The following is a 244,429-nucleotide window of genomic DNA, read 5'->3' as shown; positions in this document are numbered from 1 at the left end:
CCCGCCTTAAGAAATCAGAGCTACTGTGTTAATCCCAGTAAGCAACTGGGAACTTGACAGTGTGCCTGTTGTTACAATGAGAGTCAGGAAGGGTGAAATGTGTGTAGGAAGGGAGAAACGCACAGGAAACATGCCATCAAGGACAGCGGTGTCGAGCTTGCGCAGGGCAGTGGGCCAGTCCACGTTTGGCCATTACCCACAGGCTGGAGCAGCGCTGGCAGGTTGCTGCCCTCTACGTGCCTGTGCACAGCAGACCACGCCACCGCCACCATTGCGTCCTGACCCGCTCTGGTGGCTCGCAGCAAGGACCTCCAGCCAGGCCACTCTGCACTGTCAGCCTGTCCAGCTCCCAAAAGCACAGCACAGGCCAAAAATCACAGCTCTAAAGCAAACATGAAACAATAACTGGGTTTATTTCCAGCCCCTCAAGTTATTAATTAGCCTGCTCTGAGCATCGCTATGTCCTTGCAGGGTTTGCTCTGGCTGGGTTAATGGCTACTCTCAGGTACGAGATAACTCACTCTGGGCTTGTCCTTTGTCTAGCGATGCTCTGACAGGCCACAACCCTCCCTGGCTCCTACCAAACCTCCATCCCTATGGATGAGCTCCTTCCCAGACAGACAACAACAGAGCAAGCGCTTTCTGCTCAGCTCTCCCTGTACATCTAGCACTCAACAAAAAATGGGCAGAAATTATGGTGTCTGCAGTAGGGATATAAACAGAGGATTTTATCATCTCTTCAGTCTGCAGTTGCTGCCTTCCTGTAGGAAGTTTGCACAAATATTAGAGGGGAGAATACAAACTTTGTACGTTAACTGCCCTTTAATGTCGGTGCCATACGTCACTCAGCTAAAGCCTGCCCCTATTTCACAGAATCACAGAATGTTAGGGATTGGAAGGGACCTCAAAAGATCATCTAGTCCAATCCCCCTGCCGGAGCAGGATTGCCTAGACCATATCATGGATGGATGGATTTCATCCACAGTCCTTTCTCTTATAGCCTACTGTGCCATACTTTTTTCTCCTCCTATGAATATTCCCAGTTTCCCCACATTCTTGTCCAAAAGGTTTGAAAGCTTCCTGCCCCTGGGCCAGGTGCAAGAGTGATGGCTATTGCATAGCCAATGCAGCAATGAAGTGTTGATCAAAGCCTGACTCTTCTAAAGGCTCTGAAAAACATGTGCTTGTTCAGGTTGCATTGTAGTTCACATAGTGGGAAGCATATTTAGCAAGCCAAACCTGGGATCGTTTAAACTTGAGGTTCTCAAAAGTCTCACAAAAAAGTACAATTCCACATATTTCAGGATTAGTGGAATCTACCAACCAACTTCTAGGGAACATAACCCAGATCTGGCCATCCCCAGCAGACTCACCTACTCCATACTTATCCCTGCTGCATAAACTGAAGAAACTGAATGCAGCTCCTGCTCTGGTCATCCTAATTAACATACACTCCTATTGGTCTCAGTCCTCCCTTGTCTCTAAATCAGCAAGTACATTAAAAGAAAATCTCTACCAGGAATTACCTACTTTGGGAATGGGGGAAGAAGTTAAAAGTAATCTGAAAGAAGCAGATACTGCAGAGAGGGAATGCATAAGCCAGAGGGATTTTAGGGGTGCATACTGCAGAGAGGGGTTGGATATTCGGTAAAAATGCATTGTGTTGCAAGGAAAGCTATTAACAGCCCTTTTCCTTATGTTTCCCAGAATTACTTCCTGGTGGGATTATTCTCTGCTGCAGATCTGGACGCAGAAAAGCATCTCGTGCTGATTAATTTCATGCAGATCTGTAGCAGAGCCCTGTGCTCTCTCTCTCAGCCACGAGCAAGCCTGCGCATCACTCCTAAACTCACTGCTTCTGACTGTTCCCATGGTAAAACCAACCACAGCTACCAACGCAAACACAACCTGCAGATCTCGCCTGAAACGAGGCATTTTGGATCCCTCTCTCTCCAGAGAATCTCCAGATTCACTTTTGAGCACAGAGGCAGAGGATGAGATCCAGCATCACTGTGATATAGCTCTGCCAGCCTGCGTTGACACATTCCTCCCCATCGCTTGGTGAAGCTGTGCCAGCACATCTGGGAGACGTGCACACATCGCCCAGATCCGCGGGGGCAGAATTATGGTGGTGTTGGCAGATGCTTGTTCATTTCATGCTTTTCAGAGATCAGTCATTGTGTTTGATGGTCCAGAAAAGCATAGGATGATCTTAACCTTGTGTTACCCATTTTTTACAGCAGAACACAGGCTTGAGAGTTCACACTTTAGTGAGGAACAGAAACTTGAAACTGCCCATAAGCACCTACTGCATCAGGCCGAGACGTTACCATGTTGATTTACACACTCCTCAGATCTGTGGAGGGTTTTTCCCCCCCCCCCCCCCCACAACTGCAAAGCTAAGAACTCGGTTTCTAATGAAAGGTGAGATTCAAAATACAGCACATTGGCCACACATACATCAGGCAGGCCATAGCTGGCACCCCTGATTTAAAGCGTACCAGAGAAAAGAACCCAAGAAACAGTATGTGTTCCATGTAAATAGCTGCTCTCTAAGTAACAGTCAGTGTGTGGTTTGTGAACAAAATCTGTCCAAACTACATTAAAGTGCCTGAATATTCACTGCCTGATGTTGCTGAGTTGTGTGTCTAATGTGGCTAACACCTCCTGCTGCAGACTGTTGTCCTGTTTTCTTTCACAGCCCTCTGAACTCTATGGTAGCATTTGGACAGATTTGATGTAGAGTTTATTGAAGAATTTTTGCACTGATGTAGTGCATGGGCTACTTGAGCCAAGTGAAACAGGAACTATGTTCCTGAGGCATGAAAAGGCAGAAAGGAAATTTTCTTCTTGAAATATAATTTTTCCACATTACTTAATAGTCTAGAAAGTTAATACCTTGCTGGCAGCACTTCTCACTGGGAAAAAAAAATGATTCCTACTCAGCCAAACAACAAGGTAATAATGTTTTATGTTGGGTTAAACGTCTTAGAAACTGGCAGGTGTCACAGCCACCTTGCCTTCAGTGAAAAAGGCAATTGAGAGCCCTTATGAAACAAGGGATTTACATCAGTAGGGGCTACTACACAAAAAACAGGCACATGACAAGGTCTGAATAGATGGTGAATCATGTGGCCCAAGGGATTTTTCGGGGTGGGGGCGTGTGCGTAAAATATCAGGCCATGAGGACCAGATGGTAGAGCTCTGCATGTGCAGAATGGATACACAGAAATGGATACTATGAAGCAATGAAAGTCAAGGAGAACAGCAGCTTTGATTTTGAAAAAAGTGGTTTCCAGGGTTGAGTGAGGGTCAAAAGAGGCTTGGGATTGTGAGCAAAAACACAACTGCAAGAAGAATAGCATACAGTTGTTCTGTAAATAAATTGAATTACCTTGAATATATACCTAACTTTGTCATAGGCTTCTCCTCGTATACTGATACTGTTGCCCATAACTACTTTGTGTGTGCAAGGAACAGCTCAGCTCTCCTCCATTACAGTTTCCCCCATCTGCCCTGTCAGTTCACACTAAATTCTGCAGGGCAGAGATTGTTCTTCAGTAAGGGGCTGTGCATATGACAAACAATTGTTGCCTTTGTGTAACATCTGAAATTTATCGGAAATTCACTCTACTTACATGGTAAGTCCCATTCTTCAGGGTCCGTCTTCCCTGTTGTAAACTCTTCAGGGCATTGTCTCTGGCTCTATATGGACATGCAGCAGTTCAGTGGGAATTCATCACTGAAAACACAAATAACTAATATTACTGGTAACATTCAAAAATAAATATTTAAGGCTCTGTCTTGTTATGCACATTCTTAACTAAGTTTATGAATATTTCCTTTGACATAAATGGGACTATTTGTTCTTATTGTTAAGTCTGTAAAGCTGGAGTCTGTATTATCAAGAAGAAAATTCTGAAGGGTATTTCAAAAATGTAGTTCTAAAGACATTTAGGAAGAACAGGTCCCCATTCTTGTCTAGTTTATGTTACCATCTAAACTAATAATATGAGTAGACAGCAGATAGCATGTGCTGTTACTCCTCTCTGCATTTGTGGCTATAAGGAAGTACCAGTAGTCCGAGACCTTTCTGGTGCGCTAAAATAGTTGTATTTTCCATTAGAAATATTATTGCAAGCCATGCTTGTCAGCCTGAGGGCATGTACTGTGATAGAGCTTAAGTGACCAGAAACTTTGACAGCGTTCAGAGTTCCTCCAAATGGAAGAACAGAGCTAACCAGAGCACTTTGTCAAATCTGTTAACGTATTTACTATTTAAAACAGTATTTTTTGAGCAGAAAAATTTAGTTATGCTTCTTTTCCCCCACTTGATTCTCTACAGTCGCAAAACTCGTGGGCTTTTAATATTATTAAATCTCAGTTTCCTTGTCTTTTCCAAGCACATCACAAGGGACAGAGAGAGAGGCAGCACAAGCAGGTTGGTGGTGTTCCTTAGGAGGTCAGGCTAAGGATCTGCCTGGAGGTTCTTCCATTGTACCAGAACTGTCCAGGAAGTTGCAAGCACTTTTCCCCAGGTTTGGTATTTTGAGAAACAGGAATATCAGCTTATTTCATCAGCCTGTACTATGAAAAGGCCATAGCTTCACTATTAAACCTAATCTGCTAGTCTTTTTTGGGTGTCCTGAGAACTAACCTGAATCACCCATCACTACCATCTGAAGTGTTAAAGCACCTTTTAAAATGCAGTTTTCCTAGGCAGGGTGCTAACCTTTCACTCCTTTCTATTATTTTCCTTGGCAATCGTGAAACGACAAGTTAGTAACAAAGTTGTAACACAGATATTTACCATACCCCATTAGGGTCTTGATTTTGGTACACTCCCTGTAAATCTCTATACGCACATTGACTCTTGAGCTGCAGGTGCATACACTTTTGATGAAACAGAACTTGTGCCAAAAATCAATATACAGGCCAAAACAGAAGTAGGAGAAGGACACTTGCAATTAATAATGATTAGATTTGAATTGTACTAATAGAGGGTTGAATCCTCTTCCATTTAAATCAGTAGCAGAATTCCATATTAGATTTCACTTTTTTAGAGTCAGCAAAATACGCTTAGCTTTTGCATAGGACTTTATATGCCTAAAGCACTGCATACCTGTTAATTAAAAATAAGTAACTGAGACACTGAAATGCTGTATTTTGTCAATACTAAGTTGACTCACTACAAATAGAGCATCCATTACGTAAAAACAGTCTTTGGAGTTGGCTTTGTTTAGCCCACACCCGGGGCTAAACAATAAACAGTTTTTCTCTCACCCAACATCCCTTCCACAACCGAGGAAGGGAACTGGGAAAAGGAGGGAGACTCATGGGTTAAAGTTAAACAGATTTAATAGAACAAGGAAATCAATAACAACACAAAACACACAAAATTATACTTACCTACAGAGCACTAACAAGTTGCTCCAGGAACAGCAATCACTGAGAATGAAAAAGATGGAGAGAAGAGCAAAAAAAGCCCTCCCTCTCCCTCCCAAGCCCTCCCTTTTATAGTGAACTTGATGTTAATGATGTAGAATACACCTGTGGGCCAGCCAGGGTCACCTGCCCTGGATTTAACTGCTAATGGCCTTGATCACCATGGCTGGCCACAACCTGAAACAAAATCCCAGTGAAACCAGGACAGGAATGTTTACAGTTGATGTTATAATCTACTCATTTTATATCGTTTCATCCCAAATCTAAAGGTGTACAAATCTAAAAAGTTTCCTTAACTATAAAATGTAAAAAGAGACAAAGCTGTGAGAAACGTAAATATTTTGTGAGACTTGCAAAAAAAAAACAAACAAACAAAAAAGCGCAAAAAACTCAACCTAACAATGACCCACAAAATACTTTTATCCCAAAAAAAACTTTTATGGCAATAATTGACTTGAAAAAAAAACCCTGAATTACAGTACTCAGTTACAGGAAGACTAAGTCCGTCTGCTGATCGCATCATACATAGCATGATGCTGGTTTTGAGCCAGGTCCAAATAAACTGTTTCAGGGTAAAGCAATTCTTTCCTGGACCATTCATTCCTGTGCGATACCGGAATGCTCTCAGCCGTTACAGTCGACAGGAGCTGATGGCTTTTACTGTGTTCCAAGTAAGATATATAAGATTGTGGTTCATAAAACATCTTTTTGACAGCTTGTATATTCTACATGCTCACATCAGTTTTTGCCTCAGTAAAATGGTTAGCTTTAAACGGGTGTGAATTTGGCTGCTTTTTTATTATTATTATTTGAATTATATGACACTTCGTTGGGTATTTACACGTCCCTCCTCCTCCCTATGGCTGAAATATCCTTGTCTTGCTTTTTGTTTGCCCTCTGCACAAAGCAGGGTCTTCCTTGAAGGAGATGCTGAGCGCAGCCGTGTTTGCATTTGGTCTGGAAGGCCATCTAGTGACACAACTGTGCAGGGGAAAATGCAAACCCTGTTTGAGTTGTGATTTTTTTATTTTTTTTTTTTTTAGTTAGTTGAATTAAATGATCTTGCTACACTCAAGCATGCCCTCGGGGGTTTGTTGCTATTCCCACAAGTAGTATTTAAATAATTTTAGAGTCAATTTTGATTTCTTAAGAACTGATGGGGTTTATTTGAGATGGAGCACAGTGTTAATCCCTGCTAGGAAAGAAACACAATTTTTTGTGCAGAATGGTGGCAGATTTGCACTCGAGCAGGTCTGTCACGAACACAGCGTTACTCCCCTGACCTGTGTTATTGTGGCCAAATGTATCTGGCCGTTGGGATCCCCTGCCTTCCACAGTACAAAGCAATGCCAGGTAGGTGTCTGGGCCATCACATCTCTGCAATGAAAATGTAAAATTCCGGTTTATTTTCATCGCAGCTCACCTTGGATGGGTGGGACTGGGTGAACAAGCAATGAGCAGAGCTGTCGGTTCCTACTCGAGCCATAAATATAGTAGAAAACAAGCAGCAAGTCACCGCCACTCCCAGTGCTGGCAACAAGATGTGTTTCGGGGGGCACCTCAGGGGGTCCGTGCCTCCCCGCTGCCGTGGCTGGCACTGCACCCACTGCACGCTCTCCCCTTGGCCGTCGGGACTGGGACCCACCGCTGCAGGCACTGAGGTTGAACTGGAAGACATCTCTTCAACCACTGGCGACCTGGAGTGAACGAACGTGGCGCTTGAGGTCCAAGGGGGCTCCCTGGAGGAATAAATGAGGACTGAGGCAAGGGGAGGGAGGATGCTGGCGCTGCAGGTGCTGTACGGGGATGAGCACCGAAGTGTGGGTGCCATGGCGGGTCGATGGGAAGGGCAAAGGGGACAGGGCCCAACGGGTGCAGGGGGATGGAGCCTTGGAGGCTCACCGGGAGGATGGGGGTGAGCAGCCCCGGGGGGTTTTGGGGGGAGAAGGCCTGACGGGGTGCTGAGGGGGCTCCTGCGGTGCCCACCCCAGCGCCGGGGCCCCACGGGTGACCCAGGGCAGCCGCACACCCGTGAGGAGCCGACCCCACGGGCGCTCCAGACCCGTGAGGGGATTTGGGGCCTCGGGGAGAGGCACCCCCCGCCGCCCCGGGGGTTACGCGGCCCCGGGCGGGGCCCTGAGGCACCCGCGGCGCGGCCAATCCCCGGCGGGGCGCGGGCGGTGCCTGCCCGCCCCGGGGCGCTCGGAGCGCGGCGGCGGCGGAGGGGACCCGCGTCCCGGCGGCCCCGCGCCCGGCCCCGCTCCATGGAGGCGGCCAACGGGGCCCTGCCCGAGGGCGCGGCCGGGGCCTCCCGCGGCAGCGCTGCCGCCCCGTCGGGCAAGAAGGAGGTGAAGGTGGTGATCGTGGGGGACGGCGGCTGCGGGAAGACGTCGCTGCTGATGGTGTACGCCAAGGGCGCCTTCCCCGAGGTGAGCCGGCTGCCCCGCCGCCGGGCCGGCCCGGCCGGGGCGCCGCGGGGCTGGGGACGGCCCGGCAGAGCGGCCGCGGGCTGCCCGTCCCCGGCTGGAACGGCTTCTGCTCCCTTTGCAGCAATACGCGCCGTCCGTCTTCGAGAAATACACGACGAGCGTTACGGTGGGCAAAAAGGAGGTCACGCTGAACCTGTACGACACCGCAGGTAAGGGGCTTCCACATCGCGCTTTGCGTTTGCCCAGTCCCAATGCGAGGGACGGGACCGCGCTGGGCACCGGCCCGGGACTGAGCCCGAAGCCATGCCCCGGGTTTGCGCAATTTATTTCAGACAAATAAGCAGAAACTGCCTTTACCGGTGTAAAATGCTGCTCCTGTGAACGTGCCCGTATTTCTGTTCCAGCAGCTTTTGCTGTGTCAATTTAAACAGACCCATACTTGAAGACTGTAAAGCTGGACATATCTTCAAAGTGCTTTTCTACTAGCATCCTTTTAGCGTAATATCACAGTTAAAACTGCTAAAGTACAAACAAAACAACCATTACCTGTTGCATGCATAAATGTGCCTTCCAGAAAAAAAAAGGGTCGCTCATCTAATGGCAGTTCTAGCCCTGGACTCGTTCATTATCTTAACAACTCAGTTTATTAAGAAAATTACATCAAATAGCAAACATTAAAACCCAGTTCCCAGATGCAAAGCATAATACAATCAACCAGGAAAATATTTTAATCTCCTGCCATGTGTGATCGAATAGTGAAGGAGAAAAAGGCTGGTTGGTACTCAAAATAAAAAGGCCATAGCAGTAAAAGTTACTTGAAAATGCTGGTAGCTTGTTCAGGTTCATTTCAGGCACTTGTGAAATGGTTTGTGTTGAACTTCTTTCAAAGGTCCTAGACTCTTGTTATCCAGCTGCGTTCCTAAATGAACCCTAAAATTGACACGTGCTCCATTTCAGCTCAGTGTAAATCATCTGTTTCAGTTCAAGCCTGTGGAGTTGTTCCAAGTTTACACCAAGACAAATAAGAATTGAACGCAGCCCATATTCATTTTTAATAGTAGTAAAACACACCTTCTTGCATATTGTACATGATATCTGAATAATTTGAAAGGTTTTTAATCTAAAAGTGAATTTAGTTGCTAATCTTTACTGCAGTATAATAAGATCCTGAGCACCCAATTTGCCAGTATCTCTTCTTGTGTCAATGTTGCTGTTCTCAAGTCCAGTGATTTGCATAATGTAACTTCTACTGAATGGCAAGGCTTTTGTGTTAAAGTCTTAAAAGAAAAGAGAAGGGCTGAAATCTAGTGTGAGCAACCAAAGAGGGCTTTCCTTAATATGGTGTGTTGGCACAAAGAACTTGCCACAGTGAACTGGTCGAGTTTTTATGTTTGTTTGCTGTCAGTGTGGAATTTTTGCCTGTCACACAGTTCTTGATACTTGGCCGGCTCATTTAAAATCACCGTGCTGCAGCTTCCAACATTTGTCTTTGGAGGCTCTTCCAGGCTTTAAGGAACGTGGGCTGGATCCAGAGGCAGCGGGAGGTAGGGCAAGTTCAGTACTGCAGCACTAAACTCTCGCAAGCCTGACCTAAGTGCCCAGCTCCTTGCGTCACACAGCGGGTTCAGCTCTGTGCAAGACCTACAGCTGCCAGCAGCCCGGAGAACACTGAACGCGGTGCTGGTGGCCTGTCTTACCCCATTTCCTTGTTCAGGCATGTAACTTTAGCAGAAAGCGTCTACCCTTCCACATCTAGTTCACAGCTATAAATACTGTCTTGGACCAAAGCACAGCCCCACTGAAGAACAGAGCAGGGTGTATTTTGTGTCTCCTAAAACACTTTGGGAAGTGGAGATGCCGTTGTTGCCTAGTTGGCAGAGCTCTTTGCCATGAAGGAGCAATTGCTTTCCATCTCTCACCTGGAAACCTTGAAACCCAACATTTCGCCTCCCAAAACAGTGTCATGACCAACAGGCTACAAGTTGCTAGAGGCTGCTGACACTTGTCTCCTCCCTTCCTGTTAAATTTCTTTTCCTTTGCATGAGACACATCAATCTTATCAGGTGCAAAGAAAGGGGGGACATTGCCACCTTGGTTAAGGCATTTGCTTGGGAGGGGGAAAGACTTGAGTTTTGGTTCTGTTTCAAAGCTGCTTACGTAGTTTCATGTTACTGATCTGTATCATACTCTCTAATTCAAGCAGCTTTTCATCCTCTCTCTGAAGCTGGAAGTTATGCTGGAGGAAGAACTCACTTGAGCACACATTTTAATCCCATCCTGTTATTAATAATACAAAACTGATGTTGAGTTCCTTCAAAGGTTAGACTAGGACCAAGAATTGTGTCTTGCCCTCTAAGTTCAAATAGTGCAGCAGCAGAAGAGCCAGAGAGATGTCCAGGAGGCAAGGGAGTTCCTGTCCCTCTGCCACATGGATGCAGCATGGGAGATGCAGGTTTGGAACCAGTGTTTCCCTATGTTGACTTGCTTCTGTTACATCATGCAGCAGCCGTTCATTAAATTCCTCTCTCAGCTGGATGATGATGCTCTGGGATGGGTGTACAGCAGCAATTGCAGCTTAAAGAGGAGTCTAAGCATACAAATTATTACTGGAAGTGCAGTGGTTTAACAGTGCAGCATATTGGCCATGTTTTATGAATCATCTTCTGACTTACTGAACTGCTTGAGTTGGTCTTGCTCTTCTCGAAACTCCTAAGACAGCTTTACATTTGTGTTTTGCTTCTCAGTCTGAAAGGTTCCCAAATCATTCACATTATCATAAAATCCTTTAAATGGGATCAAAAGGATGTAAAACCATTTCTGAGGTGAAGGGCTTCAGCTAAGTGCCATGTAGCAGTGGAAGGAAGGAAAAGGCAAAGCTGTTCTTCTAAAAAGTGTCACTGGATCTTCATGATGTACCCACTGCAGAGAGGACTTTGATATTTTTAGGATCTTGCTGAGAGCAACACTAAATAGAGCTGCATGTACTTCAGCATCATGGGAAGGTAAAGGACAGGTTCAGCTCCAGGGGCTATTTAAGTCAGAAGGATTCTTTGTATTGTCATGTCCTGAGCAGCTTGAGACTTTGAGTTTGTCCTGCTTACTGAAGGACACAAACAAAGTGCCTAAGAATCAAACATTTCAAGCTACAAAAGGTATTTTTTTTCTTGACAAGAAAATTTGGTAACAAATGAAGTTAATGAGTTAGTCTGAAATATGCCAGAATAAACATTTTTTGTGAGACACTTGTACTGTGTTACTGTCTTCCTCATCAGAGACACCTCTTGCTGCTGCAGGAAGTTGGTGGTATACATACGCAATGTGTAAAGGCTTTGTAATATCACTTACCTCGTCTGCAAACAGGCTCTGCAGCTGCTTATCCAATTAAAAGTTTCCCATTTCTTGCTGTGCTTGACAGAGGCAAAGGCATTGAGAAGTAAATTAACTCTGCAGTTTTTTACACGCTAAGGGAGCAGTGTTGATGCTTTAGCTGCAGCTCAGACACAAGGTTCAGTTTCTCATGCTGTTCCGTGCAGGACTTTCTCACACCCAAGAGCAGAGCTGTGCTGGGCTGGGGAGGAAGCAGTGCCTCATCATTGTGGGCGCTCGCTCTGACTGGCAGGAAGCACATGCAAAGCCTCCAGCGGGGTTTTTCAGGTCTGTAATGACAGATGCACGGCAGTCAGAGGCCTGAAGAGACATTTTAAAAGCTGGTATATGCAAGAGTAATTTTTCGTAACTTTGAAAGGGAGGAAGACAAAAAAAACAACTTTTTAATTGCAGTGTGTCCCCCCACCCCAAGTGTCCTCTTCTACTGGCTTTATTCCTGCCCAGAAGAAAGTCTGTCTCCCAATTTTGTCTAAATTGAGTAATGAAGAAACACATCTGCCTAGCTAATAACCACGGCATTCCCACGGAGCCTGCACAATAGCAGATCAAAGAAAACTGGGTGCGTTCCTGTGTGTCTGTGAGAGCTCCCCATCGTGCCGTTCCATGTCGATCCCAAACCATATTACAGACATGTGGATGCATGTAGGAAGTGGCTGGCTGGTCTGGACCGGGTGGCAGGATATTGCACTCTTCCTTACCCGCTGGCGGTTGGTGGCTACAGCACATACTGGTAGCCTCCTCCGCTGGCAAGTCTTGACCTTATCGTTTACCCTCCCCTGTCAATGGCAGCGGGTGCTGAGCTCCCTTACGGACCGAGCAACGCACGGGCTGGCACCACTTTGGTGGTGAACTGGTGAAGGGGTGAGGAAGAGCAGACAGAGGTGAACGTGCACATGAGACCTAGACCTGTGGTTTTACTTCTTCCCCCGTTCTCCCTCAGCCATCAGCTGAGGTCCCATCCCACCCTAGGGCCTGACTGCCAAGATGTGGGTTATGCAGCATGTCACAGAGGGAGGCAGGAGTGTGATCTTTGCAAAGAATTAGCAAATTTTAAGTGAATTCAGCTGGACAGAGTTTTTTCTTTAAAAAAAAAAACAAAACAGGGTCTCTGATGCTACAATGAATTGAAGAAGGCGAAGGAGAGTCACAGATACGTTCACGCGTAGGCAGATATTTGACCGACTTCCCAAGCGTGCTTTTTGTTAACTGGGGAAAGAAAACAGCTACCTGCACTTGAGGAAGCACACTTGGGGGCTTTGCATATACATTGTTACTGCTTAGGTTCAGCCCTGTTCCTTCATTTTAAAACTTTTCTACTAGAAGACCTAAATCTGTGCCAAATTAGCTCTGACCACAGACTGAGCAGCTTTACAGAGAAAAAGTCTCCCAGGGCTTTTCTTGCATTTCAGCAGCAGCACTTAAGGACAGGGGGTGAAAGGGATTGTTTTCAGTGAGAGGGATGTCGATGTTTAGACACTTACAGATTGATCTGGGTCCTACTACATCCTCAGGAACTGAAAAGTTGCATCTGAGCTCTTAAAGAATAGCTTCCTCCCCTTCCACGTGAGCACTGCAATCATCCAACCATAATACAAGTTAAGCAACTACCATGTAACCTTCCCCCTGTGGTCTCTATACCTTGTTCTGTGCTGTTTGAAATTCCAAATCTCCATGGACCCACATTTTACACAGCGGCACTTTCTCGTGTATTTATTTTCCCAGTTTGCTTAAAAAACCCATAACTGCACAGCTGGTTTTGAAGATGAAGGTGCAGTTCGCTGGGGCACATCTATAGTTTTTGACTTGCAATACAGCATCTTTGTGTCACATCATTGAAGACACCTCTTCTGTTATCCCATCCAGGACAGTGTGGGTTTAGCTCTGTGTTCTGATTCCAAGCAAACTAACATGTTTCTTCCAAGGGGACAGTCCTGTCTGCCTCACAAATTGCCAGCAATAACTTGGAGGACCTTTTGATTTCACAAGCTACCTTGGCAGAAGCTCAGAGGCATGAACTTGAACAGGGAAAATCATACACAGCACTTAACACTAGAGGAAGTTAGGAGAAAAAAAAAGAGTTTGGCACCTGATGTCTTTAACGCATTTAGAGGATTATCTCAGCAACAAAATAGTAAATTGGTTGCAAACAAGTAGGTGGACTCAGGAGAATAAGAAGGGCTAAGCAGTACAGTCTTTGCTCTGAATGTTTATACAACATGCATAATTCTGTCAATTGTCTATTATTTCTGGATCAAACATTGAGGGATCAATCCTTCCATGTTCTGCACCTCACCCACAGAGCATGCTGCTCTTGTGGGAGCTCAAATACAGAGAGCAGTCCAAACCTAAGAGTCCCATTTTACAAACATCTTGGGCAAACTGAATAATGGCTTATCCAGTAGGAATTGCCTTGTAGTAGCCTGTATCTCTATCCATCATTTAAATTAAGGAGAGGGGCAAAGTATTGTAGAATTATTGGCCTTCTGGTATCTGCAATTCTTCAGATTGCAGCTGGAGACAAGCATGTTGGCTGGAGTGATGTGTGTGAGTTGGGACTGAGCCAGGTGCCAGAGCAGGAATGATGGGTATAAAGTTGGGGCACGCTGAAATTTTCAGCATCCCTTCATTTGAAATATCAATGCAAAGATTTGAGATGTGTAACTTCCCTGCAGGGCAGTTTCTGGGCTGTGTGTACATTGTGGTGATCGTGGGAAGGAACGGCGTTCCCAGTTCTGCTTCTGGAAATTCAGTGCATCACAGAGACATACCTGATTCCAGGGGCAGCGTTCAGGTGGCAAATAGATCTACAGACTGCTTAACTCACAGTTTCTTCCTTATAAAGGCTCTGAAAAAAAAATCTCAAATGAAAGATTGGGGTTTTTTCCTGAGCTGCCAACTATATCTGGTAATTACTGCTTTCTTGAACTTAATCTGTCAAAGCAAGACACCTTCAGACCCCAGCACGGTGATTACTGCTCACTCATATGTACAGCAAGGGGAAGAGTACAGGTCTGAAGCAAATTAACTTCCTCTTGTCAGATCACGTGCTAGAATATCCCTGATCAGAAGCATGACAAATCCCCTGCTTTTCCAGAATTCAGCAGCATCCCCGAGATCTGCTGTGTAGTCTTGCTTCAAAGACCACTTAAGCCTGGCTCATGTTGCAGCGTGTCTTGTAAAACCACGGGCGTGCTGCTACAGGAACAGCAAGTTTGCCACTGAAATGCTTACTTCAGCGTTCACATCTAGCAAATACGGTGTTTCTTCTCCTCACAGCATCGCGTGTGCAAATGTATTTGGGAGAATGGAACCACTGCCAAACTGGAAATGTTTTAATCGATGACCTGTCAAATTCCTCTTGCTGATTTTGCTCGTGAGCAGCAACTTGGCAATCAGCAATTAGAGCTGCTTCTAAGTACTTAGCAGTCGGATAAAGCAGGGTTTTTATTAAAACTTGCCAAGGACATGTTTTATATTCTAAAGCATCGGGTTTGTCAGTGAAGAGGAGTCTCCTGCATTTAGGGGAAGTTTACAAGTATGGAAAACTTTGTCTATGCAGTTATAGTACTGTTGTTCTTGATCTCAAGCACGTATCTTTACATATTCCCATCATGCTGCTTGTTAAAGACAGAGATTTCTTTTACCCCAAACATTCTCTGTTTCAGGGCAGGAGGACTACGACCGCCTACGACCGCTTTCTTACCAGAACACAAACGTCGTGTTAATTTGTTACGATGTCATGAACCCCACTAGCTATGATAACGTAGCAGCTAAGGTAAGAGGCTTTCATAATTGCTTCCACCTTTTAAATGAATTACATAAGCCTGATATATGCCAGGATGCCAGATTAAAAAAGCTGATGCTTTTAGTGTCCAGTGCCCTGGGCATGCAGATGCACAGAGCACTCATCACGCACTGAGCTGTAGGTCACAGACCTTAGACCTGGAGCTCACCTCTCCACGGCTCACAAGTGCTCAGAACTGGGGCTGACTCTGTGGTACACTAAAAAGACCACAAACCAGTGGTGAAATTGCTGCTTTATCTGTAGCGATGCCACACAACCAAGACTGCACACAGGCATTTAAGATTCAAGTCTACATCCATCACGTGCATATTTAACTACAGAGGAGAGCCATGGAAGCAACCACTTCTGTGTACTAGGATTTCTGTAATGCTCCAAAGCAGAAGTTAGATTCTTGTACATAGCACCAGCAAACCAGAGCAAGACTGGGTCCAAATTCTGCTCTTAAATATGACTTTAAAGAAGCTCTTCTGAATTTAAACAGATGTTAATTAAGTGCTTTGGTGTAGCGGCAGATGTTATACAGCAACTGACTTTGGGTAGGATTTAAATGTTTCTGTAAGTAAATAGTGCATGATGGTCCCCTACCACTACATTAATGACTTCCAAAATTAAATATAATTTCAGCATATATGAACCAGTATATATTAAATGCTGGTTCTGTCCCTTGGCTTTATTGTTTTGATTTCAGGGGGGAAAAAAAAAAAAAAAAAAAGCCAGACATAAAAGGTTTTGTTCTCTACCATCAGTGGTATCCTGAGGTGAATCACTTCTGCCGAGGTGTCCCGCTTGTCCTCATCGGCTGCAAGACAGACCTTCGGAAAGACAAAGAGCAGCTGCGCAAGCTCAGGGCTTCGAAGCAGGAGCCCATTACTTACAACCAGGTAAAATACAAGTGTATTTAAAGTGGTGTCCTCTTTGCAAGAGGTGAAGCACACTTACTTCAGTGGCATCATTGTCACAAGTGCAATCACAGATACTCCAAAATTAGGTGATCACAGTGTCAGATAAAGAAATTATTGACAGTCAGCTCTTAACAGGGGTTTCTGTAAAACCTTTTTGGAAGTGGCCAAATCACCACCCATTTTTAGTTCCAAAGTAAAGAGAAGTTTGAAGAGTGTTTTGCGTATCTTGGGGTGTCTGAACGGAAATTACTAGCTATGTCTTCTGGGCTCATTACGTCTCATTCTTGTTTCCTTTCACAGCTGGGTTATTACTGTTACAAATCTGTAAGCCTCGACAAGTTTGTTGGATTCTCTTCGTAATTTTTATTAGCATACATTGCTCCCATCACTGCTACTTTGATCAGGATTGTGATAAAGACTGGAGATGCTAGGATACACATCACAGGATTAAAAATACTGACCGTCCTGGAACAAATGTGTTTTGCAAACCCTATTTAAAAATAAATCCTTTCAAGGACAATAGCAAAAACATCTGCAAGGCTTCTCTAGCATAAGAGAGTTTTCTCTGAAGTCTCTAAAGTAATCTTAAAAAAAAAATCTACGTATTATCAAATGTTTTCAATTTAAGTATTACAGAGCAGTGAGACTTACAACTCGTGTTACACCGCCGGCATAGCTGTCCTAGGTAAAGGAAACAGTCAGTGATGGAACAGCTTGTCCCATGTCACACGAGACCTTTCTGCTCTGGTCTCCCACTCATCTTTCTCATCTCAGAGCAAGAACAGCAGCTTTCAAACTGTCTGAGACACAAGTCCAGGGAACAAGGTGAAGCGCCCCAAGACCTTGAATGAATCACTACTTTTTCTAAACAGCCTGAAAAAGAAACTGCAACTGCATCACCACTGAACCACGCTGGGACTTGTAGCTTGTCTTCCTTGCGCACAAGATGAGATGCCCGTCCTGTCACTTTGTGAACAGCTGCAGATTATCCCTCATTTGCATTAATAACTCCCTTCATCACCCTCACACATGAGGTTCAGGGCAAGCAACACGCACTTTTGGCAAGTCTGCTGAGGCCTCATACAATTAAATTCCAGGGCTCACATATAGTACAAACTTTGTCTCCTGTGTGAGCCCTCCCACTTGGTTTTTCTCCCCTTAAATATACACTACCTCAGTCTTTTACAGCTGATGGCATCTTGAGTCACGCGACGTGATGCTTCCAGTGCCAGGCACAGAGGAGCTGAACAGCATCTGCCAGCACTGCAGCTTGCAAACAGCTGGAAGGAGACAAACTTCACTTAAATATGCTGAAGAAAAATCCCCCTATAGAAGCCTAAGTGCTCAAGTGACCCCGCTCCCAGGGCTTAGAATGAATAAATGCAGAGTTTGTGAGCTGTGGGCTGCAGACCTGGAATTCACACTCCAAGGCTCACAAGCGTTCAGAACTGGGGGCTGACTCTGCAAAGACAATAAAGGGATCAGAAGCGAAGTAAGAAATCACTGGGGTTTGTCTGTAGTGGTTTCAGGCAACCAGGACTGCATGTGAATGTTCTAGTCTGTCCCCACTGCAGGTGTTTGAGGCTGAGAAACGCAGGCACCCATTTGTGTACACGAGGATTTTGGCTGAGCCCTTGTGATGCTCCAAAGCACAAGTCAGGGCTCCTGCGTGTGCACCAGCAAGACACTGGTCCAGATCCTGCTCTTGCCGGTGACATTCAATACTAAAGGGGACATCACATAATAATTAAGGTCGGGCCTGAAAAAATATCCCCATGTAGACGTCTTATCCTCACTTGAGTATCTATCTACCTCAGCGTTTCTTTTAAACAAATTTAATACTGAGAGTATTTTTACACTAGCAGCAGTCTGCATCTTAGTCTCTAATGCACTGAACTGTTAGGCCAGGCTCTAGGTCAACATAGGGAGGAAAAAAAGCGAAGTTTATTTAACAGTGCCTCAGTTTATTAGCAATGCCACTTATGCCCTAACACTATACTCAGAGGCAGCTTCTTTCTTCCTGACCTCATGTTAGTGAAGATGTACAAAATAATTCCCTTTCTTTCCCATCTCACCTTCCTTCTCTCACACGTTGGGTTTGCATCTTTTCTTACCTTTTGCTCTTCCCAGGGTGAAGCCGCTTGTCAGCAGATTAACGCAGAAGTTTATCTGGAGTGCTCAGCAAAATGTCGTGAAAACATAGAAAAAGTTTTTAAAGAAGCAACAACTATTGCACTGAACGCCATGAAAAAAGCCAAGCGCCAAAAGAAACGGACAGTGTGCTCAGTGTTGTGATCTGGACTGCGAGAGAGCAGTGACTGCACAAGGCCCAAGCAATTCAGATTGTAAAAACAGTATAACTTTAAAGACTTTTTTTTTAATTACATGTTTATATTCCTAAAATAATGTGGTTTTTTTAAATTTTAATTATTTTTAGGTTTTTTTGCACTGCTCTCTCAGTTTTCAAAGCTCTTTATCAAGGTAAATTGGTGCTGCATGTTTGTCCATCTGGCTTTTGCTCCCAACTGCAAACAACCACCAGTCTTGAATTCATTATTTAAATTGCAATGAACAGCGACTGCTACTATATGACTCGATTAGTGGGGGTTTTTTTCCCTCTGCAAAATAATTGTGGCATGTTATAGCTACAATTTACTGTCTCTTTCAAGCAGAAAAGCTGCATCTTTTAGAAGTGATATCAAGGCAGCTTACCAGGCACCCTTGAAGAGACAGAAATGAAGTTCTGTCGTAACTTTTTCAAATTATTTTCCTTGGTGGCAGTGGTATGAGTTAGTTAGCCTCCAGCTGCCCCCAGAGCACACAGATGGAGCATCCACTGCTGCCCCTGTACTACTGGGCCAGCTTTGCAGAGCTGCATCTTTCGAGGTCTCCTTGCTAGGCGTGCTGCTGGAACAGAAAGGGGGTTTTATCAGTGGAAATACATCGTTTGCTCCAATTCAGAAATGGAATAGCATGGATAATTTACAGCACTCAGAGTTAGAAGTACTCCAAGCAGCTACTATGTGTTATGTAAAGTCTGTTTTACAATAAACTTAGTTTATTTAATACATGACAAATGCAAATATTGGTGCATGCTAGAGGGAAATACTTAACTCACGTTCATTAACTGATGAAATCATCTCTACTGCTATGAATTAAGATTTTCTCTGTTGTGATGAAGGTGTCTGTTTAAGGATAAGGGATGCTCCCACTGCACAGCCTAGTAAATGTGCCTCAAATTTCCTAGTCCTTTTGCACATCCCATGCAGTGAGATTGCAGATTTGGGGAGCAGTCACTAGTTTGTAGCAATCATAAACCAAACCCTCGATGGGGAAGGAGGTTTCTGCCGTAATAAATCACAGAATCAACCAGGTTGGAAGAGCCCTCTGGGATCATCGAGTCCAACCATTGCCCTGACACCACCATGTCAACTAGACCAGGGCACTAAGTGCCATGTCCAGTCTTTTCTTAAACACATCCAGGTGTTGCTGAAAGCTTTCTGCATAAGGCAAACTACAGCCTGTCCTAAGGGAGAATACATAGGACTGTGTAATGGTAACAAGACACAACCTTTGGCCAAGTGTAGGTGCTGCATGCCAGGGGTCTACTATTAGAGAAACACTGTACGTAGACCATGGTAACAGCTCATCATGCCAACTTCATGCAACTTTATCCTCTGCTGGTTACATGATCAGCTGGTGAAAAGCTCTGGTTTGGAGTGAGCCATCATTATTTTACATGCAGGGTAAAGATCTTGATCCTTGAAATCTTACTTTTTTTGTCCTTTCTTCCCCTAACTTGTTTTGATTTAATTAAGGTTTGTGAATCCCTACGAGCTTAAAATGGAAAATTTAAAAAAAAAAAATTAAAAATTACAAGTTTGTGCACATCTTTGACTATAGAAAAATCTTGAAGAATTGTGCAGCCGTTCTCCACGAGAAGACGTTTGTCAGTAGAAGACACAGAACCACATCACCTTACCGAGTACGAAACTGAAACATCAACCTGCAGGAAGTTACTGCATTTACCCTCAGCTCCACGGTGGGAATCTTTCTTGTTTTTTTTAATCCGTCCTGAACTCAAATTACTCACCATGTGCAGAGCTCCCCACCCTGGAGGACCAGGTCCACTGCTCAGATCCAGCAGGTTCCAGCATCGCTCTCAAAATAAAACGATTTACATTTCATAAATTGAGAGTTCAAAGGATAAAAAAACCCAAACCAACCCCACAGTTTGCAGAAGTCAAAAGTTAACGTAGCAAGATACAGCCCAGCTAGTGTGAAAATTGTTCAAAATATGCAAATTGCAATTTATTGTTCATGCCCACAGGACAGTGACATGGTAATTTTGCTAGCCTTGCAGCAACAGAAGAGCTGATGAAACCATTTCAAGTCCGTAGTGCATATATATTTCTTCATGAGAGGCTTACTGGGAGAAGGGCATCACTTTCAGATCACGCTCTGCCAAAACATACGCCCAGTTTGGGCTTTGTGCTGGCTCAAAGGAAGCCTTCACAGCTGGGAAAGATGCTGCCTAAAGCAGCTCACGACACTGCGCTGGCCTGAGGAGGTACCAACGTTACAGCACCCAAAACAAAGCTTATTTGAATGAGTAAGTTTAAGTTCCAGCAGCACAAGGAGTTAAGCAGGACAGCAGTCAGTGTTTGCCCTCTGCCATCCTCCTGAACCTCTGATCCTCCTGAGTGTTCACATTCTCTTTAAGTATTGGTACAAGTGCAGCATCTAAATACAGTATTTAAGATTTCTGCTGAGCCTGTCCTCCCCTTTCCAGAACGGCACCAGGAACAAAAAAATATTGAAAACAGAAACCAAAGTGCAACTGCGCTTATTGCCACTCATCAAGGCCATTGTACGGAAAAACAGCGTCTCAAAAACCCACCCCAAAGGGCAGTGTGTTTGTTATTAAAAAGGGGCTGAAGCAGCTGCATATTGAACGGTTTATTTTAGGTCTTTTCCAGGCCTGGACAGATGACCTGGTCTCCCTGGAAGAAGGCTAGCAGACTTCCCTGCCATTTAAAAACTGCTTTTGCTTGCTTGTTTTTGTTTTCAAAAGAGGAATCCTCTTTAAATAGCTTTTTAAAAGTGTATATAGCAGCAGTATGGTACAAAGATGGGCTTTGGGTTTTTTTTTCACAGTATACACAGGTTAGTATTGCCACTGAAAATATCCCTTAAACGCCTTTAAAAACAGCATTCGGTCTGTATGACCAATCGCCCTGGAGTGTTCGTACACCTTTGCAAATCCAATACCCAGAATTTAAATAATAAAACTGGAAAGTGTTAAATACCATTCCAGAATTGGAATTACAGTAGATCCCACATTCTCCCAATGCTGGCGCTTCACCAGGCAGGTGCATGCTGCTCTATATACAGAAAAAAAAACCACAAGCAAACATGTTTTGTATTAAATATACATAAATAGCAGGACTGCGGACTGGAGAGCCATGCTTGCGTAATACTGAGTCTGTGCTGGCAGAGCCCAGATCCTTCACCAAACACGGGGACGGACGAGTCCTTCTGAGCCCGTCCATCATGGAGCTGGGGTTTGGCAGGATCCATCCCAAAGGCAGCGCCTGCTGCAGGCACAGGGACAGCAGCCGGGGGGTTCACAGCTTCTTCATTTTGTCTTTGTTTTTCTGGAGTTTAGTGTGCACCACTTTGAGAGTAGTGAGGAAGTTCCCGAGGAAGAGCAGCAGAAACGTGAGTGCCAACACAAAAACCTGAGAGGGGAGAAGGAGGAGGGAAAAAAAAAGGTGAGAGCTGAGGATGTTGCTTGGGCCACAGTTCAGCGAGCTCTGATGGGGCTTGGTTGGCAAGGCCAGGGATCCGTTAGCACACGAGGAGAGATCATCGTAGCCAAATACACATCCACACATCCAGCTGTGTGGGTTAGTGGGAAGTATATTTTTATCATCCTTTTAGTAGCATTTACTACTTTTTAATATTACAACATGGATTATACTTGGTGTAGGTGGACTCTACCAGACAGTAAAATCAAATCATTGAAGTCCAATCTAATGGATTAACGTTACGCTACAAGCACTGTCACTGAACAGCAGCGGCACGGGCGTGGGGAAGGACACGTTTCTGGGAGAAGCTGTGTTCCTCCTGTTAGGGCAGTGAACACAGCGAGCACACCAGCTACAGCAAGATCTGACCAAGCTAGAGACCATCAGATAATCTACACCACCACACGCGCGGTGTGGCCCAAGAAAATGGATAGACATGTTTGATGGGTGACAGCAACTGAGAAAACAAGTGGAAAGATCCCTAAAAGCGGGGCAATAAAGTGCACAGTATGTTTTTACAGCGATTCACTGCCATTGTTTTTTTTGTCATCATATTTTTGTATGCGTAACGCATGGATCAGCCATAAAGAACCACCAGCAGCTCGGCAGCCCTTGCTATTAAATGCCCATATACACAAACAATACAGAGAGATATTTACCCACAAACATTTTCTTCCCCCTACACCCTCTGCCTTTCAATTTGTGCAGTCACCCGTGGGTGCAAGTTTCCCTACAGTAACTCACATTTATTTTGAGTTCTCTTGTATAGGCTCAGTGCCACATCATGCTGAGATATTTAGATGGGGTCAGATGCCCAAATATCTTTAGGGGTTTTGTTAAACACCCCCTCGCCCCCTGCTCTGTGCTTTTTCTAAGCAGAACCAACACCCACCTGCCATTCTTTGCAGTCCTTATGCCTCGACAATCCGAAAAGCGTGATTGCATTATATAGCTGCCAGAACTACAAAGGGAAAAAAAAAAAGCAATTTCATTAGTAGCAAAAATAAAAACCACCTTAGAAACATTTGTCACGGGCGTGTGTGATCCAAAGCACCTTTTTATGGTGCTGTGACCACCCTGTGCTGCAGAGGGAGGAATGGGATTGCCTGACTTACATGCCCAAAGAACAAGAAGGGAAGGAGAAACGTCAGCCCCCGCCACATCCAGGACTGAAATCCTTCTGGAAAAGGTTAACAGAAGAGGCAGAGAGTGAGCACAGAAGAGCCAGGACTGGAGCTGCAGTCCTCCCCGCCCAGATGGCTGTTCCCATCCTGCTCTGCAATAACCAGCCAATTTAAAATACAGACTCGAAGGTGTGGTGATGGAAGAAGGATGAAGATGGGGATGACCAAAACCTCCATCTTAACCCTTGCAAAAGCTGAGGGAGATCAGAGCCCTCTGCTCACGACCCACAGGACCTGAGGAGGGGGATAAAAGCCTCGCTCCCCTTCCTGCCTTAGCACACAAGCAGCAGGGCGGGGGGTGGCAGCTCTGCAACGCTCGCTCTCGGAAGGCCACACAGCCCTGTCCCTGTCACTGCACCTAAAACCCGTGCAAAAACTTTGCAAAGCACTGCAGAAAACCTCACCTACTGTAAGGTCCAGGTGGTTTCTCTCCCCCAAAGCACGGAGTCTATAAAGGCAGCCCCTCTGATAATAATACTGTAGGAACTGGACACAACCTGGAGAAGGAGAGAGAAAACATCATTGCACTGGCTATTCAGAAGTATGATAAACTGTTTTAATGTTTGCTCCAAGAGCATTTAATTATTGTTCATATTTGTACATTGCATATTTGTACGCTATCTTTATATTCCTACAGTTTAACACTACAGTATTTACCAAACAGGAGTATTTTCTTCTAAGCACATAAGATACACAACTTTTTTATCCCATGAATTAGCAAGGTAAGATATACTCACTCTGAAATATTGAAAATGCTAAAAATTGACTGCGAAACATTTGATACATGAGTCCATCTGGCCTGAAAGCAAAATACAAAGGAAGTCTGTTTGTTTGATGACAAGCACACGAGGCAGCACCCTTCCCCTTTACAGCCACACCAGATCCCACCAGCAAACGAAGCGAGCGGCTGGTACCCAGCCTGCCCACCCCGTCAGGAGCCCAGACAGGGTGCTGCACCCGCATGTCACAACTCTGGCGTGTAGGAAACGCTCCCATTGATTAGGTTTCCCCTCTAGATCCTGCCCCCTCATTCATTTACCTATCACAATTTGCTCCAGGCAGTGACCAAAGCTGTTCAGCAGCATCTGCATCAAGAATCCAAGCGCTGGAGCAGGGGGTGGTTCTGCTCCCTATCCTAAGGGTAGTTCAGACAGACAGAGGACAGGGGACCTTCTGCTCCAGCCACTGCGTCATTCCCTTACAGATTCAGGAGCAGAAACATTTGTTGTTTTAAAACAATTTTTAATTATTAACTAATCATTTCATGCCAAAGTTGAGACGGGTTGCACAGGCTCCATACGCAGGGCACATCGCTGCGTTGTCTGGCCAACACCACCACCCGTGGGAAGGTAACTTGCATTTTTGGCTTTACACTCTGTTTGTAATCTGGGTTCAGTAAAGGCACCAAACAGATCCATTTTGTGGTGTCCTCCCTCTAAAGCAAAGTGCTGCTTGTTTGCTTAGTCACACAGAGACAGAAACTGGGAGACTTGCAGAGATTTTGCTACCATCAGTGCAACTATGGCTTAGGGTCTGGGTTGGTTTCTTTTTTTAAATCAGCAATGTAAATGCAAACTTGCAGTGTTGTATTTATCACTGAAAACATCTGTAACATCAGACAAATATTAAGTCTGATGCTTCCCCATGTGCCCACAGCTTCGTAGACATGCTGGATTTAAACGCTCAGATGATGCAAACACCGTGAAACAGGCGTGAAGCACCTCAAGCAGGCGAAAGCAGACTCACCACGTTAACATTACTCCAGACAGGAACGTGGAAACGTAGTGATGAGACACCCACCAGCCTTTGATCCTGAACAGAAAAAACGTGGCAGTTAGATGAGAAACATGGATTTTAGCATTGTAAGTCTGGCTTTACAGGCAAAAAATTATCCTGACCTGGGGGAGGAGGAAGGACAGGGAACAAAATTAGCCCAACTCAAGCAGAAGGGGTGCTGTGGAACCCTGTCCTGGCAACATGGCTTAGGCAGGGGCACAAATCCAGGACTGCTGGGGGGAGGCTCAGGACCGGGGCACATCTCGCGTGCTCCCACGAGTTCTCCAGCACAGCAGGCAGCAGCAGTCCCCACAGCACACGGTACCACGGTGACTAACAATGCACAAGTTTCAGCCCACACACCCTTTTTTTTTTTTTCCATGCCATGCAAAGAAGTGACTTTCCAAGTCCTTCCTATGAGGTGGCTGATTCTTTCAGACACAAACACTGCAGAAAGCTCAGAAAATTACAGCGAAGTGAGCAAGGGCTGTAGCAAGGCAGAATCAAGAAGTGAAGAGCTTCTCCCGGGATGGCACTGCTTTGGAAACTAAGCCAACATGGTGAGTTAATCTGGGGCATTTCCAACCAAAGGTGTGCGACCTCATTAACACAAGACAGCACCCAAGTCGCTGTGACCAGCCTCTGTGGATGCAGCCAGCCCAGCCTCAGAGGTTTCTCTGCTGGCCTCAGGCAAGCAACTTTACATCCCCATGCTTTGTTTTTTCCTCTTCGTCTCCGACCCCACAGCAATCCTCCCCTCTCTGGAAAGCACCCCAAAACAAGACATCCTGCCCGCAGTAGCCCTGGGGACAGCCGTGCTTGCAGAAGAGACTGCTTCATCCCTGCTGCCCGCGGTCAGCGCTGAGAACCGTGTCCTCAAGCAGCTCCCCAAAATCAGCCCATTTTTAAGATTTTGCCCAAGACACCTGCTTGGATCAGGAGTCGCGACAAGCATCCCACCAGCAATGCCAAGACAAGGCTCCCAGAAACGCTCCCTCCTGTCCCCATTTCAAGGAGATCATGGAAGCAACTGGCTTCAGAGAGGGAAGGGACTGGCTGAAACAAGGGGCCAGGAGCTGCCCCCAGCTGATCATTAGTCATTGCTACTTAATTAGGACAACACTGACTCCCGCCACTAACACAAGTGCTGGCCCACCCCTGTACAAGCACCACTCAAGGGAGTGTACAAGTTCTCTGTGCGGCGTTCAGAGCAAGAGTGCGTGTGGGAAGCTGGGCTAACGCGATGCTGGCTGCTCGGAAGGTGGCAAACAAGACAAGTTAGAAGCCCAATTAATTAATGCACCAGGGAGCTGCAAACGTTGCAGCAGCAGCAGCCACTCACCCAGCTGCAAACCTACACGCGTGGGAAGAGACCTGGCGGATTGCTGCGGTTTCCCCGCTCCAGCCCATCTGGGTGATGAAAAACAGGGACATGCAGCCACCAGGTTATTGCTAAAATCTAACACCAGACTCCAGGTTAAGTCAAGTCACACAAGTGCAAACTCAAGCAACTTCTCGACCCAGCCCTAAGGGAGGTGCTCCAGGATCAATTCACAAGCAGGACCTCACCACCCTGCCTTAGGATACCCCCACTAAGGGTGCCATAAAAGAAACAAGGGCTTGGAGTACGGATCATCTTTCAGTTAACTTCTCCCAGGGGTTCACTTGTGTTCCCAGCTCTTTATACAATTATCCTCTAACCTCCAACTTTCCCTTGATACAACTGTAATTTAGTCGGACACTTCACGAGATGCGGCAGTGACCTGCGGAGCAGCCACGCTAACTGCCAGGCGTAGAGCCAGTGCCTCAGGTTGGTCCTGTCACCACACACACTTACACCCCAGACCACATCTACAACTAACCCATAGCTACCAAAAAACATCCAACATTTTGGACCATGAGCTTATAGACTTTTAGGAACTGCACCTTCTCCTCCCTCCCCAAACCTCTGGTGGCCACACCTGCCCTTGGAAGTGACCAAGGAGGGAGATGAAGACAAGAGACCCTGCAGAGAGGCATCAGTGTCTCGGATTTGCTGGGCTTCAGGCCAAGCTGAATCCCCTTTTGTTGCTTGTTTTTCTTTTGAGGACATTTCATGCTTTAATTAATTTTTGCAGGTGCCACGGTACCTTGATCCATTGCTAATGAGAATGCTTTCCCGTATCGTCAGCGTGCAGTAATACCACACTAACAGAAAGTTAAACACTTCATCTGTCACCCTGTTAAACAGAAAAAACACAGTAAAAAAAAAAAGCCTGTTAATTATAAAGACACATTCAAAAAAATCCCTATTTTTCCTCCCTCCCCTTGGGCGAATGAAAACCTGCCCAAGTGAGGCCACGGACACGAAGCCCCAGCCCTGAACATCTCTAATCCACACGCAGAACTGCACACATTGGCACCACCATGGGGCTCAGAGCCCTTCCCTCCGGGAAGTGCCCCGAGATACAACACCGCAGATCTTGAGCTGATAAGCAGGTGTGCAGACATGACATTAATTCCTTCCGAAGGAGAGAAAGCACCATGGAAGCAGCGGATGATCCAATTTAGAGAGGCATTTCCAGACTAATTCAATGAGGAGATTCCATGAGATCTATATAAATCCAATCAACTGAAAGAGCAGAAGAGCTCTTTCCACTCGGGGGGCAAAAGAGACATTTATTTTTATTTTGCCATTTGCAAACCCCCGAAGCCAAGGGGATTTGGGGCAGCATCATTCCCTGGTACAATCCTGCGTTCACCCCAGACCCACAGAGACCTCAGTGGAAGTGCCCAGCTCCAACACCTTCCTGTTTTTTAAGCAAAACTAATTACTGGAAGCTCGTTGGTGCTCAGACACTTTATCACGACCTGGAGATAACATTTCAGGACTGACCATTTCATGCAAATCCTCTTTTGTTGCATTTCCAACCCCAGAGCTGTGGCACGGTGCCAGTCTCTGCCTGGGACAACCCGCGAGCAAAACCAACTGTTTGTTCCCAAGCACAGCAAGATGCCAGAAAAACAACAGGTCAGGAAACGTGATGTTGGACTTCTCTTAGTTACAAGAGACTCCAAAAAAAGTTAAACAAGGAAAAGCAAGTAGCTAAAATACAGGTCCTGCCGGTGTTGAAGAGGAGGTGTAAAAGCTGTCCTGCTGTCCAGCTACTCAAAGCCTAAACATTGCCAGAGCCCGTCTCACCGTCACTAACAGAAGAGGACAGTTAGTTCAAACCCAGCACATTTTTAATCAACATACTTGATTAAAAGTAAAAATGCTGCTTACCTGTAGTGGAGAATAAACCTGCAGGCGACAGCCCCGAGTAACAAGATTATTGTCAGATAAAGTTTGAACTTCTCATACTCGTCCTTGTAGGCAAACCTGGAAGGGAACAGCCGCCGTTTATGGACACAAATGGGTGTTTTACTGGAACGTGGCTTCATTTTTTTCAAACCAAACACAAATCCACATGCCAAGCCCACAGACACAAGGTTTGGCTTGAAACATTTAGAAAACTCGGGGACAGCTGTGAAAGGCAGTGTTGTGCCTGCAGGGTCTGTGTAGGCTGCACAGCCATTACGCTGCAAGACAGCGTAACTCAATGGCTTAAGTCCATAAGAGCTGGTTTCTGGGTTGGCATGATAAGATTAAAAAAAATAATAATCTCCATTTTCTGAAGCACTGGATGCCTAGAAGTCACATTACCATTTTTCACTGCAAGACCCCCCTCACAATTAAGGCAACAGGCTGGGCTGGGCTTAAAAGCAAGTGGGCAGAATCCACTGGAGCTACACGAAGCATTAGCTTGGCCCCATGTCATGGTCCGACTTGCCCACCCTCAACATTTCATCTTTTATCAGATCTAAGAGAAACCCATTCCCATCTCTGGACTTCAGTCCATGCCCACAGCTGGCCCCAGAGAAACCCAAATTCACACACGTGGAAACGCTCACTTACTTTGCTTGGTTACTCAGGAGAGTTACATTCACATTTCCCAGCACCAGATTTAAGTACAGGCTGGAAAACAAAAACAAACAAGGGCGGACCCATGTAAATCTGTTTTATTTGAACGCTGCAGGATGACCCAGATCAGAGCTGAAGGGACCAGCGCATCTGCTGAAGCCAGATTTGCTGTAGGTTTGTAATTCATGCAAACTGGAGAGAGAGTCTACAGAAGAGTATTTAAATGTGGAAAGATTGGTCAGCATTTCCAAGAAGTTAGAGAAAAGGTTTATTTGCCTGGTTCCTTTTCTGCGCTACAGTCTAAGGGTGAGATATGTAGTGTGCGCTGTCCAAAATCAAAAATAATGGGGAGAAATTGGAAGAAAAGTTTCTGACAGAAACTTCCAAGGGGCTGCAGCATCACACAGCCCCTGACAACTGAAAGAAATTTGTCCTAGCAACCTCACTTGAAGCAAAGTGTAAGTTTTAAGTCAGTTGAAAACACTATTTAAAAAAAAAAAAAAAAAATAAGAGAGAAAATTCTTGTGCTGATTTAGTCTTTAAAAAATTAGCACAGGAAAACATCAGTGTGAGAAGGTGAATTGTACAATCTCTTGCCAATGCAGGATTACTTTTCTTTTAACAAGAAAACCTGTACTGCCTACATGCAGTACATTTACCTACACTTCCACCTAATGAATCCTGTGTACGACTGACACAGCACCTCAGCAAGAGATCTATGACTAACCCAGTTTTACATGTATTTCTTCAACATGCACATTATCCTTCAGGAACACCACCACTGTGAACACTTAAAATCTCAGCCTTCCCAGAGCCCGTGCCTCCACAGCAGAGCACATACCCGTTCTTCTTCGGCAAGTAGGCTTCCATGTCGAAGAAGGCATTTTGCCTCTCCTTGATCTGGGTGCTGATCTCCTGAATGAGAGCGAACTCTTCCGGACTCGCTCTGGGCTTGCACCTGCAAGAACACAGAAACAAGATCTTCCTGTTCATGTTTTTACCACCTTGTTATTTAAAGGAAAATAATGTTGTCATAAAACCCACACTGTTAAAAAGCCAACTGCGTGAGTCAATGACATTGCGTGCTTTGCCTCTGTATTTCTGCAATATCATTTGGCTGATCTTATTTCACTGTTTGGTTTATGTCACTGTAGGTTATTTCAACCAGCTGGTTTATAAATCAGCTGCTCTTTTCACCTCAGCTCAGTGACAGGATCCCCTACTTCTTCCCTAGCAGAGCACTTAGGGAATATTGTGCTTTTTTGCAGGAACTCCTTCCACTTTGGGAACTTTGGGCATGGTTTCAGGCACTGCCCTGGCAGAGGCTGCAACTCTTCAGGCATGAAATATTTCAGGATGTAACAAAACACAAAGCTGATGATTTACTGACAAACTGCGGTTTTACCAATTAACGTACAACAGAGAGCAGTGCACAGCAGCGTTAGCAATCTGTGGTGTCAGGGGTGGTATATTCAGACCTGCACACAAGGAATTTAGCCCGTGGCTCCTGGGGATCAGCTGAGCAGCCAGAGACAGTTCCCTCCTGTAAATCCACCCAGGGAGCGAGTTACACCTTCAGGTTCAAGGACTGGTGCTGCTCTTCCAGCACACCTTACAGAGCAAAGCTTTGCTCACCCACCAAAACACGTGGACCAAAAGCTGTACGGTCCTGCAGCGTACGGCACATACTGCAAGGATGCAAACCCACACAGGCTCCCTCACAGATGATCTTTATTTACAGGACTCCATCTCTCACGGGGTTATGAACATTTTACCTGACTGTGATAGATGGAGGTGACTCAAGAATAATAAGGAGCAAAATTACCACCGTGACACAGATTGCGTATTAAAATGCTAAAAATCAAAACGTTTCAGCCCTTTGGGAAGGAGAAACATCCCATCCCCGCCTCCTCCACCCTCCAGGTCTCCCGTTACCGTTGCAGTCTGTGCTTCAGATCCCTTAGCGTCTTCTTCTGCCGGTGTATGGAGCTGCTGCAGGCTGTCTGCAAGCTGGTGACTTCTTCCAGTTTCTGCCTGTAAACTTTGTGTGTTTCCTGCAGGAAAAAGAGATGATTGGTAGGAAGAGCCCTTCTAGGTTACATATTTTGGTCCTCGCCTCTGAAGAAAGCAAGCAAAACCCTGGGTTTGGGGGAGTCAACAGGCACCCCTGCAAACAAGCAAGGAGGGGGCGATGTCAAACCAGCGCGGATCCAACGCGGCTTAAACGGACACCAATGAAGTTCCTGCAAACGAAGAGCATCCTCTGCGCTCATCTCATTTCCTCTTTCTAACGAGCTTTCCCACTCAGGAGCTCCTCATTCCCGTCCCACCCTGTAACAAAGCCCTAATCGCCCGTTTCATCCCAATCTGTCCCCATCACGTGGGTGGCTCGATGACAGAGCAGGAACTCTGATTTCACAGCCAGGTTAAATCTGGGGAAAAAAGAAGAAAGATGAGGACACAGAGGGAAAACCCACAAAACCACCCACAGACCCACGCCTGGGGGTTTCGATGCCTCCTGGCCACCACTGCCATCTCGACCCCATGTATGTTCAAGCAACCTACACAAGAGCTTAACCCATCCCCTGCCTGCGGTACTAGATGCTCCTTGAGGAACAACTTCATCGCAGCTTGTTGATCCTCTAAAGTCCTGAATTAGTGTTTGACTGGCCATAACGAGGACACGCTAACCAACTGCAAGCACACTGAGAGGTGCCTCTGCTCGGGAATAAATGTGTTCTGCTTTTCTGCCCTTTCCAATGATTTCACCACCCTCCCGGGTGCAGGGAGACCTTGGGAAGAGCTAACCAGACACCAAGCAATGCCCTCTGGGCAAGTTTTCTTTTTAAGACCTTTAATAACTTGGAAACCAGAGTTAGTGCCAAGGAGAGAAGGCACAGGTTAAATGGTTATTTGCACGGCTGCTTTATCTACCCACACATCAACGACCACAGAAAATTACCACCGGTTTTCCCAGAGCATAACCATAGTGGTAAAACCACACAAAACACGTCTTTGCTCTCCTCCTCCTTAGGACCCGGCTGGTAGCTGTTCATTCTTTACAACAGCAATGCAAAACAAGTTCCAGTATCCAATTTAAAAACCTTAATAACCAAACTAACCATGTCCAGGTACCGCAGCTCTCATCGCTTCAGGATTGGTTTGGCTTTGCTTTACTCGTTCAGCTGCTCTACATGACACACAACAGTGTCTTTTAAAAGGCTGGTTCAAAGGGTGTAAGAAGCTCTTCGACAAAAAAAGCATTCAAGGATTTATTGGAAATACAAATAGGCGAGTTGAGAGCTAGTCTACCACTAGCCAAAAAACATCAGGATAATGATTTCAAAATGACACTGGTATTTATAAGAACATAACATTTGCTAATAGTTGCTGCTCCAGAGATGAGGCACTGCCCTGGCAACCCCAACTACAAAACCCCACAGATGTGGCTGAGTAAAAGCGCTCTGCAAACCTGGTGCCCCCCGACCCCATCTCACAGCTGGTCCCCGCTGCCCCGAGCTGCTGCTCGGCAGCATCAGACCCTTGAAGGCCCTCAAGTCAGAGCTTCCCAAACACAAGCGTAGCCCCAAGTGCCCCGTGCCAGCCAGCCTGCACGTCACGGCAGGAGCTACGACCAGAGTCCAAGGTCTTCCTCTGCAGGAGAGGGAAGACACAGCCCCTGACCCAGAACTTACAACGCAATTATAGAATACGAGACAGGGCAGGAGTGCATTGAAACAGAGATCGTTTTGCTCCACGGGGCCAGCACTGCTCTTAACACACACAAAACCTGCCCACCACCAGTTTTTTTTTCCCCCGCTGGCATTGCGCAAGAGACCCTTTCAGTGGAGGTGACCAAAGCACCTTGGAAAATGCCAGCCAGGAGCTCCTTTCAAATGGGACCAGCAGTTCCCACAGAGCCCCCGACCAGCATTTCCAGCCAGAGTCAGGCCAGCCAAAAAGAGTGCTAAAGAGGGGTGATGCAGGCATAGAGGGGGTCAGGCTGCTGCCAGGAAAACCACACTCCTCGAGAGCAAGAGATGCTGCGAGTGTGTCCAAAAAGCCACACGCAAGTGCAAGCACGAGCAGACACCAACATTGAATACTTTCTTACTAGAGAGTTGTGTTTTTTTACTCCCCACATCACGGTTTGACTTCAGTCCAGCTGGGGAGCACGGAACCTTCCTCCAAAGCACATTGCAGCACCACTAGCATCTCGCAGAGCTGGAGCAGAGTCACATCCTCAGGACACTGCTGTGTTCCCCTCAGTTTCCCCTGGGGAAACTGAGGCAGGGATAAGTCATTGACATTTTGCTGTGGTTTAGGTCAGATTTAAGCAGTGTGCTTGGTGAGAAGGCTGGCTGGGAGCAAACAAGTGATCAACAAACCCACACCAGCTGGTGCTCCCCCCCAACACCCAGCCACCACCTTTCCTTCTGTGAACAAGCATACAACCTGAACTGACTTTTAATTAACACAACGAACTAAATCTGGAAATCACACTCTTTTTTTGTGGTGCGTGCTCTGTTTAACAGCCTAGAAGAGGCTAACAGCCATGCACAGCGAGGGCAGCCGGTCGTGTTTTAAAACTGGCTTAAAGATGTAAAGCACGTGTATAGGCACAGCGTGGATGGGGAAGGTTTCTGGCGATAAAAGCAATTTGTAGAAACAGCTCTCAGCCCCTGCTCCGAGGTCTTTCTGTCCCTCAAAGCATTTTTGCCAGCTAAACAGCACCAGAGTCCCTCATATCCCACCTCAGGATATTAAAACCCCCGCCCGGTGCTGCCCGCAGCACCGGCGTTACCCACATCACCCCTTGCGCCCTGCTATGGGTGCACCAAAACGCCGGGTCCCCTTTTTCCACCCTTGCTCCAGCGGTGGGACCCACATCACGTCCCCTCGGGTGCCCCGCTGGACGCCCCCGGGGCTTGGCCGCGGCTCGGTCTGGGGTGTCCCGGCAGCACGCAGCGCCCGGCCGGGCGCACCGGGGCCCGGCGGCGTTCCTGGGCGCACAACCGTGGCCGTGCTCCGTGCGGGCACCCCGGGCCTGCAGCGACGGCGCCGTGCACGCGTGGCCCACCCGGGGCCTCCCCGGGGCTCAGCGAGGACGGGGCGAGCCTCTCCGCACCCCCGGGAGCTCCCTGCTGAGGCTGCCCCAAGGCGGGGGCCTCCCGGGGCAGGGGGTCCGCGGAGGGGTGCGCACCCCGCGCTGCCGGCCCCGCTCCTGCAGGGCCCCCTCCCCGCCTGCGGCAGCGCGCCCAGGGAGGGTGCGGGGGGAGCCCCGGGGGCCAGCCCGGCGCCGTCCCCCCGCCTCACGCAGCAAAGCCGGGGAAAGCAGCGCGAGAGCAGCCGCGGACGCGCAGCGCGGAGCGGCGCTGAAGGCGAAGCCGGGCGAGTCCCCGCGGTGCGGTGCCGCGGAGCCCCGCCGCCGCCCCCCGCCTCACCTGGAGCTGCCGGAACTCCTCCTCCAGCTCCTGCCACTCGCCGCGGCACCGCTCCAGCTGCCCCCTCATGGCGCGGGGGCCGCCGCGCTGCAGCGCGCCCGGCGGCGCGAGCTCTGCCCGCGGCGGCGGCGGCGGCGCGAGCCCGCACCCGGGCCCGGCGGCCACGTGCGCCCCTGACGTCATCGCGCGGTACTAGGCGCGGCGCCGTGGTGGCGCGCGCCACCCGCCGCCCCGCCCCGTCCCCCGCCCGCCTGAGGCGGTGGCTCCCCTCAGCCCGGGGCTTCCCTCAGCCACCGCCCCCAGCCCGGCCCCGCTCACCCCGTGGGGTCCCCCGCGCCTCTCCCGTGTCCCCTCGTGTCATGGCAGAGCTTGAAGCCCTCCGTGGGGCTGGGGAGGGAGGGGAGGAGATAAAACCCTCCGTGTGGCGCTGGCGGAGCCGCCCTGCCGCGCGGACGGTCCCCTCAGAGGGACCTGCTGGCTGAGGCGACCGTGTTACCGAAAAATTGTGACCAAGAAAACTCTCCGGACCAAGTGATAGTTAGAGAAAGCCGGCATTGGTTTATTGGAGCGCTGGGTGCGTGGGGGATCTCCTAGCGTGCACACCGGGAGACAAAAGCACACTCCTTATATACATTATAAAAAAAAGAACATTCTCTCTTTTATTGTAATTAGTGAGGAATTTAGCAGAGACCTTGGATTCTCTAGGAATAAGCACAAGCAAGAGCCTTTCCGCATACCCTTCCCACCAGTGATAACTACAACTTCAAGCGTTATCAGGCCTAGAAGCAAACACTGTCTGCAAAACGTGCAGGTAGCTGCAGAAAGTGCAGTTATTTAGCTGAAAACAAATCACTGAAGGGGAAATTGGTTCTGTTTAAAGGTTACGCAAAGGGGGCCCTTTGGGGCCTACTTCTGCTAAAGTCTCTGGTTATCAACCACACACCTGGGCTGAGGCGGCCCAGTCCAGCCCAGCAGCTGCCTGGGGCCAGGGCACAGCGGGTCGTTAATATCAGAAAAAGAAAATAACGAGGCCATTCCTGGTCTTTTTTATTATTGGAAGAGAAAATGACAGGCAATTCCTGATCTTTTTTATTATTAGGATAATAAGCCGCTTGGCAGCAGGACTGGCAAATTGGGAGCGGGGCCCTCGCAGCGATACCTGTGGAAAATTGTAGGCCTAAACCAGATCTTCTCAGGCCTTTGCAGAGCAAATCTACAAATACAAAATCTCTGTTTTACCTTAGTTAATCCCCAACTCATCAACGTTCACTGCCAGAAAATGTATCAAAGAAATGGAGTTAATAAGTTAAAGATCACAGTGAAATGTGACTGTTTGTTCTTTTGGTGTTAAATTTTGTTTGAGTACATGTAGTTATGTATGTACACTCACATGTGAGCTCCTTTCCTTCACCCTCCAGACTATTTCTGCCCGCAGATTCCACTCATTCTTTTCTCTTACAATAATTGAGGCTGTTTCCTTAGCTGCTTTTCCCCTGTCCTAGATATACTGATTCTTTCCAGCACCGTGCAAGCAGGAAAGGACAAAATACAAATGTGGGTGAGTCCCTATTCTAACATCAGGTGACAATAAGCCATGATAAATAAAATACTTGGCACATGTTCCAACTGGAGATTGGTACTGCTGCTTTGTTTTGTAACCTGAATTAATTCTGCAGTAAAGGATTTGGAGTGAGGCATTAGCTCTGGTATGGGCAAATGTGTCTTCGTAGTGTGATCTCCCTGTTTAAACAATATCCCTGCAAAGCACTCTACAGTTGTGCAGCAAACAGTTCTCAGCTCTGGGTGGCTTCACTAATTAACATCAGAAGCCTGTGTCTGAACAGTCTTGTTGCAGGTAGTTGAGACAATTAGCTGTGAATCTGCGGCAAAAGAAACTCAAGGGGAGAAGGTATCCGTAAGCACCAGCTTCAAGGACTTCAGCATTTCACTTTGCATGAATATGTAAGTGCTTGAACATCTCAGATAACCTAGGGTTCTTACTTTGGGTTGTTTTGATGTAAAACCAGCATGTTTTTTTATCTTGAGCGAGCTGCTCACAGCAAAAAGGAGGGAAGAGATTTAAAGAAACGCTTTCTTGCAAGGCTGCCTCTTAAGCAAAAGTCAAGCAGTGAAGTCTACATCTCAGATCGTTCACTTCAATCCCTCCTAAATCCTGCTAATAATAATTCTTAAAAACAGAGCGGTGGGGAAACTCCTTCAGCACTGCACCCACTCTGTGCTCCTCCGGCTAAACCCCACACGCTTGGTCGGAGTCCAGGACCCTCCCACCGCTTCCTCTGGCTTTCCTTTTGAATATAGCAGCAATAAAACACACAGCTGAGCATCCTACTTCCACAGTATGTTGTTGTCACATTCTTCACCTTTAAAGAATTCCAACATATGTTTCTCTAAGTGTTTTTTCTCTATTTATTCTACAAAGTTCCCAGAATAAACTTAAATTATTGTCTCTGACAGTTTTCAGTTGGTTTGGGCATTTCACTTGGGTGATTCCCCAAGCTTTGTGAGAGCGAACTCAGCTCGGAGCAGCTGTCTCCATTCATTGCGAAAATGATCGGTTTCAGATGTAGAATACGGAGGTTCTTTGGGTTTATTTAATTTTTAAAAAAATCTTACTCTCTAAATTGAAAAAAATTCAGGCACGTCGTATGTCATGGGACCCTGCTCCACAAATGGCGTGTTTCTGGGCATGTTCCCCACACATTCTCCCCGTGCTTGGTTTGCTCTTTGGTGTGTCCAAACTGGAAGAAATCGGAGAGCTAAAAGTCTGTTGCAACGAATTGTATTGGCAGTACAATGGGCTGAGTTAAAGCATAATTTACACTGACCAATTTAACAGCTTCCTTTCAGTCTTAAGTGTCAGGTTTAATCAAATGGCAGACAACTGAAACAAGAACCGTTCAAACAGCAACAGAACTGAAGCTCCGTCACTCCCCAGTGGAGGAGGCTTTGCTGGTGGCTCCTTGGTGGCAGTGACCAATGTCTGTGAGACCAAGAAACCAATTTTTTTAAAAAAAACAGCCAAGAAGGAGATCTGGGGCCAAATTTTGGCTGGAAAGACCAGATCAAGGGGAATTGCATCAAGGACAAACCAAGTTTTCCTCCTAGCCCATCGTAACCTGGATTTTGACCCTACTTTTCATGGTGGCCTCAATGTTGTGCCTTGAAACAACTGCTCAGGAGGAGAGTTTGGTTAGGGCATTTCTGGGTCAGTTTGGGTTTATACCTCACACTTTGGCTGAATTATATTCTACATAACTGACACCCTTTACAAAAATTTTCCGTGCTTCTTATTAACGGGGTTCCTTCTCTCATAATGGAAAGACATTTTTAAAGTAACATTTCAGTTCTGTGAGTCAAAAGAGCTTTCTGATAAAGCTGCAGATATCACCGGCTTCTTTTCAAGATGGTCTAATTTTGCCTTTTTTGTGAGAAGAGAATATTCACATTTACCTGCTCTGTAATAGATGAGGGAATTGGTGTCAGGTTTATTCCGATTTCTCTTTTAAGACCTCTGATGTGCATTTTCAGGGGGTTTCTCCTTTTTCTTCCGACATTTGCAAGGCTGATTCGTTTGTTACCCATCGGCACTGTAATCAGCGCTTTCATTTCTGCTGCTGCGCATGGAAAAAAAGCCACCAGAGGTGAAACACTCGTTGCTTATCAGCGTTTTATATTCTGATGGATAATCCTTAAGCCGAAGACATGTATCTCCACAGAGCAGCGTGTGCATGGCGTGCATGGGGCACGCAAGGTGAGTCCATGGGGCACGCAGGGTGAGTCCATGGGGCACGCAGGGTGAGCCCGTGTCCCACCAGCACCCCTCTCCGCTCGGTTCTCCGGCAGCTCTGCCGCCGTGCTCCCGTGACCCTTCGCGCCGGAGTTTGGCAGAGTTGCTATGACAACGCTGCCGATGCAGCCACAGCACCCAGCCGGCACCAAGCGCAGGTCGGTGTCCACGGGCTGGCTCTTGGGGTGGGGGGCGTCAGGAGAGCATGGGCTGAACTCGAGGGTGCTTTGGAAACCGAGCACGTGGGCTTTCCCCATCGTCTGCTCCCATCGCTGCTCTGGCACCCAGCTCTCGCTGGGGAGGAGCAGCAAAAGGCGCCCTGAGCACCCTGCTCGGACACCGCTGAGGGGTGAGCAGGGACTGGGGACAGCACGGCTGCTCCGGAGGGTGCCAGCAATGGGACCCCAGTGTGGGGCAGCACCGTGGGGCAGGGGGCAATGCAAGGGGTGAACTCACCCGGGGCACCCTCGGGGCTGGGCGACCGTCAGGCAGGGTGCTCCTGCGCAGGTAGAGCCCACATGGAGGTCACACAACGGATGCGGTGCGGTGGCAGGGATCACCAGAGGCTCTGCATCACCTGCCTCTTGCTGCCAGCCTCCCCACGCCCTTGTAGTAGGTGGCTAAAAACATCCAGGGCAGTGAATACCAAGTACATTATCACTTAACGCAAACCTGGCATCGCTGTCGTGAATTTGGAAGGGGATTCAGCAAATAAAGGTGCCTCCCGATGGTCTGTGTTACCCCGGATGCTCCGCGTGGGCTGTGCCTCGGAGGGTACGGCGAGGAGAGGGTGGGGTGCTGGGGCTGCCCCTGCAGCTGGGAATCCTCCCTGGGGTTTTTCAATCCTAAGCTTTGAGCTAAAGAAGTGGTCAGATGCAGTAATGGGACGGTGATGCTCCCATCTGGCGGGGGTAGCGAGGAGACCTCTCTTCACAGCCCTGAGCTGCTCGGAGGTCATGGCCAGTGTCGGGGTGGGTGCACGTAGCTGTGGCTCGACTCCTCTGCTCCCAAAGTGAGGGGGGGACAGACGTGAGCTGGCAGCATGCGGCTCTGTGTCCTGCAAACTCCCAGCCTTTGGCAAATATTGTCAAGAGCCCCCTCTCCAGGGGCTGCAGCACCCAAAGGCAAGGGAGGAACTTAGGTGTATCCTGTGTTTGCATTGCAGAAAAACCATCCTCTGCAGCGGGCTGCGATGCCATCGTACCCAGGGACAGGTCCTGCCCTCGGTGTCCTCTAATCCGGACGCTCCCAGGTGGGTGGCATGGCCAGGGGGCTCCAGCTGCCAAATCCTCCTCTGCCCTCACAGACGACCCCATCCCCAAAATACCTGCTTTGAGGGTTGGCAGCGTGGTGGTCTTCTCCTTGCCCCCTCTCCTTGAGGTTGGTGGAGGTGGCGCCCGTGTTTGACAGCTGAAGGGGGAGCGACCAGCCGGGAACCCGCTCTCTGGCCCCTCTCCTCCCACGGCAGGGATTCTCCGGACTGAGGTCACAATGCAGTGCCCGGGCAGGTCCCTCAGCCCTGCCCGTGCTCCCCCGGCCCTGCCCACGCTCCCTCAGCCCTGCCCATGCTCCCCCAGCCCTGCCCATGCTCCCCGCAGCCCCACGGTAAGGACACATACAGGACACACACTACACAACACAGCTGTGTTTGAGGGGGAAGGCTCATCATCCACACAGAAATACATTTTTTTAGCAATGATGTCCCCCAGATAGCTGTTGAATGATCATTTCCCGCAGCTACGTGGAGAACCGAGGGTGAACGCTAACTATATTTTCTTAGATACAATTTCTAGCTTTTATTCCCTAGCAAGGACCCGAAGCACCTTCCTTTCCCCTCTCCTCCCAAGCTCCGTGCTTTCCCCCATGCTGGGCTCCCTGGCATCCACGGCGCAGCAGGAACACAAGCTCAGCTCACACCCAACAAGGGAGAGATGCGGAAAAATCACTAGACACAGCTCCATCCAGCAGATCAGGACAGAAGAGGGAGCCCAGGAGACAAAATGGGAGAGCAACTCACCCCGCTCTGGATGTTGACTGCATTCATAGAATCTTGCCTTTTGTTTCTACAGCCACTTTTTGATGTTTATTTATGGTTCTAGGAGGCCCCTCTCACCTCCGAGTCCGTGCCGGCATTCCCACTGCGCTGAACAGCGAGACCTTCCACCGGCACTGCCCAGAAACCGCCGCTGTGCCCACTCCACTGTTGCCCTCTCTGTATTGATGGGCCAAATGGCTTCTTATTCTGTCTCTTCCCCCGCGCTGATCCTTTCCCTCCAGACCTCTGACACCCGAATCACCTCCCCGCTGTGCCCGTCATCCCCTGCCTCCTGTTCATACTTTAAAACCCACGTCACTTTGGAAGCCACCTCCTTGGCAGCTTGCTTGACTTACAAGTGCTTGTCCTGCCCTGGGGAAGTCTGCGGCCTCTTGGTAGATAGAAACATTGTGGTTTCAACCCCTTTCAACAAGACACCCTCAGGACCGGTATTTTTAGCAGCAAAGGAGCCTGAGCTGCGTTACTGCTGGATGTACGAAGTGTCCCAGCTCCTGGGGCACCCCGGGGACACCGGCCAACTCTCTGACCCGCTCCACCTTGTGAATGCTTTCCAACGTCCTGAGATATTTCCTAGCAAACAAATCATTTTCTAATTTGCTTAAACGACTGCTCCCACCTCACGCGGAGCTGGCGGTGGAGTGGCCGTGGGAAGGAGCCTGGCAGGGTTTTGGCTGTACAGAGAAGGGGCTGCCTTCCCCTGTGCTCCCCAGGACCTCTGGCAGGCACAGAGACCGATGCCCACCACAGACCCGACCTGCTGAGACTCATTTAACATTCCCAGGCTATGTCTGTTTTCAGATAGTGCTGGCTTGTACTTCAGCATTTTTAGATACCTTCTGTTTGTTATATCTCTATTTTACCCCTCCAAAGCCAGACATCAATTACCAACTCAGGTGCATACTAAAGCATAGCTCACAAATAGACTGTTCTGCCTGAACCTGCCTTGTAATTTCTCTCTAATTTATTGCTGACAATCGTTTGTTTTCCTCTCCAGCCACGAACAATATGCCCATTGGAAAACACCCCAGGGCCACAGAGCCTCTCTGGCATGAATGGGACAGGAAAGCGCAGAAATGTGGATTAAGACACACGGTCTATGCTGTAAACGGGGATCGGTACACGGGAGAATGGCTGGACAACTTGAAACACGGTAAGACAGACCATTTTGAGAAAAAGTACCAATTTAAATGTCTTCACAAAAGTTCCTAGGAGCAGGGAGCGGTCAGTGGTTGTATAGGGTCCCAGAAGACTGTTCATTCATGTATGACTGTATATATATGTGTGTGTATATATATATATGTGTGTGTGTGTGTGTCTTTGATACATGTCATGCAACAATGTGCTTAAACATATTTCTAATGGGTAACTTGAAGAGCTTTTGCATGCACTCAGGGGCAATTACGTGAAATATCTAGATTATAGATGTTTAAAAAACCCCTACAAACCCAGCAAACTGCAGTCAGCTCCACGCTCCGGGATGTGCCCTGGCTGTGCTGTCCCTGGGGCTCTCTCGGCTCCTGACTTGGCTTCAGGAATATTCATTTATCCTCGAGTCGTGGCGGGTGCTGCAGGAGACAGAGCAGGGGAAGGGGACCCTGACCGAGCCCTGAGCAGCCGGAGCAGGACAGGCTTGGTTACAAGCAGTAAACTGAGGTTTGGAAAGATGTGAGTGCATTCAGCAACGGCCACACAGGAAGACCCTGATCAAGATTAACGATGCATCCGACTCAGGAAGCTAAACTGAATCCCAGGCACAAACCTGCCTCGGTGCAGGGAGTGCTGCCTCGCCTGGGATGGAGCTGTAGGGAGGCAGCCCCGTAAACCCTTCTAACAACCGCCACGGTCTCCCCATAATTTCTCTTTATTAAACAGGGAAAGGCACCCAGGTATGGAAACGCACCGGAGCTGTTTATAGCGGTGACTGGAAGTTTGGGAAGCGGGATGGTTACGGCTCATACAGTGTTCCTGACCCCATAACCAAGGAATACAAGAAGGTGTACGCAGGCTGGTGGAAAAACGACAAAAAATGCGTAAGTGAGATTTCCTGCGCCGCCGGGGGCAAGGCAGCATTCACCAAAACCTGGGGAAGAGCTGGGTGCACACGTGCAAAAAGATCACTTAAAATACTGATTTTTCAAATACTGAGGCTGAATTGAAGGGTTTGGGGAAAACAAATATGTGGAACAAGCAAATGAAAGCAAGAGCAAAAGCTCGGGTGTTTAAGCCCTCGCTCCCTGCCCTCCCCAACCTCGCTGCTCCTGGCGTTACTCACCTCTCCACATCAGATGCAGGAGCTGCACCGTGTCCCACAGCCGGCCATAGGGAAGCAGCAGCGTGACTCTGGGCCGAAGCTACAGGAACAAACCTTCCTCCAGGCTTGGGCTCTCTTTAAATCTTAATTTGAACCTGCAGGAAGCTTCAAGAGTAAAAATCCATTATTTATAAAAAGCCAAGCGTGGCCGAGAACGTGCCATCGCTCTCCATCTCCCCTCTGGGGAGGGACTTATCCGCTGGCAACCAGGCTACAGCCCTGACCTCCCACCAGCTGCCGCAGAGCAGCGCTCGCTGCTCGGGCTCACCTGCAGCTCGGCCAAGCAGGATGAGAGGTTTCATATCCTGTGTCTTAATCCTCCCCACCCATCCCTGTCATTCCTCCTTGAAGCGGTCAGAGGAACCTGTATGATAAGCGCTGCAGGAAAATGTACCTTCTTGTGGGAGTTTTACACCATATTAGACAAATCCATGAGTTCTTTTGGAAATTAAGCCTGTCACATAAATCACTGGTTTTGCTAAAGGAAACATAATGAGGAAGTCATCTGGTAAAAATGACAGCAATCTTATGTGCAAAATCCCTGTAGGAACGTTTTCTGATCTGCCAATGGAAACCTTGTGTTCGCCTTTGTGTCTGCTCCTAAATTACATTAATAACCTCTTACGCTTCTAATTGGCGTGCGGCTCTACGGCTCCAGTCTCTCGGAGGGAGCTTCCCCTCCCGTTCTTTGAGGATATATTTTGGATGATTGAGCTTTGGTGAAAGACTCATAATGACATCCAAATATCACTAGGGTTGTTTTTTTCTTCTACAAAAACCTCCCTTTTGCATCCATGCAGTTTAATAAAATGCATGCTCAGAAAAATCAGTTATTTTCAGAACTGATTTTATTTTTTTCATCAGAGAGAAATTAACACGTTATTCCTATAGGAAAACTCACTAGGAGGCACGCGTGGCATCACTGCCCGCGCCTGCCCCTTTCGCCGCAGGGAGCCTGCAGGGCTGCCTTTAGGTTCTCGTGAAGGAGGAAGGAAGCCAGGCGAGGGGCTGTTTAGGACATCCCCTCTTTGGGGGTGTGGATGGAGGAGAAGGCAAAACCGTTTCCATGGTCAGCATCGCTCGGAGACCTTCAGTCTGCCCAGGGGCAAGGGAAGGAGTTGCCCAGCCTGGGACACACTGGGCTGTAGGAAGCATCATTGAAAGGTGTAAAATCCCCGCGTTGAGAGACAGGTCCTCCACAGGCAGGTTTATATACCAGTAAAACCCGCTTTTAGCTAAATATTAGCAGCGATCCTGCCAATGATAACACACTGAGATACAAACCTGAGGTTTCGTTGCGGGAATAAAATTATTTGCCAACAAAAAAAAAATCCCATACCATCACCTCTCGTTTCCTTCGACACAAGAACAGCCACTGAGCTGTGTGTAAGTACTAAGCAAAGGAGTAGCCTATCAAGAAAGTAGTACCCCAAAATTGCACGCTGACCCCTTTCAATCGAGGCTCCTAACCAGCCATCGCTGTGCTGCCTTCCAGGGCTACGGGGTGATGTTTTACCCCGGCGGGGAGCTCTACGAGGGCGAGTGGAGCGGTGGGCTGCGGAGTGGCTGGGGACGGATGTACTACCGGGACGGATGCACCTACGAGGGACAGTGGCTGAAGGACCGGCCCGATGGGCAGGGGATGCTGCGGCTGCGTAAGTACCGGCCCCCTTCGAGGTTCTTGGTGCTGTGCTGCTCTCCCCACGTCTCTGCTGTCCAGATTTCCAGATGCTACATCGCATCTCCCGCTGCAGCCTTGCGACAGGGTTGTGGCTGCTCCGTGTCGTCCCTCCCCTCCTGGTTTGGGGCTGGAGGCAGCACAGGCTGTGCAAGGGCCGGCGTTGCACTGCTCGAGCCCACACGCAGGAAAGCTTGGTTTTGCTGTGATTTACATGTTAATGACTGGGATGGTTAGGGTTAGAGATAATGTACTGTTGGGTCAGGGAAGAGCAACTCTCTCTTTTCAAGCCAGGCACTTTGCCAGACATATTTCTAACTGCTGCATACCAAGGAGGAGTCCAGTTTCCAGCACAGACAAAAAAAAAAAAAGAGATAAGTTTTCTTTTTGAGTTCACTCCATCCCCTCTTACTTCCGACACGTTGGGTGAGCGCAGGGGTTTCATTAGTGCACGATCCCTTCCCAGAAATAACACCGAGCACATCACAGATTGGGAATGTTGGGGACAATCTCAGCATGAAAATAGAAATTTGGAAATTTTTTTCCGCTTATTTTGCTTGCAGTTTAACACATTTTTCCTCGAAGCCAAGAATCCCAGTCCTTTGCAGTACAAGGCACTGTGTTCCAGGAACATTTGAAGAAATATTATCTTCATATTATTATTCATCTATTCTATTTTTTTTTGCTTGAAAGTGATCTCAAGGCTAGTAATTAGCTAAGCAAAGGAGCTAGAAGGAACGAGCACGACCTTCACTACCCATCAAACGCACAACTGCGCTCTCTCTGATGACTGTAAAGTCACTTTGGACCGATGGCTCATCCAGATGAAATCAGCACCCGCTTTCAGGGGTAACTCCTTCCACTGATCTGCTTCACTCCCGTCAAAGTCACCCTCGGTGTTATAACCTGACAGCCCCTCGGGGCTGAGCTGCGGCTTGATGCGTTGTTTCAGAGCCTGGTTGCCTCCAGCGTACCCTGCAGCTGATTACGAGCTGGATTCCTTTTGGTTAAAATTAGCCAGAGCAATTATTTCGTACCCACAAGCTTAATGTATTCAGCTCAGCCCCTGGAAGTGTGCCCACGTGCCGGCAGCTTGGCGATGGTGAAAGAAAAGGAGTTCTTCAGTGGAGGTCACGATGAGCTGCAGCTCAAGATTAAATTGCTTGTAGTGGCAGCGCGCCCGGCGAGGGTGAGCTTGGCTGGGAGCACCGTGCTGATTCCCACCTCTGCTACAGCCTGTTGCCGAACGGCTTTTAAACCAGAGCGTTGCCCGTCCGCAGAGGAGATCTCGGCTGTGAGCAACGCAGCCTCCAAGGTGCTCTGGGAGGAGAGCGGGTGGGAGCAGCCGGGTGCCACCAGTGCATTTCGGCCACCTCTTGCCATGAAGAATGGCAGAGTTTGGCTGAGACCCAAAGATATTTCCACTAAGTAACTTAGGTCAGAAATCCCTGTGTTTTTTGGCGTGGAAACACTATATCTGGCAAAAGGGGACAGCAGAGGACTCTCCTAGTGAGAGCAGGGTGGCCTGGGTGTATCCCAGCCCGAACATCACCATGGGTACGATGCCCCTTCTTAACCAGCGTCCCTGGACAAGGCTGCTGCTCTCTTCCCCTTGCAGCTGGGCTTTCCCTGTTGGTGATGGATGGATGGATTCCCAGAGAGCAGCGCAGAGCCCAAGAAAACCTCTCTCAACTTGCAGAAAAACACCAAGAGATGCAGTACAGCTGGAAAAAGAGTCTGTTATAGACTGCTGGAGCCATTCAGCCACTCACAGCAATTCTTGCTCTGTAATTCACTGAGGAAAAACATAACTAGAAGTGTTCTTTGAAATCAAGATTATTTTGATTGGACAATGATCAGATAGTGCTGCTGTTCCTTGGCCAGAAGGGCAAACCTCTTCAATCCAGTGTTCCTGTGGGATTTGTTGCAGTGACAAATCCAAAACTTGTGTCCTATAATTTTTCATGTTGTGAAGAGTGACTCAGCGACTGGCCTTACCCTGACTGGCATTTCTTGTTCCAAGTGGGCAAAGCGTGGGCTCCTTCCGCAGCCGTCCGTCCTCTGCGGCACAGCAAACGGAGCGCCGCAAAAGCAGAAGGACACACCGTGCCGCAGCCCCCTCAAAATTACTGAGGAGCCAAACAGATGATTTCCTCTTCCGTCGGTTTGCTGTGTTGATTGGTTTTGTTTGTAGCCCCTCAACGGCACGGTGCAAATTTCACGGTCTGTTCATGTGTTTAATTGCAGCAAATGAAAATCGGTACGAAGGAGGTTGGAAAGGTGGGAAGAAGCACGGCCCAGGGAAATTTTTCTACTTGGATAAGGGACAGTTGTTGGAAGGTATCTGGGCAGAAGATATACCAAAATGTGGAACTCTGATTGACTTTGGGAGAGACGAAGCTCCTGCCCCTACTCAGTATCCGATCCCAAAGGTAATTGCTTGGAACTTTCGGTTTTGCTGGTGGTGTTGCAGCCATCGGCGCTCGGGGCAGCTCTCCAGGTAGCATTTCACTCTCCCAGTGATGACCCCACGGGGTTCCCAGCTCACGGGGTGTGTGCTCAGAGTCTTTTGGCCAGCAGCGCCCTAAATGGCCCCATTGGGACAAAGGGCTCGTCCAGCCACCGCTGGAGCCTCCTCATCCCCTACATCTGAAAAAATGCAGTTCTCAGGCACCAAAACTGCTTAGAGACTTGGAGCAGCACACAGGAAATGGGGACAATAGAGGCAGAGACAATAGCGGGATTTGCGTCAAAACCAAATGATTTTGCCAAGCCAAACTGCTAAAGCTGACCAGACCTCACCGAAACCCCAGCAGCTGCAGTGCTGATATCAGCTATCTCCTTCACCCAGGCACCCCGCGTCAGGGGCTTGTCCATGTGCAGGACAGGGGAACGTGCGTAGCAGATGGGTGTCTGAGAGCTGACATCCTCCGCTCCCCTTTTCCTTCAAGGTTGACACAAGCTGCAGAGGAAGAGCCTGTCCCTGTCCCTGTCCCCCTCCCAAAGACTCGGTGGGATGCACGATGGGGCACACAGACACCCCAGGCCATCAGCCTGGCAGCTCCCAGGTCATTGCACATCGCTTTGGTGCAGGAGCGGGAGGACGGGAGAGCCTGTCCCCTGCTCTGCGCCCTTGGAGGAGGACAGGGAACAGATGTGGCTCCAAGTGACACAGCTGGCCAAAAGAGTCTCAGCTTCAATCCCCACGGTCTGCGTGCCACACACGTGACACACAAAGGCACAGCATTTCCAAGGGATGGTTAGTGCAGGACCCGGGGGGAAGCTCCTCTCTGCTTAGAGCAGAGCAGAACCACGCTGGATAACCCCAGCGCGCTGCTTTATACCAGTAACACAGTGGCCAGCGCAGCTCCGTAGCAGTGAAGCTGCCTGCCTTCCTCCTCTGCTCCAGGGACAAGGTTGTTTTGGGCACGCGCAGCTACCGAAGCCCCCAGCTGTTACATCTTTGCTTCCCTTGCTTTTTCAAATCTGGTTTCTATAGCAAGGGCCCTTTGAGCACACGCATTTTTGACAAGCCAGTTAATCCTGTAAGTACCAGGCACACCCACAGCAGCTCAGAATAATAAACACCAGGGAAAAACAATCTCAATTCGCAAAAAGAGTGAAAGGAGCAGTGCTTCTGTAGCTAAAAATAATTTACCTTGCAAGGATTGTCAGAGGTCAGGGGAGAACAGCCTCTTCAACAACCCAGCCCCAACTGCCATTGCGCTGTGGCGGGATGTCCAAGCCTGGCTGTTTATTTAACTCCCTGAAGACCAAGTTATGACCCACTTTTCTTCTGCTCTATGAGCAAAAAGAAAGCATCAGCTTTCACTGCCATTATTGTGCTTTCCATCAGAAGAGATTTATTGATCTCAGAATATGAAGGAAGTAACAGATAAAAGGAGAAAAATTGACTTCAGATTTTCATAAACCTTTTGCCAAATTACTGTTGTGAGCAGGTGTTAGAGAAAAGGAGATGGAGGGTGAATGTCAGAAACTGCCAAAACCAGGGACGGACTAAATAGTCTGCTTTTGCCTGGCACGGGGCTAACAGGGAGGGTCTGAGCTTCCACGTGGGAGAAGCATCACTCTGTGTCTTCGTTCGTAAAAGGAACGAAGGGTGGGGGTGCACAGGACAGAAAATGGCTGGAAACAGAGAGCTATTGTGACAAGCTTTGAAGGAACGATGGGGTTGCATCAAGGCAGAATTTTAACATAACTACAGAGACAAGGGAAGACTTGGGATATTTGCTATCACAATTCTCAAAGCCAAGGCTTCAGAAAGCATAACAGAATAAGGACTGGATGTCTTCTGCCTAGGAAACCACCACACACACATGAACCCCCCAGGAAGCATGAGGACTTGGTGGACTGGGCAGTGCTGGGTTAGCGGTTGGGCTTGATGATCTTACAAGGTCTTTTCCAACCAAAACGATTCCATGACATAAAGCAGGTCAGAGTGAGCTGACAAGTTCCTACTGCAATTACTCACCTTTTTCAACAACAGGTGAGACCCAAGAGGCTACAAATCAAAGCCAGTTTTGTCTAAGAATGGGTTTTGTTAGAGGAGAATCAGTGCACTCCTTGCAGAGCTATTTCAAGGAGATGATGTTCAACATGCTGATAAAATTAGGGAAGTGTAGCAATGTTCCTAGAACATTAACTGAAAGGCTGCAATATAAACTAAAGTCCTGACACATGGGAGATTCGCCGTTCATGCTTGAGTAATCAAGAGCTATAAAACCTTAAGCTTCTTCAATTACACTGCCTAACTGTTTTGTATTCTTTTTATTTAGATTGAACTAGCTGATCCAGATGGTGTTTTAGCAGAGGCCTGGGCGATGTTTGATGACAGCCAGAATTAATAAACGGATGCTGAAGACAAAAAAACATGCGAGATAAGAACACGATCCTGGGTGCCTTACTCATTAGTCTCAAATCCACCCACCTGCCAGACCCCTGGCGCTCAATGGCTGCTCCATTTCTACCCATCAAGGCCCACGCGCCAGCCACGCAGAGCTGCGGCGCTTCTGATCCACGAGGCACTGCGGAGCGTCACCAAGACCAAAGGAAGGTGGCACCACAGCTGGCTGGTGAAAAACAAACTGTGGGACAGTGGGTCGTTAGTTCACCTGATCAACACCACACCTCCGAGTATCACCTCTTTATTTACAGCTCATTTGGTCCCTTGACTCATGTTTCCTAGGCTGAAAGATAACCTAATTTTCTATTTAAGCACTCGAAGAGAATAACAGCAATACAACACGCTTATAGTCCCAAAATTTAAGCAGTGCTGGTAGGAGAAAAAGCACGTCAACCATATCACATTCCTTACACCTGCCTGTGTGAACAGGAAATTTCATCTTCCTGTCATGACTGAAATGAGTAACTGCATCCATTTAAGAGATCCTCAGAAATACACAGGATTAGCACAATATAGCTGAAGAGAGAAGGGATATAGAGAAAATAAGCGTATTTTAGGCCTCTAGATAACAAATAATCAGCAACAATTGAGAATATTTTATTTCATTAAAGTATTTTATATCTAAATAAGTGATATACAATAACCAATGTTTAAAATGCTTGAGGTAAATGCGTAATACCATTAGTATAAATAAGGGATAAAAAACAAATTCTAAGTGCACTCTTCATGTTTAGATCCATGTGTTTGGGTCTGGTTACTGCCCCTGGCACACAGTTAGGAGACTGTGCCCAAGGTGTAACTGTCATGACCATCTCCACAGCTGGAAAATGAAAGAAACATACTTGATATCATGGCTTAAAGTGCAGAAAACAGTCAGAAAAGCCACTGTAATAACAGCGCCATTAGCTCAGAACCTACCAGCTTGAGCAAGTTAAAAATAAGGTTGTCCCACTAGCTTCCAATTCTGTATTTCTTAAACAAAACAAAACACCCCACACTTCTCCATCACTTTGTAAAAGATCCACAAAATAAAGAGAAAATAAAGAGAAATTCAGCTACTTATCCAGGACAGCAAGTAATTTTACAAAATAAGCTTGGAAAATAGATCTTCTGGACTTCCATTCAAAATAACATAACTTTTAATACACAATTTACAGACAGAAGCATCATTTTTAAGCCTGACAGCACCCTTTCACCATTTGCTCTAGTGTGAATACTGAGTCAGGTTTTCTTCCTTTACTGAGGCTTTTTAAGAGTCTTTTTTTCCCCAAGACAGGACTGCTACTGCAGTAAAGTATGGCAAAAACACATTTTGTGCCTACTACTGAGATTTCATGTTTTGGAATGCTGCTTCATTAACCCCTTTACTAACACCCTCCTTCCAGTGCTCCATGAATGAACACCTGCAGAATTGTAGTCTCAATTCTCACTATTGGCAGATTTACATCAGTAACGTAATATATTCGAAGCATAATGTAAAGGCAGAGACAGAGAAAACCCAGTTTGGCCTCTATCTGCCAGGACTTGTGAAAATGGCAGTGGAAAGCTGTTCTCTGCTTGTGAACCAAGAATGCTGCTGGGAAAAAAAAAAAAAAAGCCCAGCAGGTTTTTTTTAATGGTTATTTTTCCGAACACAAACACACCACGGGTAACCCTGTCAACACTTTTCACTGCAGCGGTGCTGACGTGAGAGATCAGTCCCATGCACTTCACGAGGCTGCTTCAGTAGTAAACACACTCTGCCACCCTAACTCTGTAGACACATCCTACAGCTTGTAAATAGGTCGGGATAACCCAAGATGGAGGTTGGGTGTAAGAGACCATGTCCAGCCCAGGCTCAGCCAGGCACAGCTCCGCTGTATTGTCACGTTCACTCCTGTCTGATTCAAACTCCCAGGATTCTATTCCACAGTGTTAGCTAGGGCAGAAAGGTCAAGTTTTGTTCCTTTAGACTTGAAATCTGTCTCAGTTTGTGTTAAAAAAAACCCAGCTTTTACCCATTAAAGCCCAAAGCTGCTCCATAGAAGAACTGCATTCCAAAAAAATTCCACTTCTAGACACAGCTAGAATGGCTGAAGCAGCCCAGGACAACTGCTGCAATCTTTCTTGGACAAACCTCTTTATCTAAGAGACCAAATGGAAGTTTTTGCTTAAAGAGGAAATAAAAAACCAACATAGTAGCCTGTCACAGACATGCGTGTCTGAAAGTAAGCAGCAATATTAATTACAAATAACCTGCTTTCATAAATAAATCTACAGAGAGAAAAGTAGTCTTCCAGATCCTTCAGAAGCAAAAAATGTATAACAAGTTACTAAATACAACAATTCAGCAAGGAGAAGACTTTTTCTAAACAAGACCAAGGCATAGCTAATTACTTGGGAATCCAAAGCAGAGAAAGCACCTTTTGCTGCTTGCATCTGAGGATTTATTAAAAATATATTTTTAATATAAAAGTACAAAATGATTACTACTTTGGCTTGGAAAAAAACAGCAGTGGTTCTGATTTTCAAGCAAAAAAATTATCCAGTGATAATTTCCATCTAGTTCCTTCTTTTTAAAAAAAGATTCCTAAATGGGAAACAGGCAAATCTATCTCTCCAGATAATATGTGCCAGCTCGTGAGAACTTTAAAACAGTTATTGCTTTTATTTTCTTCCAAAGAAGAGTAGAGTCGAGTCTCATTCCTACTCATGTGGCCATACCACATCGCAGTAAGACTAGTCATGGGTGTTTAGCGAGTTATAAAGTGTGTAACTGCCACGGGAAAAAGGTGCCAGAGAAATCAGTAAAGTAATAATTAGTTGGCAGCAAAACATACTGGGGAAAGTGGTGGGAAAGCTTTCACTTCTACCATCTGTCAGGCCTTCTAGAGAGAACAGCACTAGCACTGAAACCAAGTGCTAATTGCTGCACGTCCCAAGTAATTTGTATCATGCCATGCAATACAGATCGGACAAGCAGTATCTTCTAGTAAATGCCAACATCAAATAAAGAGAGGAAAAAAAAGCTTCTCTATCCATCCTTAACAAATACACCAATTTACAGTGTTATTTTCCATATTTTTATACAGCCACCATTGAGCATTAATAAGAAGCAACCTAGACAGCGCTCACAAGAGGAGGGATGCACGTGCAGGGCAAGCTTACCCCACCATCCATCCGTTTCTTCAGATGTCAGATAGCCAAAATGTTATGAAAGGAAGAAGGTTTGTTTTTTTTTTCCTCTCTAAAGGGTTAGAACAACATTTATAATCTCTCTTTAAACAGTAAACAGCAGTTCGACCAGTTCATCCACAGGGGAGTCAACATAAGGCAGAAGCAGAATAGTGGGTTTATTTTCTTTATGTACAGGTTTACGCAAAATGGGTAACAGCTGAGGAGATAGCATCACCTCTGTGATCCAGCTGATCCTGGAGCCGTGCAAATTCAGCAAGTTCATTCAGTTCTTGAAATTGCCTGTCTGTTTTATGGCTCACCAGTGACCTGTAGAAGTGGACTGCAAACACAATGAAAATCAATCCAAAGGGAACCATAATAGACGTTGATGCAATGGCTGCTGCCTGTCCTGATGTGATGGTAGAACTGTTGCTCTGGAGCGGATTATCAGTTTTCTTCTTTAAAGGAAGAAACTTCACCCAACACAGTAGCACCACCTCTGCAAGAAAGAGCAAAGTCCCAATGACAGTAGAAAATGCCCACGCGAGCTCAATGTGCCGATGCATACGCTCATGAGGAGATTCCTTAACAGAGTTGAGATTATGCACATTGCTAACAGCCTCTATATTTGGAAGAATGCAGGTACTTATCATGAGTGCAAAAAGGTGAACTGCAACAAGGACAGTAGTACAGGCACTGAAGGCTATCAGGAGACCTTGAGGGTAGTCATGTTCTGCGTCTAGCTGAACTTCTACCATAGCCACCTGAAAAGGAAAGAAGGGAGAGATGCAGTTACCTATATTATGCATTATTTAACCATAGATTATTTTAAGTTTAAATCATGTTTCCAGAAGATCATCTGATCCAAACAAAATAATAGTCTGCATTTAAATTTCTCTTCATGTCAATCTGCACCCTTTTCTTCAGGTCCAAATTTACCTCTGAGCTATCAAGCAAAGGCCACCGTTTCCATACTTACTGTTCTGTTGTAGAGCAAACCATCAGTAGGCACAAAAGCTCTTAACAGCGCAACCACCTTGCCAATTCCAGCTCCCTCCAGTAAAATAGCTGAACTTTGTGATCAACAAACTTGGACTCTTAAAGTGAAACATTTCTTCTTTACTGTGTTATACTGTAGAGGCAGCTTTTGATTTTTCACTATAGATTATAAATTTCTCTGGGTATTAGGAAATGTTTTGTGTCCCATACCTATGCAGAATGAATACTGTGTGAAGTCTCTTGAAGTAGGTAACTATAACGTGAAAGCCTGTGAAGGCAGCAGACTGCCCATCACAGTCTTGGTGCTCCTTTCTCCTTGGATATTTGTTTTTCAGTTCTGAAGAGCAGGAGCCTTTCATTAGAAAGATCACCTTTCCGAGGGGCTCTCAGCTATATTCTCTCTCTCAAAGTAAGTATTTAAGCAGACTCTAGAACACAGATTCAAAACATGAAAGTCTCCACAGTGTCCACGGCAGACAAACGGGCCTGTTAGAGGCTGGAGGACAGAAACAGTAGACCCCCAGAAAAGGCAACACAGAGTGCTCCCAGACATCACTAGCTACTCTTACTCTGGAAGCTGTGCCTAGCCTTATCTCTGGGCGAGCAGTGCTATCTCCTGAAGATGTTCCGAGGTCCACTCCTCCCCTACATCATATGCACCCATGCCCTTTTATAAACCCAGATCTCCAAGCACGTCTGTGCTTAAGGAGCAGAAATCAGCATTAAATAACAACACTAGGAAACTCATAAACCCAGCTCAAATATTTTGATAAAGAAAACGAACTAGAATGCCTTTTAACAGTCTTTAAAACTGTCAGGTGGTTTTATGCATGTGCAATTGATGAGTGACATTAATCCCAGCAGCTCTCTTGGAAAATAATCTTTCCCGATAAATTTGCCTTTCAGACACAGCCCAGTTCCAAAGAGGGAATAATGCAACAATGTCTCTGTTCAGTGCTCTTTCTCAAAGGATCTCATTAAAAAGACAAAATCATTAAATAGACAAAGTATGTTTAAAATGCAGAGAAAATAAAAATCTAACAGCAATCTTAAACACAAACACATGTACACCATGTAAGGAAGACGCAGGGGCTGCCGTTCAGCACAGTTCACACTGATCCACACCAGCCCTTTCTGCACCTTGGCTGCCCACTCTTGATCCTTCATTGGAATGACTCAACTTCTAGCCCAGCGAAAGCTAACCTGGTTCAGAAGTCGTGATCTCCTGCTAGCTTAGCAAGCTGAGCTGTTTCTGCAACGCCTCTGATGAACAACCAAGCTGGCACAGGCCCATGTAACTGAGGAGGAAGCAGTTGTACAGGACCTCAGACTCTTGGCTGCACTAAGCCACGAGCCCAGCTCTTCTGTAACATACCAGTTTGCCCTCAAAAGGGCCATGAAACCAGGTCATACAATACAGTGCCTGAAACGAATCACCTCTTTTGAGTCCCACCAACATATTACCACATGCCATTATCAATGGTTTAGACAGTACTTGGCCTATAGCTGCATTTCAAACATATCAGCTTCACGAGAATCGAGGTGAAGAAAATTTCATGAAGTGTGGGTAATATGGATGCAGGGAGACATAGAAACCAGGACCCAAACCCAGTAAGAACATTCAAACCTCACTATTTCACAAGAGCTGAGCCAAGCGACACCTAGTCCAGGATTTCACCTTCTTACACTCCCAGAACCAGCGCATTCCAGGACACCAGAACTCTTAACCACTAACGCACCAAATATATTTTTTAAGCTAACTGAGGGTTTTGCTCAGACATGTTTCAACAGGCATTCAAGGCCATTTGCCAATATTTTAATTCCTTTATTGAAAGCTTTTATTGTCATAAGCCTAACCACCCAGCCAGCTAGCAAACAGTTTCCAAGTGTTACAAGAAACTCAACAAGAAATTATATTAATACATATACAATTCTTGCTCAAAGATTTAAAAATACAATTTCTCAACTGTGGGAAATTTCACATTTGAGAGGATAAATAGCTGGTCATCGGGTCTCTCTTCTGCAGGATTGCTTGTTAAGTCCTTATGTACTCGTGGGACGTTGGGCTTCCTGTGTTTTTCACAGAACAACTGCAATCCTTCACCACCGAGGATTCATTTTCATACTTATCAAATACATTTTCTGGTGTATGTCTAGACTCAAAACCATCCAGCGTGGTAAGACATTTTAATCCTCTAAGCAGCATTCAGATACTCAGACAGCTCTGTGCCTAGATAACCACTAACAGAATCATAGGGACAACTAACTATTAAAAGGAGACATCCAGACCAGGAATCCAAGTTTTCCTGGGTTAAAAAGACTTCATTTTAACATTGCTGGGTGTTTCCCTAAGAGAGTGACCCCAGGAGTACCTACAACCATTATACACTGATGGGATAGCTTAAACCCGAGGCTGAGCTACACAAGCAAGGCTTCAGTTTGTATGGCTGACAAAGACATTAGCAGAGACCTGCTTTGCACAGGGAGCTGCTTGGGTAGGTAGGCCCCAAATCATCTCTCAGAAGAAAAGCTTTCTGAAATCCAGCAAGGCTGTAGCTGTTACTTAAGACTTGTCACAATTCACACCACGAGCAGGAAGGGTGTAACTACCTTCAGCTCAAATCATACCATGCAATTACTTACTGTAATTCCAAGTGCACTCTCTCTATAATTGTGGGTAGCATCAACATCACTTGAAAGGTAGCCTAAGTGCTAGTCTTCTAACATGTGCAAAATAAGCTGGCAGACAAGTAGCCACACACACTGCCAATTATTCCCAGTTTGGGATGCTAACAAGGTGTGAATAAGGCAGAAGCAGGGCAGTCGGCCATCCCAACCTTGAAGCCTCGTGCACACCTTCACAGAGCTGAAGGTTGCAGGAGGGAGGCCACATACTGCAAAGCATCAAGGGGAGGGCAAGCTCCCAAAGGAGACTCCTAGAAAAGACCAGGGCATCCCACGGGGCACACATGCCTGGGCGAGTTTCAGCATCTTCTCCCAACTCGGTCCCTCCCACAGTAGTTTTCATGCCAGCAGAGCCCTGATGCTAAACACCAAGGCAGCCCAGCGTTATAAATGACACTTGACGTTAAGTCATACCTGGCTATCTCGCCAACAAGCAACATGACCTCCTCTCCACTGCTGGAACCAAAGGGAAGAGTACTAGCTGCATCAACTGCTGGGCCAGGAAAGATCCTACACCAAAGTGAGTAACAGAAATGCTAAAAGGGAGACAATATTCACCTGCTTTGAGAGAAAGCATTGCAATTTACCCACCTGAGAGACTAGAGTGGCTGCAAAAATACTTCTATTGATGCTGAAGGGATCACAGCTTTATAGGCTCAGTGCTCCAAAGGATGAGTGTAAGAGACCCTCACTTTGAACATTCAGTGTATACTTACAAGACAGACACATTAGGTGCAGCTCCACAACACACTCCCAACTCTTTGCAGACCACAAGTTCTCTAGAAATGGAGTTCAATGCTTTTCTTAAAGCTGACCAATGAAAATGATACTTCAGAACTCACTTCAGATGGAGACTTTTGGAGAGGTTGTAGGATGCAGAATGCCTGAAGGATTTCAAAGTCTACTGAAGTTGATGGAAAGCCTCCAGAGGGGCACAGCAAAGCCGCCTTCTGCTCATGCCTGGCAGAGTAACTGCAGCTTGATCCGTAAGTGAAAGATCAGTTCATGTTTTCTGTCTCCTCAAACTGCCAAGGAAGCTAATTTGAGAACCCTTTCACTAAAACTAGCAGAAAACCTGCCAACTCGTTTCAATTGCAAGTCTCTGTTCTTTACTTCCTGGGCCAAGCTTGAGCCAGGCACCTAAAACAAAAAGCTCCATTTTTCATTATGAGGCCCCGTGCCTGTTTTCAAACAGTGAAAAAAAGCATCAGTTCCCTCCTCTGCTCATGCTGCAATTTCAAACTGCGCAGATCACAACTGCTCTTGTAACACTCACAAAAACATGGCCCCGGTGAGGTCATCTGATACGATCCAAATCCACACAAAGCCTGAACTCATAGGTACGTGCTGATGTTCCATGCAGGAGGTCTTCTTGTGCCCTCTACTAGCTTTCTATGTTGGTTCAGAAGACAGGCCCCTCAGGGCAGGTCATTGATGGCTGCACAGTATCCAGTACAACATGGTTCAGCACCTCTCCTTCACTTTCAAAGCTTCTTTGAACACTTGTCGCATGATTTCTACTGTGCAGCTACCATGCTGCAAGCATCCTGCCTTGCTCTATAATCATAGAATAACATAGGTTGGAAGATACCTCAGGAGGTCATCTGGCCTAATCCCTGGCTCAAAGAAGAGCTAACTTTAACTTCAGATCATCCTGCAGATACGACAGATTTACTACAGCCCTTGACAAAGCTATAAATCTGAAATACAGCTTCTTGACAAAATTAAAGGACCCTTGTGATGTTAGGATGCAGGACTGGAGTTCACATAAGCCTAAAGAGGTGGGCATTCAGATGCTTTCAAAGATAACTGAATACTACCATATTGCAAGAAATTTAACAACTTGCCCTCTGGAAGAATCTGCATTTCAATTTTGCTTAAAGTTCAATATCCTGAAATAACTTCGTTTCACTTCTTCATAATGCTTCTGTGTCTTATTAGACCAGAGGGGCTTAAATAAAGCTCCTGCTTTTAAATGAAAACCAAATCCTGCATGCTCTGAAGGCTTCTATCCATACAACAGCACTTACACAGTGCCTCTGACAAATACTGGCTTCGCTGCTTCGCAAGAAGCGAGTTGTGATACACTAATAAAACAGTTTTCACCATCAATAACAATATAAAGAACCAGACACATACATAGCTGCAAATGAAGCTCATATCGCTACTGAAATGCAGGATAAGCAACTGTCCTGGTTTGTTACTTGTTCATTTTTACCACAGCAGCAGGACAGAAATTAATTACTTGCTTCAAATTTTAGCATTATTCCCCATTTTATAAGCTACAAGACAGTATGTTGGTTTGACTTAGATTGGTTTTAATTCCAGCATAACGCAAGCTTCAAATTCAATTCCTGTTTTAAGAGAAGGGTTTCTGAAATACGAAGTATCCAGGGAAAATAAAACATGACAGACAAAGATCAGAAGAAAAACAAAAGGAAGAACTGCAATAAGAGCCACCCATGTAGCAGGTCATATTGACACTGAAGACTTTCAACACAAGAAAAAAGGTAACTGCTCTTTGTTACCATGTGTAACAGCAACAGCAGTGAACAGAGTATCTGAGAGCTTTCTGACTGAATCACAGGCTTACATCTTTTTCAGAATCAGTAGCCACTCCTGTAGAAAAAAGCAAATAAAATGCCTTATCTCAAGTAAATCTGTATTATCTATGAGCTATTTATAGGTGACTTCCTCTCCTCCCTTCCCTGCAAAGATGACTCTAAGCTCTGGTCCACAGGAACTAACATGGGCTGGGAGCCTGAGCTGTAACTGCCTTACTAGCCCTCACGGTATCAAATCCTAGCGTTAACGTACAGCTGCGAGTCACGACTGAGTTCAGCATTGCCACCACCAGACAGCTTCGAACCGGACAGAGCCACAGCTAATTCAAACTCCTCGCTGCTGATCACAGTTCTGAAGAACACGTGTGGCCACTTCTCCACAAGATGCCTGACATTCTGTAACCAGGGGGCTGCAGTCAACAACTACTGATGGCCCCGCGATGGGGTGGCTGCAGATTAGTCTCCTGTACCCCACCAGATGCTGTCTGACCAGCCGAAAGCTCCAATCGCAAGTGCTCTCCTGTCCTTCATATCTGACAGATCCAGACAATAATCACAGAGCAAGAAACCAATCTTATAACCCCTTCAGAAAGGACAATGTCAGCTTCAAACATAAGTCCTACTAAAGACACCACTCACCTCTTCATGAACACAAGCCTAGAATTACCTGCATACCCTTGCAAGATTGTTCTCACCTCCTCTTCCCTGGCCACAGCTACCTTTCCTAAATAGGAAATTGATTAAGAGGACAAGACAATTTTTATACAGACTAGATGTCAGGGATGGCTTAAAAGCAAGCTGTGTTGATCAAACATCACAGTTGCATTTTGTAAGGATCCATCCATACAGGAAGAGAAGGATGTGAATCTTATCTGGAGAAATGTATCAGTGCTATAACATCTTTACCTCACTGGACCAATACACACCAAGGCAAAATTGCACACAGTGATCACTAAAATACTTTAATCAACACATATATGCAGAAATACTTTCTTATCTTCACTTGTTGCAGCTAGGACTAGACTTGACTACATCTAGTTAGCCATACAGTTACATGGGCAAGTGACTCTTCATAGCACACACTACTCTCAGCAGGAAAAAACCTCCATGCACATAGAAGTGGTTTCTCCAAGTCTTGAGGTTCACATCACAAGATTATTTCAATACCAAATTCCACCTTCCACGCCACTGCTCGTCTATGTGTGGGACCACAGGGGAAAGGTGAGAATGAGACGGGTGTCATGGCATCACGGAAATTAGCACTCCTCTGGCCATCTCCTCAGCTCCTGAGTCGCTCCTGAGACAGTCGGTCTCTGTTTTCCTGACAGCACTATTTACTCCCAGAGACAGAGGCACAGAGCCAGGCTCTCACAGTGTCTGCACCATTCATTAAGTTATAAACAACTCATAGAAAGACTGTACGAGCCAGAATCAGTCACAGGAAATTAAAAAAGATAAGTCAAAATAATGATCTTATTACTGGTTTTATACAGAAGACAATGTAAGCATCATTCACCCATTAGTCTAGAATCCTGACTCTGTGGATTATTATATGTTGCAGAATGGCAAAACACATTAATATTTGCTAAAGCTAACACTGGAATACAAATAGAGGATTTAATTTTATTTTGCTAGTAAACATGAAAAGGTGATACCCATATAACTGGAGTAACTGCATCTTGGGAAGGTAGTATCTCTACACAGTGTTACTTAGAATAAATCTGTTCAATAACTACAAGGTCAGGTTAGACAGCGCAGCAGGGAGAAGAAAGAGCAGCTCAGTATCATCTTTACATCCTCCAAACTACAGCAGCCACTTGCAGCTGCTGTAAGACAGAGAAGGGTAAGAGCCCTAAGTACTCCACGCTGCCTGCCTTGCTCATCTATAACCTTGAGACAGGAATGCTCAAAGGAGCAACAAAACATTGCTTTCAAGACTGAAACAGAAGAAATCTTTTATATGAGGGAAGATTCTTCACAGCACTGTTCCAACCTGTAAGTGCAATAGCAATTTAAAAGTTAAATGGCAGCAGAAGCCATGAAACTGGGCCTGTAACGCTTTCCTGCAGGTTACAAAACGCAGCTGTTGGGTGTTATTCTACCAGCAAATCCAGTTAAATACAGCTAAAACAGATTCTATACAGAGACCATTTCAGTATTTAGAACCCCAGAGTAACCTTTACTAGACAAGGACTAAGCTGTCTTGAGTATCTGTATGCACTGACAGCAGCGGGGCCTGGGTCCCACCTAGCATTACTTTGACATCAAGTATTATTATGGAAATCAGTTTCATAAATATTTATCAGTGCAGTCAGTCTTTCACAAAACAGGACTGAAGCTGTCTTCAGAAGACAGTATTGGCTATATTTCAAAGGCAAGAGTTGACAGTTCTTTATGATATTCAATATTTGAAGCAGATATATTACCATTTAGACAACAGTGCAGGAGCTTGAATCACTAGAGGTATTTAAAAGAAAACTGTGCTGTCTGGTAAATAACATCCTCCAAATCCTAAATATAACGAAGTGACCATAGCAGTCATATAATTTAGATCCCTAGTTTAGGGTCAGGTATTTTCACAAAGCTGTTAATTGGTGGAGGGAGGTGATGTTTGAGTTTTCCAGTTTGATGCGTGTTGGGACCTAACAACTTCCCTACGATATTTATGACTCTGGTTTCGTGACGCTGTCATACTACTGCATGATGCATCCCCGGTGACAAAATGATGCTAACAAGTCACCTTAACTGTTCAAACAAAAATCACCTGCCAGCAGCCCATCTATGCTGGAGCTCTTCATACTGCTACTGTAGGTGTGGACGAGCTAGTGTTTGCAATATTGGATACAACCTGCAAAATATTTCCAGCATTCAGATAAACTGGATTAAGAAATAAAACCAGATAAAGCCAGGCATGGAGAGGGGAGAAAAAAAAAAAATCATACATCAAAATCTGAGATATAACACAGAAGTGAGAAATACTCGATGCCTCCACTAGCACATGGAAGGAATCCTCCGTTCTTTCATGGACTACACATACTCTACAATCTACAATTTCTTACTTTACCTCTAACTTGGGGGACTGATACTACTTGCTGGCCCCATAAATTAGAATAAAAGCACACTAAATGCAAGATTATAAACTTCACAGATTTCCTTAGCCGTATGGCACTGGATGATAGCATCCATGGAAACCTGCACAAAGTAAATGCTCAGGTTTACTCGTGGGAGCTTAGCTTTAACATCAGCTTGCAATTACCAGACCTTACAACTGTTCCTCAAGCTAACACACAGAGGCAAATCCTGATGTGTAGCTCTAAAACAAAACTAATTGTAAAACAGGTTTTCAATCAATCTTCTCCGTGGAAGCATAACACTTCTGAGTTTGAAACCTGGCTGAGTGTTTCATGCTCTACACATCACTGACCCAGGCAATCTCTTGACTATGGCATGCATCATTTAACCAGGGCATGCGTAACCAGTCTTGAGGGAATAAACTTTGCAAAATGGCTGCGGTTATACACAAAATTAGTCCAAAATAAAGTAACAGTTTAGGGGGGGATACACTTAGCTCATACTAGAGGATGCAAGTACTGTTTAATTAAAGATCAAGGATCAGAGGGGCTGGCATGGAAATGAGCACATTCCACTCCTGACCATTCCCATCAATCGGCTGGGTGGTCCTGGATGTGTCATTTAGGCTTTTTCTTCCTAGTGTCGATAAGGAAAACAGAGGAACAATAAGGAACAATGATGTTTAATTGCTGTTGTAAGCTTTAGATCCAAGACCAGATCGTACTTTAGCAGCATTTTATTCAAATATCAGGTGCCAAAGCATCTGCTGAATTCAGTAAACAATGCACAGGTGTGACAGCAGAAAGAAGGCCCTGCTTTTCAAGGCAGAAATTGCGGAAGGACAACTTCAAAAGATAAGCAAAGTTATTCAAAAGAAACCTAAAAATACTTGAAAAGTTAAGTCAGCTCTTCTGAAAATAGAGTAGGAAGTCCGAGCCACAGGACTATCTGTCATAGCAAAACCAATGAGGCTACAAGTTGATTTCCAGTGTGATCTTGCTAAAGGAAGAAAAAAAAAGCGGTACTTTTTTTGAGAGAGGTAACTTCCAGAAAATTAAAATACAATGAATGTTCCCGTGTAACATTCCTGGTAACTAGAGACTTTGTTAATCGTAACAAAGTGGCTTTTTCCTGAAATACCCTAAACAACATACAAACGACATTCAAAAGCAGCAGTTTTCAACTGCAGGACACTGAACTCCTAGAACTCTTCTAGAGAATCAAGAAAGAAGTAGGTATCATCTCACCTCATATATCCACGGGATTTTGAGAGTCCACATAGCATATATTTAGAGAAAAGCCAAAGGGATTTAAGGCGTTAAGTATGACTTCTAAATAATAGTATTTTTATTAATGGAGAGGCAACCTTAGACGAAAATTTGTAAAACACAACAAACCACAGGGGTTTTTTCCCCATATTCTCGCTCAATGTAAAAGCCTGACTCAAGAAACCACCCCGGCAAACTGCTCTGACACAGGAGAACGGGCGTACAGTAAGGAAAACTCATTAGGAGCAGTGGAGTATGAGCTACCAGCACGCTGGCCAAGGAGAACCAACTCAAAGATGCCGCTGCACTAACACAGTCGCCTGTCAGTCAAGCGAACCGCAGTCCACCACCACCCCTCAAGAGTTGCGGTCTGTTTTTAGCCATTGAAGGAGGACAGTGACATTTATTTGACCGTCAGAAGGCTGCTGCAGACCTGCTGCTATGTTTTCAAACAGCATCCTCTCATTCGAACAACGGCTCTTAAGGGGAATAGATCGTATGGCTGAAAACACTCATCTTGTTAAAAGCGGGGCAAAAATCGGAACAAAGCAACTCAGAGCTGTACAATTTGGTTATTTACGACTATGAAGCATTTTTAACACGGATGAATAAAGGGGCTGACTGCAGAGTCAGCAGCTTAGTATGTTCAAGGACTGGGCTGAAGCCTGTAAGTTACCATATTTTAATCTATATGGAGCTTTCATTTGAGGTAATTAAGATTAGTAGACTACGTTTCTATATCAAACCTTAAAAGCAAAAAACATACTAACAAAAAAGACGTTTATAAAACAAGAACAAAACTCCAAACTAAGCAACATCCAAGATTTTCTTAAAAAAATCAGAAACATCTTAACCGCAGGTGACTAATGATGGAGGCAATGAGTCGGAGGGACATCGTCAGCCTTAATAAGTTATTTTTCTTAATTTATCTAAAAATAGCTCCAGTACAACACCGGCCCTTGCATCCGTTTGCACAGTGTGCGGCTGCGGGCTGGGAAGAAGAGTGGGAGTGCGAAGTACCACAGCCTTGGGAGAGCTGCGGGACTTTCTGTGCGGGCCCCGCTTGGCTCTCGACACCGGAGCGCGATGCGAAGTGAAACACCGGAACAAACCCCCGCAAACCTCCGCACTGACAGCGCCCATCGGGGCTTCCTGGGAGAGCGAGCGGGGGGAACGTCCCGCCGAGCGCGATTTCTGGCATGCCGAGCACCCTCCGCAGGAAAAATGAGCAACGAGCAAAAAAAACCATCCTGCACGAGGTACCGGAGCTATGTGGCGGAGATAAAAGCTCTGAGGCAGCTTTTAACTCGCGGCATGACAGCTCTCCGCAGAAAACGAGCTACCACTGCGAGCCCACCGGGGCATGCCGGGGCACCCCACCCGGCCCCGCGGCACCCCCCGCACCGCCTCCTCCTCCGGCCCGGCCGCCGCTGACCCCGGCTGCCCGGAGGGCTGGAGGCCGGGGCGGGCCGGGCGCTCTGGGGAAGAGGCGCCAGGGCCCGCCCCGCTCCCCCGGGGTGCCACACACCGCCTCAGGGGGCTGCGCTCGTCCCCGTTTCCCCCGCCCCGCTGCAGCCTGAGGGCAGGCAGCGAGTTCCCCCGTTAGAAAAAGGAGAAGCGACGGCACCGCTCCCCGCACCCGGCTCCCTGCTGCCGGCGAGGCCGCGGGCCGCCTGCCAGGGTCCCCTGCCCGCCGGACGAGGCCGGCCGCTCACCATGGCGAAACCGGAGAGCAGCGCGGAGGTGCGGCTGGAGGCTTTCAGCTTGGCGCGGCTCAGGTAGAGCTTCCGCCAGGACAGCGCCTGCATCGAGTGCTCGTTCAGGCTCATGGGCTCCGGGCGGCGGGCTGAGGAGCGGAACGGAGCGGGAGGCACACGGCGGCGGCGGGTCCTTCCGGCGGCAGAGCGAGGGCACCAGCTGCGCTAACACCCCATGGCGCCCGGCGGCGGCTCCTGCCGGTGCTGGGGCCGCGCCTCCCGCCGCGCCGCTGCGAGCCTGCGCGCCGCCGCCCGCCAGGCACCGCCCCGCCGCCGCCTCATTGGGCGGTCCGGCCCGGCTCGGCCCGGCGCCCAGCCCCGCTCCTCCGCAGCCGCTTCCCGGCAGCCCCCGAGGGAGCCTGAGGGCGGGGGCGCGGGCGTCGTGCCCCAGAGGCCGCTTCCCGCCGCCGCTGTGGTGAGGGGGGAGGCGCGCGCGCGCGGCCTCCTCGCTGCCGCCCGTCGGGAGCCGTGAGCGGGGCCCTGAGGGAGGTGCGACCCCGCCGCCCCCCTCAGCGGGTCTGTGAGGGGCGAACCCCCGCAGCAAGGCCCGGCTGGAGCCCGGGGCGCGGCCTCCGGCTGGCTGCGGCAGCGCGGCGGGTGAGCAGTCGCAGGTTGGAGCGTAGTTGACAGGAATCTGTAGTTTCTCAGTCAGTTTTGTACCCCCCTGTCCGGGTCCGGCGGTGGGTGCCCTGGAGCGGAGGCTCAGGGCAGACTGGGAGGGGGCGTCCCGCTGCTCCATCCCCACTGCCTTCCCTCAAAACACAACCACAAAGCCGTTTCTCAAGTACTTTATTACCCTCCTCCCCTAAAAAGCTTAAAACATTTAATCTACATCTGTTCTGTCGATCTAAACCAGTCTGAGCACCCACCCTCGCTTCCAATTAAAATCGATACACCTCACCCTTTGTCACGTAGTTAAGGTTTTCATAGCCCTTTTGTACACCCAGAGCTCCTGATAAACTCGTTTTTTATCAGCAATCAGTTGATAAAAGTTGATTAAGCAGAACGTTTCAACAGATATGTATGCCAGTGTTGAAAGATTTTTTTATTACCATGTTCATGCAAACACTTTAAACCATAATTTATTTTTTCTGTGTTTTACAGAGGGCAAAAGGAGGCATATAGCAGAACTCCAGAGCAAATTCATGGCGCGGTTATGAAGATGATTTCTGAAAAGGTGAGACTTAATACAGTGCTTGTGCCACCTCAAACCTGTGGGTCTAGAGAATAAAGGGACATGTAAGAAACAAACCTGTTGCTATCGATTTCTAGTAAGAAAAATACGATTTTAACAATATAAATAATACTGTACAAGGATACTTTTACTATTTACAGGCACATGGATGGTCACATACAAGCTCAATCACTGCAATGCTAGTTCCATTAGAAATCAAAAGCATTGCTGATTTTCTATGGCTTTGAAATTTTCCACCTTATTTACAAGTAGGAAAAATGGCCACAGTCTTTAGCGTTTTTTCTTTGTTCTTCTCTTTTGCACCTTTCTCTGATTTGCAAGGTCGTTCATTTACATATGCAGAGCAAAGGTGATAACAATCTATACCAACATAGGTCACTTAATGCTTTTCATTTACATGGCATTCTTTTTAAAATGACATAGTTGAAGCATCCAATAAAAAAACGATTGGAAATCTTCAGAGGCATTCCCTGAAGCCACCGTTTCTTACTATGTAGATTTGATCTCATTCCTTCTCAGGAAATAAACGGAGTCGTCTTCTTTTTATAAACAACTTTTGGTTAGATTTTTATGTACAGGGCCATTCAAACACCTCTGTAGAAGAATGAGTTGGACTTACAGTCTTTCCGTAAAAGCCTTTGCTGCTGTATAAGTGACTCTATGGAGTGTTTGCCACCTTCTTTCTCTTTTATGGGTGACAGTACTACTGTCTAGGATCCATTTGAGTGAAAGCCCAGCATAAGTTAGCATTATAAAAATACTCCTTTGTTCAGCGTGCTTTAATTCTTTAAAAAACCCAGAAGACCTCATCACCGCAATCAGCATTTTCTGTCTCCCACTGGTGCCTCAGGCTAAGTCTGAGCACCACATTGCAAAGCAATGAGTAACCACCTTATTGTGATTTCCTTACCACATTTAACTTGGGAGAAATGGTAACCGTCAAAAAACAGTAATGTAGAATTTCCTCCGCATCTCATGCAAACATTTAACTCTGTCGTTTAGTTTCTGTGGAATCATACATTTAAAAATATTTTGCATTGCTGCTCATAAGCTATGAAAAATGTTTATGTACATAACCAAGATTGATTGTTCACTATTTCTTCTTGTTTCTGTGCAAAATTATGGTTGAACTGTAACATCACAGGTAAGTACTACTGCACAAATAATACCTGGGTCTTGACCCTGTTCCCTAAAATCAGATTTCTCAAAAAAAAACCCCCAAACCACCTGCAAGAGACATACAGCTGAGAAGGACTTCAAGTGTCTTTCTACATGGTTGTATTAAAATAGACTCTTTGAACTCAGTTTCTCTATTCTTCTGTCCATTGCTCCTGCTCCTGTTTATCGGGAAGGGCTTTGAAAGATACAATATTGCACACTGATGTGCTGTTCAGCTCATCTTTCATTCAGGGAAACAGTATGGAAAAGGACCTACTGAATCAGTAAAGAAATCTCATCCCATCCACTTTTGCAAACCAAACCCATGTGTAATTTTAAGCTTCCAAGCCCCCCAGCATTGTAGCTTTGAAATAACCATAATTTCCTTTCCTATCAGAAATAAAAAATTGGTTTGTTAAATAGGAAAACATAAATTAAGGACCAAGCCGCCTTCTGCAACTAAAACATAAGGACTGCAGCAGTGACCCTTTTTCCCCTTTATGTTCCATTTTACAGCTCCATTCTGAGGTACAAACTAAACACGATAAATTCTTTTATTTCCAACTGTAATTACTCATTCTTACATACCTCTATACTGCCGCTCCAGAGTTAGCTGAAACAAAAAGAGTCAGTCATGCTTAATTAACTCTTAGAAATGCTTCAGGGAGTTCTGAAATCCTGCTGGAGTTCAAAGCCGTGGTTTGATGTTACCTCTGATCAGTGCAGTTGCGGAAGGCCACCAAAAGGGTGTAGTCCTGCACTCCTCCTTCATCTCACCCCACTCTCCTCTCCATCCTGTAGATCTCACCCATCAAATGGCTACAGAGCTTCAGTGAATTGACCTAGTGAAAAACATATATTTTCTTAACGGGTGAGTTTTCTGCTGGATCAGGTCACCGAACTGACTTACCCTGTGGCTGCATGAACACTAGACCTAATGCAGGAGAAATGAGGGACATACATGCAAAAGAAAGGGAACTGGCTCTTTCAGCGGCAGGCTGTTATTACCCCTAATTAGAGGTAATGTCAACCCATTCTCTGGATCATTTATGCATGAACACAATCGGAGCAGGTGGCAGAAGTCCAAGTTTCTTTCCAGAAAGCCCTGAGAAATCTGTACGCTGTCACAAGGATAGTCATAATTTTTTTTCTGCTAAAAATGTACTTCTGTATTTTCTGTAGGAGGGCTGAATGGGAACAGGTTCCCTGAGTACCGTATGATTAATGTGATACGGTACAGAGCGTGCAAAGGTGCTACCCTTTGCATAGCAGTTTTTCTTAAACGTATTTCCAGCTTCACATGCAAATCATCACGTCCATTTGTTCCTGTTATTGTAGCAAAACCAAATCAGGTTACCACAAAATGGAAATTATGGTAGATGTGCATTAAAAACAACACATTACAAGTAGCAGTTGCCAAAGGCAAATCGTCAGCAGTCCCAAGCTGCGAGGAGGTTAAAGCAAGCACCTCTGCAAATCTCATCTGAAGCAGAGCTTAAAGTTTAGTTGGTGGAATTTCTGCAGAGGAAAGATTTTATCAGTCATGTCTAGAAAAACTGCATAATTTTTAACTTCCTTCGTAAAACAATGAAATGGTTGAATATCTAGTCTTCTGTCTTAACCCAAAGTAATGTATAGTAATGTCTTAGAGGATAAAAGGTATTTTTAAGGACGTTTTAAGCTTATTTCAGTCCATTCTATCCAATGGGAAATAACTATATACGAAAGCTCAGTAGGGGTGAAATTAACCCATTTCTTCATACAGCCCTCCCAAGCACAGCACTATAGTTCTTATTTTAGCACAAGCCCTGCAATACAAGTTTAATTAAATGACAGCTCCTACTTTAAAGCTAACAAGGTCAGGATACAGCACATTGTCATTATTAGATCTTAAATAAGTTACATTAACATCCAGCAAAAGTTCTTGGGTTTTGTTTTGGTCTTAATACAGTTCAGACTAGCCCCTTTCTCAATCACCTCTCCCTTTTCACAGTATCTGAAGTGTTTTTCCCCATATTTTTGACTGTGAAGAAAGCCAGCCTTGCGGCAGCCCTGCCTGACGGGTCCCGGCTCCAGGCACTGCTGGAAACCTGCGGCATGACCTGCTCGGAGGGGAAACGAGCCCTAACCCTCATCTGCCAGCACTTAACCTGTGTCCTGAAGCACAAGGGCTTAATATTGCTTCTAAACTTTTTTATCCTAATGCAGCTGTGGATATTCTCATCATCTACATCCTACTGCCCCCCCTTTCTTTTTTCCAGTTAAGTCTGAGACAGGTTTTTTTTGTTATTAATACACAGATTACAGTATTATTTCAATGGTAAAATGGATTGTAATTTAATAGGAATAGTTTCTGTCTTAAAACAAGGTTAAAAACGTGTTTTCTATTTTTGGAGATCTATAGATTAAAATTGTGATATTTCTGAAACATATTTACTTCCATACTTCAGTATGTGCTCTGGTGTTTCCAGGTGTATGTGATTAATACAGTCCTTGGTGGGTTTGCTCGATACACCAAGAGTCTCAGATTGTTCATGTCCAAAAAAAAAAAATATTTAGAAAAATGAGTTGATTTTCTTTTATGGCTCTGTTCTGTCTTTTTTTGGCAGACTTTTGTGGAATGGATGGATTATGTGGTTTTTGTCTGATGATTCTCTAGTAACATCCATTTATCTTGTACAAGAACTCTGGCCTCAAACCTACAGATGTACACATGCATTTAATTTTGAGTAATCTTGGCTGAAAGGTCAACATATGCATGCAACTTCTCAGGATTACGGATTAATAATGCACTTGCTATAATAGACATCTGGACTCCACACTTCAGTCTAGAGCCTATACAAGACTTGTATATGATAATAAAGTTCAATCACCTGCAAATAGGGAGATGTTAGAGAAAGATTACATGATTTTTCATGATTCTGCAAACAGCTACTGGCAGATGCAGAAAAAGTTCACTGCCTTAAATCCTAAATTAGAACTCTGTCCTCTCCTGCCTTTATCCACGTCATGGTTCAATAAATAGGGATCTTTCCAAAGAGGTGAGCAGTGAGGCCTGCAAAGTTGAATTTGAACATGTTTTCTCTTTTGCATAATATTTAGTACATTTCATATAGTACCTAGAACGTCATTCATTAGGTATGCAAAGGGCAACTGGATGCTGTATGAATATGTTTTTGCTGGTAGCAGCAGACAGGAATAGTAAAGGAAAATATCTTACTCAGTCTCACTTAACTGATCTCAGAATTAAAGCCATGGAAAGACAGTTTGAAATTCGCTTCCGAGATTTGCACTGGTTAGGTCAGAGCACTCCCAAGTTTTGCTGGCCCATGAGAGACAACAGTGAACAAGTACTGTACTAAAGGTAGAAACATTTATCCTCAACGTCCATCTCAAAAAATTACAAAAAGCAAAGCAGAGGAGCATGGTCGAAGCCACCAGCCCCTGACCCTGGGTTTAGGTACTTCTTTGATGTTCCCTTTCTTGGGGTGTGGAGGGGAGGTAAAGGATGTCACTTCAGAGAGGAGCCACACTTTGGAACCCGAAGGCTGTTCAAAACCTGCTCTGACCCTACTGTTGCCATCAGATGGTCCCAGTATTTGCTCAGCATCAATTTAATAAGAGTAGATGTGAACTGGTGCTCTAGAAAGGAAACCCTCTGATAGTCTTCAGAACCCGCAGTATCTCATACTTAAGATTCTTTGTATCAGTAGCTACTTTATTCGCTTTTTACCAACTTTCTCATGTGATTTCTAACTACCTGTTCTACATGCATATTACAAAGGCAATTTTGCTTTATTTAACACCGAATAATACATTATAGATATTAGAACCTGTTCTCACAGTACAAATATAAGCACAGACCTTGGAGCGTATTACGCACCAGCCGGTGTTTGCCTTCGGCAGGGCTACCTTGCCCAAGTACTCGCTGCACGTGTAGCAGAGGAGCGCAGCGAGGCCAAGTGTGTGTAGATCACACGGCTTAACCAAACAATAATTCACCGCAAACCCGTGTAGTACGGGATTATTTTCCCCTGTTTGCTACGTTAGTTCCCCACTCTTCAGAGGAGCCCTCCAGAACCGCGCCCGGGTTCCCAACGCGGGGCTGGCCAGCCGGCGCTGAACCCACCCCCGTGTAAACACAACCGCTCCACTTCCAGCGCCCGTCCCGCTCGGTCGCGGCTCGCACCCACGCAGGGACCGTCCGCGCCTTTGCGGTGTCCCCCCCCACCCCGCCTCGCTCCGCGCCTGCGTACCGCGCCCGCCGCGCACTCGTGACCCGCCACCGGCACGGCGGGGCCGGCGGCCAGCCCAGCGCCGGTACCGCGCCGCTCCCCCCGGACACCCCCCCCCCGCCCCGGCCCCGCCGCCCCGGCCCCGCCGCTGTTTACGTTCCGGGCACTGCGACGCCTGCGCCCCCGCTCCACACGCAGTGCCTGAAAATGGTTCCTTAGGACTTTGCAAAACGCAGCGCCGCCGCCCCCCTCCCCTTCCCTCCCCCTCCTCTCCCCCCCCCCCCCCAAAAAAAAAAAAGTGCTGGTGCAAAATTGCAAAACTTTAGAGAGACCTGGATCGCTTTTGTTTTTCTTCCTCCCCATTTGGGCCAAAAATGCAGGACAGGAACTGTTGACAATTAAGTGATGAAACTCTCCAAAAAAATGGAGGCAGAGACAGACTCTGGAAGAAGATTGGTGTGTAGCTGGCTTCTGTCTATTTCCTATTTGTGCCTTTTAATTGATTTTGCTTAATTGTTTGCAAAGGGAGAAATGCATGTAAAACGGAGGCAGCAGAGCGACTTAGTTTGCAAGAGAGCCGGTTAAACGCTGGGGAAGGGGGTGGAATTTAACCGAGGGGAAGGAGAGGGTGGGACGATAATATATTTTTTTTCCTCCTGTGGGTAAGGGTTTGTGCTGATCCACCGCGCGGGTGTGCAGGGCTGCCGGGGCGGCTGTGCAGGGAGAGCTGGTGCATCGGTTCCCCCCCCCCCCGCCCTCCGCCACCTCCACCGGGGGGACCTACCTTTGTGCGCGGCCCGCTGTCCCCCGCGCCCGGCGGCGTGCGGCCGGGCACACCGCGGGGCCCCGCCGCCTCCGGCTCCGCGCCCGCCGCCACTTCCCCGGGGGAGCGGCACCGGCCTCCGCCGGGCCTATTCCCCCTGACCCCCCCCACCAAGATTTAACTCGTTGCTGCCCGTCGCCCGCGGACCCCCCCGCGCTTCTGGGCGCAGGCTCGGGCCGCGGCGGAGCAGCGTGCGGGGCGGGGGGGGCTGCGCATCCATCGCGGCGTTCCATAAAGCGATGTGTTTTTTAAATCGCGGCTTCCGGTGTGACTATGGAAACACTCGGATTATGTAAATACCGAAACCTGGTTGCTGGGCATCAGATTAAGTGATTCGCCCCCCCCCCCCTTCCCTTCCCCGGGGAATCATCTTGTATTCACGTGCCAAAATAATAATAATAATAAAAAAGATCCGGTCGCTAACGAGCGTTGGCTGCCGTTCAGGGTTTTTTTACGGGATTGCAAAACGCATCGCTGCTGGAGCTTGTGAATTTTCGGCGAGTTACGCCCGTCTCCTGCTCGCCTTCCAACGCCAGCTTCTGCCCAGCAGCCCAAGTTTGAGTTTTCCTGCAGCCAAACACCTGTTATTCGTGTCTAGTTCCGTGTCACGGGATGGAAAAGGTGGTGCGCGCAGCTGTGTTGTGGCTTGTTTGGGTTCAGGTTTTGTTCATTTTGTGTCTTGCCGTCTTAATGATTTCCCCCAGAAGCTGTTTGTCAAATCGTCCTGCACGATCCAGGCGCTTTCCTCCCCACCGCCCCCGATGGTTTTTTTTTTTTCCGGACAATGTGGTATTTTTGTTTTGTTTTGTTTTATTTTCTAGCGATCTATTGGCAGAAGGCGATACGATGAGAACGAGGACCTCTCGGACGTGGAGGAAATTGTCAGCATCAGGAGTTTCAATTTGGAAGAGAAATTAAAGAGTAAAATGTATCACGGGGATTTCGTACATGCCATGGACGGGAAAGGTAACAGCCCGGGGGCGGGGGGGGGCGGTGGCCCAGCTCGGGCTCGCTCCGCCGCCGGAGCCTCCACGTGTAGCTCCGCGCCTGGGTTCGTATTTCGCGCCCGCATCCCCCTGCCCGGGGATCCGGTGACGACGGCGGGGCCGAGCAGCGGGGGAGGCAGGGGGGCGGCTGCTGCCCCGGGGCCCTGCAGCCCGCCCCGCCGCGGGGGGCTGCCCCGGCTACCCCCGCACCCGCAGGACGGCTTTTGCCCCGCCACGGTGCTTGGGAGGCGGCGTGGTGATGGATGGCAGCGCCTTGCGCTCCCCCCACCTCCAACGTGCTCCGCTGCCGTGACCCCAGCGCAGCACCGAGGTGTTCAGGAATTAGGTGCTGGCAAAGGAGAGGCAGAAAGCCCAGCCCCCGCTGAGCCGGCGGTGATTCCTGCTCCCCCGCCGCCCCCTCTTGAATCCAGGACCCCTTTTGCAAAAGGATGCAATTGATGAGCCTGTTCGCCAGGGTCGGAGACTTTAAAGTCAATAAGTTCTTTGTGTTTCTATCAGATATTAAATTACAACGCTCCCTTCCCCGAAATCACTTGGTTTGCTCAGGTGACTTCAATCCCGGAGCGGTAAGCAAAGGCAGACAGCGCAGCTCTGCAGCAGGGCTGCCCGGCAGGAAGGGAAAGGGGAGAGGTTTGCCCGGCAATCAAACGGGCCAAGGGGAGGTTGCGAGTCACCTTTATTTACTGCAGCATTGTTGAAACGGATCCTGAATCCCAGATGGTTATCACCAAAGCTCGGCCTTCTTGAGGACTCCCTGTCTAAGCCAGCTTTCTCAGGAAGGACTAGTTTGGGCTGTGATCCTCCTGAAATGGCTATAACTATGGAGCCACTAATCTAGTTTAGAAAATTTCCTTTTCTCCCCTAGGCTTAGTTTTACATGAGCATTTTAAGCTCCTTTTAGAAAAGTTAATGTGGTGGAGAAATTAAATACCTATCTTATTTAGGAAGGTATTTGTTTAGGAGATAAGCTCAACCCTGACCCCTCTTCCTCCAAACAAAACACAAACACCTATTTTTTAGCTGGAAAATGTTAATTAATTTTCCAGAAAATGATTGCATTCTGCCCTCATCTTCCCAGTGGTTGCAGTTGCTACATACTAACTGTAATACAATCCACAGCTTCCCTAGCTCAGCAGCTCTGAAATCTTTGGGTAGCTTTCTCCTTTCTAGGGAACTTGAAAATAAATAAGTGTCTTTTGTTATTTTGTTGTGGTCTGTGCCTGCTTTGTTTGACCCCACAAGGGATTTAGATGCTTTGTTGGGGCATTACCAAGAGAGGGTCTCCCTTCCTATTTGCTCTGGTTTTATTTTTACTATTGGCTTATTTTTTCTATAAATCCAAGAGTTGAATTGAAGTGAGGCAAAACAATGACAGTGGTTAGTAACAGTAAAAAAGTCGGTTTATAGGAACACATGGAATTGGTTGAGCTATATATTTATTTATTTTTATTTCCCATGTCCTTGTTTTTATTTTTAATGATAACTCTTCTTTGATTTTTTTTTTTTGCTAGGAATGTGGGTTGGAGCTTTTCCTCAAGATGCTGCAAGGCAGCGGTGTGATTTTTGGCTTGAATGTAGTTTGTCATAGCTACCTGTTCTCTAGTCTGCCAGGCTATATAGCTGCCTCTGCTTCTCCCACCGATATTATTCTTGATGTTTGTTGACTTTGTCTTGGATGAGAGTGTCCTTAAAAAAACATCTGTGGTTTATTTGTTTGCTTACCTAAAACCAAAACAGTTTTAATGGGAACACCTATGAGAAATGAAGATTTCTCTAGTACAGAAATACTGATTTGATAACCTTAGTTAATTGGAGTATTCATTACACTTATGTTGAGACTAGTAGCAATAAAGTTTCTGTAATTTGAATATTTTTGTAAATGGGTAATTCCTGTGCTCTGATTTGGTAACTTTAAGTAGGAATATTATAGCCCTACTTGTCATAATTACCACTGAATACAGCAAGGAAAAAGTTGTAAAAATAGAGGGAAATACATCCACAGGCATGGGAGCTTGGCCTCTGTTTCCCCTATTTCTTTCACTACGAGTTTGTACAGCAGAGAAACATCACCGATACAGGCTGGAGTCTGAGGTTCTCGTGCTTTCCCAGGAAGCATGTACGTTGCTGGCTGAATCTTGGAGAAGTTAAACTACTTGTGTGTACCCGAATATAATACACAAAGTGTCTATGTATTTGGCAGTGTGTGCTGTATTCTGTAGTGCTGAAGTCAAACAGTGTTTGTATATAAAAGTCATTTTTTCCTGTAAGAAAGGGGGAATAGCAGAACTATAGAAACAGTACGTGGCCACTGCAGGAATTCCTCTTCTCTCTGTGGCAGAAGGCTCCAAATGGAGTGTGGGGTTTTGTAGGCACAGCTCACCCAAATCGCTGCCTTGTAACTTTCTCTTTAATCCCCAAATCACTCCTATTGTATCAGACCGTTGCATAACGAAATCCCCAAGAAAGGCCAGTTCTGTGTAATCCTCAGAGTGAAGCAACACGGTGAGACTGGTCAGTGTTAACAAACTTCTGTTTAATTTTCAGTTTGATTGTGTGTTATACTTAACTCCCCCACAAAAACTATTCCTTTTTCACCATGTCCCTAAGTGCCAGGAGCTGTGTAAGATTTCTGTCAGCTCCTGCAGTTACGTTCCTGATTAATTTTTTTAAAAAAAAGTATTCAGTTGAAAGTAATAGTAACGCTCACATAAAAATAAAATGTGTTCACAGAATCAGGGCTTTCTGCTATACTCAGACGGTGCTCGCAAGAAAACATCTTTTTTCCTAAGTAGAAATGTATAGCTTAAAATGTATAATGTATAAACTTAAACACACAGTTTAAACTCCTCATTTGCCCAAAAGTAGTGGGCTGATTTGTAGTAATTTAGTTAGGATTATCTTTTAACTGTTAATACGGTATTTCATTACAGCCTGGGTGTTTCAACCCAGACCTTAATTGGCAAACTCTGTCTGGATTCTATTTCATGTGCATCAGTGAACAGGAAAAATAGAGAGCAGCTGGGAGAGCATTGTCTGTCATTTGGTTTCCGGTTTGGACCCAAAGTATACATTCTCTTTATATTTTTCTTTAAGTGCTAGTGGAGTTCTTTGGTGACAAAAGGGAAATGGGGAGCATTTTGAGAAAATGTAGTGCGAGTTGCTAATGCCATTGTAATTGATTTTGGATTTTTTTTATTCATTATTCAAACAGATTTTACTTTCGAGTATGTGCAAAGAGAAGCTCTCAGAGTTCCCCTTATCTTCCGAAATAAGGACGGACTGGGAATTAAGTAAGTTACAACCAAATCTTGATGATTAATAAATGCTTTTATAAAAATAACCACTATGCTTTCTACTTGTATGTGGTATTTATTTTGATGATCTCAAAATGTATTGCAATTAGTAAGACTGTCAGCACCCTTGAGAAGAGGAATGATTATTTTCTGCTAATAAACAAGCAGATAATGAGGTCTATAAAAGTTAAGTGCTACTGGTGTGCTGTAGATGTTGGACAAGATCCTGCACAGATAGCTTGTTACTTGGTGTCCATAACGACAAAATGTAATATCTGTTTCTTCTTCATAGCTCATTATTCAGGATTCTGCAATGAGGCAATTTCACCTTAGACATTTCGATACTCACATCTCAGCTCCCACATCATCATTGGCTTCCCTATTGTTCCTGTGCCCGAAATCTGGAGAGTTGCCACCTGGCACTCCCCGCCACTTTCGCTTAGCTGTGTGCTTTCACTGAAGCCTTCTGGTGTGATACTGCCTTTGGACAGTGGTCTTTGGTCTTTCTTGATCCAGGGGTTCAGGGCCTCCTCAAGCTAACAGGATCATGTAAAGAGTAATCTGTTTTTTTGTGTTGTGGGTTGGCTTGTTTTTCTTCAAGATGTGTTGTTCTTAGATGCATTCTCAGTCAGCCTTCCTATTCCTCTTCCTTCCTGGAAGCCACCAGTAGTGTTTGATAAGACCTTGAGGAAGGGAGGGCTTTGGCTGTGTACCTGCCCCTTCTATGGTCATACACCACGTGTACAGGCCAGCCAGGTTATAGATGTACTTCCGTGTTTTGCTGAGGGAAAAAAAAAAAAGAGCTGGCCTCGAGTGCTTGTGTGTGTGCACACGTACACAGCTTGAATCGACATATAGATGACCATGCCTCATAGAAGACCACTGAAAATCAGGTCCCCTTCTCTGCAAGCATTATTAAAGCAGTCAAATAGCATTTTTGGAACATGCGTTGCAAGTGAAGAAGTAGCAGGACTGAAGGCCGCGTGCCTTCATTTTCCGTTGGAGTTCTGCAGCTCTGGCAGTTAGGATAATGGAGCTTTTGGATTCTGAACTGGGTTGCAAAGAGGGGGAAAAGGAGTAAGTGCTAATCCACAGCAAGAGTTTGGAGTCACTTACCCGACTCTCTGTCACACACTAATGCTTTGGATGGTGAAGGAGAAATATGTGTTTCAGTTTGTTGTGATGAGCTTAAAATAGTCTCAGCAGCCAGGCATGACTAGCCAGCTTTTCAGTTCCCTACCAACTGCTGGTATCATTCTAATACTATTCTGACATCTTTCCTCCTTCCTAGGGCTGTTTCCCGTTCTCCCTTTTGTGAACCATCCACACATCATGTGCAACTTCTTCCTTTAGCTGGAATTCACTGTCAGAGAAGAGAGTAAAAATACTGAACCTTTTTTTTTTCTTTTGAGGTTTTTTTTTGTTGAATTAGTACGCTGACAAAAGTAAGAGCAAATTTTATCTGATGTGTGAGCTTTGGATGGTTCCTGCATGGAATCAGTTGAATTCTCCGTTTCACAGTTAGTTGGGTGAATTGTTTTTATATTTTCATTCTCTGCTGAATCATTGAATACTGACTGCTCTGGGGGATTAAAATACTAGAATTTGTAGATCACTAATCTCTTATAGGACATTCAACACTCTAATATTTTTTATTTAAATGAGCATGACTTACTAGTTTGAAATGATGTTGTAAAGGAATAGTACACACTTGGGCATAAATGTCACTAGAGTGAGAGAAAGTTGGAAACAGGATTTATGTGTATTTTAAATGACAGAAGTGAAACGCATGAGCAAGTTTTCCTATTTGGCACTCTGCAGGATAGCATGATTTAATTTTATTTACATTTCCACTTCTTACGTGTATCTATCAAAAGCAGCTGGCATGCAATATACGAGTTTTGTGGATGTGTAGATACATAAGTGCTGTGTGCACTGTATTCCAGCAAGATCAATATATGATTGACACCTGCCTAACTGATCCGAAATGTTGAGAACCTTTAGTCTCGTCATCCTGACATTTACTGCTTGAAATAACGAGTGTCATAGTCTGCCATCTTCCATCACTAGAGCGAGACTGGACAGTTTGCCTTTGGATCTGAGTCATTTGCTGATGAAACTCAGGAACCTTACGTTCCTCTTCAGGCTCTGGAGGAAGTTGTACTTTACTGGGTCTTTTCTAGCACTACTGCCTCGTGTCCAGAGGAGGCTGTGTGTGTCATGATATGGTACCTCAGTTGATCTGCGTATACGTAGGGTGACTTTTGAGATACAGTGGTCTATAAAATATATGATATAAGACGATTTTTAGACTTCTGACATTTTGAATAACTGATAATACGTGCTTCCACTTCTGTTTGCTGTTGAGCAGTCAGCTTGCATGTCTGTGCCTGGCAGATGTACTAAGCATGGCTGAGCAGTTTGGTTACTGTGCTTGGAGGTAACTCTGATGTGGCAAGGAATGATACAAATGAGGAACAACTATTGTAATGAAACTCTGAAAATTGCTTTCCTGTGTATTTCTGACCATTTTGAGCTGTTACTTGTATGGCTAGAAAGCAGGAAAGTCCACCTGTGATCTCTTAGCAGAAGAGGAGCTGTTTTTCTTGGAGAGCTGTTTGGCTGTTTCCAGGATTGTGACTTGGAGAGAGAATGCTGTTGGGAGAGGTATTGTCTCTTTTATCTGAACAGCGCTCATCTTGCATTGTATTGTGGTTAATCAGATATGTATGCTAGCCAGAGCTCGTCCTCTTTAGGACTTGAATAGGAGACTTCTCTAGCAAATCTTTGAATGTTTACTAAAATGCAAGTTTGCACCAGTGCACGCTAAGGTGTTTGTATTTCGTTCCTGTTTGAGGCAACACGATTTGTATATAACAGAATGATGAAAATATCAACTTTAGTCTGTCATATTTTGGTGTTAAGTCACCCCACTATACTACTCTTCACCTATTTTTTATGGTGTATGAAATCTTTGGAAGCATTCATAGTGGTTTTATGCAAGGCTCATTTGCCTAAAAATTGCATAACAGTGACGAAAAAAAGATCTTTGCTCAGTTCTTGCATTGTTGGTATTCGGGATTTATATGCAGAAAAACAAATGAACCAACAAGTACGGATTAGTTTAGGACTGGTGACATTCAAGAAAGCAATTTTTTTTTGGCCATCATAGCGCTGTAGCAAACCAGCCCTAATTGTATAAGTGTGAGAGTGGCAGTTATGCTGGCTGGCGTGGGAGATGAAGAAGTGCAGTCATTTATGGTCTCAGCAGCCAGCAGGATGGGTTTGAATTAACGCTGGACCTCCCAAGGCAGCCCAACTACGAAATGGGTTCTCGTACTTGAAACCTGCTGTCTTCAAGCCTGCAACTGTTCCCTTGGTGTAGTCTTTCTCTAATGTATCATACATCCTGGGATTGCAGAGAAGAAACCAAGGGTATGCCAGGTGTGCTCTCCTAAGAGCTAAACATGCAATTGTATTGTTAGGGAGGATTGTGTTCTTCCAGTTTGAGGAATGTTTATTGTCAGCTGCTACTGGAGCTCTCAGACTGGATTTGCTTGTATGCGTCTGGGATAGGGTTGTTATCTATCATCTTGATTGTCGATTTTTATTTTGGTTTATACAAATGTGAAAAAGATTGCCCATCTAATTGTTCTACGTGTCTGACATAAAACACAGGCAAGCTGTGGCATTTGAAGATAAGCTGTGCATGTTCTTGTTGCCCACAAACAGTTCCTCCTTCCCTCCACTTTTGACTTTCTAGTGCTTGGGAAAAAAAAGATGAGCTCTGAATGAACCCTGAAGGTCAGGAGATTCAGGCTGTTTCATTCTGGCGAGGGAGTGAATTCCAAAGCTGTGGGGCCCTCGCAGCTAAAGGCAGAGATGTGAGGGTTGGCGGAGACCTAACAAAAGATACTGTCCAGCCTCCGCATCCCACCAGAGCAAGGTGATAAGGGTAAAAGAAAGTGGACAAACAGAATTTGGCAAATAGTTCTCAAGATATATCCATGACAGTAAATGCAGTTTTTAACTTTACCTTTCAGTGTTTTCTTAATAGTAAAAACTCTTGCTCTAAAAGTCTGCCTATGGGCTGGATCGTTCTGCTTTCTAACTGAATTATGTCAAAAGTGCTTTATGACCACAAGCAAGTTGTTTCTCTTCCACCCAAGGCAGTACAAGAGGGACTGAGCACCTAGCTGGCAGTTCCCACAGGGCTCTTTTTCATTACAATTCCTTAGTCAGTTTTTGTGTGATGTGAAGTGTGAAATACTGTCGTTAAGGTGAAGTCAATCAGCTTTAAAACCCCCGCTGCTGTTTTTTCTTTTTCCATCCACTCTACAGGTTGCAGAATTTTACTCTCTAGCCGACATGTAAAACTCACTCACTAGATGTACTAGGTTATTACATTAAAGCCTAAAACATTGCCTGTGTTAGAAGTGATCTTATAAATGAATCAACATTGGCGAACCAATTATGTTACCATTTAATTTAGCTCTGAATTAGCCCAAATTGAATTGAACAACAATACAGCCAGGTTGTCTTCTGCCAGACAAGGAGGTTTGGAATAGTAGTGAAAACGAAGGGGCTTTAATTCATTCTTTTTGACATTTTATTTCCAAGCAGTGAATCCAACCTATGATGATGTGACTTTGAACAAATTGGTTTACTGCTATATGCCTCAGTTTGTATCCACTGGCCAATGGGATAATGCTCACCTCGGGGAATGTACGTGAGGCACCACCAGTTGCAAACCACTGCAAGCTGCTCAGCATGACCAAGATATAAAGGTTTAGGATTTTATTGAAATCACCCTCAACCCCTTCCCTTCCCTCCCACTCCAGTGCTGCTAGAGAGTGCTTGAAAAGACACCTCTTCTCTTTCATTATGAGTAGAGAAACTTTTGTACACTTGCCAATGCAAAGATGCTAATGTATGTCATTAAAACGTGCACTGTCCACGCTTCAGAGAGGCCTTGCTTGATTCCACCTACTGCATTACAGACAAAGAGCACTATACATTTATTTCTCTTTTATTATGGTAACGAAAGTGTACCCATACTTATCTTGACGGTATTTAACGTTGCTTTCTTTGCTAATTACAGAATGCCTGACCCGGATTTCACCGTCAGAGATGTGAAGCTATTAGTGGGTAAGTTATTTTGAATGCACTGGATTAACTCAATACAGAACAGAATTGCTTTGAAATACTTGTCCAGTTGTGTTTGTAGACATTTGTGATAACTCTCAGAATCTGGGAGAAGGCATGGAGAAGCAATTTGTAAATTAAAAAGGCTTGGAGAACCCTAATTAGTACTTGTGCTGACCGGACTCTGATCTCATGCTGGATAATTGGCAATTTGAAAGAGAGTGAATGCTTTTGCTCTTAACAGGTGTCCTACACACACTTTTGTGATCCTGGAAAGCGAGCAGCTCTATTGATCGAGTTCCTATTTTTTTTTTTATCTGTTGTAGAGCATCTGTTTGTACAAGGTATGATTGGCGCCGTATCACCTTTTGCCTGTGCTCTCCCCACAGCCTTTATCAGTGTCAGGGCAGGTCAGTGCTTTGAGGAAAGGTTGCTAAGAGAGACTGAGCACAAAGCTGTGCAAACTGCCTGTCTTGTTGACAAGACACAAACCAGAGAAGTGGTGACTGTAATCATCAAATATTTCCTAGCAATTTTTGCAAAAGAAATTTTTTTAACTCTAAGAAAAGCTACATTTTGAGTAGGAGATTATACTGTATGTCTCTTTGAAATCTGCTTTTACTGGAGATGGGTGTGTTATTTATCATTTAGCTGAAATTGTTACTGAGTAGTGATACTGCACTCTGTGAAATCATTGCTGTGGAGCTAGCTGAGTTTTGGATAGCTGCAGTCTTTCATGGAGACTTTTAACTGCATTCTTGTTTTTAGAATTTACTGGTTTTATTTACTTGTGTTGTAGCAGGAGGTAATCTTTTAAATCAGCCCAGTTACTGCGTTCTGAAAGATGAATTTTTGAAAATTACCCTTGGGTTTAATAATCAATAAGATTATCAAGTGTGGAAAAGATGTAGTTAAGAAAAACAAGGGAGAGGAACTTGTGCCTCATTTCTGCTCATTTGGGGTTATCTGTGAGAGAGGGGTTATCTCTGATAACCTCCCTTCACAAACAAAACTTGGCAATGTTGCTTAATTTATGACCATTTATAAGTTTGGGGAAAAAAAAAAAGCCCCAAACCTCTTTGGCAGAAAATGTTAGGGAAGTGGTGTGGGAAGTGCTGTTTGGTAGTGTTTCTATTGGTCAATCTGCAGTTAAATTAGGAAACAATATGAGGGCATTTGGAAGTCCTAAATTTTATGGATTTCCTAAAATAGCTGCATGTGCACATTCGTAGGTATGGAATACCTCTTCTTGCTGCGGAGGAGCCTTGTGCCTAAACCTTGTAATGATCTGGACCCTGTTTGCAGTTTTCTGTGAATTTGTTCCATAGCTGATAAACTGCCATTTCTGTCTCTGAAACTGCTGAAGCTGAGGGTCTGGCTTTGAGATGTTTTGGAACCGCGTAGTGTTGCATAACAACATTGTTTTTCCTGTTTAACAGTCAAAGAGTGGGAGTTGCATTTCCTCAAGATTGATGTCCCTTGAAGTATGAGGGGGGTGGAGATTCCTGTGTACATGGCCAGCGAAGCAGGAGGATATTTATAAATAAAATTCGATTTGTAAAACAATGGAGCAGAAATAACAATCGTAATTAACTTTGAGATCAACTTTAATGTAAAAGCTGTTTCTCACAGCTGGTTCAGCAATCCATGTATATGCTTTAGGCCAGATACTGCACGTCATGGGTCTTTTTTTATTGTGTTTGGACAAACTCCCTTTAGAGTCATTGTACTGAGCCTGTAATTTGGTCAAGAACATTGTCACCTGCTGTCTTTTTTTGATATGGTTGATGACTTCTGGCATCGCACGTGGAAACTTTGATTCAAAAGATCTGAAATATTTGGGAAATGGGCTGTAAGTTATACCTGAAAAGTCATGGTGCTTATGGCAAAGCATTTCTGTCGCTGTGGAATTTGTGCTGTATGTGACAGCCACATTGACACTGAGAGCACGTGGGGCCCATTCTTGTCTCCATGCTAAATTTCTAAATTATCTACTAATGACTCCAGGAAACACTGGTGAGCAATTTTCCTATTGCATATCATTGCTGATAATTTTTTCTAGTTTTAGGTTAATATATGTGTTACACTCACAATCTAATGTTCAAATAAAGCAGATGAAAAGTTTTCTTTTATTACTATCTCCTGTGACTGTCCCTGCATTTTTTTAGCAGACCCCTCAGACCTTGCCTGAACCTCTGGCTATCTGTGTTTCTGAAGTGCAGTGTTCTCAAAACTTACTCAAGGCCTTGCTGAACCTGGCGGGGGAATGATGTTTGGCGAATGTGAGATGGAATGATCATAACTCTGCATCTGAGTGTGCGTGGGAGTTGATAGAGAGAGAACATAGATTGAAAAATGTTGTGTTCTGTGCAAACTTGGGTTTTTAAGTGCTCGTCATTATAATATGCTGGTACTATTTAAACCTATCATTTGTGCTCTTTTCTTCTTTGAATCAGGGGAAATAACACATTTGTTGTAGAACATTTAAAGAGGTGGTGCTGGGTTTTTCCAAAGCACATAAATTCCATAGGAAGTTACTGAGCCTTTGGTCTCAAATTATTCTGAAATCTTACTTTCTCTTTCGAATGTGATTGTTGTATTATGTCCATATTTGGTACCTGTAAGTCACAAGGAAATAACAACAATTTGTAGCCTAGCTTTTTAAATTTCCCTTTGAAAACTTTAGTCTGTGTTAATAACAAGGAGGAAAAAAAAAAGGTGGGTTTTTTGATCGTTGTTTGTGGTTACTTGGGCTTAGGTGTCTATTTATTTTAATGTTTTGCCAGACTTCCAAAGAAACATTGCCATTGCGTGTTGGATTTTTTTGTTTTCATTGTTCAAACAATGTAGATACCAGCTGTAATTCAGCTTGGTAATGTTTATGACCTACTGTTTATGACCTGCACCTTAGTGTGCATGAATGTGCACCTGCGTGTAACGTGTGTGGATGAAACACTCTTCCTGTACGGTAGCTTTACTTTAAAGAACAAATACTTTAAACTGTACGGTTGAAATAAAGGTTATAACTAGACTCCTACCTCTGTACGAAAGATATCCTGGATATTCTTTAAACCTGAGGCAGTGGATTAATTTCAGCAGTTGGAATTGTCTGATCTCTGAAATGGCTGTGAGCCAAGAATACAAACAGAGAACAGGAGAGGAATTACTGGCCTGCTTAGGAACTTGAGACAACTTTTGAAAGAAGAAAAACTCTGTTGTAATTTAATAACTATTAAGCTTTGCAATTTCATTGTCTGAGGTAGATTTGATTGCTAATTCTGAAGAACAGAACGTCACTGTAATCTTTTCATAAGTTGATTTAAAATTTGACAAAGAGGGTCCTTGGCCCTCTGGACATCTCCTTAAACATCAGCCACATCTGCAGTAGAAGTTTGATGAGTGTTATTTCTTCAGGCTCCTTATTTTTCACTCTTGGCATGCCCTGGTGTATTGGTGGTGTTAGCATATACATATGGACTACTTAAAAAACAAGTGCACAGCAGTAGCTAGTAAGTATTGGGGCTTGGTTTTATTCTAAAGCTTTTTGTGCATTTGCAATTGTTGTCTTTAGATTTGCATGGTATCTTGCTTTATGTCCTTTTTTCTTTCTTTCATGTTCTCCTACTCTGTTGTTTTCAGGGCTCCCAGAAGTTCAGAGAACTTATCCCTACTGTCCATTTCTTCTTCTCTGTAGTTAACTAGTCAGTCTTCCAGCCAGTAAACAGGGTGTCTCAAGGACACTTCCAGATAGGGCTACTGGTGAGACTCAGACACTGTTCTTTTTCCCGGGCTCCTAGTCATGTAAATGTAAATCACAAAGCTCTGTAGATAGAATGCAGAAGTGTCTTTGTGGAACAAAAAAAAAGAAAAAAAAGGGGTCAAGTTAGCTGAAGAACTGATTATGGGAGTCACAGGTATGTGAAGTGGTTAGCGCTGGGACAGCACAACAGCTATTGCTAAGTTTTCCTTCGACTGTGTGATTCTGAGTGACTTACTGCTCCTCATGCTCAGAAGAGGCAGCTACACAGAATAATTGATGCTTTCCAGGCCTCTTGTGTTGGCTTCTTCTGCCAGCAGTGCTTCTGGGCCACAGCATGGAGAGCTGTCTGTCACAGACGGGCAGGAAAGAAAAAGCGTGTTTTCCCACGTGTCTGCTTCAACCTCCAGACGTATGTACCTGTGTGAATGCTTTGTGCTAATTACACTAAAGAACAAATGAAATACACTTGCCAAGATTAGCCTAAGCCTGGGCAAGGAGAAAGGTACCTGCATTGCTCAGCAAGCTGTTTGAAAGCCAGGGCTTCTGTGGTAGCCGTTGACCATCTCTAGCCTTTGCTACTCCTGAATTCAAGGACTGAATGCAATCATTTGCTTTAGTCTTTGATGTCAGAAAGCCAAAGCATTCAGTTTTTTCGTTAGTTTGATTTCTGTCTTTGTATAGTGTCTGTGAAGAATAATACAATCTGAAGAAGGGACCACTGAGTAGTTTTGGAAGCTGTGAACCACATAAAGGAGAGAAAGAAAGAGGAAGCGTACATGAATGTATGCATCGCTGCTGTAGCTTTGTGTGCCAGGGTGTGTATTATACACCCCCAAAGTCGAGCTTGCAATCCCGGCTAGTGGCTAAAGGGGCGATTTCAAAACATGCTGAGGATTGTAAGAAAGAAAAGAGACTTTCAGTTGTTGTGATCCCTGGCTGAAGAGGTTAAAGTTGTGACCACAGCGGTCACTTCTGTAGGATCAGCAGCATTGTTGTATGGAATTCACCGTGCCCAGCCAGGCATTGCATCAGTGGGAACAGTGGAAGTACAGGACTTACACTGTTCATGGGGTGGTCTAACAACTGACATAAACTCACTGATTCATTTTATTTAACTAACTCGCTAAGGGTTTATTTATAGAATTAAAAAAATAAGTGTAGGAGCAGAGAAGAATGTATCATCAGTCATGTATTATGCTATTAAAATCTGATGCTGTAGGCTGGACTGGGCCATAATGCTTACGGGGATAGAAAATGTTTGTTTCCCATCCTTTAGTTGCTGTGTTCACAAACTGTGTTGTAAGGCTTTGGTGTTTTCATCTTGTATAAAGAATCCAAGTTGAAAGCAGTAAAGCTTTTAATTGTGATAAAACTTGTGCATTGAGGTATATCAGTAAAAAGCAAACATGACAAAGCTCCAAAAACTGTTGTAGAGAGCAATCTTCATCTGGCCCAAGGACATGATGCACCAGATGGGACCTAATAGATCATTTCAATATTTGATTTCAGTGATTCTGTCAAATCTTTAAAGACCTGGCGGCAGGCTTTGATCTCCCAGACAAAGGGTGAAAGGAAAACCAAGGGTCTACATATCCTGTTGCTTTCTTCACTGAGAGTAACTGAAGAGATAGCTGATTATTGCTGGGTTTTGCCTTCTCATTAGAAACAGCAAAAGAACAGGAGCTGAGCCAAAAAATTCAGCTGCAAATTGAGTGTTTAAAGAAATATGTGTGAAGGTCTCTGCCTCAACTATGAGCTTATAATCGTGGTGTCAGTGGAGAAAGATAATAGGATAAATTACATCATTAAATCCCAGACAGTTGCAAGGTAAAAGCCTTATAAAATAGGGGGGTTTGGCCCTACAAGCGCTGCTGACAAGGATCGGTTCTGGAGGAGATGCTGTGTGCCGTCATACATCTGCTCATGGTTTATTCACTAAGTGGATAAGATGTTAAAGACTTCGTCATACCGCACTGAAGTGAGCAACTGAGATTTCTTTAGTGTCAGTGGAAGAAATTAGACCTGCAGAGGAGTATTTCACTGGCTGTTAAGCTTTTTTTTTTTTCACAGAGGAGAAACCTAAGCAAGTTTTCTGAAGTTTGCCATCGCAACATTTTGCTCATTGTAGGAGTAACTGCAACTCCACAGTGTAATGGTGCACGGTAAATAGCGTGGCCTTCTTTTCCCAGGTGGAAGCCAGGCTGAAAGGTGAAATGATCTGCTCAGGTGCCTGTTCAGTGCGAGGCTGGAAACAGCATTTGGGGACTCTCAGTTTTGAATTTTCCTGTAAACTGTAAACGATGTACTGAACACCAAGAGCCATGGCCTCTTCTGTGCAGGGGACTGAGATGGGGTGGAACAAGTTCCCTTACCAGTTAATGTAAGCAGGCTGGTTTAAATAATTTAAATTCAGTTGGAAGAGAAAGGATTACTGCCCATCAAGTGTACAAAACAGCTGTAAGCTACGTGAGGCTCTGTATCTTTTTCTAGCCATTTTTGTTCTGTTAAATCCATATGCTGCTGTAGTCCCCAGGAACTCCAGCTAAAATGAGAATATACATGCCAGGTACTTCACAGAAAGACAAGAACCCTCCTAATTCATACTTCTGGAAGTAGGTGGTAATGAAAGGGGAATGGAAAGAGATGCCAGCATTGTAGGTAATGATTATTCTGTGTTTAAAAATGTGATTTTTATATATATTAAAAACTGTACACACATTTATAGATGAATACATATACATATGTATAAATTTAATTCAATACTCAATCAAGAATCATGAGTGGTGTCTCCACAGAAGAGAAAATTGGGGTGGTGGTGACTGCAGATCGGGTGGGTAAAGGCAGGAGGGAGGGCAGAGACCATGTAAAACATTTCTTTTACATTTCTTTTGGTGCGTTAGCACAACAGTTCCTGAGTTGGCTGTGCAAATGTGTTCAGCTTTTTGTTAGTAGCTACTCAAAAAAGCTGAAAGCAAACCAGATAACTGTCCCTGAGTAACTACTTCCTAGTGATTTTTTTGGTTCGTTCCTCCTGCGTGTTTGCTCCCCCTCTCTAATCGATCTGCTCTGAAAATTGTATCATGGTTGAATTCACATCGAGCTACAAAGCAAGTCGAGAGGCTCGTAGTGTGGTCTGTGGGCAAGTAGGGGAAATTTTGTCTTAATCAATGTACAGTTCTCTGTCCTGTGAAAGAAAATTAGCCGTGCAGGTACAACAGAAGGACAAAGCAGCCACACACTGCGGTTCAGAAAATTTTCCATCATTTCTGCTGAATGGGGACCTGGTGTTGCTTTTTCTATAGAGCAACACTCCGTTTGTTTCAAGGAAGTTGTGAAATTGGAGACCGAGGGGAGTTAGGAGGGAGGCTCGTTAGAGAAACTTTGTTGTAAGGAGTGCTTCCCAAAACGAAACAGGCTGTTCAAAGGAAGTGCAAAAGTCTGCCCTCAGACTCGCATCTAAGCCTTGATTAAGATGTATGGTCCTCTCCCGTGCGGGGATTTGTCCTGTGAATGGGAGTGCCACGTTTGGGAGGGCAGAAGAGCTGAGTCAGGGAGTCACTGGCTGCTCTATCTCCAGGAGTCTTGTGTGGAGGGATAAGGAGGAAGCAGTGAGGTCTTTGCTCTGTTCCTAGTGTCCAAATAATGCATTTTTCAAAATGCAGTGGACCGGCCTCTTCTAGGGGAGAGGAGTCGCCACTGACCTGATGGGAGGGGAGGAAATATTTCCATTCATTGTAAGATTTCTCCTCTTGTTGCTCATGGGGTTTTTTTTGTGCCCCACAGTGTGATCTGTGCCTGGCTTCCTCTCTGGGTTCTGCTTTTTTCATTTTCATCTAAGTGGGACTGTTGGAGTATTAACCAAAAGAGAGTTAGTGAAAGCATCTTCATTGTTCTCGTGGTTTGGAAGGCCGATGTCTGTGTAGTTTTATAAAAAACAACTTGTGAACATGTTCTTCAGCCTGTGAGGATTCAGACTGAGGGTACCCCAGTCTCTGGATCCTGCGAGTCACACCTTAAATTCATCAAGGGACTCAGATCCACAAGGGACAGTACATCTCTCCGATAGCTGAGAGGAGCAGGGGGATTCAAGAGCACCTTGAAGGCAGGAGATAAGAATTGCTCTTTGTAGGATGAGGCTGAGCTTGGATGTTCCTCACAAGTGACTGTAAAATAATTGCATGTTGGTGCTATTCCCATTGATGTGATGATCCAAAGCCAGAACCTGTGCTTGAAGAGAGCTGAGTTATGTATTACGTACCTGGCTACAAACTTTTCCAAGGGGAAAAATAGAAAATCAGAAAGCAGTGTAGGTCAAGGCCAGTGATTTGTCTCAGATATCATAAGGCTATTTGCAGTATTACAGCAACATGTGTTTGAGATCCAGTCTTTATAAAAACAAACAGTTCCTCCATCATATTGTTTTGTGGCCAAAACTTGTTTTAAAATCTCCCACTATTTTTTAAAAACACTTTGTTTTTAAAATCGAGTTCCAAATGTCCTCACAGTCATGCTGTTGGGACTGCCAACATGCTTCATGCTCTGAAGCTTCACTGTAATTGGGAAATCTGCTAAATCAGACCTCAACTAAAATCAGCAAATAAATATTATCACTGAAAATGATAACTTCCACGTGCCTCTAAGCTAGGATGGAGTCCAACCAGTGGTCTATCAACAAAGGGGTTTATAAGTACTGTTGGTGTGAGCTGGAGTGAGACTTCTAGCTGTTGCATTTCTTTTTAAATGTGAGAAATACAAAGAGGAAACATCTGGACAATAAAAAGAAAAAAAAAGGCGCTGTTTTATTGAAACGATTCATTCCAGTTCTGCCTGGCAGGGTTCTCTTCTCTAAGTACAGCACTGGAGACTTACCGGCTCATCCTCTTCTCTTTGTCTTTTTTCCTTTCTTTTCCCTTGAGCGACCTCTCCTGTTTTCTTTGTATCCCTCTTTCTTTGATGAGGCTACTATACTGTTCTACTGTACAGAACTCATTTTACTCCCTAATCTCATAGTAGCTTGTGAGGAAGTACAGATAAATCCTCCCAGACTTGAGCAAGTGCTATTAGGATACTCTTACCAACCATGAACCAATAATGACAGAGAGATCAACATATTTTGCTGTAAGCAGGACCAGTAGGACTTGACAGGTGGGTTTTTGTTTGTTTGTCATGGGATCTGTTAGTCCTTTGTGGGTTACCAGCAGTCGTGTGTGTTGATCAGACAACGTAATGTGATTTCTGAACTGTTCCTCTCTCCGCTCCCTGGTTGCTCAGGGCTAGGGAGAATGACAAAGCTGAGGAGCTGCACTGTGTTCTCTCCTGGGCAGAATTAGGATTAGAAACTAGACAGAGTTTCTGAATGGATTTTTTTCAAGTGAAGGTTACATTAGTGATTTTCCAAGGTCTGAGAGCTCTGCCTAATTTGTTGAAAATTGAAGCAGTTTGTAGCAGCTCTGAGGCAACCCTTTGGGACTTCGACATCCGCCGACGTTAATGTGGAGCAGTGCATGTATGAAGTGGAAATCTCTGTATATTAAAGTGGTGTATTGCAGACCTTCAGAGAACATCGTTGCTTCATTTAACACACACTGGTTTTGTGCTTCTTAAATAGCTTATTGTTTAAGAAGAAAAGCTCCAGGCTGTAGTATCAGAAGGGGACACTGGGGTTGTGGTTCAGTGTCGCTGAATGATTTCCCACAGCAGCCGCCGGTGCCGGTGCTGGATGCACATCCCTTACCCCGGTGCTTGTGGAACTGTGCTGTGAAGCAGGCAGGGAGCTGACCCCACTTAAAAAAATTATTTAAGCCTCATCAGTTTGTTGAGTATTGGTGAACGGTTTGTATCATGAAACCAGGACCTAGGGCAGAGAGAGGTTAAAACTTACCCAGTGTTCCTGATAGACTGGAAAGAGAAACTTGTCCTTCTAATTCCAGTGCTGTGCTCTGGTGCCAGACCATCTTTTTGTCATCTAAACTGGCATCTAGTTTTTGCTATCGCTGCCTATTATGTGCCCTGTGTAGTGTCTCTATTCTCTGTGCAACCCATTGCATGTAACAACTTGCTTTTTTTGTAATTAAGCAAGTCTAAATTGGTGTCCTGTTCATTCTCTTCCTTCTCTCCCCACTTCTGGCATTGCTCTCCTATCCCCTTCCTATGTGCTGGCGCGGGCTTTGCCCTTCCTTGCAGTGAGGTAGTTCAGAAAGTTGAACTGGCAGAAAACTCACACAGTCTTCCTCCCTCGCAGAGAGGAAGAGGAATATATATTTTCAATTTATTTTTTTTTAATGCTGGTTTAGCTCTCAGCACTAACCGATGCTGGGCTAAAACATGGATGTAGCCATCTACCTTGTTGTGGCTTTCCACTGGGGAGCTGTGCGTCAGAAGAGTGCCTGGTGAGTGAGCCTTGATCCACAATTAGGGCTTCTGTGCAATAAAATAAATAAAAATAAGGTATTTGGTGCTCCCTCTTTATGTTTTTTTTTTTGGCTCTTAGAACTAAAAATGAAATATTATAACGCTCGCTTGCCTATGTTTAGCATGTCCGCTGACTTGCCATTTTGGAAGTAGAACCATTTCTATTTTTAGAGCTGAGCTTCCTGTTGGAGCTCTCTTTAAGTTTGTCCTTTGCCTAACACAGTCAAACTCTTTAAAAAAAAATCTTAGTTAAACTGGGACAGTTTTGCTAAAAACAGTCATGTTCACGTCCGGATATAAACAGCAGCAAATCCGCTTTGAATGAACGTTATAATAAAAACTCAACCTCTCACAAGAATGTATTTCCATGATGTCAAAACATGAACTGATGTGTTGATGTGGTCACAGTCATCTCAAAGCCGTTGTCTACAAGTGGATTTAAAAATTAGTTGTCCACATGGGAAAATGATCCAGAATTCACACTCTCTAATTTGGAAGTCAAGAGACTATCAATTCAAATCTTAGCTCTTCTGCCCGTAATTGAGAACCGTGTACATTTAACAAACCTGCTATTGAACTGCGCCTCGTATTTTTAATTCATCAGGTAACTGCTGATTTTTCTTTCAGAAGGGATAATTGAGAGGCTGTACAAGGTCGCTTCCAGCAAAGCTAAGATCAAACCTAGACTATAAGATGGCAGATCCCAGACTCTGCCATGCAGTCCTGCAAGTATTAATTATTCGGTATCTGTGTACTTAACGCCTCTGGGCTGTAGCCACTGCTTTAATCCCCAGGCACTGGAAGCCAGAAATCAGGCTGGCTTTTATTCAGGGGCTGTTTAACAGGACTTCGCCCTGGTTGCTAACATACTGAGTTGAAAAACAGGCTATTTATTCCCCCTAGATACTAAAGTTAACAGTTAAAAAAACAACAACAACAAAATAACCCCAACCCTAAACTAGATTTTATGTGTGTTGTTTCAAACATGCAAATACCCAACTTAAGGATTCTTGTGCTTTTTCACACGTAACTAAACTTTCTCCTCCTCCTGCCTCAAGGTGGCAACACGAGGCACCATCCCAGGCTCAGACTAAGGATGAAATCCTGTTCCCTGGCCCTGGAGTGAAGAGTTTGACTGACGGGCCTCTGGGACTATTCCAGATTTACACTGTATAAATTTTTCTTTTTGATTACAAAGCTTTATGGTCTTGAGTTCCTTTCCAGAATCATTATCACATCTGTCACTGTCATTGCTATCAGTGGCTAAGGATGTTTTTAATGGAGTGATGCAATCCAAACGATCGTTCTTGCTGAAATACTGCTCCCAAGCACACAATAGGCCAGGTGCTGTAATTATTATTAATTCCCTCTGATGGCATATATCAGCCCTCCATTTTGTTTTAATGCAATTTATTTTGAGTTATTTCTTCGGCAGTGAAAACGGTTTTGGAGTGATTTTTGGGAAGCATTGCGAGTTAGTTTGCTGGAATCCTTCTCTCCTGGAAATGAGGCGTGTCTCTCACGGGCTACCGTTCGCTCACACACAAATGAACCACTAATTAGGATGATGAAATCGCTGGGAGAGGTGAAGCCTTCCAGTTGGCCAAAGAGAAGATGGTGGATTAATCTGCTTAAAGCTGAAGGCTCAACTAAAACTGCTGTTCAACGTTCTGGTGCTAATGAGACTTGTCTGTCTGCCACTCGAGAAGCTGAAAGTGTGTCCTATAGTTTTTGTTGAGAGATCCAAAGTGGGGGCTCACTCTTCTACGGCGTTTAGTGCTTTCATCTCCGCTGACAATGACTGGACTTGAGGATACTCAGCGATCTCTATAAGGTGTTCAGCAGTTCATAGCATCCGGTGATGCAAGGCAGTTTGCTCTTTAGGGATAATTTGTGTAGATGAGTAAAAGCATCTCGAGAGGCATATGGATGTTTAGAAAATTGCAGAGTATGATTTGGAGAGCTATTTGTCTTGCATGCCCCCTGCTACCATATTATATCACTTCTTCATAGTTTCTAATGTACTCCTGCTCATGTCAGTCCGTGTAAAGGAGGAAACTCGCCATCTCTCTGAAGCAGAGGGACAGCAAGTGACTTCTTCAGTTCATATTGGGCACAAATTCCGCTTACAAGATAGTTCCCTGCTCACAGTTTGAGCAGCTCAGGACCTGTGGAAGGACTGATGCTGGTCTCTCATCCTCTAATAACAGTTTCCCTGCAGTTATTAAGAATTTATACATATATAAAATAATAGATATAATTTTATATATATATAAAAAAATATAAATAAAGCAAAGGTAGATGTTTTGAGAGTGTCTCTGTGTGTTTGCAGGAAGCCGACGGATAGTGGATGTGATGGATGTGAACACGCAGAAGGGTGTTGAAATGAGCATGTCTCAATTTGTGAGATACTATGAAACACCAGAGGCCCAGCGTGAAAAACTCTACAATGTCATCAGCCTGGAGTTCAGTCACACGAAGCTGGAGAACATTGTCAAGCGCCCCAATGTGGTAAGGGATCCTGTGGTGATGGTGTTTGTTTTCAGCTTCTTCCCAGTCACCGGTTGCTTTGTAAGAAATAAACCGTGGAGTTTAAACAAGATGACGTGAAGCACCTGTAACTCCTGTCTGTTTAGTGGTAGGATCTCATTTGTACCTAAGTAGAAAGCTGGTCTCCTTGACAGTGGAACTTAATGTACAGGAATTAGGTACCTGATGAGCTCTTAATCATGCAATTTGCACAGATACCCAGTTCCTCTCAAGGTATTTAGGGGAAAATTAAATACCTGTCTCTTGTTTTTCCTCCTCTAAGGAGGAGGAAATTTAAAACTATTATCAAGAAGCTTATTCCTTATATATGAACCCTCCTATTAACTAAAAAATGTTCAGGGGGCTCCACATGTATTAAATGTAGAAATTTATACATAATTAAATCAGTATAATTACTGCTATGTCAGAATTGGCAGTGTCAGAGGAAGGGGGTAGATTTGTACACATTTTTTAAAGGCTCTTGTGGTTTTATTTCCCGATGGAGTCACCGGCAGTGAAACCACGACCTGGTTAATAAAGATGATTTCATTTATCACTAAAACGTAGCCATGTGTGGGTGAGGATTAGAGCATCAACTCAGTAATGCACAGGGATGGAGAAAGTGGCATTGGAGGTTTTAGAGTGTCTCCTCAGGACACTCAGCACAGACTTTAGGCATCAGTCCTGGCTGATCAGGGAACAAAGGGACTTCTCAAAGCAGAACCCGTGTGCTGCTTGTTCCCTCTGTATCTGCTCATGGCACTGGATGCTCAAGGCACTGCTTGGTGTGAAGCTACAGCCCTATGATGTTTTGTTTTCAGATGCTTTTCTTTTTCTAATTTCTACATGCTATTGTAGTTATACCAGTAGTTTTTTTGCTGGTGACATCTCTTGCCTATGTAGACAATATAAACACCACACTTATGCCTGAACAGGTCAAAAATAGATAGCAGCTCTATTTGTAGAAGTAATTTCTTAAGTAGGCTTTTGTGTTCTTTTACACACATCACAAATTGAATATTAAGCACATCTTTAGAAGTTTGTGCAGGTTTTTGCTATCATTCAGACACTAGTGGGCAGTTTTTAAGTGCTCTGGGGAGTTTCTGGTGTTCGGTTGATCCCAGTTTTCCCAAGCACATCATGCTAGGTGAGCTTTTAAAACATCTGTGCAAATTTCCTGGGTGCTCAGGACTGAAAAATGCAATTAGGTACCTGTTACCACATTTAAATGAATACTTCATATCTGTTTCATACGGCCTGAGTGCACAGTTATTTGTGAAACCAGGAATATTTAGATCTCACTGAAAGAGAGATCTGCTTTCCCATGAGGTACTTGGGAACAGAGGAGAAGGTGCTGGGGGCTCAGAGAAAGTCCAGTACATGACATCAGATACTAATTGAATACTATATTTGTGTAAGTGGATCCCTTGAATTCTGCAGAGCTCTTTGAGCCTACGTGAGGCAGAAATACTTGATTCATGTTCCCTGTTGTGTAAAGACTGTAGGTTGCAGTATCAGGATGTGGGAATTATTTCAGAATCAGGGCAATAACCATCCATTTTGTTTTCACATACAACTGTGATGTTCACAGAACTGGTACTATTTCTACTGGCTGCATTGTCTTTACTGCTTCTCAAAGTACCACGTGTTATCGACAGTACCTGGTGCAGATGGAGAAATAGACAGGGGCCAGCCCCAGGCTGCAAGAATTCCATGTGCTAATTGCCATATTGTGAAAATCTGCTTGGGGATACAGTTGAGGTGACTCCTCCAAATAACATTCTTGGGGTTCAGCAGTCAGGAGGCTGAGTGGGCTGCTAACCATGACTGAATGGGACTTCTCCGTTCTTGCTGCACAGCCAGAGGACAGCTTTGTCGCCAACGCCTAGGATAGGTCTTCCCGTCCTTATTGACCTGTAAATGGAGGTTCATTCACACACCACGATGTTCTGAGCTGGGTCGGGATGTGCAGCCACACCGTGGCCAAACGCCGCACTACAGCCTGCCTCCTTGGACTTCCCAAGCTGGCGGGTGTTTTCCCCTCTTTTGAAACCTGGCACATGTGATCCACTTGCATAACCAAAAGGGAGTGTTATGGGTATCTAGCACAGGCTCCATCATAAAACAGACCAAAGGATGAGTCAGGCTTGTCCTTGCTGTGGCTGGGATGGACAGGTTGCAGTTCGTGCTCTGGCACCCGGAGCAGGAGCTGTGTTTCAGTGTCCCTGAACAATCTTCACTTTCTATCTCTTCCTGGCAGTATCCTTCCAATTGCTCAGCTTTCGCTGTTTTTTCCTGCTCACACTTCCTAAAAGTTTAGCTTTTGGACAAGAACTTTGATGAATTTATACCCAAGTAGAATGACGAAGGAAATGCACAGTAGGTGATAATGTAATTACCTAAATCAGAATTTGGCCAGAACAATGGTGTTAATGTTCCCTGAAATGTAAGGTGTTGGAGTAGTATAATCTCTTCTATGTTTGTATTTCAATGTTCAAAAATGTAATTTTGAGGCTATTGGCTACAAAAATAACATTTGAATGCAGGCAGCAGGTGATGCTGCAAGAGAAGGTGTTCACAGGTGCCCACAGGTCAGAATTTACACCCAGTTAAATTGACTGCAAAGCTCTCCTTCCCCTGGGTTGTAAAGGCCTGAGTTGTGGTGATGAAGTGCTGCACCTTAACGAGTTGGGTCCATAGGACTTTTGCTGAGCTGCGAGGTTCTTGCTGTCTGTGAGCATCTGCTGCTGTCATTGTTCGAGTTTCAGCCAACAGGAGCATATCCCACCATGTGTTCAGTAACTAACAGTTGATTTTGGTGGGGCTTTCAGGTGGACTTAGTCGACTGGGTGGATAATATGTGGCCACAGCATTTGAAGGAGAGACAGACGGATGCTACCAATGCTATTTCAGAGATGAAATACCCCAAAGTGAAAAAGTAAGTTTGTTTAAGTATTTAAAAAGTTCTATTCTTGACCTCCTTGTAATTCCGTTTGAATTCCAAACCTGGTAGGAGAGGAAACAATGATTTATGTATTTTTCAGTGAACAGGAAGGGGGGTTAGTGTAGCTGACCTGCTTGAGCTGTGTAATACCTACTGATGGACTGTGCCAGCTTTTAAGGAGAACAGTTTTGTATTCGAGAGCTTCATGGATGCTTCATGTTCTTAAAGCCTGTAGTTAGAATCTTTGAGAGGAATATTCTATTCTAAATATTAATTTTAAAAGTTCTTAACACATTTTATTCTAAATACTTTTAATTGACAATCTGTAGTTTGCTTAATACAATCTTTTAACCAAATCCCTTTGAAAAGTGCATTTTTATTTTTCAGTTTTGAGCAACTGTGTTTTGAAAATGGCAGAGTGACCTTAAATAATAAATTCTCCAAAAGCACTACCTAAAGAAATCACTTCATAGGGTACAGATATGTCATAGAGTTCACACAGTATAATCAAAGCCCTTCTGTAGGCTGGGTTTGGATCATTCCCAGGTTCTAAACTACTAATGGCTGAAAAGTTACTGGCTGAGATATGTTTTGTGAAATGAATTTGAGGTCCATTTTTAATAGGTGTGTGTCTCCCCAAAAACTCCGTCACTGCCCTTCAAGCCAGTTTACTTTTCTGCTGACTTTTTCAACAGCACGATGAAATATTGGACTGACTACATAGGCTGCATTTCTTGTTTCAGTGGACCCACGCAGGGCAGGTTTGAGACAACACCAGAGCAGTTTGTCCTGCTTCTGCCTATCTTGGCTCTAGTTTTTGGGCAGGTTGTGATAGTGTAACCTCACCTCACTGTTTCTTCTGTTTGAATGTCTTCCTTGAAACTGTTTTTATGTGATGATTGGAAAAAGAAACTACTTTGGGGGCCTGAAAATGTGCAACGTGAGTCTCACAGGAATTTGTATAACTGACATAGGGGTTACTGTTAATGATGTAATAGCTATTTACCTGTATGGCTGATGAACATCACATAATCCTGGAAGCCCGTCACTGCTGTTTCTGTTTTAGAGGCATTTTCTGTTGGCCAGACCTAATGCTGGTGACATCCCAGGCTCTGCTGTGAACCAACCTCTAGCATTTTGCGAATCATTCAGAACTGTTTCCAAACTGTATGTCTAAAGTAGATTGGTACTAACATATACAAAGGAGTGTGCAGTCAGAAAGTGATACGCAGCATTTACTCTCATTCTGTAAAAATGAACATTTTGGAGGTTAAGGGTCTCCATAATAGAAGAGCCTCTGTGGGGAGGCATCATGAGGAAGCCTGGTCCTACTATATCCTCAGCACCACTGATTTCAGTGGAAGCTAAAGATACTCTACCCTTCTGAAAGAAGTAAGCTGCTTGTTAGGGTAACTAGATATGGACAGGAGTGCCAAATTTCATATATGCATCTGGAAATGTCCCCAGTGACTTGCCTAACATCACACAATAAGCCAGTGGCAGGGGAGAAAACAGAACCCTGGTAACTTGCTTCCCAAGTGGTCAGTCTACTAAATAACATTATTTATAATATGCTAGAGCTAAGAAACTGCATCATGATTTAGGGCTTCAGGATTCATGGCTTGTACAAGGTAAGAAGTAAAGCAAGCAGTCCCTTTCTTAGAGCAGGCACACTCCAGATGCTGAAAAAAATGCAGCAAGTAAACAAAGCAAGGCAGAGATGGCTTTGAAGGATAAGGTAGCAACATGACTAACAGAATTTAGCAGAAAAAGCAGAGTATATTCTTGCAGTTCACTACTTGCATCATGAAATGCCAGATGGTAGGTTTCAAAGAGGGATTTTAGAGAAGTAACAATTCAACAGATTTTGACATGGAGCTTTTCCCATGTGTGGAGGATGGCCTGGTAGAAAGGAAGGAGATGCCTGATGAAGAAGCAGACACAGAGCCATTGAGGTTGCTGTCACTGGCAAAGCGAAGGTGGAGGTTGACAGCTTGATAAACTAGCAGATGTGATAGGTAGAGGGAAGCTAAACAGTGCAAGACTGTCAGCGCTTGAAATGTGACAATAGAGTTTGATGTGGGGGAAAGGAGTTACCATGCGTGAGAGTTAAAGGCAAGGGTGATGTGGCTGGAATGATGAGGGTGAGAATGTTGCTAGTGAGCATCATCTAGCGTAAAGACTAGAGAAAGCTGATTTACAGCACCGTTGGCACAAACCCCTCTTCAGTCTGAAGAAGCAACAAAGATAAAAGCAGTAACAAACATTGACAGTCTAGGAGAACAAGAGAAGTTGTACCGGGTCAGGACAAAGATCCGTGGCGCTCGGTAACCTGTCTGCTGTTGGCTGTGCTGTCATTGATGCCCTGGGAGGAGTGTAAGAACAGTGTGAGCATAAAATGATGCCACCCATTAAAAGTCTTCCAAACTTCCACTGTCTGCAGTTCAGGCTGGGGCTATCCAGAGGTGGAAGTGGTTTCTGTGTGCTTAGTGACTCTCAAGAGATTTCTCTTTCACAAACATGTCCAGTTTCAATATGAACTCCTCAAGAGATTAGCTTTCTCCATCTTTGGAGATTCAGATTGACTCTTTCCTGGATAGATACTAGCCCCAGCTATTGCTGTGAGTACCCAGAAGGTGTAAGCCCTTATTAAAGAGATCGTGTTCAACTGAGGAGTTAAATGTCAGTGCTGTCACTTGTTTCATGCTGCCCATTCTTTTATGCAAAACGTCAATATTCATATGCTTTATTAATGACTGTTGTTGCTCAGAAATGGGATTGTTTCATTTCATTCTTGTTCTTAGCATTCTCATAACACCAAGAGTTTGCAGTATGCGTTACCCACCATTAACGTGTTCCCTACAAACAAAAAGCACTCCAGCGAAAGCGTTGTGGTTTTGCAGACACAGATGGCATTACCAGACACAAATGTCTGTCTTGGCTCCTGCACGTCAAGTTCCGTGCTGGGAGTGAAGTTAGAGAACGCTCCATCTGCTGCGCTGCTTTGGTTACCAGGAGCACTACACGCGCTGGAGACCGCCCTGGCTTTCACTTGGACTTGCACCGTTAACTTTTTTAAAAAATTCTGGGTAATGAGGTTATTTTTCTGGCTGTAAGTAAATGACTACTTACCTAATAGGAGCCTTAGAGGACTGAATTAAGTGGGGTAACAGTTTATATAAAAAAAATATGTAAAACTTTCCAAGTACTACCTCTTAAGCAGTAAGACAACATGAGAAATGAAGGGGATGGCTAGCTGAGATTGTGATGTGACAGACTTCAAACTGATCCAAGCTGGCATTGCCCCTGAAAAAACAATCCCATGCCTACATTGTCCCATTCTCATTGCTAGAACACGCCGTTGTGCAGCTGCAGAGTAAACTGGACTGGGGACTGGTCTGGCTGAAAACTGACTCAGAAGTAAAGAAAAATTGGTTACTTTTCAGGCCATCCAGACCACCACATGGCTGCATAAATGCTTGCGCCAACTGCAGGGCAGTGCAGAAGTGTGGAAAAAAAACATAGCAGTGGGATCATCGACAAACCCCTTCTGCAGCTCACATGAGGTGCAGGGCCACGAGGCACTGGGTGAGGAGGCAGAGCAGCTCGTTGCTCCGGAGGAAGCCTGCTTCTGCCTCCCCTCTCACGCATCCCTGGGTGCGAGTTCCTGCGAAGGGCCTCACAAACATGGGAGCCTGACTGAGGGAGGGCAGCGAGCTGTGTAACCCAGAGCCAGGGCAGGAGGAAAAGGCAGGGCTGTTGTAACATCAGCTTTTAGAGGCAGAAGCTTTTAGAGGCAGCTCGGATGTCTGCGGTACTCCAAATCCTAAGGGTAGGAAACTGAACTGGGCTCAGAACTGCTTCTTTTGTCACAGTGTGCCATAACCATTTTCAGGTAACTTAAAACAAGCTCAGATTTTGTTCTCTGTTTAAATTCAACCAGGACTGAAGCAATCTGGATACAGCTGAGCCTGAACCAAAGAAAAAAAAATATACTAATTTGATTTCTCGTCTCGCAAAACAGATAGCCCTGCTGAAATTATTATCCTCTCTATTAGGTTTTGTGTTCATAGCCTTGCAAGATTATTTGCAAAGCAGTGGCAGTGAAACAGCAAGTGTGCCAGGACACGATGGCTGTAGAAATAGTAACAGGCACTTCTAACAACTTGATAAAGTTAGTGCTATGGAACAAGTGAAAATGAAAGCCTCAGTCACTACAACACCCGTTCTGCCTTCAGAATTCTTCCTATTACTTAAAATACCTAAGCACTGCCATGGTAGGTCTTTATATTGCTGCTGTGCTTCAATTTAGGATGGGGTATCTTGTATGAAACATCTACCTGTTCACAAAAGGATGCTGCTCTGTTACCATGCACTCAGTCAGCCCTATTTTCCCCTCTCCTAGGCTGTCATTCAGCCATCCGTTCCTTTCTATTCATTCCTTTACTAAGCAGGGATGGATTTAAACAGATGCTAAAATGCTCTGCTGAGCTGTGGTCTAATTAGAAGCTGAGGGTGTGCCTCTGGAGACAGAGATTGCCCTTTGAATAGAGGGAGCACGCAGGTCCCGCAACACAACCTGGCGCTGTTTTATGCATGTGAGGTACTCGTGTGCACTTTGTATGTCACTTGTGAATTGCTTTTGATACAAAACTGCTCTATAAATATAATTAAGTACAAGAAAAGAGACCAGTAAGAGCAAGTTCTCATTAAAACTTTCCAAGCTAGCAAAGTAAATAAAATTTAATGTCTTCAAGTCAGTGCGTTGGTCTCAAATCCTCCTTTGTGTAGAGCTTGGAGGACTTGAAGCATCACACGTGTAACTGAAATAAGCACCGATGTTTAAAATTGTTTATGGTGAGCCTGGAGCTGAACAGCCATGTCATAAGGATGGAGAAACAAGTTGTGTTCTCACTGATACCAAAACGCTGTTCCAGGGGCAGACGGGCCTGGCTTGCTGTGGATTGGCAGCTTGGTTCATTTCCTTGCAGCGGCAGGTCCCTTCTCAGAAATTTAAGCTTCCAATTAAAAAAAAAACAAACCAAAACAAAACCAAGAGGCCTCTTCATTCTTAAAGTTCAAAGGTAACCTTCCCAGCGCTAGCTGAACATACACAGCAGCAGCGAGGCTTGCAGGCAGCCTGAGATGGCAGCTGGGTGCAGTTCTGCTGATCCTCTGTGTGGGCTGTTCTTGTCAAAATCTGACGGCTGGAAGGTAAATAACGCTTTCCCTGTGGAGTCCCTGCACATGGCAGCGGAATGCTCAGGTGTGAACCCACCCCGTGCACACTGGAGCTTGGTGTTCCACCTTGGAGCTTGGTGTTCCACCTCGGACGGGACTGGGGCAAGGCTGGGACGAGGAAAGTGTTGCCATTTACTTTGGTCCCAGCGTGATCTGTGAGTGTACTTTGCCATCGCTTCACAAAATCTCTGGTGCAGACTGAGGTGCATGGCAGAAAATAGGCTTTCTCTTGTCTCACGTGTTGTTTTTGTCTGACTGACTCAGATTATAACCCCCTCAGGGCAGGAACCGGGTCTTTCATGTGCTTTTGAAGTGCCTGGTGCACGCACCGTGTCTAGTGATTAGTTACTATTCGGTCTTGATAGGTGCTGGTTTGCTTTTACACCGATTACCGCAGCCAGGCCGCCCCGCTCCGAAGCAGGGCCCGGTGCGCTTGTGGCCGTGGGGCTGGTGGCGGGGGCTGCTCCCCGCAGGGCCAGGGACCCGCATCCCGCCCTGGGCTCCGCAGGGCCCCTCTGCGGGCAGAGCCGGCTCCCTCCGGCAGCCGGAGAGGTGGGAGCTGCCGGGGCCCTCCCTGAGGAGAAGCCCTCGGGCCTTCCGTGCCGAGGAGAGGCCAGTCCCTCCCTGCGGGGAGCCCCGCGGCGGGGCGGGGGGCTGCGGGAGGGCTGGCCCCGTGTCTCCCGGGTGACAGTGGTTTCTTTTGTCTTGCGGTGTAATTTGTGGCTTTGGGTTCCAGGGCCCCAGCGTGGCAGCGTTGCTCGGTGCGGGTCAGGCCGTTAGCGTGAGGAGTCACCCCAAGGTAGCCATTGTTTCCTGCCGTGTCCTTCCAGGTGCTGTGAGGCGAGGCCTGGGAGAAGGGGACCCCGGGGACCGCCGCGGCCTCCCTCGCCCGCCGCCTGGGAGCCCCTCTCCTGCCTGGGGGAGAGGAGGGAGCGAACGCAGGGAGCGGGGCCTGCTCCTTTTCCCCGGTTTGGCACTTGCAGTTGGCTCATGGGTTTGTGGTATTCGGTTTCAGGCTTAGGGATTTCAACCAGCCGGCGCTGCTCCTGGGAGGAAGGAAGAGTGAGCTATACTTTTCTCATTGGCCCGAACAAAAAACAGAAGCCTCTGCTGGGGTTTGGGAGTGGTTTATGGGCTGAGCTCAGTGGCAGGGGAGCCCTCGCAATGCCAGAGGGAATAGAGCCGTATGGTGCGCTGTACCTATTGCGAGAGGGAAGGAGCTAAGCTCAGGGTAATGCTGCCTCTGCGTGTGCTCGCGCGTCTCCCCCGAGTTCATGTGCATGTACGTTGCGCCTCTGCGTCCCCCTGCCTGTGTGTGTGCCTGCGCGCGTGTGCGTCCGCATCCCGGCGCGTCTGTCGCTGTCTTTGTTTCTCTGTTTGCTTGCGGGTTTGTAGCTATGCGTGGCGAGTGCATTGTGGGTTTGCCTGGGAGCGTTGTATCTGCGCTGGCTCGTGGAGCGGTGGCTCCGTGTTGTTGCTGTGTTCTCAGGTCTCTGTGTTTGCTTCGTGGTTTAGCTTCGTTTTATCAGCTCCCCCTGTTTTTGGGGGGATCTCTGGGTTTGTGCTTCCCTGTGAGTTTGCAGGTTACTCCATATTTCTTCGCATCATATCTCTAACAAATTTCCCCAGATTTTTTGGGGGGAAAGTTCGCCTTTCTCCACACCACAAATCCTTCCTCCAAAATAACAATACATTAACTTGAACAATTTCAGGCTTGTGGAGAGCATAGAACAAACTCTTCAGTGGGGAAAGGAAGCTCCCCCACAACAGATTACAAGCAGCTGCATGTTTTAAAACCCTGACTGAGGCTGTGCAGGGAGATGAAGTGGAGTATGCAGGGACTGGATGTGGTAGCAGTTGTGAAAAAAATTAAAGTTGGGGCATCTTTTGCATCACCTGTTTATTCAGGGTGTAACTTTGGACAGATTGTCTCCCCATGCCCTGCTTGGGATTGTGTTCCTGTAACCCGCTTTACCTCCTCTGGCCCAGAGCACTGAAAGCAGAGAGCTGTGACCAGAGCATGTAGTGGGATGTAGTTTCTTTCAACATGGATGCTGTGTTATGGCTTTTCCCCCCCCTCTCTTTTTTTTTTAAATTTATTTATTTTTTTTAAAGTGGAAAAACCTGAGAAGTTGAGTCGTTCCCTAAATTAGCAGCCGTTAGTGATGAGAAGCCACTCGCTGAGGTTGGAGCCGAGCGGTGTGTAAGATTAGCTGTGGCATGGAGCTGCGCTGGGACCATGTGACTGCGGTGTACATTGGAAGAGGAAGCTGTAGAGGTCAATGCAAAGGCATTGTGCCAGACTCTGGCAACAAGGGAGGTTGCTGTATGGCGGAAGATCGCTTTTTCAGGCTCCTGAGCCTTTTGGTAGCTCTTGGGGTCGGACAAAAGCAGCCCTGTAAGATTAACAGCAGAAATTAAATAGGGAATGGCTTGTTTGTGGACGGAAAGAAAAACTGGTGGTTTTTTTTCCAAATGCTTTGCAGGTTTTTTGTAATCACCATGTGTGGCTCTTTCACTAAAACCAGCTTTATTGGAATGGAAATTGTTGTGTTTAGAGGAGTTTCAAGAAAACAGAGGGAAAATGGGGAAGAACAAGGGAAAAAGAGTTGTGTGTTCCCAGTTATATCTGCCTTGGTGTTTTCTCACAAAACTAAATTTTAAGCGCTTTGATTTGACAGAGAATTCAATCCTGTTACTTCCTCTCTGAACACAAACAGATTGACAGCTTCAAGTTAAGATTATTGACTACTGAGGAAGAAATAAACCCAGCTAATGCTTAGGCCATTCATACTCTCTCACAATATCTTAATAGGAATGGGTAATTGGTGCTAGGTAGCACTGTCTTAGAAAATTTTTGTTGGTGTGATGTATTTTACATCTGACCTTTTGGAAACTGAAAAGAATTGATTCCATAAGGATTTGAATTTTTTACTTTCAAACAACATGAATCTCTAATACTCAACACTGCCCGCAAACTGAGAATTTCCATGGTGGGTTTTTTTTGTTGTTGTTTTATGAGCAATTATTCAATCTGTGACTTTTTGCAGTTTGGCTGGAAGAAAGGCAACTTCCTTTCTGGGCTTCTCTTATTGTTTTTAAATTCTATCTGACTTGTAATGAACAACATCTTGGTAGAGAAAACATAAAAGGAGAAATTAAAAAAAAAAATGTATTTGGGAGGGAAGGACTCATATTTTGAAATGGAGCATATTGAGAGTCTAGACAGCTTCTTGGCTAGCTGTGATTTTTGAAGCATCTGAAATACCCCAGGGGCAGAAAAAGCTCTCTTCCTGCTTCTGAAGGATTAAAAAAAAATTTAAAAAAATTCCAGAGTGGGCAAGAGGAGAGACGTGTAATTGCACAAGGAGAGGTTTTAATTGTGAGATGAAGGCGCAGGACCTTTTTTGAAGCTCACAAATTGACTGTCTTCATGACAGCATTGCGTATCATTCTGTCAACTCCGGCTCGGGATGTGGTTGCTAGGCAGCGGGCTCTTATGTACCTATAGTCCCTCTGATTTGCCAGCCTTCTGCAGACACATGGTAAGGTCCTTTCCAGCCTATCATCTAGAGGGACTTTTGCACGCCGTCTGCATACTGCTGAGATTCTCTCTACCTGAATGTGATGAGAAAAAGACACAGTTAAACGAAACCTTTTTTCTTTTTTTTTTTTTTTTTACAAATCCCGTTCTGGTACTGTTTCCGTAACACCCCTCAAAAAAAAAAAAAGGGGGGGGGGGGAAAAAAAAAAAAGCCATGAAACGGAGACCGGAACAAGGAAAAGAGGTTAGTGGGTTAAGTGGTGTGTGTTTCCTGCGTTTGCAAAGGTGCCTATAGCGAGGAGGGCGGCTGTAATTCGGCCATTAGTTACAGATGGTGGCTGGAGGCTTGAGATTCGTGCAGTGAGATGAGAGCTCTTGTATCTCTTTCCAGCGATGCCGACTTTAAACCGCTTTGAAATCCTGAATCAAAAACCAGTGGATTTGATACTTGGTGATGGTGCTAGCTGGCTCCTTTATGTGTTTTGATGCAGAAATGCCTAGAAATGTGAACAAAAAGGAGTTAATTTGCCAAATGAGGTTTCTGTCCCCCAGTCCTTGCAAAAACGGCGTTAGTGGCAAGTAGGTAAAGAACATTCAGGATGATTTATAAGCAAATTAGATTTTTCAAAACTTTGCTCTTTGAAGCAATTTGTGTACAACTTCTGGTGAAGGTTATGTCTCTCAAGCAGTGAAGGAGAGCATTAAACAGATCACCTCAGGGACTGGCAGTGGCATAAGAAGTATTTCTGAACAGTGTAACTCTTAATGTTTTTCCATTCCTTAACTCTGAAAGCTTTCAGTCTAGTTGTTTGAATGGCAAACTCAAATGTGGAGATAAGCATTTTTCACCAGAAACCTAGTTATAGTTACTTCATGAGACAAATCCCAGTATTATAAATGCAGAAACTTAGTTGGTGGAAACAGTATCGCACATGCAGTTAACCTTTGCGAATTAAGACGTGAAAAATAACTGTTTCAGACTGATTCATTTTTGTTCCTCACTCTACTTACAGGTACTGTTTGATGAGTGTGAAAGGATGCTTCACTGACTTTCATATTGATTTTGGTGGCACTTCAGTGTGGTATCACGTTTTCCGTGGGGGGAAGGTAGGTGAACCTTGTTTGATGCTTGTTTTTATTTCTCTGTGCCTGTTACAGAGAAAAGCGGTTGCTTGCTTTTGTTTTTCTTTTTTTCTCTCTCCTTTTTTTTTTTTTTGGAGGGTGGGGTCTAGGCAGTGATCAGTCTATTTCAGCTAGCTTTGCTGATGTATCGGAGTTTGCTGAACTAGAAGGACACCATTCACCTTTATGAAACAAACGAGTGATTTAAATGAAATATAAAAGGTGTTATTTGCTGTCAGTGATGCTTTTAGGCTTGCTATTGCTGCATGGTTTAGAAGTGTCTTGCAGTGAGTATGTGGCTGTGTGTACCCTTGTTGGGTCAGAGTGCCCTCGCAAGTCTCCTTCTGTAGCTAGAGCTTCTGTTTCCTTTCAGAGATTCCATGTTCCTGTACACGCACACTGTGCTGGAACTGAAATATTACAGGATACAGGAGCATTAAAATATACAGCATGTATTGCTACATTCACGTATTTGCTGTTTTAGGTTGCTTTTCCCAGTTCTAGTATAGACAGCGTATGGTGGGAGCTGAAATAAATACAGCAGATTGAACATCTCTGTGGTGCTGATCCTGTTCATCTGTATAGTCCAATGAAGTTGTACTATACCAACGCACTGTTTTGAACTGAAAATAAACTGTGCAGGCATGTTCTGAGTAAGATGTTTCATGGAGGAGGGATGACAACTGACAGTTATCTTGCCACTTCCAGCACATGGACTAATTGCTGCTGCTGGCTGCTGTGTACCTCTGTACAACACCTGGAAAATGTGTTTTATACAGAAAGCAGTCTTGGTGTTATGTGTTCATTTGTCTAACACAGGATAACCTTGTTGGAATCTCTCAGATATTTTTATTTTTGTTGGCTGTTGGTTATAGTTAAATCTTTGTTTTATTTTTAGATCTTCTGGCTGATTCCACCTACTCTGCAGAATCTAGAACTTTATGAAGAATGGGTTCTCTCAGGAAAGCAAAGTGATATCTTTCTGGGAGACAGGGTGGAACGATGCCAAAGAATTGAGCTGAAGCAAGGCTATACGTTCTTCATTCCTTCAGGTATCACCTGTTAACTAACTGTTTCTGGAATCACTGGAATTGTGTTTGACTAACAGTTCTCTGTAAAACCATTCTTCACACCTAAACCCCATATTGACCTCTTTATTTGCTGTGGCAAAAGAAAGGCTAGGACTGAACGCACTTAATTTTCCAGAATTTGACCCGTCCAGACTGATGAAAAATGTAGTGTGAGGAAGCGTGTGCAGTGATCACTTGGGCTGTACCAGGGAAAAGGAGAGAGGACTTGTCTCTGGGGCTCTCAGTCCACCACTTCTCATCAGAGTCATACTGACTTTTGCTATTGTTAGCTTTCTTGGAAAAAATATTTTTCCGTTGTTGTGATCTCTTCTGGCAGGTTTCACCTGCAGTTCAGTAACCTACTTCTGTGCCTCTGTCTGTAGCCAGAGGTGGGTCTCGATTCCCTGATGGAGCTCAGTGGAGATTCCAGTACATGGAAGAGCAGGCGCTGTGCTCCCACAGGGTTGCTTCTTGGGGGAAACAACTTTGTTTTATTGTCACAACCCTGCAGAATTTTTGCTGATGGAGATTGTGCTGGATCTGGACATCTTCCAGTAGCCCATCTGCACTGAATTTTTACACTAGTGCCCACCTCAGTAGCTGTGTTGCGTGATTCAGGCTCTTCTTGCAAAGTAACCAAATCGTTGCTGCTTTGAAGGCTGGTGGCTTCAGCCCTTTCTGCTCCTGCCTAAATGGGATTGAGGATGGTGCAATCCGTAACACTCCTCATTTAAGATGATATCAGGCTTTGCTTTCTTTGACTATTATGGGATCGTAAGTTTGTTTCTAATAATGTAACACATTGCCTCTGTCTAGTGAATCTTACCAGGGAAATAAGTATAGGTAGCTTTTCTACATGACAGAAAGACAGGTTGGTAGTTTTTCAGCTCTAGAATTACTCTGTGGAGATAGGATTATTGTTTTTTAATCCTGGAGACAGAGAGAATGCAGGTCATGTGAAGACAGCGACAATGTTCATGCCAACTGGGGAGCATTGCTAGTATCAGTTGAAGGCCACAGATATACACATTTCTAAGTATTTGGTAAGAATCAACCTGGGAGGTGACAGGCAAAATGACTTTGAGGGTGGAGGAGTTAATCCATTAAAGGAATTAGGTCTTCCCTTGAAACAGGTCAGAATGTGCTGTTACTGTTTGAACTGGGTGTTTGAGCGTGCCTGTGCTGTTTGCTTAGATCCCGTTACTGCATCTTCGTATTTATCTTCGTTCCCCTGTGAACAGCCTCCTACGAATAAGGCTTTGTGTATGTTAGTTTAGTCATGCTCAGCAGTTGGAGTATGGCAAGTTCTGGGAACTTGTACAGGACACAGCTGTAACATGGTGGCTGAAGTGAAGTGGTTCCAAATGTGGTTTTTGACTGTAGTTTCTGTTTTCTTAGGAGAGCCTGAAGTACAGAAATGCCAATACCTCAGACATTTTAGGCTCCATGCCATATTTGAAAGGCATATATGAATAATTTCTCTGTAAGCACCTCATGGATTCAAGGGGTTTTGCTCTGCTGTATTTTGTTTGGAAAACTTATTTGCAAATCTCTTATTTGTGTGAAAGGGCATTATTTCTGTGTTTGTTTTAATGGTATGGAAATGCCTGATTAAAGGCTGTTCCAGGTCAGCGAACTGAGCGTAGCTGCGTAAAACAGGTCAATTCCTACGACCTCTTTGCTCTGGTTTGTGCACGTATCCCATTAGTTGATGTTTGAATGTGTTTTGTACGTACTTTATACGTGTTCATAGTGTTTAGGTTCCGATAACGGCTGCCTGTAAAACCAGCGTGTCCCATACTTTCAGTTGAGCCTGGTAAACTCTTGACCAGTCTCAACTCATCCACGAGGAAAATACCTTCTGGTTACAGGTCTGGTCACAGAAAGTGTAGAGTGATACAGCTAGTGCTCAGTGGAGCACATTTCAGCAAAGGACCTTTTCCATAAAATATCCTGCTCTGCTCCTGTTTTCAAGTAATTTTTGGGGGTGGTCCTAGAAATGCTGTTGTACCATAGCAGTGCAAGGATGAAGTAGGTAGAGAAGACTGTAACAAGACACATGAGGGAGTGAGATCATAGGCTTGTGGGAGATGGAAGGTTTCTCTGAGAATCTAGGATCAGCAGTAGATCCAGTAAATCCCTGAAACTACAAACCACTTGGACAAGAATGGGAATTATTCTTACAGAAGGCATAATTATAGTGCTCACCAGGGCCTCGGGGTATTTTCCTCTCCATCACTGCCATCATCCTTTCATGATTAAGTTTAAACTACTCTACCTGTGCTTCTGACCCTGCAAAGCACTGAGAGGCAGGATCACAGCTGTGGTGTGGAGGAGAAATTGAGCAAAGTATTGTCAGCATAGTGAGTCGTTATGGGGCAAGGTGCATCTTGCAGCATTTTAGGAGTCACTCCTAAATATGGGGTGGGAGGAAGTAAGCTGGGATTCTGCGGGGTACTGTGTCTGCGGCCTTGCATAGGAGCCAAGCTGTACTCCTGATGGCCCCACAGGACTTCTCCAAACAAGTGATGCACCGTTACAAGTTCTCACCTCCCACTTGACTGGTTCCCACTGATGAGTCAAGGATGATCGACTGGTAAAGTCTGCGGTAAAGTGATAAAATCAGCTAGGAACCTGGCCTTTTCCATTAATATAATTGTCTAAACTGGTGTCAGCATAATTGTTGATTGAGAAATATACCACATTGTGCCATGTGAGGTTTATGGCCAGATGTAGATTCAAGATGTTAAAAGAGCTGAAGGTTCAAGAGGGGAGGAACCTATAGTTGCTACCAGTGTCAGCAAATGATTATTTTTTTCTGTAGAAATCTGACTCTTGTTTTTCCAGGATGGGAGAGAACTTGTCCTTATGCAGGAAGACATTAGTAAAGAATGATGTGGCTCTAGGGTGTTTGCACTCTGTATGTTACCATGAGCAATGTTTGATCATTCATATGGTTAAGTGTTCAACACAGATGACATTTAGTCAAGGTAACACGTCTTACTCTGGTATGGTGGACAGTGGATGCTGCGTATCTGACCCACATGCCTGATAGAAGGGAAATTCTTTATAGAGTGTGCTTCTCTTTTCAGGTATAAACTGTGATGATCTGGAAGAGGAAAAGCATAATCTCAGTGCTCAGTTGTTGTCTCAGTAGGGAAACAACAAAATTTTATCAGATACAATCAAATCTAGAGCTTGTCCAGTATTACTTGCGCTGTAGCTTTCTTCTCTACTGTGTGTGTCCAGTGGTGACTTCTGGGGAGGATGTGTGAAGTGTTTGGGAGTCCTTGTGGTGGTGGTACAGAGAAGTAGTTTAGATTTCTCTCATGACTGTGCTAGGGACACGCAGAACCAGTGTTTGGGCAGCATCCCTCAGATTTCTACAGCTCAGGATTACTGTAGCACATATTTCTGGCTTGTATGCAGCCACTTGTTCTGTTACGTCCTGATTGCTCCCCTACAGCCTGTTTGAAATGCTGCTCACTTAAGTTAATGCCAGTGTGTTACCCAGGTTTTTAATATCTTCAGTGCTTCTCCTTTAAGTATTGTTCTCCTTTTACATCAGTGCATAACTTCACTGGAACCTTTTGTCTCTCCTCCTCTTGCCCTTCACCTGCCACTCCAGTCTTTATGCTCTGTAAACCATCTTTTACTTCTATTCTTGCATTTTTTTTTTTCAAGTGGCACGTTATGCATCAAATTCCTTTCCATCTCAATTGTCTGAACGCCACATTAGCTTCTCTTGTGTACTCCTAAAAGTCACTGTTGTTACCTAAAGCCAAGCTCAAAACTAAGCATACACAAAATGAAAAATTAATCCTTTTTCAATCCACTTGCTCTTTTGAGTCTTAGTCTTGCTGAATATGTCATTTTGATTGTAAGTGATGGAGCTCTGACATGGATATTGTCCTTCTCCTCCTTCCCTCATGTCCTCTACAAACAAGATCTTGCAGAAGTTTGAAATATCTTAAGCTTGTTTGCTTTTTTCCCTCAATTTCCTGCCAGACCCTTCTTTCAAAAAATCACCTTTTCTTTCATGCACGTGTATATATGCTTGGTGCAGACACTTGCACTTCAAGAGTTTGCACGTGCAAAATTGGAACATAGAGAAGCAGGCCAACACGTAGTCTCTTGTGGAAGATTGGTCTTGCAGTATTTGTCTCTGTTAATATTGTGAAGTAAGAGTGTAGTCATTATGTGTCTTGGAAAGGTGAACTCTAGCCAGTTCTGGATTGTTACTGATAATGTAGTCTGCCAAAATATGGATAAACTTGGATTTTCTTCTCTTTTTGTGAAGGCCAGTTTTGCTGACCTCCAAGGAAGTTGCCACACTTACTGGGGATACAATTTGATTCCAGGGTTTGCAGTGTGATGGTCTAAGTAAGTTTGCGAACATATTGGTTTTGGTTCCTTGGGGAGGAGATGGCTCATACTACCAAGGGTTACTCCAAACAGCTTCTGTTTCTTATAGTTTTTTCTGAGCCTCTGGTGCTGCTCAGAGGCAGTAGACTCAGAGGCAGGTGTGGCTTTGGGTTGACTCTGCATGGGTGTTCTTGCTGGAGGTTTTCCAAATCTGTAGCTTTAATGTGCCTTGAAGAGATGAGATATTGTGATGTGTGTGAGCTGGTAGTTTAGAGAGCTGTGTTTGTAGAGGAGCACAAATCCTCCAGCAGCCAGGCCATTTTGAGTGACTTCTGTCTAGTTGTTAAATGACAGTAATGGTCCCAGTAATAGACCACTACATGGTCCATAAAATAACGGTCCAAGAAGTCACTGTGCATTTATTATTCCTGAAAATGGAATAATGAACCAACATTAGGTATTGTAGAAGACTTGTGCAGTGCTGATTTATTAGACGTTCCTAAGATCAAAATCTAGACAGGGTAACTTACTGTCAGCTGGCCATGGTGTTCCTTTCTGGTTCCTCTTCAAACTTCTCACTAATATTGCTGCGTGCTATTCTACGACAGTTGTGTTTCACCTTGGAGTTGGCAGTGTTCCACTGAGGAGTAAGCTGTTGGTTTTAATTTATTTTTCTTATGTTCTTTATAATGTGCTTTGGGGCCTTTGACATGGAAACATGCTATTATAGTCTCTCTTAATTTCTTGAGAGCTGAAGAATGAGCCACAGTCTAACAACATATTCTTGTTGGTCTGTGGTGATTATTGTGGTAACAAGAGAGTGCTCCAACGTTCCTGTTTCCAGTCAAATGCAGAAATAATGACTTTTCTCAGATGCATGTTTTTGGGAAGGAAAGTGGACAGAAAGAGATGTTCTGTGCTAGACTCTAGGCAGCTATTTGCAAGGATTTGAAGTGCTTCCAATACTGTATCAGTGGTTATCAGGAGGATTCTGCCTATTAGGAGTGTGCGATCTTAGGTCACCTCCGCTATGCCAGTCAGTATTTGATGAATTATTATGTAATGGGGCCAGAAGATAGCATATAGTCTTTCTATCAAGGAGAATGACAGGCTATTAAAATCTGACTGGTAAATTTTTTGCAGGGAGTTGTGCTGGGGCTGCACAGCTGCCTGGCTATTTTTGGTTGCTGTTAGCTTTTCACATTTCGGGAGCTTCTGCTGACATTAATGGAAGCTCTGTGCCTGGAACCTTCAGGGACCAAGCGATGAAGATCAGTGGAGAGGATCAGAGAGGAGAGTTTTCTGCCTTGAATGTCTGCTTTCAGATAGAAGGTGACAGCATAATGTTGGATTTTTAGTTCTATTCCTCTGCAGTGCTCTGCCTAATTCTTATCAAATGATGTAAGATTGAGAGTTCCTGTGTTGCTTGTACTACTGGGGCAAAATCAGTAATTTTTTTACTTTTAAAATGTAAACATGATGTTTCCTTGGTATTTGGTCATGGGCACTGTTATGATGGAATCATTCTTTTGAGATGAGAGAAATAAAGTTTCATTTGCTGGCAGTGCCCACTCTAAGGTTATCTCCTTAGCCACTTCTTATTTTTGAGACACATATATTTCATCTTTTCCACCCCAAGTTGCTGTAGAATGGCAGGAAAATATGTATGGCTTCTATATCACAAAGCAAAATATCTGTTCAGTTACTAATAGAAACAGATGCACCATGGTTTGGGTTTGGAGCTTGTAGTCTGTTTGCCCCATAGCTTTATAAGTTAATATTCTTTTTTATTATTCTCAGATGGATGATTGCATCCTTGAAGATGCAGTAGGAATTTGCAGGCCCCCGAAATCTTCCAACAAGTTTTCAATGTTTAATAATACTTGTTTTATCAAATTCAAAAGATAATGAGATTGTATCTTTCTTTTAACTGTTCAGAAAAGCTTTTGTTACTGTTAATTTTACCTTCTTGATATACTAGGGATGATAACATCTAAATATTCAAGTGTATCTCAGGAGTGGTGGAATAATTCGTAACTGTAAATCAGCTGAGAGTATTTCTGAGCCTCCTGAATAGAATTCCTGCTCAATGTTGGCTTGGCTTCATAAACTAGGGTTGTTTTGGGAAGGAAAAAGTACCCGTTAATCACAAAGAACTGCAATAAAAAAGATCAACTTCAAAAAAACCATAAGCAGACAGTCTTGTTGAGCCTTGAAATGATGGTTGTGAGCGGTGACTGTGCAGTGTCTGTGCTCCCAAAGCCATCTGTCCCCACTGAGCTGAGCTCCTCGCTGGTGTGTGTGGTCTGACGTACCCTGAGAGGGTGCTCCAGCCACGAGCCGTCGGAGCAGCCTGCGAAGGAAGGATGGGCTGGTTCCACGCTCGCTCGGTCGTTACTACTATCAACACAGGCTGGTTTGAAATTGGTCACACATGAGGAAGAGTTTTCTAATTCATGACTAATCCTTGAAGCCACACAGTGTGTGTCTTCCTCTCATCTTGTAAGAATTAATTGTAGCCTTAGATAATGTCTAGCAGGTGCTTTTGTTTGTCTCTTTCAGCCAAAAATGAACAGTATCTTATTCCACTGACTTTTGACTTTTTCAGTCCTTAATCCATTTGTTCTGATATTACTCCAGTAACTTTTTTTAGCATTAAGGATAAAATTAAATTTGTGGCATTTTATTCTGCGTTGCTTTTCTTTTTTTTTGAGAATATTAAGTTTTTGAGAGTATTACCAAGGGGAGAGATGTTATCTCCTGTCTTGCACTAACCCATGAAACACACAGGGTTGTGCAGTAGCACCAGGGTTTATGTAAACAGCAGAAAGCAGTCACTGAGGAGAGAACTGAGGACACTCGCTTCAGAGGTGTCTGTATTGGAGGCTGCGTGGCAGGTTTTTGCTGTGAGAGCTGAAGGATGCAGACATACATGAGCAGACATGACAGGCTGTCCAGCATAGAGTGGCGTGATCATATGTGTCAACAGACCTGTCAATTCATCCGGCAAAAAGGAACGGCATAGCTGAAGGTGGGACAGGGAGGATGTATTGGCGTGGATAATACTGAAGCAATCCCCTTGGCCATCCGTTTTGTCTTATGCATACGTGCAGCTTGCTCCTGTTCTGGAGGTCTGTCTTTCTCTTTAAAAACCTTTGTAATTAGGAAGCTTAGAACATGGGTGTCCTTGTTTGCAAATGGTCACAACGAACATTCATCCTCCTTGGTTTATTTCTGAGTCGTGCTTGTATTTAAGCCGTGGGAATGAATTGAATGTGCCATCCAAGCTTGTCTGTTCTCAGAGCTCATTTCCACGATATATTACCCTCATGGAAACTGTTTCCTGTTTCCTGCTCGTCTCTGTTTCCTCCTACTTCTACTTCTCTGGTGCTGGCCTCTTTAGTTTTTTTCCATACACAGCCTTGTTAATATTAGAACAGGAGATTTTTTTTCCCTTTAGCATCTGTGCCCGTCTTCCTGTGGTTTTCTACCTTGTCAATTCTCTATCTTTTTTGTCTAATCCTGCCCATAGTGTCCTGTGTCCCTGGAATACACCTCTTGGTGCTTGTGTCTCTGCAGTTTCAATATTGCACTTGCGTTCCTCAGGCAAGTAAAAACTATTTTGGGATGCAGCGTGACTGTAAAACGCTGTACAGCTGAGTGGCCAAGATCTGTCTTATGAGCAGGTGACTCCTCTGTCAGGGCTGTGTCCTGTAGCTGGCAGAGGGGCTGGGAGCTGGATCCTGCATGGGGGAGCACAGGAACTGCTGGAGATCTAGGGGTTCTGTGGGGCTTAGCTGTGTGCCTCACTCAACGCTGTTCAACAGTGAAGGGATGGTACCCATGGGCATCCTCCTTACCCATCTCTGAGCTATGCCTGGAAATCATCCTACGCTCTGGTTTGGCTAGGGGTAGGAACTTTAATTCCAAGGACTTTACAGTTAATGACTTTGTTTGTTGCTTGGTCTCTGTTTTTTTTTTTCCCAACCTTGATGGATTTTAGCACTTGGTTATTACAGGGTTTTGTTATTGAGAACTTTGTCATTAAAAGCAGTATTTTCAGCCTTGTTATTAGAAATATGTGCATCTTGAAGGATCTAGTGTTCAGTTAGTTCAGAATTTAGGACTTGAAGGTACTAATTGTTTGTAAGATGAGTTTAGACCTGGATTATAAATGTAAGTAGGGAATTAAATACATTATCTGCAGAACCAAAGGTCATCTCAGATACTTTAGGGAAGACTTCCAGTTTGCACCTCTGTCAGCTCTTCAACAATACAGGATTGAAACTGTATTCGTGTTTGTTAGTCTTTCTGTTGAGGGTTTGTCATGTCTGGGACACCATTTGTTGGAGCAGTGGCTCAAGCCTGTGATAGATCCTTGTGTCTCCCAAAAATATTTGGACTACTACGGAGGAAGTCTAGGGGTTATTAATACAGAGACCCTTTGCATGTAGTGGGGGCAGAGTCGAGAGGTCAGGAAAGGTGTGATGAGACAGAAACCAAAGAGCAAGAAACAATGAAAACCAACTGCACTCCAGTGTGAAATTTTCACTGAGGAAATATAATTTGTAGGTGGCTACTGTGTGGTTGTAGTAAAAGCATATACTTGAGGAACAACTGCATTGATGGGATTTAATTTTATTTCTTATAAAATGAAGGATATCTCCTTTCTACCTTTCATATAGGACTAGAAAGCCAGGTTTCAGCTCAGTTACTCCTTTCACTTAAGTTGTAAATATTTGATAACAAATTGTATTTAGAATGATGTTGATCATTCCATGAAAATAAGTTGTTGCATCTGCCAGCTTTAATATGTTTGTACATTGACTGATCTGTGCTGAGAGAACTGCAGTGGGAAGCAGGGGTGAGGACTCTTCAGTGTTCTGCTGATAACTTTCTGACCCGTCTCCTGCCAGCAGCACTCAGTTGTGTGGCCATGGACAAGTCATCTCACTTTTTTGAGCTTCAGTTTGTTCATCTCTAAAACTGACAGTTAAGCTGAATTGTCACGCAAGTGGACCCTGTGTTTCAGCACCTATCCAGTAAGTTGGCTTTGGGGACCCAGCAACCGATTTGCTTCAGCACATGATTTCCATTGTTGCCCCCAAGCACATAAATCTTTGATTACCTAGTGAAAGCAGTAGCCCCAACTTCCCTGATCTTGGATCTTTTTTCCTTCCCAAAGACTAGGATCAGGAAGATAATGTATTTTTCCAGTAGTTTGCTCTTAGTACAGACTGGTGTATTTCATGTGAGGTGGTGAACTACTTCAACTATGAAGAGTTTTTATGGTGTTGATGTACGTAGTTGCCACACTACCCTTACATGGAAAAAAAAAATCCTCTATAGTTGGTTGTTCTTGATTTGGAAGTAATAAACGGCCTGGATCATTGTGAGTGACTCTGCAACTGAAATTATACTAACTGGAGCTGGAAAGATGCAGTAATACCGAGAGCTGCCAGAGCTATGAGACACCTGCTTTTTTATATGCATCACATTTATCATGTGAAATCAGACCTGTAAATTGACTGAGCACTGGAACAGGTTGCCCAGAGGGGTTGTGGAGTCCCCATCATAGGAGATACTGAAAAGCCATCTGGACATAGTTCTGGGCAGCTGGCTCTAGGTGGCCCTGCTCGAGCAGGGGAGTTGGAGCAGATGACGTCCAGAGGCCCCTTCCAATTAAATGAAAGCCCCAGTTCTGCCATCTGCCGTGGCTCAAGGACTTCTCAGATGTAGCTTTGCAGGCCTTTACAGTCTAAAGATTGTTGCAGACGAGAGCTTTTGTGGCTGCTAGCTGGAGAACCCTTTAGGCTGAATGACATTTTCCTGCTCCCTCACTGATCTTGAAGTGAAGGAAAGCTGCCACTGCTTTAATGGAAAGTACTGCACGGTTAGGAGAAAATTGACTGCCCCCTATGTTGCTTTGCTGTCAACTGGTTTATAAATTGTAATGCTTTTCATTAAAAAAGAAGAAAAAAAAAACAGTGTCAGGTCTCTGTGGGTCCCAGATCATTAGCAGGATCAATTCCTTTTTCACTGCAGAGATCAGAAGCTACAGTCTTACATAGCCAGTCCTTCAGCTGCTGACATACCAAGCAAACAATGCAGAAGCAGAAGAGCTGGCGTGTGGCTGCCTGAGTTGCTGTGCCTGGATTTTTGTTGAGATGGAAGATTCTTCCCTCGATTTGGAGCCTGTGAAATGACTTGAGTCCCTTGCAGGATTGGGTCAGAACAGTCTCATCGGCTCCAGTACTAGAAATGTTAAATCCCTTAACCTTGGGGCTTGCAGTGAAGAAGATTTTTTTTTCAGTTGTTTCAGGAAGTCGATAATAGGATATGAAACTCTCACCTCTGAAGGAGGGCTGGTAATAATTTGAAACTGTTGACATCTGAAGATGTATGCTCTGGTGCTGATGTGAAAGAAGTTTGATGTGACTCAGTCCAGTTCCACAGCCCTAGCCCACCACCACTGCTACCATGATTTGCCACCCTACTGGAGGTGCCAGTAGATACATCTGGGAGCCAAGTGTACTGAACAGACAGAATTTACTTCTTAGTCATGGATGTGGTTGAGTCACGAGCTGGTGTGTTCTCTGTAAACACTGTAACTGTCCTGTGAATAAATAGAAGAACCCAATTTACAGAGGGTTGTAAGACTGTACATCATAAGATGCCATTCTTCTGCTATGACTAGTCTTAAAGTGTGGCTACGAGCATACTATTTAACCTTTCACTGCTTTAACCTCTCATCCCCTGTGGAATGGGGTTCGTGGGGTTGTTACAACTTGATTATAAATTGCTCTGTAATACTACATAGCATGAGGCATTCTCAGTTCTTTGCTTTCCCTCTCTAGGGTGGATACATGCGGTTTATACTCCAGTAGATTCTCTGGTGTTTGGTGGAAATATCCTGCATAGCTTTAATGTTCCCATGCAGCTTCGCATCTATGAAATTGAGGACAGAACAAGGGTAAGGATACTTGATTCTCTTTTTAACTGAACAGTTCTTTGTGACTATGATCTGTCATAGTCTCTCTCTCGTATTCCCTTCTGACAAACAAGAACTGACGGGATCTCTGTATCAGAGTCGTTGAAACGAGGTAAACATGAAGTAATGAGACTTTCAAATGTTGGCTATTTTTAGTGGGGTTTACTTAGTTTTTCCCTACTTCCCACAGATGTGACCCTTCTGTGTCTCTTGTCTGCCTGTTAAACTTTGATAAACACCTTCCCTTTTGCTCAAAAAACATCTTGCGCTTTACAGACCTTTGTACCAGAACTTCTGGTACCCCCCTGCTTATCACCTCTCTTTGCACACCCGGAATGGATCCCCGAGCCTGGAGAACTAATGGGGCTGGGATGGTTCTGCTGTCCACAGCTGAATGACAAAGCTGCACAGAAGTTGCATATGAAACGATGCCTTCTGTACTTTGTAGGATTTTATTCTGCAATGACTCGATCCTATGCAAGAATTTCTTGGAACAGAGAGTCTAGGGTGGGACATTAATCTGAACATGGTGATGTTCATCTGGCTGTAGCATCTACCTCATGGAAAGAGTATGACATCTTGGAGGAGGTTACTGCGCAACCTCTTTGTTGGGAGTGACAATTTTACCCTTGATTAATAAATGGGACACCTAGTCATCATGTACTTTGCAGAATGTGAAGGAAATGCCCCTGGTATAGTAGGCTAATGAATAAACTGTGCAAGGCAATTGTAGTGTTTTGATGCAAAGCTGGACCAGTGGTATGTACAAATTCAGATGGGGACTCTGTGGCTGGCTGGTTTGGAGGGATTGCACTGAGACAGGGCTGGTAAACCCCTGGCACAGGTGCCAGGTGTGGTGTTCATGGAGATTTGGACTGGCAAAGTGGCAGGAAGCTGCAATTCTTCTTCACTATCTTAAAATGGTACGTCTTGGACATCAGTACAGTTCACTGTTGTTTGCCTCTACAAGAAGGCACAATTCTGGCTCCACGTGGGCTTTTACCCCATGTTGCTCTCTTTGCAGTGAGGGTGCATAGCCTTGAAGTAAATGTGTATTGTTTTGAAATGTATCTCTGACTCAGTGAGAGGAAGGGTGTCCTCCCCCCAGCTTCCCCTACCGTGCAGGGCGTACAAGGCCTGGTAATCTTCACATTGCGAAACAGTGGTGGGAGCAGTGGGTGTCCTGGAGTGATTTTAATGAAGAGAAGGAATGTTAAGCAGAAAAATGAATTCTTAGTGGAAAAGAGATGAAGACAAAAGCTGAAATTCAGGGGAATTAGAGGGAATGTAGCAGAGGGCAGACGTGAAGGTAGAGGCCTGGCTTTGAATGGGTATCCCAAGGCAAGAATGTCAAGTGTCTTAAGAAAGAGCAAAGGGACTTGGACAGGAAAAAGTTTTGATGGAAGAAGTAGGAAGGGGCTCACTGTGGCTAGACAGTGTGCTGGGCACAGGGAGGTTTTCAGAGTGACTGGAAATAAGAGCTAGCAAGATATGCTGTATATATATGCTGCAGGTGCTCAAGGGGAGGGTGTGTTGTTGCCAAGAAGGATGCTAGCCCAGGCAACTTGCGTGGAGAATGGAGAAGTGAGGACTGGGAGGAAGGATTGATGCCACAACCAAGTTATTTCCATTGATGTCTATGGGGAAGATGGGCAGGAAACACTCTTTTTCATGAAGTAGTAGAAGAGCTGACATTTTGTCCCCACAGGACTTGAACAACCCAAGATCACACACCTTGGGTTGTAACCACTCAGTAGTGTTTCAGGTCAGGCCCTTCTCCTTGGGAAGCTGGGAGCAGCTTTGATCTCCTACACTTTTATACCAGGAGGCAGATTTCCTCATAGCAGTCAAGTATTTTGGTAACTTCTAGGAACTTAACCAGCCAGTTACACTGAAATGCTTTGAAAAGTCTCTAGCACCTTGATCCTATGGGAAGGTTCTGTGAGTTTGAAAATGTCCTGTCAGGGTTTTTGGAAAGGGATATTGCAACATTTGGAAGTCCCAAATCAGACCTTTACTCTTGTCAGTTTTGGTTTAGATTTCCTTCAAAGTCAGTGTAGATCTTTATAACTTTCCTGAGGTGCTTTTAAAACAGTCTCATGAAAGCCAACAGCCCAGAATCTCCATGAGTTCGTAGAAACAACTTCAGTGCTTGTATGTGGCTGTGTGCTAGCAACATTTTACACACAGCCTGTACGTGTGTTCACAAACTTGTGCTCGTAGGCAGCCGTATAACAACAAAGCTGTGTGAACAGTCAAAGAACAGCAAGAATTTTTAGACAGAAACAAAAGATACAAGATGTGCAAATAAGGCATAAGAAGTTTGATAAAAGGCAGGAGAATCAATACTGTTATTTAGAAATAATAACACACCCCCCTCCAACCCTAAAAATATCACGCAGGCATCTTGAAGGGATAAATGTTTTCAAAATGAGGTTCTAGTGTGTACTGCTTTATTTGCTTTGCCAATCAGATTTTGTAATTTCCGTGTTCAAATAATTCTCTTCCTGCACTGGCTAGTGTAGCAGACGCAGTACAGTGTGTAGTTCACACAAATTTGCCAGTGTGAACATACTGCAAATGAGTTTCTCATCAGTATTGATCTTTCCATTGTGTATAGCACAGAAGTAAATTATATGATGTGATTGACGAAGTAATTTGCTCCACTCACATCAAAGTGTAATACAGGTGTGCTTCCCCTCTTCATTTTGCACAGAGCAATTTTCTGGAGGTTTCACTGTGTTTAAAACTGCTATATAATGCTTAATCATCTTTGATTGCTGATACTCAAAGTTATTTTTATGCTAGGTGTAGTTGTTATTGTCTTAGCAGCTAAGACAAGACTAAATACACGGTTGAAACGGTAATGCTGATTTACAGCCTGATAAAATTGCCTAGTTTATATACTTGTCATGCTTATTCTAGCTTAATTTCTCATATCCCTGGGAGACTTTTTAGGAGGGTTATAGCCATTTAAAAATAGTTTTAAGGAGTAATAAAAAACATGTCTATTGTTGGAAACGGCTCCTAATGTGCAATTGAGGTAAACAAATATTCTCCAGCCTTACAGTTTGTGGAGACTCTCATTTTGCAGTCTGGCTTTCCTAGAGGCCAATTAACAGCTAGGCAAATAGGCCAAGCTGTTTAGCTCTCTGCTAGACCAGCTTGAATAACTGCAGAGCAGGCTGCCGTGCAGAGATTCATCATCTTGGCATAGGGGTGTTACAGCTCTCTATTACTGAAGAGGAAGAATGTGTCAAACTTACTCCCAACTCGTCTAAATTTAACTGTGTTAAAATATTTGAACATGGATAGAAGCAAAAACACTCCAAATATATACGTAAGGTGGTCACTCACAGATGATGGTGTTTGCTACTGATTTTATTTTCTGGAATGTGAGATAGTGTTTTAAGTGGATAGATAAATTATTTTGTAAATAATTATAAATTGTTTTTCAATATTGTGATTAGATTGATAAACACAAGTGGAGTTTGTAGTGATTGTAATGGGCATTGTGGAAGAGACTAATACCTTCTTAAGGAAAACGTGTGCCTTGCTTGCTTAGGGTTTTTGTTGTGTTTTTGGAGGGGAATAGAAGTCTCTCAAATAATTTCACTTTGAACTAAAGAAGTGGATCATATTCCAGAGAGGATTTTTCTCACTGTACAGGAATAATTAAAAAAATTATTCAGTGGATTGTAAATTATTAATCACAGAAGTTAGAGCTGGAAATGCCTATTAGATGATCTAGTGTATTTCCCTGCTGGTGGGGGATTTAGTCCTCTGGCAGTGTCCGATCAGATATTTCGCTTTAAATTCATCACAGAACATTTTTAATTTATTTCTTTCTTTCATTCCTCCCCCTCTCCTTATAAGAGTTCATTTGACCATAAGTGTACAATGGAAAAAGTATGGACATGGACATAATGCAGTTCACATCCCTGATAATTAATAAATGTCCAAGGATATCGTAAAGAACGTACTCCTCTATACTTCTCCATAAGGCAAAGTTTAAAAGATTTTCAAAGCACTGAGAGACTTGCTTTCCTGGCAGAAGGCACCGTAGATCTTTGCAGAGTATCTCTTGCTACATATGGTAGCTCTTACTTCTGAAGGTTTGTGAAAGCAGAGCCTTCTCGGGCAACTAGTGCACTACAGAGGCATGGAGGGATTTGCTGTGGGTTGGAACATTGATAGTGAGGCAATTAGGAACTCAAATTGAATATTAAAGATTGATATATATAATGGGAGCACTGCATGCATTACTGCCTTGTCTTTCACATTGAATTAACATTGGTAACAACTAAATTTGGTGAAGCTCAGAATCTGTCAACAAATGTTGAGCAATGATGTCTTTAATATTCCCAGGCATGTGGCTGAAAACCTTTTGAAGGCTGAGGGGTGGAAGGCGGCTTCCTGTTTGTAAGTCAATTCTTTGCAAATTTTGTTTCCTGCAGTGCTCTCTTGGAAAAATTTGAGTTCCTTTATTAGCATATATTTTAGCGTGGCTAATTTCCCCTGTGTTCCATAACAGTGATGTGACTCGATCTCTTCTTTATGACAAATAACTAAACCAAAGGAAAAATATTCTCCAATGCAAAAAGGCCCTGGGGTTAAATGTTCTCGCATTTAGGGGGATGTTGTTGGGTTGTTTGGCTTTTGCCTTTTTTTTTTTTCCCTTCTGTGTTTTGGTATGTGTGCTTTGTAACAAACAACACAGGGAAACATTTGAAGAGGGGCAGGATCGCTGGGTGCGTGACCCATAGCAACGTGCAGTTCAGATTTGCCAGCTACCTTTGTGCTGAATTTAAGAGATCTTAACTTTTGGGAATTGCCATGGAGTATTTAAATACTATGCTGTGATACATTAAGTGGGACAATACAATATATTTTCCCTTCGTTACGTTTTGTTTTACTGCTAAAAGTGTTTGCCTTGCCTGTGCCCTGGGAACAGAGCCAAGTTCTTTGACTGTCCACCTTGGGGACAGTTTTCAAATATGGGCATTCTAGTAAGTCATTGATGTGCTCAATGCTTCTGTCGCCACGCAGATGTTCCAACAGTGCCTGCTTTGCAGAGCTGAATCTGTTTCCAGGTGCTAGATTAGTGGTTCTGTTTAGACTTCACTGGTTTTTGGGTGGTCTGGGGTGGGGTGGTGGTTTGGTTTTGTTTTTTTAAAGGGCTTTCTAAGATAATGCTCCTTTCTGGTGCAGTCCAGCTTTTCATGAAAGGTGGGTGGACACCTCTTGGCTAGGTGAGCAGTTAATACGCATAGAATATCTTAAAGCAGTTCCTATAATCCCAGTGCAATGCATGCATGCAAGCCTGCAAAATGCAAATTTCTATGCCACCAGGAGAAAGAAGTGTACAGTGTAAGTACAAGTGCATGCAAGATGCATGGCATCCATTTTTAACAAATCACGATAAATATACATATGTACTCGCATTTTAGGAGCTTCCCAGATTATTCTTTGGTACAGTGACCTCCCACAGATAGATGACTGTTGGAAAGGAAGGAAACCCACTTTGTTTTCTTTTGAATCTGAAATAATCTCACAAATACGTATTGTTGGAGAATAAGCTTTTTGTGTGAGAACAACAGGTCTGAGATGTAAGAAAAAGTGCACAGCTTGACAGGATCTTTTGTCCAAATCCTGCTTTTCTATTCTGTTTGTGGCAAAAGCTAGCTTGCTACCAAAACACTAAGTGTAAACCACGGAAGAGATTTTTACTTTTAACGTGTAGTTATCAATAATCAAGAATTTGTGTGATTATTTAATCAAATTGTTGTGAAGACCATAATTGAAAAAGATGTATTTCCTGCTTGACTCATTTTCGGTAATGCTGCCATTTTGATAAAAATAATGGGATAGTGCTTAGGAAATAAAAACATCACCTTTATTTTAACTTGAATTTTAGTGACTAACATCTGTATGTGACCACCCTATGTTTGTACAGTAGGTAAATAAGACCGTAGGGGCCATCCATCAGTTTCATGATTTCACAAGAACACAAACCCTTTCCTCTCCCACCACCCCAAGAGGATACAAATTAGTGAACCAAGAAATGATGCTATCATGGCAGGCAGGCAGGCTCCTCATTTGGTATGCTGAAGGCGTACGTCTCCCTCGGCTCCCACCCTCTCTCCCCTCCCCCTCCTGCATACTGTTTGTGCTCTTGATAACATGATGAGAGTGATGACTGGCCCTTGTGCTGCAAACTTCTCTCCCTTCCCCGTGGACTGACAGTCTCGATCTTGCTTTCAGGTGCACGCCAAATTCCGTTATCCTTTCTACTATGAAATGTGCTGGTATGTTCTGGAGAGATACGTGTCCTGTGTGACCCAGCGCTGCCACCTCAGCAGAGAGTACCAGAAAGAATCAATGTTAATTGGTGAGTGAATCCTTTGAGCGCGTATTCAGAACTGACGCTACCACCTTAGGCTAGTTACTGCTTTGGTTTCTGCAAAGCAGATTATAAATTGAATTGGAGAACTGTAGAAATTCTAATGAACTATTTCTTTATTTTGGGGTGGGGAAGGTTTTGACTCTTAAGCGTTTCCATAAAGTACCGACCTACTTCGAATTATTTTTGAGTATTCCCTTAGCAAGTGGGTCCCAGAAAAATAATTTTTGGATGCGTTTGTTCCTTGGTTTCAGTAATGTTTGTGTTGAGATGATCTGCCAAACAGTTGAGGATTTACTGCCACGTTTGGCAGAGTACCTTAGTAGCCAGAAATGTGTGCATTGCAAATGTGCTCTGGTGGGATGGATATTTAGTCCTTTTATAGAGCGTCTCCTCTACAGAATGTGTTATGGTCACTAAACCTGGCTTCTTTCTCTGCTCTTTTCTTTAATCTCTGCTTTAGTTCTGTTTGGTGACTGACTTCTAGTTCTGCAGAATAACAAAACTGAGAAAACACCTACACAAATCTACATGATCTACAACCTAAGTGCAGGGAGGTCAAAGAGATCTTTACAACAATAGCTGAAAATGGACCATAGCAGAGACGGATAGATGTGCCTGGAGCGGGAAGGCATTACCTTGGCACTGCTGTGAGCTTTACATCAACGTGTGACAATTCCAGTTGTTGCCTTGCTGAACTGCCCTCTTTTTCCTGCCTTTAATGGAACAAGATGGTGGGCCATATTGCCTCCCTGCTTTTAAGCACAGAATGGCTGAAAGTAACACAGGCACCAGCTAAATCATAACTGATACGTGTGAAGTGTGTGAAGGAGAACTGAAATGTTTCTGTGCCTTCTGCTCCCCGAGATGGCACTTGGAGTGAACCTGACATGGTTGGAACTGCCTCAGGTTCTGTGTGAAGAAGGGAAACGATCACCTACTAGTATGATTCTTAGTAGAAGGAATTTAAGAAGTTATGGGCAGACTTCACTCTCCAGTGAGTTTTACTGACCAAGAATAACCTGAGGGAGCTAATAGTCTGTGTAGATAGACAAGGGAATTTTCTTGGAACCCCTAGGAATTTGGGTGCTTCACATTTTGTGTCTCTTCTTTGCTCTGTGAGACCCTGGTCAGAAGGGTTAGTTAAGCAGGAACTCTGTGTGGAGGAATTTTTATCTTTATATAAGGTTATCCTAGAGGAAAAGATGAATTAGCCCCTTGGATCAGCTCTTCAAAAAGCAGTGGCAAAACTCCAATAACTGCATTCCTTGGAAAATAAGGAGCAACCTCCTGTTGTCTAAACCACTGTCATGGGAAGAGGCTTGTCCTGCAGGCAGGGTGGGGGTGCCAGATGGCTGAGGTGTATTCAGAACAGATTAGATGTGGAGCGTGGATGGTTCAGGATATTGAGATGGGACCTTTGTCAGCTAAATCACCAGTGTGAATTCTGGCCCAGCTCAGTAATTACTGATAATGGTTTGGCGATCCCCACAAAATGTGCCTTGGTCCAGTTACTAGCTGAGGGATACTCAGATCCCTCACTGGTAACCATAGATGTCCAGTGCCTAGAGGGAAGAGGATTGGTTTGCATGACCGAAGAGTGCTAACTGCAAAGGCATCAAGAAAAGGAGCTTGGCTATTTGGAAAATGGTTTAGTGGCCACATTGCCTGGGCCTCGCCTCCTGTGGTGGCTTCAGTTGTTGGCCCACTGGAGAGTGAATATTAAACTGTTTTGCTGTTGTGTGGGCATGGTCCTACGGTCACTTCAAGCTACTGCGAGAAATGTGCTGTGCTCACAAGACTATTCCGTTTTGTGCACTCTAGAGGTTGTGTGGCTGCCCTGTGAGCTGAATCAGTTCAGTGATCTGACTGAAAATTAACCCCACCGAAAAATGAATATATTTGTTATCAGTAGGACTGATGAGCTGATCTGACTCGCAGCCCTACGGCGGGTGGGTGCTGGGGGTGCCTGCCTGGGCACATCTTGGGCTGTTGTTGCTGTCTCAAATGGATTGGTACTTCCAGCTTACCGAAGTGGTATCTACTGACAGCGTGTAGTTCATCCACCTGCCTGCTATCTCTTGACTTCAGAGTATTAGCGTGCTGATAAAATCTCTGACATTGACATCCAGGGCTTTTCTCTCCAGGAGAGACAGATGTGTACTTTTTTTTTGTCAGAAACGTGCTTTGTATTTCTTGGCAGAATCTTAACCTGAAAATAATTATTTAACTGGGGATTGTGGTTCAAAAGCCCAGATCTACTATGTCTACTGGATCTTTCACTTTGGCATTTGTCAAATTCAAAGGAGTAAAGGTACATTATTTACTTTTACAAAGCTGTGCTGCTTTGTTCTACATGAGTAATACTGTTTCAAATACTTGCTTGTCTTTTCTTTTAACTGGTCTCAGTGTCCAGCGTCTTGACTCAAGTAGATCTCTACGAACTGTAATCCTTGAGTTACCCTTGTTTGTTCTGTGGTGTCTGAATCTTAATATCACTCACCTGCTGTGGGATAGGAGATCCAAATGAGGTCAGTGTTTCAAAACCCCACAGCTTTGTTTTTAAGCTTTTCTTCAGAACTGCTAAGGTCCTTAAATTGTCTCTTCCTTAGAGACTTCTCTATCTGCAAGTAATTTCTTGATTTCCCATGAGAGAGCATCCCTTGATGAAGAATTTCCCATTAGTCTCCTTAAAGACTAATGAAACAAAGTACTTCTCTGCAGACCCCTCAATAGATTTGTCTTCTGTCCTTCTTGGTTTAAGAAAAAGTTCTTCACATCCTTATATTCATTTTCAGGATTTTCACTTGAACAATCTTAACGTTTCTCCTATTTTTAAAAAAATAATTTCCTTGACATAATTTGTTCTAAATGTCTACTTTCTCCCTTTCCTTTTGGGTGCTAGAACTTGCTATTTTTCACCCTTGAGTTGTGCTGCTTTCCTTTCTTGTATACCTTCTGATACAGTGGTCTTGCTGGATCTCAGAAGCTAAGAAGCAACAGTTGATTGTTAGTTGAGGAGGCCATCCATCCACCAGAGAGAGTGCAGGGTGCTGCCCGTGGTCTCTGGGATTCACAAGGTGCTAGTTTTCATAGAATTGGTAGAGATCCTGTTCTCCTGCATGAAAAAAAGGAGATTCCTGTGGTGATAGAGAACATCTTTGGAGAGCACAGAAAACTGAGTTCATCGGCAATTGTGTTTTAAGGCTATCTTTAGACTTTTCATACTGTGTTTTCATTACATAGTGTTTATTTGCTTTGACATGAAGGTTGCTAAATTCAGAGTGATTCAAGACGTTGCCTACTGATGAAAATGTATTGCTGTGATTTCATTGCCATACCTCTGTCCCGATAATTGGGTGCTAATATAGCAACTTATATTGTTCTTTGTATTTCTGTTTTCTAAATGTCTCAACTCACAAAACTTCAGACAGGAAAAAACCCACCTCAGTGTAGGCAAGGGTAAAACTCTGAATCTTCCCACTCCATAATAAAAATGTTTGCCCTTCTAAATGAGCTGGAAGATGACGACTGTGGCTTCTTCCCTATTCTTCAGGCCCAGAATGAGTTTTCAGGCAGTTGCCTCCAAGTTAGTGTGTGTGTCTGTTCTTTTTCAGATCTCTTCTGCAGAAGGGCAAACGCTCAGGGGAATGATGACACGACAGCAATCACAGGCTGCTGTAAAAAGCACACAATCTCTCTTTCTCTTTTTTCTTTTTCTTGTCCCTCTCAACTGTGACATTTCTCCTGCCGGCTGAAGGCAGAGGGATCCTGTTTGGGTTTCCTACTAGATTTGAACAGGCACTGTTTTGGGATGGATATGCCTTCGTTATTTTTACTCTTATCATGAATGAGTCTGTACTGGATATTTTCAACCACAATTGACCTTCAGTGAGATATGGATCTTGAGAGTGAGCTGACAAAGAGTAATTGGGAGAAGGTACTGGGCTATCAAAAATGCGCTTTCCCTGTAGCCTGCAGCTTTTAAGGTTACCATTGCTAAAATTTTAACAGGATGGCTCTAACTGTATGTTGAGCCTGATCGATGAAGAAAATATGCCCTCTGGCATGGTGAAGGAGCCATATCTTTTATTTCCCTCTGTCTTCTCAGGGGGGTAGAATAGATTTGCTTATGATAGACAGGTACTGGACTATATTGAGTGATTTCTGTGTGAGGTGCTCCATGCAGTGATACATTTCCAGTATGCTCAGAGTTTTTTCTGCTAATGAAAATGTCATTGCTGTCTTTAGCAGACCAAGAGCAACTGCTGCTCCCAAGTCGCAGTGTCAGGGTTTCGAGCTGAGAATGGCAAGGTTGATATTACACACTGGACTGTTCTAAAGAGTTTAGAAAGATTTCATAATTATACCTCACCCCCCTCCCTTCCTTTTAAGTTCTGTAATAGAGCAAGTTGCTTTTCAACAGGGAAAGTAACTGTGTATAATTATCCTTCTTACATAAGTGGATAACTGTGGGGAAAGTTAAGTGATTTGCCCAGAACTGCAGGGAAGTGAACTGCTACAGAAAAAAAAAAGGTATTTCTAGCTTTATGTGCTGTGGTCAAGCCTGTGCTGCTCCTCCTCTTCACTGAGTTATATCACTGACTGGTCTGTATAAGCTGGTTGTATTTGCTTTGGGATGGAGAGGAGTGAAGGTCTCTTTGCACTAAGTCATATGGGAGCCCAGACTGGGTAACCACTCTGAAACTGGAGATCTAACCTGGTATTGGCTGGTGCATTGACTCAGAAGAAGAAAACCACAGTTGCACTTCACAAAAGAAAGACAGAAACATAATTTTCTTTGTACAGATTTATACTAATTTCTGTTAATGACACTGTACCGGTAGCACAGGAATGTGTATCTGCTTTCACCTCCTTCTGTTCTATCACTGGCATCTTCTCCCATCTAGGCTGGGCTTTTGTGCTTTGGTCAATTGTAAGATAGCTCACCAAGGCAGCATGGCTTAGAGAAGGAGCCCCAGCCATGGATCCGAGAGCCTGGATCCTGACTCCTGGTTTTGCCCTAGATTTGATGTGTGACAATGAGCAAATCGTGCTTTCTCCCAAGCATCTGTTTCCTCAGCTGTAACATGGGAGAATGACATAAGCTGATTACATAGCCCTTAGAGGTGGGTGAGTGTGCTAGCTACTGTGGACAAAGGGAAAAACTCTGTTAAATCAAAGTTGGATAGCCTAGTGTTTTTTAGATGTTCTGGTTAAGATATTTTTCTAATCCTGTTTATGTTTCTAAGAGAAGCACGGGGGTGTATTAGCACAGACCATAGAGGAGGAGCTGCTTTGGAGTGTTGCATGCCACCACCTCAGCACACAAAATAAACTGTGCTGTACTTCTTCCTGGTGAAGCTTTTCTGGAGGGATGCAGGGAGGAAGTCAGCCTACACTGTGGATGAAGCTGGATTTGGCCATGACCAGCCTTGCTGGTAGCTGGTATTTTTTGTGACTGCCATCTTTTCACAGGCATTTTGGCTTAAATGTGCCTTTCAGGAGTAATTTTATGGCCATTTTGGTTCTGAGGAAAAATGCAAACGTGACTGAAAGAGTAGACTGGACAGAGATACTTGATTTTTGCAGACACTGTAGCAACAGCACATTTGCCCCGAGAGGTATCAAGTGGCCAACTTGTATCTCTGGGGCACTAATACACAGAGGTGCACCTGGGCTTGCAGAGTTTTGATTTGAAACTGCAAAGCTAAGCAGCTAGGCTGGCTGCCCTCAGACAGCTGCTCTGCCACTGCCTGTTGCATCTTTGCTACCCAGCTGACGAGTAACACATATATTTTGTGAGAAGATGGTATAGACTATGCAAGAGACAAGGAGCTCCTCTGTGATGAGGATGAATTTGCTAGCTTGGAACTCAGCTTCAGCGTTTGTTTTGAACCTCACTGTTAAACAACCGGATGCTGAGCTTTTTCTTTAATGTCCATTTAATCCTTCCTCAAGCGTGATTCACATTGTCCTAATCCAAAGCTACTGCATTGCAAAGCATGAAAGCTGTGAAAGGAACTTTTCATTAATTGTTCACTCACTTTTTCTGTATGACTTCTGTTTCCTTTGCAGAGTGTTTTTGTTTGCAGCTTGATCTCATACCCATTTCAGCCACTATTAAAATTCACATTGACTTAACTGGGTGTTGCCAGTGTTAACTGTGTTTTCCACAGAAGTTCCTGCTGTTGCTAGCCTGCGTTCAATGTTGTTCACTTAGTAAAGGAAATTGTGCCTAATACATAAGAAAAGATGTGTGCCTTAGGGATCCTTGGCCAGTAGTTTCCTACATTGCTTTCACTGCTTGATTGCACGGAGTTGGGTAACAGCTGAGATTTTTAGGGAGAAACCTAGTATAAAACTACGATTAATAATTCTTTAGACTCAGAAACTTGCCTTTAAATTTTCCTGAGAAGTATCTAGAATGTATCAGGGACAGCATTAAGAAAAACAGTATCACATAACTCTGTGACAGTCCTTGCATTTCTCAGTGTGTTTAGGCTTCTTGTCTGTAACATAAGCATAATTCTAATCCTCCGTCTCAGAAGAGCAGTGAGTATTCATATAGTAACAAGTGGTGGTTCTTGTTTTACTAACAGTTGCTTACAGAGAGGAAAAGTATCGAGAAGTTGATTCTGTGCTGTTCAGAGTTCCTGAAAGAATGATGATGTACAGCATTTTAACGTGCTTGCTCCCATCGTTTTTCCCCTCCTCTTTCTGTGCTAACTCTCCTCTTAAAGCTGTAAGGCTGCTGAATCTGGTCTCTTTTGGATTTGTGGGAAAATTAATTGTGTGTGACTGCAGAGCTCTGCCTACTCTTAATTGAAGGCATAGAGGACTGAGGCTTTGAAGAAAGCATAATTTTTCTCTCTTGTTTCCCAGTCAGTTGAACTGAGTAGATTTTAATGAAAACCAGCATTAAAACAAACAAACAACCCCCCCCAAATTAAAAATCAGCTGAATAAAGCCCATTCCTGTCACATACTTACTAGGCATTATCCCGAGCCCTTTTAAATAGGCAGTGCCTAGCCCCAGTGGCAGAGAAGTGTTTAAGCTATGAATTACATCGGGTAAAACTTCAGCATTCTTTTTCTAACTTTCAGATGCAAAAAGAAAACGCAGCACAGACAGCTATTCATCAGATTCGTGGTTAGACATGGATGAAGAATCTTGTGATGCCCATATCCGGGAGGAGAAGGATGACAGCTTGGATAAGAACTCCAAATCCTTGGTGGATGGCTCCTCCTCACCCAACAGCACACACTCAGAAGGGAAGGAGGGTGCAGGAAGAAAACAAAAAGCCACAGTAATGAGATACCTAAAAAGAACTTTGTCTAATGAGTCAGATGACAGTGTAAAATCAACGACCCCCACGGACTATCCCAAAACACCAACAGGGTCTCCAGCTACAGAAGTGTCAACCAAATGGACTCACCTCACAGAATTTGAACTGAAGGGTTTAAAAGCCCTGGTGGAAAAGCTTGAATCTCTCCCAGAGAACAAGAAGTGTGTTCCAGAAGGCATCGAAGATCCGCAGGCTCTCCTAGAGGACATGAAGGTGGGTGTGATAGCTTGCGGATCCACATAAACTGTTTTGTACGGGCATAGAAGACAGTAGGAGATCAGAAAGCAAAGTTCTGCAGCAGAGGGATGGCAGCTTGTGCGTAGCGACCAGCTCATATCAGCCTGCTATGCCACAGAGAGGGCAATTATGCCTCTAGGAAAGGCCATCTCTGCCCTGGGGAGATGGCTGTTTGCAGTCTTAATTTAATTGATGCAGTCCTTTCTGACTGTCGCAGCAGTGGCCACAAGTTTAGATCCTCTCATAGCTCAGCACTTGCTATGTCCCATGTGTAAATATTTTACCTCAAAAAGTCTGTTTATATTTATACTCTTAACCTGCACTTTTTGGTCTAGTGTCTTTCTGGAGTATATCTGATTAACTGACACATCCAAAATGTAAATACTTGATTGTAATTCAGAAGATACATTGTCTAATGTTTTCGGTTGCTTTTTTTTCTTTCACCTTTTTCATTTTCTTTTCCTCCATTGCCCTCTATAGGTTGATAATTATTCTCCACTGGTACAATATGCTGGTTTTGGAGATGGTGTGAGGAGTGAATGCTCACTAGTGACAGAACTGCTCTTTAGATTTTTAGTATACTGGAAGTGGAACCTCATCTGACTTAGGGATAAATTCCTCCTGAAGACCAGCGTGGCCTTGCTGCTTCTAGTCCCAGCCATGCCTCTGATCCATGGCATCCTTTTGGACTGCTTGGTTAGCTTTTCTGTCTTGTTTTCACATTGTATAAAATGGGCATATTTTTTTTTAACACAGCTGAGAGCAGCATACTCTTGTAATTTTGCTGAGACTTGTCCAATAAGGCTAAAATTGTCAGCCTGTCCTCCCCAGGTCCAGTCCCATGGCAGTTTGGCCTGGTTTGGAGTGTTGATTCGTGGTCTTGTGTTGGGACTGCTGGTTCTGTGCTGTTTCTGTGTACAGTGTGGTTCTTCAGCTACATCTGTTCTATACACAAGAGCTGTGTAAGCCACAGTCTGAGGGGAAAAATACGTGTTTATATGGTAAAAGGGGAGTCTGTGCTTTTTTTAGTGCAAGTAGTGTAACAGCTGCTTAGAAAAGGCTTCAAAGCCAGTTAAAGAAGACTGAACATGTGCAGTGGAACCATATTCCACAATCTTGGAGCCTGGAAGTGTGATACATGGCACTCATTTTGGTAAGCCACAAGAGCTCAGAGTCTCTTCTTGCACTTTGTATACGAAAGTGGACGCACATGCCCAAAGTCACGGCTGTAGATTCACTGGCTTGATTTGTGATCGATCGTCTTCTAATCAGAAATCGAAATGAAGCTTCAAGACCAGGAGCTGAATTTGTGGTGAAGGAAAAAGAATGGTAGCATTACTTTTCCAAGCTGGATGCACAGACCGAGTTTCACTTAAAAATAAAGTGCCCCTTCTTGAAATCCCAGAAAGGGGTACAACACTAACAAATGGTGCAGATGTTCAGAATGTGATCACACATGCTCTTTTGATGACATACTCCAGTGCACTGTGAGACATCTTACTAGAACACGGCAAGACACCATATGTGAATCTTGTTTAAAGCACCGTGTAGGAGTGTATGTTTTCTTATTCCTCTCCAGAGGAGTGGATTCACTAGCTACAGAGATGGAGAACTGCAAATGGACATTTAAGAAAAAGGCCCAAGCCATGCCCTTTTTGGTGATGCTGTGCTTTAACTGGTGTTATGTGGGCATCTGCCAGTTTATTCTGTGCATCTTGCAGAGTTGCAGTCTTGATGTTCCACCTCCTTTGATAACTGCCTACTTCTAAACTTTCTCTCCTTGCCAGCACACACTGTAACCATCAGGATGTAGCCCAACATCTGGATATTTATGGTTCCCTGCTGGTTAAAGAGCCCCTGACCACATCTAAACATCATGCATGCTGCAGAATTGTTTTCTCTGGAATCACCTCTGTATGTTTGGTGAGCCTGTGACTGATTAGTCAGAGCAAGACCTTTTAAAGGATGTTAACTCAAACATTGTCTTGAACAGTATCTAAAGAACTGTTAAAGAACTTTCTTACCCGTCTTTTTTACAATATTGGCTCACATATAAGGCAGCCTTCAATTTTCAGAGAAGGGGAGTCAATACAGCATAATAAATTAATTAATCCCCATATAGTCTGCTTCCTCCATAACTCTCCCTGCAGTTGCATAACCCGCTTGCTAGGTGCTCTGAAGGGGTTGGGGCAGTTAGGGGGAGTTGTATTCACATCAGTGGCTACTTGAGTACTTTCTCTCAGGGCAGGAGCGGAGCCCAGGACTCCCAGCACAGGCCTTCCCTTTGCTCGTCAGCAAATTGTCCGAGGCAGCCGCTGACAAGGTGTGTCCCCGATGCCCATCTAGTTCTAGGATGCAACAACCCATTACTCCTTTCTGCCGCTGTGTTCGTTGACATGGTAGGGAACAGTGCAGTGGAGCCAAAGCATCTTATCTCCTTGTAACCCAGGTGATACCAAAGCATGAAGCTTGTTTTATTTAACTTATTTGCTTTAAAAAAAAAATCAGACCTGAGTGTATCAGTGCATGTTTAGGCCTTCTACTTTAAAAGGACAGAGCATGCTGATGGAAGAATCACACAGAATCACAGAATTAACCAGGTTGGAAGAGCCCTCTGGGATCATCGAGTCCAACCATTGCCCTGACACCACCATGGCAACTAGACCATGGCACTAAGTGCCATGGCCAGGCTTTTCTTAAACCCCTCCAGAGATGGTGACTCCACCACCTCCCTGGGCAGCCCCTTCCAATGTCTAATGACCCTTTCTGAGAAGAAATGCTTCCTAATGTCCAACCTGAACCTCCCCTGGCGAAGCTTGAGGCTGTGTCCTCTTGTCCTATTGCTGGTTGCCTGGGAGAAGAGGCCGACTCCCACTTCACTACAACCTCCCTTCAGGTAGTTGTAGACTGCTCTAAGGTCACCTCTGAGCCTCCTCTTCTCCAGGCTAAACAACCCCAGCTCCCTCAGCCGTTCCTTGTAGGTCAGACCCTCCAGACCCTTCCCCAGCTTGGTCGCCCTCCTCTGGACTCGCTCCAACACCTCAACATCTTTCTTGAAGTGCGGGGCCCAGAACTGGACACAGGATTCAAGGTGCGGCCTCACCAGTGCCGAGTTGCCAAGTGACTGCTTCCAGCCCCTTGAGCATACATCAGCACAGTGGTCCTTGCAGGGTTCCTGTGTTGGTGTGCGGAACGCGGCGGTTCAGTATTTTGTTCCATCCAGCGTGCGCTGGGTACGTCACACCGTTCAGACCCTCAGCTGAACGCGGTGATGTGAACGTTCCCTTGGGCTTCCCAGCGATACTCATCGCTGCCGCAGCCCTGTGCTTCACGAGCGGTAATTGATGAGCTGTTGTTATCTCTGGTTCACAGGCAGGGAACTGAGGGGCAAAGAGATTAGGATAAAAGTGTCCATAATTTTGGATACTGGTTTTACATGCCGCAGGTGTGATTTTCAGAAAAGCTGGCGTTATTTAAGAATGATACTTGCAAAAGATAGTTTTAATGGTATTGAAACTGTAATGGCTTAGCATTTTGGCAGAGCAGAAGTTCTGATCTTTAGCTTCCAGATCCCAAGCCAGGTGTGAGGAAGAGCAGGCACGTACAACTCATGACTGCCTGTGGAAACTTGATTTAAAAGATTTGCCCTGTGTCACATAGAGACCTAATGGCAGAGGAAGAAATACAGTCCATTTTTCCAGAATGGTATTTATCTCCTTGACCATTAAATCATATTCCCTCTTACTTTGCTACTAGTTTTCCAACTTGTACAGAAAATAATGTGGGGATTTTGCTGATAGCATTAGCAGTGGAGTGAGCAGAAGCCTGGCACCTTTACCTCACCTTGATGGATATCCAGAGCCCCAGTCAGCTGTGTGAGGCAGAAATCCTGCAGAAGCAGCTGTGCAGATCATACGTGCTGTGACTGTATCTGGCTGTATTCACAAGGTTTATTTTATGGACAACCTGACTTTTGGGCATGTGATGTATTAATAATACAGCCTATAACAAGTACCCTTTTAGTGCACCCATTTGAGAGTTATTTTTTTGAAATACACAGCAAGAACATGCTCTGACAGAAAGTCTGAAAGCTCTTGTTCTGCTTGGGAAGTCCAAGTTTCTTCCTGAAGAAAATAAATCTATGTTTATTGTAGCAGTTTTATTTCTTAATGAAATGCACTCAGGAACTTCTCTGTATGACATTCAAGTCTGTCTTTGTGCTTCATTAAGATAATTAATGCTTTCAGAAAACAGGATATGGGTAGTTAAAACGGGAGAAAGAAAACCATTTTATTTAGTGATGTGAAATTCCACAGAACAAATCTGGGTAACTTGCAGAGAATCCATCCATGCTGTCCCATCTGAGCAAGAATACCCTAAAGGATGGGTGACTGGATTGCTGCTCTTAGCTGTAGTTGTATTTACCTTTATGTACAGCTCTTTAATGTCACAAATCTTTGAAGTAATTTATTTTCCTTATGAGAAAGGAGACTGAAAACTAAACTAAGCCTGTGTAAATTCCTTACATGTCACCTAAGCTCTTAACTAACTGCGACTATCTAGTGGGGACGCAGCAATCCAGAAGTGCCAAGCTAATGCCTCTGCAGATTGAGAACCTATTTATCACCATGATCGACGGAGTGCAGCAGCACGAGGGAGGCTTATTTGCAGAGCGTAACACAGGCCTCACTTGGGGAGCAGGTCAGTTCTTCCCTCAGCTCAAACAAGGAATTAAATTCTTGTCGGCTGCAGCTCTGCTGTATGGATGCTGTATCGCATGAGACCTGCGTTCACTACCAAAGGAGCCTCTCTGAGGCCTCCAAACAGCAATTACTGCTAGCAGCATTCAGATGCCATCTGCTACAGAGTGAGCAATCGGCCGAGGAGATGCAATGCTCTCTGTATCCAGATTTCTGTGGCTGGGCTCTGTGTGAGCTGTATGTGCAGCAAATGTGAGGGGAAATTGTCATACAGGTGAACATCCCCTCCCTGAGAGTGCTCAGCTGACCCAAGCTGCAGGACAGAAGGCTTGGCAGTGTCGTTGTTGGCAGGGATGAGCAGCCAGAAGACACTGCAGCCGTTGCCCTTACATCCTTGCTGTTGGTGTTACTGTTGGGGGCACGTGCACCCTGCAGTCATACCTTGTTTTCCTTATATACATGTCCTGAAATGAAATACCAAACAGTGCAACAACTCCAGCTCCCAGTTTAAAAATTAAGTAGCAGCCGAACTGTTAAAAAAGTACCTACACTGATGAGGAAGAGAAGGAGGAAAAAAGTAATGGAGAAGTAATTTTACTTAGATGGTGGCCTTGGGGATTGGAAGAGTTTCATTGTGTGGCTTCTCCACTTCATATTTAGCTACCAAATAGTATGTCAGTCTGCTAAAGATGCAACTGGGACGGACTTATGCATGAAGAAGAGAATAGAGAGGTAACCATCTCCTTGGTATAGTTTGCATCCTACATCTCAGGACAGGTAAAGCCAAGCAGACCTTTGTTTGTGCCAGTCTGCATCCCACGTTACACACTCTGCCAGTGATACTTGTCTGTGTGCAGGCTCCGACTTCAGCACACAACATTTCTGTTGTGTTACCAGCAGGATAGTAATTCCTCTGCTGCTGGTGGGGAAGAGGATTGTGAGGTCTGCCTCATAATGCCACAGACCTCCCCCACTTCAAAGCAAAAATGCTGCTCTTCTTCAGAAGGGACTCTGGAAGTCCATTAGGGCAGAAGCAGCTCAGTTTGAAGAAAAGTTTGTCAAATATCTGCAACTCCTTGGCAGCAGCAGAAGATTCTTGTGCAAGACAGATGATATCTACTGAAATATGTTCTTATTTTTTCTTGCCAAGAAATCTTACCCCCTTCTCATTCTGATGACAGGAAAAAAAACCTCCCTCTACTGAATGCATTTCAGGGGAGTCGTTCCTTGCTGTGCTTTTGAAATTAATGGCTAAGCTGAATTCTTACATACTTAATCCATTTCTTTCCTTCATACCTGCTGTTGCCACCACAGCCTTCAAGTGTAATGAATCAGGCAGCCTTGTGCTGGATGAGCATCATGTTGTTTGTCTAACTGGAGCCCCATGGCTTTGCTTTATCTTCTCTTTTTTTTCCCCTTTAAGCAGGTGAACAGAAATCTGCCTCCTCCAGCCTGTTCTGTGCTGACGCTTGACACTACAGTCAGTGCAAATGTGGCTTGGTTATGGTTCTGCTGCTCAGACACCCGTTGTTTTCAGCTGGCTGAGATGATAAACTGCCGTAGTTTTACATTTCTTCTCGGGCAATATTTTCACGTGATACACATGATAACAAGAAACCTTCATTATCCTGCCAAGTTCATGGAATATACTCTGCTTTCTATTGAACTCGAAGTCTCTGACAGTCGCTGGTGGAAATGTTAAGGTTTTCTGTCTTACAAGCTTTCAAATCTAAGAGGAGCAAAGTAAAGAGGGATTAATTTGTCCTTTGTTTGTGTGGCTCTCAAGCTGCTGCCTTGTTCTGGAGAATTTTGGCTTTGCTATGAGAATACAAAAGGCCTCTCAATTTTTAGGCTTGAAAACTAACTTTCAGAATGTGATTACGGTTTGGTTAAGGTAGTGATCACTCTCTCAAAATAAAAAGGAGATGAGAAAAGAGGTGCTCACTTCACCTCAGCTCAGCCAAGAGTTAATTTGCCAATGACTAGTCCATCTAAAAGCTGTTTCACTCAGAGTATTCAGCTGAAGGTACATCATGGTCAGGCTGGGGCAAGCTGCAACTTTCTTCTAACCAGCCAGGCTGTGCCTGTGCAAGCTCCTGAGCACAGCCACGGTGCCAGGCTGACGAAACTGGGCTTGTACTGGTGTTGCTTATTTTGGTCATTGGCGCTGCTTTTGGGCTAACCAGTATCAAGAACAGCCTTACTGGTATGATTGCATCTGAAGAAGCAGCACTGTGCTGTAGTGTCTATTAGTAAAGCATCTCTCATTTAAGCACAGACTGGGGAATTGAGCTGAATCCAGCAGGTTGCCTGAGCTCCAGGGACAGAAAGCCAGCCCCAGGGACACTCGTCCAAACCCTAGTTTAGATGCTAGACTGCCTGCTCGGGCTCTTGGGGCCTGGAACATGCCATCGTACTCCTGGCTTACGTTGGATGGTTACAGATGAGTCCTGAGTGCACTTCCTATTAAAACAATTACTGTATTTTAAGCTCTTTTTGCATAGTGTGTGAAATTTCTAATTGTTAAAGCTTTACACTGGGGCCTGAGAGAGCCTGGTGCCTGTTGTTGTCTAATTAAGCTTTTTTCAAGAAGTCTGTATACTTGGGAGCAACACCGTTGAACTTGATTGTCTGGGGTTATCTCCTAAACTCTATTATGAGGTAATTTCCAACCTGCAGTTCTTGTTTGTTTTACTGGAGCATTTTTTTCCCCTTAACCTGATAGTGCTTATTTGGGCTTCAGCTTTCAGCAGCACAGCAGAATCCTCCTTCCAACTCATTTTTTTTGTTTTCATTTGTTGTCTTTTTCAGCTACCTGAACTCCAAATGAAGAGCGTTGTAGCTAGGTTAGTAAGCAGGTAGAGAGTCAAGGGAAGCGAGCGTGGGCTATTCCCAGCTGCACAATTGAGTATGCTTAGAAAGAGTTTTTCCCCACCTCTGTGTTGAGTTAATGGTCATGGGAGTGATTCACAGCGGTAGAAGCTGTGTAAGCCAGTGCAACCCACTCATGAAATTTCTAGAACAGTGCATCAAAGCAAAAGGATGTGGTGGGGGTGGAAGAGAGGGGAGACCAGTCTTTTTCCTTAATGCTCTCCAGAGTCAGATCCTTTCCTGGTGAATACTCAGGAACCTGAATGCCTTACCTGATCAGAGAAAGTGACATAGATTACAACAGCTTTGGCCTGCCCATCAGCGTGGAAGGACGGCCAGCAGACGTGACCGTGCTCTTGACTTGCCACGTGCAAAAAGATGCAAGGTTATGGTGCAAACTTTTATATCTTGACTTACCTGAATGTTCAGGTAGTGTCTGAGGATTGCTCTAAACTACACACTTGATGCCCTGTGACTGCAGAAATAATGGTGGCAGAGCCTAGGTGCTTGTCAGGTCTTCTGTAGACTTGGTGAGGAGAGAAGGTGATGGTTGTGGTGACTGGTGGGTGGTGTTTGGGATTTAGTGAGCTGGAGTTTAAAGTGAGAGGTGATACTGGTATTAGACTGATACCAGTGGAAAAACACCAGTCTTTTGGACACACCAATTTTAAAGAAGTCTGTAATATTTGAGGTGATTCGTGGCTGATTTTGCTGTCTGTTTTGCAAGAAACTTCTCATCTTGGCTCTTAGTAACAGGTGCGAGAGTTACAGTGTGAATTGGAAGTTTGGAAGCAAAAGTAACTTGCAGAGATGTAACAAGTCAGCAGAGATCTTGTCACTCTATCTTTCATCAGAGTGGAGTATTGTCTTCTGTAAGTCTCTGCACTCTTCAGTTGGAGAAATATTTCTCTGGTTAATAAAAGCCTTTTCATTTGCAACAGAACATACTGAAGGAACATGCTGATGATGACCAAAATCTTGCCATTTCGGGTGTCCCTGTGGTCAGCTGGCCCAAGAAGACCACAAAGGTAATGAGACACACTAATTGTTGTTGTGCTCGGTCTTGGTGTTTCTTTATGTGTAATCTGACAAAGTGCTGTATATGATGCTTTGGCAGCTGGTAGCATTTTTAACATGAAATGTTCTGTTTAATGGTTTTATGATTAGGTGTTGAAGCAGAACATAGAAGTGCCTCAGCGGGGAGAAATCGTTAGAGTTTCCATTTAAAGAGAATTTGTTTGAGTCTTACTGATCGGTATAAAACTTTGATATGTCTGGGTCATTTACTAGTTATGGTTAAATCTAAAAATGTTGATGCAACATTTTGTGTAAAATTAAATGATGTGTAAATCCTACAAACTGGTCACTTTGTAAGCGCTCTCATCTGGATGAGAGGATGCTTCTTCTCTTACACTATGAGACCTCCTGAATTCTCTGGACAAGTGTGCCACTGTAACTTTGGAGGGCTGTTTTCTGTGCTTTTTTTTTTCATTTTTCCTCCTTTATATGGCAGTAATTCTCTTCACTTTGCAGGAGAACGGTGAGGCTTGCTTCATTAATGCTTATAAAGAATTTGAAATAATTAACTAAAAAATAATATCAGAAGGCTGAATGCTATTTATAACAGTGGTGTGTTTACCACACTCCAGTTATTCAGCATGCTGTAAAAGCAGCTTTGCTTATTTAGAAGATGTCTCATTGCTTCTATTTTTACTTTCATTTTTCACTGAATTAGTTTTATAATACATAATTTCTTTAGAAATGCTGAAAGGGTCGGTCAGCTTATATCAGGCCTCTATCTGAAAATCTGTTCTTGTTGTTAGCATTGTAAATAACTTTCAAATAATTAACGGAGTGAATTATTTTCCCTGTTCTCACTTTTTGTGCTGGTGCACTTGTCATGGCTTTGCATATAATCACGTGTAGCCACAGCATTTGCTGTTTTCAGATGGGGAGTAGGAGACCATAAACATCAAACTGCCAGAGGAGAGTGGGGCAGAATGAGCATATCATGTTCCTTCTTGGTTTCTTTTGGGGTTTTAGCTGAGCACATTGCTGATAAGTTATATCTGGTTAAATACATATTTCCCTTTCAGATAGTAATAAATACATGGGAATATGCTTTGTGTTTAAAATAGTTGTTTAAAAACACCAGTGGAAAACCTTGAGAGGAATAGGTGTGGGATTCTCCACTCCCCTGCTTTGTAGCTGCTGTTCATTCATCAGTCAAGTACACTCTAGGCATTGAACAAAGCAAAATCTCTGTGACCAGAGGAGAACTGGTTTGTGAAACGTATCAAACAACACTAAGAAAACAACTGACTCTTGTGCTGTGTCTCTTGAGCTTGTGGTAGAAGTGAGGATCTTAATGTTTTGATGCTTTTATAAGCTTTGGCATTTGCTAACGTTCTTGTTCACTTTATTTTGGAATCCTTGATAAATGGTTCATTTCTTGTATTTTATTTCTGCGCATTTGGCAACATAACTGTAACTGTAAAAGATTTGTATTTTTTGTGACTTAAATCTTATCCCTCTTTGCTAAATCCATCTTGCTGGCTGTAAGGATTTTTTTTTTAGCTTTCTAGGGCTTATTTTCCTTTAGCCTTTCTGAAAGCGACAACTTTTAGAAGGCATCATTCACAGTGCTAAGGTACAATAACAAACAATTAAACACATTGCCTAATAACAAATACAAGGGAGACTTTCACAGAAAGTCAGGCTTTAGATTGAAGTTTGGAAATAAACAAAAATTTGTAACAGAAGAAATCCTCTCACCATTCTCTTCATATTTACTTTGTTTAATCTGTGATTGGTTTATATTATGTTTTAGTTAAAAGGTACACATGTAGGTATGGCTGAATGTTTCCCCAAAGGAGTTCGTTGTGCTTCTAATTGGCAAATGTCCCTGTCATCTTACACATTACAGCTATTCCCTTGGCTGGGAACAGAGGCCAAGTGAACAGGCTAGGAAGACAAGTCTTACAGTTGAGCCTTTGAGTCCCAAATTAAAATATGTTGGAAAGACAATATAGGGGAGATTTGTATAAAGGCAGTATTAGTAGTTAAGCTTGGTTATTTCTCCTTTGTTCCCTGTAAGTCCTGATAATGAAATAGAAGATTTTAGAGAGAAGAAAACCCTTAGGGAGGGGGAAACTCCCTTTAAAATTGGATTGTAGCTGGTGGAGCAAGTCTCCATGGCCAGAAGATTCCACAAATGTTGAGCACAAGGCAGGAGAGTAAAACCTACCAGGAATCTTGCTTTCTGTAGTATTGCTCTTGTATATAGGAGAAATGCTGAATACTTCTCAGTGCCTTTAATACTGGTCTTTAATGGGTGTGGCAGATACGATACAGGATGGTACCAGCTATTGTGGGGCTGGTAAGAAGACAGTGTAGCTGGTATATCAGCTTCCAGGGAGAGGAGGATTGTCTGATTCCAAGTCCATAAAGAAAAAGAAGGGAACTGAAATCCAGAAAGAGGAGGCAACAAATGGAAAACGTGGCTCTTGCTTTCTCCCAAGAGAAGGCTCCAGAAGAGATTTAGAAAGACAAGAGCAGCAGATGGAGAAGGAAGAATAAAGCCAGCATTAAATGCCAAAACATTTCAAAAAAAAATGGAAATGACTGTAAAGAAAGGAGGGGAAGAGACTAGAAACAGCAAGAGAGCAGGATGAGGAGAGAGGCAAGGACTGAAAAGGGATGGAGCGGGCAAAGCGTAGAGCAGAGGGACAGAACTACTAAAGTAAAAGATCGCTGGAGTAGGGACAGGAAATGTCCTAAAATGTGTGAATAACCCAAGCTGTGGAGGGGCAGGCTTAGTGGTGTTGACTTGCTTTCGAAAGAACATGCCTTTAATAACCTGAATTATTTTCGAAGCAGCAAATTATATTTCCCTTTAAAATTGAGTCGCAGTTTCTGTGTTGCTAGTGTGACGTGCCAACAGTGTGCACAGCTCTGTACTGCAAAACAGTTGCTTGAAGACTCTGAAATTCTGGAGTTTAGGGAAGAAACATGTTCACTCACCTTAAATCCCCGTTCACAGTGGATAAGGTGTAATGGGCAAGACGTGTAACTAAGTCTGTGTAAGACCTGTCCGTGTGTTGTGGCCCCGTTGTGCTGCATCGCTCCTGTCACCTTCTCTAAAGGCATTTGGGGCCGTCAGTTTTACTGCAGCTCGCTGTCAAAAAAAAATACTTGCTGAGAAGAGAAACAGAAGTAATGATCAAAATTGTTTTTGTGAGGAGATGAAATAAATGGGTGACGTTTGACGCTCTTGTGGGTAGCGTACAAAATGGGAGGCAAGGGTCTGCGTTGTGTTCCCAGCTCTGCTGCAGCCTCCTTGTGTTGCATGAGGTGAACGGCACATTTCTGCTCCCTGAGCTTTTCCATGTAGAGATGGTGCTTCCCATCCTGGGGGGTTGTGAGGTGAAATTAATGTTTATAAAGATCTGTGACATCTTCAGCAGAAAGTTTCATAGTAAAATATGTGAACCGTTATTATTTTATGGTAATAGAGAAATGGTGTGTGATTCATAGGCACCTCTTTCAGGTCATATTTACTCATCTTTATGGAGCTTTTTTCAGTCTTTTGTACTTTTTCTTATTTATTGACAATTACTTAGCACAATAATTACACTCCAGTAGGCACCTGGGTTTGGTTTTTTTTTTTTTGCAAATGCTCTTTCAGACGAAGCAAGAACCTGCCTCTTTCTTTTACCTATAAACCAGTCCATTTTCAAAAGAAGTCTCTGTCTGATAATGATTAATTTACCAAAATGTTTGACTTTGCCAGGGATCCTAAGATACGTACAACAATCCTAATTTAGGCCTCTTCAAGGAATCAGGAACGTGAGGCCGAGTGGATGTTTGAAACCTCCTTGTCCTGATGGCTGGCTGACAGTTTACGTCCTTCAGACTCAGCAGCACGTTTTTCCCAGCTGGCTGCCCAGCGTGGATGCAGCTGTGGATAAGTAAACCCCATCCCCATTCCTTTGCCAGGGGTTGGTGCAACAGTAAGTTGTCCTGGCTTGGTGCTGTGCTGAGTGTTATCTGTGGGTTTATTTGTATTAGTAGTCTGCTGTCCGAAAAGAACCACCTCCATAAGCTGTGCTGCCTTGAAATTTTGGGTTCTCAAGTGACTAAAGAGGAGTGAGAAATAATCCTAACAAACTCCTTCCCCATCTGTGGAACGTGAACTTCTGGGTGGTGTGAAAAGAGAGCAGGGCCTAAACCTGATTTTCCACTGTGGCGACGCATTGCTAATCACTGGTGCAGAAGCTGACTACTGTCAAGCCAGATCTTGAAGCCCACTGTCGAGATTTGCTCAGCCCTCCAATACCAGAGTTCTCATTTTATCTACACAGGGATTAGGGGCAGCATTTTATTTAAGGAAGTCAGAGTATGGCCCAAGCAGAAACCATGCATTTTTCAAACCATTTCCTATTTCTGGAAGACACCAGTCAACTATAGTAGCATGTAATTACGCTCCGTGACACTGCCTTCTGTTTTTCGTGTGATAAAGATCTTCAGTTGTCTATGAAGAGCAGCTATAAAGAATTAAAATATGTTTTGGACCCTCTTGTTCTGTGAGGAGTTAAAATGCAGACTGTGAGCCAGATTCTCATCTCTCTTACCTGGCACAAACCTAAAGCCACTGCATTTGTAATGATAGCAAGTGTCCAAATACATGTGGTCTGGCTGTCAGCAGGAGATGAAGCTGTGATTTTCTGATGCCTGTTCATACACTTTTCCCACGTGATTTTTACCTGTTGATTTTAAGCGAAGATACTTGAAAAGTATAATAAGGAAATGGTAATATCCTCATTGAAAGGAGCACTATTAATTAGTAAAGGCCACAAACTGAAATTTTAATTGGATTATGTTTTTTTTAAAAAAAAACAACCTTCCCTGCAATTGGCAATGCAAATAATGTTCATAGCTATGTATCAGTGCATGAGAACCAGGAAGAAAAAGGGATCATAAAAAAAAAAAGGAAGATATCTCTCAGGCTGTGTTTTTTGCTGTTGTTTTTTGGGTTGAGGGGTGGGGAGGCACAGGGTTGAAAAGGGACCTTCTGGGGTTTTAACTCTACTTTCCTGTTATCATGGGCAGCATCTGACTCCAATCATTAGCGAGTTCTGTCTTACAGACATTTATTTTTTACCCCATTATTTTTACTAGAAATCTCTTTGCAAAATTCTACAGATACATCCCTATATCTGAGAAAGAAGGATTAACTCATAAGAACTAATCTGCGAGGGGTAGAGCAAAAGGCTGATTACTATGGCTGAGGAAATGCTGATCCAGTCGTACCCCATCAGACCAGACAGTCCCTGTAGCCTGGTGTCCTGTTTCTGGTGGTGGCCAGTCACAGCTATTAAGAATTATAAGAACAAAGCAGGCATACAGTGATCTTTCCTTTGCTTATCTTCCCAGTTAAGCTAGAAGAGTGTATCTTCATCTTTTGTGTTTAGTGTCCCCTGGTAGAATTTTTTTTTCCACTCTGAATTTACCTAATAATTTGTGGAACCTGTTGATCTTCTTGATCTCTGCAGCATCCTGTAGCAGTGTGCCCCGCAGTTCAATATAGCTCTGTGTAGATAAGAACTTCCTTTTGTTGTTTCAGATCTGTCCCTCAATACCATAAATACACTTCATGCCCTCTGTGCCATGCATTTGGAGAAAAGTGAATGAAGTCTCCTGTTCACCTTCTCTGTGCTGTCAAGTTTTTTATGTCCCTGTTACTGCTTCTCAGTCATATTTTTTTTTTCCTTTCCCCAACTCTACTCCCAAGCTGAAAACCACGAGCAAGTTCAACCTTTTCTGGTACCATACCATATATTTGATAATCTTTCTCACTGTCCTCTATTCTAGTTCCACTGTAGGTAGTTTTGAGATGAGGTTGGATATGGGACTCCACAACCACATATAATATTCACGATGTGATGTTTAAGACTGGAGACTAGAAGATCATGTCTTGTTCAGCATGGCACAACCAAGTTGAAGGGGGAGATGATTGTTGTGTAAGTACTTCAGGGATTATAAACACCAGGGGAGGAGAAGAGTTATTTAAGCTAATGGACAATGCTGGCATGAGAACAAGTGAGTATATACATACTATAAATAGATTTAGGCTGGAAATAAGATTTCTGAACATTGTTCACAGCCTGAACGAAGCAGCTCACGAGAAAAATAGTAGGCAACTGTGATGAAAAGGGTGTTAGATTCTTAGCAATAACTTGTATTTTAAATAATAAAAGGCAGTGGTATTAGTCACCCTTTCCAGATCTGGAGCCCATAGAGGTCCTTGGGCACATTCATGTGTCTGCTGCCATTTTCCAGCAAGGAACCTCCTTCCCTTTTCATGGTATTTCACATTAAAAATGCTGGGAAGGGAAGAAGATCTACCAGTTTTTGATAACGGAGCTCCTTTATGTATGGCTCCAGTTTTATGAACATATATGCAACATTTTGCATTGGATCAAACTTAAGAAATAGTAAGTAAATGGACTAAGAATCAATGGACACAATAAATTTGATTGTATGCAGAAATTAGGGGGTAAAAGCATAAATTCAGGTGTTTTGATAAACTTCTACTTGAAACCAATGTAATTTTTAGTAGTGTTGAGCGTTGTGTTAGTTCAGGTTTTCTTTAAATTCAGGGGGAGAGGTGCTAGGTGGACAAAGAACATTCCTGAAAACCTTTGAATAAATACTTCCAGTTTTTACTTGCTTGCTTACTAAGAATTCCTCCCATAGCTATTGCTAGGCCAGCTCCACCCAGAGAAGCAGGAGCACTGAGGTACTCGTTACAGCAATTAGTGTTTTAACCGGAGTGGTGTCTGAAACAGATCTGAGCATGTATAAATGGCACAACATCAAAACAGCATCAGCTTCAGGAGCCTGCCTGGGGGCTACCACCAGGAAAGCTACATTCCTCATAGCAGCAGTGGGAAAACTCTGCCACATCCCCTGAGACAGACCAGTCCTTGGAGATCCACTCAGGGCCCTTCCTGTGGGGATACGAATGTGTTCGAAAGCAAATAGTGACAATTAAAAACAAGCACTTTAATTGAATTAAAGTAAAAATTGAGTCCTCCTAGGGCAGGAAAATACCTGGGAAGGGGGGAAAAAAAGGCAGAAAGACAGCAAAAGAAGTGTGTGTGAATTGTTGTACGTGTATTTTTCTGATTGAGATTCAAATAAGTTTTCCACCAGTCATTCCAAGTGGCGCAGGAGTGAAAAAGGGATTTAAACTGTCGCATTTTGTCCTTGCCAGGCACCAGTTTAAAGATGTTTGAAGTGATCTCACACAGCACTGCCTGAACTCTGCTTGATGTCAACAACAATTTTAAATACCAATAGTCAGCAAGAAGATTTGCATATACAAATATGTGTGTATTGTGAATCCTTTTTGTTGATAAAAAGTCCTGATTATGAAGTTCATAATCTACTGCAAACCAGACATTTCTTAGTAGTTATCAGATGCTAATAATTAATTTATCTTCCAGAAAATAACTTAGGTACAAAGGAAAAGGAGGATTAAAATCAATTTAAATTTGTTTTTCTCTTTACTGATTTAAATTGTGATTGGAATCAGTGATTTAAATAATTTTGAATAATGCCTGTTCTTTTACACTGTAGGGATAGTAGATGCCATATGGTAGGAGAGAGCTGAAATTTATTCAGAAAGATATCCCGGTTCTGGCTCCTGACAAATCCATTAAGAAACAAAACCACATGATTGAGGTTTGGGGGATTTTTTTTTTTTTTAAGGGACTTCCCACAGTAGCTGTACACGTACAAAACTAAGCCCTTTCCCTGCTAACCACACTTGGGAGCAGGAAAAAACATGATGCACCAGAAGCAAAGACTTCTTCGGGTACTGTGCAAAGGAGTAGGAACTGCTGGAGCTACTGGGAGTTTCTGTCGAGCGTCTGCTTTCCTGGGGCAGCGCTGCTGAGGAAGGCAGCTCCTTGCCCGACTTGTTTATTTTTCTGAGCACTGCTTCAGTCTCTTACAAACATTAGTCCTTGAGACAAATTCATCTCTCTGTGCAGGCCAGAGGAGTTTGAGGGTTTGGTGTATGTGTATCATACATAACATGCCCAAAGAGCTTCACTACATATTGCCTCAGTATTTTTCTAAACGCTTTGCCTGGTGACTTGACAGATTATTTCTCACCTCAAGAGGCTGTACTTGAAATATTGTGTCCCTTCAGGGAGTAATTATAAATAGCAGGGACTTGAATGAGCACCTTCTTAATCTTCCATCTTTGACTTAATATTTTCCCTTCTTATCAACTCTCAGCCACTTGCTTTGAAATCTGACCAATGGCTTTATGTGATTAATACATCAAACAGGTAAATTAGAGCCATTTTGACTTTGAGTAGAAATTTGAACGGATTGCAAAAAATGAACAGACATCTCTAGTTTCAAACTGTTGTGCTCCAAGTATCGTATGAGAAGATTTACGTGTTCTTCCCCATTGTCATTCTTCTACCATATGCATGAATATTCAGTTACATGAATTTTTCCCAACTAGGTCTTGACTGCCATTTTTCAAGATAGCAGCTTTCTCTTTATTTCATGACAGTAAAAGTGCTGATGAAAACTCCGTTAGTCTTAAGACCTTTTTCTTAGATAGTGTATATGAAATGAGTTGACAGGTCTCAAATTTTATCACCAGGAGCATGACTACATTTATTGCCAAGTTGACCAACAAAACCAAACAAAAAGCTGAGGTTTGAGTGTAGTTTAAGTATCCCAGCATCCTCGTGCTCTCCCCTACCCCGACATTAAAACCATTCAAGTTTTGAGTTACGTATCTGAGATTTAATAGTTTTGTTTCTGGATCGAAGCACATTGGTGGAGCAATGGCGAAGGCGTTTGTCATTCCACAGTACGTGCTGTGCAATTATGGACATTAATCCTGCGTGCACTTTTCAGAACAAAATTGAATTGTATGTTCTGTCCCTGAGAAGATGGCTTCCTTTTAGTTCCGTAGCACATTGAAATTAAAGTCTGCTGAGAATATAAATGAGGTCTTGTTTCAACTTTATGACTTTCCTGCAGGCACTAGTAGACCAGACAGGAGGTACAGAAGTGCTCTCCTTTTTGAAATTTAGCAAATCTAACATGAGAAATGGAGAAGGTCTGATAAAAGCAGAGCAACTTTGAGAGTGAGTCTGGCGTGGTTTGGTTGTTTGTCCTGGATGCTTCCCTGCAAATCCAGATCAGGTTTGTAGGTGACAGCAGAGCACCTGAGCTCTCGTGAGAAACACTGTACTTCAGCTCTTCCTTTGCTTACCATTTGTTTGCCTCTAAATGTTTGGGTTTGGTCTTTAGATTTTTAAAGCCGCTGCCCAGATGTTGGACACAACCGACTGTTGTAGAGCATTCTGTGCTGTGCGTCACAGTGCACTGAGCCACTTACAGGAAAGGAGGTGACATTTTCTGGTTAATCCATTCTTTCAGCTAGCAGCCACATCTATTTGCATGTTCCTCCACAGCGTGGCAGTCACTTCTTATCTTCTTAGGAGCCTGTTTCACTAGTTCCTGCATTTACTGACAGAAGATGGCTCTTGGAGACACAAACTGTGCTGTGGGAACACTCTGTGGCGTAAGGATCTGTGGAAGATGGAAGCATGGCAGGATTTCTCTCTTTTCCCAGTGGATAGTCCCAATTATGCCACAGCTCTTCCTGTAGACAGTAAATTTGTAGATCCAGATCTCATGAACTGTTTGAGTTTGCTGGTACCTCTGTTTCCACAAATCTGATGCTGTGAACATAAAGACCTCAGTTATTTATCGGTAGGTTTCCAAGATGCAGTGCTCATGTCTTATGTGGTAGATGAACTCAATGTTTCTCTACTCTGCAGGCTTATTTATTATATTTTTAAGATGACGGGGTGTTGGGGTTTTTTGGGGGAGGTTGTTTTGTTTTTAAGGCTTATGAGAGTGAGCGAGTTACTACCAGCACATTCTCTCTGGGCTCTTGCTGTTTTGTGTGCTGCTCCTCTACTGCATGGTAATAGTCCGTGGTTGTCAGCCTTCTAGAGACAGTCGCACAGCCCTTGCTGCCGTTGCTTCTCCTCTGTTGGATACTGGTTAGGGAAAGTGTGTGCAGTAGGCATTACATGGAGGGAGCGATCAATATATTATTTCATCTTGAGTTACTTTATTTAATCTAAGGTTGATCAATCAGACTGTTTATTAAAGAGATTTTGATGGATACTCCATGCATCTGACGGCTACTCTTATGTCGTAGTTCAGATACAATAGATAGTAGGAAGCAGTAAGATCATGATACTAGATAGATATTTAGGTTGTCAGTATGTCGCTGCTAGTGTTGAGACTATGACTGAAATATTGGCTAGAACTCTTGAGAAAAGTGTCACGAAATTTGCCCAGGCCCAGCAGTTAAGATCATATTTCATGTGAATGGACACTTATACCAAAACAATGAACCTTAGAAAGCTATTGGATAACTCTCTTATTCTGATACAGGTCAAGAATCATGATTCATAAACATCTCAGTGGGTTTCCTTTTCAAAAACGTATGTGCTGGCCTCCAGAAAGCAGCAGCAGCTCAAATCACAAGATCTTTTTTCAAGGACTTGCATAAAAAACAGTTTGAGGTTGTTTTTTCCAGTTGTTTCCATGTAAATATTTTTTTCTTGTATCAGCTAAATATAATACGCTATAAAAATGTGTAAAAAGTTGCAAGGGAACGTTAAATCAAAGGTGCATTTGTGCCACATTAAAATCTTTATTTCACCTCATTGAGCATCACAGAATCATAAACTTCAGTGTCTAATATGAAAACACGGATCCTGTTTAGCACTGGTAGTAGCGGGTGAAAACTGTTGGTACCAGAGATGCTCAGGAGCAAGTAAGTACAGCGCAGGGGTTGTAGTCTTCCTCCCCCCATCTTGGTTTTATTACTTAAGGATATTTGCATGAGAATAAAATCTAGTTCTTCGGCACTCATCTGCCCCTGCTGTTTATTCTTCGCTTGAGGTTATTGTCTCAGTTTGTGACAACGTAATTGGTTTCTGTGGAGAAGATTATGATATTGATGAGACATAGAACTTCAGGTGAGGTGCAATCAAAGCAACAGTTCAGAATAGAAGGAACTGTCTGTTTTCATGCAGTTTTCACTAAGGCTCATTCAGCAGTTTAATTAAGGATGTTATTTATTACTGAATTATATCATGCAAAGCTGAAGTGTGGACCCAATTATGCAATACAGGCATGACTAGGGGCAGTGCTGCTTATTTTGTTTTCTAGGCTGATGTAAACCGCACCAGGCTGGTCAAATATACGTTGTTCACACAAGGGTTGCTCACTATTTGTCGTAATTTAGTGTTCTCTAGTGTAGACAAGCTGAAAGAATGGAGCTGGAATATGCTCTCTTAATAGTTCTTCCTGTGTATTAAATATTTCTTTGAATGGTTCGTTGCTCTTGTACAAGATGAGATTTTTAGAGAGCAATTGTAACTAGAAAAGTTTATTTTATTGTGGTGTTTTCCCCCCACTGATTCCCAGTTTGGTCTTTTATATCGTAGCCTGTCCAATTTTTTCCAATGCCGGCTCGGCAAAGTTTACCAAGCATTTGGAAATCATTCTGAGATCTTTTTGGCATGTGTGTCTTTACTCCTAACGCAGGCCTCGTAATTAGAGCTCATTTGTCGGTGGTGTTGCTGTTGTAAGCAGCAGACTGGAACGTGCTCTCCCGTGGCAGGGCCGGCTGAGGGGTGAGGTTTGATGTGGGTTACACGTGGTGACCTGCTGCAGCCCAGATAGGCTAACGCAAACATCAGGAGTGCTACTATTTATTGTAGATGAGAGGAGTAGGATGATCTATGTCATGATTTAATTTGTTGTGAATGACATTTTGCCGTGGTGTGACTGGTGGATTGTCCTTGGGGGCTGTCACAAGTTATTTTTTTCTCCTGTCTGGATCATGGAGCCAAAAGGCTGGAGGGGCGAACAAGCACGAGCCACGTTACACGGAGCTTCACGTGGGATGAGCACAGGCTAGTGGAGACTTGGTCTGCCGGGCAGGTGAGGGACCAGGCATCTTCCTTACGGATGTCATCTGTTCTCCTGCCTCTGCTGGAGGCCAAGCGTATACTCGCCCCACAAGCACTGCTGTAATCGTGTCAGTCATCCTTGCTTCGTAGTTCAGAGCTCTCCTTTGTAGGCCTGTTGTGAGACATGCATTCCCCCCGTCCTCTCTCCTCCAGAAAACGCTGGGTTCTGGTATTACCTTGTGATTCGGAAAGCCAAGGCCTTAGGCACATGCCTTTCGTGCCTCAGCTTTCATCTGCTCCCGCTCTCGGTTGTGTACGAACACAATGGGGGAAGCGAGAAACCTGAGGAGCCGGGCTGAGCACAACCGAGTGTACCCTGGAGAGCCCCGTCGTGGTTTGGGAGTAAATGCTTCACTCCTGGCATCGCGGATGGGCAGGATTGGGAGAATACCATCACGTACCCATAATTTGAGCTTGAGTTGGCGAGAAGACAGAGGTACAAACAAGAAATGGATATTTAAGGTATTCAAAATAAGCAAGGGGCATAATTAGATGATTCACTTGGCTTTATCAGCAGTCACCTGTAAATATACGTTTAAAGTTTGACTGTATTTTGTTACTTAAACTGGAGCGACCAGGCTTGTGTAGATCATAGTGTCACAAGGGCTGTGAGCAGGGGTAAGGCAGGATTGCTGCTTGCTCCTGGGCCAGCCCCTGCCTGTTGCTTCCTTTTCTCCTGGGCTACCCAAAGTGTTTGTGTGGCCATGTGGTAATTCAGACCAGGGAATGGAGCTGAAACTAGTTTGGCAAAAATCCTGATGCAAGGACTAAGGATGCTTCTTTATGGCTTCTTGGTTGCTCAGCACATGCAAATATTTAATCTCATGTTTAATTCTGTGTTGTGGGCGTAGGAGCCAGAGGCAAAATCCTAACAACTTGAATGGAATCGGGATTTCCCCTGAAAGCCAGGCCTATAAATCCAATGGGAAATTTAATTCTCAGCGCTCAAATTTCAGGCCTGTGTGTCTCAACCCTCAGCTGCAAGCTGTGGAGTGCGAAGGCAGCGTCCGCGTTCAGGTGCTGGCCCGACTGTGACCTTTGGATCCAGAACAGGTCCCCGATTGCCCGATGTGTAACATTTCATACTGCGGGGAGGAGATTTTTATTGTAAAACCCCAGTAGTGGGTTCAGAGTAGGGCTGGAAATGGTTCCTCAGGAGCAAGCAGAGGCCGGGTTGCCTCGTATCCCATCTTATCCCAGCGCCGGTTCTGCCGCAGCGGGGGCATCGCTTGACATCCCGAAGTTTGCTCGGTGCCTTCCTCCTCCCGAGGGATGGAGGTTCCCTCCTCCCGGCCCGATCCTGGCAGCGGGAGGCGAGCCGGCAGGTAGCGAGGTACAGGGTATGTGGGTGTGTGTGTGTGTGTCTGTGCGCGCTCCTTTGTCTGAGCAGCCCGTGCAGCGCCGAGCACCCTGCGGGCGGCCGCGCAGCCCCGCGCCGCGCATCCCTCCCCTCCCCGCCCCGCTCGGCACACCCAGGCAGGCCCAGCACCGGCCCGCCCCCGCCGGCCCCCTCGGCAGCTCGCGGGGCTAATTACCAGCAGGGGGCTAATTGCCAGCAGGGCGTGAAAGCCACCCCCCCACCCCCAGCCCCGCTCCGCTCCCCTCCCCGGCCGGGCTCGGCTGCGGCGGGGCGGCCGGCGCTGGCCGGGCCGAGCGGCCGCGCTGTCCCCGCAGGCCGGCTTTGTGCAAGCGGGCCGCGATTGGCCGTGCCGGCAGGGCCAGCCCCTTCCTGGCTGCCTGGCATGAATATGCACGGCCCCCCTTCCTCCTCCTCCTGCATGTGTGTGTGTGTGTGCGGGGAGCGGGGCTCCGCCAGCAGCGCCGCTCCAGCCATGTCAGCTCGGCTCCGCCTGGGCCCACCATGAGCCATGGCCATGTCTGCGAGCGCCGACGAGGAGGACTACGAGTCGGAGCCGGAGCCCGAGCCGGGGCCGGGGCCCGAGCTGGGGCCGGAGCAGGTCCGGGGCGGGCGGCGAAGTTTGCAGCAGGAAGGGAGGGGAGGAGGAGGAGGAGGAGGCCGGGCCGGGCAGCGCCGAGCCGAGCCGCGCCGGCAGCGGGGACGGGGGAACAATGTGGGGTCGGGAGCGGCCCCGGCCCGGCCCGGGCCAGCGCCGCCCGCCGTGGGGCTGCGGCTGCGGGCGTGTCCGCGGCCCCCGGCGCTGCCCGCGGAGCGGGGCGCGGGAGGCGCCCGCCGGGGGCCGGCCCGGGGCGCTCGGCCTCGCCCGCCGGGGGCACCGGGAGTTCGGCACCTCCGAGGGCCCCGCGCCGCTTCGGAGGCGAACACGCCTGGAGTGTGCGGTTGCTCCTCTCGGGGGGTTTCCCTGTCGTGCCCAGAATTATGATGGGTTTTTTTAATAATAAGATTCCTCAAATAGCCGAGAGGGCTGCGGGACTTCAGGAGAGAGTGTGATGCTGAGCCTGGCCACCTTGTCTTAGTTTGATTTATAGCCAGAACCTCCTTTCCGTTCCCAGGGACGAGGGATGTAGAATAAAGAGAAGGATGTGTGCTGAAATGAAAAGAGAACTTTTATTAATACTTCCAGGGTTTATTCTCTGAAGGTTTTGTTGTTTTTTTTTTCCTGTGGGGGAAGGAGAATAAACTTTTTAAATTTATGAAGTAATCTGTGAAAAATAATCCAGAACATGTGTTCTAGATTCCATATTTTGCTCTCTAAGAACTGCCTAAGCAATTAAAAATGCACCAGGAATCGAGTTAAACATGTGTATGCAATTTAAACATCAACTTGATAGTTTTGTTCGTAACTCAGGGTGTTTTGCTCTTTAAAATAGCCTAATAATTTGCTTTTAGAGACAAGTTTGTACGTAGGCCATGTGTTGAGTCTGTCCTCCAAAACCCATCTCGTTTCTAAGAACTTTACGATGTTTTGCTTCATAATTGCACCAAGAAAGCAGAGCCAAAAGAGAGTTTGGACTGGTGGTGGTGGTGTGCCTTGGGTGCTCCCCAGGGATGGCAGGACTGGTGTGGAAACCTTGAGAGATGTTGATGTGCACTGGCCTGGTGTAGTGTCAGTCCAAGAACCTAAGCCGGGTCTTAGAGGAGTTAACTTTATTCAGCCTTTACTTAATTCTGGGGATTGTGTGAATGTGCAGGCCTGTGCTGCTGCTCGATTCACTGCTCGGCTCCCAGACCTGGTAGGTAAAATGTCCCAGCCCTCTTCCTTTTCTTAAACTTTGTGCCATGCCAGGCCTTTTCCCTTTGCTTCTCTGTCTTGGTGTGATTACTGTAGGCTTTTTTAAAAGGGCTAATCGTTAGGAGAGCAGATTGGTCTCAGCTGCATTGTACCAGCTGTGAAATCGCTACTGGAGGTGCTAGTTCTTGATGGATGAATTTGGAAAGTTGGTGATGTGCTGGGATTCTTTAGCTCTTCGAAAACCTGAGGCTTTGATAGCGTTTTGATATCTTAATAATTTAAAACAAAAATTAATGCAAGAAAGTGGAGATCCTTCTTGTGGGATTTCTTAAAAGGCTTGGTCTGATCCTAAATTGTGATGCTGTGACCTATGTAGCAAAGACCTGTGGAGTGTTTTTGTTCAGAACTTTTCCAGCGGTAAAACCCCTCGCGTGGATCCAACTGTACTTTCACACAAGCCTGCTTTCACGTGTGGAGTTACTGTATTTTTCTACACAGGACATGACAAATCGGTGTCATGTAGCTTTTTCTGTTGCGATGGTCCCTGGTGTGTAACAGGTGAGAGGCTTCAGCGCTCCAGGTGTAGCTGAACAGCACAACTTCAGTGCTTGGGGAGGAGCCGTGGTTTTTGTCACTCAAACTTTCTTCTGACTTTCACGCTCAGCCTTTCCTCTTTCCCTAGTCCATGTCTGAACTAAGGCGGCAAAAAGGCTGTCGGGTTTCCCAGCATGAGAGCAAACAGGATTTTCTGTGCCTGTAGTAGTTGCAGTCAGCAGTGGGGGCTTGGAAGTGTGTGGGTGCCGGGGCTTGTGTCCTGCCTGGTGCTGGCCATGGGGAGGGCAGCGCTCTGCCAGCCTTGCTGGGTCACTCAGGGTAGGAAGAGATTTGATTTCTGCCTGTGACACTTCAGCGTGTGTAAACAGACTGAGAAAAATGCTCCTGGGTTGGGGTAGGGGGATTTGTCCTGAAGTAGCAGTAAGAAGCAAAGCTACATTTGCACAAGGTGCCCCAAGTCTGTGTAACTTACTGGTGTCTTTCTTTTTAAGAGCTCCTACTTTTAATGAGCTTATCTACAGAAGCATATTTTTGCCAATATATCTTATTCCACCCTCCAGGCCTAACTTCTACCTCCTCACCACCAGAGGAAAATAAACGGGGGCACTTGCATTGGCACTGACGTGCCAGTTTATCACACCGTAAACAACATAGCTATGTTGGCAGAGAAGCTGCTGGAGTGTCACTAATGCCCAGATGAACCTGTGAGGTATAAACTTTTCTATTTACTTGTGGGAAATTGATCTGTGTATTCAGTAGTGGAGCTCTGTGAGGTCAGCTGGCAGTGGTCACTAGGAACTACGCTGCTTTTTTCAGGAGAGGATGAGAAAGTTTGTCGGTATGAATTGGAGGAGATGGTGGCAGCGAACATCTGGAGAGGCTTAATCCTGTTTGGGGATGGCTGGGCTTGAAAAACTTCCACTGCCTTCCCTTTCCCTCTGATGCTGCATGCTTAATGGAGGACCTTGGACCAAAACTTGTCTTGCAGGACACCTCCACCCCGGCAGGAGCGTATGCCGATGATGGGTGATGTGCCTTTTGCAAACCATCGCTGCTAGAGGAAAACAACTCTCCTAGAGTTCGTGTGTGTAGGCTTTTGGGCAGATACGCTTTAGCCAGAGATGTGAGGTCTGTGGTGTTGGCTTGTGCTCTTCAGTTAATACAGCTTTTAAGGATGTTATTGGCATCTGTGATTTTTGCTGTCTTAAACTAGCTTCCCCCTCATCCCCACTGAATTCCTGCAGTCACATCATCCTGCCCTTTCTTTCTTTTTTCTCTTAAGTTCCTCCTTTGACAAGGGTTTCTGTTAACTGTTGAAGAGATTTAAGGGTTTAATGCTGAAGAATTGCTAACTTGGTTGTGATTGTCTAGTGCAGGACGGTGTGTAACAGGCTGTCAGCCTGCCAGGCAATTTAGTGGCAGTCCTCCTACTTTAGGGTTAATCTAGAGTTAATGACAGGGTCTGTTTCAGAGACCTCTGGTAAAATGGCTTTGGTGGGTCTCAGTCCAGTGCATTGCTATGTGTGTTGCTGGTCTACACCACTGCTGGTAGTGGTCAGTTTGACTGGTTTTCTTAGCAGGAAGGCTAAAACTACCTGCCTAGTGTTGGAGGCTGGGAGAAGGACCTGTCACTGGAGCGGTTCAGGACAGCGCTGGGCAGGGAGCCTTGTCCTCTATAACTTCCACTCTGTGTCTTATGTTACAGGAAGAAGCAAGGAAATAATTGACCAGAAGCCTTTGCTGTGGCACCCCACAGGCTCCTCCAGTGCCCAGCATCAGCCCATGGTGGTGTTTTAGCTGACAATAGTTATGAATTGTGGGTTAATGTGTTTTGTTTTTTTCCCCATGTGTTTATTTATTAGATGTTATAAAGAAACGACTGGTAATTAAGTTTGTCTGTTCTAATTCTGTTAAAACAATTGTATTGAGATGCAGTGCTGTTTAAAGGTCTAAGTGCAGGACTGGCACCCTGGAAGTCCTGGGTCCTCATCTTTCTCTTGGTGCTGATAATGTTGTGTGGACTTGGTCAAGCTACTGCAAACCAGAATAAACGGAATCTGTCCAGTCTGTCAGGAAATCACCCCTGTCTTGCAAATGGAAGGGATGTATTTATGTGGCACAGCACCTTGAAGCAATGAACACTACAGATATAAGATGTCTTGTCTTGGAGAGATTTACGCAGCGGATACATAAGCTGTTCAGATTGTACTTGGTTAGGAAGTGAAGTGCTTCAGGGTCTCACTGAGCTGGCTGCGTGATAAGCCCTTCGGAAGGGTGCTGCGCATGTCCCTGGATTTTTTTCGGAGATGTTGAGTCTGAAATAGTGGTACGGTGCTGCTGGCAGCAGTTCCAGCAGGTCACTGAAGCTGAGTGGTGGAGTAAGACCCATGCCCAGGTGAAGGCCACTTGCAGAAGAGCTGGTTTCTAGGCTGCAGGCTTTGTCAACCTTGCTTTTAGGACCAGGACCTCCTTCCTCCTGGACTGGCTCGCAGTGTCAGCTGGTCTTCCTCTCCAGAGCAGAGGAGTTTGTATGTGAAGTTGCCTGGTGACAATTCCAACAGAGCTTTGTTGGTGTTGGGATAGCAGCTGAGGAACATCAGCACCTACTTAATATGATACATTTAACAGCTGATAGCTCTTGAAGTGCTGCCTCCAAAGCTTGATGCTCTCCATATTTTTGTTTATCTGAGGTCTTTTGAGTTATTCTTTGTAACTGTGGAGGTTAGAAATCTGTTGCTGTAAACATCAAAGCTGTGATCCTGTGGTAGTACGAGCTGTGCTTGGGGCAGAGGCCCTCAGTGCCTCTGCTGCTTCTGACTGGTGATGGTGGGTGGCTTTTCGGTGACTGTCATGATATACAGCAAAAGTGTGTAAGGTACCTGTAAACAGGCAGTGAAAACTTCCCAGCAGCCAGATGTTTGTCCATAGCCAAGGTACTCTGAGTAGTGACTATTCCAGGTAGCACTTCCTAGGGGTTTGTTTAGAGTTGGAAGTGTCATACATGCCTGGGCTTATTCCCAGATCTACACAGCCCTGTTGAGAGACTTGAATTGCTGATGACCACCCCACCCAGTCCCCTAATTGCTGTCCACCTGGAATGCTGTTGAATTCAGTGCGGTTTGGAGGAGCTCAGCACTCTGAAAATCAGTTTGCAAATTTGTCCCGTTTCCTGTCTGAGGAGGGAGCATGTTCAACCACTGTGGTGTGGGAGGGTGATCCCGAATTCATGATTTGTAAATGGCTTTGTAGTTCATAGTTCATTACATTTGATGGCCTAAGTTTACTCCCAGTACCCAGGTGCTGAAGAGGCCATGGTGTGTCTGCTGAAAGGCAGGAGGAGGTTACCTTTGTGTGTTGCATAGCAGTTATCTGAGGAGGGTTAAAAAAAAGGAAAAATCTAGCAGGATGTCCTGTTAACATCTCTTGTTTTAGAGGGCAGTGCAAGCCCACCAGCTTTCTAGGTTTCATGGTAATAGGGGTAGGTATTTAGTATATTAATCCTCATAGGTTTCAGTAGCTGCTTGCACAGCCTTCGTTAAGAGCTTGGGAGAGCAGTTGTCATCACTTCAGCATTCTCCTACCTCTCTTCTGAAGGCTCTTGAGGTGGCCAGAGAAGTATGGGCACCGTTTCTGTGGAGGTGCTGGAGAACATAGAGGATTGCTGGTGATAACATTTTGGGCAGGCTCTGTCTCAACTCCCTGGTGTTTGTTGTAAGATTTAGGAAAAAAATCTCTTCAAGCTTGGTATAGTCTTTCTTTTCTTGGCAGTTCTCATAGGTGACTGCTGGGGAGTACAGAGTCAGCAGGCACAGGTCGTGTTTGGGGGTCTTAGCTGATCTCCTTGAGAAAGGAGGTGATAGGATCTGCTACACAGGTGGGAGACTCCATCGGCCCAGAGCCTAGTTTAGGGCTTAGCGTGTCACCCAGTCCTGAGCTTAAGGCCGTGGAGCTCCTCTGTGCTGGCCGCTGTGGTAAGCCCGGGTTAGGGAATCCTGCCATCCCTCACCACGTGCCCATTATTTGCAGGACAGGTCTGCAGAGCTGTGCTCGGAGAGTGGCGAGTCGCAGTACAGAGATGGGAACAGGAGCTGCGAAGGAAATCTCTACCTAGATTCACTCCCAGGGCTGGTACGTTGTAAAACTGCAGTCTGAGCTGGAAATCCTGCAGCATCTCCTCACTAACATCACCTGGAATTTATCTGGCTGGCTGCCACGTGCTAAATAAACCCCAAGTCATGTTGGAGGCTCCTTCTACCCCCGCGAATCCCAACCCCTTTCTGGAATAGCAACCCACAGGCCAGATTTTCTTCTGTGGAGTTTTTTTAAGCGACCGCTTTGGAGCCCCTTGAAACGAGATACTAGCGGGAATTTCTGCAAGGCCTCTCTAGCCTCGCTGGCTGCGACATCCTGGAGTGAAAACGTGGCTTGGATTGAGGATTGGTCGGTTGGTGAATTCGTACAAACCCAGCTAGTACAACTGCTTGGATTTCCTAACGAGCAGGGAAGAGGTCTGGGTGGGTAAGAAATGTTACATAGAGCGAGATCAGAGGTCTGCACCTCTGCCGTCTGCTCTGTGGTGGTGATCTGTAAGGAAATCCGAGTTGTGTGGTGTGGTCTGGCTTCAGACTTCTTGTACCCTCACCTTCCTGCCTTTTTTTTTTTTAAGGATTCTCAAATTCTGCGTTGAAGCGATGCCTTTTTACCGCTTGCATCTTTGCAGTGTCCTGGCACTTAAGATGCTGTCCTCAGAATTAGGACTTGGCTCGTGTTACTGTGGCAGAATCAGGAGTTGTCTTGGAAAAGAACAGAGTTTGATTTTTCCTTGAAAGAGATTGTGTTTAAAAAAGACGCTTCTGATGGTGTAACTGGTGTTTGCTGCCTTAAAAAAAACTCAATCATGTTCAGACCTGGTGGGAAGGAGTCAGATGCTCATGCAGAATCTTCCATGGGCTGTTGGCAGAGGGGAACTGCCCAGGTTGTTGTACGTATTTTGGTTGAACTTGTTCCCACTGATGTCTGGCCTTTGGTTCGTGTCTCTTGCTTCCCTTGCGAGTGGCAGGAGACTTTAACAGAGAGAATGGAGGAGTGATACATGCTGAGGAAGGAAATCATCTCTTATCTAGGTTGCCTCTAAGCCAGTCCTGGCAGAGCTGACTTTATCCTTGAGAGGCTGAAAAGTTGGTCTAAAAGGTAAATATTTATTCTTTAGAGTGTCTGCAATTGATGTGAAATGCAGGCGTGTGGTGCGGCTGGTGACGGGAAGGCAGCTCCGCTCATCCGTGTTCACAGAGCACAGTGCGATTCAGCCGAGCAGAACAAGGACTTGCTGAAATTTGTGTAACCTCATGGTCCAAGCAATGGTCTTCTGCCTCCGTCATGATAGTAGGTCTGTGGGAGAGAAAGGTAGGACGTCTGGCTCCTGGCTTCTCTGCTCTCCCAGCACTGAGGTTCCTGGGATGGAGACTCTTAAAAGATCAGCATTATTCTGCATCTTAAGAAAGTCAGTGGAGCTTTGCTAAGCCAGCTGGGAGGAAGATCAAATACTTGGCGATGTGGCTTTTCTTCAGAGCTGTATAGTAGGATGCTTAGGGAAGCTTTTGTAGTACCAAGTAGAATGTTTTCATACCCTTTCTTTTAAAAACTGCAGTGGAAATTCTGCATGACTTTCCATCGCCAACCTGCCCCATGCCTTGGTGATTGCCCAGAATTCATCAGGAACAGAAAGTGAAAGTGGCTGGTCTGTTGGTCATATGCTGAGATGTACAGAAGGTGGAAAAATCGTATAAATACTAAACCAGATGAGCTTTGCAGGCCTATTATTATCATCTTTATGGAGAAAGCTGTCAGTGGTAAGAACGAGCCAAGCCAATTCTTGAGTAATTAGCCCCATACAATTACATGGTATTTAGCGATGTTTGGCTTGAGCTGGAAGTTCTTGTGTATAGCGGGGAGTTTCTGATGAGAACATGAAATTTAGATATCCAGAGTGAATATGTTGCAGTTAACCTAATCATTTAAAATCTTTTCATGCTCCTTTAGCTTCTGCCTTAAAGGTCATTGAAATCTAGACCTGGGATTCCCTTTTTTAGCCTTTGGACAGCATCAGTTAGTGTTCTATTTTTGAGCACTTGCTAGTATTGGATATGAGAGAAGGTTTTTGTAGTAGTTGTGGTTTATTTCCTACTTTATCACTTGGCAGCAGTTCATACTCTCCTGGGTTTTTAGGGAGATTGCTGTGGCTTGAGCCATTGCTGCTGAATGTTTCTCTCCTGTACCTAACCTCAAAATTACTTTTGCTGCCTTCTTGGGTTCTTCCAGTGGAGGAAAGCAGACTGGCTTAACCTGAGCACAGTCCTAGGAGCTCCCTAGCCCAGAGCTCAGCAGTGCCACAGATGGTGTCTTGACTTCAGCCAAGCTCATCACTTGGGACTTGGTCTTGCATTGAGCTGTGCATAAATTGAGTCTCCGTGCCCTCCTGTTGAAGTGGGCTTGCTGTAGGTTTGGGATCTCTCACTTATGCCTTGGTTTCTTTATCTTTTTGCAGTGCATCTTTTCCTCAAAAGGTGATGGAACTCGTTTAGCTCTAAGAGTGGTTGTACACATCTGCTGAGTATTACCCACCTGTGTACAATTCCGATACATCTGTCAGTTTTATGACTCCCATCCAAGGAACTTCTGGAGTTTAAATGGTAAGTGGGATGTGCCATTAACCTTGCGTGTCTGGCTCTTTCAGAACAGGGCAGTTGGACGGCCCAAAGGGAAACTGGGCCCTGCTTCTGCAGTAAAGCTCGCAGCTAACCGGACAACCGCCGGAGCACGTCGGAGGAGGACGCGATGCCGCAAGTGCGAGGCGTGTCTGCGGACAGAGTGCGGCGAGTGTCACTTCTGCAAAGACATGAAGAAATTTGGGGGACCTGGCAGGATGAAACAGTCCTGCATTATGAGGCAGTGTATCGCAGTAAGTGTACCCGTTGCTACAGCTCATTTGGGGATTCTTTCCTGTATCTGTGTCTCCTGGTGACAAGGTGTGGACCTGAGAACTCTGCTCTGAGTAGTCCCTAAAGTGCATCAGGAAAAACAGTGTAATCCCTGCCCTCTCAGTTCAGATCTCTTCTTACCATCACTTTCTATCCCCACCCTAATCTGAAACCAGAATGCTCCTAAAACTTAGTAGCATGGCTTTTGTTCTCGGTAGTATAGAAGGTAGATGGGAAGATTATCAGTACACCGGAAACTGGCACTCAAATCACACTGAAATTCTGGGATTTTGGGGAGAAGGGGAAGAGTGGGAAGTTCTGATTCAAAGCGAGAAGAGGCCTGTTTGGGTTAGATCTCTGAGTTTCCTGAGAAAAGCTGCCTTGCAACCATCTTTAGCATCTTAACTACTTAACCAGCTTAAGATATCGAGAAATCGTTGGCATCTTCCAAGATTTTGGCGTTGGTGACCCCAGCCCCAGGCTACTTGAGATCTGAATTTCAATTTTTTTGCTGTTATCTGGGCACAGAGGAGAGGGTCTGATCCAGATGGGCCAAAGAGCTATCAAGCCAGGGTCTTGTCTTCCTCAGGGACTGGAAATGGCTGTTGGGGATGAGCATCAGAACAGGGCAAGCAGACAGTCAAAGACAGTTTCCTGGGCTCCTGTGATGCATTGCTTAGAAGCTTCTTGAGTCATAAGTGATAGCTTTGTATTTAACAAATATTGACAGATTAATCTTCCGTTAAGTTGTCCAAGGGGCTTTTGAATCTGTTGCTTTCATACTGACTGTTGCGGAGCTTCTCCTCAGGTCTCATGTCTGCAGTGCCCCCGCTCAAGGGTAAAAGTTAGCTTTAGCTTTTATCTTAAATCTTTGGAAGGTCATGTTCATGCTGTTGTTAAGGGTTTGGTTTTCTGTTGTTGTTTTTAAGGAAAGGAATGTTGTTTATTCATAACTGAAATATTACCCCATCTATACTGATTTCTCTCTTAACTCTTGTTACAGTTCCTTTCACTTAAGCCTTTTTTTTTTTTCTTTAATTCTGGTGAGGAAACTGAAGTGGAGGCATTAAATGACTTAGTCTGACACTGATGAAAGACTGATAAGCACTTAAGGTTTCCAGTAGTTGCTCCTGGTAGCTCACTCCATGTCCTGTTCTAAGCCATGCGCTGTTCTTGACATAGGGAATTGGATTCAGCTCTGCTGGATCTTTCAGTAAAGTACACAGAATATCTACCTTGCCGCAGAGTGCTTTTGCAGCTCAAGTGTCTTTTCTTTGAACACTTGATTTCCTGGAGTGTGGCATGAATTGAACAGCATGGATGAAGAATTTATTATTCTCCAGGGGGAAGAAACAGTGAAATCATGCTGCCTTTTTAGTGGAGGGATTAAATTAGGGCTGCAGTGAGCTTTCTTGTCCTGACTGATGAAGGAAACTTTGATGCTAAGCTCTTTCACTCTTGATACACAGGCTGAGCCTTTTGGAGATGAACTGGGTTCTCTTCTGGCTGAGTGTAGTCATCCTCTCTTCTAATGAAGAAATATTTTTCTTCTTGATATCTGCAGTTTTATTTCCAGGAGCTGTGGTTAGAGCACAGGGCTTGGTAGCTGGGGTACTCTGATTCCTTGTTCCCACCCTTGCATGCACTGAAGAAGACATCTCTGCCCTCCATAGGTTCCCATTGGTGTAAAGAGCAGGGGGAGTATTACAGACTTTCTTAGAGCAGCAAAAGCTTAACAAGTTGAACTGTTGTAATTTTTAAAGGTGCTTTGCATTTCTATAAGTAATCCTATTGTCTTTATTCTTGTTCATTATGTTCTCTAACAATTGCAGTAGTAATCTATTGTGGTACCCATCCAGTAACTTCCAGCCAAAAAAAAAACCCCAAAACATGGAAGCAAGGCTCTGTGGAAGTAATGATCCCTACAGTTCTGGGATTGTGCTTTCCTCTGGTTAATAACTTTGACAATATTAACTAGACACAGACTTTCATTAAACTGAGAAGCCTTTAGAGAGCCTGTACTGCCATTGGGAGAACACAAAACTCCTCTGCATCGCTAGTTCAATCAAGAAAGGAAACAGGAGTGCCTGGGACACCTTACGCTGCATTGAATAGGTCTGAAGGGAGCGTGGGGCTCTGTGCTGGGAGGACGAGTTGTGACAGCATGGCTGTGCCCTTCCAGCCTGTCAGTGGGACAGGGCTAGTTGGGACACACAGGAGATTCCCTAGACGCCCTTGCTCCCAGCAAGAAAAATTGTACTGCTCCTGGGCTGTTTGTTCTTGTGAGTGAGTATAAATACTTGTTGTGTGGGAGAAGGGACAAAACAAGTGGACAGAGCTCTTATGGCTCTGGGCAACTTAGCTTTTCTCTGGTTTACCTGCTGGTGGAATGGGATCCCGGGGATTCCTATTTTGTGCTTGGAGGAAGGGTGGGAATTAAATAGCATTTGCAAAATGCTTTTAAAATGGAGCGTGGGTAAGCACTGGCATGAGAAAGCAGGAGAGTGTTGCCGTAGCTGATGTGACAGATGTTGGTGTGTGGGGCAGCACACTGTAATGGCGTTTTATAGCTAGGTTTTTCCCTATCTGAAACTGGCTGAAGGATGCACTGTTGCTGCACAGATTGGGTTTGGTGTGCAAGTATCCACTTATGGATTTTATTCACTCCATCTACAAGAGATCCTTGCCATGAAAAGCCACATCTCTGCCTCTGGCTGCTTAATAGTTAAGGACTTGCAACCTGATCGATTGCATTTCACATTACAGCCAGCTTCTTATGAGGATCTTCCTTTTCTTTCTTGTAATGAGGCTTATACCTTATTGCTGCAAACCGGAAGTTTGTTCCTCATTAACACACAGGTGGCTTTTTAATTAGACTGGCATTCAGTGCTTTGACATGGGTGACAGATATGTGAGATGCTGCAGGTCCCTTTCTGCCTCAGCAAAAGACAGAAAAAAATCGGTGTGCTTCTCACTTGTGACACTTGCAGGAGAGGAATTCTCTTTTTAAGTGTCTGTGCAGTGGTGTTTGTAATGCTCAGGTTGGGAGCAGGGCCCTGGATAATAGATAGTCAGGAAAAGGTCTGTTCTTGGTTCTGTTGTGGGCTTGCTGTGAGACCTGGACTGGGTCCCATAACATCTGTCTGCCCTGCTTGTAAAAGAGGGGAGCTGCCAAATTGCTAGTCAGATTGTGAAGCTTAATGGATGTGAATAGTGATGTTCTAGGTTGCTTCTTTTCCCTCCCATTGTACACTAGTGAAGTGACTTGCATGCCAATGTCTGTGTCAGCTCACAGATTCAAGGGACCCACAAAAAAAAAAGGCATTTTAATCCATCCCTGGGATGCCCTATGAATCTGTGTTGCTACGGGGAGGGCACTTCCATTCCATGAAACGTGTCCTGTGATGCTTGGTCTGGGTACCCAGCCCTGATTGTTACCGGTTTTTCTTGCCTTCGTTGCTCTGCTGGGCTGGAGCCTTCAGCAGTTTGCACAATTAATCCCTATTTATCTCCTCTTTGAAAAGAGGATACTGTAAATGCACATAGAGTTCTTCTGTTTCCATATGTCTTCTGTGTCCTCATCAAGACTTCTTTACGATATGTGTAAACAGCCGGTGTTGCCCCATACTGCTGTGTGTCTGGTGTGCGGAGAAGCTGGGAAAGAGGATACTGTGGAAGAGGAGGAGAGCAAGTTTAATCTCATGCTAATGGAATGCTCCATTTGTAATGAAATCATACACCCAGGATGCCTTAAGGTGAGTACAAGGATGTGATACATGTTGGAAACAAAAACTGGATTGGTTACCACCTTAATGTGAAAGCAGTGCACAGAAATTGGAAAGCTTTCACATTTTCATCTTTGGGAACTTAAGTGAGCAAGAGCTGGCGTGAGAAGCAGGGTCACAGGCTGACTGACAGGCAGGGAGCCTCTGGTGTAACCAGCATCCCCTGTAAGCAGAGACTCTTGCCTTGGACAGCCTCCGAAACGCGTATGCATGCAAATATCTTGTGGGTTTGGTTTTGGTTTTCTTTCTTTTTTGCCTCTTGTTTAAGGAAGTGTGAGGGGTTTCAGTTGGGACGGGAAGCTCGAAGACAGAGAAATCTGCCTGTGCTTTTGGATGAGTTAGTCATAATCCCTGTATCAGTAGCTCCTTCCTGCATCCCACAAAGTACCAACGAGTAGTTTGCTGTTCATGTTTGTCCAGGCACAGATGTGCCTTTCCGTGGCAGCTGGCTTTAAAGATGTTACCAGCAAATGTTGCAGTAGGAAGGCTGCAGCTCTAGAGAGCAAACTGAGTGAGTTTCAGGCTGCAGGAGTGCTCACCCTTGGCTGACTCGAGTCCTGTGAGCAGCTATATTCTTTGCTGGTAACAAAAGTGTCATTTTGGGCATATCTTTGTCTATGAGCATTTAGAAGCCGCCTCTCTCTGGAACTGGTTTGTTTCAGCTGATCAGCAGTTTCCTGTCGCTGATTTGTTTATGGTTAAAGTGATTTGCCAAAGCAAATGTATTCTGACACACCATGCCCCAGAAAGCAGCTTTTGGCCCTTCTGGGATCTCTGGGAGGAGAGGTATGTTCCTTACGCAGGCGTGGGGTGATTCTCTCCTGGCCTTACATTTTTCTGTGCAAACCAGAACTGCGGCTGTCTCCCTGATTCATGAAATCGGTGCTCGCAGCTCCTGCCACAGATGGGCTCTGAAAGGGAGCTTTGCTTGCTTGGCTCCACTTAAAACAAGGCTTTGGGGGCTGATGGAGCAGGGGAAGGAGCTGCTCGTTTGCAGAGGTACCTCAATTTTGGCTTGTAGCTGCTGCTTTGCTGTTCCAGCCCTTCCTGGAAGTGCCCTGCGCTCCCCATCTCTCGCAGTGTCAGCGACGCTTCATGGCTGAGGCCAGAGGACACGATTGTTGTCTAGTGGCAGTTCAAGTACGGTTTCCTCTCCCCATACCACATTTGGGACTAGTCGTACAGGATGTGGGTCAGATCTGTGAAATCAAGCAAGTGCTGTTTGTTCTTTTATGCATGTGTGGTGTTCTGAGTGCTGTGCTGGTGACTAGGAACAATGTTTCTTTGGGTGTTTCTGAATATTAAGCAGTGGGAGATTCACGGTGTTCTTTGTATTTTAATTTCTCAGTGCTTCTGTTGAGCTGGAATGATGGGGTAACTGGTACTTTTTATTTACTGAGACAAAAGGGCACTGGTAGGATTTCAGCATGGTCTTGGGAGGCAAGAGGAGACTATGCGCAGGGGAACAGCAAAAGGAAAGTGGAGCCTCTGCCTTGGATCCCTCCTTGCTCTTTAGTCCCAGGTTCCATGATTTTCTGAGAGACACAAATCTGTTGCCGTGTTTACATGTTGCTCAAGCCCTTGACATGGGCTTAAGCCCAGAGGATGGAGCCCATAAATAGACCTTGTGGGAAGCGCCTTTGAATGCAGACGCAGCCCCAGGGCAGCTGCTTTGGCTGTCCACCAAGAGAAGGTCCCTTCCTGCCCGACTTGGTAAATAGGCAGTAGTACATGTGAACTGTTGGTCATCTCCAGTTAAATGTCTGGCAAATACTTTTGGGGGAGACTGGAATAAACTAGATCAGTGAAGGGAGGAGTGTCCTTTCCAGGCTTATTCCCACATGGAGTGAATTCCCTCCAAGACGCATCTCCAACGCTTGTGGAGTAGTTTGGCACAAGCACCGGCTAATTTTGTACTCCAGGGCAGGTTGTTCCTGGTTTGAAGTCCTCTTCCAGCTTCCTGATTGGGCTGTATGTGTTTGTGGTGGGTTTTCTCAATGAAAAAACAGTGTCAGAGGATGATTTTGAGGAGATTGAGGGTAGCTCTGGTGCATCTGTGCTGTGCCACACTCACAACCTCACTGGAGCTTCTGTGGGTGCCTCTTGCTGGGGGAGCCCTGGGTACCAGAGCGCATTAGGGGCTTGTGTGGGAACTGCCCTAAGGACAGCCAGGATGCTCCATGTACTGAAAAGTGTCATGGGGGGTTTCTGACACGCTTCTTCCCTTGGAAATACAATACCCACAGAAATACTCGTTTTGCTGAAGAGTTTTTTATAAAGTGATCTTGGCGAGCGTTCCGTAAGCGCAGCGTTGTTTCCAGAGGGAGCCAGTGAGATTGTCAGAGGAATATTGCCTGTCCTTGTTACAGAGCGCTTGAGTTTAACTGATACTGATGAATTTTTCTTGCTACATGTCAAATTGCTGGTAATGCTGGTTGGCACGTGTGAGTGAGTGCAGTGTCTGATGCTGTTTCCTTAAGGAGAAGGGATTCATGTTCCCCAGTAGGAGCCTGTTCTTTTTCATCTTAGGTGGATATAGTGATAATGATGGAAAAGGTGAACATTTAGGTGTCTTGTCAGAACAGCAGAAATACAAAGACCTTTCCCAGCACAGCTGCACTGCTGCCCGTGGCTTCAGCCCAGGTGGGTCTTGCTGCCTGTGTTTCAGCCTTGGCACTGCCAGAATTCACGGCTCTCACTCAGCGATGGCAGATCAGCGTCCTGGGGTCTCCATATTCCCTAACAAGAAGACTTCACAGTAGCGTAGTCGTGTGTTTAGACTTTCTGAATTGTTGACCTCGTGCTGCAGGTACGTTTCTGAAGATGCCTCACGCTGTGGCTCAGACACCCACCTGCTGTTTGTAGCAAACACTCAGAACTGGCTCCCACCCAGCCTGAAAGGCTTGGGACAGATTCAGTGGCAGGTTTGTATGTGTCTAATTAGTTTGCTTACAGGTCCTCACATCTGTTCAGGTCCTTAAACTTCACAGAAGGGACAGAGCTGTAATGCTTTCCCTTCAGTAGCATTTGTTCTATATCCAGTGCGGGAAGTAACTTGTTCCCAACTTGGGCTTGGGCCAGGAATTGTTCCCCTGAGGCAGAGATGTGTACAACAACTCCTGGAGTATCTTACACCTACCATGGGAAAGAAGGTTCAAAGGCACACAGTTGTGATAAAACCAGTATTTAAAATCTGCCCACTTCATTTACTCATTAACTCCAGAAGACTTGCTGAGAGAGACTGACATGTCATCACTCTCACTAGATGGTGGAACTAGAATGGCTGCTGGCTGGCCTGGGGACTTGAGGAAGCAGTTCCCCTAAATCCAAGGGCTTGCTCCTGCACAGCTACTGCGTTTCTGCTGAGCTGGGGGGAGAGGAGGAGATGTTTCAGAAACATGAAAAGCTGCAGATCCCTGCCCCTGCCTGTTTCAGCAGCAGTCTCTTGCTACTGTGCTGCTGATGCCAGTGCCCAGCTATTTGTCTTGACAGTAGCGTGTTTTTGTTGTCTACATTAGTAATAAATTAATCCCACCCCACCCAGCTTTTTTTCTGAATATAAAACTAAACCCTTAAATGTGAATGTGCCATCAGTGAGCATGTGTTTGTGTAGGGTGTTTTTACCTTAGCTCTACTTTTCATCCTTGGTTTCATTCACAGAAATGCCTTTCACCTATCTCCTGTTTGGAAGGTAACGCTGACTCCTGTATGGAAATTCAGAAACCAGCAGCTTTTCAGCTGCGTAGGGCAGGACTGTGCTTTTATTGTGGTGTAACAGCACTGAGTGTGCCTCTGCTCTTTCAAAAAGCAGAGTGTCACAGTCTCTGAAGTAGTGAAGTAGGAAGCATTTCTCTTCCTTACACTGGCTGGGTAACTGGGGGTGTGAGAAACCTTAAAAATGCCATCATGTGTCCAGTCTTGTGAATAAAAGTGCCTGTTCTTTAGCTGACTTGGCAACCATCATTTTTGTTGGCACGTGGGCTTGAGGGCTGGAGGCATGGGACTGCTAGTTCTGATCCATGAAGAAAAATATTTTAAGGAACACTTGATTACAGTGCAGGGTGCTTTGCTTCTAAAAATGCCGAACAGTATTAATGTATGTGAGAACGTGTGTATGGGAAAGATCCCTCCCTGTTAAAAGATCAGACTGTGCCTCACTCCAGGGGGGGGGACGGGACTGGGCTTTGCAAATAAGTGGTGTGGGAGGACATTGGGAGATGGTGTGATCACAGTCCGGAGTTTTGGGGGGTTTGCGTTGGGTTGTTGGGGTGTTTTTTGTTGGTTTGTTTTTTTTTGCAAGAGCAGAATGTGCCCTGTGTTAATTGGGATTGTCACTGACCTTCACTAAAAGCCCAGACCTGAACCCTTTGTCAAATACCAATTTGACCAGCGTGCTTTCCTCCCCCCCTGACATCACCAGAAGGGTGATCGTGCAGGACCGAGGCCTTGCTCAGCACCAGCAGGATGGTGCGGCCCCTGCAGTGATCTGGGCTGCTTTCCTGCAGCCATTGGGAGGGCAGCAGTCGATGGGGGGAAAATTAGGAGCTGTACAAAATGCCTCCAGATGATCTACCTGTAGAATTCTGCAGCTTTCTGCAGCATGATTGTGCATTGAGCTGTGCCTCTCTTTCCCCAGGTGAAGGAATCAGACGGTGTGGTTAACGATGAGCTGCCGAACTGCTGGGAGTGTCCAAAGTGCAACCACGCAGGGAAAACTGGAAAAGTGAGTTTAATGGGAATAAGTGGTGCTGGAATGAGATACAAAATCTCAAGTGTTCCCTCTGGCTTGTAGATACAATTTTGCCCAATGGTAGATACAATTTTGCCCAATACCGGCTTTTGATTTTGTGATTGATACAGTTGAGTTGAAGAAAATAAGCTGTTGGCTTTCTATTCTTTAATAACTTTTGTGGTTTTGTTCTGTGTACCAACACTTCACCCAGAACCTCAGGAATATTTAGGTTAGTTCTGTGCACTGCTGCATGTTAAGTTGAAAATACTTTTTTTTTAAAAAAAAAAAAAAATCCAGAAGCAATTATGCAAAACCTGAAGCGTCTGTTGGAATTAGTGAAACATCATTTCTTTGCAAATTGAGACAGACACCCAAGCCTGTAGTTACAAAAATAACTTTATGAAGGTTGAAACTACTTTACTCTTAACTCCTTGTTAATGATTTTGTCTGTTACAAAGTGGTCAGCCCACCAATGTTGGGAGTGTTGGAGGCAACTTAGATAAAGAGCGGATAAAGGCGTAAGATATAAAGTTTGTTTGTGTTTTGTGTCTCTTTGGCGTACAAGCAAAAGCGCGGACCAGGATTCAAATACGCATCAAATCTCCCAGGCTCGTTGCTGAAGGAACAGAAAATGAACAGGGACAATAAAGAAGTACCAGATCCTACGAAACGGAAAGGGGATTGTGAAGAAACTCCCAGGCGGAAATCGGAGGAACATTCCAAAAAGACTCCAGTTGACTCAATCCTGAGGAGAAAGTCGGACGAAGTGCATCTGTGGAGGAAAAGGAAATTTGAGAAACCCCAGGAACCCACTATGAGAAAGCGGGTATGACAGAACACTCTTTGCATGTACTTAGCAGAGGTGTGTGGGTTGGTTGGGGCTGATGTCTCTTGCCTTTGGCTTATAGCTCATCTTGAAATCTCAGATTGTTGCAAAAGAAACAGCGATGTTTTACTTTCCTTGTCTAAGAGGGCAGTAGGTTGAACGGTGACACTTGGGTTCAGAGGCTGAAAACACTAGGCTCTGGCTGTTGTTTTATTCAATACTGGAAAACCCACTTTAACTTAAAAGTCCTTATAAGGTGCCTGGAGTAGGAACAAAGTGAAAATCAATTTTTAATGGAAACTTTTTCATCTTTATCCACCTGGTGGCGCATGGCAGCTTGGTTTGTGGCTGACTCGGGGATGTGCAATACTCCTAACCCATCAGAGGACCTTTAGAAATGACACCTTCTGTAGCCTGCAGAGAGGAGGAGCTGCTCACAACAGCAATGTAGACAGCTTTTCCCTGAATTTAACAGTGGGAGCTCGTGGGCCAGGCAGGGACACTCTGAATTGTCACGTGGATTGCAAGATATGGCACTTGGGATATACAGAAATGCTGGTTTGCAGAGGTAGAAATGAGGACCTAGATTTAACGCATCTCATGGATAAATGGCTGACGGCTTTAAAATCGGAATGAGTGGCTGGTTTTGTATTGCACGTGTTGTAGTTCACGAGGAGTGGCAGTCAGGGAGTGGTACAGTGCAGTAAATGCAGGGATTGGGGTTGCTTTGGTGGAATGAGAGCGCAGAATTCACAGTACCAGTGTACGTGTATCTGCTTTCTGGCCGTGCTTTCCTTTTCCCATCCCTTTGGACTCACTGCAGTGGTTATGGACGGCTGGAATTGCTCCATGAAAGCCCCACAGTGCGTGAGGAAGGTGCTGTGGATCACCAGGCCTTCGTCAGACAGCACAACAAATGTCATGTTTTGGGGTCTTTACTTTTCTTTCTTCCAACAGCTGAAACTTGGAAAAGAAGATAAATTCTTCAGGAAGAAGGTACTTTGCGTTTTTAATAGATGTGTTCTCCATCCCTTTTAATCCCCTCTCCTCATGTGAGCTGAATGGTGAGCCAGTTTCTCTATCAGTCACATCCTTGTGTCACTGCAGGCATTTTTATTATCCCATTTACATCTTGAAATTACAGAATATCTCTCTCATGCAAACCTGTACACTCCAGGATAGTTTAGCTGCAGTGTCTGGTCTTATATATTCTGTTCTATACTGATGTTTCGCTCTTCCTGTGTGCTTGAATCTTGCCCCTGCCACACAGCCCCTCAGCAGTCTGAGCCACAGCACATCCCTGGAGTCCTCTGCTGACACCCCAGGGAGCCAGGGGCGACCTGGCACACAAGTACTGATTGCCTCTTACTGCCTGGCACGATAACAGAAGTCCAGTACCTTAAACTAAGTGCTCGCCAGTACCCTGTGTGAAGGATGCTGCAAGCTGACAGTAGTCTGATGTTGGAAGTTCTTTATTCTAACCTGTCATTAACTTCCTGTGACCTCTCCCTTTATCATATGTTAATTTAAGGACAGGGTGATCAGCTTTCTCTGCTCTGCGCTGCAGTCTGGAGCACAGGAGCACATCCACTGACTTGATCCAATTAGTTTATTGCGAAAGCATAAACCTTCTGATAGAGCAAGTGTGTTCGCAGCACTTCACCTTTTCTTGCCAGTCCAGATCTCTTCTTACTCGAGCTATTTCATTTTAATAGTTAGTGGCTTCTTTCTTGCTTGTAGCGATCAGATTAGACTTGAAGTCTTCCTTGGTCTTAGTTTGTCCATCTTACGCTTCTATCTGCTGTGCATCAAAGAGAGATTTGATTAATGTGAGCAAGCAAAGCGCAGTTTGCTGTTACAAACAGTGACTGGGGCAGGGAAGAAGGTGCCAGCTAACCCCTGTCAGCCTGCGTTGGGTTGGAGATAGCGTCAGTGTGAGGTCTCGTCAGGCAAGCAGTGTGTCAAACCTGTCAGATTCCCTGTTCTGCATGTGCTGGAGGTGGGGACAGCTTGAGAAGATGAGCAGAGTTTAGCAGGATGTAAAGGAGCAGCTAAAACATAATTAAACGAGGCTGTGAGTATCCAGCAAGAAGGGCCACAACAGCTCAGCCACAGCGTGAGTCGGTGGTTGCAATTCGGGAGGTTTCAGAAACTGACCTTGTGGCTATTGGCCACGAGTGCATGGCAGCCAGCGTTTAACGTGGGTGCTTGACCCAGAGGGGGTATCCCAAGCCTGGTTTCTTCTGGCCTGCTGGGGAAGAAGCTGTCTACAGTGTTCTGCTAATCGTCTGTAAGTTGTCCACTGTGTAATGAGTAAGGCCCTTAAATCTGCAGGATTGTGCATGGTGAATAAATGCATTTATCACTCTCTAGGAGTCCAGAGAGCCAATAGCTGGACTCCACATCCATGTGATGGCACTTGAACTTGATACCTTTGGCCAGTGAATGTCCCCTTGTGCTCAGATGGGGGGGGCCCAGTGCTGGCAGGCAGCCCGACGCCCCTGGGCAGGGCTGCCTGTGCGGAGCATCAGCATGTGAAGTGTTGCTGAGTACGTTCTGGCTCACATAGTCATCCCTTGTCTTTTTCTTTTCAGCGGCGATCGTGGAAAGCTCCAGATGACCGGACTGCCATGATCAAACCCCTGCGGCGCCTGAAGCAGGAGCCAGAGGATGACCTGCCAGAAGCACCTCCCAGGTCCAAGGATAGTGACCAGTCACGGTCCAGCTCGCCCACTGCAGGTCCCAGCACGGAGGGTGCTGAGCCCAGGGACAAGAAGAAGTTCAAGATGAGGAGGAAAAGGCGGCTTCCCAATAAGGAACTGAGCAAGGAGCTCAGCAAGGAGCTCAACCAGGAGATCCAAAAAACCGAGAACAGCCTTGCCAATGAGAATCACCAACCCATCAAATCTGAACCTGAGAGCGAGAACGAGGAACCTAAGCGTGCTTTGAACAACAGCGAGAGACTCCATAGGTTCAGCAAAGGGTTGAATGGGACTCCCCGGGAGCTGAGGCACCAGCTCATCCCCAGCCTGCGGAGCACACCTCGGGGAATAACCCGGCCACCACCTTCGCTCTCTCCTCCCAAATGCATCCAGATGGAACGGCACGTTATCCGGCCACCTCCCATCAGCCCCCCTCCGGACTCGCTCCCCCTGGATGACGGGGCAGCCCACGTGATGCAGAGGGAAGTCTGGATGGCTGTCTTTAGCTACCTCAGTCATAGAGACTTGTGCATCTGTATGAGAGTTTGCAAGACCTGGAACAGATGGTAAGGAGGGCGGGAAACCGAGCTGGGTTTAATGGGTAGCGGGTTGGACTAGAAAGGGAAGTGGGTGACGGAGACACTAATGTCTCCTAGAAGAGGCGTGCAGGTCACCACTGAAGCTCTGTGGAGCCCAAGGAGAAGGGGTGACCAGCAGCATCTAGAGCAGTAGCCTGTCTCCTGGTGCTCGCTCAGAAATAGCAGTTCCCAGCATCTCTGATGGGAACGGTGTGTGGGTCAGCGTCGGCGCCAGCCTGCCGGGGCTGCGACACCCCAGAGCAGCCTGTTCCCTGGTTAGACACCACGATGTTCTTGCCTGCTGGAACGGCCAGTCTAGGTCGTGCTACGTCTTGGTGTCATGCTGCCCCCAGGACTTGCTGACTGCTAACGCAGTTGTTTGTTCAGATTAGCTATTAAATATCTATTGAGATACAGTGAAGATCTCCCAGTGCCCTCGGTGTTCTCAGAAGGTCTGTGCTGATTGTTTCCCTGTAGAGGGTACGTGGAGAGCGCTCCTGTCCGCTGTGTTCTGTTCCGGCAGAGCTGGTGGAGGAATCCTTCGTTAGTTGTATTTACTCACAGTGTGTCCGTGTGGTGCTCAGGGTACCAGAGTGTGAACACCGACACACTCGGTGCTGTACGGCAGCAGGAGGCGTTAGGGGATGGATTTACGTGTTTCACTGAACTTGTGGTGATGTCTCTCGGCTGTCGGCTCGGATTGGGCCGGGTTGTGCACACAGATGGGCAGCTCGTAACAGACTCCTCTCGAGCACAGTCTAGTAACACACTGGGTGAATGACGGAAGGGTTGAGAGGGTGATAATTCGGTGCAGGATGATGTGTGTGGAGCGCTTCCTCCGTGGGCTTCGTGGTGTCACAGAAAGCTGGTGGATGCCTTTGCCATGTAAGTGCAGTGTTTTCTATTGGAAAAATGAGAAAATGAAGAATCTTGCACTCTTGTTAGGACTTTGGCTTAAAGTGTACCATAAAGAGCATAAAAACACATAAGCCACATAGATGGGAATAACACAGTAACATAGCACAGGGTGGCAGGGGAATCTGTTCTACAAAATTCACTGGGTTTAAGTAAGGAAAGCACAGGGGGAATCAGGACAGGAATGTTTAAAACCAGTCTTTATATTCCAAAGTGAAGCAAGAAGGTGTGGCTTGTCTTCAGGCCAGCGAATGGATGGGATGTGTGTTAAGTGCTGTGATGACTTCAAATGGGATCTGAAGTTGTTGACACTTGTAATTCTGTGGAAATAATTCCATGCTTTATTGCACGACATATTTGATGGAGAAACTTCAAACCTACATGACGTTGTGTGTTGTGCCTGTCTTAGCATCACTCAGCCTTATTTTTGCTATTTTCAGTTAAATGCTGTAGTTTTCCCTGTTGTTTAATAACACCTTTGAAAGTCTTGCAGAAATCAAAACAAGTGCTAAATGAAGTGCTATTGGCTTTTTTTCTTTCTGGGTAGGTGCTGTGACAAAAGATTATGGACCAAAATAGATTTAAACCATTGTAAATCCATCACTCCACTTATGCTCAGTGGCATTATTAGGAGACAGCCTGTAACCCTTGACCTTAGCTGGACAAATATATCTAAAAAGCAGCTGAGTTGGCTTATCAACAGACTGCCAGGTAAGTCATGGTTTCTGACCACTTCACTGCATGTAGCAAACCAGTTTGTATCTAAACTGGAAAGTCTGCAGGGATCTGGGTATCCTAGGAGAGGAGTAGATAGGTAGGAATGAAGCATCGGTGGGTTAAAAGGGGACCAAAGTTAGTTATGTTGTGAGTACTTGACGTGCGAGGGAAACTGATCTGAGGCAGGTCTTCGTCAACAGGTAACGTTGTGGTGGAAAGTGCCTGTGCTGACGTGGTTAGCGGAGGGGTGAGGGGGTCTGCTCTCACCCACAGCACTGAAGTTCCAGCTGGTGGGAGAGATGGGCAGGAGGAGGCTTTCGGGGTCGCTGCTCACCCTGGAGCGTGGGGATTGTTCATCAGGGCGGCGCTGGGCTTCACCCACCCTGCGTGTGGTAGCCGAGATCACCGCGGACGTCTCTCTGGGTAGGCCACGTGCTCCAACTTCTTCTGTATCTGCAGGTCTTCGAGACCTTCTGTTATCAGGGTGCTCGTGGATAGCAGTGTCGGCACTTTGTAGTTCCAGTTGTCCTTTACTCCGAACTCTGGACGTGCAGTGGGCGGAAGGACTGAAAGACGCACAAATGAGAGACCTCCTGTCGCCACCCACAGATAACCGGCCAGGTAACGGCGCGAGGAGCACGCGGGAGCTGTCCCAGCTGTTCGTGGCATGTTCTGCTGCTAGTCCCCTGTGGAGGAAACGGGCAGAACCCCCCCAGCTCGCTCTGGTGCGGTGCTGGGCTTCGCTGACGCGCGAGGTGTCAAAGTAGTGACTTGCAACACCTCCTCGCTGGAAGCCACTGGGTAACGAGTGATGTTCTCTGGCTGCTGAACAGTCGTCTGAGCCACTGTGCTGGTTTTCTGTCTGACTTTCTTCTCTTCAGGCTGCAACGGGTGTACTTTAGAGAGTATGGAAACACTTTCTTCCAGTTCAGGGAAGGAGCAGTTCTGTGGGTCATGCCACATTCGCCCGGATATCAGCTCAGGTGAAATTTTGAGCAAATCAGATCTGCTTTCTGGCATGCACTGCACAGCCTACTGCTTACTCCCGACTTGTAATTCCGCTGGGCCCCTGCAGTTACTTTCATCCCTTTTGTTTTGAAATCAGGAGGTGGCTTTGTCCACGTGCCTGTTCCAAAAATAGACGAGCGTTCCTGCTGATGTCCCCTCCGACGCTCCAGACAGGCGGAAGCGTCTGAAGTTGACGTAGGGCAGCAGTGTTGTGTGTCACAGTGCATTTCATATAGATCTGCAGATGTTTGCAGCGCGGGGTGAGACTTGAGGGAGTGACCTGCTGCCTCTGCCTTCCAGGTCAGATCGACAACCGGAGTAAACTACGGAACATCGTCGAGCTGCGCTTGGCTGGCCTGGATATTACAGATGCTTCTTTGCGGCTGATCATAAGGCACATGCCTCTGCTCTCCAAACTCAATCTTAGTTACTGTAATCATGTGACAGATCAGTCTATTAACCTGCTGACCGCGGTTGGAACCACCACGCGGGATTCATTAACAGAAATTAATTTATCAGGTAAGCAACACAAGCGCAGGGGAGCGGGGAGGAGGGGAATTGCCCATCGGGGTTAGACTTGTGTGAAACACTCGCTGGTGGAAGTGGTTTTACCCAGCTCTGCCCCTGGTGTAACTTCCCCCCAGGACTCATGGAAGCAGCTGGATGCGCTGCCGGTGTAAGTGATCCCGCAGCTGCCCAGCCTTTCCCCGGGCCCTCCGCCAGCTGCCGGGGCTGCTGCCTCCCCTCGCTCATCCTCCGCGGGGGATTTTCCACGGCTGGCGCATCTGGCGCGCTTCGCTGTCTCCTCAGTTACACAACAGAGTGGTGGGGGTCAGAGAGGGGCGATGGGGCTGGCCGGGCGATTTCGCTGTCGGCGCCGCACGGGGGGAGCGAGAACGACCTACCGCAGTCAGGATAAACTGTCCTCGTGCTGGAGAACAAGCCGAGTGTTCTCAGCAAGGGTCATTAGCCATTGGAAGGGGCTGCCCAGGGAGGTGGTGGAGTCACCATCTCTGGAGGGGTTTAAGAAAAGACTGGACATGGCACTTAGTGCCATGGTCTAGTTGCCATGGTGGTGTCAGGGCAATGGTTGGGCTCGATGAGCCCAGAGGGCTTTTCCAACCTCATTGATTCTGTGATTCTGTGAGCGCAATGTTACATTTCTCCCCCTTTGGTTTTTGCAGACTGCAATAAGGTTACTGACCAGTGCCTGTCTTACTTCAAACGTTGTGGAAACATCTGCCAGATCGACCTGAGGTACTGCAAGCAAGTGACAAAAGAGGGCTGCGAGCAGTTCATAGCAGAGATGTCAGTAAGTGTTCCCTTCGGGCAAGTGGAAGAGAAACTTCTGCAAAAACTGAGTTAGTTAAAGGACACGTGTAAATACTGGGGCGGGGGGGAAGGGACTAAGAACATGTAGGGATTTTATTTTCAATTGGGAACTTGGAATATTGGAAAAATACCACGATTGGATTTTACAACTCTTGTCGAGAACAACGTGAAACTACCCATGGTAAGAATCTCAACTCGTGCCACTCGTTCGGTCTCCCCGGGATGTCCCGCACTGGCTCTTATGCACACTCATAAGGCGACTGTTACTGATGATAATTGTTCACCCCCGGAAGACGACTGATCTCCAAGAAATAACGTTATTTCCAGTACCACAGCATGTGCTTGGTAGCGTAAATTTGATTTCTGCTTTTCATTTCTTAACAACAAACAACAACAACCAAGTCGGTGTCATTCAAGTGGACCACGCACTGCATTTCTGCCTTCTTAACGCGTTTTGTTTTGTTACATCTTACATTATGCAGAACTATTTTTGTACAAAAATTGTTTAAAAATTATTTATGCAATGTTTGAATGCATTACCAGTGTTTTGGTTTTGATTGCCAATTTTTATCTTTACTTATGGTAGGCGAGAACTTAACCTATACTTCGTAGACAGTATCTATCTACAACTGTGCCCAGGTCAGGAAAAGTAGGTTAATACTTTCAACTTAAAGCATGTTTTAATGGAAGTTTATATCCTGCTTTGTATACTTCAGAAGTGACATAAGCATGTTGTGGAAATAAGGTGTAAATTATAGTTGAAGTTAAAACACTTTGCCAAGTTTTATCTGTATAGAAATCACCTTTTTCTCAAAATTTTAAAAAAATTCCAATTTCAGCTTTTGCACATAGGAGGGTTTCACTCTGTAGCATGAGCTCTTGTACTCAATATAAAATTAATTTATACAGTGAGTCCAGCCGTAGAATAAATGGTCAAACGTCGTCTCTCTTTCTTTGAAGTGTGAGTTGAGTTCTCATTTAAGGTTTATAACATGGTTATTTCCTGATTGTAAAATTCTGCATTCATAAGTGCCATTGTTGTACGGTGTTGTTTTCGTAGACCTTCCTGATGCAGTTTTACCTTTGTTGAATTTGTATAAACAATTGTACAAAACCAGGTGCTGGCTCTGGGGGCTTCTGTTCCAGGGTGGGGCTGGTTCTTTGGCGGGGGAGGCTGCCTCTGGGCTTGGGGGGTGGGTGTAGAGTGACTGCAGCAAGCCCATGGGGTTACACCAGGGTTTGAGCTAGGCTAGAGGAAGACTTCCACATCTCCAGAAGAAGGTTTAAAGCTTGAGCTGAGTAACTGACAGCAGTCACAGCTGGTTCAGAAAAGAGACAGAGGCTGAGAAAGCCCATCACAAATCTTTATTAAGCTTGTGTGGCTAATGATCAGCATGGAGATAACAAGAGAGGGTATGTTTTTCTTCATTAGCTTACCCACTGACCAGAGGCTCCAGGAATTAAGTACCATTAAAAAGTTACTTCTAAAAAATAAAGCCATTGAGAAGTTTGCTCCCTTCTGAAAAATAAGCAGCAGTGTCTCTAAGCTGTGTATTTTATTTTGAGGAGGAGCTACTTTCTCTTTGTCAAGCCAGCTTCATTTTTCACATAAAAGACACGAGCAGGCATGGCGGTGTAGCAGAGGTAAGAGGTCTCGGGTACTACAGCCTAGGCAAAGCAGGGCCCTGTCTCTGTTACTTTGCTAGCACGTGGGAAATTAAGAGGACAAACATAATCTTTGCTGATGAGCCCTGCAGAGAGGCTCACCAGCCAGGGCAGGCTCAGGCCTTCCTTACCTCTCTTTGCAGTGAGCTGAATCTGCTGCAGTGCTGGCCATGCTTGGCCCCAGGCAGCCTGTCCCCCAGGAGTTAGGGTTGCTGCTGTCATCTTCCCTGTGTTGTCAGTCACTGACACCCTGCTGCTGGCACAGAGCCTGGCTAGAAACAGCAACACATTCAGCAGCCAATGGGAGGGGTGGTTAATAGTGACCCAGCCTTGGTTAGAAGTCTGTGGCTGTGAGGTTTTAAACAAATACCTTGTTTCCTTTCCCTGCTCCTTAACAAACCCCTCCAGTTTAAGGTCAGTAACACCCTACATTCCACATGTCAGCAGCAGGTAGTTTCATGACCCTGATTAGTATTCACAGTAACATCAGGTTCTCGGCACATGGCGTACAATCATCACACGTAAGATTAATAGTTACAATAGGCATGAGTGGATTAAGGACCACACTTACATGGTTTACTATACCCCTTTTTAAAAAAATACTTTATTCCTAAACTAAAAAACACTCAGTAATCAGTATCTGGGCACAGGTGGCAGAACCCTGTGACCCAACTCAGCCCTGCAAAGCGCCAGAGCGGTCTGTACGTGTACAAGTGCCCAGACAGCACACGTGTAATGGCAGACATCCCCAATGAAGCCATCAGCATAAAGCAGATTGCTTAAGGGCTTCTGTGCAGGTACAGTTAAGGGCAGAGCTTCCCCCAGTCGTATTTTATACTGTTAACACTGTTGCAGGGACAGTGTCAGAACAGTTACATTCTATAATTACATAAAAGCTGAATATATTCATTGCTTCTAATGCACTAGACAATGGTAACACACTACTATGGCCAAGCAGAGGTGGTTTCTGCCTGGATGTGGTAACTAGAGGTGATATTCTTCAGAAGAGAGCAAGAACTGCTGTAAACAGTTTGACTCGAACAGTTTGCGGGTTTATAAGGTAAGTCAGGCAGCGCTAGGACTGTACACGCAGGCGTCGTGTCGCACTGCCCAACTGTGGGAGTCAGGACGCTGTAGAAAAATGTTTCACAAACTTCTAGATCCTGATTTTTCAAAAACGCTGTTTGTTGGGAACTAAAAAAAGCTGACACATGCCCCAAGGTTCGGCAGATCCTGGAAGGGTGACTATAAAAATCCGGTTTTGGTCTTGGTTTAAGATTTGAACACGTGCACGGCCCGCACGACGTACTGTCGGCAGATGGGGCACTCGCTCATCCTCTTGCCACACTTGGTGCAAGTGACCATGTGGCCACACTCCAGCAGGACACAGTCGATCACGGCGTCCATGCAGATCCGACACAGGTTGTCGTCGTTGTCGTTCAGCTGCATCTTCTCACCCTCTGAAAACCAACAGAGAGGGAGGTCATGTGGTCAGGCCCTGCGAAACCAGGTAAGTTCTAGCCCAGGCAACTGCTAAGTAACAGACAACTAATAGAGCATGAAGTAGTGCTGCTGCCTGGTCACAACAGTTTGTCCAACCCACAGCTAAGAATTAATCTCTATTCCTTCAAAAAAACCCCTCACAGAAACAAGAACCAGAAAGCCCCAGTGAACATCCAATATTTGGCTTCATTCTTTAAACTCAGAGACCATTTTCATTTCAGAACATGATGACTCTGAAATAACGTGCTGGATTAAAATTCAGAGCACATTGCTTTTCCATCTCTGGGCTTCCCTCGTTTACAGAACACTTTCCTCAGAAGATTAAACACAATAGTAGTAAAGCAGAGGAAGAAGGGGAAGCCTTAAGTAGGCCGTAAAGATGTCAGAACTGAGCCCAACCTGTCAAGTTTCACTGCAAATGGACACCGTTCCCTCCCCATAACCAAATGTTGGGGGAAAAAGAAATTGCTAAGTTAAACGCTTGATTTCAGGCAGGTTTTTCAATTCTAGTTTATGACCAAACTGAGGGTCTCACTTTAGCCATGTTTTGACAGCCACTAACAGTCCTCCATCATCACAACCCTTCTCCACCCCAATTAGCTGATTATGTCACACCCCATTATCGTAGTGCCCACAGTGTCCGTGCTGGCACAATCTGGCTGCGCCGTGGCCCAGGGCTATTCCCTTTTCCAGTCACCACAGTCCCCTGTTCTTCACAGCCTGACCGCTGGCTGCAGGAATGACGAGCCAGGCCAGCATTTTCCACCCTGCTAATGACACCAAAGAGCTGCTCCTCAGATGCTACTTTGTGCACAGGAATCTGTGGCTGTACTACAGCCCCGCAAGTGAAAGTCTCCCATTGCTGAGTGTAACAGAGGGCAGAGGAACACTAGTCACTGAGCTGCAGCCACAGAACCACCTTATCACAAAAACATGGACTGAGACCAAACCACTTGAACTTGGACTTTTGCCACTGTAGCTTTTAATTCTGCACCCCAGTAAAAGACCTGCATTGCTTTGGTCTGTGACAGCTACTGAGCACCTCTCTCGCTAATGCCTCGTGAAACCTAATAAAGGACGTGGAGGCACCAAGTTTCACGTTCTCTGAGGAACTGGTTCTCAGTTGTGCAATGTTACCTTCCCCGTGAAAGCAGAGCGCTCTGAGCTTTAGAAGAAAGTCTCAAAAAAAAAAACGAGCACAATCCTGGAAAGCCTCAGTTACCCACTAGACCCATGTTCAACTACTCTAGATGCAGCTTGAATTGTTAAAACCAACTTTCCAGCTGAGCAGAACACGTTAGATACTAAGTCCTTCTGTTGGCAGAACCAGCTACTGGAAACCAGAAAATAAGGAGTCTTAAGTAAGGGAGAATTAAACATAAACCTACGTGTCTTGTGGTTTTCTTCGCTCTCTCTGTATAGTCTGCTCACTTTTTCCACAAGTTCCCATTTTTCACAGCATCCTGAGTAGTTGACAAAATTACACGCAAGTATTTCCTTCAGCTGCCGAACACTCAACCCTTCAATGTCTTCCAGACTTGAAATATCGGACAAAGACGCCCTCGCTCGCTTTCTGGACAGTCCAGGAGTCTGAAACACATCAACTGTATGTTTTTAACTGTCCCAGGAAGCTCAGAGCACCAGATCTGGTGCTACATTAAGCTGCAGCAACTTGGCTAAAGTTTTATTCTTTTTAAAGCAAGTATTTGCAGATCTGCATTGCTAGACACAGCTAACTCGGAAAGAACTCGAGTGTGAGAGTGAATGTTGACCGAGATCTAAACACTTTATGGTGTCACATCCCAAAAATTCCTTCTTTGGATAGTTCATATCTCACCTGCTCTTCTGCACTTTCTTCTTCTTCGTTATTTACAGGTGTTTCCATTTGTCCCTGCGTACAAAATGAAACTATGAAAATTTATCCCTCATAAAACATTTTCCTTTGTACCAAACTGATCACAGACAACAAAGACATTTTGAAGTTTCAGCTGCTACCAATCATTATCGACTTCAGTCACCTCTGTCATCTAAACTAGCAACCTTCTCTGGTAATCTTCTGGTTTCAGGTGAGAGATACAAAAGGCATTTTTCCTGCCACCCCAAACTGCACCAACTGGCGTTTTGTTTTAAAGCTGTGCACACCTATTGAAAACAAGCAGCTATGCTCTACCATAAACCACGTCAGTTACTGTACCCGTAAAGGCGTTCCATTTCCTGTGCTTCCCCTTCTGTTTGCCAGGTCTCCTTGAGACGACACCGATACAGACATAGAAAAGGGATGAGTAAAAAAACCCGAAGTCTGTGACCGTGATGAGTGGAAGCTACTAGCGTCCATGTCCTCCTCCGGCCCTAATCCATGATGGCACAGCACAAGATCTACCAAGTCTTCTTTCTCCCTGCAAGTATCCGTCGGGATGTTTCTGAGGATCAGATACTGGCGCAGATCCTTTACTTTCAGTCTCATTAACTGAGGTCGCTGAAAGGCTGTTTCTTGCAGCAAGTGACAGGTGGAACATCTTCGGAGATTCTCTCGTAAGACTGAACAAACTGAGCAAAAATCCTTCTTGCAGTCACAACACACGTGCTAAGGAGAAGGAGAAAATAACCATTCAGCTGTACGTCATGGAAAACAGACCTACACCCTGCTCCTTCCTTCCCAGGCTACGTAATTTACTATTAGTGTCTCAACTGTCGATTGTGACATACATCATTTTTAGGATTTAAGTCTAGAAAACTGCCCTGTTAAACAGTTTTGCAGGTGTTCCAAGGCAGTCCACTGCTCTTGTAGCACTACTGTCAGTTGATCTGAGGTGTCAATGAAAAAAACATTATGAATAAACAAATGAGTAAAGTACTCAAGTTGTAGTTTAGACAATAAATGAAACTGAAAGCCAGGCAATTTGATGGTATGTTAAAATACTTTTGAATATACTGAGTGTCACTGCTCTTTCCACATGTGTAAAAACCAGCATAATCCCCAGACTTCAAAGAACGTACTTCTTCCTCCATCGATTCAAAGAATTCAAAGTAGGCCTTAAATGGGATCACATGGTAGGTAAATACTCCCCAACACCCAGATGTCATTTCTGAAGAGAGCTTTGTTCAAAAGACTCACTACAATATACAAAAGCTAGAATAGGCAAGGCTTTCACCAGCGATTTTAAACGGTCATTTCATCCACTGTGAACAAATCCAAACTCTTCAAGCTTTTCAGGATTTTAGTAAATTAATATTAGCTTCAGAAAACATCCCTACACAACCCTTACTTCAACAAAGTGTTTGCCATGCAAACAGCAGGACGCATAGGAAGAGGGAAACTGAACACACAGACTGAGGAAAGAGGCTTCATGTTTATCCAAACAAGTCGCAGAGAATTAGGTCACTGAGTGGACAAGATAATGATGCTGGACAGTCACGATACACAGAAACAAGATGAACAATCTCAATTTTATTTATCTGCATTAACCCACCAAGCTGCCTCCAAATAAAGCAAAAGGCTGCTGGGGTGCAATAGCGTTTAACAGAACTAAACCTGGTGAGGAAACAAACAGCATTACAGGAGTATTTCACAGCAAGAAGCTCTGATATTATATTGCTGGGTTTTAGCTTTTCCATCATCCAGTTTGTTCGTTCCAGCACCCAGCCACTACGTTTGGTATCATCTTCAAAACCAGATTTGTGTTAATGTTCAAGATTCTGAAGCTAAAACATGGATCTTACAAACTAGAATGCACTAATTTTTAGGTCAGACCAGATCCAACGTGTCACCGATTAATGAACATCAGACCTCTTAACTGCTAATCCTGTCTGACATTCATTTCCCGTGACCTCCGAATAAGGCACTTACTCCCTCGCTGGCTATCTGCCTCGGGTTTCCTGATCTAAGGGAAAACACACACTCATCTCCCAGCATGCCCACAAATTAGTTCACATGAGTAAAAATATTATGTAATAGGAAATACTCACTTTTTTCCTAAAAACTGAAAAGGAAAGTCCACAGGCTTTGCAAACGATGTTAGCGCCCGCTGCAGCCGGAGAGGGATATGCCGAGAAGTCTGTATTTGGTGTGAATCTGAACGGGCCAGCACCTCCCCCAAAGCCGGCCTGCTGGCCACGGACAGCTCCAGTACCCATGACCTCATTCAGCAATCCACAGCAGGAAGCCCACATGGAAGTAGCTCCCGCCTGAAAACATTCACAAACCAAAAAAAAAAAAAAAGAAAATTAATATCTGAAATTCCACATCAGATGCGACTTGCTACTGAAGAGCTACTTCATCTGTCATCATCCCAAAAGCACGTGGTGTGGATTCTCAGAGCACCAGGAATTCAGCACACTAACGCCTCTAACAGCCCAATAATCTCCGCTTCCGAGCTGCAAACCAAAGTAGGTAAGATTTGCTTCAGAGAGGCTAACGCAGACACGAGGAGCTCGCTTTCAGAGCTCCTTTTCTAGCAGAGATCCTCACAAAAAGGGTAAGGAATCTGAGGAGGTAACACAACAGCGAAGAAGGACGAGACTAACAGCCAGTCGTAGGTGAGGAGCAAAACCCAAAATGATGACAGGCAGCAACAGAACAATTTCTCATAATTAGTGCAGAGCCGTCCCCTGCAAGAGCTTCTCCAGAACTAATCCAGCTCTTACATGACTCACAATAAAACTCTCTCTCAAAAAACCATTTCTAGGTCCTCAAAGTAACGAACCAATCTTCATTAGAAACTAGCACGGTCTAGTTGCTCCGAGAGGGAAACGTTTTTCAAGCTCTCCATGAACCTGCTCTTTTGTTGTCTTACAAAAGGCCTAACAAAAATTAAAATAACTCTAAATGAACTTATTCTATACTGGTTGGATTTCAGGTTTGAGTCATACAATTCAACCTTAAAACACCACAAACATTTCTAAATACATAAATAAATTGCTACTTTTCACACTCGAAAGTCTTTAGCGCTAGATTCTCTATCGAAAGTGCATATTCTACTTAAAGTTGGAATTTGGACTCCAGATTGTTCAGGTTACATGTTTAATCACTGTCATGTGGCTCACTGAAACCTACTTAAAAAAAAAAATAAGCAAACAGAATCACATCAGGTTCTTTCTGAAAAGAAGCTGAGTGGTACAACGTCCTTTAAATGTAATTTTTTTTTTTTCTGGTTAGAGGTGTTCTGTTTTTCATTCCAGGGAAGCATCTTTTTTTTTCAAAGCATGAACACATAAAATAATTGCTTTTGAGACTTGTAGTTCTTGCTGCAAAACAGAACCAACCAGAACATGCGCTTCAGCTCAGAATGATGGTGCTTTAATTCCTGTAGTAACTAGCCTGATTTCGATACTAAATTGCACGTTTCCCCTGAACCCAACACAGTCCTGTTACATTTGTGGGAACTTAATAACTGGGGATACACCAGAACGTCTCCTTTCAAACCACTGGGCACAAAAGGTCAGGGAAGAGTCCTCACTCTGGCTTACAGAGAAGCTGTGAGAAACAATGCCATAGGACCAGACACGTTCTACAACGCCTTCATCTAAGCGCCTTAGTATGGAACATCAAAAGCATCTCTCCAGCCCACACAAACCTGGTACTTCACTTTCACTGTCGTAAGCTGACATTAAAGTGTTGCAATACAGCGAAATATCGAACACCCCACCGCTGTGTGCAGTAATAACACCCAATGTACATGCAACAAATTAAATTCACTAGTCTGATTTTATAGGTATTTCAAGAGCAAAATTCATCCCAGGCATAACAAGAAAGCTCCACGCTGTGGGCACGCCACGCTCAGGAGAAAATCTTCCTGAGCTTCCTGTGAACGGAGCTGAAGGGAGATGAACTCCAGCGGCCCTTCCCTGACCTCCAGCCAAGCCCAGGCCGCCCCAGCACGCGGCTGCGCTCACAGACCATGGGCTTGGAGCCCGCCTGATGGGTCACCAGACCTCTGTGACAATCATTAAACCATCATCGAACTAAGACTTGTTTTCTGCTTTTCAATAACAAAGAGTGGAAATAGATCAATATTAATTTTTCCTATACAAAACAGGTTATGCATAATTATCCTAGTCTATTAGGCAAGAGTAATTAACTGTTCAGAAACACATTTTGAAAACCAATGCCTTAACCCAAGAGAGTTCCAGGTTTTAAAACCTGGGACTTTTGAAAAATATTTTTTCTCATCTTAAGGGAAAGGCGTCAGCTGCAGAAACATCACTCTAATTCTTCACATTCTTAAAAACTGATGAGTGAGCTTTATATCTAAAAGATATAAAAATAGCAGCATACAAATAACAGAAAAATAAAACAATGAACCAAAAGGGTCTGTCAGAATTCAACTCACTTTGTTATACGATTGTGGTTTTTTAGGGGGTCATGGCAGCAGTGGGACACACAACTAAAAGGATGTAACACAGTTGCTACCCCAACCTTGCCCGATAGTTTAACACCTGCTGTTTAGACTTATTTTATTCAAGAGCCTGTAACAACTGCTCGGACATCACTGTCAACACTAAATAAATACACACTTAGGAAATTTTTGTTACCCATTTTTGCTACATGAATGTATCAAATGTATCTGTTGTTAGTATCAAACAGAAAATCTCTTTACACTTACTGCCAAGTGTTCAGTCACTTTAAGGTGACAGGTAAGGCAACCTGGGCATCGCTAATTTTCTTCTTAACCTAAGTCAGCTCTGGGTTCTTTCTGTGCACTAGTGTCATTAACCAATAATTGAATCACAGTCTCTAGACCTTTCATATTACTCTACAAAAGAAATGAGCCCATGCTGAAAAGCACCAACACAAGACACAAACGAGATACACTAAACCAACAACTCCCTCCCTTGAGAAGTAGTTAAAATCCTGCCCATTTCTGCACCAAAAGCCTTTCCAACCACATCAGTCACCACTTCCACGTTCTCTTCTCACAAGCTGCCATCAGCTGTCTTCCCTCTCCATACCTTATGTGCATCCTATACAGGCAAAATACTGCGTCTGAACTTCTCTGCTCTTCTTTTTGGCTTTAAGGGTGTTTAGCAACCTCATGAGAATTCCACCTCAGCAGGACACCCACCCCAAGAAGCTGCGAGGCTGTCTGCTGCTCCTTACCCACCTGTGCACGCAGGATGTGCTACCAAAGCCGGCAGACCAGGAGGAGAGCAGCAAAAGGGATTTTATTTTTTTTTTTTAGCTGAAATTTCATCTTTACACCCACCCTGAGATCAAGCAACTCTTTTCCAGGGGTCGAGCAGCCCTCGGAACCCGCCGAACTGGGAGATTCCCGGTCACCACAACCCCCAGTGCTGCCCTGAAGCCCAACGACAACCCCGGTCGCGGAGAAGCCCCTTCGGGCACCGAACCCCGCGGCCGGCCGGGGCGGGCCCTCCCCGCCAGCCCCTGCCGCGCCCCGGCGGCGGCTGCCTCCCAACCGCCGCCCCCCTCCCAGGCCCAGCCGCCACGCACCGCCCCGAGCCCGGCTCCGTCCCGCTCGGAGCCCTGCCGGTCCTTCAGCCGCCGCCGGGGATCGACCGCGGACGGTGTGCGGAGACGGGCTCGCCTCAGGCGGCGGCACCAGGCCCTGCCCGGCAGCTGAGTCAGCGCAGGGCGCCGCGGCTCCTCGGCAAAGCGGTCCCCGGCCGTCGGTAACGGGGCAGGCCCGGGGAGGGCGGGCGGCCAGGCCGGGCCGGGCGGCCTGAGGCGAGGAGGGAGGGGCGGCACGGCCCCGTCACGCGCCGGTTCGCGCCCCCCTTCCCCAGGCAGCGAGGGGAAAGACACTCTCCCGGCCGGATAAACACCCCCCCGCACCTTCATGGCCGCTTCACCGCCGCCACTCGCCCTCCAGCGCCGTCCGCCGCCGCCTCAACCGGGCGCCGACCGCCCCCCCCCGCCCCGAGCGGGCCCCCGCCCTGCGCGGCGCTCCGGCGGGCCGCCTCACGGAGGGCGGGCCTTCCCGCCGTGCGCCGCACGCCATTGGCTGTCCCGCCGCCGATTGGCGGGCGGAGCCAATGGGAGGAGAGGAAGCGGCTGTGAGTAGGCGGGGGCGGAGGTTCCGCGGGCGCTGAGGGGGGGGGGGCGCGCGGAAATCCCCCTGAAACGCGGAACGAAGGGGCCGCTGACAGCTCTAAGTGCGTAAATGATGATGTCACTGAAACAAGAGAGAACTTTTACCTCATGGTTTTGGGTTGGGTTGTTTGTTTCCTGTGTATTTAAGGAGGTGCGCGCCCCGGGGTAACGGAGGTGGCCGTCAGCCGCCCAGGCCTCGGGGCTGGCACAGGGCTGGGGGTGAACCTGCCAGGCCCCGGGGTCCTGGTGCTTGGGCACCTCTGCGTACAGGCAGGGCTTTGTCACAGAGAGAATTAAAAGCCTCGGTTCTGTAGCCAAAAGGCCAGAGAGCTGATTATTCCACCAAGCCCTTTGGTAATAATCTTTAAATAACAGTAAAGAAGGTTTATTATTTAAAAATCCAGTTCCAGCTAGCTTCTAGATGCGATTTTTTTCTCTGTGCTATGAATGGGATATATATATATAAAATAATAATCATAGGTTGTAAGAACGGAAACCTTTGAACCAGAATATTATATTAAAGAAACCCCAACAATACAAACCCAACCAAGTCTTCAGGAAAGCTTTATGTAAGAGCACACGGGGCCAAGAACAAAGGAGGCCTTTGCCAAAAAGAGGAACAGACAAAAGCAGCTGAAAATAAATTCTGACCGCAAATCAAACTTACCCGTACAAAAGGTTGCATGCAATCTTTAATAATTCCTGCAGGCTGGATCTATTTTTGGAGCAAGTCAGATACAAGAACTGAGTTTCAAAAAAAATCGGTACATAATTGCCACGAGAATGGCGCCGTCGTGGCAGCTTTAGCATCAAGAGCAGACACGTCGTGCAGTTCAACTTCTGGATTTGCACTGACACCATTGAAAGTAAGACCATCTCTTTTTGGAAGAGCTTATGCTCCTCGACAAGCTTTGGATATGCTATTAACTTTTACACATCATTTAATAAAAATATCCTTTTTTTTTCCCCAAAGAATAGCTTGCAATTTTAGTCAAAGCAACTGAAAAGATAGTAGCAACGCCTTGTGAATACAATGTTGGAACAAGCAATGGCACATTTCCCACATTTCTCATGCAAGAGATTGCTTTAAGACACCTTAAGAAATATCAGTACAGTTTGGTTTTCAAAAACTTCCGTGTCACCTAAATTCTGTCAATTTAGAGAGTCGTCCCTGAAGTACCAAATTATACACAGATTTTTTTTTGTTAATAATCTTACATTAAAACCTGAGAGCTCCTCATGCAGTCGCTGCAAGGGGAGTAAAAACTCTGTCCCACAGATGAGCCAAACTGAGCAAAACCTACGATTTTTTCCTTTAGCTCTGTTAAAGACTTGCCAACAAGAAATCCTCCCCAACACAGATGTTTTAGGGAGTAACGTGGGCCTGACAGAGCTGAGATCTGGTGACTGTGCTGGCAGCTGCTGCTCCTGCCTTAATTTGGGCAGATCTTGATGAATCATACCCGGTACCATGTGATCTGAGATCACTTCTAATGCATTAGCGTGTCCCAATTGTAACCACGTAGATTGTTTTTAAACGGGGAGCTTTAACTCCGCCGGCTACTCTGTGGCTGAGAAGTAGCATTTGCAGAGGTTCTATTAATAAATACTTGCCCTCACTTGAGCCTTCTGGATTGTGCCAAAGCAGCATTAAAAGATTTAGATCTATTAATGCTAGACGTCCCATTTACTTCTGCCATGAAATAAGAAGTGACGATGACTCGCTGCAGCTCAGTAATCCCCCAAGGTTTTACATATCACGAGAGAGCGAGGTAGAGAAGTGATTCTTACCAGGAATAGTCAGCTGGTTTTCGTGTCACAATTTTACAGTAAAGTTCAAAAAGTTAATCACTGGGCTTCATTTGGGAATTTCAGATTGGATATTAATACCTGTGGGAAGAATCATTATAGCATTCACTTTTCATACCAGAGACACACAGTACTTTGGAATTAACCTTTTCAGAAGTTTTCAGACTACAGAGGCTTTGCTTGACAGATTCAGCGTTGCACGAAAACGCGAGGATCCCCACACCCCGACAGCGGCCTTTTCATGCTTCGTGAGCTCAGGCACGTTACTTAGAGCCGTCAGCCTATTTTAGGGAAGATAAAAGATCACTTTTTCAGTTGTGTTACCTAATCTTGAGTTTAACACGACCAAAATCATCTCTTGCTGCTTATTTGGAGGGCTGGTTTTTAGCCGTGTGAGGTCGTTTAAATATGCTTAAAAAGCAGGTTCTAAATGTTCTCTGCACCGCCCGCGGAAGGACTGTCAGCAGCGTTCGCACGCTGGCTTCAGAGCGTTACACAGAAACGTCAGGACCAGATGTGTGTCGTTTCCTTTTTCCTCCAAGTTCTGCACACGCTGGCTGCCGCTGGCCTTTATCTCATCTCCCGCCCCTCCCCACCAAGCCACTCCATCGTTTCAGTGTTTCCGCCCAAGCCGTCATACTTTATTTTCAGGAAATGTCAGTAAATTGACTTTTATAACATAATAGCTGGAGTTATTTCCTGAGTTTTATATTCAGATACAGTTCAATGCGTATTTAGTTCATTGAGGTCTAGGAAGCTATCATTAATTATGCCAGCAACAACTAACTACAACATTAAGTTTCTTAAATGTAAATGTATTCTAGAAAATTACTCCACGCTCGATTCGCCTCCTCCTCCTCTCACCACCCCCAGGCATGAATCAGGAGGAACTCAACTGAAATCCCCGGGGGACATGCAGATGTATAACAACATTTGAGTTTTGTTTTGCTCTCGCTTACAAAAATGAGAACTATTATAATAATTGGAGTATTTTCTTTGGGAACATCGCGCCTTAATGAAGTAGTTTAGCAAATTATTGAGAAAATAAAGACTTATGCATGGAAATATCTTTATTGCATCACAACTAATTTGCAAGAAATCCAATCTGACAGGAGCGAATTCACTCCGTGGTGGTCTCCGGCTGCACCAAGGAAACGCTCGCAGCAGAGAGTGGATCAGTCTCCCCGTACGGCCCAGCGGATCCCGTCCTGGCCTCTTCCGTGGCTGGCTGTGGAGAACTGCCGTGTCCTCGCCGAGCTGCTGCGCCTCAGGCTCCCCAGCTCAGTGGGACCCATGGGGCTGACCATGCCTGGGACAACGCTGGTGGCGGTCATGCCTTTCTCAGAGGGCTGCGGCACATCCACAAAGGGCCGTGAGGATCCCCAAGACCTCGCAGGGTCACGGTTCGGGTGCTGGCCACACCAAGCCACTGGCCGCAGTCCCCACAGGCCACTCGGGCTGTGGAAGGAGCAGCATGGAGGCCTGCGTCAATGGAGGAGACGTGACTGCCCGCTGGGTGATAACAGGCTGTGGCCAGCCCACACGGCCGCTGGCCATGGCTCGCCACTGCCTGGCTGAACGGCTGCGGCAGCTCGGAGGCGGCCCCGCGCCATGCAGCGCGCCCGCCCGCCCTGCGCGGCGCCCCCGCCGCCCGCCCGGTGCCCTCCGGGCAGCCCCGCGCGGACCCTTCTCTCCCCGGAACGTCTCTCCTGGGCCCGGCCCGCCAGTCGGCCCCTCGGTGGAGGCGCACAGCTCCGCCTCTGATTGGTCTCGGCGCGACCCGCGTGACAGAGGCGGCGGCGGCGATTGGCCGGCGGGCGGGGCCGGTTTCCCGGGCGACGGGGCGGCCGGCGGGCGGCCGGGTGCCGCCATGGCGAGCGTGCACGAGAGCCTGTACTTCAACCCGATGATGACGAACGGCGTGGTGCACGCCAACGTCTTCGGCATCAAGGACTGGGTCACCCCCTACAAGATGGCGCTGCTGGTGCTCCTGAGCGAGCTGGGCCGCGCCGGCGCGCAGCTCGGCCTGCTGGAGCGGCGGCGGCTCAACCAGCTGCTGCTGCCGCTGCTGCAGGTCGGGGACGGGCCTGGGCTTGGCCCTGAGCGGGTGGGAGGGCAACCCCCATGGGCCGCCTGCGTTGTGGTCTGTCGCGACATGTCGCTCTCCTCCCCAGGGCCCTGACATGCCGCTGTCGCGACTGCGCAAGGCCATCGAGGAGTCCTGCCCGCAGCTGGCCAGCTCCGTGCACATCAGGTGGGCACCGGGGCCGCGCCTCCCCTCCCCGCCCGCCCTCGGGAAACCCTTAAACCGGATCCCTGCGGTCGGGGGATGAGCTGCTGGGGACCGGGCAGCGGCTCCTCTGCGGGCTCCTCGTGGCGGGAGGCACGAAGTCGCAGCGAGCCAGGCTCCCCTGCAGCGGGAGGCTGAGGAGCTGCCTGTATTGCTCAGTTAATCCCTTCCCTCTTGTAGATTCTGTGTTTTGTCCTGGAAACGTGAAAACGCTGCTGCTACAACCCATAATTCTGTGAAAGATTGTGAAGCGTGCTCTGTATTGCCTATATCTGCTCTGATATCCATGAAGAAATGCTATGAAATGTGTAAATATAGAGTTAAAAAAGTCATATGTTTGGAGCAAAGATGTTCTTCTATGGTTTTCTTAGTTCTCATAAATACGTTCTGACAGGCACACAAACCAAACGTTGAAGCCATCTCTTTTAAAGTTTGTAATACAAAAGATCTGTTTTGACATTAGCTGGCTCACTAAACAGCAGGAGCTTTAAAAAAGAGTCTTTTTTTTGGTTGCTAATTGTTTTGTTAGAAGAAGTAAGGGCAATGGTTGGACTCGATGATCCCAGAGGTCTCTTCCAACCTGATTGATTCTGTAATTCTGTGATTATTAACATTTAATATGTTTCTGTTTGCCTCATGAGTATAAAAACCTTCTGGGCATAATGAATTAGCTACCACTTGGTTCTGTTTGTGTTTACTCATCTATACCTGAAATAGAAGAATATTTTATTTGATGCATGATATTAGTACCCTAAAAAAATGTGGTTTTCTTTCCCTGTTTAGGTTAAAACTTATGGCAGAAGGAGAACTGAAAGATATGGAACAATTTTTTGATGACCTTTCAGATTCGTTTACAGGGACAGAGCCAGAAGTTCATAAAACAAGTGTAGTAGGTAACTAATTATTGTCCATAAGCTATATTTGATGTGATACCTGGTATTTATGTAATTCACTCAGGATACAGCTGTGTTTTTCTTTTTGGGGAGGAGTAAAGATTGCATGGTATGATTTTTCTCTTGCTCAGATATTTTGTATTAACCAATAATTTTGCATATCGTGCAGCTCTTTCTGATCTTAACAATTTTTCTGCGATTAGATAGTCTGTGAGATTTGCCACTAAACTAATACCAGATTTACACCCTGCAAAACTGAGTTTTACCAATTGGTAGGCTGCGATGAGACACTTAAATGAAATCAATAATGTGATTTAAGCTTCTGGTTATTATGATTCCTGGTGTCCTCTCTGAAGCAGCAACCTTACAGGCGGTTGTCATAACAGATGTTTTCCTTTGCAGGTCTGTTTCTGCGCCATATGATCTTGGCATACAATAAACTTTCTTTTAGTCAGGTCTATAAACTTTACACTGCACTTCAGCAGTACTTCCAGAACGATGAGAAAAAAAAACGAAATTGAGGAGAGTGATATGGAGCTGATGAATACGGAGGAACTGGAGGGGAAAATGGAGAAAGAAGAACTTGATGTACCTTTAAGGTGATATATTAATATTAAAGTCTTTCCTACTAAGAATTAGTCTTATTTCAGATTACCTCTGTACACATCAGAGTAAGCTTCAGCTGAAGATGCTACTCCTGTTAAACCTTCCAAACTCCATGAGTGCTTGTCTACACCCTGTGCGTGTCCTGTCACTAACAGCTGTGATATTGGGATGTAGTGTACTGTAATCCTGTATTTTTTGAGCGCTCAGTCACGCTGACAGAGCTGGGTGGCCTCTCCGTTTCCTTGGTGCCACCATGTGGTAACACTAGTAAATGGCAACAGTTCTGCTCAGCGTCTGGTAGAAGATGGCGGTACCCCGTTCTCCTGCTCACTTAGGGAATTGCAAGCTGAAGGCCAGATGCTGCCCACAGTTCCCTTGTGTACAGCCCACTGCTGAATGACTTCAGCTGTGCTAGTGTGTGATGTGCTAAAGCTGTTGGAGAGGTCACTTCCAGCAAGGAAAGATTGCTCGCTAAGGAAAAGTTAAGCTTAATGTTTTTGGTTTCCCATTTCACCCTTCTCCAAAGAACTCACATTTATTTTTTATATAAAAAAATGAGAAGCAAGTATTGAGACTTTTCACTTGCTAAAGAAGCGCTCCACTGTAAGAATAATCCCAAAAGCATTTTGTGTATCCGTATATTTAAAATGTACATTTTAAACTGTCTGTATAAACTTGTGCTTGGGGATGCTCTGCTACAGCATGAGTCAGTCAACAGCTTGTGGAGTCTGGCTGTACTCTGTAGTTGATATCTTTCCATGGAATATGCTTCTATCTGCTCTTGCAGAACAGCTGTTTTCTGGAGTGATGTGTGTGGCCAAAGAGCAACTTCATTTCATGGTGACTGTCTTCAGAAGAAAGGAAAAACAGAGCAAAGCCATTTGAATATGTCAACCCCAAATCCTCTGTCTGCTGTTTTTCTTTGGGTTTTCACATGTATTTAGGGTAATATTCATGTTGACCACGGTCTCTGCAGGTTGAAGATTACAACTAAACTGTGTGGAATCATTTGGATTGCTGACTTTGATGTAGTAGATTTTATTCTTTATTAAGTTTTCTCCTTTTAGTTTCCTTTCATGCTGTTGAGCTCTAATATAAAACTTTATAGAGCAAAAGTGTGGAGTGTCTGATAAAATTATTTCCTTGTGTTCTATTTCATTGCCCTTGTTTCTAACCAGAGTGCTTCTTATCAGGGAAGAAGAGATATCTTGCAGTGGGCCTCTTTCCCAGAAACAGGCAGAGTATTTTCTTTCTCAACAGGTATGTTAATTCTGAATAAAGTTGGGTAAATGATGCATAACATGAATTTCACCTTCAATTTTATCCACAGTGTCAGACATGATGTTTTCTTAGATCTGTTAAAGATTTGTTGATATTTTGCATGCCGTTGCTCAGTAGGAGCACTTGGGGCTAGAAGTGTTTTACCTAGGCATGTACACCATATGATGTTATTTGATTCTGAGAAGGTCTCTTCTGTTATGACTGCTCACCTCAGATTTGATGTCTGCTAAATGTGCTGTTTTGTTGATTATTCCTGCTGGTAAATACAAAATGGAGCAGAAATACACGTGAGCACAAATGTCAGTAAATGTGCTGCATGCTCATAATAGCTCACTAAAAAAATGAAATACATTTACAATGTATATGAAACATTATGTAGTATAAGTTCAAAGTAACTTCTCAGTCCCATTAGGATCTTTACTGTTAGGGGTTGTTGAATCTGGTAGCCTGATCATGGCAAGGCTCCTGCAGCTCCATTACCCCTGGTGCGACCAGTGGTGAGGCTGAGTATGCTGTCTGTTACCCTGTTCCCCTCTCTGGCTCATGAGGATGAAGGTCCATTAGTGTGAAATATATACACTTGGATGCTCTCACGTGCATTATCTCTCTCTCTGTCTTGATTCCACCAGTAACTGGGCTTATACACTCAGTTTATCAAGTAACTGGCCCCTGGCTTGTCTTGTCTCCAGTTGCCTCCAGCAGAAAGACAGGACATGTGTACAAATGCGTCTCTTGGTTGACCCAAAGGCCCCACAGTCTCTCCATCACTTGGCTTGGGACCTCCTGGTTGGCCTGGACTTCCTCCGGTTGTCTCGTGCAGAGAAACGTATCTGGCCCAGTCTTATGGCTGTTTCAGTACTTGGTTCTCAAGCTGCTTATCCTACTTTCTGCCTAGTCCGGCTTGATGTTGACCAGTGGTCACCCACTGACATGCCTATTGTTGCTTGCTCCAGCTGCTGGCACCACAGACACACAGGCCTCCATGACCTGTGGTCCCCACTCCAGTTTACTGCCACCACTGGCACCCAGAGCCGTGTGATCCAGCTCCAGTTGCTGGCACTGCAGCCTCCCTACACGCATGCAGAACAGGGAACCCCATACCCAGGAGCACAGTTAGAAATTGGGTTGAATGAGAAGACAAGACAGGCTGCAGTGATCTAGGGCAAGGTGTGGGTTTGAACTGCAGGGACGTTCTGTTATGCCGTGGTTTTTAGCTGGTGTGTTTTACGTAGAGTATCTGTTACCAGTGTGTATAATTTTTATTTTCCTTCTAATTAGAGTATTATGGAGGAGACGGGATGTTTAGGAGGGTTCTGAAATTTGAAGTCTTTTTATTATTCAGTAATGCTTATTCTAGTAACTAGATTATTGTAATTTTTTATTAATTTGCTGAAGCAAACTATGGATTTATTTTTATCTAGTTTCCTAAATTTTTTTGTGAGGAGACACGTGTAATTCTGGTGAGCAATCCATTGTATTAGTTCTTCAAAGGGAAACTTAAACAGAATTCTTTAAGTACCTTTAACCAGTCCTTTGAATAAGCTTTTATTTTACTTGGTCTCTCTGATCTCTGGAAAGTGAATGCTATAATACAGTATAGAATAAAACTGCCATTGATGTTTCAGCGTCATAGTAGAGCTGTTACAAAATCTTTAATGCTCTCTTCAAGCAGATAACAAACTGACAAGCATGTATCAAAATACATTTGTAACCCTTCAGATTGAGTTACTTATCTTACTTTTACTTTTCAATTTTTATTCCAGGCTTCTTTATTAAAGAATGATGAAACAAAGGCTCTTACTCCAGCATCTTTACAAAAGGAGTTGAACAACTTGTTAAAATTTAATCCAGACTTTGCTGAAGCAGTAAGTGTCTTTTTCTTCATCCAAAATGGTTGTAAAGGGATTTCTTATCTCTAGGATGGGATTATTTGGGAGTAATTTATTCTATATTGAAATAGAAGCAGATGATAAAAATGTGAGCAAGTTGCATGTAAATGTTTAGTAATTCAGACAGAAACTCCTGAAGGTACAGAAACCTTAATGAAGCTAAGTACTTCACCACGTGTCTAGCTTTATGCACAGGTACAATCCTCTTAATTTTGGTGGGACTATGTGAGTGCATTCTTGTTGAACTAAATCTAAAACTTATTTCCTTTTACACATGTTTTTCTAAGAAATTTCAGGCCTCATACTTCCGTTATTTAAAAATCACTATTAAGTGCAATATCTGTTGATTTTGCTTACTGATACTCACTTTACTGCTGGTGCTTAATAGCAATTTATACTGAAAGCAATAGACAATCCCCACTGAGAGTCAGTTCCAGACCTGTGCTGCGAGCATTTGCATTGTTCCTAGGCAACTTATTCCTGAGCAAGGTCCATGAATTTCCAGTCAACTCTGTCCTGCCTTGCTTTCTAACTCTTCCTCCCAATAGCCCTGGGCTGAGCAGACAGGATTTTCCTTGCTCCTGTTGGGAGACATATCCTTGAAAGGGCTGCCATAGCAGGGGCTGGACTTGACAACTCCAGAAGTCCTCTCCAGTGTTCTGTTTGTCTGACATAAAGGGTTGTCCTGCCCAGATCTCAATGACAAGAAGAAAATACAGAGTTTTAGCATACCCTTTTTACCTGCACGGCATTTGGAAGCAGTGTTCATGCTTCTGAGTATCTTCCTGAGTGCAGACACAGTGGGAGTCATGCCTTCATTCCCACTCTCACTTAGCACATAAATACAGGGATTCGATCTACGTAGAGGTCTCAGACTGGGTGGGATAATTCTGACAGCCAGATCTTGGCCTATGTGACACCATTTGGAAGATCCTGTTAGGGAAAACAACCAATTTTATCCAAGATTTATGGAAATTCTGCACAGGTAGTATCAGGATTGCTGCAAATTCTGATCAAGAGCTTTTCTGGCCATATGGTATTTCACAGTTGCACTTGCTAGGCAACCTTTCTCAGTAAGAAGATACATAGTAATTACAAACAAAACCTTTGTTTTAATAGTACTGTGTAGTTAAAGCTGATTTTGTTTCAATTTTTAGCATTATTTAAGCTACTTAAATAGTCTCAGAGTGCAAGATGTCTTCAGTTCAACACACAGCCTCCTTCATTATTTTGACCGTTTAATTCTCACTGGAGCAGAAAGCAAAAGCAACGGGGATGAAGGTTACGGGCGGAGTCTGAGATACGCTGCTCTGAATCTAGCTGCACTGCACTGTCGGTTTGGCCACTAGTAAGTTAATATATTGTACCACACAACTAAAATTCACCTTGTTGCAACTCATCAGTGCTGATAGGTAGACCTTTTGTTTCTGTTTAAGGGGCTTTCTCTAATTTGATAACAGCTGTAGTTGTGTTGGGTTGGAAATTTCTTGGAATCTTGATTTGTTTTGTTTTGGTTTTATTTTGACATTTATTTGGTTTCCATAATAACTGAGCCATCTACAACAGGGTAAGAGTTGACGTTTGTCTGTGTCCAGTTGCAACTGTTTCCTAGGTATTTAAGTTCTCAATTGCTACATTTCTGTGACCTCAGAAAGGTCAGTGGACACGAATGCCTATTTTCAGCTATATTCTCCAGAAAGTGTGTTTGGTTTTCTGTTAACATTCAAATCAACATAGAGCTGATGATCTGGAAAAAGAATAATAATAAAAAAAAAAAGGCCATGTGAGCTTTTTTTAATTTAAAAATGCCATAGGGGTGGGTGTTATTTTACTGATAAAGCTGGCTTACCCACCTCCGTGTATGGTTTGCACTTATTGACTGCTGCCTGGATGCATCATGTAAAAGGACTGGAGATGGGAAGGACATCTGCAAAACTGAGAGCAACAACATTTTCTACACAGGCAAATACTTGACGTTGCCTCTGTTCAGACAATAACTGGGCACACTGGCATGTACAGGGGTTGAAAGCCCTCTTAGGGGTTACAGTTGCATTTTTGTAGTGGCTTGCAGATGCCATCTTGCTTATTATCCTCAAGACTAGAACATATTGCTGAAGTGTTAGGAGGAAAATACAGGCTTTCTCAGCAGTCTGTTAAATCAGAGTTATCTTCTGAGTGCAATATGCATAATTTAGATCAATATTCCTCTGTATCATAATGCTGTATTTTAAGCACTGTGGGAGTACTAATATGTTCTCCCTTTTTGTTTGCTGATAGCCAACAGGCTGAACTTGCACTTCAGGAAGCGATCCGAATTGCACAGGAGTCTAACGACCATGTCTGCTTGCAGCACTGCCTGGTGAGAGCTGTGTTGAAATGGAGGTTAAGTCATCTTTGTCTGTGTTATCTGAGCCTTTGCTCAGTGAACTGTTGCAGAACTACTCTTACAGTAGTACCTCATCAAATGCATCGGTAATTTAAATGTGACTGTTCAACAGTGGGGTGACATTGCTTCTGGCAGATGGGTCACCCAGAGCAAGAAACTGTAGGGAGACCATGGGATGGTTTTGTTGCAACTCAGGATTACTTTCTTAAACAGGAGTTGTGATCCCAGAGCACTAAGATCTCGGTACTAAGCTCAAAGTGTTTTAAAGACACAAAGTGTTTCATAAACTTCCTCTGTACTGTCTGTTGGATTCTCAAGGAGTAATCAGCCTCCTTTTGAGCAGACAAAAAGGAGGAAGGAAAGACTTTGATTCCTCTGTATTTTGTTCTGTAATGAATATTATTGTTATAATGAATTGGCATCAATGGTATCAAACTCCTGAGATACTGCTTTACAGAGTGAACTGTATAATTGGGTTTCTGTGCATTATTCTGAACCTCCAGCACTGACTGCTGTCAAGCCAGTGTCCCAGCCTAGCTGCACTTGTGATATATTTCGCTGTGCAGCGTTTAATAGAAGTTTCCTTGGTATCATATTAATTCTGAAGAATGGTTTTTATTTCCAGTGAGTTTTTGTGCTCTGTGCAAAATGGAAGAGAAGTTAAAAGTGCTGCAGCCGTTAGCTATTTGCAATGAGATTTTAACCTTTCCCCTTGCTAGAGCTGGTTGTACATCTTGGAGCAGAAGATATTCGATAGCTGTGTTCTGCTGGAGCACTCTGTAAACAAATCTTTACATTTTGGTTTGCCGGTAAGTCCATTTCATTTACCTTTATTCTAGGACAAACACAAGTGGTGAGGGGAGTGTGCACAGTAGGGTTTTGGGGTTTGTGGCTGGTCTGTTCAAAATATGTAAATGAATTTAAACAAATCTATTTTAACACTCCAAAATCTAGCTGTTCCTATTATTTTTACTCTTCATACTAACAAACCAGAGTTCAGTTGCTTTAATGCTGGTGCATTATTGCAGGGCTGACTGGTTTTCCTTCTTACTTGTGTGTTTTTCAGGCAGAAGAACCCTCTGTGGCTACTAGCCTGGCCCCATGCACCATTTTGTCCTTAGGCCCATAGCGCAATCTGCTGGCGCTCAAGGGAGGTTCTTATGCCTCCTCCTTCCCTGAAACTTGGTGCTGATGCCTCTGGCAGGGCTTTGAACACGTGTTTACTTGTACAGCTCTGTCCCAGCTGTGAAATCTTGCAAGGCAGCCCTCACCTTAGATACTTTTGTGCCCTGAATCCTTTGGCTGTTAATGTTTAGTTCTGTCTTCCCCAAAACCTGCAATCTCTTTGTTAAGAGAATTTTCTGAAAGGAACTAAACTGCTGATGTTGGGAGATGAGAGCAGACATGGCTGCTTGGTGGGGAAGGGGAGGGAAGGCTCTCTGTTTTCACAACTGTTTCATCACTGGAGAAATCCAGGTACAAGTCCTGTCATCCTCTTTAAGCCTTCTGTGTGGGGGAGTGGAAATTACCTTTCACATCTAACAAAATGGCATTCACATATGTGTGGGTGTGCATAAGTGGGTATTTAAAGAAATGCATGGAGCAATGTTCCTTTGTCTGTGCTGAATAACGTCACCTCTTTTTCTTTGGGATTTTTTTCTTAGTTTTGAACTCTTGCTCTGGTGTGATTTGCAAGCGTAGCGTACTCTATTGTCTTTCAATGCTCTTGGTATTTTTTTCTTCTTCCCAGTACCTTGCTTCCCTGGGAATACAGTCCTTGGTTCAGCAAAGAGCTTTTGCAGGAAAGGCTGCCAACAAACTAATGGATGCCTTAAAAGACTCTGATCTGTTGCACTGGAAACACAGCTTGTCAGAGCTTATTGATATTAGTATAGCACAGAAGGCTGCCATTTGGAGATTATATGGCCGCAGGTACTTTGTTTCTTTTGAACTCTTGCGTTAGCTCACTGTACTTGTTCGCACATAATGCATTTTGAGTTATTTATATAGGTGTAACAAGTGACTGTGTCTCTCCAGTGCACTAAAATAAAGCAATCAGACTGTGATTCACTACAGGCTGACTGCAATTATTTCCATTCTCTTGTGTTCCTTTAAAATTCATATTGGAGAAGAGATTGAGTTTCCATTTAGTAGTGGCAAAGAGTGCATAAATTGTTCCTGTGCCCCCATCTTCAGCATCTCTGTGCTTAGACTGTGTGCAGCTTTCTGTATGTAGTACTTGATGTGCCTGCATAGTCCAGAGTTCCTGGACAGCAGTTGTTGTACAAGTTTTGATTCTCCTGCAGGCCCCTGGCTTATAAGAAAATGTAGACTGTTGTCATAACAAGACCATAGATTAAAAATCATTATTGTTTGTTGCTTGAAAGCTAAAAGGTGTTTCTCTTGCACAAGCACCATGGCACTTCAACAAGCCCAAACCTTGCTGAGCATGAACAGTCTGGAGGCTGTGAACGTGGGCGTCCAGCAGAATAACACAGAGTCCTTTGCTGTAGTATTGTGTCACCTGGCTGAGCTACACGCAGAGCAGGTGAGGTTTGTGGATACTTGCACAAAATGGCATTTGGGTGAGAGGACGTGTGGGTGTTACTGACAGAGTGCGAGACTTGGCTCGTGTTTTGTTCTGCCTTTCATGTCTGCATTGGGGGCGAAGAAAATGCAGCGTTTTTACTTGGCAAGTTCTTTCCATGAAGGTTGTGTTGAAATCAAGGGGAGTGGTGCTTGCCCCAGCGTACGTTAATCAGGATGCTGTTTCTGTGTTACAGGGATACTTTGCAGCTGCTTCTGAAATACTGAAACACCTAAAGGAAAGATTCCCTCCCAACAGTCAGCATGCACAGGTAGAATATTTATAATTGAGCCTGTAAGTTATGTAACTATTATACAATAGGATCTGAATTCCATTGCATCTGAATTCTTTCCTCCGTATGCCTTGGGCTCCACGTTTGCTAATTTCACTTGGCTCATGACCTCACGGGAAGCTGTGTGGCATAAACTTTTCTACAAAGGCATGAAGGAGATGCCTCGGTTGTTTTAAGACTGGTGAGACATTTATCTCACCAGAGTGTCCTAAGAAAAAGCTGATTAAATAGAAGTGTCATTGACAGAGGAATATACATCTCCTTCATGAGCACATATAGGAATTAAATGCTCTGCATTGATTTGGAGCTTCAAAATTCTGTTTAATTAGTGCTGCTTGTTTTGATATGTTACAATTCAGAAATAACTGAGAGAATAGGCCAGTTTTTATGTGACTCTGGGAAACACATTAACACATGAGTCTATAAGATAGTATTTACATTGAAGTGTTAAAGATTCCATTAAATATAGTTTGGTCCGTTTTGCTACAGAACAAGTCTACTGTTACAAAGCATTAGTAATGATTTAAAAGAGCTTTTTTACTTAAAATGCAGTCAAATAGGTGAGCTTTGGTTTTGAAACATTAACCCAGACCTAAGCATTTCCACTGACAACAGTAATTTAGTAAATCCAGTAATTGGACAGTGGAGTTAGTTGTGTCTAGACATAAATATCCACGGGGGAAGATAAAAAGTAAGTTCTAACTTGGGATTAGAAAGTGAGCAGGCACAGCTTCTAAAACTTGTTCCTGCATGTTCTTTGTTTAGCTCTGGATGCTGTTTGATCAGAAGATACAGTTTGAGAGAGCAATGAATGATGGCAGATACCATATAGCAGATTCTCTCGTAGCAGGAATTACAGCACTTAACAGCATTGAAGGCGTATACAGGTAAGAAACCATGAATCTCTGTACGTTGTCCCATGAAGATAATGAAAAATTCAACAAAATCATTGCTGGCAGTCACATGTGCTTACATTCTTCCCTTTCCAGAGCTACTTACGGTCATGTTGTCTAACCTGTAGTGCTTATCCATTAGAGTATGTCCTGCAATAATAATTTCTAGTTGATTCTCTGGACATTTTAAGAACTGGAGTGGCACTGCTGAAGTTGGTGTTGTTCTAGAGCTGTAGATCTGTTGTGAGGACACAAAATACTTCTTCAAAATCTGCCGTGGTAACTGCACTCAGACCTAAGCACAAAGCAGAATTTTACATCAAATAGGTAGGGATCTCGGGCCCAGGCTGAGCTTGAGTGTCTTTATCTGTGTCCTGGTTTCTATATCTACAAAATGGGACAATATGATTTTTCTCTCACCTTAATGGATTCTTGTTTCTAAATGGAAATGACATGTTAGAAATAGGTAGGGTTAAAACTTGTTATTTGGTGAGTATGAAAAACAGCTGAACTGTTAAAAGCAATTTCTTGTTAGTTTTCAATGAGGCAAAACACCTAAAAACACAGCCAATGCCAGTCAGCTGAAAGATCAGTGTTCAAGCTGTGGGACCTGATGCTTGTCCTTCTGGATTGGACCGTTTGTGATTTCCCTGATCTTTAAATATTCGCCTCAGTGCCTGGGTTCAGGGTGTTTGTACACATCCCCTACTGCCATGTATTGGTTTCTCATTTCCCTGTTCTCGCTCTTTCCCTGTTGCTCCATATCCTTGGTAGCTCAAGCCAATTGTACCTACTTTACCTCCTACCTGTTTTTCTTACAAATAATTGCTTGTGCGTTCTAGCTTGCACGCCCTCCCACTTCTGCTGCCTGTTTGGCCTTTGTTTTTGGCAATCCCTGTTTCTATCTAAAGCTGGTTTATGAGTTTGATCCTTTCTGCCTGTGAGTTGTCCAACTGGAAGCAGAGATACCTGGTTTTCCCCTTGCCAGCGTGTATAGCGTGTGTACGCTTTGTCAGAATGCCATTCTGCAGTTACAAGAAACAAAGGTCACAAAATACAGACCTATTTTACAGTGTTCTAAAGAGCAGAATTGTATCTAAAATATAAAAATACAATCCGTGATGTTTTCTTTCTACCACGGCAGAAAAGCCATTGTATTGAAAGCCCAAAATCAAATGTCAGAGGCACACAAACTTCTGCAGAAATTGCTGATCCACTGCCAGAAAATCAAGAACACCGAGATGGTGATTAGGTAAGAATGTTTCATTTTCAGAGTATTAAAGCCACTTTGCAGTGATTAGATCAGCCATTTCAATTTGTCTGTGTTCAGACTTCACTAGTCTTCAGATTACCTACTACGATTTGGAGATTACAAAATAATTTCATTTATTAATCATGGTATAGAGGAATCCTCAAAACATTGTGGAATTGAAACCTAGTCATCTTTACTATGGAAACTAAAAGGTAGTAAAATTAAAGTTCCACGAAGGCTTACAGAAGAAGAAACACTGCATCCAAAATAAATAGGAAATAGAAATGTATGTGTGTAATTGCACCTCTGTGCTAACCTTCAGAGTAGTTACAGTGTTATTTAATCTTTTGTATGTCAGTGGCATCTCCTCTTAAGGGTGTAACTGAAGTTTATTGCATATGCAGTAATGTAATTTGTTATAAAATCAATATCATTATGGATGGAATAACTGGGAAACAAGTGGACATTTTTCATCAAAAGAAGATGTTTGTAATTCTTTCCCCCTGTTTTGGTTAGTGTGCTGCTGTCAATAGCAGAGCTCTACTGGAGATCTTCGTGTCATACCATAGCATTGCCCGTCCTGCTGCAGGCCCTTGCCCTCTCTCGAGAATATAGTCTACAGTACTTGGCTTCTGAAACTGTGCTGAACTTGGCTTTCTCCCAGGTATGTCTGATTTGTGTTTTCACAGGGCAGCATTTATTCTGGGGATCTGGATTCTGTTTGACTTCTGTGAGATTTAAGAACACGACCTTGTTGGAATGAAATTATTGATTCTGAATAAGTGTATTCTAAATGTAAAATCTGTTGAGGAAGTTAATAAAAGTTGAGTTTCATGTCTATCACTAAGATGTGTAGTTATTGCATATAATTAAGCAGGCAAGCATAAATTGACCCTGCCTTCATTTCTCCAGTTGTTATTTTTTATGCTAGTGTTTTGGCTTTCTAGTAGCACACTTTGGCACGTGTTTGAATTAAAAATAATGCTTGTAGTGGAGTTCAGTTGTATGGCTTATTCTGAGCTGGCAGAGACGTGGTTGTCAGCACTGACTGCGGTGGGGAAGCCACGCCTCATCATTTCAGAGAGCAACTCATTTCTACTAATAAGTTTTGATTTAAAAGAAGATTGTGGAGAAAAAATTTACATCCTTGTCTGTAGTGCGTTGTGTTATTAGAAACAGATGTGGCTTATGTTGGTCTTCTCAGAAGAAGCTGCTCTTACCAGTGGATTCCAGTATTAGACCAGCAAGTATTTCTCTTTCAGCTGATCCTTGGCATTCCTGAACAAGCCCTGAGTATTCTGCACATGGCCATAGAACCTGTCCTGGCCCATGGAGCTGTCCTGGACAAAGGCTGTGCCATGTTCTTGGTGGCCAAATGTCAGGTGGCTTCTGCAGCTTCCTACACTCCACAAAAGAAGATTGAAGGTAGTATGAAGAGTAATTCTCCTCACTGAAACTGTACTCAGAAGTTGAGAAGTGCAAACCAGTGTATATACTGGAGTCCTGCTACACCATCACTGTTAAAAGAGTTTCAGTGATACGGCAGAGCGTGTTACCTAGTTTATCAGATAGCAAAATGAATTTGGAGTTAGCTGTTCAACAGCTGCAGTGTTTATAATGGACTCTTGTTTATCTGCGTACTTGCACACGCGTATTTTGCAGCAAAGGCTGAACAACAGAACCTAGCTGGGAGAGCATGTTGCTAAGACACAAATTGTTTTGAAAAGCTGAGGAATTTATAATTGGGCTCCTTAGAATTGAGCTGTATTGCTTGGAGCTGTTACTGTGATATTATCTTAAATATGACTGTCCCCCTTTTTCCCACAGCTTTGGAATCCGCTATCCTGAACCTAAATGAAGCCAAGACTTATTTTGCCAAAGTGGACTGCAAAGAGCAGCTCAGAGATGTTCTCTACTTCCAAGCCCGGCTGTTCCACACCCTAGGCAAGACCCAGGAAAGGAACAAATGTGCCATGTTGTTCCGTCAGTTGCACCAGGAGCTGCCGGCACATGGTGTCCCCTTAATCAATGCCTTCAAGTGATGCATTTAAAGATGAGATTTGTTTGTTTTCCTGTTTTTTTTTACAAATTTTATTATATTCAGTCATCCGTGTTTCAGAACAACTGCCAATAAATCATGGTCTCCTATTGAAGAAACTTGTGTTTTGGTTGTAATGACTTAAGGGAAAACATAGCTTTCCACCCACTTCACTTTTATTCTGTACTTGAAATTAAGAATTGAACGGGAGGAAAAAGGAAAAGGCTCTCTTGAGTGCATTATAAACACGCTGAGGGGAGTAGCAGAGTCACGATGAAATAATATCTGTTCTTAGTAGTGACATTTTCAGAATCAATGCTGGCTTTATGAATGCCGGGGTACAAAAAATAGTGGAAAATGTAGGCGAAGCTCCTTTGTGCTCCTTTTAAGTGGTATAGAATGAGGAGTCTCATTTAAAACCTGTCCTTGCGTTTAACCTGCCCACAGTCACTGTTTACTTTGTAGAAACAGATGGTGCTGGCAGAAGGGAAAAAAAACAGGATTCAGTTGGAGAGGTCTAATGGTGCAAAGTCCCGGCGTTGTTGTTACGTGTGTCCTTGTGCAAAGAGCGGCTGAGAAAAGTAAAGGGTGATGAGCAAAAGCCCCAGCTCAGCTGAAACGTTTTTATTGTGTGTGTTCTCCCATAGGTGCTGCGGAGAATTTACCTGCTCTGGTTTTATGGGTGAATAAATGAAGATCACAACTAACTCAATATCTGAGACACTGCTGTTGTCTTCTAGCAATTAGACCTTCGTTTTGGAAGAACATTTCAGCTGTAGCGTGGGATTTCAAGGCAGACGGGGTTGCACTTTTGTGAGTGTAAACCTTACGTGGGTGAACCTCAAGGATGAGGGTGCCAGTCCTTTCACCTTGTGACTAATGAAAGCTGAACATCATTAGTGTAAACACTTGGAGATACCCTGCCAGGAAGCGCCAGATTAAACGGGCATTGTTAGCAATGAGAAAGCAAGACCAGACCTAAACCTGGCTCTGCTGGAGCCCTGCCAGGTAAGGTGGGAAGAGAGAAGCTCTAAGATGTGGTCGAAATGAGGGCAGTCCAGTGCTAGTTTACGCATCTCGTGAATTAGTGTTGCAGCCTGGCTGCTGGCAGATAATCAGTGCCTAACTTTAAAGCAACAGCTGTATTTCTAAAGGGGAAAAGAGACCCAGATTCCCACGTGGGAGCACTGGGTTTGGTGGCTCACCCCCTCCCAGCTACATTATCAGACCTCCGTTAATCAGCGCTGAGGAGTTCAATCCATTAAACATTTGGAGCACCCACTCGTTACAGTAAGTGCATAAACCTGATTTCTAGAGTGGCTTTCAAGATCCTGGTCAAAATAGCAGCGTTGATCCATAAAGTTCGCATGGAAGCTCGGCTCCACTCTGGGGAGCTCTACGATGTCGAAGCTGTGCCCGCAAATGGATCTCAAAGCAAAATGAGGACGAGGGTTTGCGCCAGCCGTGGCCTTCGCAGCTGCTCGAGGCTGAAACTGTTGCTTCATGAAGAGTCGATCAGGAAACTGCGGGTGAGCTCAGTGCAAGAATGGTGCTTGAAGGGAGCGTTCTCGATAAGAAAACCTAAATAATTAGCATGGACAAAGCAAGGGACATGTTTACAAAGGGCTGGTGCCAGCCAGGGAGTTAAAGGCTGTGCCCGTGCGGCAGCGTTGCCTCTGTCCTAGTGCTGCAGATCTGTCACCTGAGCGGGAGCTGCGCTTGGCGGTGGCCACTGGGACAGTTCCAAACAACTGGTTTCTAAAACCGTTTTAGGTGATGATTTCAGAACCGCTGGGCAACCGCTTAGTGAAGGTCCGGGGGAGCTGATGTGGGTATAACCCCGTTTGGACCCAGGTAACCCCATTTGGACCCAGCCGACCTCACGCTGGAAATGCGGTGTTTGCACAAGGGCCGAGGGGAGGGAGCCCCGGCCGAGCACCGGGAGGACGCTGGGGTTTGTGTCCCTCCGGGACGCGGGGTGCCCGGCGCGGTGGGCGGAGGAGCGGGACCGGCGGGGGCACCGCGGCTGCATCCCGCGGCTGCGCTGCGAGGTGAGGCGGGAGGGGGAAATAAAATACTAAAAAAACCCCCAAATCCCAAACTAACCCAACCCACCCCGCCCCACAGAACGGCTTATGGGCGTGGGCGGGCGGGCTGCGGCTGCCGCGGGGGGAAACCTCCCCTTCCCCGGGGCGGAGCGGGGCCTCCCTCCTTCCCTCCTTCCATCCCTCCCTCCTTCCTTCCTTCCTTCCCTCCCTCCTTCCCTCGCTGCCGCCGCCGGAGCGGAACCGAAAGCGAAGGCGGCGCCGGGCGGCCGCGCTCCGGCCCCTCGGGCGGCACAGAGCGGCGGGGGCCGCGGGGGCCGCTCCCTCCCGCCGGCGGAGCGGCGCGTCCCGGCAGGTCGGTGGCTGCGGGGGCGGGCGGGGAGGCCGGGCGGGCCCGGCTGGGGGATGCGCCCGCGGCTGCGGAGACAAAGCCGCGCCTGGAGGGAGCAACGCGGCGGCGGCGGGCGTGGGGCGGCCGGGGCCGGGGCCGGGGCCGCCCTCCGAGCAGAAAACGGCGTCTCCTTCCAGCGGGGCTTTCCGCGGGGTCGCAGCCGGCCTGCGCGGGTATGGTGGCGATGGGGGGTCGGTGCTGTCATGTCCCCATCCCGCCTCGGGGAGCTGCGCTGGGGCCGCCCGGGCCCGCAGACATCCCGGGCCCGCAGACATCCCGCTCCCGCCCGCCTTCGGCCTCCCGCCGGCCCCGGCGTGTGCCGGTGGCAGACGGTGCGCTGGCGGCATCGCGGCCGTGGGGATGTGCCAGGGCGGTGGCTGTCCCCGCGACACCAGCCGTCCCGCAGCCCCCGTGGGGCTCCTGCCTGCGGAGGCGAGGGCTTGGGGAAGGGGCGTCGGGGAGAGTTAGGCCGTGGGGTTGGGAAAAGGGGGGGATTTTTGAGGTCGAGAGGTCAGGAGAAGATGGAGGGGATGGAGTTGGCAAAGCGGCTGCGTGCAAGGGACAGGTCTCCTTAGAAGCCACAGGTTGGGTTGCTGCAAGTGACCAAGCGTGGCGAGGAGGTGGGACGTAGCTCTGCGTGTGCGGCACGGAGCATCTGGAGCATGGACAGTAAAGACCAAAAGCAGCAGCGGGATGGCCCTAGGGAGCTGGTGCAGTGGAGCTGTGGGCAGTGCGATGCTACAGGAGCAGAAACCATCCCTGGGGACAGGACCAGGTTGTCCTTGGGGCGAGGGGGACCACGCTGGGGGCAGGATGTGTGGTGGCAGTGGGTAGCCAGAGCTGCCTCATGGTCCCTGACTGGACAAGCAGCCCCTCTCCCAGGGAAAGGAGCCCCGTCCCTCTCCTGCCCTGCTCCGTGAGCACTTTGGTTTGGGAAAAACAGCCAAAAAACCATAGAGCCCATCCCTGAGAGCGCTGTGAGGGCTGTCTGATCGACCAGGGCCGTTCCGGGGAGGGCGGCTGTTATCAGATTGGGGAGGTAATTTGGAGGAGGCTTTGCTTTCAACTCAGCCCTAATGTCTTTTAAGTGGTGTTCACAAAGGGCAGAGCTGCTCTCGTTTCCTCTCTCGTGGGCATCGCGGGCTGGAGCTGTTATTTCCAGGAGAGCCAGGGCCACTTGGCAGCGCTGGACGATGGGATGGTACTCTGAGCTCATCCCGCCCGTGCTCAGTGCCATGTCCAGAGCTTACACTCTTGTTTTGAGATGCTCATTATACATCACTTAAGCAGGCTGTATCGCCAAGATTATTGGATATTAGATATTTTTGGATTGCTATTGAAACCCGCCACTGGGTTTGGTGCCATGACAATGCTGCCAGTCGGCTTTGTGTTTGATCCCCAGTTCTTTCCACCCTGTGTTGGATGGGCCGGGCAGTGCAGGAGGCTCTTCATTCACCCCAGGGGCAATGAAAAGCTTCGCTGCTCAGGCACAGGGACCCAGCGTAGATGGGGGCTGCGTGCCTGTTCCCAGTATCTCTTTATTTTAGGTGTCCTCTGACTTCTAGAGAAGCTGCTGAGAGATTTTTTTCCATGAGAAGTCAGGCAGGGATGCATATGGTCTTTGTATACTACAGTGACTAATATATTTCTGGCAAGGTCCGTGCTTGCCCGTAGGAAGGGAAACTGTGATCGATGTCCCCGTTGCTGCAGATGACACCGCTCTTGGCACTGCCGCTTCCACTGCTGACAGTGACCGCGAAGAGCAAAATAGCCACTGGACTCTGCCCAGCAAGAGCCCATAACTGCCCCGCGTGCTGGCCCCGGGTCACTTCTAGCCGCAGACCTTTGGTGGTAGCAGGGGGAGGATCCTCTTGGAGTAAAATCAGCCTCGGATTAGGTGGTTTGCGGTCAGTTTTGTTACGAATGGCTTTTTTTGCAGTGCATGAGCTGACCCCCACAGAAGGGTGGATGGAGGTGTCGCTGCCGGAGCTGCCACCGACTCTTACTCCCTTGTGAGGGTCCGACCCTGACACCGTGTCTGGCCTTGCCGCAGGGAAGGTGGGGGGAAGGCGAGTGTGTGGCAGCCGGGGGCACCGTCCCATCGCCCGCCCTGCGCCTGGGTAGAGAAACAGCTCCAGGGAGGGAAGGACAGGCCAATGGGTCTGGGCGCTGCGATTTAAATCTGTGCAGCCAGAACTGCCTGCAAGGTGTCATCCTCTGCGCCCCCGAAATCGGTCGGCGTGTTCCCATCCGGAGGCGGCCGCATCCCAGCGGGGACCAGGCAGGGACCACGTGCTCCCAGCAGAGCTGGGGCGGCAGGAGGGGGCTGTAAAAATCGCTGCACCCTCGCGGGGGCCGATTTTGCTCCCATTCATTTCCGCTAAGCCACGTGGACGCTGAGCGGGATGGAGAGGTGCTGCCAGGGTTTCACAGACCTCTTTTCATTTTAATATCCCTCTCCTTGCTGAACGAGATGCGAGACTGATTGCTTCGATAATCCTGCTGCAGCCGCTACGGGTTATATATGGATTGCAGCCAAAAGCTGTGCCGATAAATCATTCCTATACACCAGGCTGGTTTATTTCCCGAGGATTTTGTGGGCATGTGCTGCTCGCTTTTACATAAGGATCTGCTGGAGTTCGTACCAGAATGTGCCGCTTCTCCCCGGGCAAGGACCCGGGTGGGTTGGTGAAGCCAAAGCCCCCGGGCTGTATTTCCCCTCTTTGGGTTTATTCCCCCTATTCCAGCTATTTTAGTTTTCCCTCTGGCTGGGAATATGCTGTTCTCCTCCTCCTCAGCCTCCCCGTGTGCTTATTAAGGAGAACTGGCTCCGTTATCGGTAGCAGTTGTGCCACGTCCCGCGGGGCTGTGTTCAACAGTGGGATCCCACTTTTGGGTTTCTCTTGGGGAAGGTATCATCTCACAGGGCGATTTTTGCCAAACCCCGACCCCTTGACATGCAAAGGGAAAAAAAAAAACCCCTCCAATTTTCCACCCTGGCCGATGTTACGATGGTGCTCGCATGACTTTTAGCCTGTTTACAGAGCCCGGGGGAGCCTACTTGAATTAATCAGCCTTGATATGTTTATCCTGGTCAAGCCAATTAACTCCCACTGACCAGGGCACGCTCAGCTCTCAAGTGTGGCCGGGACTTCACAACTTCATTTTGCTCTAGCCCGGCAAAAGTTTAGCATGAACCCTTGGAAATTCAGATCCAGGCGATGCTCAAGGGCAGGACGGGATGCCCAGCCACGCTGTGCCACCGCCGGTGACCGGTGCTGTGGCTGGCGATGCTCCTGGGGCGGCTTCATGCCGGGGCCACCCCGATGAGCTGCCTTTTTTGGTGTGGCCGCGGCGCACGGTGAGGGTAGAGGGCACGGCGTTCGGGACCGGCTTTGGGGGACGGCTATTTATATGTGCCCGCTGGCGGGGAGCCCAAAGCAAGGCAGGCTAATGGCAACTGGCCTCGAGATGCATCCCTGTGGGTTCGGGGTGCATGGGGGGGAGCTGCCTGTTTATTTTAATCCATGTTGGGAGTGCATTAAAACATGCTGCCGCGGCTGCCAGCAGCACTGGGGGGGGGGTTTGCAGCCACGATGCTCGGGATGCAGAGCCCTGGCTTGGCTTGGCTGGCGGCTCCCGGCTCTCTTGCCCGGTGAAGCCCCAGCCGGGAGCGGATTCAGCCCTGCGAAACGCAGCGTTTCTGAAATAGTTCGTCCTTGTTGCTGTTCGTCAGCTTATTTATAGCCTTCGCATCCCCTGCGTTTCTCTGCGCCTCGAAGCAGCGAGCGGCGCCGGGTCGGCTCTAGCTCCGGGCTGATCCCACTCAGGTAAAAAAGCTCTGGTTATAGATCAGTGTTGAAAACAGCAATTAGGCCATTGTGAAGCCTCGAGGAATTGGGAGACGGTTTGATTTCTGTACTTGACCCGTAATTTCTGCTGGGCTGATCCGGAGCGGTTGCGCTGCGGGTGCATCACGGAAACTTCAGCAGAGATGAGCGGAGCTAATTTTACCCGTCCGCCTCGCCGAGGTGTGGGAACCAGGCAGAAAAACACCTCAGACCTTGTTCCTGCTTCTGGGCTGTTTGTTTGGGGATATTTTTATTTTTTTGCTTGCTTCTGCAGCCACTTGTTAACCTAGAAATTAAAAACAGCACCGATGTCATGGCAGGGAAGAGTGATGGTTTACAACCAACCAACCATCGAACTGCCCCGGCTGCTGCGGGGCGCCTGGCATATGTGAATTAACCCCGTTTTCTCCCCTTTTTAAATGATTATTTAATTATTTGATTCTTCTTTTTTAATTCTTTGTTGCTAACAGAATTGTTTTCTCATTTATCCCAAGGTTCAGGAACCTGATTTTTGCACAGAAGCCCGTGGGGAACCTGGGGCGAGGAAGAGAAATCGCTGGCAATGCCGGGCTGCGGGAGGAGGCAGTGAGCCGGGGGGGCTGAGCCTGCACCCTGCGCTCGGTAAGCAGCTCCCTGTGCCCGTGGGCTGCTTCGTTCGGGGGGTGTTTGGCAGAGATGTGCCCGTTCCAGCTGTGGGACCAAGCGGTAAAGCAGGGAACCGGGTGGTGTTTATGCCAGTACAGTGCAGGGCCTGATCCTGCCCCTGTAAAATACCCCTTTTGGGGTATTTCTGTAGCGGGGATGGTGGGGTTGTTATTCCCTGGAGGTGTTTAAATAAAATAAAAGGGGGTGGAAGGAGCTTTCCAGGGGAGCCCGGCTGAGCCGCCCTGTGTTCGCAGGCGCCCCTCCCCGTCGCAGCGTGGCCGGGATGAGGCCGTCGGCCGCACCATGCCATCATGCGTCCCCGGCAGCTCGCCCACCCCGTGGCCCCTCTGCCGTGACGGAGGCTGCGGCCGCCGAGCACCCGGGGCACCGCGGGACCCCCCGCCGCTGAGCCCCCACCGCCCCGGCATGGCCTCGCTCATCGTGGTGACCGAGTACGACGCGACAGGGAGCGCGAGCGAGGAGGAGATGAACGTATCCCACGGCGAGGGTTTGGGGGACGGCCGGGAGCCGAGGGCGAAGCTGCACCTCTCCGGCCGAAAGCTCTCCCTGCAGGAGCGGCCGCAGCCTGCCCGCTCGCCCGGCAGCGGCGACGGCGCCAGCGAACGCTTCATCTACCCGTCCCTCCCTTACTCTCCGGTGACGTCCCCGCACTCCTCCCCGCGGCTGCCGCGGCGGCCGACGGTGGAGTCGAACCGCGTGTCCATCACAGGACTCCAGGTGAGGGGGATTCGTTGCTGCTCCCGCGGTTCTCCTGCCCCCATCCACCTGGGTTCTGCCCCTGTGGCGTTGCTTCTTGCTTGTTTTTTTTGGGATAAAAACCCACGGGCATGTCTGCAGACGCGTGGTGGGAGGCGGTGAGATGTCCTGCTCCATGGGGACAGCCCTCGGGGATGTGGGACCCAGTGGCTTGCCGCGCTTCATGCCTTTCGTAGGTGCCAACAGCTCTCACGGCTGCATTTTGTTGGAGCCGGTGGCTTGCTGCGATTTTCTTTTTCTCTCCCTTAAAAATAACTTAAAAAAAAAAAAGACACCTGCTGAGATCTAAAGAGCAAATGGCCCTGCCTGCCCCCAGCCTGCTGGCGCTGCCAGAGAACAGGCAGCATGCGGGTGCTTTGCCCAGAAGAAATAAAAATACCATTAACATGCACAATTAGCCATCTATAAACACGCCGACGCGTGGCCAGCATTTACGGCTCGTGAATCAAAGGTGCCCGGCCCTGGGCAGAGCGGAACAGGGTGGGAGTTTGCAGAGAAAGTTAGAGAGATTTAAGAGGAGGAGAGCGAATGCGAGCGGTTGGGTGGCTCGTGTGGGACCCCCCCTCTCTCCCCGCAGGACTGTGTGCAGCTCAACCAGTACAAGCTGAAGGACGAGATCGGGAAGGTGAGTGTGGGCAGGGTTTGGGGTGGGAAGGGGGATTCAGCCGCTCACCACAGCGACACGGCCAGCTCCGCACTGTGACGCCGGTCTCTTCTGGGTGGTGCTGATTGAATTGTATATATTATTTAAAATTATGATTAATTTTCCCCGTTCCCCCTCCCTCCCACGAAATGGGGCAACTGAAGCTTTTCTTTGCCGGCGGTGTGATGCCAGCCCGTGCATCCCACTACCCCCAGCATCGCCCGTCAGCTCCAGGCTGGGTTTGCAGAGGAGCCCGGTTTGGTGCTGTGGTTTTTTTTTGGGTTGTCCCTAACTGGTCCCCATGGCTGTGCCCCTCTCTAGGGCTCCTACGGGGTGGTGAAGCTGGCCTACAACGAGGATGATAACACCTACTATGTGAGTAGAGCAATCCTCAGAGCCCTCAGCGGGGCGGGTGGGATGGGGGACAGGGACGGATCCCCTCCGCTGACTCCCTGCCCAGCTCCCTGCTGGCCCCATCCCACTGGCCCCATTTTATCTTTGATTTGCCCCAAATCCCACATTGTTTCCCCTCTTGCAGGCAATGAAGGTTCTCTCCAAAAAGAAGCTGATGAGACAGGCAGGCTTCCCCCGTAAGTGGCGCAAAAGCTTTAGGGTGGGAGATGATCTGGGGACCCTGGGGGCTCGTTCCCAGACGGACACCCCGTCTTTGCCCTTCCCGCAGGCCGCCCGCCGCCCCGCGGGGCCAAAGCTGCCTCCGAGGGCTGCCTGCAGCCCAAAGGGCCCATCGAGCAGGTCTACCAGGAGATCGCCATCCTCAAGAAGCTGGACCACCCCAACGTGGTGAAGCTGGTGGAGGTGAGCCCCTTCCCAAACCCCACCCCAAGCGTGAGGAGCCTGAATGCTGCGGGGATGGGCTACACATTGCCTTGGGCGGAGGGGAGCGGCCGCAGAGGGGCTGGGATGGCTGTGGCAGGTCCTGCCTACAGGAGACTTCGTGTTTTCCCTGGTTTAAAAGGTTTTTTTATTCCCACCTCCCAAAAGAGGATTTTTTTCCTTCCCTGCCCAGAAAGGGAAAATGCAGAAAAATGTTGCTTCCTTGGAGGAAACAAGTGCTCAGGGGGGTTTTGGGGAGGAGATGGTGTTTCTGCAGATTCTGCAGTGCAGCCGCCCTGCCCTCCGCCCACTGACTGTATGAAACGGTCCAAACATCAAGAATTAAGGATGTGCAGGCTGGAGTTCATTTGGCTCATGAGTCAGATGATGCTTCCTGCGTGTTTTAAATATTTACTTCCTTAAAGTGCAGCTATATCTCTGTCCTCTTTTTCTTTCCCCACCCCTTGTGGGTAGAAGCTTGGAGAAGAGCAGAGCACACTGGTGGTGCAGATGGTGCAGAACTGAGATGGCCACTAAGTAAAAAAATCGCAGTGTTTAATTTGAAAGGTTTTTTGTGCCGTTTAATTTCCTTTCCGCTTCTTTCGGCAGGTCCTGGATGACCCCAGCGAGGACCACCTGTACATGGGTAACTGCCCACCGCCCTGCGGCCTCACGGGGTGTCAGGGGGATTGGGGTTTGCTGGGGCAAAGGGTTCTCCTGGGGTTTTGGGGTGGCTGTGTGTGGGGTTGGGTCTGTCCTCCGAAGTGGGTGTGGCCTGGATGTGCTGGAGGAGGAGATCCCCTCTAATGGTTGGAGCAAATAGGGTCCAGTCTGGGTTCAGAAAGGAGGCAGGAGTGCTTTATGGCACGGCCAGGTTGGATGGGGCTTGGAGCAACCTGGTCTAGAGGAAGGTGTCCCTGCCTGTGGCAGGGGGTTGGAACTAGATGATCTTTAAGGTCCCTTCCAACCCAAACCATTCAGTGATTCTGTGATAACTGGACATCAGGGCATGCTTTGCCATGAGAGGTGCCACCATTTACGTTCTCAGCTCTGAAGCTGGGCTGCTAGAAAGTAGCTTCGTTTCTCTGGCTTTGAGAACAAGGCACGTGTTAATTATCCATGGTACAAACGAGCTCCTTCCCAGCCTGCCTGGCAGACTGCAGTGGTTTGCTTGATGCAAACACACGCGGTGTTGGAGGAGGCATTTCTTTTCCATCATTTCTGTTGAGCCCGTGCTAGCGGAGGAGCGTGCGGTGCCTTCGTGGCCAAGCACAGAGAAAGTAGTTGGCAGCATCCCCTGAACTGAAAATGGAAGCAACCAAAATGCCACGTGCCATGCAAAAGATGGCATCTCCTTTTTTGAAAAAATATCTTATTTTTAGGATTTTTGTCATTAAAATAACTGCTTTTGTGCTGAGACTGTGCCTGCAGGAGCTCTACCCTGTAAGTGATCTGTAATCTCCTTCTTTGTGTTTCAGTGTTTGAACTGGTGAAGCAAGGGTGAGTATGGAACTCCAGATTTAAACCTACTAAAGCCCAAACGTGAGGTGGGTTTGCGGGTGGCACAGCTCGGCCACCTGAGGCAGGTGTGGGACGCAGAGGCGATGGGGAGGTTCATGGTGGGTCCCCCTTGGGTTTGGGTAACATCTCCCCAACCCAGTTACAGCTGTGTACACCCTCCATGTGCCCGTGTCTGGGGCCACGTGTTGTCGCCAGCCGGTGGCAAAGCCCCTGGGACCTATTTCAGTGCACCCAGATGGGGAACGAGCTCCGTTCTCTGTTGCCTTTGCAGCCCCGTGATGGAAATCCCAACCCTGAAACCTCTCAGCGAGGACCAGGCTCGGTTCTACTTCCAGGATCTGATCAAGGGCATCGAATACTGTGAGTGTCTGTGCAAAAAGGACGGGATTTCTTATTTTTATTTTTTTTCTGAACACCTGGGGCTTGACTTTCTGCTGGGATATGGTGCCATTTCTGGTGGCTCATGCTACTGCATAGGGGTTGTTGAAGCTGGGGCTGGTCGTGGTGTGAGGAGAAAGGCTTATAGCCATGTGGGGGCTTGGTGGCTCCTTCGCCGCTGCTGAATCGCTTGGTTTTCCCTTCGGCTGCAGTGCACTATCAAAAGATAATCCACCGGGATATCAAACCTTCCAACCTCCTCGTGGGGGAAGACGGGCACGTCAAGATCGCCGACTTCGGAGTGAGCAACGAGTTCAAGGGAACTGATGCCCTCTTAACCAACACGGTGGGCACCCCCGCCTTCATGGCCCCGGAGACGCTCTCGGAAACCAGGAAAATCTTCTCCGGGAAGGTATTTAATTGGATGGTGTTAATTGGATTAATAAATTGGAGGGTTTTTAGCTTAATCTTCCTTGCACACGCTGTCTGCTGCAGATCTAGCTATGCTTTCTTTGCTCTGCAGGCTTTGGATGTCTGGGCCATGGGGATCACGCTGTACTGCTTCGTGTTTGGGCAGGTAATGAGATTGTTGGTGGTCCGGGGGGGGTTTGGCGTGTGCCGCCCATGTGCCAGGTACGTGGTGGGACTTGCACCCTGCACCCCTCTTCGGGGTGCCAAGGGGAGACAGGGATGTGTGGGTGGAAATGGGAAACCTCTGCCTGTCCACGGGATGGGTGCAACCAAAAGGGCCGTGTTTGGTTTTTTTTTTTCTTCCCCTGGGGAAAAAATTCTGTGCCTGGCCAGATTTTTTAGGAGAGGAGCTGTTGTTGTAATTTGATCATTTTTAGTGAAATGTTGTTTTCATTGTGTTTAAAAGAAGACACTGATATAATAGGAAATCTACTGGTATTCCCTACAACTGGCTCCTTGCTCTCCTTCAAACCCTATGAGATCCCGATGCTCAACGGGCTGCCCCACTGCCGCTTCCTAACAGAGGTTGTTGCTTTGCTCATTGCTCTTTTTCTTCGTGGTAGTGCCCTTTTATGGATGAAAGGATCCTGAGTTTACACAATAAAATCAAGACCCAAGTGCTGGAGTTCCCAGACCAGTAAGTACTCTAAAAAAACCAACAACCAAACCCTCAGCCCTTATTTTAAAGCTCATTTGAGCTGTTTCTCAGGCACTGCCCGGGTGAGGCTGGCCCTGCTCCACTGCAGTTTTGCAAAACTTGGGCTCTGAGTCCTTCTGTTGGCCCTCGGCCCTGGAAAACTGCTTTTGCGTTAAACATAAAGGCAACATCTCTTGGTTTGCAGTTGCTGAAGAAGGAGCAATTGAAGTTGCAGAAGCCTTTGAGGGAACAGATTAACCTCTGCAGTTGCCGCCTGTTGGGTTTTAGCCTGGGTGGAGATGGTGTGCGGCTCTCCCAGCCCCATACATGTGGGATCATGCTTTGGATTGCCCAAAAAGGGGATATTTTGCTTCCCTGGGGGGTTTGGGGAGGAAGGGCTGTGTGGCACCTGGGTGCATGAGTACCAGAAGCTGCATCCCTACCAGGGCTGGGGTCCAGCCCCGATCTGCCCGGGAAGGCCTTGGGGTGAAGAAGGGAGGCAGCATCCATCCTCTTCCCCATCTCATCTCTCCCCTCTCCTTTCCCCAGGCCAGAAGTTACGGACTTCTTGAAGGATTTGATTACACGGATGCTGGATAAAAATCCTGAATCTAGGATTTCGGTCCCAGAAATCAAGGTACTGACCCAACGCCCTGGTGTCGGCTGTGGCTTCACTTCTGTTGGGTTCTCCTTGCTCGGCTTTTTTGGGGAGTCAGTTTGATCGCGCCAGGCTAGGTCCTCCCCCTGTGCCCAGGGCCCCTGGGCAGGTAAGTCCCAGCTCCTTCCCCTGCTCCGGGACCTGCTCAGCTTTGGGACCTTTGGTGCCTACAGAAGTCACAGGCAAAAGGAAACCCCCTGAGTACAGTATTTCCTCTGCTACCAGGAAAGTACTGTGCAACAGCCTTTCGCAGGAGATTTCTCGTCCTCCGCCCCTGCGGGAGCCTGGAAGGGGCGAGAAGCTGAGAAAATGGAGACTAAGGTAGGGGGAAAGGATTGCGGGGGAATTGCTGAACCGTTTTGTGCTCCTCCTGCAGCCGCCCAAGACGCCAGATGTGTGGGCAAGGAGAAAGAGGGGTTTCTGCCTTCTGTCATGGATTAATCCAGGTCCAAGACTAGGGCTCGGTGGGTCTCCCCATCACTGCTGCTCATATCTATGGTCTGGAATAAATCGCTCCTGCCTCCTGATGCTGTCTCATCCGTAAGATGGGAGTGAAAATAGGTCTTCTTCCCTAAAACCCACTGAGATGCCCAGTGCTGTAGGTCACCAAGGTTATTGCTTGGTTGCGTAGATGGGGCCAGCGCTGGCTCCGGATGAGCCACACCGCGGCATTTTGTGCTCCGGGCTGAGCTGTTCCCGGCAGCTCCGGGGTGAGCTGGCTTGCCAGTGAGGTGGCACATCTCTCCCCTGCTCCCTGGTATTTCAGGAGCACGTAGGGGCCGTAGCTTGGGCGAGGAGATGCGTTTGCCAGGCTGCTGTTGTTTGAGTTACAAAAAAGAGGAAATCGTTCCTGACAGGCTGTGTTATTAATTGAAGTTGCACCCTTGGGTCACCAAGAACGGAGCGGAGCTGCTGCCCACGGAGGATGAGAACTGCACCCTCGTCGAGGTGACGGAGGAGGAGGTGGAGAATTCTGTCAAGCACATCCCCAGCCTGGCTACCGTGGTGAGTACGAGGGAGGCGATGGTCTGTGGACGCACACTGGGGTCCACGCTGCCCCCTGGGCCTGTCCCGAGCAGCTGGAGGTTGATGCTGAAGGGCAAAAGCGTTGGGCAGGATTTAGAGGGAAGACCTTCCCTCTCTTGGAGACAAGCGCTGCAAGATGGGGTCTCAGCATCTTGTTGGAGGTGGCTGTACCCTGTGGTGCGGGGGAATATTTGAGAGTGGTACCAAAGGGACCCATCAGTGGGTTGCTGGTCTCCACGCTTGAGCTGGCTGCCTAAAGAGCTCTGGTATTTGCTCAGGGCAAAAGAGTAGCTGGTCCAGGACCTGCCCACAGCTGGGAGTGAGTGTGTTGGCCAGGCATGAGGAGCTCCTGCCCTGCTCTTCCCGTCTGGCCGTAGGGGCTGAGGGAGCTTCCCAGGATGGAGGTTTTATCTGGGCCACGGCGTGCACCAGCCCCCGCCTGGAGCTATTCTTGGTGAATTCATCTCATCTCTTTTCAAGCTCATATTTTTATTCTCTGCAACCCGCTGTGGTGGTGAGAACCACAGTGTAACCCTGCCCTGTGTGCAAAGTGAAATCCTTCTGGGTGTTGAACTTAATGATTTCTTCGGTGCCCGCTAGCCCTTGTGCTAGGAGAAATAGCCAGCGACCATTCGCAGCTCCCTGGCGCAGCGTTATCTGCCTGTAGACACCCAGGCTGTGATTTTTTTTGAAGTACAGGTCTCCTTTTGAAGCCCCTTTTTCCATCTCGTGGCTGTGCCTACATCTGGCTCCATTTCTGGAGCTCTCTCCCGCTTTGGTACCCCGCAGAAGTCTCTTCAACCGCAGATACGTTAATATGCAAACGTGCCTTGTGCTGCTCAAGCTGAAAAAGCAGATCTTGCTCTAGAGATCACCGTTGATGAGGGGGTTTTCCCCCTTTCTATTGGGAGGTGACTTGCTGCGATGCAGCAGAGGATGGCTCAGTGCTCCCAGCCCTGTTGAAAATCCAGGTGTGTTTAGCACAGCTCAGGGCAAATGAGCTTTCACTGCAGCTCTTGCTTCTTAAATAACACACCGCCTCCAGGCAGATCTTGTATTTTCCCGTTTGCATTTATTCTTTAAAATTACCCTCTGGTGCCTGATCTTTGTGCATCCAACTGCAGGCGTTAATGCGCGAGTACGAGATTCACGTGGCTTCGACTCTCACATAAAACGCCTGTGGGACCCTGCGGGCACAAGCATTTCAGACATGTAAGGGCTCCATGGGGGACACAGAAATAAGGCAGCGAGGGAAAAGAAGCAATATCAAGTGAAGCCAGGGGTTTCCAGAGCGGGATGCACATGCTGAGGCTGGGTCCAGTGCTGCTCACGTTGTTCTCTGCTCCCACCAGCAAAATAAGTTGGGGGAAGCCTGGGAAGAGCCCCGACACTCGCTCTGTTCCCAGCAGTCTCCAGTTGCAGCTGACACTGGGTAACTTTGTGTTTTGTAGCCAAAGCTGGACAAACGGCCAGTTTTTCAGCTTGCTTTTGGTAAACGTTAAGGCAAAATTGTGCTGGTTCCTTCCTTCCCCTCTCCCTTTCCAATGAATTCTTCTGCCAGGCAGTTGCAGGGGGCTGTGCCTTCGCAGGTACTGGATGCAGTAATCAGTAAAACCTACTTCTGGGGCGAGAAAAATCTTCCCAGACTTGACTTTACTCTCCTTTCCAGCCTCTCACACCTAGTGTGGCTCTCATCTGCGTGTTCAGTCGTGCTCCGTGGGTTTCAGACAAGGATACAGCCCCTGTATTAAGCAGCTGGAGACTTGAAAACATTCTTCCTTCATATTGTTGGGTTTTTTTTTTAAAAAAAGAGAACTTTGACTTGTTTTCACTAGTTTTCTTAATTACTTGGGCATGAGGGTTGGATGTTTCTGTTGCTCTTGAATGAAAGGAGAGCGTTGCTGATGAACTCCAATCTGGTCTTGCAGATCTTGGTTAAAACGATGATCCGGAAGCGATCCTTTGGGAACCCGTTCGAGGGGAGCAGGAGGGAGGAGCGGTCGTTGTCTGCCCCCGGGAACCTGCTGCCGTAAGTGTCATCACCTCACCTCGGCCCGAAAAGATATTTGCAGCTTGTCTTAATGCTCTGGAGATCACTGCAAAGCACAGGAGGAGAATTCGAGGAGTTGGGCTTTGAATCTTTCGTGTGGGGCCACGACTGGGACGTTCACACACCCTGTCTGACCCGTAACCGCTTTGTGGGATGATTTTTGTGACGTGGCATATCCTGCCCCTCCAATGGGCTGAAAAGTATCTTTTCATGGCACTTCCAGCCTGTTACAGGGGAGTTGGGGGGAGACGACACATGCTCAGGGTCCCAAAGGTCCCGTGGTGGGGAAGGGGCAGATGCTGGTGTCCCATTGTCTGCTTTGCCTTTTTCTGAGTCACTCAGCAACTGGTTTATTTCCCTTTAAAGCAGGAAACAAGGCAGTGAAGATAACCTGAAATGCAACGACTTGCCCAACGTAGGAGAGGAGGAACTTCTTTCGTGAACGTCGGCTTCGTGGTTCTGTTGAGCAACTTGGTCTGAGGCACGTTATTAAAGCGTGCAGCTGAGGACGAGCGACATTAACAGAGCCTGCCCCAACCGCAGCATGACACGGCGCTATTTCGGTATAATGCTGGATGCAGAGCTTACATAGCAGCATGTTATAAGACATCCAACTACTCCTCATAAACATTGAACATCTCTGATAGCTTGGACTGCTGACTTCTTGTGGGAAAGGTGCTGGCTGATAGCAGAGAGGTGAGCTATCGTGTTGAGCAGCAACAGTGCTTTGCAAAAAAAAAAAAAAAGCAGTCAAAGAAAAATTTATTTGAAACTGTTTTTACCTGGTTTTAATGCCAAATAATTTCTGGGGACTAATGCCAGCGTCCCAGGGGTGTTGTACGCCCATCGCGCAGTCAGTGGGCACACGCAGGAGGGTGAAGCTTTTGCCAAGCGACACACACGACAGTAAAACTCTCAAAGCTTTGAGAGTTCACCACCTCCTGGAAACGTTGTCACGTCTATTTCTCATCGCTCTGGTTTGTTTTTTAATTGACACCTTTTTAACTGCATGGGAACAAAGCAAAAACCCACCTTCTGAGCTTTTTAAAGCACGCCTACCTTTGTGAGCCAAGTTGTGTTAAACAGCATCTTCGGGACGTTCAGAAAGTGAGGTTATTTACCTGCCGAGGTAATTCACGCCTTTCCTAAGGTCTTGGTGTGACTGGGACTTGGTAAGTCGAGTATTCGGTGTATGAAAGGAAAAGGTATTTAAGGGCTTAAGTTCAGTCTGAACTATTTTTGCTGCAGACGTGCGAGTGAACGGTGGTGTTTAGCTGCATGTTTGTTTTGAACAGCAGAGGAAGCACTAACAACAGTTTGTTTCTAAATCTTTTACTTGATCTAGGTAGATATATTATTAAATACAAAATTCAGGGTAAAATCCTTCACTTCCATGTACATTACATGGTTTACTACAATTAAAAATAATACAACTTATGCTATTTTTTAAGTATAGACTTAGGGCTTGCTTAGAATTTAAGATCTTAATGAAATACATAGTTTAGCTAGTAATTTTCAAAGAAACTTTTGTTTTCCAAACTCTTAATCTGGATTTTGGGGCCAATGCTATGTATTTTTTGCAAGTTCGTTATCAGTAATTTGTGAATGCCTGTGGATCAGAGGCTTGTTAGTAAATTAAGTGTATACCTAAGTCATGGATTGTTTCTTACGAAGAGCTCCTTCACCTTCAGTCAGATTACTCTGATTATTTTGTGGTGCTTGTAAAAAAAAATAATAATCGATTGCGTGGTGGGAGAGACTCTGGCACCCAGACTCACTTTGCCAAGTTCTCTGCTGGGACAAAGCTGGAGAACGGCAGCGTGTGGGTGAGCTGGAGGAGAGTCAGGGTTTGCTTGAGGAAAGGGGTCACGGTAAGTACAGTTGTTTTGTGGATGGAGCGTGGGACTTAGGGGGGGAAGGTCTGACTTAGTCTGCTGTGGTTGTGTGACCTTGAATGAGGCATTTAGATGATGGTGTACCCGAAAGGGGGGGAGGATGCGTATGTCCCAAGCACGTAAGGGACTGCTAAGGGGTAATTCTTTGCCCTGAGGAAGGCACTAGGAGAGACCCAAGTATTTTGGTTAATGGTCAGATTTCTGCCTGCTAACCCTGGCCACGGGTGCCCTGCCTTTAGGGAGTGACTGTCCCCTTGTCTTCCTTGATCTTGGCCACTGCAAGCAGCAGAGTCCTCGGCCCTGCTGCAGTCAGACCTGGCCTGGTAATTCCTGGTTAGGACGGGTCTTTGTTAAAGCCAGCGTAGCGTTAGCAAGTGTGCAGGTGCCTACACAAACCGTCCCTTACATCTTTTGACAACTTGAAGCAATGCTCCCCCTAAATCGCAGTTTATTACCGAAACATTGCGCTGCTGGCCTCTCTCCAAAGCCAGTGACGACGGTTCGTGGTTTAGGAGCAGTACTAGGGAGTCTGGAGCCATAAGACACGCACTGTTTTCCTCCCATTTTAGTCCGAGGCTATGCCAAAGCCCTGCAGCTTCAGCTATGGGAAAACCAAACAGGTAACTTGGGTGCCAGCACTACTACAGCTGCCTGCTCCCCCTTTCCTAAACAGGACTTTTCATTGTGGAAATGTGTTCTCTAACCTTGTAAAGGGACTTGTTCTGCCAAAAAACAAAAAAAAAAAAAGAAGGGGGATCTGATTATTTATAGCTGGTGCATAGTAATGTGTGTGGTGTCTTTTGTTAAAGGTGAGTTGTAGAGATGCTCTGTGCTGCGTATCTCCCGTTTGTGATTTGTCCGGTGCCTAGTGAGACAGTTTACATTTACCAAACAGGCTGCCCAGGTGCAACACAGCTTCTAAACACAATAAGCTGTACCAGGTCCTCAATGCCCAGCCACGTAGTTCCTGGGCCTCAGATATTACCATAGATCGGCGTCTTACGGCTCGCACGGGCTCGGTTCGTCAGGATCCTAAAGCTCAGCACTTCCCTAAGGCGCTCTCCGAAATGATTGTCTCTCAGCGCCAGCTCCAGTAGGGCTGCAGCCAAATGCACATCTCTGAAAGAAACTCGGGTGTAGATTTTTTCTTGTTGATTAGTTCTGTTGAAAGCATAAAGCGTGGCTATGTGAGGAAGATCTAGCTAAATGCATGACCTGTTAGAGACGCTGTATTGTATATATAAACCTGCTCAGTTCCCTCGCTGCTGGTCCGTAGTAGTAAAGCTAGCTGCTTTTCTTAGCGTGAACATTTTGCTTGTGCCTTGGAACTGGGCTAGAGCTTGATTTTTTCCCCACCTCCCTTCCTTTCAAGCAAGCCCAGTGCTGACTGTAGGCTTAATGCTGGGTCCTAAGCCTTTGTTGGCTCTGAAAGCACACAGGAAAGTGCTAAGGGGAAACCAGGCCTCTTCTCTTGAGTCATTTTTCTTGGTGGTCCCCTCTTACCTATCAGGCAATTGATCTGTTTCTTTTCTAAGGTTCTGAACTATTGCTGGATTTTATACTGTTTGTTTAATGACCGAGGCTTGTGTTTCATTCCTACCCCTTTATTATGCATTTAACTTTATCAGGTGTATATCGAGTTTAAATACTGTGTATTTATCACTTTTAAATTATATTACCTAAGAAGAACGAAAACTAAGTGTTTTTCCACGCAGCTGTTGAAGCGTCTCTGTACAAGTCAAAATAAATGACATGCAACCAAACCCGGAGTTAGTGGATCAAGTGGAACCATTAGCCTGTTTGACTGGTCTTTTATCAAGCTCTGAGAGTTTGCTTGTTGGAAGAGGAGTCTGAAAGCACCTTCCTGTGTTAGCGAGGTCTGGTGCTCTCCCCTTTCTGGGGATCTTGGGCTAGGACAAGACCACAGTGGCTCTAGCCCCTCCATAAGCCAAACTGAGTCATTCACATGCCCAGATTAGAGCGCTGACTCTTGGAAAGGCACCGTTTGAGTTGTGACACTCAGTTTAGCACTAATCCCAGCTTGCACGACTCTAAGTAGGCTGAGAGAAAGTAATATTTTATTAAAAAGAAAGTAAATTTTAAAGTAGTACCATAAAAATTAGACAAAACAGAAAATTCTGTAACCAGGAAGCCATTTCTCATAGCACAATGGAAGCAGACACCGCTTTGTCTCAAGTCTGTGGCCACTGGAGCTTGGAGACACGATGAAGTAGTAGGCACAGGCTCAGCTAAGCATCACAACCCGTCAGGGCAAGGAAAAGTGATTTGACAAGAGCAAGGAGCTGCTCTCCCAAGGTTAGGCAACACCTGGCAGGGGCTGTGGTCCCTGTAAGGAAGAATCTGTGCCTGCTACCCTGTGCTCTCTGCTACCGCTGAGCTCAAGGGAAGGAGGACTGTCAAAATGACAGTGGCAGAGCAGTCTGTGTCCCAGTGCAGAGGCCTGCCATAAAAGCACAATTCTCCCTCTGCTCTTAGTGCAATTAACTTGGAAAGACAGCAGACAAGGAGAAGACCCAGTGCTTCTCTCTGGGGTTGGCTCCAGCCAGCAAAAGTAGTGAAGAGTAGTGAAGAAGGTCCCTTTCTCAGGTTTGTTCCCTGCTTCCTTCCAACGAAGAGAGGGTGGGACTCATGGCAGGGTCAGAGTAACGTTCACAGCAGCAGTTCACAGCAGCAGTTGGTGCTGTAGCAGCAGGAGGTCAGGAGTTTGTTCCATATGTCTCACCAACTCCCTGCAAGGATCAGAGATTACAGTTCTCTGCCAGAAAACTCTTCTTTCTCTCCCTCCCTCTTCACAGACAAGCTACTCTCCTCTACTCAGACTTTACATTTCCAGTCCCACAAGGTCTTTTGATTCAGAAATCCACCCTCTGCAGCAACACTTCCCACTAAGCACAGGGCTGAGCTCTACCCTCAGCACCAGTCAGGCAACCCCGCTACCCCACTAAATCCTTCTACTGGCCAAACAGATCATGTAGGACCCGAAGGGAGGCGTAGCTGTGGCTGTCAGCATACTGGTCTCAGAAAATACCAACCCAGTGAATGGGTTTGTTCAAAGCAGCAGGAACCTACAAAAGCCAAGAAGGATTTGATGGGGATAGAGCTGTTGTCTGCAGCTCTCAGAAGGCAACTGCCAAGGACTGTAACCCAAAAAAAGAGGTGCAGTGGGAGCATGACAAGTTCTTGAACATATATTTCCCTCTCCAAGAGTGGTTGCCTGGGAAACATGACAATATTTGTTTTCAGTGCTCCTCCCTGCAACAGCTTTGAGGTAAAAATTAGCTTCTCTGACGAAGACAAAAGTCCCTCAGAGCTGTGGTTCAAAATCCCTGTTTGATGTTTCGACATCCTGTTTCAACATCTCTCCAGAGTCAGGAGAGGAAGCAACTTTGCCTTTACTCAGCCTTCATTGATGCTTACCAGTTCATAATCCTCCACATATTTGTATTTCTTCTCCCGATAGTAGTATCTCTTCTTCATGCAATACAGAACAACAATGTCACACAGCACTGTTGCCTAGTGGAGATGATTGAAAGAGTTTAAGACAATGATCCTCAGAACTGAGGCACTAATCCAGAACCGAGTCCAAGCGCAGACAGTGTCACTTACCACGCCAAACAGCGCTAAGCCGGAGCCGATGTTAATCATGGTAGGAATTACATCAAATTTTCCTGCCTAGAAGACAGTTACAAGGGTGACTACATTTTTCAGCGTCTCCGAAAGCCCTCACCACAAGACCTCCAGGAATTAAGTCACCCTACCTTTCCAAACACAATGACATCAAAGCGAATGCCATAAGCTTTGACAAGCGTCCGTGACTCAGTGCCATTACTATCCTTGTAGTATTTTGCAAACCTGGAGAAAAAATAGGTCAGAGCTTAACTGGGAATTTTGAGGTTGTTTATGTGATCATGCAACATCCGGGTGTGTCCCCCATCCCAAGAGGATGGGCTGAACATTAGTGCTTCCAGAGACAAGCCCCAAATGATGGAGGGAGATTTCATGCAGACAAGCACATGTAGTTTTCTCCTATATGTGCTCCTATATATAAGCCCAGAACAGGCGAATTTAAGACAGCAGTTAGCACAAGGCAAATCAGGAAACTTGCAAAGCATAGGGAGGGGAGACAGTTAGCTTTAGTAGGGGAGCAGGACAGACAGGAAGAAATTCAGCTACAGATGAGAACGAGCCCCCTCAGACAGAGGCAGCAGGAGGCTGCAGGAGTGCAGGCAGCCAGGAGAGGGCAGGGCCGGGAGCAGTCAGTGAGGGAGGCAGCACAGCTCAGCCCGGCACACGAAGGCTCTTCCTTGTCCCGCACAACGTGACTCGCAGGCAAATGACAGGGAAAAGGGATGAGAACAAATAAGTGAGATCAGACTTACTCCGCCACATGGTTGACTAAGCCAGGAGGAAGCAGAGAAGAGGGTGGAAGAGAAGAGGAAGGATTGGTAAGGGGCTGCACCACGGTCTGGAATTAGCAAGAGCACTTCAGAACCCGCACCAGCTGGGCTGCGATGTCCTCCAGCCGGTCCCACCACACCCCAATGCCTGCAGGCCTGGCACTCCCAAACACACGCTTGTGCTGTCTTCAGGACAGCAGCTTCTCAGTAAATTCCTTGAAGTTCCACCAAAAGACATCCCCTGTGCTAAGTGATTCTAGAAACAATCATAGCCCTGAGCCGTGTTTCCTCACGAGCAGGACTGTTGCAAGGATCTTGCCAAGGGGGCCAATCCATATTACCATAGCTCTGAGTCTGGATGCAACCAGCTACCTGGCTCTGCACTGGCGGTTCTACTGGAGGTGCTGGACCTATCTGTACTGGCCAGAATGTATATACATGGTGGTGTATGCCAAAAGGACACCCCTGGTGCAGATATGGTCTTCAACTGACAGAGCCACTTTCTAGAGGTTAGTTTTTCCCTTGTGCACAGCGAAGAAGGGGCCTCAGTCTCCCACCCACACATCCCAGCCCCCTCAAATACTGCCCTATCAGCACACCCTGAAACAGTCAGTTCTCACATCGCCATGCCACAGGAGGCTGGCCCAAATGGTCGCCCAAATGCTGATGCAAATATGACTCAGACGCTCTGACACAATCAGTGGAGCTTCGCTGACCTTCCCCCTCTGCTGTGGTTTGCACACAGTGAGGATCCGACCTGCTCTATGTTTTACAGCGTCACAGAAACTCGTCAAGTTTTACAGCACCATCAGAAGTCCAAACTCTACCGGCAACTGCCAGAGGAGTGCAGGCCGCCCATAACACTGTGCCAGTGGCAGACTGAGCCGCAGGGACACCAAGTGCCCTCCATAGCCACATTACCTGAAGTTGTAGCCAGGTGAGACAGTGTGGGCAGAGTCCTTGTTGTCGAGGCGCCGGAAGGAGTACTTGGGCACACAGTGGGAAGCAGCTCTGTCAAGGTTGCAGTCCCACTTGATCTGCAGTGCCATGACTCCACCCTGCCAGGTGGAGGAGAGAAGGTGAGCAGCCCAAGTGCCCGGCCAGCCCAGCACCGGGCTCTCTGCTGACCAGGACCCTGATTTACTGGCCCTCATCCCAGGTCCAGTCAAACACTCTTTCCCCCTGCTACAGAAGGGCCTTGCACATAATCCCACCCCAACAAGCCAAGGCCAAATATTCGTTAAGTAGAATTGACTCCAGTCCCTCCGGACAGAGCAGCTCTCCATTCTGCAGCTACTCTGTGTCCTGTGGCTCATGCCATGAGGCAGAGGGGGACAACCACCTACCGCTCCTCTTCTACACAGCTGAGGCCCAAGAGAAGGGTCTGCCAAATACCTCCACAGCCATTTCCTGGAAGTTCTGCCCTGCAGCTTCAACTATTTTCCCTAAACGAAAGATAGGGCAGAAAGGATCTGTCTGGGAGTCATAGATGCAGTTCTTGAGGTAGGTGGAGTTGATAGTGGGGAGGATGTTTCGCCTACAGGGGAACAGAGAGAGATCTGTTGCATCTTTTTCCACTCCTCCAGCTCCCTTTTACTGTCCGAGAGACCAGAGATCACAATGCACCACACACTATTTACTTGCTGAAGTTGAACTTGGGGTACCAAATGTTGTTCTTCACCAGAATGGTGAAGTTCTCAGCTTCTTGCAGGAATGCTGGCCTACAAAACAATAGGAAAAGTAAATAAGTTTCACTTATATTTTCACAAACAGGACTCTGCAGGGTCCTTGGTGATCACCTCTTCAGCTTTTCCCAATAGTACCTCACAGGGAGCAACATCAGCTGCACACTGCTAGCCTCCTTTCAGGAGGGCCACCGCAGAGTAGGAAGACAGAGCACTCACTTAGGTATATGATAGTCATCCTCCACCGGGCACCATGCAAAGACTTCACAGGTCTTAATGCTGCTGTTGTACGGTACACACTCCCCAGTCTGGATGCCTGGAAAGATATGTGAATGGAGGTACCACCAAGCAAAACCACAGAGGCAGCATTTGCCCTGTGACATCTCCTCATTCCATAAGGTGAAAGCAATCTGCTCAGAGGTGAAGTGCCAGTACCAAGACCCCCATCATCTTCCATTGCAATCTGTAGTGCAATTTCAGAGAAAGCAGTATCAGGTCCTTTTGCTGGGTCAAACCCTCATTTACGTGAAATAGTGCTTCACGGACTCAAGGTCTTGAAAAAGCCCTCACGCTGTTTGCTAACTCACCAAAGCACACATCTATCCAGCATCCACCCAACACAGTCTAAGCCCATCTGCTCTCCCCCAGAAGAAAAATCTGAGCTTCCCTTTCAGTTCTCTTAGGTGTGAGAGAATGAGAACAAGGAGACTGAAGTGAAATGCTCAGGGAGGGAAGGCACAGCACAGAGGTATCGCAACACAGACTGAAAGGAGCCCTTGAAGCAGGCTTCTTACCATTGCTGTGGGTGCTGACATATCCTGGAACACAGTTGTTCTTCACCTTGCACTCTGTTTTATCATCTGGAAGCTGGAGAGGAACAATAATTACACTAAACTCTTAAGAACTCCCTCCCCTGCACTCCCACCCACACAAGGCAAGATTAAAGCAGATCCTGTACCTACCTCTGGGCAGCGGCCTTGGCGCTGGTTCAGGGTGAGTATCACATTGGTCATGACAAACACAGTGTTCTCCTCCTGAACATGCAAAACAAGAAGGGAATTTAAGAGTGGCAGTCTGCAAAGAACATCTAACGCACTGCCCCTAATGTCTTTGTTGACGGACCCCAGGTAGCCTCACGGAGGGGACTTCCTTTGGAGGGGACTTCCTTTGGACAGTGCCAGTGTAGCACTAAAGGAGCAGATTCCCACATGTATCACCTGATGACGCTGCCTTTAAGCAGAGGAAGGACTGTGGGATTAGCAACCCTTTCTGTCCTCCCACTTGGCCCAAATGTCCTCATTCATATTATGAAAACAGAGATCACACAGCTCCTTAGGGGAGTCGCAAGGCAGGAGCAGAAATAAAGCTCCAGCTGCAAGCCTGAGTAAAACTCCCACTCTTTTTTTTTTTTTTTTTTTTTTGTAATATACCTATTAGAAACCTGACCAGTCCTGGTTTGTTTCTCCAGGGAGCACCACTTCCATTATTTTCAGATCCGTATGATTCGGGATCTGTTGTTTGCTTCTGCTCCGCTGATATGCAAATATGATCACTTAGACAAAATCTGGCTAAATCTGGCACTTTTTTCTGCACCACACCTCATGCAGACAGAGCGACCCACGACTAGCAGCTTGGCTGTGCCTGACAACCCCGAAGCTGCCACACAGCGCAGATTCCCACGGTCAATCAGTAACTACAGCAATACCTCCTCTTCAGTTCCGGATCAAGTGACTTGCAGGCTGCTCCCAGGGTTTCTGCCAACTAGTTAACTTTAAGCTGTTTGCTTTAGAAAGCAGTAAGAAAGAGGACGGGGTTATTGTCGCAGCTTTTTCCTGAAGCCTGCAAAATTCTCCTTCCTATACAAGCACACATACAGACACACTTTTCTTGAAACAAGCTTCCCAGAGCTAGTGGTGCAGGTGCTCAGCACCGTCTGCAACAGAGCAAAGCTGCTTCACTCTCTCATACCAAGGCCATGCTGGAGCCAAAGCTGCTCCAGCCCTCAGAGGGCTTTGGCAGAGTGTGAAAATCCTCCCTTCGCATGTGAAAGTGATTGATACCTGAGGAGGGATGACATAGTCAGCTACATCCCAGACCGTGGCTCCCAAGGTGGTCGTGTTTGTCAGCATTACTCCTTTCACCTTTGTGATTACAGAACTGACCACAGAGTCTGTTTCCTGGTAGCCCTTCTCCCACAAAAAGACCCAGCTGCAAGAGGATTGCAAGAAAGAAACAAACAAAACCCAGATAAACACCATAAACCAGCACAGGCAGCGGGAATTTCTCGTTTTTTGATGTGTCACCCCAGACACTTTCACAGTGTTTCCCTACAGAAGGGTCACAGGACCAGCAATCCCCCTTTTGATTTTCTTTTCCCAGAGTGGTTTGGCAGGGTGTAATTATCGCTTTTACACACACCCCCACGGGGTGAACGGTCTCTGCTCCCGAAGGGTCCTGTCCCGCCTGCAGCCGCCTCCAAGCAGCCCGACGACCCCCCTCAGGGCCGCCCTCCCCTCAGCCCCGCGGCGGCCGCTTCCCGCCCCCCCGGCCCCGCGCGCGCCTCCCTCACAGAAGGGTCCCGGCAGCCGCCTCCCGCCGCGCCCCGAGGGAGGCGGCCAGCTCCCGCCCCTCAGCCCCCGGGGGCTCCCAGCCCTTCCTCCCTCACGGCAGCCGCCCCCAGACCCCCCTCCCGCTTCCCCGCCTACAGCCGCGGCGGAGTTGCGGGGTCCCTCCCAGCGCAGCCCGGCGGCGAGGGGACGCAGGCCCAGCCGCCCGCTCACCCACCCGATCACGTAGGCGAGGATGGCGAGCTGCACGCCGCGGTTGATGAGCCCCACTTTGCGGCTCCGGATCAGCACGATGCGGGGGGTGTCGTACTCGAAGAGGAAGCTGTGGAGAGCCCCGCACGACACCATGGCGGCGGCGGCGGCGGCAGCGGCCTGGAAGGGCGGGCGGGAGCCCCCCCCACGCCGGGCAGCGGCTGCCGCAGCCCCCGCGGAGCCACAGCGCCCCGAGCAGCCCGGCGAGCGCTCCCGCAGCCCCGGGGCTTGTACCGGCCCCGGCTATTGATTGCGGCCCCCACCCCGCCAGCTGCGGGCTGCCTGCCAGCCGCCGGCCCTGCCCGCGGCCGGGAAGGAGGCAGCGGCTGCCCAGAGAAGCCGCAGCCTCTCCCCTGGCTGTTGTCAGCAGGGAAAAGGGGTTCACCGCCTCCCTGACCCGTCTGGGGCTGCCCGGGATAACCCGGGGCTCGGCAGCCAGGGCAAGGCTCTGCCCTGCGGCCTCCCGCTGCTGTAGCTCTGCTGTGCGGGGTTACAGGGTTGGGAAGTGCAGGTGGTGGGGCGTCCTGAGAAGGATGCTCTGTCCCTAGTTTGTGAATCTGGGAGATCTTTTCCCATGCTACTCATTGTTAGCAAGTTTATGGGGAGTTTTTCACCTCCATACTGGCCAGACATGAGTCAGCCGTTACCTGGAAGTCTGCTGCCGTCAGCCCTATGCTGAGTCTGGGCTATTAAGTCATACAAAGAAGCTGGACAGATGACCTCAGGCAAGGGCCTTCCTAACACCAATTTGCAGCCACAAGGACAAAACACCTGCCTGCAAAAGACAGCAGAAGCGTATCTAAGACTGTCACCCTCCCATCTACAATGAGCAAATCCTTTATTTAACCTCTCACAGAATTAATCTTTGCTATAAAAGCAGAGATCTGCACCACCAAATTCATGCATCTTCCACCTGACGCTGAGCTGCCCAACACAGTGCTTATTGTAGAAACATCACCATAACCCTCATAATAGCAGGTAGATCATTAGAAAGAGGTGAAGCGAACTGACAAACTGGCAGCGGGAATTTCAGACAGTACGAAACTATTAAAGAGACTTTGAGACAGCTATAGATCAGTAAAACACTATTTATTACAAAAACAGTTAAAACCAAAAGGACGATGGAAAAAGATAAAGAAGCACATATATACAAATGTGAAAAGAGATTAAAATCAGTCTTAAGTGAATATTCAGTGTAATTTTTTCCAAAAGGAGAGTGAGTTCATGTGTCAGAACAGGAATGTATTAATGCCAACTGTAATATTTTCCCACTGTAGATATATAAGATGCTGCAATATGAATGTTAATACAATTAATGCAATTAGAACTGAAGATATAAATACAGCTGGCATAATCTGCCAGTAATATATCTTAAAATACATGTGGGAAGTGGAAATGGCAAACTGCTGGGTTAGCTCAGAAAGAACAAAGCTTAGTTGAAAGGAGTGCAGAATACACGTTACAATACTTACCTTGTTTGTACAAAAATAGAACATGTCCAAGCGTAACAAAAAGAAAGACCTGAAAAGGTGTTGGAGCACAGATTAACATACCCTGAATTTACTGCTCCTCGGCTGTACTCTGGCCTTATGCATCACAGCAAAAAGCAGCTCGCGCTGTGCCACGTTCCGTAGGAGGAGGTGTAGGAGGCAAGGCCTGTTTGAAGCTAAGAGCAAACAGGAGGCCAAAGTCCAACATTACAATTTCAATGAGTATGAATGAAATGCCCAAAAATATTACACAAAGATGGTAAAAGTACTTTTCATTGTAATTGCTGAGTTTAAGCTAATACAAACAGAACAGCTGGGCTTTTCAGCAAATGCTGTGTCTGTGTCACTGAAATAATCTAAAATGACCCTGTTTAATCTGGACGGACTGTGAGGCCTTCAACGGCGAGTTATGAAACTACATGCTCAGTGGCCTCTTTCTAGAGCCTCTTGATCCAGGGCTGCAGGAAGGTGGTGAGGCTGGGGGAGAATGTTCTCAAGTGATATCTCTTTCGGACTTCTTTCCTTCAGGGGTCATGCTTTGAGATGGCTCTTGGCTCCATCTTATTTTTAAGGTGTTGATCATCTCCTGACTCAGCTGGGATTCTGGTATTCACCAGTGCAAAGGCTTGAGGTCTGGAACCTCCCACTAAAATGTAGCCCTAAGAATTCACCCCAGAGCCTACATTCCCAAACCACATGGGGAGACTCACAGAATGAAGCAAAGGCAGAAGCAAGCACTTTACCTCAAAGTATTTATTCCTCTATGCTCAGCAGTAGGCAATTGCGCCTCTCCAAAGACAGTATACAAGAATTCAGCTGCACTACAGAAGATTTTGGGAAGTCACATGCTTTCTTCTCTTTTTTTTTAAGAAGTCCATGAAAGAAAACAAAGGTTAAATGTCCAAGGTGAGTCACAGTATGAGCTTAAGTTGTGCTACATCCTCATTCCATCTTAAAACCAGTATAGCTATTGACTGCTTTGGGATGAGTATCTCTAATATTCCACCTGCAGCAGCCTGGGATGACAGCTCTGTCTTCCAGATCAAAAGAGCCAAAGCCCCAGCGAACATATTGCTTGTAAACAAGGTGACGCAGCTGGTTCTTCATCCATCAAGTCCAGAAAGGGTTCTTTGTAGAAAAGGGCCTTCAGGGTGTGACTGGACAGCACCAGCTGCTGAAACCAACAGGAGGTTGTGATGCACTGCAGAGTGCTCATGGTACTTCTGTGTTGGCTGGCATTCACCACAGCAGCACCACTTTTGTCAGTATGGGGAAGAGGGCCCTTGTCTAGGAAGTTGCCTCAGCTCACGTTCATCGTTATCATGGTTCTTGTTGGACTGACTGGTGCACATCAGCTCGGATTCTTCATCATGGTTCTCGTTGGACTCGCTGGTGCACCAGCTGCCAGCATCACAGCATTTCACAGGGTGGCTCTGCAACAATTCCCAACATAAATTAGAGAAGAAAACAGCATTTGCTGCTTCATCCAACTGCAGAGAGGGTTTACAACAGTGATCCTCACCATTGGGTTTTTCATTTGACATAGCACAATAGGCATAATGATGATAGATCAGCAGATCTGGAGGAGGATTGTCTTTCTGTGTTTCCAACGCCCACCCTAGCGAAATCGAATCGACACCTCACAAGTTGTTTCAACACCAACACACTCCCGCTGGCACATACCCACCACAGGAAAGCAGCAATTTTTAGCCGACTCTAGAAGATACATCCTCTGGTCACACGACATATTAACTTGAAGTGGACAATAGGAATCTAGTTTTAGCCCCTCAGAACCTAATCTGGAAATATGGGGGGGGGGGATGGCGGTGGCAGAAACCCAAATCAGTTGGAATGATACTCCTTGGTTCTCCCTTCTGAAGGGAGGACCCCAAAGGTTAAGTGTCTGTGTTTACCTCAACAATGCTGCCTTGAGCTTGCTGCAAGCTTGTTTTGAGAGGCTTCTTTATCAAGGCTCATCAACATAGGACACATACATCGCCTGTGCAGCAGAAGAAAGGAGCATTGTCAGCTGTAGTGGTTACTTGGAGAACTGGGGACAAACACAGCATAGATCTGACCTCAGGGCTCCAGTTCTGCAGTCTGTACTCCAATAACAATCCCCTGCAACTGCATGTTGTATTTCTCTTGGTGCCTGAAGGAGTAAAAGGGCTAAAGAATTATAGAAACCTGATATTTGTCACTCAGGCAGATACAGTCCTCAGTGCATAGCCTTTTTGAGTAAAGAAGATGTCAATTTATACAATCGTTTTTTTCAGAGCACAACTACTCACTCTTCAGAAAGTATTGAGAAATGTTTGCACTTACGTGGTGTAATTAAATTTTGGGAAGTGAATGTTGTTCTATATTAGCACAGTGAAGTCTTCAGAACTCTTCAGAACAGTAGGCCTAAAAAAGAAACATCAAATTAACTAACTTCTTTTACTTAAATACATCAATTAATGTTATGCTACTTTACTATTACCTGGAAAGCTGTCAGTAGGAGGAATATGTTGCTAAGAATAACAGATTGAAATGCATGGAGTTAGGTGGCTCAGGGGATCAAGAAAGATACAGGTGGGTTTCTTAGCTTTAGGTCTAAATTGTTCTTTCTCTGTTGCACTTGTTCGTGTGGGCCAAGCCTAACTGGAGTCTCTACATGCAGCTGAAATATGATCTCAGGAAACTTCTCCTATAAACCTTGCTATAGAATAGCAGTAAGAAATTACCCCATTTGACAGCTGACGATTTCTGCACAATGAACTGGCAGTTTCATTGCTGGTCCCTACAGATGGGTGACCATTTGCCCCAGAGCTGCACAGCTAGTAAGAGTATAAGAACGAGCCATGCGCTCGATCCTAGAGGATATCTCTGGAAGTCAGGTGTCAATCACAGCACCAAAGGTTGTCCTGCCTTCCTAGCAGATACCGGTTTGAGGACCTCCCCTGCAGTGGTTTCTGTCACAGTGCTTTGTGTCACTAAATATGTAGGTGGAATGCAAACACAATGGAAAGCAGGCTGCCAGTCTGACCCTTCCTCAGAAGAGTGATTTCTCTGAAGCCAATGTGGCAGGAAAGAAGGAATTTTCCCACAAGTTACCAGCCGGGTAACCTTGGCCTAGACCGTGTGAGACAACGTCTGCTACACTCCAGGACTTGCCAGGGCTATAGGAAAGTAAGAGAAACAATTTTTAGTATTGTTGGTCTAGTATAGGGACTATGCCGAATGGGAATGTTGTCACTGTTCCATTTTAAGAATGATCCGGGAATACTTTAATTTCCATCAAGACAGCCATTCCAAGGGGGAAGCCCAGTCTTCAGAGCAGTCATCCACATAAAGGACAGTGCTTCTAAGCAGGGAATATTTTTCCTATCATTGTATTTTGAGCAATGTCTCTGCATCAGAGATCTGTGATGACAAGAAGTACATTAGCTGGATGACATGCAGCTCCATGAGGGACTTCTCATGAGTGTCTTCTAAGCCAAGTCAATGAAGAAGACTTGACTGCAAACCAAAGTAACATTTCTGGATGCTTCCTGGACATGAAAGACACTGATGAGTTTCAGTGTATAATAGTCAAGATATTAATAATGTATGTTAATATTTAAAGAACTAAAAATGAATGAACCTATAATGTGAAACTGTCCATAATTCATCCACTGGGAAGTACCTGGAATCTGATCCAAAGCTCTTCTGAAAAAGGTGTTGTAAACAACTGTCCTTCAGCCAGCTAATCTGACAACTGTGCCCTGCCTCAGGCAGAAATGAACAATCAAAAACAGAAGAATCTTCTTGCCAACTTGCAATGGCTTTGTTCAGCTCCTGCCATAACTAACGGGAAGGAAAAGGAGGCCTCCTGTATAAGTTCATGAAACTTACCTTTCAAAGGAATGTGGACAATAAAGACAATCATGGGTGTAACCAAAGCCCAACATTGCTACCTCAGTATCTCAGCCAGATGGCAAAGCTTCCTGGGCTCTGACCTTGGTCTTATGCATTGTTCTGGTAGAAAATAAACACTCTGCTTTGCTTTTTAGTGATTCCTTGTTTTTTCCTTGCCAACGGAACTTGTGAAGGAACTCATACATCAGAGGTTTGGATCAAATCTCTCACCCATTACTTTTGGTCCCTGGTAGTGACCGACAACTGGCACTTTAGAGGAAGGTTAGGAAACAAGACAGAATGTGTCAACTGTGCGATGTAATTAAAAGGAAAATTCCTCCTGTAACATAGGCAGCAGTGAGCCTACGCAGTGTGACATTTAAAAATGACTGGCAGAAGCTGAAACTTCATAAAAAACCCCTAGGATTTCATTAACTCAGGAAGCTCATGCATATCTTTCCCGGATACTGTATGAACAATTACAACCTTCCTGTTGTTGGACAAAGCCTTTTTCAGATCACAACTCTGTCCACAGGAGAAGGGAATGGAAATTCCTTTAAAGAGATGAAAAAAACTTAGCAGAAGGAGCTGTAGGAGGCATTGTGGGCTCTGGAGGGGACCTGGCAGTGGAAAAACTGCTCAGTCTCTGCAGAAAACCCTGAATTAGGGAAAAGATGGGATATATACATAGAATCATGCTTGTGTCTTTTAAAAACAGTGAGTTAATAAAAGTGATAATTAACGTAGTTTCTTACACATATATTTCAAAGCTGGTTGAGAGGAGCTAAAATTGATTATCATTGGCTCTCTTAGAGTATAATTTCCATCATTTCAGTTGAAATCAAATCTTTTATAAATTCTTTTAATGCTTTGGCTGATACGGAATAGAAATAGAACATTTTCATCTTCACACTAGTGTGAACTGAGCTGTTAACTTCATCCATCTCCTGAGAGAGTCTGTAAGCGATGACTATACAACTGGCCAGATAAAACAGAAAGGACAAATAAGCCCCTAAGAATAAAATGGGTCAGCTTCTTTGTATCATTCTTGGACAAAATGCACTGCAAGATAAAAGTCAGATGGACATTTTCAAGTAACTGAGAGCCTTTTTGTGTGAGACACATACATCAGCTGGACCAAAGTCTGCCTTGATTTCACTTTTGCAACTTTTGGCTTTGTCAGAAATGAATTGATATATGCAAGAGTTTCTATTTTCCCATCCTAAGTGATATAGGCAACATGAGGTGACATGCTGGCCCTTCAGATACCATTTGTGAAACACCAGTTAACTGCAACAGGGCTTGATGTCATCCAAAAACTTTCACCCATGCTGTGTTGCTGTGTACCCAGACTTTAACTTTTTCTGTCACAAACAGTAGTGTCCTCTCTATGTTTCTTTTTTTTTTTTTTTAAGAGCGCTTAAAATACTCAGGCCTTAACTTTCCAGAGTGACTATTTTTCTGCCTCATGCTGATTGCTTCAAAAAACTTGACCTAATATTTTCACTTTCTCATGGATTGAATGTGTTAATAAAAGGAGGAAGGACGCTTCTGCTTTTAAGCTGACAGGAAAGTCATCTAGATCATCTAACTCATAAAAGCACTGTCAACTTTGAAAAACTATTGTATGTTCAGAAGATACTTTCCACACTACATAAAAGTGATATAAAAGGTTTGCTTTGAAAAACAAGCCACAAGAGCTAGCACCATT

The 244,429-nt window shown here is 45.8% G+C and overlaps 9 protein-coding genes and 1 long non-coding RNA gene across 24 annotated transcripts; 5 read left to right on the top strand and 5 right to left on the bottom strand.

Annotated features, from left to right (window-relative positions):
- The first annotated feature begins 7,709 nt into the window (after positions 1–7,709).
- RHOF (ras homolog family member F, filopodia associated) lies at positions 7,710–18,565 on the top strand. The gene is made up of 5 exons (XM_068412205.1): positions 7,710–7,874; positions 7,996–8,083; positions 14,927–15,036; positions 15,813–15,947; positions 18,099–18,565. The coding sequence occupies exons 1-5, from the start codon at positions 7,710–7,712 to the stop codon at positions 18,261–18,263; spliced, it is 663 nt and encodes a 220-aa protein (XP_068268306.1). The 3' UTR covers positions 18,264–18,565.
- Positions 18,566–20,250: 1,685 nt separating this feature from the next.
- On the bottom strand, positions 20,251–34,243 carry TMEM120B (transmembrane protein 120B). 3 transcript variants are annotated; one of them, XM_068412204.1, is made up of 12 exons: positions 34,126–34,243; positions 30,617–30,735; positions 29,523–29,639; positions 28,676–28,735; positions 28,004–28,099; positions 26,868–26,957; positions 24,709–24,774; positions 23,700–23,761; positions 23,367–23,459; positions 22,894–22,958; positions 22,667–22,739; positions 20,251–21,709 (listed from the first exon to the last, which is right to left on the bottom strand). In XM_068412204.1, exons 1-12 carry the CDS (start codon positions 34,192–34,194, stop codon positions 21,633–21,635), a joined length of 987 nt encoding a protein of 328 aa, XP_068268305.1. In that variant the 5' UTR covers positions 34,195–34,243; the 3' UTR covers positions 20,251–21,632. The 3 variants fall into 3 exon arrangements, with proteins under 3 accessions (XP_068268305.1, XP_068268303.1, XP_068268304.1); XM_068412202.1 differs by having other exon boundaries at positions 22,671–22,739; XM_068412203.1 differs by having other exon boundaries at positions 22,671–22,739; positions 24,712–24,774.
- A 6,748-nt stretch (positions 34,244–40,991) lies between these two features.
- On the top strand, positions 40,992–48,963 carry MORN3 (MORN repeat containing 3). The gene is made up of 5 exons (XM_068412821.1): positions 40,992–41,139; positions 41,862–42,019; positions 43,796–43,955; positions 46,226–46,410; positions 48,775–48,963. The coding sequence occupies exons 1-5, from the start codon at positions 40,995–40,997 to the stop codon at positions 48,841–48,843; spliced, it is 717 nt and encodes a 238-aa protein (XP_068268922.1). The 5' UTR covers positions 40,992–40,994; the 3' UTR covers positions 48,844–48,963.
- Positions 48,964–49,468: 505 nt separating this feature from the next.
- LOC137670165 (calcium release-activated calcium channel protein 1) lies at positions 49,469–64,632 on the bottom strand. The gene is made up of 2 exons (XM_068412846.1): positions 64,362–64,632; positions 49,469–52,822 (listed from the first exon to the last, which is right to left on the bottom strand). The coding sequence occupies exons 1-2, from the start codon at positions 64,473–64,475 to the stop codon at positions 52,256–52,258; spliced, it is 681 nt and encodes a 226-aa protein (XP_068268947.1). The 5' UTR covers positions 64,476–64,632; the 3' UTR covers positions 49,469–52,255.
- Positions 64,633–65,423: 791 nt separating this feature from the next.
- On the bottom strand, positions 65,424–72,016 carry LOC137669954 (uncharacterized). Its single transcript, XR_011049199.1, has 4 exons — positions 71,776–72,016; positions 67,468–67,598; positions 67,345–67,369; positions 65,424–65,623 (listed from the first exon to the last, which is right to left on the bottom strand). It is a non-coding gene; the product is annotated as an uncharacterized lncRNA (long non-coding RNA).
- Positions 71,365–182,247, top strand: KDM2B (lysine demethylase 2B). 2 transcript variants are annotated; one of them, XM_068412446.1, is made up of 22 exons: positions 71,365–71,447; positions 72,636–72,780; positions 76,033–76,111; positions 81,216–81,262; positions 93,763–93,941; positions 96,791–96,897; positions 106,702–106,795; positions 107,709–107,862; positions 119,103–119,218; positions 125,501–125,627; positions 132,746–133,200; positions 141,737–141,823; positions 164,333–164,557; positions 168,188–168,331; positions 172,998–173,084; positions 173,659–173,919; positions 174,877–174,915; positions 176,514–177,187; positions 178,662–178,825; positions 179,291–179,452; positions 180,140–180,358; positions 181,024–182,247. In XM_068412446.1, exons 1-22 carry the CDS (start codon positions 71,397–71,399, stop codon positions 181,203–181,205), a joined length of 3,798 nt encoding a protein of 1,265 aa, XP_068268547.1. In that variant the 5' UTR covers positions 71,365–71,396; the 3' UTR covers positions 181,206–182,247. The 2 variants fall into 2 exon arrangements, with proteins under 2 accessions (XP_068268547.1, XP_068268546.1); XM_068412445.1 differs by lacking the exon at positions 174,877–174,915.
- Positions 182,248–182,547: 300 nt separating this feature from the next.
- RNF34 (ring finger protein 34) lies at positions 182,548–222,057 on the bottom strand. Of its 3 annotated transcripts, none has more exons than XM_068412443.1 (6): positions 222,051–222,057; positions 188,306–188,524; positions 186,534–186,923; positions 186,177–186,230; positions 185,728–185,929; positions 182,548–184,296 (listed from the first exon to the last, which is right to left on the bottom strand). In XM_068412443.1, exons 1-6 carry the CDS (start codon positions 222,054–222,056, stop codon positions 184,109–184,111), a joined length of 1,059 nt encoding a protein of 352 aa, XP_068268544.1. In that variant the 5' UTR covers position 222,057; the 3' UTR covers positions 182,548–184,108. The 3 variants fall into 3 exon arrangements, with proteins under 3 accessions (XP_068268544.1, XP_068268543.1, XP_068268545.1); XM_068412442.1 differs by lacking the exon at positions 222,051–222,057 and adding an exon at positions 192,132–192,221; XM_068412444.1 differs by lacking the exon at positions 222,051–222,057 and adding an exon at positions 191,790–192,119.
- On the top strand, positions 196,044–210,724 carry ANAPC5 (anaphase promoting complex subunit 5). Its single transcript, XM_068412712.1, is given in 18 exon segments — positions 196,044–196,272; positions 196,373–196,452; positions 197,272–197,381; positions 197,784–197,893; positions 197,895–197,980; positions 199,181–199,247; positions 201,032–201,133; positions 202,315–202,505; positions 203,435–203,516; positions 204,263–204,352; positions 205,294–205,475; positions 205,956–206,091; positions 206,327–206,401; positions 207,188–207,309; positions 208,460–208,567; positions 209,084–209,231; positions 209,830–209,992; positions 210,395–210,724. Coding segments are annotated over 18 exon segments (2,271 nt in total). The 5' UTR covers positions 196,044–196,068; the 3' UTR covers positions 210,610–210,724.
- CAMKK2 (calcium/calmodulin dependent protein kinase kinase 2) lies at positions 212,867–230,190 on the top strand. 8 transcript variants are annotated; one of them, XM_068412439.1, is made up of 18 exons: positions 212,871–213,005; positions 217,387–217,513; positions 217,792–218,275; positions 218,892–218,939; positions 219,279–219,332; positions 219,496–219,547; positions 219,640–219,773; positions 220,401–220,437; positions 221,270–221,291; positions 221,584–221,672; positions 221,903–222,102; positions 222,214–222,267; positions 222,725–222,798; positions 223,348–223,435; positions 223,682–223,777; positions 224,333–224,461; positions 226,411–226,511; positions 226,902–230,190. In XM_068412439.1, exons 3-18 carry the CDS (start codon positions 217,841–217,843, stop codon positions 226,972–226,974), a joined length of 1,686 nt encoding a protein of 561 aa, XP_068268540.1. In that variant the 5' UTR covers positions 212,871–213,005; positions 217,387–217,513; positions 217,792–217,840; the 3' UTR covers positions 226,975–230,190. The 8 variants fall into 8 exon arrangements, 6 of the variants coding, with proteins under 6 accessions (XP_068268540.1, XP_068268536.1, XP_068268542.1 ...); XM_068412435.1 differs by having other exon boundaries at positions 226,899–230,190; XM_068412436.1 differs by lacking the exon at positions 212,871–213,005 and adding an exon at positions 214,870–214,948 and having other exon boundaries at positions 226,899–230,190.
- Positions 230,191–230,534: 344 nt separating this feature from the next.
- Positions 230,535–237,473, bottom strand: P2RX4 (purinergic receptor P2X 4). Of its 3 annotated transcripts, XM_068412293.1 has the most exons (12): positions 237,315–237,473; positions 236,591–236,738; positions 235,493–235,564; positions 235,325–235,397; positions 234,750–234,846; positions 234,486–234,566; positions 234,241–234,382; positions 233,767–233,903; positions 232,207–232,300; positions 232,055–232,120; positions 231,866–231,961; positions 230,535–231,177 (listed from the first exon to the last, which is right to left on the bottom strand). In XM_068412293.1, the coding sequence occupies exons 1-12, from the start codon at positions 237,443–237,445 to the stop codon at positions 231,145–231,147; spliced, it is 1,170 nt and encodes a 389-aa protein (XP_068268394.1). In that variant the 5' UTR covers positions 237,446–237,473; the 3' UTR covers positions 230,535–231,144. The 3 variants fall into 3 exon arrangements, with proteins under 3 accessions (XP_068268394.1, XP_068268392.1, XP_068268393.1); XM_068412292.1 differs by lacking the exons at positions 230,535–231,177; positions 231,866–231,961; positions 232,055–232,120 and adding an exon at positions 232,828–232,913 and having other exon boundaries at positions 232,256–232,300; positions 237,315–237,452; XM_068412291.1 differs by lacking the exons at positions 230,535–231,177; positions 231,866–231,961; positions 232,055–232,120 and having other exon boundaries at positions 232,247–232,913; positions 237,315–237,452.
- Between the last annotated feature and the right edge of the window lie 6,956 nt (positions 237,474–244,429).

This window comes from Nyctibius grandis, chromosome 14 (genome assembly GCF_013368605.1).
Source record: "Nyctibius grandis isolate bNycGra1 chromosome 14, bNycGra1.pri, whole genome shotgun sequence".
NCBI classification, from domain to species: domain Eukaryota; kingdom Metazoa; phylum Chordata; class Aves; order Nyctibiiformes; family Nyctibiidae; genus Nyctibius; species Nyctibius grandis.
This window is presented reverse-complemented; position numbering and strand designations above follow the sequence as displayed.

Bases quoted from the DNA above. Each gene is read 5' to 3' on its own strand.
- MORN3 (XM_068412821.1), top strand. From the start codon at position 40,995: ATGCCCATTGGAAAACACCCCAGGGCCACAGAGCCTCTCTGGCATGAA. The intron at 41,140-41,861 runs GTAAGACAGACC...TTTATTAAACAG, and splicing joins GCTGGACAACTTGAAACACG to GGAAAGGCACCCAGGTATGG. The intron at 43,956-46,225 runs GTAAGTACCGGC...GTTTAATTGCAG, and splicing joins GCAGGGGATGCTGCGGCTGC to CAAATGAAAATCGGTACGAA.
- TMEM120B (XM_068412202.1), bottom strand. From the start codon at position 34,194: ATGAGGGGGCAGCTGGAGCGGTGCCGCGGCGAGTGGCAGGAGCTGGAG. The intron at 24,775-26,867 runs GTACCGTGGCAC...TTTTCTGTTCAG, and splicing joins CTCATTAGCAATGGATCAAG to GATCAAAGGCTGGTGGGTGT. The intron at 23,460-23,699 runs GTGAGTATATCT...CTCCTTCTCCAG, and splicing joins AGCATTTTCAATATTTCAGA to GTTGTGTCCAGTTCCTACAG.
- KDM2B (XM_068412446.1), top strand. From the start codon at position 71,397: ATGAAACTCTCCAAAAAAATGGAGGCAGAGACAGACTCTGGAAGAAGA. The intron at 76,112-81,215 runs GTAAGTTACAAC...TGCTAATTACAG, and splicing joins AAGGACGGACTGGGAATTAA to AATGCCTGACCCGGATTTCA. The intron at 93,942-96,790 runs GTAAGGGATCCT...TGGGGCTTTCAG, and splicing joins TTGTCAAGCGCCCCAATGTG to GTGGACTTAGTCGACTGGGT.
- RHOF (XM_068412205.1), top strand. From the start codon at position 7,710: ATGGAGGCGGCCAACGGGGCCCTGCCCGAGGGCGCGGCCGGGGCCTCC. The intron at 7,875-7,995 runs GTGAGCCGGCTG...CTCCCTTTGCAG, and splicing joins CCAAGGGCGCCTTCCCCGAG to CAATACGCGCCGTCCGTCTT. The intron at 15,948-18,098 runs GTAAAATACAAG...TGCTCTTCCCAG, and splicing joins AGCCCATTACTTACAACCAG to GGTGAAGCCGCTTGTCAGCA.
- RNF34 (XM_068412443.1), bottom strand. The intron at 186,924-188,305 runs GTGAGTATTTCC...CCTTCTCCTTAG, and splicing joins TTTCAGTTTTTAGGAAAAAA to CACGTGTGTTGTGACTGCAA. The intron at 184,297-185,727 runs GTAGGTTTATGT...GTTGGTTTTCAG, and splicing joins CGAAGAAAACCACAAGACAC to AGGGTGAGAAGATGCAGCTG.
- LOC137670165 (XM_068412846.1), bottom strand. From the start codon at position 64,475: ATGAGCCTGAACGAGCACTCGATGCAGGCGCTGTCCTGGCGGAAGCTC. The intron at 52,823-64,361 runs GTGAGCGGCCGG...TTTCCTTTTCAG, and splicing joins TGCTCTCCGGTTTCGCCATG to GTGGCTATGGTAGAAGTTCA.
- CAMKK2 (XM_068412435.1), top strand. From the start codon at position 217,841: ATGCCATCATGCGTCCCCGGCAGCTCGCCCACCCCGTGGCCCCTCTGC. The intron at 221,292-221,583 runs GTGAGTATGGAA...TTGCCTTTGCAG, and splicing joins TTTGAACTGGTGAAGCAAGG to CCCCGTGATGGAAATCCCAA. The intron at 221,673-221,902 runs GTGAGTGTCTGT...CTTCGGCTGCAG, and splicing joins GATCAAGGGCATCGAATACT to TGCACTATCAAAAGATAATC.
- P2RX4 (XM_068412293.1), bottom strand. From the start codon at position 237,445: ATGGTGTCGTGCGGGGCTCTCCACAGCTTCCTCTTCGAGTACGACACC. The intron at 235,398-235,492 runs GTAGGTACAGGA...GTTCCTCTCCAG, and splicing joins GCCAAGGCCGCTGCCCAGAG to CTTCCAGATGATAAAACAGA. The intron at 231,178-231,865 runs GTAAGCATCAAT...TGATCCTTGCAG, and splicing joins ATGTGGAGGATTATGAACTG to GGAGTTGGTGAGACATATGG.